Source organism: Plectropomus leopardus, chromosome 9 (genome assembly GCF_008729295.1).
Source record: "Plectropomus leopardus isolate mb chromosome 9, YSFRI_Pleo_2.0, whole genome shotgun sequence".
Classification (NCBI taxonomy): Eukaryota; Metazoa; Chordata; class Actinopteri; order Perciformes; family Serranidae; genus Plectropomus; species Plectropomus leopardus.
Window position 1 is genome coordinate 25730146 of NC_056471.1, and position 286833 is coordinate 26016978.

General features: G+C 38.8%; 18 protein-coding genes, 1 long non-coding RNA gene, 1 other non-coding gene and 4 pseudogenes across 28 annotated transcripts in view; 6 read left to right on the forward strand and 18 right to left on the reverse strand.

Moving 5' to 3' along the window:
* Nucleotides 1–1347: 1347 nt before the first annotated feature.
* On the reverse strand, nucleotides 1348–38421 carry rab28 (RAB28, member RAS oncogene family). The gene is made up of 7 exons (XM_042493243.1): nucleotides 37992–38421; nucleotides 31729–31825; nucleotides 27144–27232; nucleotides 24460–24589; nucleotides 7782–7885; nucleotides 7616–7693; nucleotides 1348–2925 (listed from the first exon to the last, which is right to left on the reverse strand). Exons 1-7 carry the CDS (start codon nucleotides 38064–38066, stop codon nucleotides 2833–2835), a joined length of 666 nt encoding a protein of 221 aa, XP_042349177.1. The 5' UTR covers nucleotides 38067–38421; the 3' UTR covers nucleotides 1348–2832.
* A 6573-nt stretch (nucleotides 38422–44994) lies between these two features.
* On the reverse strand, nucleotides 44995–47445 carry nkx3-2 (NK3 homeobox 2). The gene is made up of 2 exons (XM_042493770.1): nucleotides 46897–47445; nucleotides 44995–46177 (listed from the first exon to the last, which is right to left on the reverse strand). Exons 1-2 carry the CDS (start codon nucleotides 47267–47269, stop codon nucleotides 45753–45755), a joined length of 798 nt encoding a protein of 265 aa, XP_042349704.1. The 5' UTR covers nucleotides 47270–47445; the 3' UTR covers nucleotides 44995–45752.
* A 13215-nt stretch (nucleotides 47446–60660) lies between these two features.
* On the reverse strand, nucleotides 60661–75835 carry bod1l1 (biorientation of chromosomes in cell division 1-like 1). Of its 3 annotated transcripts, none has more exons than XM_042493554.1 (29): nucleotides 75634–75835; nucleotides 74156–74280; nucleotides 73863–74053; nucleotides 73303–73755; nucleotides 72823–72972; nucleotides 72512–72672; nucleotides 72276–72372; nucleotides 71876–72002; nucleotides 71701–71758; nucleotides 69816–71595; nucleotides 69667–69719; nucleotides 69090–69225; nucleotides 68788–68886; nucleotides 67990–68033; nucleotides 67838–67906; nucleotides 67624–67696; nucleotides 67384–67442; nucleotides 66847–66922; nucleotides 66679–66725; nucleotides 66396–66564; nucleotides 66035–66120; nucleotides 65668–65794; nucleotides 65170–65222; nucleotides 64997–65069; nucleotides 64660–64724; nucleotides 64362–64458; nucleotides 63783–63918; nucleotides 62987–63058; nucleotides 60661–61668 (listed from the first exon to the last, which is right to left on the reverse strand). In XM_042493554.1, the coding sequence occupies exons 1-29, from the start codon at nucleotides 75748–75750 to the stop codon at nucleotides 61536–61538; spliced, it is 4926 nt and encodes a 1641-aa protein (XP_042349488.1). In that variant the 5' UTR covers nucleotides 75751–75835; the 3' UTR covers nucleotides 60661–61535. The 3 variants fall into 3 exon arrangements, with proteins under 3 accessions (XP_042349488.1, XP_042349489.1, XP_042349487.1); XM_042493555.1 differs by having other exon boundaries at nucleotides 66068–66120; nucleotides 73303–73767; XM_042493553.1 differs by having other exon boundaries at nucleotides 73303–73767.
* A 1104-nt stretch (nucleotides 75836–76939) lies between these two features.
* Nucleotides 76940–77021, reverse strand: trnal-aag. The gene has a single exon. It is a non-coding gene; the product is annotated as a tRNA-Leu (tRNA).
* Nucleotides 77022–77575: 554 nt separating this feature from the next.
* aurkb (aurora kinase B) lies at nucleotides 77576–82330 on the reverse strand. The gene is made up of 9 exons (XM_042493297.1): nucleotides 82214–82330; nucleotides 80736–80774; nucleotides 80495–80570; nucleotides 80371–80413; nucleotides 80063–80251; nucleotides 79491–79629; nucleotides 78756–78904; nucleotides 78455–78629; nucleotides 77576–78185 (listed from the first exon to the last, which is right to left on the reverse strand). Exons 1-9 carry the CDS (start codon nucleotides 82217–82219, stop codon nucleotides 78012–78014), a joined length of 990 nt encoding a protein of 329 aa, XP_042349231.1. The 5' UTR covers nucleotides 82220–82330; the 3' UTR covers nucleotides 77576–78011.
* A 1321-nt stretch (nucleotides 82331–83651) lies between these two features.
* LOC121948164 (F-box/LRR-repeat protein 12-like) lies at nucleotides 83652–87578 on the forward strand. The gene is made up of 3 exons (XM_042493454.1): nucleotides 83652–83943; nucleotides 84075–84150; nucleotides 85825–87578. The coding sequence occupies exons 1-3, from the start codon at nucleotides 83843–83845 to the stop codon at nucleotides 86854–86856; spliced, it is 1209 nt and encodes a 402-aa protein (XP_042349388.1). The 5' UTR covers nucleotides 83652–83842; the 3' UTR covers nucleotides 86857–87578.
* Nucleotides 87579–89774: 2196 nt separating this feature from the next.
* On the forward strand, nucleotides 89775–105808 carry cops6 (COP9 signalosome subunit 6). The gene is made up of 10 exons (XM_042493396.1): nucleotides 89775–89850; nucleotides 92943–93068; nucleotides 94264–94395; nucleotides 95048–95136; nucleotides 96291–96353; nucleotides 96437–96484; nucleotides 96586–96700; nucleotides 97356–97448; nucleotides 97706–97806; nucleotides 105361–105808. The coding sequence occupies exons 1-10, from the start codon at nucleotides 89808–89810 to the stop codon at nucleotides 105499–105501; spliced, it is 951 nt and encodes a 316-aa protein (XP_042349330.1). The 5' UTR covers nucleotides 89775–89807; the 3' UTR covers nucleotides 105502–105808.
* Nucleotides 105809–107090: 1282 nt separating this feature from the next.
* Nucleotides 107091–109364, reverse strand: LOC121947777 (annotated as a pseudogene).
* A 2716-nt stretch (nucleotides 109365–112080) lies between these two features.
* On the reverse strand, nucleotides 112081–125644 carry mcm7 (minichromosome maintenance complex component 7). Its single transcript, XM_042493957.1, has 15 exons — nucleotides 125432–125644; nucleotides 121982–122061; nucleotides 121287–121451; nucleotides 120707–120831; nucleotides 120416–120596; nucleotides 120185–120322; nucleotides 119918–120067; nucleotides 119654–119768; nucleotides 118091–118222; nucleotides 117721–117804; nucleotides 117045–117256; nucleotides 116686–116951; nucleotides 116429–116597; nucleotides 114146–114255; nucleotides 112081–112707 (listed from the first exon to the last, which is right to left on the reverse strand). Exons 1-15 carry the CDS (start codon nucleotides 125460–125462, stop codon nucleotides 112482–112484), a joined length of 2184 nt encoding a protein of 727 aa, XP_042349891.1. The 5' UTR covers nucleotides 125463–125644; the 3' UTR covers nucleotides 112081–112481.
* Nucleotides 125645–126989: 1345 nt separating this feature from the next.
* On the reverse strand, nucleotides 126990–158300 carry LOC121948257 (cohesin subunit SA-2). The gene is made up of 32 exons (XM_042493602.1): nucleotides 158276–158300; nucleotides 157719–157836; nucleotides 155456–155552; nucleotides 154368–154583; nucleotides 152444–152540; nucleotides 151383–151459; nucleotides 150812–151016; nucleotides 149571–149722; nucleotides 147951–148148; nucleotides 146847–146945; nucleotides 146232–146311; nucleotides 145089–145193; nucleotides 144677–144773; nucleotides 143213–143327; nucleotides 142941–143044; nucleotides 140926–141018; nucleotides 140548–140640; nucleotides 140159–140359; nucleotides 139548–139615; nucleotides 139367–139454; nucleotides 138417–138497; nucleotides 137136–137228; nucleotides 136484–136652; nucleotides 135394–135527; nucleotides 133928–134029; nucleotides 132291–132424; nucleotides 131456–131578; nucleotides 130753–130931; nucleotides 129789–129978; nucleotides 128584–128685; nucleotides 128383–128476; nucleotides 126990–127339 (listed from the first exon to the last, which is right to left on the reverse strand). The coding sequence occupies exons 2-32, from the start codon at nucleotides 157745–157747 to the stop codon at nucleotides 127289–127291; spliced, it is 3666 nt and encodes a 1221-aa protein (XP_042349536.1). The 5' UTR covers nucleotides 157748–157836; nucleotides 158276–158300; the 3' UTR covers nucleotides 126990–127288.
* Nucleotides 158301–161136: 2836 nt separating this feature from the next.
* On the forward strand, nucleotides 161137–177246 carry gpc2 (glypican 2). The gene is made up of 11 exons (XM_042493452.1): nucleotides 161137–161326; nucleotides 163018–163176; nucleotides 165472–165606; nucleotides 168835–169010; nucleotides 169125–169205; nucleotides 170377–170542; nucleotides 171714–171844; nucleotides 172528–172674; nucleotides 174289–174425; nucleotides 175354–175526; nucleotides 176634–177246. Exons 1-11 carry the CDS (start codon nucleotides 161149–161151, stop codon nucleotides 176912–176914), a joined length of 1764 nt encoding a protein of 587 aa, XP_042349386.1. The 5' UTR covers nucleotides 161137–161148; the 3' UTR covers nucleotides 176915–177246.
* Nucleotides 177247–180155: 2909 nt separating this feature from the next.
* On the reverse strand, nucleotides 180156–196544 carry LOC121947778 (annotated as a pseudogene).
* Nucleotides 196545–203875: 7331 nt separating this feature from the next.
* On the forward strand, nucleotides 203876–208060 carry LOC121948184. 2 transcript variants are annotated; one of them, XM_042493488.1, is made up of 6 exons: nucleotides 203876–203928; nucleotides 204003–204347; nucleotides 204435–204770; nucleotides 206581–206697; nucleotides 206963–207012; nucleotides 207617–208060. In XM_042493488.1, the coding sequence occupies exons 1-6, from the start codon at nucleotides 203886–203888 to the stop codon at nucleotides 207740–207742; spliced, it is 1017 nt and encodes a 338-aa protein (XP_042349422.1). In that variant the 5' UTR covers nucleotides 203876–203885; the 3' UTR covers nucleotides 207743–208060. The 2 variants fall into 2 exon arrangements, with proteins under 2 accessions (XP_042349422.1, XP_042349421.1); XM_042493487.1 differs by having other exon boundaries at nucleotides 204003–204770.
* Nucleotides 208061–212631: 4571 nt separating this feature from the next.
* On the reverse strand, nucleotides 212632–215470 carry LOC121948351. 2 transcript variants are annotated; one of them, XM_042493735.1, is made up of 6 exons: nucleotides 215428–215470; nucleotides 214966–215295; nucleotides 214210–214566; nucleotides 213332–213457; nucleotides 213037–213095; nucleotides 212632–212938 (listed from the first exon to the last, which is right to left on the reverse strand). In XM_042493735.1, exons 1-6 carry the CDS (start codon nucleotides 215468–215470, stop codon nucleotides 212816–212818), a joined length of 1038 nt encoding a protein of 345 aa, XP_042349669.1. In that variant the 3' UTR covers nucleotides 212632–212815. The 2 variants fall into 2 exon arrangements, with proteins under 2 accessions (XP_042349669.1, XP_042349670.1); XM_042493736.1 differs by lacking the exon at nucleotides 213332–213457.
* A 2968-nt stretch (nucleotides 215471–218438) lies between these two features.
* LOC121948524 lies at nucleotides 218439–220280 on the reverse strand. Of its 3 annotated transcripts, none has more exons than XR_006106155.1 (5): nucleotides 220207–220280; nucleotides 219792–220098; nucleotides 219373–219703; nucleotides 218950–219230; nucleotides 218439–218844 (listed from the first exon to the last, which is right to left on the reverse strand). It is a non-coding gene; the product is annotated as an uncharacterized LOC121948524 (long non-coding RNA). The 3 variants fall into 3 exon arrangements; XR_006106154.1 differs by having other exon boundaries at nucleotides 218950–219233; XR_006106153.1 differs by having other exon boundaries at nucleotides 218950–219703.
* A 4258-nt stretch (nucleotides 220281–224538) lies between these two features.
* LOC121947646 lies at nucleotides 224539–226400 on the reverse strand. Its single transcript, XM_042492715.1, has 5 exons — nucleotides 225928–226400; nucleotides 225473–225829; nucleotides 225225–225353; nucleotides 225050–225087; nucleotides 224539–224935 (listed from the first exon to the last, which is right to left on the reverse strand). The coding sequence occupies exons 1-5, from the start codon at nucleotides 226394–226396 to the stop codon at nucleotides 224825–224827; spliced, it is 1104 nt and encodes a 367-aa protein (XP_042348649.1). The 5' UTR covers nucleotides 226397–226400; the 3' UTR covers nucleotides 224539–224824.
* A 4302-nt stretch (nucleotides 226401–230702) lies between these two features.
* On the reverse strand, nucleotides 230703–232355 carry LOC121947647 (annotated as a pseudogene).
* A 1595-nt stretch (nucleotides 232356–233950) lies between these two features.
* LOC121947648 lies at nucleotides 233951–235989 on the reverse strand (annotated as a pseudogene).
* A 10002-nt stretch (nucleotides 235990–245991) lies between these two features.
* On the reverse strand, nucleotides 245992–247832 carry LOC121948026. The gene is made up of 6 exons (XM_042493263.1): nucleotides 247782–247832; nucleotides 247337–247660; nucleotides 246894–247250; nucleotides 246658–246789; nucleotides 246429–246487; nucleotides 245992–246318 (listed from the first exon to the last, which is right to left on the reverse strand). The coding sequence occupies exons 1-6, from the start codon at nucleotides 247822–247824 to the stop codon at nucleotides 246187–246189; spliced, it is 1047 nt and encodes a 348-aa protein (XP_042349197.1). The 5' UTR covers nucleotides 247825–247832; the 3' UTR covers nucleotides 245992–246186.
* A 5781-nt stretch (nucleotides 247833–253613) lies between these two features.
* On the forward strand, nucleotides 253614–256440 carry LOC121948028. Of its 2 annotated transcripts, XM_042493266.1 has the most exons (5): nucleotides 253614–253673; nucleotides 253796–254140; nucleotides 254238–254573; nucleotides 255360–255453; nucleotides 256033–256440. In XM_042493266.1, exons 1-4 carry the CDS (start codon nucleotides 253634–253636, stop codon nucleotides 255449–255451), a joined length of 813 nt encoding a protein of 270 aa, XP_042349200.1. In that variant the 5' UTR covers nucleotides 253614–253633; the 3' UTR covers nucleotides 255452–255453; nucleotides 256033–256440. The 2 variants fall into 2 exon arrangements, with proteins under 2 accessions (XP_042349200.1, XP_042349199.1); XM_042493265.1 differs by having other exon boundaries at nucleotides 255360–256440.
* Nucleotides 256441–260703: 4263 nt separating this feature from the next.
* On the reverse strand, nucleotides 260704–262316 carry LOC121948029. The gene is made up of 3 exons (XM_042493268.1): nucleotides 262230–262316; nucleotides 261805–262131; nucleotides 260704–261493 (listed from the first exon to the last, which is right to left on the reverse strand). The coding sequence occupies exons 1-3, from the start codon at nucleotides 262270–262272 to the stop codon at nucleotides 261108–261110; spliced, it is 756 nt and encodes a 251-aa protein (XP_042349202.1). The 5' UTR covers nucleotides 262273–262316; the 3' UTR covers nucleotides 260704–261107.
* A 2732-nt stretch (nucleotides 262317–265048) lies between these two features.
* LOC121948030 (ribonuclease-like 3) lies at nucleotides 265049–274224 on the reverse strand. 2 transcript variants are annotated; one of them, XM_042493270.1, is made up of 4 exons: nucleotides 274163–274224; nucleotides 266193–266322; nucleotides 266023–266091; nucleotides 265049–265542 (listed from the first exon to the last, which is right to left on the reverse strand). In XM_042493270.1, the coding sequence occupies exons 1-4, from the start codon at nucleotides 274207–274209 to the stop codon at nucleotides 265102–265104; spliced, it is 687 nt and encodes a 228-aa protein (XP_042349204.1). In that variant the 5' UTR covers nucleotides 274210–274224; the 3' UTR covers nucleotides 265049–265101. The 2 variants fall into 2 exon arrangements, with proteins under 2 accessions (XP_042349204.1, XP_042349203.1); XM_042493269.1 differs by having other exon boundaries at nucleotides 265049–265545.
* On the forward strand, nucleotides 269937–271116 carry LOC121948027 (trace amine-associated receptor 13c-like). The gene is made up of 2 exons (XM_042493264.1): nucleotides 269937–270106; nucleotides 270306–271116. Exons 1-2 carry the CDS (start codon nucleotides 269937–269939, stop codon nucleotides 271114–271116), a joined length of 981 nt encoding a protein of 326 aa, XP_042349198.1.
* Nucleotides 274225–279069: 4845 nt separating the features above from the next.
* Nucleotides 279070–286833, reverse strand: part of slit3 (slit homolog 3 (Drosophila)) — a 339417-nt gene continuing 331653 nt past the window's right edge. Inside the window, exons 34-38 of the mRNA XM_042492991.1 lie at nucleotides 283371–283525; nucleotides 282664–282824; nucleotides 281963–282120; nucleotides 281118–281323; nucleotides 279070–279578 (exon numbers count right to left, since the gene is read on the reverse strand). Coding sequence (XP_042348925.1) covers nucleotides 279325–279578; nucleotides 281118–281323; nucleotides 281963–282120; nucleotides 282664–282824; nucleotides 283371–283525 — 934 coding nt within the window. The 3' untranslated portion in view covers nucleotides 279070–279324. The remainder of the gene's footprint in view (nucleotides 279579–281117; nucleotides 281324–281962; nucleotides 282121–282663; nucleotides 282825–283370; nucleotides 283526–286833) is intronic.

Here is a 286833-nt window from a genome sequence, read left to right on the forward strand (position 1 = left end):
ATAAGTCCATCTACAGTGAACTGTGGGCATGGAAATGAGGCTTGTGCCTGTGTGCTCACCGCCACGATGAATGAGATTTATAAAAACAGAATCAGGCATACACACGGCTTTATAAATCTGATGAAAAGAATGCGCATGCATATATCTGCCTCTGAGCATACACACTGTTTTAGTTGTTAATCCAAACAGAGTTGTATGTATTTGGCCCTGAAGTTGTATGAGCTGCAAATAATGGAGAGACTGCAAATGATTAATTTTATTAAACAAGTTAATACAATGCCAATGATGCCTAGAAAACTCTTGGGGGTGCGGGAGATGCAGCGAGCTCACCTGCAGGCACACATCATAAGTATGTGTCAGCAGTGTTTGTTTAATTACTCTCTCTCAGCCAGACAAAAGCTCTGTGCTCCAGCGCTTAAGTTTTTGCTTAAATTGAAACCTCGCCTGTTTTGAGATAATGAGATTCCTAGTTTGTGTGGCTGCAGTAGAGACAGTGTGTGCAACAGGTCTGATGGCGCCCAATGTTCCCACAGTATTACAATCTATGTGAGGTGTGTGTGTGTGTGTGTGTGTGTGTGTCATTTAGTGTCCCCTCTCCATGAACGCAGCACTGGCAGAACTCATGAGTTATTTTGTGGGTTTTTTGTCATTGGCAGTATGTGGAATATTAGTCGTGGAGTGAATAATTAATCGGTCGATCCGATCACATCAGAAAGATTGATGAGAGGAGCAGCTGCTGCAGAGGAAGGTGGAAACAAACTTTAAGATCCAGTGCAATGAACGGTTCAGTTTCGCTTTTACTGTGCTTGGCATTCTGCTGCTCCGTCTGTACACGCTGTGTTTTGACAGTGCGGTGCAATCAATAACCAAACGGTATCTTTAATCCAATAGCGTTCCAAATGGATGGTCCAGCTCCAAAAATACAAAATCAATATTTGGAGCCAGATGTTGATATTGTGACCGACTGCCACAAAAAGATGAATGCATTAGAAACCCTGGTGATGACTTAAACTCCACAAAAAGAATTGAAAAGCTTTCTGTGCATACAATCCACTGTAGTAAAAATCCTCTTTATAGTTTGTAGGTGTATAATATATCCTACTAGCCTGCAATCAGATACAAAAACATTTAATAATTGACATTACTTACTACAGCAGGCAAACAATATATGTAAGACCTATGTTAAAAACATGGAGGACTTAAAACCTCTAAAGGGCTTTTTTGAGGAGACAGATTTTCAAAGTTTTATCGATTTTTCAACACCTGCGTACTCCGTAATTCATAGGTATCAATTACTCCGAAAAGAATATCACAAATTAAATATTCACAGATGCACTGCACAAATCATTTCGTATTTTCCATGTACCATTTTTATTTAGAAACACAAAACTCTGCCGCTGTTTAACGTCAACTACACAATCACTTTAAACTGTACATTCTCAATTTTTTTTAAGCGTACATATTCTTTAGATGATCAGGATTTACAGGATGCGTTCTGATCATTCCTAATCAATGAAAGCAGCTTTGAAATGGAGCTTTTATTGTACAAATACATATTTTACACATATGGCGAATATTTCGGTCGGTGGACAACACATTAAAACATGCCAACATGTACAGTCATGTAGAAACTACTTTGACAAAACTGGTTAAACGTACAATATCTCAGTTCTCTAACGATACACATACTGACAAACAGGCTATTAAAATGAAGATCCTATGAAGCATTTCATGCGTCATAGCCATTCTTCAATGCAGACTTCTGTTCTATAACGGACAGCTGAATAAGGCTATGTAGAGACCTCTAATAAAATGTTGTATATTTCAGCTCAGCTCACGCTCAGCTTGACACTCGCGTACTTCCTGAGTCAGAGTCACCTACCTTCATCAACACTTTATTAACACAGCATCTGAATTTTCATGTAACAGGATGAAACCTGGGAATGTCACACAGTGTGGAAATGAAAAACGAAATTATCAAAATGCATTGTAGACTCTATGCAAAACATCTGGAGAACCGAGATTATTATTTGAATATAATCTGAATATAAAATGTATTGATTTCTGATTGTAAAATTTGAATATTTCTATTTAAAATAACAGTACACAGTTCATGTCACAGCACAGCTAGTGCAAGCCCCTAATTGGCAAATTGAAAACAGAGATTCATTTCAGTCCACTACAGCATTTTTCAATGCCTACTTCCCTTCTGTCCAACTGAGGAGCACCACAGACATAAAAGAACATTTGGTTTTAACCTCCCTGTTTAACTTTTATGGCAAATCCACTTTGTAGAGGCGGATTTGACAGGTGTTGATAGTCTTTAGAAATATACTGCAGCGTATCTAATCATTTAAACAAAGGTCTCTAATAGCAATGGCAGAGGAAAATATACTGATATATAAAAATGTTTTCAATTACCAGAGTGATTAAAGTCTTTCTCTTTTAAACAACCAGCTTTATTCTAACACATATCGTAACACATATGTCGTATTTTTATATTTATTTAAGGTGAATCATAGAAATAAAATGATAGCTGCGTGTTAACTTGAAAAAAAAAGGAGATCCCATTTCCTTTTTGGTAAACCACCCAAGAAACCAATCTTGCTAAATATCCGAACTACAGGCCAAGGCCTCGAAACCACACGGTCTGCTCTTCATCTCGCTCGTACAACTGACACACAGGAACACAGAGGACTCACTCTGAGCACATCTCATCCAGTCACCCCACTAACCCGAAAAGAGGAATACTGACTGAAGGCAAATTTACATTTTTAAGTGTGACTTTGTTTGTGTGTGTATGTGTGTGTGTTTGCTGAACATGGGGGGGGGTCACTGCATCACACACATGGAGCTGCGAGGGGGGTTGACTGTCCTGGCCACGGTGTCCTGACTGTAGTTCACGATGTCCGCCTTCACCACACGCTGTAAAAGTGTAATGACAGATAAACACATGCAATTAAAAGGCTACCATAACAGAAGGAAAGGTTAAATCACGATAATTTTAATGTTGTAGAGGTTAAGTCTAGTAGCTTCTACCCAGGATAAAGAAATAAAATTAAATCCACCATGTTAAACACCTTTGGCCTAAGAGTTAAAAAGAGTGAGAAAATATGTATATGACTATAAATAAAATGAGCTATTCATAATAGTGAAAAAAACACTGTAATCTAAAATATATGTACTTTATTAAAGCAATAGTTCAGCAATAGACATCTTGAAAAATAAGATTTGCTTTTTAGCTGAGAGTTAGACGAGATGATCGATACCTCTCCATGTCTGTACGATAAATATGAAGCTACAGTCAGCAGCTGTTCTTAGCGTAGCATAAAGACTGGAATCAGGGAAAAACAGTTAGCATTGCTCTGTCCAGAGGCTAAAAAATCTGCCTACTAGCACCTTTTACACTCACTAATTAAAGTGTTGGACTATTTTTTGGCCAGCCACAATGACTTGTAGTTACCATAAGGTTGCCAGAAAACTAGCAAAGACTCTTCACATGATTGTGCACAGACAAGACAGTGACATCAATCTTCTTATCTAACTCATAAAAAATAAGTATTATTTATTTATTATATTTTTAGCGTCAAACTATTCCTGTAACATTTCTTTGTACACAGCTCAAAATCCATGTTGTGATTTAAAATATATCATAAGTTTTTTCTCACTACATAACTCTCAAGCAACTCGAAGAAACACACATAACTTAGATTCCTTGAACAGTTTCACAAAATACAGTCAACTCTCTTAGTCCGATGGGTTTCTCTACTTTTTCTATAGATCTCTAATCTGAACCACAGATGTCAAATACATCCATAATGAGTGTGCTACTTACTACAACTGAAAAATCAACTATTTTGCTCTACTGACATCTACTGAAATATATCACTGTGTCAACATACTTGCAACTATTGAACAGAACATATTTTGCTTTGCTGGTGGTTCTCTTGTCTAATTGGGCCTTCATCTTGTGGATAGTCGACCAGCTCAGCCTTCACAATCCTCTGAGCAGGTTCAACACGTCAGCAGCAGAGAGATGGAGGAAGCAAAAAAAAAAAGGGCCGACACATGAGACAGGATGATAACAGTGTAGAAAAGAACTGAGCCATGTAGAGTGAGGAAAATGGATAGAGAGGATGAGGAGAAGGTCACAGAGTGAGAGAAATGAACAAGAAATGTAAGAAACAGACAAAAAAAAACTGATGCATGAAATCAATGTGCATAGACAGACAGCAGCCCAAGCCAATTATGTCAACTGTGACAAAATCCATCTGTAAGCCAGAATAACTGACTTAAATGTTATAATTAAATATTAAACTAACCCAAAAATCATATTTTGACTTTAACGAAAAAAGTAAGCTGTAAGTACAAGTTTGTTTAAATTACTATTGTGTAATCTCTTTTTTTTAAATTAAACAATTAGTTGATAGATTGAAGTAAAATCATGACTCTAATTTTACAGAAGTTAATGTAATGGTTTTGTCCAACAGTCCCAAACAGAAAGATAATCAGTGTATTATATAAAAATAAAATCTGCAGAACTTTTGAAAAGCAGAATCCAAAAAGTGTTTTGCTTGATATATGTTGTGACAGATTATGAGATTAGAATTATTATTAATTTTCTGTTAATCTACTAATCCAGGTTTAGCGTTCTGTAGCCGAACCGAGTGACCTGTGATCAGTTTCTGATAAGTTCATTAGAATAATCATCTTCATGTTGCATTGTTTTTTTCCTGATTTTTGATACAGAGATGTGCGTTGTTTGATGCATCGAGGTTATAGGTAGCAGTTGGGAGGTTTTAGTGACTGGATATTTTTTGAATTTCAATCAAACACACCCATACTAATCCAGTAGTGGAATTATTGCTTTGGCATTGCAGTAAATTGCTCACATTTGATAATATGTGGCCTCCCTGTGATATGGCCTGAAGAAAGTGATAGAGTAATTTAAAAATTAAAGTGTAATCCTGGGACATTGTAAAGGCGGAGAGGCAGTCATTCTTCAGTGTTACAGTGACCTAATGTTGTGTTTTGATTATAAACCAAGTTGTATTTGTTCCTCTGGGTCCTGCTGCCACTTTACCTTTTATTTCTGACCGATGTGATGTCTCTAGCTATCTTATGGACATCTTGAAATCTAGAGCTACACATGGCAGTTGTCAAATTTTAGAAGTACTTAAACTGGGCCTTCAAGTTCAAATTAGCCTTCATTTGATCTTCATGTGGCAACAGGCTGCTGGACTCTTTGCTGCATCATCAGCGAAGAACAGACCACGTGGCCACATGGTTGGCTGTCTGATTAACGAGCTGCCGAAGCCTGGTGTCGGAGTCAGTGAGTGATCCGTGGCCTCGCTATCTGATCCAACAGACACAGGACCATGACGGAGAGGGCTGCCAGGCAGATATAATACCGTCAGGGGTTGTGACCCCCGTGTTCAGCTCTCTGGAGCTGACAGCTGATAATGAGGCTTCGCTGGCCCCACGGCTAGACCTGGAGCCATGACCTGCTCAGAGCCTCACCTCTAAATCCACCACACAAACTCAGTGTGTCACTCCTTCACATCTCCAACATCATATTGTCTTCATAAGAATTCATATAAAATGCTTCTTTTTCCTAGACGGTAATTTGATGACAAAGAATACATTTATGTTAACTGAACTGAAACAATTAGTCAATTCATGTATTAAACAATAAACAAAAACTTAGTCTGCAACTATTTTAAACATGCCAAACAAACACGCAAAGTTCTAACTAGAAATGGTATAAACATTTTATAACAAGATTATAGCAACCATTATGATCATGGTTATCAGTATTATCATGGTATTGGTAAAAAGTGCTGAAATTGTTCAAAGTTTTAGTTTTTTAATCAGCTTTATAACAACTTTATCAAATGTATATTAACATTATATAGCTTGTCTCTAAAATGCTTGCATGAATGTCTAAGTCATTATCACTGATGATAATGGACCAGCAGCATCACTGGGTTTCACGGACTCTGTAAACAAGGGAATAGCAAAACAAACCCATGATGCACGCTGCGCCTGTGTCTGGGAAACTGTTGCTAAGTTTGGTTGATGCTGGACAGTTTCTCAGATGTCATCTTTTTTCCAGAAATTTTGTGATCTGCTATGTTTTCTTTATTTATTTTTTTAACTACTTCCGGACATTTTACAGTCACAGCAACTAGTTGATTGATAAAATAATTGTCAGATTAATCGAGAATGGAAATAAGACTTGATTGCAGCTGTAGACCAAACCAGCAGACATTCACTAGTAGGTAAATGTGTTCAAAATCTGATAAATAAAAATAAAATAGAACTAAGAGAAATAAAATTACTTTTTCTCATTTTAAGGCAGATATTTTCAGATATTTCACTATGCTTTCGAGATTTCTTTAAGATCTAAAATTACATGTTCTTCCTAATTTTGCAATTGTAGGTTTTTATTTGCATCAGAAAACACTTCATAGTGTCAAGTTTTGTGTGTTTCTGTCAAAGAGCCTTTTTGGATGCAGCCCTCACCCTGCCTGTTGAGCCTGGATTAAAGCACTTTGCTTTATTGACAGAGCTATCAGAGGGAGGGCAGGAAGAAGAGGGTGGACGGACAGCTCCATTAGTCGACGGTCATTTTCAGTTAGTCAGCAGCAGTGTTGGTGATGGGAGAGGGGCTTGAGAATTTGGCCAGTCCTTCCTTTACATGCTCTCCCATCTCTGAGGGTCCTGACCTCTCTGTAGCCCCCAGGCTCATCAACCACTGCCCAGCCAGTGTGGCTCCAGTCGGTCATATCAGACCCAGGATTAATGCTTCTGGGGGAGGTGACCTTGTAAATCCTACAGCTGCCACCACTGGGCACCTCAGTCTGGCTGGCAAGCTGAGACCCTGTTTTAGCCCCAAAACGGTGGGAGATAAACCAAATAAATCAGACAGCCAATGCTAACCTCCTCACCCCTACGACAGCCTACCTTTAACCCCCGACTTCACGCGTTAATGTGGTCAATGTGGGTCTTTTTACAGATGGCCAGTGTCAGTGGCAGGTAGACCATCACAGCAGGCAGACGTAACAAACTCATGTTTACACAACAAAAGGTTCTTTACAGTGTGTGGTGACCTCCTTTGCCCTCACACACTCACTTTGACCTCCCTAAAGTTCAGGAAGAACATCACACTTTATGTTAGGGGAGAGAAACCTGAAAAAATCAGCTCTTTTGCACTTCTACCAATCAGTTATACATGTAGAGGAATATCTTACCCTCTAAATGATCATATTTATATCACTGTCTCACCCAGCGAGAATTTGTGAGAAAAACTTTGTTTCTTTTGCATGCCTCCACAGTGAACGTAGAATCCAAAGATGGGAAAAATTCTTGATTAACTGGAGTAAAAGTGAACCACTTTTACAATGGAAAATCTGTATCAAAACACCTGTTTACGAACTCTTACGCAAGTCATGCCGTGCATGACAAGTCTCATTTATCCAGTCAAATGCTCAGTAAATATGCATTTTCAATCCCAGTTAAGAAAAAAAAGCCATTTAAAATGTGGCTTGGGAGGCACCTGCATAGAAATTTTGGTGTCATTCGAGAGAAATGCATTGATGGCATAATGGCTCACCTGGGACTGCTCTATTTCTGCTTTGTTTAGCTTTACACCCAGAATCTCAGCAGCCACTCTCTGGAAACAAAGGTACACCTGGAGAAACAGAAAACAGTTAAGTGTTTCCAAAGTCACTCTACACTACAAATGTTGATTGTGACTTGTTGAATCAGCTGTTACTAACCGAGTCTCCCGTCTTGGCCGATACGAACTGGCTGATGAGGCTGTTCTCTTGGCAGAAACGCTGGTGTTTGTCAGCCTTCACTGTCCTCATGTGCTCCAGGTCGACTGTGGACGAAACACAGCGTGACGTGTGAGAAAACTTTCAAAAGATGGATAGATTTATACAGTGGTTACACGGCACTCTCGCTGGGTTAACTGTCACGTATCTGAACATAAACAGAAAAGATAACTGTTTACACTCGAGTTAAGATGGAGGGGCGTCTGCCTAGTGTAAAATAATAGACATGTGAAAACAAAGCATAATTCAATTGTTATGTTGCTTTCAAACCCAGCTGCTGGTTTTATTTTTTAATTTATGGCGGGAGTCTTTTCAGAGGGTTTGAGAGTGGAAATGATTAATTCGGTAGCCCCGAGCATCTATTCCCAGCTGGTACTAAAGCTTGATGTGACACATTCCTCAGTGTAAGCCTAGTACAGTCGAAGCCCGAAGCCATGAACCTCTATTTGACCTGAAACAGACAAACCAGCCCAGCTGTGGAGAAATGCTTAAGAAACAATACGTGGATGACCGAAGTCTTCAGGCTACACTCAGAGTGAGAGTGTAGACGGAGAAAACAGTTTGACTTATGAGTGTGCTGGCCTTTAAGGTGGGCACGCAGGCCCAAGATCTGGGACTGTCACCTTCATGCTGATTTACTGTGAGCGCACAATGACAGCGCCTTCCTTTTTAGCTATTGTGATGTGCATTTGACTCCTGTGCAGTGATACCAGGCGCTTTGCTTCCCTCCTTCCTCACTATGGGGTCATGCCGGGGTCGATGAGGAAGGTCACCCGGGGGTCTTGCTGCTGAAAGCAATAGCTTCGTTCTTTATTTCTGGCTTTGTGCGGAAAGGCGGCCACGCCCGGTATCTGGTGCATGTGTGTCTATGGTAGCTGGAGGAGGTCAGACTACTGTACGGTATTGCATTTCTCTCGTCCCCCCGAGTTTTACTCTTTGTGTGAGGTTTCATTGAAGTTGTCAAGGATTTACCCCGTTCTCATGCCCCTTAGTGTGTGTGTGTGTGTGTGTGTGTGTGTGTGTGTGTGTTAGAAAGGGAGGAGCTATAAAACCAGAAATAGAGAAAGAGAGACAGATACATAGTGAGAAACAAATATAAACAGTGTTGTTGATATCGTAGTAACTCGTATGACCCCAAAAAATTTAAGTCTAAACCACAGCGACGAGAAGAGGAAAAAAAAACACATTTGGAAAGAATCATTTGAGGCTTAAACTAATATTACCATCATCATATCATCATACATGACATATAAACACAAACCTTTCTGGGCGAGGGCAGACACTTTTACAACTACTCAGTATCCAGGGTAGACCATCATGTCTCAGCCTGTACATAAACATGGCTGTCTCATAGGCGTCAGCAGGTTATTAATTCCAGTCATTAACAGCGGAGGTACCCAGCATGCTACTAGAAGTAAACACTGCTAATCCTTTGGATCCTGCACACTTGGGAGACGTTATCAATCATGTGTCACAGTCAGATTAGCCAACGTTAACATGGTGGCTCAGGAGCTGAGTACGACATGTTACTGTACGCTGAAAAGGTGTGGGGAGGTATCTGAATCTCGCCTGTGGGTGTGTGGATCAATAGGAAATGTTAAAACAAGAAAAATAAATAAGCAATAAAATAAGGAGAGGCAGAATTTCTGAGAAAAATTAAGTTTTGCTTGAATTGCAAATTGCAGGTGGAAACCCTTTAAATAAGCTAATAGTATTGATGTCACTCGTTTGTATGTGAGATGTCATACGTCAGTTGCAGTTAAAGCCCTGAAAGAGCATTAGCTGTATGTTGAAGTGTAATTGCTAGAAGTTTTTGAAATTTTATTTCAAGTTCAAGCACTGAAAGCTGATAAAGTTTCAGTTACAGTGTAAGACGTTACGTTTAAATGTCAGTTTAAGTGTAGACTCAGGTAGCAAGACGTATTTCCAAGGTGTTGTGGAGGTCTGGAAGCACACAAGGGAAAAAACGCTCTGGATTGTTGTATTTCTTTAAACCAATCACAGTGGTACGAAGCTCCAAAATGTGACTGTGCTCACACAGAAAAGTGTTGAGGAGGAACTTGTTTTGGTTGAATATTTGCACATAGGGAGGTGAGCACTGTCATTAAAATGGCTCCACAAAAGAAAAGGTCACAACATCAATGGTGTGGTTAAACTTTTAATGATTAAATAGATAAATAATTCGACATCAGTGGACAAGAGGTGAAGCCTCACTCTACTTGAGCTCTAAAGGAGTTCACTCGATCTGTTAAAACCACAGACGATTAGTTAGCTGTATGTGGTTCCTGCAGACCATTATTATGATGATATCGCTAAAGCTGATAGTGGAATGGCTCGGTACATTGGTGAAGTCAATGTCACCGGCGCACGCCTCTGCCAGGGTAAAAAGATGCAGCAAATCAACTCTGTACACTGTCTATGTAAGAAAATGGGTTAAAATTGAGTATAATACAGGTAAACAATAGACAGCAGTAGAAACAGGTCTTTGAAAACTTTTCAGTTGCTTCTTCTCTTTATATATCTCTTACTAATTCAGTCTCTCTTTTAAACTTGGTGCAGATATATTTGGATCAGTGTTTTAATGCTGCTTAAGCTGCTCATTCACCCGGGTATCGTGTTCCCATCAATGCTGATCGGAGCTGGAGCCAATAAAAACCCATGCCTACTGTAGAGTCATTTGGCCTGGGTGTGAATGCCGATCGTACACATTCCCGTTGCATTAAAAAGCCAGATGTTAGCGGATTTTAGCAGGATTTTTGTGCAGTGGGAATAAGGCTTTAGAGCCCTGTGAGACAAAGTTTTGTCTCAAAGTTTTGTCTCACAGGGACAAAATGAAATTGAAATTTTTGTCAAAACTCCTGCTTTTTGACATTTATGTTGTTAACTTGGAGATTTTTGAAAGCAGTAATGTGCAGATAGCAGAATGTGAGCCTAAATATCTGGCCATTGGCAAGCTTATCACCACGGTCTACATCCGGTGAGCCAGATTACCGTAAGTGTAAACAATGATAGCATTTCAGTTTCATTTAATTTACTTAGATGTAAAAATGCCCCAGAGATAGTTTAAGTGTGTGCAGTGTAAATAATTGTCAGTTGTTATGTAAGCAGTGACAGCAGATGAAATATCAGTTGAAGTATTTGAACAATTTAAGAGTAAAACTTAAATGAAGTGTCGGTTGACATGTAGCGGCTGCAGGATCAGTCCCTGAGCAGGTAGACAGAAGCACGTTAAGTTTTGTCATGCAACTATAGATGTTTAAATTTCCATTTTACTACTCTACTCTCCCATCACTGGGACAACTTTAAGATCAGATGATATGAACAAAAGCCCCCCAAAAATCTATTGTATGTTCCTTGTGGTGAGAACACACATTCTAATGTTTAATTACACCATGTGCATAACAAGTTCATGATTTGTGAACAACTACACAGCTCCTTTTAGTCACAAAGTAATACTGTAGCAGGGCCTCCAGTCTCACACAAAAGAATTTCTGCAGCATGTGGCATCTGTCTGTGTAAACTGAATACAAGACTAATCCCACAGTTTTAGTGTTTTGCTCCATTTTTCTCCCTAATGTACCCATTTCTACTTATCAGGTCAAAACAATCTTCCTCCGATGATCTGGTTTCCCTCTGTTTCTGTCAAACTGTACATCAGCTTAACAACCCCGAGGAAGTGACTGCAAACACGAAATAAACTGTTTAGGCCTCCGAGCGCATAGAGATAGTGGAGGGGATCATCACTCGTCAAGAGCGATGGCCCTCCCTCGCTCTGGTCACCATTAGTGTTTATTTAAAAGGTCTGCCTGTCATTGCAGTGAATTACAAGACAACAGTTGGAGATTAATATCTGGCGGATAAATTAGGCTTTTACCGTAAATAACCAGTTTGTTATTGCAGTGACCTATTACATAAATGGGAACACAACCAAATGAGAAGAAAATATGGATGTTCCTCTCCTCAAGTTAGTGTCTGTGGGGACGTCAGCTTAGCTTGTTCATGGAAAGAATCCGCTCACTGGCAGACCTGATTATCCTGAAACCAGACGGGCTTGGAGGGAGTCACTAAGAACTTGAAACTAGCAAGGAGGCTGGATTCTGGTTGGATGGATCTGTCCAGAGCAAGCTTTTAAACCAATACTGTGGCTTTATCACCTTCCCTCAAAAGAAGAACGACTGACATTAACCCTTAGGGACTGTATTTTACGCGTTATTCATTCTTCATTTTTTGATAATTTTGGCTATGTTCATGCATATGGCATACATTTTGGCAAGAATGTGTATTTTTGTTTAATTTGGGGATTTCCAGCGCAGTACATTCTTCCTTTTAAAAATGGAGATGCACTCTTGCTCAGTTTAACAGTCATGGTTGGTGCTACAGCATTACTCGTGCTGGTGTAATCAGCAGCTTATAGAGTGGTGCGGGAACGAATCCTTAAATTCAGAAACGAGTCAGCACCTTTGCAGTCCCTTGTCAAGGTGTATTTTGAATGGGTTTTTGGTTAGATAGCTGAAATAAGATCTGTGGTCAACAGAAGCTTTAAGGACTTTCACATTTTATCCTACAACATAAAATACCTCTGTAAATATCCCAATGTGAATTTTGAAGCCTTTACATGCCATAAAAAGGCAGTTGCTATGGTTAGGTGGCGAAATGAAACTACAGAGCTCGTTGTGGTGGCAACGTTAACTCATGCAACCATAGTGTAGTTCATTTATAAACTTACAATAGCTTTTTACTTCTGGCCGCTGCATCTATGCCACAAAAATCCCAACAGTAGTGTTCATTTGTGAATATAATCTCGTAGAGTAAAAGGTATAGGTATCAAGAACTTTTGTTTTCCACAGAGCTTTCGGCAATAATCCAAAATGCAATGGCTTTTTAACAAGGGAACCAAGGCTACGCTAACTTTTGCACCGGCTATCAAAATAAGGTCTTTCCTGCACCACTCTAATGTAAGCTAATGTTTTCAAGCTTCAGCTACTAAGTGCTTTTTAACTGATATGACTGAGTCATTTTCCGGTAATTGTCACTTTATCTTGCGTTCAGTAATGGTAAGTTATAAAACTGTCACATAACTTTTGCTAAATAACTGCCTCTGTGGCCACAAGTGACAGTTAATGAAAATTGCCATCACTAAAACATAGCGTGACAGTAGAGAAGCATAACAAGTAAATTTATAGAAGTTAAATTTGTAACATTGGTTACCATAACCTAACCCAAGTTTTCATTTCAAGATTTGTGTTATTTCTTCTTTGAGAAGTCTCACTTTAAAAAGGAAAACTCACTCTAGGCCCAAAAGGTTACTGGCAACATACTTTGCATTTCCAGACACACTCTATTGTTATTCTCGCTGACGCAGTAACGGGCCAAATGTGAACAATGTGAGAATTCAAGATGGATTTTTCCTTAAAAGTTCACCATCACATGTTGCCAAGGCAAAACAATAAGCGTATAGCTCTACACTGGCTAACCAGCCTGAAATCCTACACTGCACTGTGTGATCCTCAGTGGGCTTTTTAAAACCATGCTGTGATAACAGAGACACCTACTTACTGTTCTACTCAGTCGGCTGCTGGGGACCAATTGAAACAGTTTACCCAGCGAGCAACAGCCAGAGAATAAGCTTGACATAACACAGTTAATTGCCGGCAGCCTCGTTTTAAACTAAACAGCAGTTTGTGCAGTGCAGTGGGGAGTACGAGGGCTGAGGGTGGAATGTGTGATCTGTGTGTGTGTGTGTAGTAATGGTGGGGCGTGTGTGTGTTGTCAGAGACTTGGGGCTCTGAGGGGTCATATCACATTAAGTGAAAGTTACAGGGTTGAGCCTAATCAACCCCAGGGGAGAACCTATCACTTCCAACATTACCTCACACTATGCCTTTAAGACCCTGTTAAGAGGGTTTGCCTCAGTTTCCCCTCAGTGACGACCATGAAACAATTCAGACCGTATAGAGAGAGCAGGGATTATCAAACCAAGTCCAACTCCTAATGAAATGACTTACAACTGTCTGAGCAAATTGTTCACTTGGCACCACTACGTTTAAAAACATCCCAGAGCCTTTCAGCAGCTCTCACATTCAATGGAGCTTTGTGAGTCTCTATTGCTACACTCAAAGGACATGTCAAAGGACATGAGAGCAGTGTCTAATGCCTTGTCCATACGCACACCAGTTCATCTGAAAACAAAGCTTTTTTATGAGTTTTAGGTCACTGAAAACTGATCTTTTGTAAAACTCCTTCCAGGGTGAAGATTTCAGAAACTCCGTTTTCAGTGTTGATGACGTGTCGACAGGGAGCTTTCTGCACGTAACATCAGAGTATGCACTGTTATCTCCTTTGAGAGGCATCAAAAATGAGGCAACATTTTGTGCAATGGTATATGTGACCAAAATAGTGATAGTTAGCTTGCTAACAGGACTTTTTTACATTTTATTTTATTAGCAGCTGCTCCTCTCATCCATTAATCCGATTTGACATGAGCTGAAGTCTGACCTGTGGCAATCCAATTTATTATTAACTTACAGAAACATCGCTTGCAATAGATCACCTTCCACCTTTTCTTCCCTTTCTCTATCACTCTCTCTGTCACACACACGCTAAGTCCTACTTAAGTCGACTGATTACTTTATATACTTGATTTATAATGCATGTGCTGGTAAAGCACAGGATACAAACAATATGATAACCTGTTCACCAAAATGCTCACCAGCACCACTTGTGGTCAAAATCCCACAGGGAAACTCTAACGTTAAGATCAGCCCATAACAGAGAAACATTCAGTCAAAAATGCTCTGAAACATATTTCTCAGAGTGGTTAATAAGTTGTCTTAAAAACAATGCCATATATTCCACCACCAACCTCAACTACTAAGAAAATGCTACATAAAGTAACAGTAAGTCAGTGAACACTTTGACACTTTCTCATAAATTAATATTAAACTGCAGGAGTCTGAAAAGCAGCAGAATGATTTTCCCTCAAAGTCTGATAGCCAGCTGGGAAGGTTAATTGCATGTGACATTTTATTTACCCTTAAATTTTCTGCTACAAGATACAGCAAAACCTTTACTACCTTAAAAAGTCAGTAAAAAGTATAATGAATCATTCTTGGTGATGTGTGATTGAATCAGACATTGATTTAACTTTCACAACACCAGTGGCTAATAAAAAATGAAATGACTAGTGGAATTTATGTGAAGCATTTAAATGATTGGGTCCAACTGGTTTACATGACTTGGTGAGAGCTCATAAAAACAGAGTGTATTGAATTATGAAGGGCGTGATAAGTCTGGGCCAGTATTATAAATATTCACACCATAATATAAATGTAGACAATAACTATGTTCCCATTCAAAAAGAAAAAGTAGTGGCTCGTTCCCAGTTTCTGTTTTTTTAAATACAGTAGAAGTGTCACAAAAAATGTTGTTATTTTTACTCTTAAATGCAGTCATTCAGAAGTCCAAGGGTACTTCTGCTCATTTCATATGACCTCAGTGTGGGTATTGTTTACAGTAGGCAATGTTTGTTTTTTGAGGACTGGAACATCCAAATTTAAGGCCCTGAAACTGAAAATTATTTTAAAATATAATTTGGCTTTAACAGATTATTACAATTCCATAAATCATAATTCCTACAGCAGTACAGCTGCATAATACTTCATAATTCTGTAGCTAATTCTCTTCTGATATTGACCTTGGAGATTGTGTAAATATCTATGAGAATTAAACTCGTGGTGGAAAAATTGGAGATAATTATCCGTATATTAGAGCTTGAAGGTACGCTAATAATATTATCATGACTTCTCTGAGTGAGGACAGACAGATGAAGTGCTGTTAGTTGCCTGGTGTTGTGGAGGTGAGCGGGGCCCGTGCAGAGTCCTCGGGGGACTCCTGACAGAGACAGAGCGCTCTTTGTGCGGCGGCGCCCCTGCCCCGGTGGCCTGAAACGGGCCAGGACCGTCAGGGGACTCGCTTTCCACTAGGTCAGAAGTGTTCTGTCGACAGCTCATTGATCACAGCTCATCTTGTCATTTGATCGTTCTTCAACAAACGATGTGCAGGCACACACACTCGTACACACACACATGCATTCACACTTTAAAACATAATCAGATACTCCACAGCGGCCAGTAAAACAATGTGCTCTTCCTCTTCAGTCAGGGAATGTTAAAACAGAGAGTGTCCAGCAGTAGCTCTGCAGGCAGAGAGAGAGCTGGCATGCTGGGCTGTTACTGCTACAGTAAAACATGGGGCCGAGGGCCGAGGGCCTCGCAGCCTGGGTTAACGGGCTCCCAGGACTCATGAAAAGTGAACAAAAGGCCCAGCTCTGAGCCGACCGCACAAGACGCTGCCCTGGGTTTCACTGGCCATGTCCTCCGAGCTCTCCTGTCGCTGTTAAACTAAGTGGACTTTTATGGGCGAGCCGTAATACGTGCCTCTGTGAGCCGGCAGCGTAACTATGAGCCATAATAATTATACAGAGCACTGGGGAGCCTTCGTAAATGTACGCATCGCATCACTATAAGTCTATTCATAATTATAAAGTCTTCCTATGAGTAATGATGCGTTGGACTAGCCTACAGATTCAACTTCAGCAGTGAACTGTAACATGGAAAGTGAGTTCTGCTCACGACTGCCTGAGAAAACATTGAAAAACCTGAATCAGGAGAAAGACAGTGATGTAACATTTCACACCACAAAAAAGTAAATTTAGCTAAAAAGGAGGGAAAACGGTGTTGATATTTCCCATATATTTATAATATATGCCTGCAGATCCAGATCAATCAGTTATTTATCCAACCCTGTGTCAGCACGGCCCCTTCCAGGAATTCCTCCATATCAATGTTGTGAAGCAGAGAAATAAAGTAAAGCCTGAGCGTGATGAGGGTTCCAGGCTGCTCTCAGGTCAGGTGGCTAAGCTGTGCTGTGCAACTCAAATGGCCCATGACTTACCACACAAGAAGGTATGCGAAGACTGATCATCTACTGCATGTGCAACAATATTTGCTTTATGGATGGCTAAAATGAATGAGGACTTTCCATGTTTCGACAGGCATGAGAGTCAAGAGAGATGAGTGTCGGGACCAATGCTGGGTCAAACTGTTGTTACAATTAAATCTTAGCATTTAGTTCATTTAGCGAGGAGCACCAGATTTCGTTGCACTGCTCTGAGTGGTAAAGACCACCTATCAGCCGTCTAAGTAGGCTTAAACAAACCTTAGAAAAAGTACGTCTCAGCATCTGCAGCTGTGATTTTACACTGACTTATCAGCCGCAGTGTAATACAGCTGTAATTCCTCATTCATCCCTCCGTGTCCCTGAAACCTGAATCTCTACTTCCCATCTTTTCCAGACTCACAGACAGCAGGCTACAGTCAGTGCGGTTACTGAGACAATTTGATACACATGTCTGTTCTGACCCTTTACCTTTAATAAAATGTGAAGAGAAACAGGAAACACTGGATTTGGTGTAAACTGTAAACATTCCAGATCTTTACCGAACCATACACCATGCCTTACTGGGTCTATATATTGTATATATAATGTTTTACAGTGTCGAACCTGTGGTTGCGCTGCCCACAGTGCAAAACAGACACTGCTGACGTGTTCATCCTTTCTATCTGGGAAGGGGTGAGGGTGCCGGGGTAAGAGCACTGGGCTTTTGTCCCACCACATGTCTATTGTGGCTAAACCTTTCCCTTGGGGGCAATTAGGACCTTTTAGTTTGTTGTAAGAGGACCTAAGTACGAGTGGGTTGAGCCAGGAAAAACATTTTTGAGCTAAACCAAAAACAGAAGCGCATTGAGCTCCTCTGCGCCCCTGGACTTCTGAGCATCTCTCTATTAAGAAATGTGCAGGCCTGCACTGAACAGACAGGAACTGTGGCAGCTTTACAGGGGCAGGGAGGTGACGGGGGTGAGAGGGGGGGCGGCTTAAGCCCCACCCGAGGCCTTGCCAAGATGGCAAACAACTCGAGACCAACAATGTTGGTGGCAAGGACATGCTTCATGAGAAGCGAGAGTTAGGGGAGATCCGTGTTTCGCTTTTCACATGGCTGGATGGAAAACTGGGGAGAGTGAAGTGCAACGGGTAACGGTATGCGGTGAGATCTGCCGTAGCGTGCAGAAAGCAAACACGCATGTTGTTTAACACAACAGAGACACAGAGCCAATGAAAAGACATTACTGTAAAGGCAGCTACAGGAGAAGTGTTAGTCTACACATGTGAGAGATAAGCACTAAGAGTACGTCTAAGTGTGTGATTGAAAGAGTTAATGTTTGCACAGGGCTGAGAATGAATGTGCAAGTGTGTGTGAGAGATGGTGCAAGATAGGGACTTAGAGGAGAAAGAAAGGGGAAAAGAAACAGAGCAGAAGAGAAAGGCAGGTAAGACGTTACTGAGTGTACAAATTCTCCTCATGCGGGGACCTTATCTCCCTGCAGAAGGGAACGTTTCCCATGGCAGGCCTGAGTGGATCGGCAGTGAACAGTGTTAGAACCTCTGAGCAAAAAGCCATGAGTGATGAGGAGGGGTTAAGAGAACTGAACCCATTTAAGTCACCCAAATAAGGGCTGTACAAGCCCATGATGGATGCTCTGGAGTTCCTGAGGGAGAGAGCGCTAGCAATGGGAAGGGTGATGGGTGGGGAGCGAGCAGGGGTCCTGCGATCCCCACTTAATAATAACAAATTGGTTTGATAAACGACACAGGCATAATGTTTCCAAAGAAATATGTGCACTAATTTCGAACAGTAACATAAGCCATTTTTAAAACAGCGATGGTCACATTTAATATGTTTCAACACACAGAAGGATGTAACAGGACTGATAACACTGACTACATTTACATGCACAAATATTCTGTTTTTTTACTCTTATTCCAAAAAGACAGTATTGCTTTTATGATTATTATATTCTTTGGATCACAATAGGATTTATTGCAAGTTTTCCACCAATGATAAAGTTGTTTTACCATGCATAAAAACAGCCTACCTATTTCATTCCTTCAACCACCCTCTTGAAAAGGTAGGTGTTGCACTATTTGTGCATAACCAAAAAGTTGTTGATATACAAGTATTTCATAATGTTTGAAAGTGCACTGTTTTTTTCTTCTTCAAAGCAGAAAAATGAGCTTTTCTTTTGGGCACATATCTCCAACCAGCCTTGCAAACTGTTGGCACGTTGGTTTTTGTACAACGCATCCATGACAACACAGAAAACTGACTTAAAACCACACACTGTATAAATAATGGACATAGCTAGCTACCATGAGCCATTGGCTTGTGGACTTCCACTTTGAAGTCTCAATTTCGGCATGTTGGCCATTGCCGTCTTGGTTTTTTGGAGCCAGAAGTGACCATATTTAGACGAGAGGTTGTGGCTGTGGATGAGTGATGGGTGGATCTGACTCATAGACTGTAGCAACGCCTCACGGACAACTTGTTACTAATCCACCACTGTACAACTGTCATGGATGTTGAAATTAGCGATACAGACCAAAACCATTTTTGTACCATGTTTATTTCTGCTGTAAAGTTGGGCATTTTAGGGTCTTTGGGGGTTTACTCTGTTTTTGAGCCAGCCTGAAATGGTCATTGGATGGTCAATGGTCTTATTGGATCAAAAAGTCCAGGCAGCCAGTTTTTAACTTTCTCTGTGGCTCTTTGTATCTCATAAAAAATCTCAAACTCCATTGTATCAACTCTGATTAAGTTAAAAATTAGTGAAAGTAGAATGAAGTACAGTGTTGCACTCAGCGCTCATAGTAAACAACCAACCCAGTGACGTCACCAACTAACTTACTGAAAGATGGCTGCGCCCTGCTGGCGAAAACATTAAATACAATCTAGTTATTGGGGAAGTCTAGTTGGATATCAAGTTGATTGCAGTGTTATACCTTACCTAAGGTAAAAATCAAACGAACCACAGTCATGTCGTTCTGTGTTTCATGTCCACTTTAATCCGAAAAAGGACTAATTTTGAATATCCAAATAGAATAGGTTGTTTACATGACTTATATCAAATTCGGAATATTGTCATATTTGGAATAATAGTGGAATATTCGTGTGCATGTTCCATATTTTTTATATTAGACAATCTCTGATCTAAAAGGCAAACAGTCTTAGGCCAAATGCAGCTGTTGTTGAGCAAAGAGCGACAGAATTTATCGTTTGGAGCGCTTTCAAAACACACAGCACTTATTAGTCTACTAAAAATGAAACACTCGAATGGTGGAGTAGATGACTGCGCAACAAGCCAACATTTCTCTTGAGAGGTTCCTGTGTACCGTACGGTGTTACACTGGGCTGCGCTGTAATAAACAGTTATAGTATGTTTAGACAGACCAAGAGCTTAGCATTCTTCCATTACCCGTGTTCCCAGAAACTCCACAAGTGTGTCGCTTTACCTAAGTGCGTGTTTCTCCCTGAGTGTCTGCGTGTGCATGCACTTGCATGAATAATTGCATGCGCGTATGCGTGCCCTCAATAAAACATTTCATTGGCTTCCTCTCTGAATTGTTACAAGTGGTGCCATTATTTAACAGAGGGCTCTGGGCAGCATGGAGAGGGCATTGGGGTGCAGCAAACTCCCGCTTAACAAGCACACTTAACCTCAGCCGGCCATGCTAAGTCGAAGAAAGGAAAGGTTGTTCCCCGGCAGTGACATGGCACAGGAGGGCAGTCAGGCCAGGGTAAGGAGAGGAGGGGACAGCATCATTAATGAACCAGTCTGGTCCATAGGCTCAATTACCGTACACTGGGAAAAGAAGACAGTGTTCAAATTAAAGTAAAAGGCAGGCACGGGGTAATTCAGGAAATTTAAGCTCAGTGTATACAGTAGCACATGTACTGTTAATAAGCCAAACTGAGTCACATTGGATTGTAGCCTCTATGTTTAAGAGAACACTTAAAGTAGTATTTCACTGCTGGAAACATGGTCTTTTCATAAAAATTGGCTGTCTATGCAGTAGACACACGCAAATTGGTGCTTCATTACCAGAAAAAAAGGGCTGTAGGATTAACTTTATTCAAGGGGTAGAAAACCTACAACTACCAGAATGCACTGCACTGTACCAGACCAATAAACACTCCTGCTGGCGGTGGTTGACACATGGTTTAGTCATTTGGGATCGTCTTTACTGTGTTCATGACATAAGTCCATATCCATGACCCCCTCATGTGGTATTACTAATCTCGTGAGTGGAAATTTTCTGGTAGCTCCGAGTTCAGGAGTCATGACTTGTTTTCTGACATTTTCAGCAATGGCCTCATCTTCTTCCTCTGACACATAACTCACTTGCTAGTTTGCTAAATTGTTATCCTCAGTGGCATTTAGACGGCGACAGTAGTATCCATGTTGCGTTGCCGTGCTTTCACGACTTAACCACTTGAATGCCAAGCATGTCATGTACACAGCTTCCTATGTCGTAATTACGAGCTCATGAGTTCCCTTTGAATGCAGGTTTAATATGGCGGGCAACAGGAAACAAACAATCTCGTACTACAGTTAAACAGTACACTCAAATATGTTTCTGGAAACATTTAGGCAAGAAATAGACAACACAGTAACAAATATCATACTTCATATTTAATCAGTACTGCTTAGTTTTACTATTTGATCTCAGTTTATTTGTTCTCCGTTTAGACACTACAGCAAGTTGTATGCCACCCACTTCCCGTTGACAAATTTTTGTATTCTAGCCAACAACCACAAAAATGTTAAACGCATTAAAACATATTTCTGAAAACATTAGGCAAGAACTAGGCAAAGCAGTAACAGAATCTTGGTTTATATTTCATCAGCACTGCGTAGTTGTACCGTTTGATATGAGTTTGAGAGACAGAGAGAAAAGCAGCTCTCTCTCTTGATCCGCTTCCATACTCTTTGTGTCTATGGTGGTGGGCATACAAAAATGCGAGAGAGGCACTGACAATATTGAGGGAAGTTCATTTACACATTCTAACCACACTGTTATGAGACAGGGCTGGTTAGAAATTGTCAAAGTATTCCTTAAAATTGTATAATACAGTTACAGTTTTTTTGGTACATGGAAAAAAACTGCTTAAGTATACCTTTTACTGCCCTAACCAGCAACTAAAGTAAGTACAACTACGCACATGACATCTATAGCCAGCATTCACCTTCATTTTATCTAAGTGGAAACACTAAAAAGCTCCCCTGAGACGAGCCCTCACAGAGACATAAATCTGTCGTGTTTTTATAAGCTCCTTGTTATGTCTGTACTTCTATTTCGGTTGTCACAAACACGTTGCCTCACTCAGTCCAACATCATGGGAACCATTTAAAAGAAAATCTGCTCCCAAAAGAATGCTGCGTATTCATATCTTCAGATTATTGTTACTGTGTGCCAAGTACTCCAGTTGGAGAAAAAACAAAAATACCACAATACTTAAAAAGGTTAGAATCTCAGAAAGAGTGGAGAAACCAAAAAGCAAAAAATTTAGGTGAGGACATTTTCAGCTAGATAGCTAGACTAACTCTTAAAGCTCCCTGAAAAAATGGGAGTCCATGGGAGGGTTCAGGGATTCTTAGTCTTGTAGGTAATTGATTGCTCCTAGCGGGGCAATCTGTGTGGGATTTTGTTTTTCTTTTTTTCAGCCTGTAGGAACAGAAAAAACACACATGAGCCATTCTCAGCGATAGAGCCATTAGGGGGAGAATGACTGTGTGAGTGTGGGGGTGAGCAGCTTGACAGCGGGATGAACACTACTTAAATATTACAGTACACACACTCATCCATACACCCAAAACCTAGCCTAAATACAGAGGCGCCCACCGTTAAAGCCGGGGCATTAGGAGATGCAACGGATGCGAAGACAAGAGAATCTGCTCTAGACAGGCGAATTAAACCGTGACCTATGGTCCCCGTTGAGTAACATTAGCGAGAGCTTCCTGTGTGCAGGCACCACTCTGTTGACCGTTCATCATCGCCCGGGAAGGTGGACAGTCACCAATACACACACACACGCTGACGCCTCACTTTACAATAACACGGCGGCAGCCATGACTCCACATCTGTCAAAGGGATGTTTAAAAAGAGTCATCATTATTACTCTTTATTTTGGAGGTGGGTGGATGGGCGCAGGCTGATAGGAAGAGAGCCGTCTGGTTAACATCGAGTTCCTCTCCTTAACCCACGACTCGGGACAGGAGCGCAGGCTCAGGGTGGAGGGGGGGCAGACGGGCACTGACTGGGAGGGAGGGGGGCACAGATAAGCGGTGCCCCAGGTCCGCTGGCCCGCGGATCTTAAATCATCGTCAGTCACTCCCCAGAGTTCACAAACATCAGCATTCCCATCGCTCTCTTATCACTGTGCTTATCACACCGATCAGTTATCTGGTGCTCTAACAAACACGTCTGCTACCATCAAACACTCACTCCTCCACACACAAACACAGACACGCAAAATGAAAAATGCTTCAGGGTGAAATGAATAGAGAAAAACTCAGTCCAGTGAATTAAAGATAACCTAATTTAATTTGCGGATACTTAAGCCGGGCTCAGACTACAGGAGTTTTAAAAGGAGACACTTCACATAATGTTATCTCTGTAATCATGCACACACTACAGGATACGAAAATAATGGCGCATCACACTACAGGATGTTATTAAGATAATCGTGTCTACAGAGCATGAATGCATCACCTTGCATGATCTCATGGGGAAGCAGATGTAAACAAAACACAGGCTGACATGGTGCTTTCTGTCATGTTATCAATGCTTTCAATTACAAAAACAAATGCAGAATGCTAAACGAGTCTGGATGAAAAAATGGTTGTCTGTTCTTTAACAATAACTGGAAGTGAGAGTTAAACTGTCAGTTTAATTTTGTGACAACAGCAGTATGCTAGCAATTATTAGCTACAAGGGTCAGAATGTTTACCGTTGCTTAGAAACACAGTCAGCTGCTTCGTACTGACGTGATAAATACCATAATCATCCAAACTATAAATCCAAAATATCAAACATGTTTCAATTATCCAGGGTTCTCACTATCATAAAAAACCTGCAAAAGTCCTGAAATAACACTATCTCATTTTCCAGGGCTAGAAAAGTCATGGAATTGGGAAAAATCACTGAAAGTTTTGAAAAAGTCATAGAATATAACATAACAGTAAAGTAGTAAAATTTTCTATAGCTGTCGAGGTAATGTAGTACTAATAAGGGTCTTTGACAATTTGTTCACCATCTTGTACGTTTCTTCATTTTCTCCACGTTATGTCTCTCGCTTTATGTATGCCAGTAAACTGAAATTATGTTTGAATATAGTTTGATAAATCCAAAAATCGAGGGGCAAGTGGGACAAGAAAAGAATACTGTTATTATTGGTCCTTGATCATCAGGGCAGCCCTGATGAGTCTGTGAGAATTTCGGGAGGTTTAAAGCTGAGTACATCACCACAATCTGGGTAAAACATCGGTACTGATAAAGGTCCCAGACTGGGTTTCTCCGATTGTCAGGAGAGATGAATTGAGGATAATTTAGCTCATAACTCCAATAGTATGCGCCCAACTTCAGTTTTAGTACAGTAGTACTTACTCCCTGCTGAAAAACAAGTGACCTGTATGTAACTGTGTGTTAATGTTTGTGTAATTCTCACTTTTGTTCCCAATCAGGGAGATGACAGGCTGGATGTCAGACTCCTCGTTGGCCTTCTTCACCATGCTGAACCAATCTTCCAGATTCTCAAAGCTCTGGTAGTTGGTGATGTCGTAAACCAGGAGAACCCCCTGTGTTGGAAAAACATAAAGGAACAGCATGATCCCCAGACTCTGATTTGAGCAACTCACCTCTACACTCCCTGAATGTGAGTACACGGCTTAATTTCACATATTCATTCATGAGTAATATTGACAGTAGGTGGCACTGCTCCTCTTCTTAGAGTAGGGGACAGACTCACACAGAAGGGGACACACTCACTCACACGTAATCAGGGGTCGGGTCAGTATTATTATGATCTATGTGTGTGAATTCACTTGGATCTGGTTTAAAATCAAAATTGTGGTTTGTACAGAAGTCTCCAGTTTTGTAAGCGCAGGCCAGAATTTGGTGCAGACTGGAGCTGAGGTTTGGTTATCTGCTATATGAGCTAATGAATGAAGACTGTCTGCCTGAAGACATTCTCCTCCTCCCTGTGTAATCCTCAACACTGTACGCACTGCAGAAACACGCAACAACACCAGTGCCATGTTTGAGCAAACACTGAGGCCAGGAGGAGCTGTTTACATGGACTCATAAATTAATCAGAGAGTAAACACAGATACAAACTGTTGGCATAAATCAAGACAAATAATCACACAGTTTAACCATCTGCTATCGCTGCTTCAACTTAAGCTATTTCTGAAAGGGCTGGAAATTAAACATGAGCCAAGGCAAATGTCTTTACTTCAACTGCATGATGCAACATGACTGAACGGGTGTCTGTTGCTTTTTGTTCATGCAGACATGTACTGTCACAACACGCAAGCTCGCTGACGACAGCTAAGGCCTTCTGACAATTACTGAGAGTCTCTCCGAAAAGCCATGATTGATTACAGGACGCACAGTGCTGAACAATAGGTGTGAAAGTCCCACACAGCGCAGACGAGAAACTCCCTAAGCAGAGTGTGGTAATGTGGCAGTGATGTACGACATTTTGCTTGTGAAGGAAGCACTGCAGACATGGATAATATACAGCACACACTGTCAGGGCCCAATTGAAAGCAGAGCACAGAATATGAAAAAAAACATGTCACTTTCACTATTATAAAGCCAAGTAGATTCATGGAGTGGAAAAAGAACCTCCTACTAATGTTTGTCTAGCTCCTATAGACAAACATGAACGAAGAGTGCGTGCATATAGATGGTTTATGGTGACAAGTTTCCTGTCTGTGCTCAAATGTTACATCTCACGCTGCAGTACTGGTCTCCTTTTAGACAAACCGTAGTCATTAAGTAGGCCTCTTCAAACGAGAGACATCCTGGAGGTGACAGATAGTACTCGTCTGTAGCAACGCGGCTCCCTGAGGACGTTGATGTTGCTGACACATGTACAAACTTGCGCACACTGACACAAATTAGTGTTTGCAGTGTGCTTGGCTGTCGTTTTAATTAACACATTGTTAAGTTTTCCAAAGCACAAGCATGAAATGACAGTAAATGGGTCAATTTTTGCCTTTTTCCCCCCCAGCACTTACTTTTTTAAATAATTTCTATTTAAACTAAAGCTCAATTAAACTAGGATAAATCTACAACTTGAGAGCATTAAAAGCATACATGTTTAGGGATTTGTTTTTTGATATATTTAGTATTAACCTGCAGTCTGCAATAGTGTTTTCACTAAAAAAAATTGACATCAAGCGAATTTTTCTTAAGAGATAAATATAACACAGCTATAGCATGACGACAGAGTACAGCAGAATGACTGTAGTAAACAATAACAATGATTTAAACTCAATGACATCAATGAAAATTATATTATTGGGGGTGTTGCACATTTTCAAGACCTCTGAGATTGTTACACATTCAAAATGCAATAACGTGCAAGGGAAAAAAAAGACAAAAACCATGCTGCAAAATTCTAAATGCAATCGCAGTGAATGAGCAAGTGAGGAGACGACAGCACTGTGACTGAGTGAGAGGAGGCGGGGCTACGGGGCACTGCAACAGTGTGTGTGTCTGTGTGTGTGTGTCGGTGTGTGTGTGTTAACTCGCCATCGGAGACAGGAGAGCATGTGAAAGTAGTATTAATAGTATCGACATTGCGATAGATTCAATTGGTATTGACAAACTGATATTTTTGACAATACTAGTTTACATGTTGAAGAATGTAATTTTTGAGTAATTTAAGTATTTATCCCCAGCGTGCAGTGTTGTCACATTTGTTCAGTCTGACACAAAACAACTCTGTAAAATGTAGAGATACACTGAGTTTTAAAGCTCAATTGACCTGCTCTGTTCACTGTGAACTGAAATGACAGTTTATCATGATTTGGCTGCAGGGAGTGGGCAGCAGGCTCTGAATGAAACTGCCGAGGCACAGTCGCTACTACAGGACTATTAAAGAATAGGAAACTAATTCTTCCTTTCCTTCTTAATACTTTGTCATTAGCCTCTAAAGCGGTTGGTTTGTAGCTTTATGCGTACATTTCTTATCCTTCCTGAGGTTACTGGAGTCAAAGACAGTATGACTTTTTGCTTCATGTTAGAAGAATAAAGACTAAAGTTCAGAAACAGGAAATGAAGCTGCCGCAAAAAACAGATGTCAGATAAGATGCATTTAGTGTGATGCGCGTGTGACCTTACATGAGCTCCATATACATATTTATCCAGCATTTTCCCTCCTAACGTTTGGCCTCCAATGTCCCACACCTGCAGCGTCACGTTCATGTTACCTGCAGAGGAGAAGAGACAGACGCACCTCCAATATAAAACAGAAGGGACATAAAAATTACAAAAAAATGCATAAATCAGCTCTACAAGGAGGACATAGACCAGGGTTCCCACACATTTCTACCAATAATTTTATAACTTTTCCATAGTATTTTACCCCATTTCCACGACTTTATTGAAGTAGTTTAAACAGGTGGGCGAATATAGAGATACAAGTTGAGAGAGGGTAGTTATACGCTGATCACATAGGTGCAAGGCTGTCAAAAAACACAGAAAAAAACTAACAAGTTTAATGAAGACAACAGTTCAGTGGCAGGTGTGGTTAACCACCTGAACCACTCAGAGTGGTAACACAACTGACAATCAATAATTCATTAAATTACATAGAAGATGTACATACATAGGTCATATTACAAAATATCGAACATATCTCAACTGATAAAAACATTGTATCGAGATTCTTTATACCAGATTACTTTATGTTAAAATTTATCATCAGTCTACATCATCTGCGTTTAAAATTGTATGAATTAAGGTATAGGGAGAACAGAAATAATCTCCAATACATACAAAAAAGACACCTATAAAAAGGTCAAATTCCAGTAAAGGAATAAAATAACAATAATATGTCTTTTTTTTTACAGCTATATATTATTAAACACACACTTCTAAGACATTTGCTGATAAGCAGATTGCTGGCGCTTTCTAAATTTACTCGCTCATTAGAGATTTCCGCCACCAACTAGCTACCAATGACCACGCTGGTACATACGGGGCCCTCACAAAGCCTCAGTTAACCCGATACACAGCCATCTGACATTTTCCTGTTTCTCTCCTGATTTGACAGCACGTTTCTTTCCCCCCGAAAAGGGGACACGGCCTGGGCAATGACATAATGGCGGTCTGGTCTGTCTGTATCATGTGATACTTGTGACATTTCAACATTCATGCAGTTCAGCACTCTATCTTAAATTAGTAATACAAAGAATGAATTTCACTTTAACATGACTTAGGGTTTTTATGAACATATTTTAAACAATAGGCAAAACAATATATAATACAAACTTTTCCAAAACAGTTTATTCCAAACCATTTCCAGGCCTTTTTCTCTGATTCATAACTTTGCCAAGAATTTCATGACTGAGATCCCTGATAGATGTTTCCCACTTTCTTTTCTTAAAGTGTTTTCACCAGTTACACAATTAAATTTCAAAAAGAGCCAAAAAGTGATAATGCTAACTTTGTGGTTTTCCATTCAGGATGTTTTTGTCCTTTTTAATCGTTAAATTGTTTGTTTTGACAAAGCTCATAATCTTGAGGAAATAACGAGTCAGCTGTAACTGGAGCCTGTATTTTGGGTGAGCGATTTCTATAATAAAAGTCCACATTGTTGATATACATAATGGAAACAATAAATCAGCGATTAATCTTTCATGCTAAGCGCTCTCCCCTGGCAGGTCACCCACACCTCACATCCAAGAATATCCAGCCCAGAGATTGAGGGGGATGAATAGGTACGCTTACCCTCTAATTTAAACATTCTCAATACCCTGGCAGAAAAAAAGTGACTTCTTATTAGCCTGGGAAGAGCTGTTTGCATTGTGCCGTATCCTGCCAAGTTAGGAAAGTGAGGAGAATTATGTGCTGTTAAGGAAAATAGCAATAATTAAACACAAAATGAGAGGAAAAGAAGACTCTTGTCCTTCTGCCTGTGGAAAGAGAAAGAAGGAGTGAATGAGAGAGAGAGAGAGAGAGAAAGACGGGCACAAAAACCAAATCCAAATAAATATTTTCTTCCTCTGGAAAATGAAAGGGGTGGTTGAAAAAAAAAGTTAAAAAAAAAAAAAAAAAAAGGAGGAGGGAGGACCAGACAGCGAGGAGTTTATGTTAGTGTGATGAGGGCCCGGCACTGGGCTGCAGCGGCGATGGGGAGCAGAGCGTACACTGTGGACACGGCTGGACGACTCAACCCCTTCATAAGTCCCCTTTTTAAAGCAAGGGAAGGAAACGCTGAGGTTCACAGTCACTACATCTAGACTATACAGTGTCAATGTAAAGCTACATTGAGGAGTGCAATGAATAACGGCTCCTTGGTGTTATAAAGAGCCATCCCCACCCATCCACCATGGCTGCACATTATTTATGTCTCAAAGATTCACGCTGAATCAACAGAGCTCAGAATTTTTCTGCTTCTGCTTTCCAAGAAGTTCAACGCTTGAGCCCGAAAGATGAACCTTAAAAGGGTCAGCAAAAGACGCTTTGATCATGTAATTGTCAAATTTGTGTGATGTAAAGTGGACACAGACAAAGCAGCAGAGGAGTGGACTCGTCACATGACATAGACTCAAGTCACAAATTTCATGACTTGAGTCAAACTTTTTTTAACAAATAAGTACACATTTTAAAAAGCAGTCATGATAATAGTACATTTAATACATTGTTACTCTGTTGTTAACATGGCATTAAATTTGGCGGAAAGCACATTTTGACTTGTTTAGTACCTGAAACTCAAAGCTTTTAAGGTTCCTGCGAGTTAATTGTTAATTGTTTTCCACATTTTCAACTCAAATTTTTTTTTTAAAAAATAGAGTTGATCATCTAACTTTTTAACTTGAACAAAGAAGTCATATTTTATGTTACAATAAACATCCGGGCAAGTAATTGTTTAGTTTTGTTTTTTCCTTTAATTCTGGTTATGTTAATATTGGTGTTAAATTTGATTGTGATTGACATTAAAAGGTGTTTAAAAGTCTGAAATCTATCTTGCCTTATGCTGTGGAAACCCTGGTTTAGGACTTGGCACTTGACTCGTGCAAAGACATGAGACATACTTGTAACTTGCAAAACAATGACTTGATCCTACCTCTGCAAAGAAGCATCTGAAACTCAGAGAATTTATCAAGTGAACCTCACCTTGAGTCAATCCCTTTCACCGCCTGCACCTCACTGGTTTGGCAGAGACATCTGGAAGAGGTATTGTTATAAAAAGCACACACAGAGGAGGCTGTTGTGTGCCAGTCGGCCTCGCCTCACCTCTCCCTGCGTTGGAAAATGTACATTAAGTTTGACAAGCTGGGCCTTCATGGTGAGAGGGGCCAACGCTGGCTATAGGCTACTCTCCCCCCTGCTGCAAAAGACCCTTACAGCCCCACAGAGACCCGGAGAGCCACACAACCTCTCCAATACAAGGCAGGGTGGGGGTCCTAACGAAGTTTGGGACCACCCAGCTCGCAGAGCCACCCTCCTCTTCATCAGCTCATCAACACCCAATTCCCCAGAAAATGGGCCATTTAACAACTCCGGTGTTGGACGCGGTGTTGTTGCTGCCCCGGCGATACAGACATGTATTTCAACAAAGGTTCCAGTTTAACGCCGGAGAGATCAGTGATTATTTCAGGAAACTTACTGGAAAGAGAAGTCAGACGATTAACAGCGTTTGTTCGAGTTCGCATTGAGACGTTTCGAGCCCAGCCTGTGCTTATGGTTGGCTCTTTTCATCCTGACTCCACCACAACATTTTTGGGGGTTTAGTTCGCCTAAGTCTCATAAGCTGAAACTGACACAAAATCAAAATAGGATCCTTCAGCCAACTCACAAATCAGCATAACTTTTACTTTTAGCACTTAATTTGCCCTCGCTTAATGTTGTTTTATTAGTAATGAAAGAATGGAGGCACTTTGCAGATTTCTGGAGCTCAGGCCTTGGCAGACTTTATAGAAATGCCTTTTAAAATGCTGAAAATCCCTATTTCACATGGTAGGAAGTAAAAATGGAGTGCTTTCGTCTAAATATAGCATTAGTCAATAAACATTTATTTTACAGATCTAAGGGGGATACAGAGTGTGGCTTTATTTCTGCGGGTTCAACACAAACAAATAAGAACATGGATGCTTTATGTGGTGCAGGACAAAGATCAGTTGAACTTGGGCTTCAACGATATGGATATAAAATGTTAATGTATTTACTCTGTACGGTGCCTGCAGAATTATGAGCAAGGCTCGCCCGTTTGGACATAAGCTGTCCATTGGCCTTGTGGAGTCAGAAGAAAAAAAAAGTGTGCTGTTTGCTCTGGAGAGAAGAGCTTTCAGAGTGAATAAGCCTGAGAAGTGGCAGACACTCTACAATGAGGAGCTACCAGAAAAGACACATTCAGCTCCTGAGTTAACCTGAAGAACAAACTCTGCCTGGAAATGGTGGGACGAGAAAATATGAACAGCGCCAGAAAATATGAGAAATAAAAATATGACAGGAAGACGGAACAACAGGCCTCTTTGTTTGACTTTCAATTAATATTCTGGATCTTTTTAACACCGATCATGTAAAGTACATCCAAAACCTGAAAGTCGATATCAAAGTAGTACAAACAACCATGAAAAGTTAGTCTAGCCAAATACATATCATCTGTATTTCACTGAATTAATAAGTCTTGTGCAACATGTGCATCCGTGCTGACTTTCAGAACAAGCGAGCACTCCAAAAGATTATGACGGTGTCTCACCTGGAAGGCTTATTCTCTTTAGAAAGAAATCCAGGCCGATGGTTTGTTTGTACTGCTTCCCAAAGGCCTCCTGCGCAAACCTGGTGGCGAGTGATGTCTGAAACAGAGAGACAAGGCGAGAGACACGGTGAGCGAGTGCCAGAGCCCCTCTGCGGCAATCAACATGGCTAAAAATATGTCATTTAAAGCAGCTAAGTGTTTTAAAAAGAAAATGCTGTCAGGATAAAGCAGAAACATTGATTCAGTGCGTAGTATTTGCATTGTAAACAGTATTCACACATATGTGCATAACACAAAAAAATTAGTTAAAATCACAGCTTGACGCGGGGCAAAATGCAAGATGCAGCAAAACTTCATCCAGAGAAAATACACAGCATATTAAAGAACTTCCTGAAAAAGTGATATTTTGGTGGTGAGCAGAAGTAGAAAAACTGATTTCATTAACGCTGACCAAACGCCAGAGTAAGCTTTTTACAATATTTCATTTAATATTTCTAAAAATACAAGCGTATAATTCAACAGTTCCAGGCAATTCTTTTCCACAACAGCCATAACTCTTAAGCGATGCAGTCTTGACGTATGAGCTGCGGGACATTAATTTTATTATTACAAATCCATTTTAAGCACCTTCAAAAACTCTGCGATTGACTGAAAGGTGCGCTGATGTAATTGTCTGCCTTCTCCCTGCCGTCTCACCACTCAGCCGCGGCTGTGACAGTGAAAATCAGCGTGAATTACAAAAACAGGTGTCGGGAGTATGTCATGTCTACAGACTGCAGACCTAATAATTGCCACAAATTATAAAGCCTCCATCAACTGTCACTGTTGTGTTTGAGGAGGGAAAAAAATAGCATGTTAGGGGCTCTCCTGAAATCCATGGGAATTCATAGCGCGGGCTTGACATGCCAAGTTTAATTCATTTTGATGGATGAGGATGGGGAAAAAAATGAAGTGCTGAATGTCTATTAGCTATCTTTAGAGCAGTGTGCTTACATAAACACAACAGCAAAGTGAAGCAATGGGATTCCCTGAGTGTTCATGTGGCAGCAAATGCATTTTAACATGGTGCTTGCCACTCACTGAGGGTTAGAGGATTTAAAACTAGATTCTTTCTTTCAATCCACTAAGCTTTCACTTGAGCTGATGTCCTTATCTACCTCCATTCAGGCTCAGAAAGTTTAGCTCAATAATGTTTTGAATAAGACTGTGTTTCTTTCAAATTACCCCAGGGAAGACACAATCTAATAACAGAAGAAAAACCCACAAAATCTTCAAGTAAACAAGAGTCTATTTGGCTTTTGAGGTATTGATTTGTCATAATGGGTGCTACCTTTAATTTCAAATTTCTATGTTTGTTTTTTTGCTTGGATATTTAAATATAATCTTTTGATTAATGTGTAACTCTGGATTTTCCTAGTGGCTTTTTTTTATTAACATTTCCTTCAAGGTGCAGAATAAAGTTTGATCCACCTAATTCTTTTAAAAGTTCACTCACCTACAGACTTTTTTAATCTCAGCCTGTGGAGCATGTCACAGGCTCGAGAGTGACTGAAAAATTACTGGAGGTGACTGACGCAACAAGGAGAAAATCGGCCATTTAAGTAGCCCAAACAATCACTGACAACACAGGAATAACAAGCTCGGACAGCAAAAATTTATTCCACATGCTCGCGTTGGCCTAGTCGGCCATTTGTCTTGGCATTCCAGTAGCTTGGCTCTCCTCCCTCGACGTAGTCCTTTTTTTCCAACGTACAATTGGAACTAACCAGCGAATGTAAAAGCTGGCGTAATCCTGACACTCCAACAGAGAACAGCACAGGGTCACCAGTGATACCGATGCCGGGAAATGGGGGAAGTTCTACTGAAACAAGAAACTGAGAGAGAGGGAAAAAAATATGGCACGCTGACTGTGTCCATGTGATGCAACTCAGATGAGAGATGCAGCGCATTTTTGCAGCATCGCATCAAAAACCGGCTCTTTTTTCTGCTTAAACAGTTAAGACAGATATAAATGTTTGACTGTAAATAACATTTCTGGGAAGCAGCATCATTAATGTGCAGGATCTGAACCTAAAGCTGCTTCTTAGAGAGCAAATACTCAGAAAAAAAACTGAGAGGCTTCTAACTCAGGTTGAAAAATAGACCTGTGTGTACGTTAGGCTCGGCACCTTACGAGCCTGGCTAAATGTGAGACTCCGTATTTTAAAAACATCTTGCTCAGGTGGACAAGCCGTCCCACATCTCCCTGTATTTCTGAATGGACAACCAACCACAAGCAAAAATACCACCGAAACTGCTGTCCAAGAAAAACTGATCCGATTGCAATTTGCTCAGCAAATTGACATTAATAAGGGGGGAAACGGCATTCAAGATGTCAGTCAGTGGTGCCTACTCAAAATGGGGGGCAGGGCTCCTGTTTTCTGCCCAAAACAGACAAGCAGGTAAGTCATTCAGACAGTGACGAGCTGACACCTGGCAGCAGTGTGAGCAGGGTTATTAATGTAGCGTATCTACTGGGAACTGAGTTGTGTGTGTTCTCCGCACCCCCTCCCCCAAAAGAAAATGTCGACTCTCCAGAATGAGAACATTCATTTTTCTCATCGCGTCTCAACATTACTGCTACATTCATTTTCTTTCTCCCAGAGGAAGGAGAGATTAGTTAGGAGAGGGGATGTGTAGCTGAAAAGCACTTGACGTCGCTGCCGCACATTCACACTCATTCATTCGAGGACTCGAGTTGCAGTGAAGAAGAACCGTAGCTGAATTGTCATGACAACCTCCTTGCTTTGCTGCAAATGATTGTTTGGTGTGACAGGGAAAATATTCCACTGGTGTGGATGTAAGTTGGGCCTTTTTAATCTACTTCTTCATACTATATCAACATACTGAATGACTCAGTTCAGTAGTTTTGAAAGCGACTTACAGCCGTCCTACAGCGTGCGTAGATTTAACAAAGACACAATGCACCAACAAAAAGTACAGTATTCAGGGTTCATAGGCAAAATTTCAAAACTTTCCATTGACTTCTCAAGGACCCAAAATGAAAATTTCATGTGTAACACAACTACAACTGAATATACTTTCCCCAAAATTTTAGTGATATTATTATAGGCGGTCCGTGGACACAAAGAGGTAGAGCTCCCAGAGTGTTGGAGAAACAGCCGACTGTTCAGTTTGCCCATTGGTTCATTTATTTAACAAAAAAAGAAACAGACAAACAAAGCTCCATACCTGTAAACTACCACAATCTACTTTCAGAGCAGTTAAAAATGAAACAAAAGTGTGCATTGGTGGTCCAAGTGACAGTTGAACTCCCTGCGCTGCCCATGTCAACTGCTCCATCTCAAAAATGCAGTACACTTTATTAGTAGAAGGGCATAGGCATGGAAACTTCAGGATTCAATAACCTGCATGTTAAATCACACGGTCGCATTATTTTCATCAGATTCAAACATAATTCCAGCTAACTGGCATAGGTGGAGTGACAGACTGAACGCAGGGAGAATATAAAGTACGTGATTTTAAACAAAGCTTCATGCATCCATGCATATTAGAGCTACGTTAAGTCAACAGCTACAAAAACCTAATCCGCTGTTATGTTACATTATGTGGAAGCTTATCCGCAGATTGGTATACTATAAAGATTTAATAATATACAATAAAAATGTTATGATTTTTCCATAGCTAAAATTGATTTTTCTAATTCCACGACGTTTCCAGGCCTGGAAGATAAAATGTGGAACGCCATAACTTTTCCAGGTTTTCCATGCCCATGGGAGCCCTGTATATTTGTTCACATTTTAGACGTTCATAAAACTAAGTTGTCACACATGACTCTTTGTTATTTTATTCTATTAAATGAGAAAACAGAAACATTTCTCATATGGGCTGTCCAGACATAATTTTCTTAAATGGGGCCTCGCTCTGGAGCCAAATGCATACAGGGGTCCTTGGCCAGGAGAAGAGAGGTACACTGATGGAAAACAACCACCAGCTGCAAGAGCCAGGCTGAGAAACTGTCATACTCTGTGTAATACTGCACAGTGCAGTGTTTTACACACTGTGCGGGAGCTGCAGCTCCAAAGTGTGCGACAAATGTAGAGACTGTGAAAATTCATCATCTTGCTACACTTCCTATTCAGCACCATTAAAATTCTAATTTTATTTTGGCAAAATGTCTTAAAATGGAAAAATGAAGTTGTTGTTATGTGCTTGTCTGTTTCATTTTAAGTCTCATAAATCCTAAAAGCAGGCAACACATCAGTGATGAATATGGTTAGGCTCATTTATATGGGGTTATTTTATTATGTTACCAATTTCTGCACAGTGTAAGCTAATGGCCTCAGTTTCTATAAACACAGCACTACCGGCACGTAGCCTACAACTACATTCAATACCACATGCAGCGTGGATTAAGGGCTGGGCAGCCATAACAGGTTTAGAACGACGGATTTGTGCCAGGTTTTAATCCATAATGCTATCTTTGAGACCGAATTAAAAGCAACACGTCTGTCCACTTTGTAAAACAGGATTTTCAAGATAGACTTAAGAATGACAAACTGCTTTTAAGGTGATGACTTTTTTTCCCCACAGAAGTACTTTAGAAAAAAAAGTGTGTACATTTTCATCGGGAGCAGTTCCTGCTCTGTGTGATTTGTTTTTCTACTCATCCTAACATTTATGTTTACTTTACCACGCAGTCATCACAATGACTAATTCTGAGTTTCTGAAGCTGCCGTTTTTAGTCCACAGGCCATTTTAGAAACACATTTCCATCACGTCCATTAAATAGTATTCAGATTTTTTCAATTCTTTTCATACAATACTCTCCTCTAATAATTCAGTCATCACAAGCCATGACTGACACCTTCGTCCTCAACCTGACATCAGCGGGGATAAGCAACGTCAGAAACACTCATTGTATTATGTATAATTGTACATCTTATCAGTTTTGGGATACTTATTAGCTGCTCATGCTTGTGCTCAGACAGACAAGTCCCATCTGAAATTTCATGAATCTCCCTCCACCATATGGACTTTTGTCATGTCTCCTCCTATTTTGATAACAACCGAAATTAAAAAAATAAAAAATAAATTTAGAAACACATTTCCATCACGTCCATTAAATAGTATTCAGATTTTTTCAATTCTTTTCATACAATACTCTCCTCTAATAATTCAGTCATCACAAAAAGCATGGACAATTGTCTCCCAAAACTGGACATCTGCGCTGAAAATGTGACAAGCTGATTTCACTTTTTTTTATATGTAGACAAATTGCCTTGAAAAACGTAAGTAAATATAACTATAGATCTTAATTTATGTTTATATTGTGGAGTTGTTGCAACTTGAAAATGACAAGCTTCACTAAATTAACCTTTCTGAGTTTTAGCAACTTCAGTAAACCAAGTACACTGCTATATATCTGTATTCTGCTGGTTGCAAACCAGTCAATCATATTTGTATTTTCTTAAACATATTGAGAAAACAGAACTTGCAGATCTCCTAACTTCATTGGTAAAATCCTCCTTGTCACGATCAAGTTAAGTCAGACTAACATGGATAACTGAAGTTGCTAACACTTCGAAAGAAAAAGGTCATTTCACTTGTCACTTTTAAGTTGCAGCATCTTCACAAAATTAGGTAAATACAGTTAAATTGCAAGTAAACATAACACAAATACATAAAGTAAACACAAACTAAAATTGTAGTCATATATATATATTCTTTTTCAATGCAATCAGTTACCAAGAGTAATTTAAGAATTTGTCAGATTTAACAGTGTGGGCATGCTTTAGACTTAGATATTGTTTTGCTCAAATTAGTGACAGACTCATCGAGTTACACAGCATTTAAGTTGAGATATTGCAGATTTTGTTGTATAGTTTACCGCCAGTTGTTTTAATATAGATTTTTGCTTTAAACGTCTATAATAAAAGCTAAAGCAAACTTGTTAGAGAAAGACAGTGTCTACGCTATAATGCCAAACCACACCTTGTAACAGTTACGTTATTTATACCGCATTGTGCTGTCTGTAAGCTTGGATGTTATTAGCTGTTAGCTATCTTAGCTACATCCGCGTCTGTCGCCATGGTGATTGTGAAGCCTGAGCAACGTCAGGATGTGCAACGTAAACAGAAACCGACCAACCCGTCGTGCAACAGACTATAGCCCCCTGTCTGTGTTGAATTCAGACTTAAATGCATATCTCCAGTAACGTTTCGCGTGTTTAAGTTGTGTGTGTGTGTCCGTGATGGTCTCACCTTCCCACACGCACCGTCTCCGATCACTACAATTTTGAGCTGCCTGTCCTGGCTGTCCTCCTCCGAGTCCGACATGACGCTGAAATCAGCTCCGGCTGTGTCAGCGTGGGAAACCGGACCGAAACCACCAGAAAACAGTCACGGGCTGGCTAAATGCAGTTATCGAGCTAATCACAGATGGATTAAACGAGTGTTGAGTGGGCACGCAGACGCCATTTTGACTCAGCTAACACAACAGTGCTGCGCTGCTCGGCGTGATCCACTCTCACTGCTGCCTCCGCGTGCTCTGATTTTAGGTTAAAACAGACACAAACAGCCACCGGAGAAGCAAACAGGACGCCACGATTTGTCGTTTCAGTATGTAAATGTCTTTAGTATCGCTATAAAGCCTTTTGTCTTCACGATCAGAACCGGAAACCCGGTCACCGGCGCTGTGGTCGCGTCCTGTGTGTGACGCGTTCTCGTTGCCGTGGTAACAAAGGTCAAAGTGTGAGCATTAAAACATGAGCAGCGCAACTCAAATATTATGCTTTAAATGTTGATTTAAAGTAACTGTGTACTGAAATACTAAAGTCTGTGTATTAGTTAAGAATTTCTGCTACTTTATGCGTTTTTGTAGCTATTTTGCATTATCAGAGTTACACACAAAACATATGATCAGCCTATGAAATATGATGCACTGCCATACAATAAACTACCAAACAGTATATCAAGCCATTAAAAGCCCCACCTTAACCCACACAGCATCAAAATGTTAGAAATAATAATCCATAATATATATGTAGCAATATATCAGAATGTAATGTAGTTTATTTTTATAGACTAGTGTGGCATCACTACTTACTGAGCCTACTTACTTACTTGAGTATTGGATCCAAATACTTTATGTGTCTTATTTAAGATTCTAAATAACATTTTTTTTTAAAGATAACTGTTAATTAATCTCTCACACACATACACACCTCTTTCACACACACACACACACACACACACACACACACACACACACACACACACAACACACTCACACACACACACAAACACACTTCTCTTCCTTTCTCTCTCTCTCTCTCTCTCTCTCTCTCTCTCTCTCTCTCTCTCTCACACGCACACACACACACACACATGCGCACACACACACACACACACACAGGGTGTCCCTATACTCAAACATATGTGTATTAAATATTAAGTCCATATTAGTAGTTGTACAGATCGTTTTCGCATACAGACTTGCAGACTTGAATATATTTAATAAAATATGATTATAATAAAATAAAAATATATGTATCAACATGTAAGTATCAATATAATGTATTTTTAAAGTCTATTGTAGGATTGCCACTTTTACTTGAGTAGGGGATCGAAATACCTCCACTACATGTCTCTTGTTCAAAAATTAAAATATAATTTTAGATAATTGTTAAATAATCAAATTCAAATTAGATGTATTGGCATGAATGTTTGTTACATTGTTGCGGAGGTTAGCGTAAATAATCTCTCTCTCTCTGCTTCTCTCGCTCTCTCTCTCTCATACACACACACACACACACACACACACATACTTACAAGGGTGCCCCTGTATGCAAACAAATGTATAGAAAATGTTTAGTCCATTATCTGGAATAATCATGTTTGAGAATTAATACAGTTCCTCCACAAATAGTCTTGAAAACATAAATCTGTTTTAAACTATTTTATAAAGCTATGATTCCAATGATATATTAACACTATAAAACCTTGTTATTAAGAATCCATTTTTGGCTGTCTGGAGATTCATTTTGGCTGTTTTAGATATCTGTAATATAAAAGATTTATAGTGAACTCCCAACAGTAAAATGCAAGACGGTTGAAGTTATCCTATGGGCTGTCTTTCATCTCCCCCTCACACACACTCACACACACACACACACACACACTCACACACACACACACACACACACACACACACACACAGGTGCACTGTAGTGGGTCATGTCATACTGAGTCAAAATTCTTCTGATTATGACTGAACGATTTCGGTTCACCTGAATGAAAATGTCTGACGAGGGCCAACAAACACTTAGAGCCACCTTTAAGGATTTTTTTGCTCTTAAATCATTACAGACTCTGAGTGTTAGTCAACCATTCAAAGGTTAATGTTCTTCCTGAGGCATCCTAATCATGGATAGACAGACATATTTCATTTTTCCACTGCTAAATTCACAGCTGAACAGTCTCCCAGTTCACCACAGTGTAGAAGAATATCTTACCAGCTGTGTAATGTGATTGCTCTAAATGACACACTGATGTATTTACCAAATGAAGTATGACTATTATTGGCAACGTTAACTCCAGTCTTAGACGAAATGCCAAAAACAGAACATTTTAATACAATTATTTTATCACATTTCTCTCTAGTGTATTCATAAATTATCTACAATTATTTTTCCTAATTAGTTCAAGACTCAGGGGTGAATATAAACTTAAACAAAATGCAATTGAAGAGTCTTGATTCGTTGAATTAATATCTGAATGAACTGTTGCCAAACAGAAACTTAATTCTTATTATTTTTTATTTTTAATCATGGTGCATGTTTTTCTGTATTTTTCAGCTTTGAATCTCAAAGATTTAACAGTTTGAAACTCAAGCAAAATGAACTGATTTCTTAAAAAAAAAAGAAGAATGCAATGAGCACTGAAATAAAAAATGGCCCATAATTAGCAAGAAATTAGTACAAAGTACAAGAAAATTACCCAAAATTGTGTGTTGAAAAAAAGAAATTCAAAAATAAAAAAGACAAAGAAGGTACAAAAACAAACAAGGCAAACAATTCTCTAACATATTTCAAATATGTGATTGTGATAATTACATATACATTTTTCCATAGCTTTTTTAAATATAATTTTGTAAATCTTATTTCTTGCAAATTATGGAGCATTGCTCGTTGGCTTTTTTTCGTGTTTTTGAAAGAAATCACACCAGTTTGCTTAAAATACTTGTTGAAGGCATCTGAAAGCAGCACAAGAAAAGTAATGTCGCTCCAGGTTTCAAAGGGTTAATATACTTTGTACCATTGACACCAAAATTGTTCAGTGGAGCAACTGTAAGAAATTCATTATTAATTACAAAGATAAACCTTTGTGTCAATGACCTTGACTATACAATCCAATTAAACATGATTTTTTTTCAATAATTTTACCATTAAAAGTTGTTATCTATGACCTGAAATGGACACAAAGGTATTTGAAGAGAAATATTTCACTGTGTACTTTTTTTTCCTCAGCTGCAGCTGAGGTGTGATGTCCATCAAGAGCTGTTTACTGTATGCACACCCGCAAAAATTAGAGTTTTCTTCTGTTTTAACTCATTCCACTAAATGCCCCAAAGTCCACTCATCCATGTGTGTAGTGATAGTGTTTGGCACTTTGTCTCTAATTCGTCTTTATGTTGTGTGTTTTGAAGTTTTTTCTGTAAAATGTGAGCTGAGGTGTTTTACAAGCCAAAGGTTGAATCTTGGTCCTCGTCTTTCACACTTTGCTTTTCAGAGCAGGAGGACGGATGTCGCTGCAACATGAGGGATGGAGAGGAATTTGCACCTGGGCCACTTTGAAGCAGGTGGCAGTCACTGTCAGGTCAGTGGACTCAAACATGCTCATGAGGGTGTGATTGACAGCAGCTCCAAACCGGACAGAAAGCTTTGGGGGAAAATTAAAACTAATTGTTGTTAAAAGAGGTTTCAGGCAGAGACGATCAAGGCAAAGAGAGAGTCAATGACTTCTTTTCATTTCACTGCTTCAGTGTAACCGTAAACCTCATCACCCAAATAGAGAAAGCACTTGATCCCTTTACACTTAATTAGAAAGCTATAGAGTGATTAAACACAAATTAATGAATTCACTAGGAACTGTCGGACCGTTTACCTTAACATAATTAACTGTATTGATCCCCGAAAACGCGTCGATATTAAGAAAATACGAAAATAATATTTTCGGATTATTTTTTATTGTAAAATTATCGATATTTGAGACAATGATATTGAAAAGCATGACTCGAACAGAGTTTATTTAATTGGTCTACACTGGTTCTCCAGTTGAAATAATTATGAGGAACGTCTATGCAAATAAAGACCATATCATATAGGCTTAGTATGCCTGTGTGTGTATAAAGATGTTAGTATATTTTAGTGCGAAATAAACATATTCAAACACATGAAAATCAGTGGGCTCGAATATAAACACATTTGTCTATTTTATAACTTCAAATGTTTTGTTTGGATTTGATGGTTTGTTATTACGATCATGTTGGTAAAAAGTTGCGAAGAAATATATAATCTGTTATTAATATAGGCTACTAAAATAAATAAATAGTATCTTTAAGTAAATGAATCTATTATTGGTTCTTAAAATATTGCATTAATTAATAGCTAATATTTTATTTTTAAGACCTCATAGTGTGATTCAGTCGCTTGTCTTAACTAAATCACTTGTTTTTAGTCATTTGTTGAATTTTCAGCCCACTGTGTTTTTGTTAGTGTGAATCTTTAAATATGGCGGATTACCTTATAAATGAAAATACAAAAAGAATTTTTAGCAAACCCGACTGTCTTTGACAAAATATTTGAGGAAACACATTCAAACAGTTTGTTAAATGTACATTTTTGGCAGTGTAATGTGATGGTAAACCGTTAACTCACAGGGGCATTTACAGGAGACATCCGGTTATTTTACATGTCCATTACCAATCAACCATTAACCTCTGAGGTTGCACCATTCTGCGGTCGCTTCGCCACAAAAAGACTCAAATACAACCCACTATATAACGAGGAGGACCCCGTCAGTGAGCCGCGGCTGTACAGAGCGAAACTCGTAACGTGTCAAAATGTCAATTTTCTCTCATTTTTAGTGCCTGTGGAGACTCTTTGCGTATGAGCGTAATTATTAATTAGTGAAAGTGGAGAGCAAAAGGCTGAATTATTCTCAACTCAGTTTAGGCCAGAAACGAAGAGCTCGTGGCGTGTCATTTCAACAGAGATCAAATTAATTAAGAAATCCTAGGGAGTTGGGGCGAGAACTACATTTCTGTTAGGGAAATTAAAATTCCTGCAACTGCATTTACTTTTATCCCAAAATTGAAATTCCCAAACCACGTTCTCCAAGTACAAGAAAATAATAAATCATTTAAAAAATCTAGAAATTGCTTATTTTTGTTGAAAAATATGAACAAAACTAGTTAACTTGTGTGAACTTGATTTAGTATATGTGAGTATAAGGTGCAAATAAAATACATATTCTGTTCTGGTCTACCTTTAAATTAGATTTTTTTTTTCCATTAGAAAAAAAACTAAGTCAGCATCTGGTTTACAGTCACAGCCTATTTAATACGTACAATATTTCCCACGCACTACAAGTGAATTATGAAAAAAAAGGAAACAACGGGGAGACGCTGCGATGGGCTAAATGCAAACCGATGGGGGTGTTTGCATTTCAACGATCGTGGGTTGAAAGGAACAACAGCCCTCTCTATATCAGATATCTGCACATGCAGGTATGAGAGGAAGTTATGTGGGACGGTCCACTCCTCAGTATCCTTCTCTGTCCTTCAAGACTCCGAGCAGCCAATGAGGAGCATCACTACCGCTGGAAATGGCCTCGGGTGCCTTATGTACCTGCATCGAGGAGATCAGATTTTAGGACATATAGGCGCCGTTCATGAGGACCGTATATAGTGTAAAGAAGATGCTGATCAACCAAATAGAAACCCTACATATACCCGGGTGTTGGTGCGTAAAAGCGCAGTCATTGCGCAGTGCAGTCAGGGCTGAAATACAGATGTTCCCTGCTGTGTCCTCATAAAGACACCTCTGTTCGTTTGGATATTTGGTACTTTCTTGGTTTCAGCTCATAAAAGTGACACTTTTGCTCCCAAAATCGTGATTTCTTGGATATCTGTCATCTTAATTATCTCTCACCTCGCACATAGCCCACCGTTTATATTTTAGTACTTTTACTTACAGTAAGTTTCTGCAGGGGGTGTAATTCTACAAGGCCAAAGACATATGGCTGCAGCACGGCAGCTCCCTACTGACCCCGACTTAACATCCAGGCTGTTAGTGGAGACAGACTAACAGCTACTCCCCTAATACTTCAATTCCAGTATTAGGCCTAAAATTACAAAGACAAGCCTTAAGGTACGATAAAAAAGAAGCTAATTGCGATCTGCCAACTCTTCCCTCTTTGACTTAAATTTAGGCGCAGTGACATGGGCCTCCTTAACCCCGAAATACTCCTCTCCTTGTGTTGACATGTAGCCCTAAAGGTAGCTGTCAGTTTGCCCTGTCCGGGAATCACAGAGCTATTCATCATTGTTTGACAGGTGTGTTTGGGAAGGAAGCCATAGTGGCCCAGATGACATCTGCAGGGTCTCAAGGTTTAGCGCAAACATCATGGGGAAGTTAAAGTCTTTGGAGAAAATATTTCGATATTAATAAACCAGTTTTACACGCAAAATGCGCAAGAAAAGAAAAAAAATGGATGGATGAACGCTTTTTATTTATTGCGTATTTGGCTATGGTGATGCCAAAACAAAACGCTGTCCTAACCCAGCCTGCTAATGAGAAAAATGATAACAAAAGACGAGTTCATTAACAATTTCAGGCTTAAATGTAGGCCAAATTCGATGTACTTAAACGCTGAGATGCCTTTCAGCCTTAAATGTCAGCCCAATTAAATTTAATCAAACGTTAAGATGCCATTTGGTCAGAATAAAAGTGCGCAAACATCGTGGTTAATCCGTTCGCACAAGAAATCGAGGCTTAGTAATAGTAAATATGTAATTTTGTTTTTTTTTACTACGTTTTCAGATTAAAGTTAATTTTAACAAGTGTATTCTTGAATAGTAAATTTGTTGTTAATTCTTGAAACTAATGGTAAAAATCTGACAGAAAAATGTCTCTGTCCCGCTATAAAAACTAGATAATAAAACCTTAAAATAAAGTTCCATCCAAATGACAGTAATGCCTGATATGTTTTAATGGGGTTTTTTCGATCTAAACATCTTTAACACAAATAACACATGTACATTTCAATTAGAAGTTGGGTCTGTTTTGCTTCCTGCCACGAGATCACTTTCAGGCCAGTAACACAAGAAACCGCCTCCTCTCAGTCTGACACTGTACACACTATAATGCATTTTTACATTGAAGTAATGTAATGTATATAGCTCAAAAAAGTGCTGAAATATCTTACCTTTACAAACACAGCAAGAAAAAAAACAAACACAACCTGTAACAGAGACAGTTAATATGTAAAAAGTCAATGGAATATGCCTATTTTCCAATCACTGCAGAGGTAGGAAGGCGCATGTAAAATAGAAACCAACATAAGGTGACATTTTCAGTCTGTTTAGGCCTCCCGGTTCCCAAAGCGGGGTCCGGGGGGCTTCAGAGGTCCTTGAGGGGCTCCCGAGCAAAGAGAGGAATACTTAAATGTTATGTCACTCTTCAGAGGTTACTGACATTTATTAAGGAGGTCCAGTCTCCCCGCTCAACTACAGCTTTGATTTTGTAGCATTAAGCACGAGAAATGTCTTCTTCCTTTGAGACAGACTCTTACTAAATGAAAGAATTAGTTGGTTTTAAAATGTTTGAGGATGTGAAAAACATTTCAGGCGGATTAAAAGTCCCCTCGGGTCTCATCCTCTTGTCAAAAAATATATATAGTTTGATGTCCTTGGAGCAAAAATAACCAAACAAAAGAAGAATAAATACAGTCACCGAGTTCTCACTGGTTCCCCGCACACGCAGACAGTGTCCATGCAGGGAGGCAGTAGGCGTACGGGTAATAGTAGGACGGCTGCAGGGAGAGCAGCGGGGGCCGTAGGATCTCTCCCGGGCTGTACTGTCTCTGGTCGTCCCGCACCAGAACTTTCACCGCCACCTTCTTGGCCGCTGGGGTCGACGCCATGAGATCGGCGGCCATCTGGCGGCGTTTCGTCTTGTACCGGCGGTTCTGAAACCAGATCTTCACCTGAGTCTCTGTGAGCTTCAGGGAGGCCGCCAGGTCCGCGCGCTCCGGCCCGGACAGGTACCGCTGGTGGTTGAAGCGGCGCTCCAGCTCGAAGACCTGCGCATGAGAGAAAGCGGCCCTGGAGCGCTTCTTCCGCTGTTTGGGCTGGTCCAGGCTCTTCTCGTCCAGGGTGCTGGAGTCTGAGAGAGAGAGAGAGAGAGGGGACACGCGGATGCAACATGCACGTGAATTCTTGTGTTTATTTTTTTTAATGCAGGTGGAGGTTCATGTGCACATTTCAAGTGAAATTCGAGCGTGTTTTCGGACGTTTATGATACCATAAACAAGGAAAATCCAAATTGAACACATTTATACTGAAGTTTGTTTTAATTTCCTGTTTTATCATGTTGATATGGACCGTCATTGATTAACCAAAAATCACTGGATGCTGTGGTTTCATATCCAAGTAGAAAATGTTTTCATTGAGACCAAAACGTGCTATTTAGTCTATTTCCTTAAAATGGGCTTTAATTAATCGAGTGCTTCTGGTAGTTTATAACTTTTGTCCATATTTAAATTGTGCCAATGCGAAACAAATTAACGTAAAGCCCCAATGACTCTAATAAAGCCATAACAAATGGTGCTATACCGAAAAATCCAGCAATAATCATGCGTAAAACTAAACTCGTGCGTAAAAGTTGCAGCACGTTGAGATTTTGTCAACAGGCCTGATATCCTACAATAACCCAGTCAGAGCACTACTTATGATTTTGAAAAACTTCACTAATAGTATTAAACTGCAGTACAAAGAGGGCAGTGGACTCTTTTAGTCAGACTTGTTTGTTTTAAAGCCAGATGTTTCATTGAGAATCAGAGATCCACACTTTGTTTACAGTTGCATTTTCTCTGTACTACTCACCCGCGTTATTGGGCTCACTGTCACTCTTTGCGTTTTCCGCAGCTCCAGACTCGTGGTCCGTCTCCTCCTGCAAACTCTCCTCCGGCACATCCGACGCGGGGTCTCCGTCTTTCTCCGACTTGCACGCGGCCGCAGTCTTGCTGTCGTTGTCGTCGCTGAGTCCCGAGTCTGAGTCGTAGCTTTTCTGGTCCGTCGTCGGCTCGCAAGCCTCCCCATCATCTCTCCGAGACCCGCCGTTCATCTCCCCAAATATTTTCCAGCACGCCGTCTTGGAGAAGCACATGTCCAAATCTGGCAAGTGTCTGCTGTCGTCCTTTTTGTTCAGGATGGCTTGGATCGAGAAAGGCATCAGCGAGTTGCCACGAACGGCCATTTTCAAACAAAGTTTGCTCGGTTTCTTCAAATTGAGTACTTTAACCGGCCCCGGAAAGAGGAGTAAATGTCAGTTCATCCACATTTTAGGCTACTCCCTCCGTGGAGCTTTGCTGGCGCTTAATGTTTCCCTCCAGTGTTGGTTCCTGGTCGCATCCCCGCGGGAGAAGCCGTGGAAAGTTTCTGCTACATCCACAGGCACGATGCTGCTCCTCCGCATAGCTCTGCCATCAGCCCGGGCTCGCTCCGCTCTCCGGCCCTTTTCACCCAATTTTTTTTACCATCCACCCTCACCTGTGACTGACAGGCACTCCTCGTCGCCTCCTATTGGCCCGGAGAGGAGGGATGCCGTTGCGCGATTGGCCACTGTAAACTACGTCATGCTGCTTTCAACCGAGTGGGAAAAAGTTTAAGAAATGTTTGGTTGAAGTTTTTCACTGGAGGCTGAACTGACATGCAGGCTGCAACCACACACAATAATTCAACTGGAAGTTCCTCAAAAAACGGGAGTCGGTATCTGTGCATTCTCTGATAAGAACATAGCTTTTTGATTATGATTAATGATTAAGGTTTAATTTGCCTGGAATGCAGACTGATATGTGCTGGTAATGTTTAAGGTTTGTGCAGTCAGAAAAAAAAGAAAGGGCTCATGCGTAAAAAGTCTTCGACCAAAAGAAAACAAATTTTAGCAGCAACACAAGTGGAAAAATAATGTGAAATTCGTGTTTCCAATTTTCCTCGCATCACTCGAATGCAGCACCAGGACAATAAATTCGTAAGATATGTCAACTTTTTTTCCTTTTTTTTTTTTTACTTAACCCTTGAACATCCAAGCAGGTCTGTTGGGATTCCGGTGCGCAACACGCAATGTATGGACGTTTTTATGTTTGGTAACATTTTGAGCGCCGAACAACGGTGTGTCAGGCGGTTATTGATTCACTCTGACTACGATTTATTAAACATTTAGAGTCATCGAAGTGCTCACTTTTTGTCACTTCCCTGGTAGCCTGCATCATGGATCGCCATGACCAGGTAGGCCTCAGCCTGTGCGCAAAAGACATTCTTGCATTTGATAAATATGGGTTAAAAAAACAAGTAACTTAAACTCCCGATTCTGTATACAGTATAAATGGTTTCATTAAATGAGGCAAATATCTGATGATAGGTTAAATCGTATCTAAGTCAACCAGCTTTTGCAAATGTACCATACACACACTGATTTATATTTCTGGAAAAAAAACTAAAATACGGGTAACAACTGAAATGATCTCTTTAGAACATTTGACTCCTTAAAAAGTCGTTTTGTATATAAAAATTAACTTTCGGACTTAACGTTTTTGCAGCATAAAATAAAAGCTCGTTTGGTTTTTTTTTCACCTGATGTTGGCCCTCTGTTTATAAGTCTAAACCACACAGAAATAGCAAACATGAGCATTAGTAAAAGCTCTTTTTTTCACTCATTATTAAACCTTTTTATTAAATATGAAGGGTGCAGGCAGCCCTCTCTCGGGGGTTTGAGCTGACAAACATCTGTCGCTGCAGATCCGGATCGTGACCTCTGCCGTTTTTCACAGACAGATCTCCCAGCTTTTCTGCTGTTAATTCACCACCCAAGAACATTTCAAATACTTCCTCAAGATTTTATTTTGATAAATAAAATACAAAACAGATTTTACACCGCTAAACGCGCAAGAGAACATATTTTATTAAGTTGATATAACGCAACTATTATTTCATTAATAACACCTCTGTCACGTGTAGCTTGCATAAAAGCTATAATCCTACAGACTAACAAACTTTATTCTTTAATTCCACATTATTACGTGTTTATGTGATATTGTTTCACCTGGTTTATTAGCCTTAATTTATTTAAACCGGTCGCAGTAAATAACCCTGAAATCTTCATACGTTTAACGATTTAATTCATGAATGAAGTTTGAAGTAAAATTGATGGGGCTGTTAATATACAATAAATAATCAGTGCTGCTTCGACAGAAGTGTACGTATTGTTAAATACAATGAGACATTGAATGATTAATTAATAGAATTATTTAAATAGGGTAATTACGATAACAATAGGCTTAATAAAATAATAATAATAATAACAACATGTTCGCTACTTGATTTATTAACTAAAATCTTCACAGAAGAAAAAAGTAAAATCGAAAACTAAAAGCTCCGTCAGTGCAAAAGATGGATGAAGACGCAGTCCGCAGATCAGCTGCTGAAAAGGGTAAAACTCAATTAAATTTGCATTAGTATTTTAAGTCTTGTGATATTTTCTGCACATGAGCCGTTTGCGAAAAAATCCAATAGGCGGAGCCCACAACAGCTGATTTTAAGAGACAAACAATTCTCTGATTTTTAACTTCAGTTACTCTGGAAATACGTTTTTAATGTGTGAAACTTTGTCATCATTCTTAGTCACCCGAGGCCTGATTCGTGTGGCATTTGTTGGTAAAAATCTATGAAAACGCGGATTAAATTATCGTGTGTTTTAAATATTGACCCGTAAAATAAATAAGGAATAATTTCTCTGCTCCATGTCACTCAATTTGTAACATTTACACCCTAAAAAGATACCGTGTTTAAATGTTTAGCTCATTAATATCTTTTTTAGATTCTTCTCAACATTATGAGGATAATAAAGAATATAAATACAAACTGGCTACAGTTTTAATGGTGATAATATTAATCTAAGTTCAGTGCTGCTGTCACCTTGAGCAAACCCGTTGCATGCATATATTATACCATCTAGTGGCCGCTGAAAATAACTCTTCATCTTGACTTTTTGACATCTGGGGTCAAAACACTCTGAACCATACTGTGTGTAATTGTGAAAGAAGTATTCAGATTCCTGAGGTACAACTACTAATACCACACTGTAAAAGTACTTGGTCATAACTCCTGCAATAAAAATGTTACTTCAGTAAAAGTATATAAGCAGGGGCATTTCTAGAATTTGAGGACATTAGGGGTTTGGCCAGAATCTTTTTCAGTGAAAAATCTCTATTTTTATGCTTTTTAGTGCACTCTGGCATCTTATTTATCCTAAATCAAATTATTTTATTTTTTTCCAGATTAATTGTGTTATTAAAAATATTATTGATCAGAGTTGCAAAAATAGTTAAAATTGCAATTTTGATCAACAGTATTTTATTTTTGAGAGCTTAAATGCATGAACAGAATAACATACTTTTAGATAAAGGTTTTTTTTCTTAAAAATCCTATTCCTAATCTTGAAATATATATATTTAGTCTATATATTTACATTTACATACAGGTTATGCATAAAACATTCGGGGCTAAAGGCTAGGATTCCCAGGCCCTAAAAGTAAAAGTATTCACTATGGAGGAAAAAAAAATCCTCACATTTAAAGCATTCTTTCTTTCTTTTTTTTTAATGTGAAAAAATAGTGAAACCATCAAAATACCCCATTCAATCAACTGATTTATTAACCAGCCATCTCCATATGTTTTGTGTGCAAAACAGTCTTAATTTATAAAGTAAAGTTGTCAGATAAATGTAGTGAAGTAAAAAGTATTTCCAGAGAGTGTCACTGAAATAAAAGACTCAAGTAAAGTACAAGTACCTCAAATTTGTACTTAAGCACATTACTTGAGTAAACATGCTTAGTTACATTCAGCCACTGGTAGAGCCTACATTATTCATATTATTATGAGATATTATCATTTACAGCTGCAAAGACAGATGCTTCTAAAAAAAAACGTTTTAAATTACTTAAACACAGTGTAACTGGGTTTATCGTCCTGCTTTGTGGAAATGAATCAAATGAAATTTTGTGGCATTGTCTCAGGGCTGGATGTGACCTCGGGGATGAAAGCCTGGATCGCCGCAGGCAATGAAAACACAACTGGGAAAAGGGAAAAGCACAAACCACTGACACTGTCTGGATATTTTCACACAGCCTGCCCTGTAGAAACTGCTCATTCCACCCAAGGCCAATACACAAGTGGTACATCACATAGTTTTCAAATTCTCTTGTATTGCACAAGTCCCCCCCCCCCCACCCCCCCTTCTGTGTCCTTCATGTATTTATTTCAGACTGTTGTCTTTTGTCCTAAAACGCGCCTCACTGACCCATACACAAAGTCTGCTTTACCCTGAGAGAGAAAAAAAGTGGAAAATAAATAAAACTGTCTGCCAATTCTCCAACAAAGTGAGTCAGTGTGCGCCTATCAATGTGATGTCGAGCAGAGCTCCACGGGTTACTCTGTGTTTTGGTAACCACACTGCGACGAAGAGTAATAAGCAGTAAGTAGCTGTAAGTGGCAGGAAATGTAAACAGCAGCTTGGTTTTCATTCAGACAACTGCAGAGGCATTTAAAACAGATATGCCGCTGATGTGATGTGATTCACACTTAGAGTACAGTGACGGTGATCATCTGACCAACTGTAAACATATTTATTTATATCATTATTAATGTGCAAAAACTCCTGGAGGAAAGAAATAAAGCTCTAAATAAAGGAAATAAAAAGAAACTTTTAGCCAACATCTCTCATATTTCCTGAGATTAAATTATCAAATTAAGACGAGTGTAATTGAATGGATAGTACATTAAAATATAACATTTAGCAGCATATTTCAGGTCAGCAGGTTATGTAAGGTAGGTTTCTGTGCTATTTAGAGGTGTTGACAGTAATAAATGCCAATTCATACATGCAAAAGTAGTATTTGAATAGTCATCAAGTAAAAGTAGCCACATAAAAACAAAACTCTATTAGTAAGTAAATGTCCTGCATTTAAAATGTCCCTGAAAGTACAGAAGTATCAGCAATAAAATGTACTTGAAGTGTGTGTGTCCTCTAAAACACACACAGAAGCTGACAAAGATTTTTCTTAATTCACCTCTTTTACTGCCATTTTATATTTTGTGTATGAGTTTGTGTGTAGGAGTACAAATGTCTTGATGAAATAAACAAAACAAACAATAAGGAGCTGAAATCAATTTCACCAGCTTTATTAAACATCTCTCTTTTTACACAGACAATTTAGTGATATTCCTGCAGCTTTAGTCTTGACCCGTCTGGGAATAAAATCACAAGTCGTCTTTGTCTGAGAGCGAGACAAAATCGAGACTTTCACAAATGGTCTTGAGATTAAGACCGATCTCGAGTACGACAACAGTGCTTCACTCTGTAGCATACTTTGGTGCATTTTAATATTATAATTAATGCTAATCATTATTATTGGTAAAAGAGGGAGTAGGAGAAGTGAAAGTGTTACATTTGAGAGTGAAAAATTGTCATATTTTTGCAGAAAAATCCAGATTTGTGAGGTTTCATTTTTTTATCTGTGTGTCAGTAAATGTCAAATAACATTTGGCAAACATTAAATAAAATGCAGAATATATGTTAATATAAAGATACATAAGGTTGAAATTGTATGGAAAAGATAACCCATTAACTGTTCATATAATAGTCCTTAGGCTTTTTTTTTAATTATTATTTTTTTTGATTTGCTGCGTGTGTGTGTGTGTGTGTGTGTGTGTAGTTTTGCACGTTTAATGTTAAATTCCAACAAAAAAAGAGGTGTAGGGCAACAGCTAATGATTATTTTCATTTCGGATTAATGTATTGATTATTTTTGTCATTAACTCTCCTTTAGTCTGGTGTCGAGGTTGGTTTCTTTACATACCTTGTTTTGTCTAAAAGGGGAAAAAAATCTATTTACAGTGATACAAAACAGAGAAAAGCAGCACATCTGCATCTTTGAATTTTTTGGTATTTTTGCTTGATACATTACTTAGATGATTAATTATTTATGAAAATTGTTCAGGACTGATTGATTAATTGTTTCTGCACAGATATTAGGTGAATAAAAATGAAAAATAAACATGAAAAAGACAGGTGTTTTAAATAAACCCTTTCCTGTGTGTTTACAGTCAGCAGGAGGCTGAAGCTGGGCTGCAGCTGTGGGACAGGAGGTCTCCCTCTGCTGGTGACGATGATAACCTGCTGCCCACATGGAAAGATGAGATGATCACTACATAATAGCCATGCCGGGAAAAGGTATATTTTCTCTTCTTTTTCTATCTACAACGACAAGATTTCTTAATACTCCCAGACTCTTTGTCTGCTCTGCTTCAGTTGAACACCGGGGTGAAATTCCCACCACCTTTCCAGTAAAGAAATAAACTTTAATGGCATATTAGACTATTACGTTTGCCTCCACCCACCACCACCACCACCACCTCTTTTTCCTGCCTCTTCTTGTAACTGTAATCTGGTGTTTAAAGCAAAAATCACGCCTGATGCAGCAACGAGCCAGTCGCCATGGTAACATCTCTGTTTCCCTTCCTCTCTCCTGTGTGTGTTTATGACAGGTCTTAGGTTTTTTTTTTCTTGCGTGCTGGTATGAAGGAGGCTCACAGCACGCCATACCCCCCACCCCCCACCCCCCCCCTCTCATATGTGCCAAATTGTGTTCAGATGGAGCAATACATGAGAGGGCACTGCCAAGAGTCATTTGCAGTAAATGCTCCCAAAATGCCCTCTAGATTTCTCACCAAATATCAGATCCACCATGATAGCACCCTTAATCAACCTCAACACTGGAAAGTGGAAGGAAAGGAAGGGGGCGGGGGGGTTACTGCCAGCTTTAAGTATGCTTTTAGTCGCCTAAGTTACAATTGAACCCTCTTTCCCAAAGAAAAATTATCCTTGCATGCGATGGAGCACTAAATGGAAGAGCCCTTGGGACAGAACACTTAATACAGTAAATGGAAGCAAGAGACAAGCGGAGAGAAGTTCCTGCGTCTCCTGGAAGCTATTCAAAACATCTCAGCAATGGCTGCATTACTGCAGACACAAGAGCAGAAGTGGGGGGACAGCCCGCTGTTACAGTCCAATTAATGTGTGTAGATAGCACAGACGTGATTTATAGTTTATTTTTCGGCTCTGCTGCGCAGACAAACGAGCTTCCAGCCGCCTCTGGCACGCAACAGATAATGCACGCAGCTCAAGCACATCATGAAAGGCTTCTGAGGTCCTGAAGGGCCTTTGGCTGCCTGCTCAGGTCTCTGTGACCGGCTCCTTTCTCCTCCGCTCACGCCTAAATGAAGACGTCCTTCAAAAGCAGCGGACCCCTTTCACTGGTTTTGTGTCACATGTGAAACATTACTTCTGAACATATGAGTTGATGTAGTTATGAAAACTTCAAGGATCATTTAGAAATTCTTGAGATATTACGGGGCTTTTCTTTCAGTGAAGTGGGTGTCAGACTGCAGCCGAGGAGCTGTTAGTTTTGAGATATTTGCAGTTAACAGATTTACCTCTCTGACAGGTGTTTACAGTTTAAAGTACACAAGTGGGGCTGTTAAATATTAATGTATGGATTTTTTTTGTACAATTTGATTCATTATTCAGTCTATATAAAATTCTAAAAAATGACAATCATGGTTTAAAACCTGACATCTTTGAGTGTCTTGTTTTGTCCGACAGCACTCTAAAACATGATGATGATCAATTCTGATTACATAAAACAGACACAAAAAAGCAGAAAATTCTCACATATCAAAATCTGGAAACAGCAAATGTTTGGTCCTTTTCCTCGATAAATGATGTAAACGACTGAACATAGTCAGATATGGTGGTGATTTCCTTTGTTAGGTGACGAATTGATTAATGGAAGCCTTAAAGGTCCAGTATGTAGGATTTAATGGCATGATGTGGTAAAGGTTGCAGAACTGAAACTTGTCCCGCGTGCCAAGCGTGTAGGAGAACTGTGTTGGCCAACCCAAAAATGCAATTGCTCAAATGAATGAATGCTCAAAACAAATTTCTCCTCAGGGAGAGTATTAAAGCAAACGTATCTTACTTTCTTACATTTAAGAAGCTGGAACTAGTTAATATTGAAAAATAACAGTTTATTGATCACAAAAAGAAATTCAGATGAACTTTTCTTACTATCAACTACAGCTCTACAAACTTAAGTTTTTCGTTTTTGTCAAACAATAAATATTGAATGTTGTAACATGATTCTTTGGATTTTTAGGGGCTTTAAATAACCCAGTTAAAAAATGTATTATCTACCCAAAAGAGAATAACTTCAACTTTGTAACTGATTACTTTTTGCTGTGTTACAGTTTCGTTTTAAGCAATCTGCTACTAAACTACCACCAGCAATTGTTAATGTCATTTTAGAAAGTAAATGGGAGTTTGCTCACATTTCAGATTTTGCAACATAAAGTAGAATGCTAGATATAAAATAATGTACTTCGCATTGTAAAGCAAGTAGAAAGTTGTAAAGATGAATAGATTCTTCTTTAAATTCAGTATTACACCAGACCAAACATATGTTGTTGTTTTTTAGCTTCACACAATTTGGACACACTGCAACTATTCAATTTGACCTTTAAAATATTGGTCAGTAAACACGTGTTTTAGAAATATTTTGCAGTCTGGAGTGTGTTTGTTGCAGCCTCAGACGTCAGCAGTCGATCCAAATCTCAACTCAACTGCAGAACTATTTCAATACTGCAAAAGAAAAAGAAAACTTTAAGACTCTAAGCCACCACCCCTCCCTGCTGCCTGTCGCTGACTATTTCTACGACTCTCGTATGAAACACTTTTGACGTTAAACACCTGTTAACTTTTATGTCTTGTGAGAGGAGTGGCTGAATGGGGGAGCATTATGTTCAGCGCTGGCCAAATCCCCAGTAGAGGAAAGACCACTCCCAGTGCAGAGAGGCAGCGGCAGCAGTGAGTGAGCCCCCTTATCCCTGCAGCCTGCGAGGATCCCCGCAGCAGTTACCTCGATTCCAGTTGACAGCTGTGTGAAACCACCATCTTTCCTCAGCTCTCTGCTGGATAAACTGCAGCGCGGCCCAACAGCAGGCCTGCTTAAGAGGCGAAGTGAGGAGATGTGAGGCAGCTTATGATGCTGGTGTCTTATATCATAGTCAATGTTTTTTTCCCTTCACATTTAGATGCTGAAGTGTGGCCCCTGCACTGTCTCCTGCCAGAATCCACATGACCTGTACCACCAATTAGGAAGAGTCCCAAACTTTGCTGTAATTCTGAGGTACGCACACTTTCCTTGAATAATTCCACTTTATCAGGATATGTATAGAGATGTTTTTTTAATGAATAATTTCTACTACGTTTTCGCTTCTAGAAAAACAGAATTTTAGGTCACTAAATGTTTTTTTTAATGTCTTCTAAGTTGCACACTTTAAAAAAAAAAAAAAATCATTTATTTCTTAAGTTTTTCACATTTAAACAATATAAAACTACAAGGAGTGTAGGGCAGAGTGCAAAAAAGGACAAAGATGAAGAAAATGAATTAATAAAATAATAATAATAATAATAATAATAATAATAATAATAATAATAAAGACAGTTAAAGGGAAAGAAAAGTACAATTATGGTATATGCCAGTTCATACTATGAGTAGATTGTCTGCAGGAGGATTGAGGCTGAAGTTTCACACTGTTAAAAACTGGTTAATTTGTGTCTGTGTGGACATGTAAAAAACAGTGTTTGGGTAAAGATGACGTCATCTCCTCATGCCCTCAGTTATCAAATTGTTGCTTGGTGTAATGAGCATGAACCACAAACAGCTGGTCTGCTCTGTTTCAGTGGGGGTTTAATCTGTCAGCCAGCAGCTAACACCAATGTGGGCCTTCAGGGCAAAGGTCATGGTAACTTTCTAGTTGACAGATAAATGCCTACACGGACAGTGGTGCTCACATTATAATTTTATTTCAGTTTTTCGGCGGAACATGAGTTAACCAATCAGTGCGTCAGCTCCCATTCCCTTTGTAAACCAGGTGCGCCCGGAATTGGCGGATCGCGATCTAAATGACGCATTTGGCGAATAAGTGATGTGAGATGTTCTGCTGAAGAAACCTAAATGCCTGTGCACGAGGTGAAGGCGCGCGAGCAGATATCCACCAAAAGCAGCAGAGTTAAGCTGGCAGGAGAGGACGTGGCGGTGCAGTTTCCAACATTTTTTGGAACCTCCAGAGCGGCCTTACCATGCAGAAAAATGCACGATGATGTGAGGAGGAGGGGTAAACAAAGCTCTGCGCTCAGCGGACAAATCAAGCAGAAACGGGAGGAGCCAGCTGATCTCTCAGTGCACCTGTTGCTGCTGGCTAACTGGCATCTGCACACGCAGGTAAGCCTCACGCTATCCTACATCCTGAATTGTGCCCTCATTTATGTCCAAGAGACATTCATGACGCATATCAATGTTGTGCAACACACAACATGCCACACAGAAACATCTGAAGGCATGCAGGCACATCCTGCTATCTGATAATTCGCCCTTTAAACAGCAGGAAACAGACTGCGCCTTTGAAGTCAGACCAGCTTTTATTTGGTTAATGGCTAATTCGCTTTCTGTTGCCTCAAAATACCAACCCGCCAACAGTGCGCCTGACCACACCGCACTTTAACGCCCAGGGGCGCACAGATGGGCGCAGGTATTTTTGTTATTTAAAGGACGCGGACGCTAGGCGTGAAAATGACAACTGCGCCGGTTTGACACTTGCAATGACACTTGCGTTGCACCATGCGCTGCCTTGCGCCGAGCCTAAAACAGAGCCCTTAATCTTAATACTCCTGCACCACCTCAGATCAACAGAGCCAAATGCTGCGCCTGCGCCCAGTGTTACATGGTCACTCTCAATGGCAGCGATTTTAAGTCCGACTTTGGGTGAGCTTCTTAGTCCCTATATTGAAGGGGAATCAACACTGATGAGATCTAATCTTGTTTGGAAAAAGGTAATATTAGCCTGTACATTTCACTACCTTTGAGATGAAGGCAGACATCAGTCATGCTGGTGTTGCACTGAAATGGTTTCCCAACAAATAAGGTTTCCTTTTGTTAATGCCAGCATCCCCCTCCCTCGGTGGTTACAGCTAGGGCCTAGGGTTTGAGTCAGGTTTAGGTTGGAGGGAACACATGGGCAGAGAGATCGTCTTCAACACAAAACTGGCGAGCGTTTGGAGTTGTTTTCAAGTACATAGCCCAGAGGAACATAACAAAGAGCTCAAGGTGTAGACCTAGCCTCCAAATTCCCCTGACCCCATTTTAATCAAGCGTCCACGGGACTTAGAGGTCCTGTGTCTGTGCGTGGACAGGTCAGGGCCAAGTCCGATCCACAGTGGGGCCTCCCTGGGTGTCCTGTGGCGTCTGGCACCAGGGCCATGGCGGCGGATCCTTTGAGGTCTGTGGGTTGCGGGTGGGGCCTCCATGGATCGCACTTGCTCCAGCACGTCTTTTATTCATTGATGAATTAAGGTTGTAGCATTTTACTTGTTGAATAGTGTTTTGAATAGTTGGTTGTAATTTGATGGGCTGCGATTTTCATCATAAATGAAACTTTTGAGAACTTTCTCAATTTCTCAACATATCCATGAAATAAACAAAAAAAGGGGAAAAACAAGCCCATCACAAGAGCAAATTAGCAATCCCCAAACAACTCGAAAAGACTTAAAATATCATTAAAATTATTCTCAAAATAGTTGCTGATATCCACAAATGACTAGTTCTGTTTTATGGTCATACATATCTTCTATTCTCAAAGAAAATATTTTATTTAGTAAAAACTATCATGAAAACAACAAGCAATATTTATTTAACCCTTTAAAACCTGAGCAAATGGACTTGTTTTCTTTCAGAAATGGCCAAAATTAGCAAGAAGTTAGTAAAAAGGACAAGAAATTTACTGAAAAATCTTTTTTTTAAAAAAAGGAAAAGATAAAAACAAAAACAAACAAGAAATTAACAAAAATGCTTTAACATGATAATGTCTTTAACATGATTACAATCATTAAAAATATAGTTTTTCTACATATTTCCCTAGTTTTTAAAAAATAATTTTCCCAATCTACTTATTTCTTGCAATTTGTGGGACATCACTTGTAAGTTCTCATTTCTTTTTTCCCTTTTTTACTTTTTAATTTTTTATTTTTTTTTAAGAAATCAAACCAATTTGCTTAAGGTTTAAATACTCGTGAATCGACATCAGAAGGCAGCATAAGAAAATAAATGTCGATCCAGGTTTCAAAGGGTCAGTAGTTGATCTCTGAGTAACAGGACTGATCAATGGAGCGTGCATAAAAAAACTTAAAATGAACTCTGACTCTGCGCTGATGAAAGCAAGATAAGCCCGAAACGAAGGACTACAGTAAAAGTTTGACTTGCTCGTGATTGAAAGCAGACACTCCTTTACTCACAGTATGTGTTCAAATCCTCTCAAGTGAAGCAGATTAAAAACACCTAAAAGCGGGTCAGCATTTGCGCAGCAGCAGTTAAACAGATATATTTGGATTATTAACTTGTGTTGCTGCTTTCTCTGCCTTTCTGAGTTCTTGCTGTGAGGTCCCCGCTGAGCCGAGCGCACTCCTCCATCTCATACATAAAACATGTGGCCTATAAATCACTCTAATGTGCCTCAGACTGCTGATACTCAGCAGCAGAAACCTGCTCTCAAAAATCATTTTGGACTACAATGCAAACGACGTATAATAAAATGACGTCTCAAGTCGCTCCAATGGCATCAGCGAGTGAAAGGAGCGCTGTTTGTCTGCCAGAGCTGGTGGCTAAATGAAAGCTGATCCAAACCTTTAAATGAGAGCTAATATTTTAAAGCTTGGATTGCAGCACCAGGAAATACCTGGGAGAGGTACACCTTTAAGGAATCAAATTTAGCAATCCGCAGGAATGGCTGGAAAACTTTACCCAGAGAAGTCTCTTTCCGTAACCTCTCTCCGTGCTTTTTGGATCCCGTCAGTTCAGGTGCAGCGATTAAAGCCTCCTAACGTGTTAATGATGGTGGAATATTTCATTCTGAGTTTGTCAGTTTTATCCCCCATTAGCAGGCAGGAATGTCCTCTCCTCTTCTCCGCTCACAGGTGATTGGTTAACGTCTTTGACTATTTACACATTTACAGACAGCACATCCATTCAGGAAACACTGGAGATAACGTTTGAGACATAATAAGGGTGAATTAATAAAAATCTGTATATTCTGCTCTGTGCACTATTTTATCTTTCCATAAACAGATATTTTAGATTCTCAAACATGACACCTTTTGAAAGACAGAAGCAACACAGATAAGGTTTTCTAAAGCTGTAGAAAAGCTTTTTTTTTTTAAGTGAAAAAAAAAATCTATGAAATCTATCATTTAAGTGTATTATGGAAATACATAAAATGTGTTAACTATTATGCGAATGTGAATATTTTAACCATCAATTCCACAGATTTACTCCTAGAGTCTAAAAATGAAAAAGTAAGACCTCACTTAAAAATAATAAGAGACCTATTTGCTTTCATTCACTTCTATTTTTGAAAAACCTTTGTTGAAAATTAAAAAAATACAAATTCTGATTACGGACCAAAAGTAGTAACAAAGAGGAAGCAATCATCAGTATTTTTAGTTTTATGAAAAAAAGTCTTTACATTGACAGGTAGACAAGATATCTAACAACACATTATACTGATATACAGTTAACTCTAAAACAATACAAGTAACTAGATTACCTCCATTCAGACAGTAAAAAACAGTTCTTTGTCTGCAGTGGCTGTTGTTACAAATATGTCATGAATAAGCTTCAGTTTCCAGATAAACTGTCCACAAACTGTCTTGTTTTTCCAGTCTAATACTGCTGTTATTCGGAATAAAATATTAAAAAAATAAAATAAAATTTTAAAAAATGAAAAAAAAAAAAAAACTTCATTTACCCCCCCCAAAAAATGTAAAAACAAAAAGGTAAAAAAAAAAAAAAGTGGGAGGAAAAACTATCATTCACAGAATGAATAGTGAGTAATAAAAATCACAGTGATTTCTATGTACAAGAGTTTGGATTTACAAACAGTCTCAGCAGGAACTGAAACACACGCTGGCCTCTAATTTCACTTCTCCCTCTTTATGTCAAAGCACGACCCGGCTGCTCGTTAGGCCTTTGATTGGCCTGAAACACTCTGATTCACGGGGTATTACTGAATAAACGGAGGAATGATGAAGCCTGATCCAAACCATATGGGCGTAGTGCAGTAGAAGGTATTCTGGGGGGATTCCTGCACAGATCCTCAGGTTTATACTCAACCATCAGAGCAGAGAGTATAATACTATCCAGAGCTTTTCAATATCTACAGTCAATGAAGCAGAAACAGCTTTACGTGCTAACTGACTGTACGGGCACTTTGGCCCCCAACAACAAAACTGACTTGAATGCGGAGTGCGGAGAAAACGCTTCTGGGGTGAATCAGTCCACCGCTGTCTGAGGTTTTTAGCGTTTGGCTCTCTTGGAAGGGGGCTCCTCTGATTTCTGTCCTCCCCGCGTTCGCACCGCAGGGGGGCTGGCCTCCCGTTTACGGCCCCCCTTCGCCACTGCTGCTGCAGCCGCCTGGCCCCTCGTCCCGCTGCAGGAGGGAAACAAGGAGCGAGTGTCAGTCCGTTTGTCTAAAGTGTCACATTTAGGTGCTGTAAAAATTTGTCTTTGTTAATTCAAGCGTGAAAGGAGTTGCAATAACAAGAACTGCTTTGCTAAATTTAAGTGAACTTGGCGCGTCGACCGTCTCCGTAAATAGAGAAAAAGAGCATGAGGCGGATTTCTTAAGACTTCTGTAAAGTTAACTGGAATTTAATTTGAGTTAAAAACAAAAGAAACATTTCTGACAAAAATTACCCGGAAAACTACAAATGGGCAGAATTTAAAGAAACCGAAAATCTCAGAAAAAACTTTAAGAAAGGTAGTAAAATACACTTTCTCACTGATGAAAAATATGTGTACATACATAATGGAAATAAATCAACTAGTCTCTCTCTTTTTTAAAAAAAAAAAAAAATATACTGTAGGTATAAATAGAATATGTTTGTTGAAAACTGGATACTCAACCTTCCTTTTTAACCCATTCTGAAAAGTTGTTTTCCAATAGTATATCTTTTATTTAGGATTATTTACGTTTCACATTTAAATTTCTGTATCCCCTTAAAGTAAGTTTAAAAAGGTGTTAAAAAAGGAAATGATGATCCACAGATGTACAGAGTATATATAGATTATAAAAAGCAAACAGGAAAAAAATCTTCAGCACCTTAAAGAAGCCAAGACAAGAAAACATTTGGTGAGGGGAATTAAGCTTGGTGTACTGCTGAGGAGCTGTGTGATATATTTTACTGCTTTATTTTTTTATAGATTTATATTGTAGTAGCAAACCTGTTCTGTATACATGCAGTGCATAAAAACATACTTATTAAATGGTAATTTGGATCATTTATTTATATTGAGATTTTATTCTGATTGTGATTATTATCATTATTATTATTGTTACAGTTGTTGTTGTTACTTATTTAGACAGATTTTAGAGACTTTAAGGACCTCTTGGCAATCAGGATTTGTAATTAAGCTAGTATGCACTGAGTGTGTCATGCCTTCCACCTAAAATACTCTTACATTAAACAAAAAAAACAAAACAAATTTTTATATATATATATATTATCGAGTCAAATGAATGACAAGTTTACATGTTGTTATAGGCAGTGACTTACTGTAGTGTAATTCCAGATATTTAGCACAAACAGCTTAGGTAATTCATAATGATTATTATTTCTATTTTGGGAGAATTCAGGGAAAGCTTTCGTTAAAATGTTCTCTTTCACAGAGCAGCGACCTCGCCGTCACTTTCGTTAACTTTCGTTAACTTTCGTTCATTCTGTTGAACCTCTATGAGACAAACTCACCGTGTACCAGCTGCGGTCTCCTCTTTACCGCTCTGTCGACTCGCCCGGGTGGACGGTTTACTCGGCTTGTTTCTGAGGAGCATTAAAAACAAATATGAAACAACAGTTGCTGTAGTGCCAAATCTTCCACCAGCTTTAGTTGAACAGGTTGTGACAGAGATGATGCCTGCTGGTCGCCTCGGCGTTCAAACATTCATCACCACAGAGGACGACTGACACGGTGTCTCATAACGGCCACTTCACACCATCAAACACGAATTACTGTCTGATTTAATCAGCAGGTTTTAAGATTAAATTGGTCTCAGAAAATTTTTATTACTTGCTTTTTTTACCGTAAATCCTGTTAACAGCCAATGAAGTTCCAGTAAATTTAAATTATGGGTCTGTAATTGTGTGCAGTCGTGATACTTTCGATTTAACGATTAATCAATTAATTAATTAGATGTCAACTGTTCTTAAATGTGAATATTTTCTGGTGTCTTTACTCCTCTACGACAGTAAACGTCTTGAGCCAGATGCAACGAAATTTCGTTCTTCTGTATGCCTGTCTGGTTTGTCTGGCTGACAGTAAACAAATCTTGAACCTTTAATTTTGGGTTGTGGACAAAATAAGACATTTGAGGACATCATCTTGGGCTTTTGGAAACACTGATAAAATTTTTTCACTGTATTCTGACATCCTATTGATCAAATAATAAAAAAAAATATAAAAATAATGCTTAGTCGAGTCCTGTTCCACTGGTACATTTTTCTTAGTATTATTGTTATTATTGAGGTCCATGAGTTGTCAAATTACCTTTCAGCCTCCAGGCGAGATGCTGACCGTGTTGTTGCTCTTGTTGCGGTTCCTTTTTCCTCCTCTTCTTTGTCACCGTCATCGTCCTCCTCTTCATCATTCAGCTCACTTTCATCTGCCTTTTTGTCCTTTTTATCTGTGGGATAGACGATAAAATGTCCCATGTAGCCCTGGGGTTGATATGCAAACTCAAAGACATTCCAGTGGAGCTTTATATTATATAATTATTTGGTGTAAGATTTTTTCCTAAAAAAAAATTTGTGCTTGTGTAACAGCAGCGTAATGTCTAAATATAATTTTTTTTGAATACTAAAAATAAAAAATTAATACAATTGTCAATGAACTTTGCTTTAAAGGTGCTGTATTTAACTCTGGAGAAAGAAAGTTGATTATTGAGTTTTATTCCCAGGTCGTCAAATAACGACACTTTGAGTTGGTGGTTCAGTTTGACTATAAACCCAACCGTATCTGACGACCTGGTGATGAGTTACACGCAGCACCTTTAAACTTTGATGCACATCTCTTTTTAACAAAACATTCTCTCTCATTTCTCTTTTTTAAAGTTTTAAATTTCCTCACCTGAATCGTCTGTGGCGGCGGCTGCCTTCGGCCGTCCCCTCCGACCGGGTCTCTTCGGAGTCGTCTCTTGGTCCTCTTGTTGTTGCTCCTCCTCAACCTGAAGAGATGTCAGTAAATATTGGATTATGATGAGAGTTTGAACAGGACAGCGAGTAAGAACCGAAAATTTAAAAGGTAAGATTTAAGTTAAACTTGTAAGTTGTTACACAAACAATAAAGACAAAACAACAACAGTGATGGATACACTTACAGCATTTATGAAGCCAAACAGATACATATTTTTAAATAACAAACATACATCATCTGGTTTCTTCTCACTGCAGAGCCCCTCTTTGACCTCCTCCTCACCTCCTGTCTGGCTCACTGAAGGGGAACAAACTGGAAAAAGGATAAAATGTACAATATGGAGACTGTGTTTACCAAGGTAACTTATTTTACTCCTAAACCAGCAAATGTTGTGATGTTTTGGCAATACAATTAGAGCCCAGGTCCTAAGTTATGTGATTTAGATACAGCCTGCAAAAACCTGCACAGAAAGAATTATTTCATTTATGTTGAAAACATTATGAGGTACTGAAAGTGTGTGTGTGTGTGCGTGCGTGCGTGCGTGCGTGCGTGCGTGCGTGCCTTCTTACCGCTGTCAGGTTGTGGCTCACTTTGTTCCTGGTGACTGTCATCCTTCTTTACCTCCTCTTCAGCCTGAGTTTCCTTTAGAAATACATATTTGAAAACACGTACAGAGGAGTGAAAACAGAGTCAGATGGAGGATGCAGAGATTGTTTTAATCCACAAAAACAACAAATCTCACCTCCACAGATTCTTCCAACACCTCTGACCTCTTCCTCTTTACTGCTGGTTTACCTGTAATGGAAATATGATCAAAACAGATTAAAAATGTATTCAATCCCATCTTTCACACGAGGACCACCCAGAATATTTTTATGGTATATTTAGTTAAGTATTCTAAGTGTAACTATAGCAAAGCTGCCAGCCGTCCCTCATGTCAACTATCATTGCCAAATTACTCATTCATACTATTTTACAGGCTGTTAAGAGCGACGACAGCAAAATAAAACTTGTTAAAGTCTCAACGTCATGCTATGAAATACACCAATTAACTGTTGAGGTTTGGCTCACTTATTCTCTGAGCTGGTAATGCGTGCTCTGGCAGACGTAGCCACACCTCTCCATAATGTCATTAACCACTTGTAGTGTGCTTTTACACATTTACAAAGACACTGAAAACTTCCCATAGAAACCAAAAAATAGGACAGAGACAAATAACTTGAATTAAAAACAAACCTACATGTGTTAATGTTCTCTTTGGAGTCAGAGCTTCCTGCAGCTTCAGTGTCTTCTTGAACAGGAGACGGCAGATTGACTTGACTTCCTCGCCGTGTGATTTTCTTTGGTCCGCTTTCCTCTTCGGTTCTCTACAGGGAAAGTGTTGTCAGGGAAACACTTTAAAAGATGAGGTACAGTGAAATGCACTTAATTCATATGTCATATGTTGGATTTAAATAGTGCCTTTCACGACACTTTACATGTTAAACAAAACTAAACAACATACAAAAATCTATAGTTAAATGTTGACAGTTAATCCCTCAATGTCACATGTTAAGAAACACGGAGTGTCCTTGTAGTAATAAACCTGGTAATGTGAAGTATCTCACATTTATGTACATGTTGCACATTTGTTCATGTACCTCTTCTTTTCCGGTGCTCTCCTCGTCTTTATTCTCAGCCTCCTTCAGATTATCTGAGATTTTAACACAGAAAAGAGTCAGTTATTTACATTATTCTATACTGTGTTTCACCTATTAGCTTAGAGAAGGACAACGTGTTCATAATTTCCTACAACAGAACTAAAATCTTAATAGTTTTAATATCTCTTGATGTCCCTCCCTAATTTGAATATTTGACTGCTGCAAAGTACAATGTGACTGATAGCAGGACAATTTAACAACTATGATGAAAAGTATTTTTCAGACCTGAACAACATCCCTGTCGGCTGATTTAATGTGAAACTCTTACCAGCAGACGCGTCTTTGGCAGCAGCTCCTGACCGTCGTCCACCGCGGCTCAGAGTCTCCTCTGCTTTCTCTGGCTCTTCAGGTTGGTCCCTCTCTGCCTCCTCGCTGGGTTTGGATGATCGACCCCTGCGTGGTGTTCTGACTCCCACATCTTTCTCCTGATCTGCTTCCTGAAGGTAAGAGCAAATCAGATGTCAAATAAAAACATGTATCTGCAAAGATACTTTTACTCTGCCAGTACACAGTTATTCTATGACTGAGGGGATATGAATGACTGTATTTACCTCAGCAGACAGTAGCTCTTTATTTTCCTTTTCATCCCTCTCGTCACCTGATTAGATGCAGAAACAATGAACACATTATTTAATATAGTTCATCCATAAATAGTTCAGATGTTGTTTACTGACTGGGTTACAAAATCTTGAAATTCTGGCGTGTCAAGAAAAGCTCACCAGATTCTTTCAGTGCTTCAGCTTTCTGAGTAGACAGCTTTCGTTTGCGTCTTCCTCGTCTCTCCGTCTTCTCTTCCTACATAACAGACGTTTTTAGCACAGAGGGTAGTGTCTCGTATCGACACCTGAGGTGTAAATCACAGCTTTGATCACAACACAGTGTTGACTGACTCTTTGGACAACGATGCGATGTTTTCTGACATCACAAAGTCTGCAACGATACAATTTTGATTCGGTTAAATTCCGGCACCTGCGATCGATATGAGACATTATCAGTAGGTTTCTTTATTGTCTTTTTCTCGGCTGCTCACCGCTGACTACCTGCCGCAGTGTTTTCTTGTTGAGGAAGGAGGTGTGATTGGACGGATGTGCCATAGGAATTTTAAAATCCAGGTAAATCTTGAAGATGACGATGTATCAATCAATGAGCTTTAAATCTATACATTGATCAGATTGATGTGTCATTACACCCCTAATCGACAGCTAAATGTATCAAATATATGAGAGCTGAATTTAAAAAAAACAAAGAGGCATTACCCTTTCTGACAGATCTGATCCTTTCTCGTCTTCCTGGCTGTCTGTGCTGGAGACATTACCTGAAAAACAAACACAGTGACTGAGATTAACTGTGAAAGAACCGACGACTGTCAGAGGACAAAGAAAACATAACATTAAATTCTTTAGCTGAGGGCAAACTGTAAATATGTTATTTCACAGCGATGTTAGCAGCAGAAACAACCGAGGAAAATCGTAACGAGGGGAGATTTTTTGACTCACTGATTTGTTTGACCAGTTTGGACTGACTCTCTGGTCCACTTTCTGTGATCTCTGCAGTCTTCTCCGGTTCCATCTGAGCATAATTTAAAAGATACACAGATTAATAAAAGGGCTATAACACATATTAGACAGGAGCTATAGATCTGATCAAAACGTTTAATAACAGGCGTTTTACATCTGAACAAAGTGATCATGACTGACGTTAAACACTTACAGTTTGTGGATCACTTTTCTCTGTTCCAGCATTTTCTTCCTCCACTGTTTTATTCTCAGCTTCCTCTTCCTGTTTAAGATAAATGACTTTGAACTTTAGTCTCATATTCACAACTGAACAACGTAAAATAATGAATATGAATGGTTCTTCACCTTGGGGCTTGTCTTTGTGTCTGCAACATCTGGCTCAGTTTGCTCTACAGTAACAACAAGAAGCAAAGTCATTAATAATAATAATAAAGTATGGAATCATTTTTAATCTTTTTAAAAAGAAAATCAAAGTACCTGCTGTTGTGTTAAAAAGGATTATACATATATAATACAGAATTAGCTGTGCTCGCTTAATACAACTCTGTCTACTCTGCAGAAATATCCGATAGCCTACTTTTTTGGGGAAAAAAATATAAATCTTTTTTTCTATTTATTTTTGAATATTAGGGTTTGGGGTTAAACCCTAGGGTTTATCAGAATCTGTTTATCATTACTGTGGGTTGTTTTTTGTTTCGTTTTTATGATCAATTTATTCGATTCTCCTCGTTGTTTTTGTCCACATTGTATTGTCACTGAATATATCCTGCAGTATTGTCCCACTTCTCAAAAATCCCAATAAACAAAGTTCAAAATAATAATAAACTTTTTTATTTAGCAACTTTCAAAACAGGTATAAAGTGCTTTATAATAAAAACAGACCACATTTATTTTTAAATAAAAGAAAGAGAATTAAACTAACTAAAATCCAGAAAGTAAACACATATTAAAACGTAGAACGTTTAAAATGGCATAAAATATAACAGCAATCTTGAAATAGTGTTTTTTCCCCACACAAGACAGGGTTTGTAACTGTGATCTAATATATATATTTATAATTATAGTTAATTATATTAACAAACAATTGACAGAAAAAGAAATCCCATCTCGTTCTTTTTAACAAGATTGTTTTCAAGCACTCACCTTGTTTACTGGGAATTTCGAAGACTTGTTCAGAAACGGCCGCAGTTGTATTTTCCTCTGTGGCTCCTCCCACCTCCTCTGCTGCACACACAACAGCAGCTGAAATATTATAGACAGCACCAAAAAAAAGCAAAGGAGCCCCACGAGACTGATGCACAGACGATGCCAGGTCAAAAAATGCCTTTCATCAAACCAAAAACTTTGCATCGGAATTAAAGATCACAAAAAATGATAAATGAATAGTTCAAAACAGAAGAAACCAGATGTGGATTTAAGCTAAAGCAGGAGATAAGAAAGTTTACCTTCTTTGCTGGTTGCTGCTGCTGCTTCTGAATGTTCCATGTTTCCATGCGGCTGCGCGTCAGCAGCAGTGTCTGCACCTTTGGCTTCGCTCTCGTTTAAAAGAGCCGGAAGTTCATGTGAGGTAGTTTCACCCTCCTGTGTGAAAGACCAGAGATTGTTTTTCCACAACACAGAAAATGCTATTTTCCAACAGCTATATACAGCGAACAAAACCAAACGCCACACTTTTGTTTTTCCATTTTTCAAAAGTTGAAAAATAAGATCTAAGACTTTTCCTATGCACACAAACACTGACAGGGAGTTTTACAAATTTGTGACTAAAATTTGAGAGAAATGTCTTTTGATTGCATAAAAATCTTTTAGATCTTTAACTTAAACCTAAATGGAGCAAAAACAGAAGTGTTGCATTAAACTTTTTGTTCAGTGTATATAGATTTATACATTTCTGATCCAAAAAGCATACAGAGAGTCATGAAACAGTCCAAACAGATAAATGAAAGAAAAGAGGAGAGATGTCTTTATTTGTAAAAGGGACAAAGGCAGTTTAATTTCACAAATGTAATTTTTTTTTGTTACCTGTGAAGCAGAAGCCTCCACATCCATTTCTTCCTCTGAATTTTTAGACACATCTGGAAGAGAGATAAATATTTCTTTTACGAGAAACATCCTGACATGTTTATTTAGCAAATAAAATACACATTTTGCTTTCAGTGTTTTGTATTTACCTGCAGAGTTTGGTTTGTCGTCAACAATCTCCGGTGACGGCTCAGCAGCCTCAGCAGCTGTTTGCACAGCAACAGCCGGCGTTTCTTGTTCAGCTGCAGCGGTTTCCATCAGCTGTGGGACCGTCTGACTCACCTCTGCTTCTTCTTCTCTGGTGTTGCGGCAGATTAAGGTGGAGGACACAGTGCTGTCGGGATCCATGGAGAGCAGAGTCAGAGCTGCTTCTTTCATCTTCATGTCAGCGTCCTGCAGAGTCATCTCGGGCGTCACGTCCTCCCGACTGCTCTCAGGTGGGAGTCTCGCCTCCGCTGAGGTGCAAACGTCCATGAGGGCCAGCAGGGCGTCGGCCTCGGCCGGCACAGCTGGCATCTCGCTCAGTCGTGACTCTGTCTCGCCCTCGGGCGGCTCGGGGGTGATGTCGCTCAGAGCGTCACAAGTGTCGTCTGAGAACGAGGTGGTGACGGTGGTGGTGACGGGATCGGAGTCTGTGCTGGTGTCTTGGAGAAGAGAGTGTTTCTTTGGCTGCTCCTCAGGGTCGACTGAGGAAACCAAAGACTTCTCCAGTTTGTCTTCTCTGGCTGTTTTCTTCTCCTCTTGGCTGTTATCTTTCTTCTCTGGAACTTTATCCTTCTTCTCCGTCTTTTTCTTTGCAGTCTTACTGTCTGATTTGTCATGGAGAGGTTCCTCTGAGACTTTCCGCTGCTCCTTTGCATTTCCCTCTTTTTTCTTCTCCTTTGTCGTCTCAGGTTTGCTGATGGGTGCACTTCCTGTACTTTTGACTTCTGAACTCTGAACTTTACTATCTGTCTTTGATAATAACTGAGTCTTCGTTTCCTCCTTGGATTTTGATTTTGATTTTTCCACAGTTTTTCCTTTTTCTGTTGGTTTGACCCTTTTTGGATCTTTGTCCATTTCAGAGCTGGCCTTGTTTGATTTCTGGCTGTCCTGATCTGCTTTCGTCTTTTCTTTCTCTCCATCTTTACTGTCCGTTTTAGATTTGGGTTTGTCTGCTGGCCTGTCCTCAGTGTGGCTCTTTGACCTTTTCAGGACTTCTCTGGAGTGTTTATCTTTCTTCTTGCTGCCGTCAGGCTCCATATCTGATCGATCCTCAGAGGAGCCGGCAGAATCAGGGCGGAGCAGCTGCTTGAGATCACCTTTAGCTGCAGTTTTATCTCCTTTGGCCTTTTCCTTTTCTTTGCTCTTATCCTTATCTTTCTCCTTTTCTCTAATTTTGTCCTTCTCTGATTTGACCGGCTCCACAGATGGAGCTTTTGTCTTCTTGACAGAGGCATCTTTAGGACCTTCATCTGCCACACCTTCTGACGACTTCCCCTCTCTTGTTGTTCCGGTCATTTTCTTCTCACTTTTAATCTTAGGCTTTTTTTCGCCTTTCTCTTCAGAGGACATTTTAACAGCAGCACCTTCTTTCTGCTGAGATTCATCTGCCTGATGTTCAGATTTTTTCTCCTGCTTCTGTTTGAGTTTGGCACGTTCATCTGACAAGCTGCGCTCTTTGTCTTTGCGTTCTTTAACGTGAAGTTCTTTACGGGACAGACGATCAAATTTCCCAACTGAGCGTTGTTTTAGAGCCTCCTGGGAACCTTGTTCCAACTCCAGGATGAAGGAGTGTGTCCGGCCTTTGTCGGTCAGCTTTTTGGTTTCACTGGAGTCTTCGGAGATGCTGCCGCTCATCCTTCTGTGCCTCTCATCAGACGATGCTGATTCAGACTGATTTTTTATTAATTTCAGTTGTGGAGGCTTTGAGGTTGTAGATTTCCCTTCCTGATTTTGAATCAAAACAAAAAAATGCTCGTTATAACTCACAAATCTGTTTCAAAGCTGTTACCTAGAATCAAATCCATTTACGTCATGATTGTTTTCACGTACCACTTTCTTGGATCCTTCTGTATCTCCTTTCTTTTTGCTTGACATATCTTCATCTTTCCTGAAGGATGAAATTAATGAATGCATTTATTTTTATGTATTTTTTTATATCTATACATTTGCTTGTTTTGTTTGAGAGCAGCTGCTTGAGTTTGAATCTGAGCTTTTGAAAACCTACCTTGAGTCTAGCTTCCTCTTCCTGTTAAGAGCCATTTTTTTCTCCAGAACTTTCCTTTCTTTGCGAGCTTCTTTGGCTCTGGGGCCCTCCAGCCCAGCAGAGTCTCCACTCCTCTGTTTCTTGCGATCTGTGTTGGAAACAAAACTTGGTCAATGATTTGAGAATTAGGAGTAAACAAAGCTATTTTGAGGACATGTTTAATTTTTATTAGACAATGAGAACATGGAGCGTGACAAAAAATGGACTTTAAATGCTGCAATCTCCAGATTTTGTATGTTTTTTGTAACATGTCCCCACTCTTGTGTTGTACGCAGTGAAGAGGAACATAAAAAATAGCAGAGGAGGCAAGAAAACAAGAAACTCTGAAGCACAATTGAAGCTCACGACCACCAGAAAATACCTTGTTCTTCCGCCTGTGCTGCTTTCTGTTTCCGCTTCTCTTCCATTCGCTCCCTGTTCTGTTGTCTCTTGAGCAGCCTTTCCTCTTTGTCCTTTGCCTTTGAGGACACAGATGAGAGACAGCAATGACACAAGACAATAGTGAAAACAAAGGACCATAAATATCAGTGTAGTTTTAAAGATTGTGATCAACTCATTCACCAAGTAAAGCCTCTGATTTAAATTAATACAACTCACCGCGGATCTCCGACGTTCTTCTACAGTGATTTCATCATCTGAGTCACTATAGTAACGGGAGTAGAGGAAGGGTTTGTGAACGTAGGCCTTACGGCGAGGTTTACGCTCTTCTTCTTCTGCGTCTCCGCCGGTTTGTTTCTTCTCTGCTTTCTCATCTTGATCTGGTGAAAAAAATTAAAATACTATCATCAAACACAGAGTAGAGCTGGAAATTAAGAATCTGTGGCAGCTGAGATCATATCGAACACTTTACGATGCTGTTAACTGTTTAAACTTGTTTGAAATCTCAGTCAGGAACGAAAAGCTGAGACCATCTGATTGAAGCTCCCCCTCCTCGGAAGAATCGGACAGCAGCTCGTCGTCTTCACTTTGTCCCTCGAATGACGACAGGTCGCTGGTGTGGACGGAGCTCACAGTGATGTCACTAAGGCCCTCCAGGTCAGAGTCCTCCAAAAAGTATTCTGCAGGATGAGACATCAGGACATCACATCAGTATTTGAACTCAATTTTTACTTAAACAAACAAGGGAGTATTGTGGTCTTCATATATTTATGTGTATTGAACATGTCTTCTTTTTTTATCTGTTGTAATAACCCAAATAAACCGTTATTCAGGAAAAGATGACGGGAAAGAGTTTGAAAATCCACAAAAATATAAATACTGTAATTTGATATCATCCATTGACAAATCTAGTATTACGCCGTCTCTGCGTGATCTTTATATCCCTTTATAAGAACGTAGTGTGCATGCAGGTTTCACTGCTCTAACGCTGACAGAGTTCAGCAGCTCACCTTCTTTTATCCTCTCTCTGGCCTTCTGCTTGGCCTGACTCGTAGATTTCAGCAGATCGTCATCCTGCTTCTCCTCTGATGGTTTTCCAGGTGTTTTGCTGGCAGCTTGCTCTCTCTCCTCCGTCTGCTCCTGAGCTTCTGACTCCTCTTCCTCCATTTTCACCTCCTCTGTTAACCCTTCTTTTCCCAGATCCATCTGCTCCTGAGTGTCCTCTGTCTTCACCTCTAACGCCTGGTCCTCTGATGCCAGCTCCTCTGCCTCCTCCAGCGTCCTTCCGTCCTGGTGGCCGTCTCCTTCCTCGACGACACTCATATCCTGCTCGCTGTCCTCCACCAGCTGCATGGGCTCATCTTGGCCTTTACGTCCTTTATCTGAGCAGGCCCTGACGCTCGCCTCCTGGTTCAAAGAGGTTATGGTGTCCAGGATGGACATGGCGTCGTTGGCTGCAGGAGCTGAAGATGAAGCTGTAAGAATGAGCCACTCACTTTTTAGTTTAACTTTTAAATGAAAGTCATCGTTCTGTCTGTCATGGTTGATGAAGGGATGAGATGTGGTGTACCTTGCTCAGGAATGCTGCTGTCCGGTCTGGTCTCTGTTAAAGGCAGTGGGGCCGGTGGCTCCTCGGTGCAGCTGCCCGGTGACAGAAATTCACGGACCACCCTCTCCACTTGTGGCCTGAAGATATGGTTGATTTTGGGATCCACCACCTGGGCCACGATCCTGTCGACTCCCTGCTCCAGCATCCCAGATCTAAGAGGAACGGTTAGATTTAACTCCAGGTTCTTTGCACTTCTAACTAGTAGAAAGAAAGAAAAGAAACACAGCAGGAGATATTGCTCCATTCTCACTTACTGCAGCACAAGTTGCCTGATGTTGTTTCTCAGCTGGTTCTTGTTTAAATGAGGGCTCCATGTGTGGTTAGAGAGGTGGTTGGAGACAAAGTTGTCCACTCTTTGTTTCAGGTTCAAGTACGCTGGCTGCAAGAGGGGAAAAAGCGATCACAGGTTAGGATTTTGGATTTTTTTGCATGTTTACATACTTCCCCTTATTCATACTCAGTGAATATAATGTCAGTTAAAGTGGTTCAGAAGTAGCCACAGATTCAATTCAATTAATTTCATTGTAGGATGAAAAGTATTATTATTATTATTATTATTATTATTATTTAGATTAGATTTATCATTGTATGGCAAAGTGCAGAATGTGCAAACTAGAGTCAGCTGTCACATCACAAATCACAAGCACTTTTCCTAATCGATTATTGATTAAAAATATTAATTATTCTTTAAACGATTAATTGTTATTTGAAAAAACAAAAACTTTGTTTATTTAAACAATAGTAAATGCATTTATTTCCTCAATCAAAGCTCATAGCACAATATTGCACATACTTTGACAGCATTGCATAGCCTATCGATTGATTGAAAAAAATTCACGTTTATTGAAATTCTTGACAACGACGGATTAATTGATCATCAATTGTTATAATTTCTGTTGCAAACCGTATGTACAATAAGCACCAAAACTCATATTGCCTTCCTCCACCTTTTGCCTTTTGTTTGTGTCAAATTTTGATTAGTTGTCAGCAGTCTGTATGAAGTAAACCTCCAATAACAGAAATCCAGTTTGTTTATAAGAAAAGAAAACAGGGAGTTTAACTCCATGGACTCTCAGCGGCCTAAAACATAAGCAGCATCACTGTGTAGGTTAAGATGTCCAAGTTTGTCAACCCAAAGACATTGTTAATGGATAGGCCATATAACATGAAGCATTATTAATGTTTCCTTATTTGGTGTTATAACAATGCTTTGTAGCAGTTTCTCTACTTCCCCCTTCATTAAAGAGCACATAAGGGTTTCAGTAAAGTCAGATAAAAAGTATTGTTTGATTTAGCAGTTAAACTATTATGTCCAACATGGGGTATATAAAAGTGATAAATGTGAAATGTAATGGATCAGCATTATCTGTCCACCCATGCCAAGTCTCTACTTTGAATTTGATGCTCTACTAAAATGAGTGAAAACTTATGGCTGACTCACATGAAGGGAAAATGGACAATTAGCGTAAAATCTCAAAAAAAAAAACCTAACCATTATCCTAAAATAGACGTCAGTTAATACCCAGGCCCCTCGATTAACCCCATAATGAGCAAATGACTTGACATTATGGGATGTGTTTACAGCGGGATGCAGCTTTGATAGCCCAACACAAAAATCTGTCTGCAGTGTTCCCTAAAATATACTCACCCATTACGATAAATTTCCAATTTTAACAAACTAAAAGTAGCCAAACACTGAGATTGACGTTATAAATGTGTTTTCAGCCGTTACCTTTGTATCAACGTCTGCCAGGCAGTCCCTCCTGAACTGGTCGAAGAGTCCCTGTGTCTTCAGGTGACTGACGATCATTGAGACCAGCTGCGGGTCTCCGGGTGGTAAACCAGCCATGGACGAGTGTAGATTCGCTTAATTAAAATGAATTAATACTGTAAACACATCAGGTAGCTTCTCGGTGAAACGCGCCAGGTTTGTGTTGTGGTTCATGAAGTTCGAAGCGGGTTTGAACCGGAAGTGAAGTTCAGTTTGTGGAAAAAAACGGTTCCATCAAACCGGAATCGCTTCGAAAGCGAGGGTTGCACTACCAAAATAAAAGTTTAAAAATAAAACGTCATATTTTCGTGATGTTTTAGTTGTAGTTTAACAAAGCATTAATGCCACTTTATTATGCAGCATTACATTTGTAATATATATATACATATATAATGGATGACGGAAAAATCACTTAGTATCAAATATAAGTATAAATCAATAAAAAAATTATCGAAAAAAGTTAATACGTAAACAAATTATTGTTAAATAAATAAAATTAAATAATATTTATTTTTATAAATTAAAATAAAATTTAAAAAATATGCAATGTTGAAAACTGAATTTGTAAAATGTATTTGTAATAATAATAATTAATAATAATAAAATAATAATAATAATTATTATTTATTACAGCGCATTTCACCAGGAAGCTTTTGTCTATGTCTGGCTTGTCTAAGTGACCAATAATGTTTTAGACATACAGACATAGAAAAACAGATGTGGGTGTGTAAAAATGTAGAAATAATTATCCATTCATAAATGAAAATTTTAGTTTATTTTTGAATATTTTTATTCTTGTATTTTTTCATACATTTATGTAATAATACTCAAGTCACTTTTTGTCCTCCATACACGTTAAATGGGACATACTGTAACGTTGTGTTATTTCAACGACCTCAAGCGATTTAAATGCAACAAGAAACATCCACGCTTCATTGACGTTATATCCAACTACTCGTTGTTACTTGTGTTTTCAATGAACAAGCAACAGAAATCTGGCTTTGCTTTCAGACCTTTAATTTCGCCCACTCTTTCAAGTTGACTGTAAGTACATGACAGATCTGTCTGATATCAGCCAAAGTGAAAGCGCTGATACTGTTCCAAAACAAATTAGTTACCTTTACTAACCTTTCCATTGTCCCAGACGCTGACAGCAACTTTAACGACCGTGCCAAATTTCTAATAGTAGTCACGTCTATCGTACAACCTCGGCACAATTAACAACACAAGCTATCAGCATACATAGTAAACGCGAATTCAAAAGTACTGGCAGCGGTGGGATTCGAACCCACGCCCCCGAAGAGACTGGAGCCTTAATCCAGCGCCTTAGACCGCTCGGCCACGCTACCGTGTGTTACCGTGGGGGTCACGTGATTTTATGAAACTGACAGATATTTTGAAAAACGATTTTTCTTTTTGTATTGAAATTTTGATAATGTTCGGCCATAAAGTAATTATAATGAATAATATTTTCACTAACTAGGTCATGCTTAAGAATATACACCTAGTTCCAATTTGTTATCACTTGTGTCAAAACTAAACACCTTTTGTTACACACGCCATATTCAAAATACAGGCTGCAAATAAATCCTACTTTCATGAAAAGTCAGCTTTGATGTAACTTTATATTTAGTCTACCATCATTGATGTGAGGGTGGGTACAATATTAAAAACACCTCGAAACTTAGCTGAAACAAAACTTTTAGAGGACAGCTTCAATAAGAACTGGACAATAAGTAACCTTAAGTAAGGGTAAGACTTATTGTAGGTACCAATTTGTTAGATTGCAGTAGTTTCAGCTAGAAGTACTTCATAAAACTGAGTGTATCTGATAGCTTTTGCAAATATTCAGTACTGCTACTGGGTTTTCAAGGTGGCAAGAACATTTACATCACATCAATAGTTCGTTAAAAGTCCACAAAGTCCTTTATAATATTTATTAGAAATGTAAAGTATAGCTTGTGGGAAAATAAAACATGCTTTCCACCCCAAACACATCATCTTAAACTATTTGAGAATATAGTCACCTTTAATCATTCTATAACAGTAGTACTTTGGTGTCAACACCTTCAGATACAGAAATGCAAAACAGAGCAGTGTCCATTTTAAAAAAAGTTTCAGAGACAGAATGACAATAAAAACAAAACACCCCTAGGGAACATACTAGACATAGATAATGACAGCACACTGTACAATATAAAAAGGAGGTATAGATTTAAACCCATCATAAAATGTGCCAGAATAATGGCAGTTTGAAGCCTGTGGCAGTGAAACCGAAGCGCGCTCGTGGCCCGAGTCTCTTGTGAGGGAGATAAAACAAAGTGGGCGGCCAGGTGGGCTCAGGGTTTCTTGCCGGAGCAGATGGGGGGCAGGACTCGGCGGGAGTTAGTGCGCACCCATGGATGGTCGATGACGCTCTGTAGTGAGAGACGATCAATAGGGTTGTGGCGGAGCAGCTTGGCAATCAGGTCTCGTGCACCGTCTGAGATGTTTTTAGGAAACTTCAAATCCACCTGCAAACAGTAAGATGGTGTTTATTGATTGATTGATGAAATCCGAACAATGAATGGTGCAGTCGAAAATATTTAAATTATTAGGATTTCAAATGAGAGACAGACTGACAGTTAGCTATGAGGTTTGCAGATTAAAATATTTATTTGTAACTCAAAATGTAAAAAGATAATGACTTGTGTCAGATGGTTTTCTCAAACGTTCATTTGGAAAAGCTTTCACATCATATACACATTTGTCAGACTGAGTATATGAGACACCAAATACTAACCTTCATAATTCTTTTGTATGTTTCCGAATGGCTTGCAGTCTCAAAAGGTGGGTTACCCACCAAGCATTCATAGCAGAGGACCCCGATGCACCACAGGTCCACTTTCTCACTGTGGGTGTGGCCCTCAATCATCTCTGGAGGGAGGTAGTCCAGCGTCCCGCACATGGTACGACGTCTGGATGGGTTTAAAAACAAAGAGGTAAGCTTGGGAAAGCAGATCTATGTGATGTGATGCTGTGAGCAGATTCTGACAGAACACAGCGGTGCGTTGTGAAACCTCAATGACACTGTGGGTCCTCACCTCAGAGAGGGTGCATGGACGGACCAACCGAAATCGGCAATTTTCAGTTCTCCACGATAGCCGAGAAGCAGATTCTCCGGCTTGATGTCTCGATGAATCACTTTCTTCTCGTGGCAATACATCAGTGCATCAGATATCTCCTCCATATACTGGAAATGTAAAGAGGTCTCACATATTATGCCTGCCTCATCAAATCACTTTACAAGCAGTTTAACTGTCGCAGACAAATTGTCAGTGTCGATATAAAATAATGAGAGTGTGGTAGAGTTGTAGAGCGCGCCTGCCATCTCAGTTGTTTGGTGTAAGGTGGTCAGAAAACTCAGTCTGAGCTGTTTTAACGTCTTCTCTCATATTGACAAGATAGTAAGTTAAGATATGTTCAGTATCAGAAGTTTTTAATTTTGGCTCATGCAAAAACTGAAGTTCAATGATGTAAACATTTTCAGCTGTTGTAGTTTCCGTGTTTAATTTGGCATGTATCTGATCCACCAAAGTTTTTTACTAGGAGCAGGATAGGAAATAATCTAAAATCAAATCTAGTTGCAGTCTTACAAATCATGACCCTGCAAGATCTTATAGTGTGTGACTAAAAGCTCACACGGTCTTAAGATGTGAGACGGAGTCAGACTTTGGTGCTTTAAGAGTCCTCTAGCATGTGGGAGGCATTGCCCTGCAACAATTCACAAACTGGGTTCACTGACTAAAACAACACTAGCACAAATCAAAAACTCTTACTGTGGCAGTACGCTGGTCATCAAATCTTCCACATCTCTGCAGCTCCTTGTACATTTCACCACGTGGGGCGTACTCAAGCACCAAGAACACCCTCTTTCGGTCGTGGAAATAGTTGTAGAAGCGCAAGATGTTGGGGTGCCTGAGGAGTAGAAAACAGATTATGTTTTGAGGCAGCCTTTAGCTATGTTTCCAAAACAAACTGGAAGAAATTTTATAGTCGCTATAATTTTATAGTGTGTTAATAGCACAAGATCAACATTTCTATTTGAGCAAGTTGAGTAAACAGAATGAATGTTTTTCTGGTATCCACCTGTTTTGAAACCAAATGCAAAAACACAGAAAATGTTTGTGGAAAATGCACCACCTGGTTGGTCTACAGAGACGTGTGTTTCTGTTTTCATTCAGCTCAAAGAACATTTAACCTTCAAATAATTCTGAAATTCTGAAAAAATATATTACTGAGAAGTTGTACCGAGGGAAAATTTACAGAGCAATGAGCCTATCAAGTAGTTGTTACTTCCCAGTTAAGGAGGGCCAATATATTGTTGAGATTATGAAAATGTTTAACTTACTTGAGATGTGCCTGAATCTCGATCTCCCTCCTCAGTTGATGCTCCACACCCTCCTTCTCCATCTGTGACTTGAACAGCACCTTCAGCGCCACGATGGCCTGCAGCTTCTTCACCCTCGCAAGGTACACATTACCAAATTTACCCTTCCCTAGCGGTCGACCAATGTCAAAGTCATCGATGGAGATCTTCCTGATGAAAAGAACAAATACAAATATTCTCATGTTAATCACTTAAATATATGGAAGCATAATCAAAACCAGAAGTGGCAATAAATATACAATTCAAAAAATACTCAGGAATATACTCACTTTGAGGCTGCACTGGATGAGCTAACACACTCTCTCCCAGGACCTGAAAATTACAATACAATCAAAACAAGCTGATTTTCGGAGGTGTCTGACTGTTGACTGTATGTGAGGAGGGTAATGTTACCTGTGATGGTGTTTTGTTCTGCTCGTGGCTTCACCTGAACACGCTGTGGGCCAGCCACCATGGTGGGGGTTGTGAACTGATATTCAAACACAGAGAATTAGGTTGGTTTTTGTTCAAGCTAATACTAATTTCCAATATTTTTATACACATATCTGCCAAAAAATGCATTCTGATAGTTCAATCTGTCATAGTTCGGACAACTGATGCTTGAACACATCTTTTTACAAATATTACATCTTACCGGTCGCTGGAAGCCTCTTGGCTCATAATTTTCCTTATTCTGTAAAGGAAAAAGGACAGTTTACATTAACTTACAATACATTTGAGATTATGTGTTTTTGCTAGTCAGTCAGACTTACGCTTAGCTTTGAGTTTTGTTTGCTATTTTAGACAACGGATGCTGAAGTACGTTTTCACCCATGAATTCCTTTTTAGGTGGAGTTGCTTTGCTCAGTTTCTTTATCACCTTTATTGGACCAGAATGATGACTCAAAATGAAGTAAGTGGCGGCTGTGCACTTGATCCAAATATTTTTGAAACTGCAGTATGGTCAAATGCAACATCCAAATGGTAGGAGCTGCAATTGTTTGAGAAGATCACAGCATAACATGACAAATGAAGACCTGTGTCGCTACTGAGAGGCCCCATCTCACAAATCATAATCCAGACACACGGGAACATGCTTGTGTGGTGCCCAAACCACCAAAATCACATCATCATTTATTTATATTTCATTTTTCCAGTGAAAATGAAATGTAAAAATAAATGTTCCCCCTAAAATCACATCTGATGGGGCAATGTCAATATCTGTCAAAACAATTGCTGTATGATTTTTTTTTTTTTTTTTGCACACTGAGCCCGAAACCGGTTCCCCGCGTGCTGTGACTTTCACCTGAATGTGCAAGAAGCTGCTTGTATTAACAGCTGACATCTTCCAGAGAAGCCATTTTGGTTTGCTTTGTGGTGTTTCTTTATTTTTTCTGATATTTTAACCTTTTGGGAAAAAAAATCATATGCATCTTACGGTATTATACAGTCGACGGCAATACCACAAAATAATTTACAGCTTCCCAAAAGACCACAGAATCAAATTCAATACCTCTAAGAGCCCATTTTCAGGAACCTTTTTGTGATAAACTCTACTTTGTATGATCCTAATGTAACACGAGGCAATATTTAACCCTTCAAATGTGTCGTTGTAGAGAACTGGTTCACTACCTTGTAATAAGATAACAAAGGACTATTTTTAAATACCATACCTTAACAAAAAAAATATATATTCTCAGTTACAGACTTAAATCAACCGCAAATTTTCTGCGGGTTAAGTAAATAACGTTAAGTTCTCTTATGACGTTAAAGTTACTAAAACGATTAAAGGTTGAATAACTGAGGCCACTGTGCGCTGCCGTTGGTACAGTTGCCTCTTGTTGGATTTAACGCATCAATTACCGACCACTCCACGTGTTACTTAAGTTTAAATAACACCCGCTTATGTATATAATTAGCCGCATATTGATGTTTTAAAGTTTAACTCTGGACAACGTCCTAAAACATGCTAAATTAGCTAAGCAAGGTAGCAAAGCCAATGCTAACATTACCGAGTTAGCTCGAGTCCGTGCCCCGCTTAAGCGGTATAATTTGCGCTAACATGAACCGTTACTTGCACTCAACTGTTGCTCGATCTTGTTTCTCTATCAAACAATACAAAACAAAAGTTACCTGCATCGTAGTAAAGAATTGTAGTATGAACGTTTTAGCAGAGAAAGCTCGGTGTTGCTATTTTGAACTTTCTCGGCCGCCAACGTTTTCAAAAAGCTGCCGTTCTCGAACCTGATTGGTCGGTGTGCCGCTCAGAGAGCGCTCCCATTGGCCAGAACTGTCAGACGAAAACGCCTCTGATTGGTCTTCTTCTTCTTTTAGATTTCCGGCTGGCTAGATGCCTTGCAGCATGTTGCTGCCGCCCACAGGTCAGTCTTGGTATCACTCTGTTTCACAGTAATCCTGAGGAAGATGCAAAGTTCACGACTGCTTCCAAAATCTGCAGCTGGTCGTCGTTGGGATTTAGTTTAGTTTATTCACACATCATCAGCATAAGATACAGCATATATACAGTAGACACGTTCACAATGACTGGATGCGTGAAAGGGTCGCCCCAAGGAAGCTATTTAAAGCTTTAGAGTCCTACAAATGAAGTGGTAACAGACAAGATATTGGCCAGATATCCTTTGAGTATAACAACATACAAACAGGCATATAACAGACACACAACAGCTAATCCCAGCACCCTGGTTATGTTAGATTAGTAGGTACAATCAAGATATAATTAAAATGTATGCAACATTGATGGAGAGAGATCAATGATCAGTAAATTAATCATACAATCATAGAAGTTGCATTTTTAGCTTTTTCTTGAAGATGGAGATGGGATGTTGATGACCTTATAAAAAGTCCCAAATAATATTTATTAGAAACACAAATACATGAGACCCATTAGTTGAATTTTGATCTTAAATTGCTCTTTCTTGTGTGTGTGTGGATTTTTTTTGTTTGTTTAAATCTTTTTTGTTTCATTTTAATGCATGGACTATTTTTTGCTTTTAATTCTTAAGGTAACATTTTCTGATTATATTTACCTACTTTTACCTAAGTTACATCCTTTACTTGCAACTGAGTGCGATGTTATTATTTTTTTCAAAAATAGTTTGTTTCAAATTTTGATTTCATTTTTTCTTTAATTTTTTTCCTGCATGGGATATTTTTGCTGTTATATAATAAAGTGATTATTTCTGATTGTATTTACCGACCTTTACATAGGTTACATCCTTTATTGTATCAGTCTTAATCTGTTGAATTTGGCGAATGGCGATTTGTTTTATCTCCATGGTAACAGTTATACGAGAAAGAGGGTCAAAGTTCAGGCTGCAGTTTTATGAAGAAGCAGTATGTCCTGATTGTGTGCATACTGCATGTAACAGTACATACTTTACGAGGACAGCTATAGTACATATTATATTAAAAGTAAAAATAAAGAGTGATTATCAGTGACCTGCTGTTCACCTGACGGCCGTGAGGTGGCATTATGGTTTCATCACGGTGATTTATATTAGGCTCCACCACTTCCTTATTGTCATAAAATTGGCAGGTGTTTAGAGAAAGGAAGACTGCTTTTTAGCCAAGAGACCCGCAGTGTCCAGCACACAGGTGATGTGTGATTTAACCCTCGCAGTGCGGGTCGGTGGGTCCTGCAGTCAGCGGGCAGCTGTTTCCTGGGGATCTCTGATGTAGACGCAACCTGTGTGCGTCTGGATATCAGTCCGTGTCCAAGCTTTAAGTACTTTTGTTTGGAGAATGGATGAATTTAAAGGCTGTAATCTGGACTACATACCCGAAAACATTTTAATAGACGTGTTGTCGTATTTGAGCGTGCGAGAGCTCGTGAGAGCCGGAAGGTGAGATAAATGTAACTTTGTCGACAGTATTTTGCTCGTCTTGTGAAACAAAAGTCAGTGCCAGCTGCGCCTTTGTTGTGACTGCTGTGAGCTGATGAAGTTGTTTTTGTGTGTTGTGTGGTGTCTTTCAGAGTGTGTAAGAGGTGGAGACGCCTCGTGAGGGACCAGAGACTGTGGAGACTCGTGGATCTGTCTGCATGGAAAGGGGTGAGGATGTTAGAGGAGACGAGGCTTCACCCTTTCTCCTGTAATGTGTCTCTAAAAACAGTGTTTATTTTATTTAGGATCATGGCCACACCACATGACTTCAATAAATAAATCTACACAGTCTGATGAAACTGCTAATGCGTGAAAATCACGTGTACTAGTAGCAATAACTGAGTCAACACTCACCTCTGTCTTTGAGAACAAAAACAAGTTAAAACTTGATGTGATGAAGTTAAGCTTTGACAGTCACATCAGGTCAATGACAAACCGTGCACGCTACCAACCTGCACACAGAAGAATTAGAGGATTAAGGTGTCCATGCCTTTATTTCTCAGGTCTTAAAAAAATTGCATATTCAGAATGCTGCTGCTAAAATAATCAATCTTTCTCCTTTTTCAGACTTTTGAGATAAAGTAAACAAACGTATGTGTGCTAAAAATTAAGTTAAACGTCCCTTCACTCTTAAAAGATTTTGCGGGCCCATTTAAGTGGAAATTATCATGTACAATACAAGAGTCTTTACAGTAAATAAGAGCACTGAACACATTGCTGTGACACTCAGGGCTCGGCGCTGGCCTGCAGTGTGTCATAGAATAAAAATAGAAAAGTTTTCTGTTGTAACTAATTCTTTATGAATTAAATGTTGCTTGTTACATGTAATGTTAATAGAATAATTACACCATTTGGTTCTGTGTAAGTGTTGCTTTCACCATACAGCTCTGTCTGTCACAACCATAACAGGAAGAGGAGAGCGCTTTTGTTTTCCCGAGTTGCTAAAAGTATCCGTGTAGGTCTCCAGTGTCCAGTAGTAGAATTGGGGGACGGTGGAGCAACCAAAGTAAATGCAGTAAACAAAATATGGTGTGCCTTGTGTTGTAGTTAGTTGCTAAGCTCTGTGTAAAACAGAACGATCTGGTTTTCTTTGTGACAGCGGCACCAACAATAACACCACTTAAAAACGCTGAATTGGGGAAAGTTGAAAAGTTGTCTGTTTCCCCTTGAAGTACAAATACATAAAATACATCTCTGACTGTCTTTTATCAAATGAACCCACTTGGCCTCTCAGGTCATCTGGCACCAGTGTGTGTGTGTGTTTCCAGACCATTTTAGCCCCGACAAAATACAGAGAAGAAGCATTCAGTTATTTTGCTTCTCAGAACTGGAACAAATTTCCAGGAGAAACTAGACTTACCCTGAATTTGACTATTAAGAAATCCTTTAGTTCAAGGGCCACATATTAGATAAAATACCACATTTTCAATTTTATTTCACAAAATGTAAACAAACATTGGCTTAGAAAACAAAGAAATAAAACATAATTCAAGAGTTGAAGGGACTTCAAAATAAAAGCTCTGTGTTGAAAATTCACTTTGCTTCAAAATACTGTTTCATTTTCTTACAAACTAGACACATTCACAAGTCACCTGTGGTCCACTCAGAGTAGAACAGCGACCGGACCGCGACCCACCAGTTGGGGACCGTTGCTCTATACTGTGCCTGTACTGTGTTGGTGTATTTCCTGTGAAGCACTTTGAGTGGCCTTTATTTCTAAAATGTGCTCCACAGGTAACCCTGTCTGGCCGTTGGCTCTTGTTGAAGTAAATGCTCTTCCACGTGTTGTGCCTGTACATTTATTGACTGCTCCGTCTCTCTTCTGCCTCCCACCCCTCTCAGGTGACGTCCCGAATCCTGTGGCTCCTGCTGCGTCAGTACCTGGGCTGTGGACTGAGGTGCCTTCGGTTGCGTGGTTTGCTGCTTTCTGCTCGAGGTGGCTCCTTCCTCTCTGAGTCTTGGCTCAAAGCTTTGTCCACGAAGTGCCCTCGCCTGAGTAAACTCTACCTCCTGCACACAGACCTCAGGTGTCTGCCCAGCTGCCAGCTCCTGCCTCCGTCTCTGCAGGTGCTGGAGCTGTGCGGCTGTGAGCTGCCTCTCGACTTTTTCAACCAGACTGTGATTTCACCTGCTCGCCCCCAAGAAGCCACATCCAGCGCTCAGCAGCAAGGAAAGGATCGGAAAGGAAAAGTGCAGGGCTCTCCGTCAGGGATCGGTATCGAGAGGTTAGTCCTAAACAATGTGCCCTCTTTCACAGACCAGCATCTGCAGAGTTTGACATCGTGGGAGAGGCTCAGCCGGTTGGAGCTGCGCGACACCTTTCGAGTGTCGGCTAACGGGCTCAGGAGCTGCGCTGCCAAGGACGGCGGCTGTGGGGTGGAGGGGCTTTCGAGACTCAAGTTCCTGGAAATAGGCATCACTGGGCGACAAGGCTACCAGTTACAGATGGCGTCCCTGGGTTTGGGGGCGGGATGGATCGGGCTGGAGGAGCTGAGTCTGGGGGGTAAGGAGGTGGGGCCCGGTTTGCTGTGTGCCAGCCGACTGAAGGACCTGAAGAGTCTGTGCCTGTGGGCCTGCACGCTCAACGAGACGCAGGTGGTGCGGAGCTGCAGGATGTTCCGCGGGCTCCGCAGGCTGGAGTTTCTGGACGTGATCTTCCTGCCTCGGCAGTGTCCACCAGTCGTGGAGGGCGAGGCCGGCGGTGGTGAGGAGCAGGACGACGAGGAAGCTGCAGGAGAAGATAACAGTAACGATGAGAACAAAACACTAGACATGAACGATCCCATTCCCAGTCTGCGTCGCTCGCTCGCCGTCCTGCTGCCGTCCTGCACCGTAGTTTTTACTAACTGCTCCGTTCAGATCAATGCAGACTAATCAGGTCTGTAATACAAGAGGCCGCGATCAATACTGTTCGCTGTCGCACAGATATATGTCCTTTTATGTAGCGTTATAGACATAACATTTAGCATTATGTCTTTAGGCACATAGGCGTACAAAATATTACAATCATGTTTTAGATCCTCATTAGGAACGTCCCAGTCAAGTACTTTTGGCTCGATCCCGGTCTGAGTCAGCTGATATTGAGTATCTGCTGATATTTAGTCCTGATCCGATACTTGTATTTACCTGCTGATGATGCAGCGGCACAGTACACACTTCACATACTTTAGAGTGATACAAAGTGCAGCGTTTTGTGTTTTTAACAAAGTAAACAAACCAAAAAATGTCTTCAGAAATTGCTCTTAAATCCACGTAGTGTAGCATTGTAATAAAAGTACAGAAAACCATAAATGAGTAACATAATCACAGTTTCACTTCAAAGTCGGGTTTCAGCTGAACTTGAACTTGAACTAAACCTCTGAAACTTGAGAAAATTGGTTTGATTTTTTTGTCAACTGTTTTTTTTTTGTTTGTTTGTTTGTTTGTTTTGGGAAAAAAATGACGACCAACTTGGCAAGACGTATCTAGCAAATTAGCAAAATTATTACTAAAAAGTGACAAAGAAATGACCTGAAAGTTAGCTGTGGGGGATCATAAGATATTAAAACTAAATAAATAAATAGGAAAAAAATCTGCACTTCAAGGTTATTTTTTTCTTTTTTTTTTTAATTTTCAGGTAACTTTTTTGAAACTTTTTACACATTTCTTGCCCTTTCTTTGGCCATTTCTTAAGTTTCTTGTTGCTTTCGTCCCATGTTTTTTTTAAAGCATTGCTCTGATTTCAAAGGGTGTACGGCTCGATCTAAAGTTAAAACAACAATTCTTATGTTCATGTGATTTTACACTAAAGAAAACATATGTAATAATATATTCAGTGTCTGCCAATAAATCCCCCTTAATCCTACACACTGAAGTTTGCATTTTGGTTTTGACGAGATATTTCCAGAGCATTTGTTTTTTCAAACTTGAATAGATCTTGTATCTTGTAATATAGCACAATTTGAATGGAATTTAACAGAAATGTCCGTTGTCTAATCCAACAAACTAAAAATAAGGTCCTTCATCACATCTTGCTCTTCGATTCGTAACATCTCTTTAGAGACTCACGTTAAAGTTAGAGCTATGACATTACAGAGAGTTTGGGAAATTCTCTGATGGTAGACAAATATTTATCATCTCATGATATACGTCATTATATCGTCAAACGCTGCTGCTTTACTGAGTGTCCTCAAGGTAAATCAGAGTCTCACTTCCAAATTTAATGCTCACAATCAGACAAAAAACTTGTTTTTAATTAGCTCCATTAAACCTCTGTCATAAGGAAAATGCACAAAATATTTACCATCACTTATAGACTGTAAAGACATGAGCAGGCGTCGGTTACAACGGAAGAAAACTGAAACAATGATCCACCTGTTTCCTGTTTCAACGTATGCATTCAGAGGATATTTTGAAGTAGGAGTTTGGTTTTGGTGTTAAAGAGCAACAGCACAACACATTTAAATAAATCTTTATCAAGTCCCAGTTCACTCGCACTCTCCTGTTTTTTGTTTTTTTAATATGATTTTTAGGAATTATGAAGTAATAAGTGGTAATTGTCTGTTTATTGTATAAATAAGGAAAACAATGAAGATCTTTGTGTCTTTGACATGAATTGTGTTGCATTTGAACCAGCCATTACGATTTTAACCTTTAGAAATATAAATGAGAACTTGTTTTGAATAAACTTATTTTGAACAAATAAATCTTTAAGTATTGTTGGTCTTTGTTTTTCATCATTCTCTAAAAACACATTATTAAAGATCTTTATATTTTGAGTGATAGACTTCTCGTGAAACATTGGTTGATCAACACGCTCACACAAAGCAACTTAATAACATCTTAATATCGTGCTGCTTCCACATGGGGGAAATTTCCTAAAATCGTAAAAACGTCCCAAAATCTTAGAAATGTTCCAAAATCCCAGAGACGTGCGAAAATCCTAGAATTGTGCTGTATTCCTACAAATGTCCTAAGTTCATAGAAACATCCTAGAAATGGACATTTCTAGGATTTTCAGATGTGTCTTTTCTTTCTAAAGTCCTAGAAATGTCCTTCTATCATAGAAATGTGCTTAAATCCAAGCAACATGATAAAGTCCTATAAATGTCCTACATTTATAGAAATGTCCTAAAATCCTAGAAAAACATCCTAAACTCATAGAAATATACTTAAGTCAGAAATATACTAAAGTCCTAGAAATGTCCCAAAATCCTGGAAACGACCTGAAATCATAGAAACGTCCTAAAATCATAGAAATGTCCTAAACTCCTATAAATGTCCTTCATTCATAGAAATGTCCTGAAATCCAAGAAAATGTCCTAAAATCATAGAAATATACTAAAGTCCAAGAAATGTCCTAAAATCCTAGAAACGTCTTAAAATCATAGAAATATACTTAAGTCACAGAAATATACTAAAGTTCTAGAAATGTCCTAAAATCCTAGAAATGTCCTAAAGTCCTACATTCGTAGTGTTCATTCATGAACAGATCATGTCCTGAAATCCAAGAAATGTCCTGAAATCATAGAAATATACTAAAGTCCAAGAAATGTCCTAAAATCCTGAAAATGTCATACAATCATAGAAATGTCTCAAAATCCTAGAAACGTCCTAAAACAGTAGAAACATGTCTGGCGCTGCTCAGACCACAGACTGTAAATAAAGATCACATCCATACAGATGTATTATTTTACAGTCTGACTGACCTGCTGTCTTCCTGCTGTAGGAGGTAACAAACAGCAGATGGCGCCACTGCGACATCAAAGATGCGACCTGCAGTCAAAACACAGAAGAAGAAGACGAACCTGAGCCGTCCACTGCGCCTGCGCCGTTTACCGGACAAGATGGCGACCAGCAATGGTGGGGGAATGGAGGTGGACGGAGCAGGCGAGTATTTCTCACTTACCTCACACTTTCCGCCCGATATCAACATGAGCGTGAACGCAGGTCGACTCACATGAAGCACTTTTGTGTTGCGAGTGAGCGTAATTGACGGATTAGTGGTGTTTTAGATCGGCAGTTAGCGAGCGTGCTAACATAAGCGCGTCACCGATCACGACTCTGCGAGAAAAAACTGTCAACAAATTCATCACTGCGCGTCTGAGTCAGTTTAATTATACATATTACAGATATAACTGCTCAGAGACAGACATGAAAACCTAAATGTGTCAGCGCGGGCATGTACAAGTGACCAACAGACTCAGTCTGCAGCGTTAGTCAGGGCTGGTCCGATATATCGGCCGATCTCTACGGTCCAGTATTTAATATTTCAATAAATATGTTTAGGATTTTACTGACAGTTGTCTTAGGTATACGTTTCCAGCAGTTTGTCACTGAATAACTGTCACATATGCTTTATTTTATACATTAAATACATTGTATATTCTGTTATTGTTATTCTAGATTGTCTCGTTTATTGTTGTCGCTTTGCGCACGTTTGTACCATCACAAGTAAATAAAAATATAAGTACAAGAGGAGTGAACAATAAGCACAGTATGTAAATATTTACTCATTGAAAATTATGTATAGTATGCCGAATATGTAATTGTGTACAAATATAAATGTAAGAAATACAATAACAGACAATTAGCACTAATATGTGAATATTTAAGTTTTAATATAGATAATGTGCTGTGTGTGTAGCGAGTGTAAAATATAAAAACTGTGCCTTATGCTACAATGAAATGTATAAAATCAGAATGCAAGTTAAAAATAAATGTGTTCAAAGCGACACCAATAAACAAGAATCAAGAATAATAACAGAATATACAATGTATTCAATGTGCTAAATATAGCACACAGTGCTGTGAAAAAGTATTTGCCCGCTCACAAATTTCTTACTTTTTTTGCACCTTTGTCACTCTAAGCCATTTCAGATCAAGCAAACTTAAATAAGTTAACTCACAAGTAAACACAAAATGCAGTTTTAAGTGCCGATTTTATTTATTAAGGGAAAAAAAGCCATCTGAACCTACATGGCCCATGTGAAAAAGTAATTGCCGCCTACACCTAAAAGCTGGTTGAACCACCTTTAGCAGCAACAACTGCAGTCAAGCGTTTGCGATAACTTGCAGAGTCTTTCACATCGCTGTGGAGGAATTTTGGGCCACTCTTCTTTGCATAGTTGTTTTAAATCGGCCACATTGGAGGGTTTCCGAGCATGAACCGCCTTTCTAAAGGTCATACCACAGCATCTCATTTGGGTTCAGGTCTGGACTTTGACTAGGCCACTCCAAAACCCTCATTTTGGTTTTTTTTAAGCCATTCAGAAGTGGATCGTTGTCCTGCTGCAGAACCCACGTGCGCTTCGTCTTGAGGTCACGAACTGATGGCCGGACGTTCTCCTTCAGGATCTGTTGGTAGAGAGCAGAGTTCACGGTTCCTTCAATCACAGCAAGTCGTCCAGGTCCTGAAGCAGCAAAGCAGCCCCAAACCATCACACAACCACCCCCACGTTTCACTGTTGGCATGATGTTCTTTTTATCAAATGCTGTGTTCATTTTACACCAGATGTTACGGGATGCACTCCTTCCAAAAAGTTCAACTTTGGTTTCATCAGTCCACAGAATATTTTCCCAAAAGCTTTGGGGATCATTAAGATGTTTTTTGGCAAGAGTGAGACGAGCCTTTAGGTTTTTTTTTTTTTTGCCAGCAGTGGCTTTCGTCTTGGACCTCTGATATGCAGGCCATTTTTGCAGAGTCTCTTTCTATGGTTGAGTCATGAACACTGACCTTTACTGAGGCGAGTGAGGCCTGCAGTTGTTTAGATGTTGTTCTGGGTTCCTTTGTGACCTCTTAAATCAGTCGTCGCTGTGCTCTTTGGGTAATTTTTGTAGGCCGGCCACTCCTGGGAAGGTTCACCACAGTACCATGCTTTCTCCATTTGTGGATAATGGCTCTCACCGTGGTTCGCTGGAGTCCGAAAAGATTTAGAAATGGCTTTGTAACCTTTTCCAGACTGAGACGTGTCAATTACTTGATTTGAAAGGTCTGGCAGCAATCAGGCCTGGGTGTGGCTATGAAATTGAACTCAGCTTTCCACAATAATATGATTAATCACAATTACCTCATTATTTAACAAGGGGGGCAACTACTTTTTCACAGAGGATCATGTAGGTTCGGATAGTATTTTTCTCGTAACAAATAAAATCATCACAGAAAAACTGCATTTTATGTTTATTTGGGTTATCTTTGTTTAATATTTGAATTTGTTTGATGATCTGAAACAGTTGAGTGTGACACACATGCAAAAAAGTAAGAAATCAGGAAGGGGACAAATACTTTTTTGCAGCGCTGTATGTGACAGTTATTCAGTGACACACTGCTGGAAAATGTATACCTAAAACAGTAAAAGCATAAACATATTTATTAAAATATTAAATACTGGATGGTAGAGATCGGCCGATATATCGGACCAGCCCTTAAAGGAATAAAAAATAAAATTAAAAAAATATAATTTTCATATCACAGTGTACTTTGGGACCAGTGTACCACTGCAAACGTAATGTCAGTATTTGTATTTTAAAAATGTTGCATTAATAAACAAAACATTTTTATGCAAAATAAAATATTGGCTTGCTGGTTTATTGATCTGCCTCTATTATCATTATTAGGTCTGTATTAGTTTGGCTCCAAACACACATCACTGAATCTCTGCTTGTTTTCTCCTGGTTTTTCATTGTGTAAATATTTTGTGGATGCACTAATAGTCAACTGTACAGTATTATTGCAATATTAATGTTGAGGTTGGTCAAAAATATCAATATTTAGTTTTCTCTCCTGGCCCTAAATCTGATTGTGTTTCCTGATTAGATGATCAGTCCTCTATAAACTGTCAGGAAATTGTGAAAAATGTGCTGTAGATGTCTGTAGTTCCCAGAGCCTGAGGTGACACCCTCAAATAGCTTGTTTTTTCGTTGGATTTATTATTTTTTTTTTGGTGTTAAAGACCCTGTTCTTTGTGTCTGTGTGTCTGTAGCCAGCCCCAGTGTTATGGCCTCAGGGGTTACCGGAAGCGTCTCCGTGGCCTTACACCCTCTGGTCATCCTCAACATATCCGACCACTGGATTCGCATCCGCTCGCAGGAGGGACGACCGATGCAGGGTACGTATTTACGGCTCGTCTCATGTTCTCATGAGTTATTCTATAACTGAGCGAAATGAAACTGGTTATTATTTCAGTATGTTGACATGATGTCTGAAAAAAGAATTACTGTGTTAGTCGGACTAAAACTGGACTTTTAAAATACATCTAAATATTTTAGTCCGACTGAAATTGTACTGAATTGAATTCCTTGAAATTGGACTAATACAGCGAGACAATTTGATTCAGAGTCAAGATATTCTGTCACGCACACACGTCAGTCGAACGTTAACAGGATTAGATGTTCTGCATCTGCTCCTATCTGCTGCGTCTGTCTGCTTCGGTGTACTTTGGTGTAAACACTGAGGAGGCACGTGTTATTAATTTCACTTAGGTGAGAGACGTACAACTTGAAAAGGTAGTGTTTTATATTTATTTTAATTAAAAACGTCACGCTTCAGCCACACCCCTCCTCTGATGAATAAAGTACAGTCTCCACAACATCAGCACAGATTCTCAGTGCGTACTGCAGTACTGCTGTTCTGCTGTACTGCTGTACTGCTGTACTGCAGTACTGCTGTACTACCATGGATGGTGCTGCAACAAGACATATTTTAGCCACCTAGAAAAATCCATATCAGTTTAATTGTACACTGTGTTTGAATATTTCGTCCTCTTTACCTACACAACAGCTGATGGAGGCAGCGGTAGACCAGCACCTCCGCCATTCGGTGGAGTAAAATGTTTTTCTCAGTGGAGTCCGGTGTTTTTCGATACAATGGCTTCAAATCCTTGTAAGCAAGGGCTGTATAACAGCAAAGTAAAGTGGTGAAAATATTCTAAATATAGCGTAGGCTACACTTAAACTGATAATGATTTTTTTTGGTGGCTTTTTAGGAGTTTGTTCAGCGCCGTTTGATTTATATGATGTGACGGAGCTGTTTTCTGCTCTGAAGTTGTTGTAAATAAACAGTGGTGATTGTGATGAGGTCTATATCACAGGATGTATTAATAATATAGATTTATAGCAGCTAGCTGAACGAGGGCATATCTCCATCGACTGCGGCAGAGTCGGTAAATAAGCCGATACTCCCCCTTAGTGCTCTTATACTGGGACAAAGACAGTTGTCCACTTAAATGTCCTAATCCAGCTACGATTGTAGCTCGACTAAACTGTGCATGTAAACGTACTGTTGTGTTTTTTTCTCCTGCTCAGTGATTGGCGCCCTGATCGGGAAGCAGGAGGGGAGAAACATCGAGGTGATGAACTCCTTTGAGTTGCTGTCTCACACCATAGACGACCGAGTGCACATTGACAAGGAGTACTACTACACCAAGGAGGAGCAATGTACGTGTTTTTTATGTGTACAGGACACGAATACAGCTCCGTTCACGTCTTTGCTTTGAGGACAGAGTTTTATGAAATGCAGCGATTCTCTGGCAGGATCATGTTGGTGTATAATGACGAGAAAGTTACTCGCCTTCTGCGTCCTGCTTGTTTTTTAGGAGGTGACTTACTTAATAATAACAATCAATAATACTGCCAAAACCAGCATCTGTGAGATCAGTTTCTGAAATATATTTTCACTGATTTGATTTATTTTTGTTTGATTTGATTTATTGAGAAATTATTATACAAACAAGCAGACAGGCAAAAAAAGTAATATTTACTGACGTTCTCCATAAATCATTGAATTTTAAGCAGCTTCCTTATTGATTTTAACTTATTCTCTAATTAACTATACATGCAGTATGTGCATACACGCACATATCTAAAATCAAATATCTACATTTTTTCATTATTGTTTGCAGATAAAAAGAGGAGGATAAACTAGGAAAAAATTAATATTGAGTGTTCAAATAAATAAACAAACACCTGGTGATTATGAAAATCGTGTTTTTATACGTTATTTTAGTGGTTATAATACGTCTTTAATGTAGTAAGAGGAATAAGAGATGTTTGTATCTGAATCCTATAATATTTTGTTTTTGCCTCTCAGTCAAACAGGTCTTCAAAGAGATGGAGTTCTTGGGCTGGTACACCACAGGAGGCCCTCCGGACGCATCGGACATCCACATTCACAAGCAGGTAGGCAAAAGCTAAAATTGCAATATATTCAGTAAGTCTGAACCAAAGCAGAACATGAACACCTGAACTTGTCTCAGATCAAGCTGCAGCTGCACACAGTTAATGTGAAACTCAAAGCAAGGCTGTCCGGCTGCAGCAGAGACTTCTGTGGGTCAGATACCTGAGCTGCAGCTTTTCATTTGAAAGCAAATAACATAACAACGGCATTAATGTTAAAGAGATTGTGATGTTACATTTATTCAGCTGTCACTTTTATCCAAAGCGACTTACAATAAATGCATTTAACCATGTGGGAAAAACCAGGAAGAGTGCAAGAAAGTGCAGCCCCGACGACACTGTGTGAACGAACAGTGCAAGTATTAAAAAATGTTTTTGGACATAAATTCAGTTAAATGCACAACAAAGTCGAGGTATTCAGTGTTCACTTTGATCAAGATTATTGTTTTTCTGCAAATATTAACTAATTTTGAATTTGATGTATTCTCTTTTTATGTATGTTTTACAAAGTGTTTTGGGACCATGTTTGTTTATCAGTTTTATCAGACACACCAATATTCAAGTACTCGATTTAAAGACAGTGAGAGAGAGTTTAAAAAAAAAATATCTTATTTCATAGACAAACGTGCAGTCAGAACAAAGTGTTCAGTCTGCAGTTGAGGAAGTGCAGAGTTTCTGCTTTAGGGCACATCTCAGATTCAAAGTGCTTTACAGAGCAATAAATATAAAAAAAAATTAAGGCTACAGATTTACAATAAGAGTAAAGAGATAATTTATAAAAGGTTTTATCAAAAAAAAAATGCAAAGATAATTTCTAATTATTTAAAATCAAGTTTAATTTAAGTTTGTTGTTACCGGGTGGAGACGGGACAGCACACAGTAAGACTTTTGGAGCCTTAGTTGGGTCGCTTTGTAGTGAGGGACAATAAGCTGATATGCAGTAGCAGAACGGAGTGGACGGTTTTTGGGTAGTTTGACTGTGTTCTGGATGTAGGATGGACCTGAGATGACTCACAGTGTGACAGGCCAGTACCTGCGTCAATGATCTGCGTCTCTTTTATTTAGTTGTTGGTAATAAAAGTGACATCATCTTTAAGTCTGAAAGTTACTTCAGATTGTGTTTGACACGTTTTTAGAGATTTCCTTTTCTCTGCCAGGTGTGTGAGATTATTGAGAGCCCTCTCTTCCTCAAGCTCAACCCCATGACCAAGCACACCGATGTGAGTTCATCCGTTCTTTCACTGCAGTGATGAGAAAACACTACAGTCAAACACCTTTAAACAATGTGTTCTTTCTCCTTCAGCTTCCTGTCAGTGTTTATGAATCTGTGATTGACATCATCAATGGCGAGGTAATTCTTATATTTCACATCACCTACATGTCATTTCCTGCAGCAGTGACCCAGTTTGCCACAGAGAATTGTTTATCTTTTTTTTTGTTTTTTAAATCTAGGCTACCATGTTGTTTGCGGAGCTGACGTACACTCTGGCCACAGAGGAGGCAGAGAGAATCGGTGTTGACCACGTAGCTCGAATGACGGCCACCGGCACAGGAGAAAACTCGACAGGTAAGAGAGGCTGATGTTAATGTTCTCACCTGTTGGAGGTTAAACACAGTAAAGGAGTTCACATCTGTTCTAATGTGCTGTTAGCTGTAAACCAGCCATGTGTTGTTTTCAAGGTTGCCTTTTTAAACACAGTTTATTTAACAGAAACCCACAAATCTGTCATCATAGCTCCTATTTCAGGTCAGGATAAATCCACATAAAATGGCTATATCAGGCAGCACTAACAAAGATAGTTGTGGAGTTTCTAACATTTGGGATTAGTTAAATTTCAGAAGAGGAACAGGAGTAATTCAACTTAAACCAGTATATTTCACACGTCACACAGCTTTGCCTAAAAATGTAGTCAAAACATCTACAAGGTCTCGCTCTGGCAGTATCTTAACACACAGACTTACTGGAGACAGTGAAAGACTCTAAAGTCCTGATGACATTATTGAATCATATCACAACATACAATTACTCAATTACTAAATGGTTTCAGTTTATTCTGAAAAAAAAAGTTTGGGAGCCAACTTTAAATCAGCGTGTGGGTTTCTGTTGCCAGATTTGAATGAACAGTTGATGGCTGTTTTGTGACCTGACTTGTATTAGACATTGTCTAAATGGATTCTGAATAGGGTTTTTACTTTAATATTCTCTTTGTCTTCTCTATTAGTTGCTGAACACCTTATAGCCCAGCACAGTGCGATAAAGATGCTCCACAGCCGGGTGAAGATCATTCTAGAGTACGTCAAAGCCGTGGAATCAGGTGAGAGGACAGCGGGGCCTTTATAATGATGCAGTGAGACCAAAGAATGTGAAAATAAGTCTGGAAACAGCTGTTTTTAAATGAGATGTTTCCTCATACTCGCTTTAACACCATCAGGGGAGGCCCCCTGGTACATACCTCTGTAATTATGAGCCCGTTTTATGCGGTCTTGACAGCATCGTCTTATCTTATTCTTTTGGTGTACTGTGTTATAACTTGTTTTTTGTCTGTTTCCTGTCTATTTTCATGTACCGCAGGAGAGGTGCCATTCAACCATGAGATCCTTCGAGAAGCGAACGCCCTGTGCCACAGACTGCCGGTCCTCAGCACCATAAAATTCAAAACTGACTTCTATGATGTAAGCAAGCTTTCACATACAAAATGTTTTTTTTTAATCAATGTATGGGGATGTTTTCATCACAATGGTAAAGGTAATGGAGTGGTCAAACGCAAAAAGACGTCATAGTAAAGTATGTCACGCAAAAACGTCATAGTATGGTATGATACTCAAAAATTCATACAAACATGGTATGGTATGTCACTCAAAAATGAATCAAATCAATAGTATATGTCTCAACAATATGAAAAAAAGACATAGTATAGTATGTCGCTGAAAAATTCCTAAAAATGTCATACCCCATGTCATAGAAAGTTGCAAAAAAGGCCAAAACCACCATTATTTGGCATGTCGAAAACATGCCCCAAAAAAACAACTGAAAACCAAATTAAACCACATAAAACAGTTGGCCAAGACACACCATAGCATAGAAACTTGCAAAAAAGGCGGAAAAAAAAACATAATTTAGCCATCTATCCATCCATGCATTTTCTTCCGCTTATCCAAGGTCGGGTCACGGGGGCAGCAGCCTAAGCAAGGAAGCCCAGACCTCCCTCTCCCCGGCCACTTCGTCCAGCTCTTCTCGGGGGATCCCGAGGCGTTCCCAGGCCAGCTGTGAGACATAGTCTCTCCAGCGTGTCCTGGGTCTTCCCCGGGGCCTCCTACCGGTGGGACGTGCCCTGAACACCTCACCAGGGAGGCGTCCTGGAGGCATCCTAATTAGATGCCCGAGCCACCTCTTCTGGCTCTTCTCAACGCGGAGGAGCAGCGGCTCTACTCCGAGCTCCTCCTGGATGACTGAGCTTCTCACCCTATCTCTAAGGGAGAGCCCAGCCACCCTACAGAGGAAGCTCATTTCGGCCGCTTGTACCCGCGATCTTGTTCTTTCGGGTCACTACCCAAAGCTTGTGACCATAGGTGAGGGTAGGAACGAAGATCGACCGGTAAATTGAGAGCTTTGCCTTTTGGCTCAGCTCCCTTTTCACCACAACAGATCAGTGCAGAGTCCGCATTACTGCAGACGCTGCAACGATCCGCCTGTCAATCTCCCGCTCCATCCTTCCCTCACTCTTGAATAAGACCCCGAGGTACTAAAACTCCTCCACTTGGGGCAGGATCTCATCCCCGATCTGGAGGCGGCACTCCACCCTTTTCCGGCCGAGAACCATGGCCTCTGATTTGGAGGTGCTGATTCTCATCCCGGCCGCTTCACACTCGGCTGCGAACTGATCCAGTGAGAGCTGGAGGTCACGGCCTGATGAAGCCAACAGGACCACATCATCTGCAAAGAGCAGAGACCCAATCCTGAGGTCACCAAACCGGACCCCCTCAACACCCTGGCTGCGCCTAGAAATTCTGTCCATAAAAGTTATGAACAGAATCGGTGACAAAGGGCAGCCCTGGCAGAGTCCAAGTCAGCAGCGCCTCGTCCCCACCATACACAGTGTTGACAGAGCACTGCTTCCCCCTCCTGAGACGCCAGATGGTGGTCCAGAACCTCTTCGAAGCCGTCGGGAAGTCGTTCTCCATGGCCTCTCCGAACTCCTCCCATGCCCGGGATTTCGCCTCGGTGACCGCCGCAGCTGCATTCCGCTTGGCCTGTCGGTACCTGTCTGCATTCCTCCCGATCATGCCCCTCCAGGTCTCACTTTCGTTGCCAACGTGAGCGTTGAAGTCCCCCAGCAGAACGAGGGCGTCCCCAGAAGGAGCACTCTCCAGCACCCCCTCTAAGGACTCCAAAAAGGGTGGATACTCTGCTATTGGACCATAGGCACAAACAAATGTCAGGATCCGGAGCCTACGCTGTGTGTTAAGGTGAGGCTGACTATATCTAGTTGGAACTTCTCAACCTCGCGCACCAGCTCAGGCTCCTTCCCCACCAGTGAGGTGACGTTCCACGTCCCCAGAGCTAACTTCTGCAGCCGAGGATCGGACCGCCAAGGTCCCCGCCTTCGGCTGCTGCCCAACTCACACGGCACCCAACCCCATGGCCCCTCCTATGGGTGGTGAGCCCATGGGCAGGAGGTCCCACGTCGCCTCTTCGGGCTGTGCCCAGCCGAGCCCCATTGGTAAAGGCCCGGCCGCCAGGCGCTCGCCATCGAGCCCCACCCCCAGGCCTGGCTCCGGGGGGTGGGGGCCTCGGTGACCCACATCCGGGCGTCTTGTTCATCATAAGGGTCCGTTGAGCCACACTTTGTCTGGTCCCTCCCCTAGGACCTGTTTGCCATGGGTGACCCTACCAGACAACTGAGCTCCTAGGATCACTGGGACACGCAAACCCCTCCATCACGATAAGGCGGTAGCTCAGGGGGGATAATTTAGCATTTGGAAAAATTGACCAAAAATGCACGGGAAATTGTGGCAAAAATGTCAAAAAGTGACATGTCCCAAAAACAGCTGAAAACCAAATTAAATGAAGTAAAATAGCCTTTAAAGACGCACCATAGCATAGAAAATTACAAAAAAAAGCCCGAAATACCATATTTTGGCATTTTGAAAAAATGACCGAAAAGGCAAGGCTATAGTATGGCAAAAATGTCAAAAAATGACATGTCCCAAAAACAGCTGAAAACTGCATTAAACCACAGAAATAGCCTGTAGATAAACGCCATGGCATAGAAAGTTGCAAAAACTGCTACAAATCGCATTTTTTTGGCATGTCGAAAAGTTGACCAAAAAGGCAAGGCTATAGTATGGCAAAAATGTCAAAAAATGACATGTCCCAAAAACAGCTGAAAACCACATTAAATGAAGTAAAATAGCCTTTAAACACACGCCATAGCATAGAAAATTACAAAAAGTGCCCAGAATACCATATTTTGGCATTTTGAAAAAATGACCCGAAAAGGCAAGGCTATAGTATGGCAAAATGTCAAAAAGTGACATGTCCCGAAAACAGCTGAAAACTGCATTAAACCACAGAAAATAGCCTGTAGATAAACGCCAGAGAGAGACAGGATTTTGAACCCAGTCGGCCACAGCACGCATTGCTATAGAGAAGCTTAATCCAGAAGGCAAGGCTATAGTATGGCAAAAATGTCAAAAAATGACATGTCCCAAAAACAGCTGAAAACTGCATTAAACCACAGAAATAGCCTGTAGATAGACGCCATGGCATAGAAAGTTGCAAAAACTGCTACAAATCGCATTTTTTTGGCATGTCGAAAAGTTGACCAAAAAGGCAAGGGCTATAGTATGGCAAAATGTCAAAAAGTGACATGTCCCAAAAACAGCTGAAAACCACATTAAATGAAGTAAAATAGCCTTTAAAGACGCACCATAGCATAGAAAATTACAAAAAAAAGCCTGAAATACCATATTTTGGCATTTTGAAAAAATGACCGAAAAGGCAAGGCTATAGTATGGCAAAATGTCAAAAAGTGACATGTCCCAAAAACAGCTGAAAACCACATTAAATGAAGTAAAATAGCCTTTAAAGACGCACCATAGCATAGAAAATTACAAAAACTTCCTAGATATTGGAGAGTTCAAAGTAGATCTTTGATCCTCTGTTAAACCAGGAAGACTGAGACGAGAGAAAAATTCGTCCATCAAATCCGAACGGTTATTATACATCTGTGAGTCATATAGATTCTCATAAAAAGCTTCTAAATATGTTGTTAATTGTTTTTGTGTCAAAAAATTGTCTACCATTTGTATCTTTAATTGAAGAGATGTTTTGTGAATCAGACTTCTTTTTTGTTAAATATGCCAAATATTTTCCCGGCTTATCGCCATGTTCATATAATTTTTGTTGAGCAAATCTAATTTTACGCTCTGCCTCATTTGTTAACAAACAATCTAATGCTGACCTGAGAGCAGAAATTTCCTCAAGTTTACCATTTGAAGGCTTAGTGAAGTAGTCTTGTTCAGCTTTTTTTTCAATTTGGATTCTAATATCAATCTCTGTTCAGCTTGTTGTCGTCTTTTACTTTTTGTGTATGAGGTAACTATACCTCTGGAGTATTTAGTCTGCATGATGTCTCCCACAGTAATGATGGATCATCTGTGGAAGCTGCATTGATTGATAGGAACAGTTTGAATTCCTCTACAAAGTATGCTGAAAATGTTTTTATCATATAGTATAGAGGATCAAAGTGCCACCTTCTAGGCTGGTTGGATATACTCCCAGTGCTACATTGAATAAAGACCGCAGCGTGATCCGATATGACTATACTACCTATAGAACTAGATATGACTGATGGTAATATAGCTTTTGGAACAAAGAAATAGTCAATTCGCATATGGCACAAATGTATTTTGGAGAAAAAAAGTGAACTCTTTGTCCATCAGATGTTGCGCTCTCCACACATCTACATATGCCAGCTCTTCGCAAAGTGATGTAATGATCTTAGCTGAGGTAACAGATGTTTACCTGCAGGAGATTTATCTATGACTGGGTTTAAATGACAGTTAAAATCGCCCCCGACAATTGAATTTCGAATATTAAAATTAAATGAATTTAGTAAAAGCAGCAAGTAAGCAATCTCCCGCCTGGCTGCATAAACCCGGGGGCAGAAGAGTTTGCAAAAACTGCCAAAAATGCATTTTTTCCTCTCCATATAAAACACCTCTCACAATCACATAGGCCCCCCCGTGTCCTGAATGCAGTCTACAAATTTAAAGGGAAAATTCTTCCTGATTAAGAAAACAGCACGCCCCTGCTCCGAGATGAGAAAGAAGAGGAAAAGACATAGCCGAAGAACACCCTGCTGCAATTTAGTATGTTCTTTGATTTTAAGTGTTGACATGGTATTATGCTTACTTGTATGAAATGCAAGGTTCTCTGAGCATATTCCAAATCTGTATTAAAAAATGATATTCACATACAGGAAAAGCTGAAAAACACACTACAAACAACTGAGAAAGCAAAGATAAAGCAAACACTGCCTAACATTGGCAAAGGAAACAAAAACACTATCCTTCTCCTAACCTGTAGGAGTACAAGTGTAAGGCTTTCCGGACAGCAAAAGTAGACTCTTAAAAAAAAAAAAAAACAACCAAAACCCAAAAGGGAGTGGCAAGAAATATGACTCACCGGTGATTGACAAATGTCTCTGTATTAAAGTTATTTAAATTACGTTAAGATGATAAGTTGAACGTAATTACCTGTGCAGCAGACAACTGCTCACGGCACAAAGATGATGAAAAATCCACGCGCACATAGGGCACGTTTTAGTCCGGCGAACCCGAGGTGTCACCAGCAGTTAAATTCAGTGTTTCCAAGTATTTATCCACATCGCCCGGATCCGAGTACACCGTGGTAGTCCCGCAGTGGCTGACTTTGAGCCTGGCAGGGTACAGCATCCTGTACATGGTGCCCGCAGACTTCAAACGCTTCTTCGCCTCATCAAAACTTTTACGCTTACGAATAACTGCTGCTGAGTAATCTTGAAATATCATCACGGTTGCATCGTCGTGTTTCAGCGGCTGGTTTTTCTCGCTTTTGTCCCACGACGCGTTCATAATCCTTTGCTTGTCTTGATAGTTGTGGAGCCTCGCCACAACGGGACGCGGTCTCTGGTCGCGGGTTGAGGGCTGTCCGATGCGGTGTGCTCTTTCCACTTTGATGCGGCCAGTCTTGGTTTCAACGTTCAAAAGTTTGTGGAGCCAACTCGAAAAAATAACGTCGGGTCGTTGCCCTCCACCCTCTCTGGAAAATTGAAAATCCGGATATTCTTGCGTCTCCCTCTATTTTCTAAGTCGTCAGTGCATTCTACAAACTCCGCCACCTTTTTCTCCAGCGACTTGAGCTTGATGCCGATGGGCTCTGAGGCTTCCTCTTATGGCCGACATCCGCGTCTCGGTCTCGGTGATGGGTGTCTCATGGTTCTGCAGCTGTTCTTGTTGTGACTGCAGGAACTGGGAAATTGGCTCCAGCTTGTCCTCAAAAACTTAAGTAAAGTTTGTAGTAACAGCACGAACCACCTCCTGTAGTGCTGGATTCATTGCACCACCGTCATAGCTATGGCTTAAAAATGCTAATAGCTTCAGTAGCTTTGCCATTAGAGTCATCCACGGCGTCAGATGCAGGGCTTTTATTGCATTTAATGTCTGTTATCAGACGGCCTCAAAAAGTACGTGTTGATACTCATGGTGAAGTTAAGCGATGAAAAATGGCAATATTACTACGTCTCAGTGGGTTTTTTCAGTGCAAAAATCACGAACTCTGCGCTGACACTCCCCAGCCCAACCTTACTTTACGCCGCCATCTTGAAAAAGCCCCAGCTGTAGTATGGCAAAAATGTCAAAAAATGACATGTCCCAAAAACAGCTGAAAACCACATTAAATGAAGTAAAATAGCCTCTAAAGACTTGCCATGGCATAGAAAATTACAAAATGTGCCCAAAATACCATTTTTTGGCATTTTGAAAAGTTGACCAAAAAGGCAAGGCTATAGTATGGCAAAAATGTCAAAAAATGACATGTCCCAAAAACAGCTGAAAACTGCATTAAACCACAGAAAATAGGCTGTAGATAAACGCCATGGCATAGAACGTTGCAAAAACTGCTACAAAACACATTTTTTTGGCATGTTGAAAAGTTGACCAAAAAAGCAAGGCTATAGTATGGCAAAAATGTAAAAAAAATGACATGTCCAAAAACAGCTGAAAACCACATTAAATGAAGTAAAATAGTCTTTAAAGATTCGCCATGACATAGAAAATTACAAAAAGTGCCCAAAATACCATTTTTTGGCATTTTGAAAAAGATGACCAAAAAGGCAAGGCTATAGTATGGCAAAATGTCAAAAAATGACATGTCCCAAAAACAGCTGAAAACTGCATTAAACCACAGAAAATAGCTGTAGATAAACACCATGGCATAGAAAGTTGCAAAAACTGCCAAAAAACGCATTTTTTTGGCATGTCGAAAAGTTGACCAAAAAGGCAAGGCTATAGTATGGCAAAAATGTCAAAAAATGACATGTCCCAAAAACAGCTGAAAACTCCATTAAACCTCAGAAAATAGCTTGTAGATAAACACCATGGCATAGAAAGTTGCAAAAACTGCCAAAAACGCATTTTTTTTTGGCATGTCGAAAAGTTGACCAAAAAAGCAAGGCTATAGTATGGCAAAAATGTCAAAAAATGACATGTCCCAAAAACAGCTGAAAACCACATTAAATGAAGTAAAATAGCCTTTAAAGACTCGCCATGGCATAGAAAATTACAAAAAGTGCCAAAAACGCATTTATTTGGTATGTCGAAAAGTTGACCAAAAAGGCAAGGCTATAGTATGGCAAAAATGTCAAAAAATGACATATCCCAAAAACAGCTGAAAATCACATTAAATGAAGTAAAATAGACTTTAAAGACGCACCATAGCATAGAAAATTACAAAAAGTGCCCAAAATACCATTTTTTGGCATTTCGAAAAGTTGACCAAAAAGGCAAGGCTATTGTTCGGGCGAAAATGTCAAAATATGACAGTGGAACATTCAAACTATCACATTGTCAAATATTTTCATAAAGTCATGAAATTATCTGACAGTGTTTAGCAGATCGTTTTGCCGTGTTTTGGGTTGCCAATTGAGTGCTGACTGTAACTTTGCTTTTTTTCTCCCCCTCCAGCAATGTAACGATGTGGGCCTGATGGCGTATTTAGGCACCATCACCAAGACCTGCAACAGCATGAACCAGTTCATCAACAAGTTCAACGTCCTGTATGACAGACAGGGCATCGGCCGGAGGATGAGAGGACTTTTCTTTTGAGCTAGGAGTTAACTGAAGCAGAGACAAACGAGCACTGCAGTTTCTTTTTCTCTGTTTTGTTCATTTTGTTTTGCTTGTATTTTTGGTTGGCTAATGCAAATTCTACAGTAGCTCTTCAAATAACTTTATGGTTTTTGACAAGTGTATTAAAACGCACTTAAATACACCAATTGGTAAGAAAAACATACTAAATATGTCAACTCTTTGTTGGGTATGCACATAAATGAATCCACTGTACATTAACGTTATGTTATTTTGCCCCGTTTGTTCTGTTTCTGTATGTAATAAATGATCTGATTCTTTTTCATTGGAGTTTGACTCCTTTCTTAGATTTAATGATTTAATAGGGTAGACATCGTAACTGTACACGAAACACGGGTCATAAAAATGTCAGACCTGCGCTTTGAAATGAGCCAATGAAAGTCAGCGATGTGTTGTGGCGGGTTTATTGTCAGTTAGCTCGTCTTTTGATGTTGTGTTCCTGCTGTTCGATTGCCTCTGGGGGTTCAAACACACAGGCATACGTGGCAAGAGACGAGGGGCGGGGGGTGTTTTAGCTCCAGAGTCGGAGGTCTAACAGGAGTCAGCGAGTTTTTAACGTACAGCGGAACCAGACATAATGACCCCCAGTCTGGGAGTTAGCACTCCACTTTACTAGTCTGCATCTACCTGCCATCTGGCACTAAGACGAACAAGCAGTTTCTTTAAGGTCGGCGCGGATCCTAAAAAAAAGTCTTAAAAAGCGTTGAGCATGGGGCGTCCGGGGGCTCAGTGGAAAAAGCAGGCGCCTTATATACGAAGGCAGCGTCCATGCTGCAGCGGCCGCGGATTCAATTCTGGCTCGCAGACCTTTGCTGCATGTCATCCCCTCTCTCTCCCCCTCACGTTATCAAGTTTCTGTACTATCTAAAAAAATGCCAAAAAATAATTTAAAAAAAAAAAAAAACACTGAGTATTAATAGGGCCTTAATTTACACTGAATTGTATAATAATATAATATATATAATAATTGGATTTAAAAAAAAAAAAAAGTCTGCCTCTAACATTTTTGTCCCTATTCTTTAAGTCATGTTTTATGTTTAAACAAAAACTTGGGCCAAATTGTTCATAACTTTCACCATAAATTTCTTAAATATTGTGTTTTGGAAAATCGGTCTTGAATTTTAGTCAGAGTGGGTTTAAAAAAAAAAAAAAACTTAAAAAGTCTTAAACTGCACTTGCTTTTAGCTGTAGGAATCCTGTTATTTACTTTGTCTTCTTGCACCTTTAAAATAAATTCAGATTGAAAATATTACTCATTAGCCAATCAGAATCTGTTTTGTAAAACTTTATTATCGGATTAGTGAAAATTCATTTGCACTACATGCTTGTTTTACTCACTGACAGCGATACATTAACAGTTGCTAATTGAAAAAAAAGTTTATAATACAAATGTTGAAATTTTCCAATGCTTTCCCGCAGGTTGCTCCTGTGAAAATACATTCAAGATTTTAAAATTTCCTCAAAAAATATGAAAATGTTCAACTTAGATGTTTTCAGTCAAAGTCTTTAATTTCTAAAGAAAAAATACCTCCAAAATCCTGGACGCTTTACTGGCTGTGGCCCGACTCTGCAGGCTCATCGGCGGCCGCAGCAGGCTGTGGGTACTGGAAGCGGACGGGGTCGTACAGGTCATCCCGGGGGTCGTAGGGCATCGGGTAATAATACGGATATGGGTAGCTGACTTTCTTCTCAATGGGAGCAGGGGGAGCTGGCTCCTCCACTGGCTCCTCTTTCTTCTCCTCCTCCACAGGAGGGAGTGGTGGTGGCGGCGGGGGGATGACGACCTTCCCCTTCATGGGCCGGGGTGGGTGGTCAATCAGGCAGTCAGGGTCCCAGTAGGGGTCGCAGTCGTACTCCATGCCCTTGAAGGTGCGCACGGGGACCGGGATGGACTTCTTGACGAGGACAGGAGGAGGTGGAGGCGGGGCGGACTTCTTTGGCGGAGGAGGAGGAGATTGGGGTACTGCGACCCCCGCTACCACCCCCACTGCACCCCCCAGAAGGCTCCAGCTCCGGTCCCAGGACCCCCACCTCCTCCTCCTCCCCCCAAGACGATGTGGGGCTTACAGAGGGGTCTTTCTTGTTGCACAGGTAGAGAACGTCGGCCTGGGAGATGGACGGCACGGGGGGGAGAGGGAGGAGGGGTCGCCGGGGGCTCCGTGGGCTTCGGGACACCTTTCATGGCGGGTGGAGGCGGAGCGACTTTGCACTTCTTGTCTGTGGCCGGATCGCACATGATCATCGGCATCCCCAGTTTGTTCTGGTAGTAAGAAGCGTTGGGGCCGTAGGTGTGCTCCAGGTACCTCATCTGCTGGTAGAGCATCCGCAGCTTATCGATCTCATAGAGCTGAGAGACAGAGGGGAAAAAACAGAGAGGGTCCAAAATAAATTTATTATCAAATTGTCATTATTAAAGTTTGTCCTTAAATCCTGCTACATCTTAAAAAAAGGAGTGAAAAAATAAACTGATGCAGAAAATAGAGCTGAAAGATTAATGACTCAGATGTCAACTATTACGTTAATCCAAGGTTTTGACAATTTCACGGGCAAAACGTTTTAATGACTTTTCAATGACTTTTTTTTTTCCCCAACTTGTCAGGCATTTTTCAAACTATTCAAACATATTTCATCTAGCTGGTGTACATAGAGGAAGATAAGAAAAAAATGAATAAGCCTAAGTGATAGTAAACGTCACACATCAATGCAAACTACCACAGTAACGTCCAAAGCTACAGAAAATACTTTTCTTGTTATAACACATTGTGTGGAAGGTTATTCATGCAAGATTGCTGTAACAATTTCATTACAAAACAAAATTCCACAGAAAATCATAGTGTAGCATGTTGTTAAAAAAATATATACAACTGTATAGTATGTCATAAAAAAACATAGTCAATGTATATTATGTTGTATAAAATTCAATTAAAGTCATAGGATAGTAATGTAATAAAACTAATAGTATGGTATGCCAAAAAAATATTTTAAATATTTTAAAAAATTGTCACAAAACAAAACAGGATAGTATGTTTTAAATAAATTCATTAAAAGTAATTATATAGCATGCCACTAACAACTTTTATTAAGAAGTCAGTACAAAAATGTCATAAAAAATTTAATCAGTCTATTCTCTGTGCAAGTCAAGGCTTTTAAAAGTATCTCCTCAGACACGGGGAAAGCTCAAAAGTCAAATTTATTTTGAATGTAATATTTTTAAAAAGTCTTTCAGTAATTGAGGTTTTTGTTGGAAATCGTTGGATTATCAGTGTTGATTTTGTTTTTGGCTACTTTTCTGCTTTGTAAAATCATTCTTTGGGTTATTCCATCTCTTCCTCACTGGAATCTTCCAGAGAAAGAAAGCGTGCATCATTTCTTTCACCGTCACGTCTTTACAGGTGTGATGTGTCCCTGTTGTATTTACCCCCTCAGTGTGTCCGATGCTGCTGTAGTAGCGGTAGTAAGCCTGGAAGTCGGGGTTCCCTCTGTGCCACCTGGGGTCCACGTTACGCTTCGGTCTGGAGTGAGTCAGAAAGGCGTTCGCTCTCTGTGAGTCGATACCAACATGACTTACAGGAACCATCTCTGTCAACGAAAGAGAGGAGGATTAGTCCTTTAAACGACGCCTTTAGACTTTATTCTGAAGTTACTATGATGTGCACATACCTTCCTGCTTAATGGCGTTTAACAAAGATTTGGCCTCCAGAAGGCCTGGAAGAGGAGAAAATCATGCTTATCGTCATGTTTTTGACATTTTTCTTCATAAGCAAGATAAAGACTCAGGACTGACCTGGGAGCAGCATCAGACAGCAGAGTGCCGCCGCCATCCATAAAGACGAAATCATCTCCACCCTGCAGCTTAGACCAGGCGTTCATGAGAAAAACAGAGTTGTACAGTTTTCAAAGTTTTCATCATATCATTGCTATTTGATAAGTTAAGCAAGAAATATAGTTTGTAATCTTTTTAAAAACAAATTTTATAATATTTATACACCAATACTCAAAAACACATTTTAAAGGGTGTGTAGGTAAAATCTACTTTTTTCTCACTACAGAATTTAAATGTTTCATAAATTAAGAAAAAAATTTTTGTTTCACAGTAGCACGACAAAAACAGTCAAATTTGGTTCAAAGTAGACAGAGATCGGTATAAAATACAACACAAAGCAGCTGCAGGAGATGAAATGCAGTTTTGAGTTCAATAAATAAGCACTTTTCAGCGCCTGAAGACAAAAATCACTTCAGCGTGTTTCACTCACCTGGTTCAGGAAGCTGTCTTCACTGCAGCGACGGGGCCGAGGGGGTTAAATACAGATCTGTGTGTCAGACCCCCTGAAACATCCCCTCCTGTCCAATGAGACTCCACCATCTCTGACACGAATCCCTCGTCCCTCCTCTCCTTTAATACCGTTTAATATGGGGCCTTTGGCGCCAATTAGGAATAAAGAGCCCCCGCAGGTTCGGCAGCAGAACCATAAAGAGAACAGACTTCAAATGGAAACTCCCCATTAAGTCTGAGAGGAAAGCGTCGCCTGCTGGGACGACTGCAACTGTGGGGAAAATGCTGCCGACTAACACAATATCTGAGCCAAAAAAGACGGTAAAAATCACAGATAATGACCCGCACGGCTTAAATGAACTTTTATGATTTTTTTTCTGAAATGCTGTCAACTCCAAAAGGCGTTTTTCTTTTTTTTAAGCCAGAGAACACCTGCTTTTTTTTGTCTTTGCATGTTCAGGATTAGATTTTAAACTCTTATGAGTAAATCAAGGGTGAATTATGGGATGCTTTCATACCACATATATGTCCTAAATTTAATGCATGTGTATGATGTTCACACTTGATATACTTTGGCCTGAGTATTATACAGCAAATGCATTTTTGTTTGATTAACGTGTCAGTTGATCTTCAGAAAATAAACATCTTCTATTCAGTTTGTCATTTGTCGAGCACAAACGGTTTCAGCTTGAGGCAAGTTAGACCGAAGACTTTAAAAGACCCTTTAATGCCAGGTAGAAAAAAGTTAAAGGCCAATTATATGTTAACCAAAATTGCAAAAAAAAAAACAAACAAAATTGAACTCCAACTTTATGTCAGATGATCCAAATTTAGTGACAATTTAAAAATCCAAATTGAAGAGAACATAATAAAAAGAAGAAAAGAAAATATACATTAAAAAAACTGTAAAAACAAAACAACTAGCCAAAATTTAAGAGAAAAATCAAAATTGAAAAATCAAAATAATCAAAATTAAAGACAATTATTTAATTAATTAAAACTATCAGAGCTCAAGTAAAGAGAATCAAAAAAAGAGGAAAAAAATCAAAATCAAAATTGAAGAAAAAAAATGTAAAATTTAAGAAAAAACTTCTTTTTCTTTAAATGGAAGAAAAATTACTTATGGGTCGAGACAATTTAGTCAAAATATTTATTTAACAAAAAATAATTTTGGTCAAGGGTAAAACATAAATGCGTTTGCAGGCAATTTTCTGTGCAATTTTTTGTTTATTGCTGCCTTGATTCCATCATTTCAGGTCAGAGAAAAAGTTAAAAAATGTGTTTTTCTGCTTTTTCTGCAAGACCAACTTAGAAAATTATTTGTAAAAAGATGTTGCCTCTTATTTTGACATTTTACAACGCAACATCAGAAATACAAACTCAGCAGTGCGTAGCATTAAGGCTTTAAGGTTGATTTAAGACATTTATTAACAATTTAAGCCTTAAGAATGCCTTTTAAAGACTGATAAGATGCACAGAAATGCTGTTAAAAGACAAATATTTCCTATTTCCAGCATCTTAACTGTCATGATTTCACCTTTTCTTTGTCACGTGTGATAATAAACTGAGAGTTTTAAAACTTTTGTTTGGATGAACAGGCTACCTGAAGCAGAAAACTGACATTTTTTAACAAATTCTTACTTTCGACAGGTTGATTTAGGATGATTTAATACCAATTTAGGCCTTATTTTTAGATTAGTTTATTCAATGCTTTTTAAAAATCTAAGGATTTGCAGAAACACTGGCAAAAAACAAAAAAAAATCATATTTCCAGCCTCTTAACTGTTAAGATTTCCAGCTTTTCTTTGTCTCATGTGACAGGAAACCGAACGCCTTTGGGTTTTAAAGCGTCTGTCGGCCAAAACAACCTAACTGAAGCTGAAAACTTGTAGTTTTGAAACTTCTAATGCACATTTAATAACAATTTTTTACTTTTGTAAAGACTAAATGATTAATACAAGGACACATAACCCTCGAATTAAACATGACATTATCTTTGCATTCCTAAACTAAACGGTTTTTGAGGCTGTAGCCCTCGGCTCTAGGAAACTGTTGAAGTTTCAAAATTTTATAGACTAAACAATAATTAAAATAATTGTTAGTTGTAACCCTCTATGTACACAGGTTTTACGAGCATGTTTTACTGAAAGCAGCAATTATGTCAAAAAAGCTGCTCCGGTAAACCAGGTGTTCAGGCGTGATTGAGGCACTTTAACCTTCATTTCATTCTCACACTGACGCCAAATCATCCACATAAAGCAGAGTTATTATTGAACCATCAATTTATTATAACTATATGTCACAATACAAGGCTCAACGTTAATTTACTTGGCCTAATTTAGCATCACAGCGTAAAAAATATACAGAAATACTTTGTGTCAAAGAAACTAGAAGCTTAAAGCTTTAAACTGCTTCACAATCCTAAATTCTGACGTACATATTTACAGGAGTTTAACTGGTGAACAGGAAGCTTGATATAAAAAAAGCTATAGGTCTCCAGCAGCGGGGAGTCTTGCAGTGTAGTCATGCTTAAAAAGTGTCCAGATTCAGCTCGACTTTTGCTACAAAATACCAGAGCAGGAAAACAGCAGAGCCCGTGTGCAAGTCCGTATGAAACCCCTCAGGTGGCTGAAACACAACATGCACCAAAGTGTCCCCGCTTTCTTCAGACAAAGGTGATTCGGGTGCGAGCCTGGTTCACCTGCCACACGTTCAGCTCCTCGTACTCCTCCAACGCCTCCTGGAACTGGGCGGGGGTGAAGCCACGGGAGACGCAGCGCTGCTCTGCTTCGGCCATGCGAACCACCCCACCAGCTCCACCGCGGCCGGCCACGCCCTCCGCGGAGAGCTCACGCACCAGAGAGAAGATGACGTCGGCCGGGCGCTGAGTCCTGCACAGAGAGAATTAAGAGTTCAGCTGAGACTTGAAGACCTCGGAAAAAGCTTTATTGCCTTTTGTAACATTGATTTTGGGTTGAAGGTCAATTAAATGTCTTAAAACAGAGGCAGGAAAATGTGAGTATCATTGTTAAAAGAGACACTTTAAGATACTCTTTACCTCCCTGAAACCGAAAACTGACATTTTTATATTTTTGTTTTTGTAGAGATTTAATTACAATTCTATTATTATTACTTACTATTTTAATTACTATCACTATGTACTACTACAGCTACATTCTTTGGGAGAATATTTTTGGAAAATATAACATCAGACTCCCTTTAACAAATATCACTTGAGCAATTTCTTACATGTTTGAAAAAAAAAAAACACTAGAAAAACGAGTTGAAAGTCAACATATGTCGACAGTGTTGTTAATTCGGCATCGATATATTTCATACAGAGAAAGTGAATTTGTGCACGAATTTTAGATTTTGGATTTTGTTGTCTCAACTTGCTACGCTGTTAGTTAGCTGCGCCGTCAGAGCAGGAGGAGACTGGCTATGAAAGGGAATCATTTCAAAAATAAAGCTTTTTGGTGAGTTAGATACACATCAAACTAAAGAAAGAGTCTTGTTCTCTCCACAGCTCCACCAGTTTCCTTATTTTTCCACACAACAGGAGGACGGAGACCGTTTCATGATTTGGCCCCTCCATGTTTACTGTCTACCCAATTTACTGCTTCCTGTTTGGTGCTGGAGAAAGTGCGCCAATTAGTTTGTTGACATTTACGTCATCGAACTTCAGTATTTGCATACAGCAAGAGTACAACATTAAACATGTTTGATTTTGTCTAAATGTCGTGAGGAGTAGACGGACTTCAGACAGCTGGGACTGAGTCTTATGACCAAGTTACAACCAAAAAGGTCAAGATCACGAGAGCGCGGACAAAAAGAGGCTAAACTCTCATGATTTTAGTCAAATATCTGACGGTTAGAAGATAACGATCTGCCTTCACCTTAAATCTCGATAAGAAATGATGTGATTTAAATCTTATTATTCAACTTTCAGCAACAAAACCTGCATATAAAAAGCAAACGATTCCTTGAATGAGGAAAAAATGATGTAAAGTCCTAACAGAAGAAGAAGCGTCTTTTCTCCCTCTCACACGGCTGTAAAAAGCCTTCGGGGCGTTTTGAAGCACAGACAGCAGTGTGTGTTGGGGGCGTGAACACGCCACAGGTCTGCCTCAGTGAACATGCTTCCGTGTGAAGAAAGCTCCATAAAAACCCAGAGACGTTTAACAGCTTCCTCCAGGACACGCAGCTACTGTTACGGGCAAACGAGGAACTCATAAAAGGGGCTTCTGGGTCGGACGACATCCGGTCACTAATGTTACGTAAAGGCCGCGGTTAAACGAACGCCACCATTAAGAAAGTGTTAACGCTGACCTTGTGGCGTTGGACTTGTCGGCTTGTAGCGAATCCTTCGACATCTCCATCAGTCTCATTGCCTCGTTGACGTCTTCCTTCTCCACGGTCTCCATCATGCGGAGGCGAGCCTGCAGAGAGGCGACAGAAGAAAAGAGTGGATTGTGATTGAGATGGAAGATGAAGTAAATGTGTATCAAAGTGGGAATTTAGTTTGACAGCAGATTTGTCTTCGTTGCGAAGGCTGCGCTGTGCCGGCACTGTCAGACCGAGACAAGTGCAATGCCCTCTGGGATGGCCGGCAATTGCCCAAGTCTCCGCCTCTCAACACCAGCTAGTCTCTCTACAGGTTGAAATGAAAACAAACAACATGACAAAAAGAGAACGCTTTTCGAATCCTTTTTTTTAAACGCAGAACACACTGATGTCGGCTCTGGCCATGGTCAGTTTTGCATGGGTTTGCACAGCTGCTCCTAACGCACACAGGCTGACTGCCCACCCTGCAAAGCTGAGCAGGAGCAGACGAACTCTTCTCTGCAGCTCACTCATGATGAGCGTCCATCTGTAGCAGCTCAACAAGCAGTTCAGACCACATGGTGCAATTAATTCGTTCTTAATTATTTACAACTCAAGCGCTTTCTTTCACACGGGACGGTTGCAGCTCGCCCCCTTGTGGACGTCTGTGTGCAGCACATCGCCAACCTGTGTGCCTGAAGTGCTGGTTTTGCAGTAGGTGGATGACTGCTACCTGCACAAACAGCACTTTTGACACCCAGAGGCTGAAACCAGATCACCGTAAAACACTTGAGTCAGGAAATAAACTTGTCTTTAGATGCCTTATGAATGTATACAAGGTGTATGTGAACCTGTGTGTGGATAATTTATGTTTGTGTGTGTGTATGTGTGTAGATGTATCTCACAACCACTGACACGCACACACACATCTGTATACAGTTTCTGCTAAGAATATATTTTTTTTTGCCTCTTGTCCTGAACCTGTCACACTGAACACTTGTTTTATCCTCTTTTTAATTTCATTTGTTTTTGTTTAATTCTGTTTTCTCTTCTACTCTGTCTGCGCCTTTATTTTATGTCTCGGTGTCACTTTTCATCATGTCTTTTGTCTGTTTATAAGTCCCTGCACTTGCCTTCACTTGTTTTTTTTCATCACCGCAAACAAAAAAGGAAGTTAAAATAAATAAACAGATGTCTTTTCAGAAAGCAGATAACAAAACACACCGTTATGAGGGCATGTATACATTTATGTGGTGTGCTGAGTCATGATGAGGAGTGATGATTATATCTCAGGTGTTTTGCAGACGGGAGATCGTTTGTCCAGCGTGGGAAAGAAGTGCTCACACTGCAGTAGGCAAGGTTATCATCACTACCTGCACTGTAAGCACTTTATCACACACTGGACTGTTGATGAAGACGCACGCAGACGGTAATCACTTTAAACAACTCCATTAATACCTTCATCAAAACATTAACCCAGTGTTTCTGTTCAGCGTTCCCACTCTCAGAGTATTTAAAAAGACGGGAACTTTTCTGACATCATCTCATACGTGCTTACACATTATGACCGACTGATCATGAGATACAGTAAACACCTGCAGATGCACAGCCCTTCACTGCGTTTACTTTATCTTACTATCATGGTGTATGGTTTTACACTATTATTATTGGTTATTATGAACCTTAAAGGAATGAAAACAGATTTTTTGTTATTTTTTGGATGACATGCTTTACAATTACTAAAAGCCTTTTTTTGTGTAAAATGACTATTTTGAAAATATTAAAGTTGGATAACTGCCTGTTTAATACCAAAATAAACCTTCCAACCAGTTTAACATTACTGGGAGTATCAGCCACTTCTGTTGTTTTGTCATCTAACCTGCATGTGCTATTTAATACAATCTGGGGGTGTTTTCATTTTTCACAACATAACCGAGAGCAGCCTCTTCATAACACCCCTGTCCTTAAAAAACATTTGAACATTGGTATGAGATCCTGAATAAAACTTTGCTCTTTACTCTGGTACTCTGATAATTAATCTTCAGCTAAAGGAAAAAAGGAAAATGTTTAAATAATTTTACAAAACATTTTAGTATTTCTTTCTATTCCATAACTGGAAAACTGGTCTATGGTTGTTCCAGTTCTCCTGGATGCACGGGAACTCTGATATTTGGCTCCTTTTAAATGTAATGGTACCAGAAAGGACTCGACAATGTTTAAAATCATAAAATATTAACATTTTGAGTTGCATTTTCAGTCAGCTCAGTAGAGCACAGTTGTAGCTCTCACCAGGGCCGTGGACAGACGGAGGATGGAGAGGAGGGTACGGGCAGAGGTGAAGGTGGTGTCTTTGCTGACTCGGGCCTCTTTCCTCATCTCCACGTAAGCGGCGGTGATGTAATCTGCCAGCGACTCGGGCACCACAGGCTGCCGCTTCTTACACACGGCGATGTAACGCCTGAATGGATTCGGATTTTTGTTAGCTCAGCGTTATGAAGTACATTTGTAGCTTTGACGTTTTGTGATGTAATGCAGATCAGCGTTACCTCATCAGCTTCATGTCGATGGGGGTGAAGTGAGTCGGCGGCTGGCGGCAGTGCTGGTGGACGTAGGTGATGTGCTGGGCCAGACGCAGATCGGCGTCGGCGTCGGGCTTGTCCTGGATCAGCCAGAGGAGGTCGAAACGGGAGAGCAGAGCGGCTGGCAGCTGGATGTTCTGCTCGATGCTCTTTCGGGGATTGTAGCGGCCGTAGGCGGGGTTGGCGGCTGCTAGAATAGAGCAGCGGGCATTGAGGGAGGTCATGATGCCGGCCTGGAGAGAGGAAGAACACATTAGTTGAGTTTAGACATCATTAGGTTTTAATGCCGACACTAATTAAGCCACAAGTGTGTGTTTTTTTTTTACCTTAGCGATGGAGATGGTCTGCTGCTCCATCACCTCGTGGATGGCTGTGCGATCAGCGTCTGCCATCTTGTCAAACTCGTCAATGCAGCAGATGCCCAGGTCAGCCAGCACCAAGGCTCCACCTTCCAGGGTCATTTCTCCGGTCAGAGGGTCGCGCATCACCGCCGCAGTCAGACCGACGCCAGACGAGCCGCGACCTGTTGTGTACTGGCCTGGAGAGCGGAGAGGGGGCGAGGGGAAGTGAGCAGACCACGACGAAATGACAGCCGCCTTCATTTTGTTTTTAAACTGCATACAGTCCCGAAGACACTCAGATGACTGTTAATCTTTTGTTTGCACGCACTCAGAATTTTTGATCTTTTTGTCATGTTTTAAATTTCTATACGCCCATTTGGGTTTCTAACCTCTCCATTTTCTTTTTGACCCGTTTTCTGTTTTTAATGGTGTGAAAAAGTAAAGTAAAAAAATAAAAGTACTCACTGGAATGATACAAAGTAGGTAAAACTACAGCGTCTAACATCTGGCATAAAAACAGCCGTAACTCTGCTCTTGATACACGATCGCATCCAAAGTTAATATTTCACTGCGTGAACCTTAATGGAGAGAAAACGCCTCGCCGGATAAAATATTAAACCAGATCCAGGACTTTTACTCAAACAAACAGGACTGTACTCACTTCGGGGAGCCAGACGGTCGATGTAGGAGAGCAGCTGGGACTTGGCGACTCCTGGGTCTCCCATCAGGCAGATGTTTATGTTTCCTTAACACAAAATTCATAAGAAAATGAAACACGCTCCAAATATATTGATAGGAGACAGGACTTGATTATATGCACAAAACTTCAGCTGTTTTAAATGTGCTCTACAAATAATCTGATATGAATATTCTTGACAACAAAGTATATTCCAAAGGATGCAACTAATCTTTATGTACTGTTGGTTTATGATTTACTGATGGGACAAAACTTTATTGATCTCTGAAATAAACGGCCTGAATCCTCCCTCTATAGTTGAGTAAGAGATTAAGCGTCTGGACTCGGAGCTCACCTCTGATCTTCATGCCTTTAGGAGCTTGTTCCACTCCTCCAACCAGCAGCAGCAGCAGAGCCTTCTTCACGTCTTCGTGTCCGTAGATCTCTGGTGCAATCGAGCCGGCTAGTTTCTCATAAAATCCTTCCTCTGCAACAGATAATACAATCACTGTAGTTAGTAAACACATCAGCGCCGTCAACACGGGCTACATCCACACACATACATTTATGTTTTACGGCGTTTAAATATTGCTACGTTTACGCCGAGTGTTTCTCAATACGACATTTGAACAAGTCAGATGGACATCAGCTGGTGGAGGAGCAGGCACAAGAGAGACCTGCTGAGGCCACCAGACAACCTGTTCACACCTCCGCTCAGTGCAAACCTCTGCAAACACTCGAACATATCAAATAACACAGCGCATATCAGCCCAGATAACAGTGACAGTGGTACCAACTTAAACCATGGAGAGAAAAAAGAAACAAATAAAATATATAGTTATATAACATACAGTTGATATATAATATAAATATTTAACCAATCTATTAAACTTTTTTGGAGAAGGTAAAGTCCATATTCCTTAGAGGACAATAATAATGGAGATGAGGTCAAAGCATATTAAAAAGCAGCATACTCTAAATACCATAAGGACAATGATCAACAGAGCTTAATAGCTATAGAGAATAAAACTGTCCACACTTATACAAATAAATACACACACACATGCGTACACCTAAAGAAAAGAGACTGTGTCTAAAGCGTTATTTAAACACCAAAGCCTGGAGCTCTTTTTGGTTAAGTGTTCAGACTTTCGTATATGCCTCTGATGCTGGACATTTAGTGATTTGGGACTTCTAGTGTGGGTACTCTTTTCCCGCGGCTTCCTCCTGCATCGAATAATGCTCAGCCACCCTGATGTGGAAAACTATCATCTCTGCTCGCAGGACTTTTTGTGTCTTGTTGTGCCCAAAGTCAAAACTAAATTTGGAACAAATGCTTATTGGTTCTCTGCACCTGCAGCAAGAACAATCTGCAGAATTTTTTATGCATCATGCTGACCTTGAATGAGTTTACATCATGGAAACGTACTGAGTGCAGGCTGTCTACGTGCAACTGTTTTATCTTATTATTATTTATTCAGATCTTTGTGCTTTTATGTGAATTTTAGTTGCTGTATATCTGCTATTCTTGGCTATTCTTTTAGTAAGAGATCTTTGATCTCAATGGGACAATCCATTTTAAATAAAGGCTAAATAAATAATATATCACCATATTTGCTTTGTAACAACTCCCAATCTGCTTTCTGTTGCCTTGACCACCTTAAACTGATGTGTTACTTAAATTAACACTTCTACCTCTTCATCAGTCAACGCAAAGAAATTAACAGACATGAAAAAGTATTTTCTTTTACAACGCAACCAACTGCAGAGTTTTCTGTTTACAGCAACATTTTCAATGTCCTGTCATGAGTTAGGGCGTGTTAGCGGAGAATTATTTCTGAAACTCCGCTAAAATGGTTGTGTATGAAGATGTTTAAGTTTTAAAATAAAAATGCGTTAGTGTTCCTCGGGATCCAACCTGTGATGCTGCGCAGCTCGTCCTCGGACAGATCCTCATTGCCGAGCTCATCGTCCTCCGTCTTGTTCATGAGTGTGATGCTATGAGCCTCCATGTACGTTTCTGACAGAAGACCCTGAAATAACCATGAAAAAAAAAAAAAAAAGTCAGGAAAGAAAGAACTTTAGAATCACAGAGCTGATGTAAACCAGACAAATTATAAATTCAGCTTAAAAGCCACACACACACACACACACACACACACACACACACACACACACACACCTGAGTAGCCTGTTTGAATCCTGTGCGCAGCAGAGGGAGGAAGACTCCGGTGATGGCAACGTGGTCTCCTGGCTGAGCAATACGCGTGTTTTCTCCACGGGCGTAAATCGACATGCTCCTTGGAATATTTCCGACTGGCACCTGGTCGCTCTGTGAGACGACACGAATAAAACTCATGAAAATGGAAACTTGCTTAATTTACGACAACAATACAATTCACGGAGCCAATCTAAGGCGGCAGTAAGAGAGCATTTCATTGTTCCTCACATGTTCCTGAATACGCAGCTCCTGGAACTTGACAAATTTGGAGCCTCTGGTCTGCAGGTAGAGTCGGCCTCCGGATTTGTTGGTGACGCACTCTTGACTGGGACACATGATGAGGGGCATGAAGGTGGGGGACTGGATCTGAGGGACAAAAAGTCTTCATGAGGAACATCTGATAAATGCGTGTATTGTCACAGGATGTAATTAATTACAGGAATAAAACAAATATCTCACTGGTTGATAGGTCTCGGCACCACACTGGTCACACGTGTACGTAGCCACAGCCATCATCGGTTTGACCTCGGTGGCTCGAGTCACTATACCTCGAACTGCCACCAGATGCCCGATGCTGTCCGCCCGCACGTCACGCACCACTTTGGGTTTAGCGGTGGTGGGAGACTTAAAGTACAGCTCGCTGTGGAAGGAAGATGACGGTGATGAAAAAGGTATTCAAACATAAATACATGTGCAAGATCTGCTGCAGCAGAACAACTGTGATTAAACTCTGAATCTGACCCAACTTACAATCTCCTCATGAGCTCAGGTGGGTATTGGTTACGAGGGTCTCGGGTGTCTGCGGGGTCGCGACCCCTCTGCTCCATCATTAGCCTGTGCTCAATGTACACGTCCAAAGAATCCTTGGCCACAATCTGAATTTAACAAAAGCAGTTTTGTATTTTAATAAACAAACATTTGAACATGAACCTGACTGTCAGATACTGTGATTTCAATTTACTGCAGCTGATCAAAATGTCTCAACTTTATTTATGAATCCTACAGCAGGGATTCTCATCTTGCAACTTTTGCTAAATGACTGAGGGCCAGGGGCCAGTCAACCAAAAAAAACAATCATATTAAATAAGTAGCTCAGACTCCTGATAGGAGGATCCTCCCTACATACTTTTTTTTGATACACAATCTGTATTTTGAGGTTTCTGAATGCACTCTGGCAACTAATTTATATTCAAATTACAAAAAACCCCAGTGTGAATCAATTCATTTTCATTATGAATTACAAAAATGGTCGTCGGGTCATATCTGGCCAACGATAGGGACCATAAGGCGACTCGCTGCCCTACAGGATCAACTGTGCATGCACACTCACGTCTCTTTCTTTGTACTCTGGCAGCAGCTCATGGACAGCGTCGGCGAACAGGTCCGTGTAGCGCTTGGCATTCTCGCAGACACTTTCAACCAGCTCGGGGTATTCCTCGGCCACGTCATCCAGCTCCACAAAGAAAGACACCTGCTCTCTGTGAGCCAGCGCCACCTGAACACACAACAGAGTATTTAGACAAGCCATTTAATTAACAGGACATCTACTACATTTACAGCACACTGATATTCTGAACATGTCAATATCCTGCATGTTTTGTTTGGATATTCCAAATTAAGCCTTTTTTTTTTTTTTTTTTACAAATTAACCATTTCTGATAAAGACGTGGGATTTTCTGACATTATTCTGGTTTTAAAAGCATTCATTGGACATGTATACTGCACGCCGAAAATGTTTCACAATTAGTTCTTTTAATCTGCAACACCTGGCTTTCTGTCTTTTTAAGATCACTTCTATGTTCTGTCATTAGTTGATTAGTTGTACACAAACCAAACAGTCAACAGTCTGCAAGGCTTTGGTAGAGATGCATGTCCAAAAGAAAAAAGCCACATTTCTGGTCAAGAGGAGAAACACCTACTTTTATAATTGACTTGGATCAGCACTAACAACACTCATAGCCAAGGCTAAAAAAAACACCCACTTCTGAAAGCTAAACCCATTTATTATTTGTTTAGTATACTTACAAGTTGAGCTCCATATTTAAACACCTTCTTCCCATTGTCATCCTCCGTGTAAAACTCCTGCAGGAACCTTTTGCATTTGTCTGCAAAAACAAAACAAAAACACCTCCAGCTTTACTCACAGCACAACAACACAGGCCACATCCAGCAAACACTGGGTGGAGATTGTTTGTTCCCTGCATGGTCTCACAAAGAAATGACAGTTTAGTGATGTTATCTTTGCATTTGTTTTTGATATTAAAGCGGCTTTCTGAGTTTAAAAGCCTGATGAACACCACCACCACTGGGCCTACAAACTGGGAGCTAATTTGTTGTCCTGCGACGACCCCCTTTGTTGAGTAACATGGCATCCTGTAATCTCGATGAGTCACTACACTGGAGCACAAACTGCCACTGCTGCACTACAGGAAACAAATGCCACTCGAGTGTGTCTACTATCACAGTTTTAGAGTAAAAATAACCGACATTACGCAGCAGATAGCTCCGGGGTGAGAATGTAAATACAACAACAGGCGCGCTCAGTTCAGTGTCCATTTTTTTTGGGAGAGAAAATATCCCTCACTTCACGAAAGAGCCACAACTACTAACTATATTTAATTCCACCTCACAAAAAACCAAACTAGTCTTAGCGCGGTAATTAAAATACTCCACTTACTTTGTCGCTGTGGCAGAAAATGCGCAGCTCGCGTTTATTATTTCTCTGTTCGAGGATGTTTTTGTAAACAAAGCAGCACATGGCTTTTGTGCCTCGTCACTGGAGTATCCCTCCGCGACCCCCCTCCGCTCTGCAAAATAGTCCTGGCTGTTGTTTTCAAACCGTGACCAGCCATCTTCTAACGTCACCGCAGGTCAGCTGCGTTGTGTTGAGCAGAAGCATCATCCTCGATATTAGCTATTGTTTTTAATATAATCATTAGGCTGTAAGAAGTCGCCGATTTAATGTTTAAACGATGGCGGTTTCCGACCGTTGGTACACGAACTTGTACCCGTCTGTGTGATGCAGCTGTCGCATTCACAGATTGGACGATGGCCTTTTGTTAAGTTTCAGGTTTGAAGTTAAACGAGAAATAATTCACAAAAACACTGTTATTGAGCCATATAAAATAGCGTTAATACATTTACTAAAACGGAGAGGTGATTCGTCACGTAATTGTAATGTTTCTGCTAGGGACTGTTCTGTATTTATCAAAAACGCAGCGTTATTCTTTGGTTAAAGGCTCTAGCTTGTTTGCATTAACTGTTGGAATATAAGCAAATGTTACCAAACAAATAACACTCTTAACTAATCAAGGGCCAGTTAAATTATAAGAGTTGTTTCAGGCATTTTTAAGCGCCCTAAAACAATGATACTCCTCCACTAATCCTTAAGTAACTACAGCTAGCTTCCACAATGCTAGCAGTAAGGGACTGTTCTGTATTTATCAAGGAAGAGGGCGGCTGGTGGGACTTTTTTAAAAATTTATTTCTGACCCTCCTCGAGGCTACATTTTTCTCAGTGAGTCTCCCAAAGTAACTTAGGGAAAATACATGCTATAAAATAATTGTTTTAAAAATTTACCGTTTGATATTTGAAAGTTAAATGTGAAATATTGGAGTTTTTTTTTTTTTTTAAAAAAAAAATTTATTTGTTTTTTCACTCTTATCGTGCATGCTGGTTAATTCGTCAAAAAGGCAACATTTTAAAAGGAAACATATAATAAAGGGAATTTCCACCTTTAAAGGTTTTTTTTATGTGGATAAGAATTGTACACACAAAAGAATTTCTGCTGTTACATTTTCAGATTTTTAAATGAAACGTGCCTCCCAAACCCACATCTTTTTAAATTGGCAGTTAAATAAATGCAAAATACAGCCATTTAAAGAGCCCTGCTCTTTGTTTAAAGGAGTGGGTGTAGTGCAAACAGTGAAGATGCATGTCAAATTACTTTTTCTTCACTGGAGAGGGACTTATATTTCTTTTCGGCTGAGACAAAAGGCAAACAAATTAAAATGGTTTTATATTGTATTTACACACACATGGGTTTGAAGGAACATTTTCTTTGAACGGGGCCATGATTACACCATGTATCATTAAAGCTGTAAATACTGAAATTAATGTTAGATTTCTAATTTCCGGCAGTCCTTGGACACATCATGTGCAACAAAGCTGTAAAAGGACCATAGCAAAATCTGAGCTCAAAGAAGTGATATTTATCAAAATCACCTATGAAACATTTAAATTCTAGCAAATAATACTAATAAACCACTTGCACTGTTAAGCATGTACAACGAGAGTTAGAAACGGAGGATTTTATCAAATCCAAGATTTCATCCTCAGCTTTCAACTTTAAAACATCAAAGGGTACAATTTAAAATCTAATGATTTATGGTCATGCATTTCTCAGTCACTTAGAGAGGCTTAAGGTAAGATATTTGTAGTTTTATGGGGAATAAAAAAAACAAAAACAGTCACACCTCAGCCACCCCCTCCTCTGACAAGTAGAGAACAGTCCCTAAGTGTTGGCCTGCTAACGTAACGTCTGTTGGGGAAGTTAGCAGCAGTTTGTGGAAGACTGTATTTGTTAAAAGTCACTTAAAACCCTGAAACAAGTCTTTGAGAATATCGATTAGTTAAAACAGTGCAGAAAGCCAACGTGCACCTTAAAGACGTTATTTATTTCTTAGCGTTTGCTTGTGTTGTGCCGTTTTATCGCCGAGAAAGGAGCGATAATAAAGTTTATAATCTAGATAATTCCCCTTCATAACGTAGCGTTTGTTACCTAACGTCAAATCCGCCATGTTGATCTAACTTATTTAAAATCCGTTTCTATCCACGTAACGCTAACTTGATTGTTCTGTCGATTTAACGCGTATTTTATGACTTGATATGGTAAAGTTACGCATTTAAAAAACCGCAACAAGCAAAGAGGAGCACACGATGTCAACACAACAACAAACTTGTAACTAATAATTTCCGCTCCGTCTGCATTAACTGAGTGTTGGTTATTGTTGAACATGTGCTTACACACTGTGGCGCCTGCTCCTTTGTTTAAACGGCTCCATCCGGGTCACCGAGCAGTCACAAGCTCACAAACTTTAACCAGTTACTAACAAGCTAACGTTAGGTAACGCTCAGAAAGACTGTGCAACTTCAAATTGTACATCGGAATCACATGAAACAGCATTATTCGACTATTCGATAAAAATACACATTAATATGCATAAGTGGATGGGCTGTAGTCGTGAGCATACGAGAGTGTAAAGGGAAAAACGAGGCAACAAGTAGATGAGTGATTATTTTGCAGCGTTACAACACAAGAATTACTCTAAGGTGTCTTAATTCAAATGCAAACTACGATAAAAGTTCGCTAGCCAACATTTTCTAACAGCATTTCATAAAACAGACTTAGCTAGTTGAGTCACTTGGGCCAACCTGTTGCTCCCATGCTGTTATTGTGAAAGTTAAACCATTACCTTTCTCTGCCGCGTAATCCTTACGAGACATAACTGCAGACCCTCGCGCGAGATAACTTGCTTTCGAAATCCAAAAACGCACAAAAGAACCAAAAAGACGGTTCAAATTCACGGTTTATTCGGTTTACTATCACCGGAGACCAGCGTTCATTCACTTGCAGCTTACAGCTCTCCCCCTGGTCGCGGTACAAGAAGTGGCGCGAGTCTGACGTCCGCGACAGCCAATCACGTTGCCTCGTTCCACTGGGAGAGGCGGGCTTTCGTGGTGGCGCGAAAATTGCGGGCGATGGCGCGTCACGTGACCTGACAAACTTCCGCTCTGTTAGTCAGTATTGGCGCGAAAAGCGATGATTGGATTTCATACAGCATAGTGACCCCACAGTGAACTCAGGCACTGTGGACTGTAGTGCGAATGACATAAACAAGTTATTATCAAATAATCTCGTTAAAACTAAGGTATTTCACAGTATACACGATAGACTAATTATAGTTAACACTTTATGAAAATATAGGCTACAGTTTTCTGACTCTTAGATATAATGGCCATGTAGGCGGATTTAACACAAATAATCCTTTACAAATAAGTTAAAAAAAACACTTTATGGAAAGAAAATAAAGGATTGCTATGCTCTTCTGCACAGCAATACACTTAACTGTGCCTCATATTTTAAGACATTGTTACTAGACTGTGGCAAAATACAGTATTTTGTAGTAGCAGTGAAATTAATTATTGAAAATGTAATGACCTTTTTAATTTTTTTGACTGTTATAAATCTAATGTGCAGTATTTGGATTCTTGTATAGCAAGCATTATTGATCTCAAAATGACTTAAGATGAGTTTTAATAAAGTAATACGTTTTAAAATGTTAATTTCCAATGAATGTGAGCAGTAGACTGTGAATGTGTGCTGTTTTGTCAGCTACCTTTTGTTTAAATCTAAATTTATAACAAAGTAATAATACACATTTTACACTTTATTTACAGATATTCCACATCATATTTATTCAGAATATATTAACACTTTTATCTTTAAAAAACAGCTCACCAGAAATACAAACTTAGCTGGGCTGCTGGAGCTATGGAGCAAAAAACTAAAGCAGAAAAAAGGCATCTGCACACTCAACTTGTGCAATCGACCAAAAGCTTGCATTAAAAAGATTTTTTCACAGAATGAGTGTGTGGATCTTCTCCTTTTACCCATTTTTTTCAATTTCCCAGCAATTTATTATCATCTGGAACATTCATTTAATCATAAGAAGGAAAGAAAGGACATCAGGAGCATGAACTGTATTGGTTACTAGCTTTTTCTGCCCTAAATTTACTAATAATTTACAGGATGTGCATTTTCTAAATTGCCCTGAGAGTGTGTGCATTACTCCCACTCCCACTCATTGACATCCTTTCTTGTGATGTTATTAACGACACTTTCAGTAGTATTTGCTCAATTAAACATCTTTTAATTAACAAATAATTAACAAGTGTTACACAAAAAAGTGTAATTTACAACAGTGAAGATTCAAAATGTGGAACACAGCAGAGACTTTCAGCGCGCTGCCAGCCTTCAGGGATCTAACTGAACTTCTTTTCTATTCAACATTTTGTGTTTGAAACATAAACAGTCGTAAAAGTGAATTGCAAAAACTATTGTCCCCATGCTTGTATTCATAATAATAATTTTTGCCTTTGTCTTCCCCTCCAACAAAATTAATATAGATCTGATCGGTGAACTCAGCGAGGGATCATTTAGAGGAACATTAATACACTCAGATGTACTGAAACCACTGGAAACGCAGCAGTGTTGAAGACATTTTTGAAACGTAAATGTTGTTCTGCAGGCGATGCAGGTCACTGTGCCCTCAGTCAAAGAGCTCATCAAGGATGCTGGCGGAGGTGTGACGTGTGGAGGGCTGCAGAACAAAAACAGGATGAAGAAAGTTTGCCAGGAATGCAGCCAGTAATCTATATTTACTCTTTTTGATTAAAAATATTGAAGTCAAGCAAAGAAAACATAAAAATTGCATACTTATAAATTATACTTAAGTGGTTCTACAATTGCTCAGAATGTACAAATCTGTTACACAGCTCCACAAACACTGTATTTGTATATGAAAAAATTATAAATATTATTTGCATTCACAGGTATTAATTCAGTTGTAACTCAGTTACAATCAATAGACATTTCTCACCTAAAATAATACTGGAACTCCTCCTGGAGCTGCAAAACATACACGAGCCTTACGCCAACACAGCTTATCAGAATAAATAATGGGTCTAAACCAGCATTCATAAACATATTTTACCACAAGGTATCAACTCTGCAGCTGACAATTTATAATTATTTGCTAATTAATCTTTAAAGTGTTGGTGGTGAGAGTCAACAAATCTATCGGTGCACTATTTAATTCTCCATTTTCCTCCGAGATGCTTATTCTTTTGAATTTTAAATTCATTCCTAGCCTTGTGAGTGAAACTCAAGACCAGCAACTGCTATTGAGGTTTGGCAAAATTGAGAGGAAAAGGAGCTAGGCAGGTGAGCATATGACACATTTTTCAAAACGTAAAAAAAAAGTATTAGATGCTTTCGCAATGTGTTTTTTTTACAATTTGAAAAGACTTTCTTTAGGACTATACTTATGATAAATACAAATGTCAAAAATTGACAATTATGTATTTCCATGTGATTTTGAGTCAAAGCCACAGGGAGCCAATAGAGACAAAAGAGCTGCGTGTCTCCAGGGCTCCAGGCTGCTCCTGTTCTAGTACAAAATAGTAGCACAAAAGTGTATTATAAGCTGCTACTTAAATGGATTACATGAAATTGGGAGAATGCCATAAATACCCAACTGATATGAAGCTGGCTTATCAGTCGTAAGTGCAGCATACCTGATGTAAATGAGTATTTTGTTGTGAAATGGTATCACCAACATGTGTCAAGATTTTTTTTTTTTACCAGTGTATATGCAGATTCATGTTCAGAGTCGCTTTCATAATCCTCAATCTCAGGCTCCTCTCTTCCTGCGTCTCCGTCTTCGATCAGAGAAAGTCTGCAGAGAAAACAGTTTATTCTAATGTAATTATGCAAACCTGATAATCAAGAAATTAGACAAACTATTTCCTAACAATTCAGTTTCTCCTCTTGGATCAGTCTTACAAGGTGAGGTGGGAGTCCAGGTCCTGCTGATCCACAGTGGGGCTGGACTCACTGGAGGGGAGCTGATTTCGAGCGGTGGGCTTCACTTTTCTCACCGGAGAGCTGGTGAACAGAAGCAGGTAACATTTAGCAGCCACGAAGTCTTTGTCTCATAATATTACTGGTAAAATAGCAAAAGTACCTGTGAACCTTCCTTCTCTCCATCTATCCGGGTTCCTACAGCTGAACTTCTTAAAGCCTTTTCTACTCAAATACGGATTGAAAACGGCTATTTTCCTCTAAGTTTGGCCTCTCATCCGCATCCAAACAGTTATACTCCACTAAAACAGATATTTGGAAAATGCTTTTGAAAGTGCTGATTGTTTTGTATTTATGTGGACATGTAATCACAATCAGGAAACCAGATTAAGAAGAGTGAGACTGAAGACTTTTTAAATGCCACTCAATAAAATTTAAGACCTACTGTACAAAACAAAATTGGAAAATAAACAAATAAAAAAACATAAACGGACATCAGTATGCTACTTAGAATTAGGGATAAATTTGCCTGAATATTTGCTGTAATATAAAACATGACATTTTGGTGTTAAGCAAGAGGAATTCAGTAAATCATAACATTACTACTTTAAAGTGGCATGTTATTTTGAGGTTTTACAATACAAAATCAGAAAAACAGGATTAATAAAATCCTACTCTCCATGTCCTTGCATATTTAAGACATTTGAAAGATTAATTTAAGACATTTTAAAACCAATTAAGGCCTTATTTGTAGATTTATTAATTCAATTCCTTTAAAAACTATTTAAGGATATATATATATATATATATATATATATATATATAATATCTATCTATATATATAATATAAATGTCTATCTACCTACTCTATCTGTTGTATTGTTATCTATCTCTATTTAAACATGCGAATAAAACTTTGTTTCAACAACAGAAAAAAATCAAATCAATCAAATGAAGTCACAAGGTTTCTGCAGCTGAAACGTGTTCAGAGGAATAAACTTTTTCCTCTGCTGACCACAGCGGCTGGTTATTTCCAAACAAACCAGCCGTTGACTTCAGGCTGGTAGACAAACAGAAAGTAATCAGACTTTGGCAATTTCCAGCATTTGACAGGTGATTGGCAGCAAAATCTGAAGCTCTGAAATAGAGATGGTAGATACTGCAGACGTGCTGATGATAAAATTTACCCTGAGGAAAACTCATCTTCTGACTCCAGCTCAGTTAAGCCGCTGCCGATATCAGCCTCTGCGGCTGTGGGTTTCCTGGGGGCGAGCTGCTTGGCGGGCTGCCTCTGGACAGTGGAGGTGAGGACTGGCGTGTTGCTGTGGATGCTGCTGCTGTCCAGCCACGACCCTCTGACCGTGCTGGCCACCGAACCTGGAAGAGACACAAGTCAACTACAGAAGTACATTTTATGTGTTTTACAAACTACAGAGAAGATTTAGTCACAAAGTCAGCTGGTCCTGCAGATTAAAGTGGATTCAAAAAAGCCACTTGGTTTGTTAACAAACAGAAAACTGGTAATGATTTTGGACCGGTTCCCTAACTATGGTAACTCCTTCTCTAGCATTACATGCTATGGAGTAATCTCTATGTATATAATGCTATCAAAATACCACATAAATAATAATATACTGTGAGATCCCTGATAAACCTTTGCAACCTGAACAAAGGGCCCGATACCCTTCAAAGGCACGAGAGGAAGAAGGCAAGGAGCAACTTAACAAAACATTAGCGAGAAGTTTACAAAAAATAACAAGAAAATTACCTGAAATTAAGCAACAAAAGTAAAAAACAAAAAAAAAAAAGACCTTAAAAAAGTGCTAAAAAACTAGAAAAAATATAATAATACAACTAAAACACAAGAAATTTGTGCTCCAGAAAAGGATAACCACTGAATGAGGATCCTAGGGTCACATTAGGGTCGTATTTTGTACAATAAATCTACAGAATGATTAGATTTATATACAAATTTCTGATTATTTTCCCCTAATTTTTTTGATCCTGTCATATAATGCTCCTGGGGTTCATTTTCATGTTCACTGGAGAGTGATGCACAAACAGTAACTGACAATTCCTGCATAACGTGCCCTTCACTATGTTGTGTAACCATGCACACACTTTTTGGAGTAGCATGCGTGTCCATCTTACTCTGAGCAGTGGTCCTCCTGCGTTTAGCCGCAGGTGTATTATATGAGGCCGCAGCTTCACCTCCCTCCTCCTGTGCTCTGGCTTTAGAGGAGGAGCGGACCACCAAGGAGCGCTGATACATTCTGACTGACGGACAGGAGAGGGCAGCACCGGGACACTCTGATTTCAGAAATGCAGCCCTGGGAGGGGACAACGGAGTGACAGAGAGAAGAGGACAAAGACCGAAAAAACCTTTGTTAAGCTTTGGTGGTTCGGCTTTTTCAGGTTTCTGGAATTGATGATGAAACATTTTCAAACTGTTACAATAAAGCAAAGTAACATTTAAAGAATGAGAGCATTATTTTCTGTTTGGAGATATTATTATATACACAAATATTGATTTAGCCAGTTGAAGCCCACAGTTTTTAGTCCGAGTGAGAAGATACTCGTACCATTAGCTTGTTGCCACTGGACAAGAAAATCTAACTTTCCTCTTTGAAGTGAAAAAATGTTTTGCTTTGCAATGATCCTGGAATGATGCAAGCAAATGTACTGAGATGTAACAAGGAGCAATGAAATCCTCTGAAACCCCAGCTCTGGATTCAGTTCAGGGAGACGGTATGACCACTGGTATTTGTGCCGTTAGCATTAAGGTTACTGAGAGGGACAGAAAGTGTGTGGCCACATTTGAGTGATGTTTGCGTGGATGAGTTTTAGTTCTCACAGCTGGGCGCGGTCCTGTTGCAGCAGCTTGAAACTGAACTCGCTGAGGATCTCCAGGAAGGCCACATTTGTGTGCTGCTCTTCTCCCTCCTGTGGGTCCTTAAATGCAAAGCGCACACCGTCCCTAAAAGCATAAAAAACAAACAAAAAAAAAAAACCCCATAATACAGCACAAATGCTTCTTAAAAAATAAATACAGGGCTCCCACACATTTTTATGGACAAAATTCTAAAACGTTTCCATGACTTTTCAAGGAGCCATAATTATTTTTCTTCTTGCTAAATTTGCCTTTGCCGTTTTGTAAACATATCACATTAAAGCTCTATTCAAACACAATTTCACACTGACGCATATTAGAGCTGCATCATGTCGACTGCTACAGAAAATAAATATGCAGTTATTTTAACAACAGTTATCCACAGAAGATTACTGTGACAATTTAATTACAGAAATGACTTTTCCAAAACTTAATTATTTTTACTAATTCCATGAGTTTTCCAGGCCTGGAAAATGTGATTGTGAAATTCTGTGACTTTTCCAGGTTTTCCATGACCATGGGAATCCTGAATATATAACACAGAATGAAAAACTACAGTATAAAAATTCAATTCAAAGTTTAATCTGCAAGTCTTCTACAAGTGTGATGATGGATCACACAGTCTCAGCTGATGATCATGCAGCAGAAAAAGTATTTGGTTTTATTTCACAGTCACTGAGCTTTAGTTTCCTCTAAGTGGCGAAAACTTCCCTCACAGCTATAAGAAAGTCAAACAGTAAAATCAAAGGCCTGACAGGGCTGATCTGTGTTTGTTTGTCAGATCGTGTGTGTTATTTACATGTGCAGGGCCACAAGAGGTTTGCGGACTCGGTGCAGATCGATGCCAAAGCTCATGGCAAGCCTCTTAGCCAAGTCTCTGATCTCCCTCAGATCCTGCCTGCTGTGGTCCTCCATAAGCATCTCTGAGAACAGCTGAACACACACAAACGTGACGTTACATAAACATGTTGCACACAAGGCATTCAAACAGTTTTATAGGTGATATGAGACTCCACTTCACTGGTTAATACAAATATTTTGTAGCAATTCAAGTGCTGAATTTAATTGGCTCAGACTAACAATTTAATATATTTGTGGGACTTTTATCTAATGTTCTGAAATTGGCCATCTGTCAAATGTTAATCATAAAGGAGTTCCCATTCCCATTTTTAAACATTTGCGGATGCACATGAGCGTGAACCTCAGGGGCTGATAGATGACACAACGTTATAAATACAGCAAAGCAACTTTAAAATATTAAAATGGCCTGTTTGTAAGTTTATCAAACACTCATTCAATGTGTCTACAGATAATGCTTTTAAAAATCTTTTTAAGATACATTTTAAAAATTTAAGGCTTATTTCAAAAAATAAATAAATAATGAAAATGTATTTGTCTAATTCAAGCATTGCAGGTACGTATAAAGTTAAGTATGTAGTCCCGTGCAGAGGAAGGTTTTATGTAGGAAATTTTTTTATTAGAGTGAGTTTAGTTAATCTACATTTTGCTGACAGGTTAAATGTAAGTATAAAGTAAGCAGACAGTTCTAGATATAAATATTTGCAATATCAGAATCCAGAAATGTGGACTTTGAGACAGAAGACAAATTTTGGAAAAATAGAGGACGGATAAATGAAATTACACTGTTCAATTAAAACCTCAGAAATATAAATTTAAGACTATTTAATGACTTTTAAAGCAAAATATGTATGAAATTAAATTTAAGACTTTTTAAAGAACCTGCAGACACCCTGTTCATCCTCGCCTATCCAAAATATTTTTTCAGATGCAGCTAAGTGTAAACAAACATGAGTGTCACTGCACACGGCGGCTGAGAAACAGTTATTTACTATTTATTTAAGAGTTATCAGAGTAGTAAAAATTGACTTGTATTGCTAAATTTGAAGGCCTTTCGAGGCTACAAAGAATAGGCCTAAAAGATAAAATGATCTTGTCTTGTTCCACTCTGTACAACACTAAAATAATAGAGCTGTGTGAGAAAATAAGAGAATCGAGGCAGATATTAGAATAACGCAAAAGTTAATTTCCCCTCATAAATAATTACTTTTATATGCAGTAAATGATAAAATAATTCAATTACTTTTGAGAGAAGTAACTTGTAAATAATGCATTTTCAGTAGCTCGCACAACACTAATCACATCTAGGTTTGCTAAGTAGGTTTTTTAAGTAAAAAAAAAAAATCCTCATATGTAAGCAGCACACAGTATTTGAAGAAACAGATAAAATGATGAAAGCTGGTAAAAAAAACACCCTAAAATTATGTATTTACCTTTCAAAAGATGCAACGACTGACTTTCAAACAACAAATTCATTATTAAAGGTACTTTGTGCATTCGTTAATAGTTCACACAACACAGAGAGAAGACCCAGAAATAAATGATTTACGGGCTGGTTATGGTTCTGTCAGTGCACACCTGCTGCAGACTCAGGCAGACGGTCTTGGCGCTCAGCACGGGACTGATGAGCTTGCTTTTGCTTATTGTTTCTTTAATGATGTCGCCAAAATATTTAAAGTACTGGAGGGAGAAAAGGAAGACGAAAAAGAGAGAATCAGTTCAATTATAATGATCATTAGTCTATTTAATTAGCATCGTCTTGATGTTTAACAATGTAAGAATAATCCACTTCCTTTTACCCACGATTCCCTCTGACTCATCGTCGCTGCTTCTAAAACTGATTTTCTCACCATCCTCCACTTTCTTACACATCCTCTCCACTATTAATGTTACAAACTCATTTCCTCTATTCCTAAACTAATTATTCTCTCCTAAGAATGATGGTCTAACTATTAATTTACCATTAACTATTAACACATTTTGCTTTTATGTGCCACTAACAGTCACGCAACCACTCAATGAATGAGTGCTTATCATGGATATATAAGATACTAGACTAATAAAACATAACTAAACCTTAAAGGAACAGTTCACCCCAAAATCAAAGTACCTCTACTACTCTTACCTGTAGTGCTATTTCTCAAACTAAATTGTTTTGGTGTGCTGAGTTGCTCTCAAATTTAATGGAACTAAATGGCAGCAATGTCTCTTTCACAGCGGTCCTGCAGCTTAAAGCAAGTTAGATGTAAACATTTTCAACACTTTTTGATGTCACTTGGATGAAAGACAATTTTTTTTAATAACGAAAGACAAATTTATTTTGCCAAAATGTTTATTATAACATAAAACCTGATTTTTTTTTGGTCCAGTGAAAAAGCTTGATTATCTGCATCAAATGTTGAAATAAAACCCCTTTTTGAGTGAAACACGTGAAGACAATGTATATATTATAAAAGTACTGATTAAATTTACCAAAAGAAGCAGGAAAAATCTGGCACTTGTATCTGATTTTGAGATTCAACTGCTTGAATGCCAAGTTTAAGAGTAGGTATTTATTAAATTATAAAAACAAAAAGAAAAAGAAGTCTTACCAATTCTTTGAGATTTTACAACACAATGTCAGAGAAAACAATTAATAAAACCCTGCTTCTGTTGTCTGAGCATTTTTAAGACATTTGAAAGATTAATTTAATTCATTTTAATACCAATTAAGGCCTTATTTTAGATTAATGCAGTCAATGCCTTTTAAGACTTTTTTTTATGGAACTGCAGGAACCCCGTTTCCAGAAAACATGACCCAGTTACTCAAGATAATCCACAGACTTTGTTCTGAGCAGTTTCATGTAGGAACTACTTTCTTCCTACTGAACTACACCCGCGACCGCATCGCTGCACACTCTGTGCACCACAAGCCGACTTAACATTTAGTTCCATTGTATTGGAGGGAAGGCAGACTGATAAAAAGCAGGACAGGTAAGAAGAAATACACATATTTTTAATTTTGGGGTGAACTGTCCCTTTAAAACTCTCATCTCCATCTGTACCTTGCTGTAGTGCTTGAAGACGTCGGTGAGAGCGATGAGGTCCAGCACCCCGTAGATGACCAGCTTACAGTAACCAGCCAGCTGGTTGCGCTTCCTCTGGAGAAGAGTCATCCTCATCTCCTCCTCACCCTCAACTAGAGAGGAGAGTCAGAGTGAAGGAGCAGAGCATGAGTAACTGTAACACACTAATAGTTAACGTGAAAGATAAAGACAGGAGAGAAAAGGAGAAACTTTGAGGTAAGACACAAGCAAAACACAACATGTGATGATAGACTTGTGTTAGGCTTGGGAGTTGGCAGCACACTGTGAAATACAGAAAAAAAAGATTTATTATAGCAGCAGATTCTCAAAACAAGACATCAGAAACAATGTCTGCAGGCAAAGATGATGAGAGGGTCCTCTGGGAGAGATTTGGCAGTGTTAAAACTGAGCAGTTTGTTTCCAAAACACTACAAGAGAAAAAAAAATCAATTTCTGAGCATCACTATGTAACAGCGCCGTCTGGAGAGTACCAAAGTTTATGTAAACATTAATTTTAGTTATTAAAATGTCTAAAAACGACCAGACAAATGCTACTTTTGTACTCACATTGCCCCGAATGCTTCAGTGTTCAAACCCAGAGAAATCTGTTCATAATTTTAATCCTTTTAAACATCACCTGTCAGTGGCGTCTTTTGCTCTTTGCATTTTCTGCCAGAAGCTGTAATACACTGACTTTTTATCCAGTTTTAAGCCCCATTTTAACAATATTTTTTAGATCTTTTTAGGTCATTTCTGAACGATTTCGGTCATCTGATGTCTGGATTTTAAGTTATCAGACAAACAAGCTGAGCCGACATGAGCGCCAGTTTGGCTCCAGCCGCTGCTGTCCCTAACAGTGTTGGAAAAACACTGATTTTTAAAGTGAAACTGCTTTATTTAATGTTTTTTTCCAGCTTTAATCACCGGATCTGGAGAGTAAGAGACCTCTGCTGATAATTCAACTCCCGGTAAAAACCTCTTGAAAAATGAACACAGACGGATTCCTAATCTGGACAAACTGACTGCAATGATGCCATTCCTCTGCCTGTGTGTTTTTCTTTTTAAATACCATCAAGCTCAGTATCTTCAGTGTCAGAGAAGATGTAGTCCAGGACGTAAGCAGCCATCTCAGATCGTAGGGAATCAGACGGCAGGTGGACCAGTGTTTGGAGGGCGGGTTCAGAGAGGGCTGAATTTTTATTGTACAAGATCAGCAGGTCACACAACAGCACAAATGCCTGAGGACGGAAGCGCAAAAGCTTTATTAGAACATATTGCAATGGAGAAGGGGTGGGATTAAATACGTTTGTACTTTTTCTCACTCCTTTTTCAAATATATAATCGCTGTCATCAAGTGTTGTTTTGCTTTATGTTTTCCATTGTCAGTAAATATGACTTTTTCTGTCTGTCTGCTTGTTGGTATGATCATTTCTCTTTTTTTTTTTTTTTACATGTTCAAAATAAAGTTTCAAGTGAAATCAAGCATTAACTAAAACTCATATACGTCAGCACAATAAAGCTGACAAAAAGGTCAACAGCTCGCCAACAATTCTGCAGTTTGCCCGAGAAGTTTTTTTTTTTGCGTCACTGTCTAAAGAGGAAGCAACTAGTCTCAAGGTCGATAACTTACCTGCTCTTTAATAAATGTTGTCAAAAATATAAGTAAATGTTATTCTATCAGGTTAAATATGGGATAATGTTCAGTGTAATAACGTTTTTACCTGATCTCTGATCTCAGGCTGGTTCACAGACAGACAGGACTGACAGACTCTGCAGAACGAACGCATCTCCTTCTTCAGACGGATCAACTGCCCCTGGAGCAGATGTTGATGACGGAGGACAGATCTCAGACATGATCCAAAAAGTTTTGATATTTCGGTATACAGAATAAAAAATAAAGGGCGAGGCAGAACAGTTTTATCATCTGGACATGAAAGTGCAATGCAGCTTATCAACACCAGTACGTTCTTGTGTTTTGCTTCCCGGCTGCTGGTTGAAGTGAAGCTGGTTTGCACTGAAGTGAGCATCAACATCCTGACAACAGTCTAGAAGCTGAAGCAGGAACGGTTAACAACATATTTACAAATAGGCTTTTAGGTATCTAAATATTTTAGAGGGGTAGATCCACAGTCAGTGTGCACTTAACTCTGTGTGGTTTACTACAATAATGTAGCAAATCTTACAGGATCAGTAAGATTCATCGTTGTTTTCCAATAACAATAATACAGATAAGGAAGAAGATAAAGGAAGATGAGGAACTTTAAAAATTGCACACCAAATCATAATCGCAATATCAGTCTAAAAAAAATCCAAATTAGACTATTCCCCCATATCGTTTAGCCCTGGTAGTGACATAGACAAAATAAATCATAAGTAATATTCACTCAATTCTTTGCAGCTACTGATCAAACCTACATGCAGAAAGAAACCATGCTGCTATAAACACATAAAAACAGACGAGATGAAAATAAATGAGAGACGGGAGTCGCCTTTTTTTCTTCCTGAAATTGTAGTTTACGTAAACACACTAATGGATGGATGAGTAATGATGACGTGCTTAATGTGTGTGAAAGACAGTGAGGGATAAAGTGAAAATGAGAACAAGAGAGTGAAGACAGGAGGAGACACACTAATACAAGAAAAGAAACAGTGATTAAAACGTGTGAACCGTGTGGAAATAAATGTCTGAGCGTCATCGAGGGTTTGGATGCACACAAACAGATTGTTGTGTTAATTGCCTGCTGTCTGCGCAGCTGGTGAGTTGTTGAACAACACAGAAGAAAAGAGCGACACAAATACACAGGAAGGCCACCAACACGGCCGCCACGGGTTGTGATGTGATAGCCATCGTCGCGTTACGGCGAGCAGGAAGGCCGGCACTTCCAGGAGCCAAGTTAGTGTGTGACATCTCTTAGTGAGCGAAAGACTCAGAGAAGGTCAAACTATTTCTAAACATCTCATAAAGATCAAGTGCAGTGTTGCAGAGAAAATGTGATGAGCACCTCAGCTGGTGTGAAGCTGACTGCGTTCACTTTAGCAGACATCAGGTACAACGCAGCACACCTCAGAGCCGACACCATGAGCTGAAATTATACAAAAGGAAATTAGCTTTTGTAGAGATTTAGGGACAATAGTAAATATTTACCATTTGCTGTTTCCAACCAGATCTATGTCTACATAAAACTAAATCAAAGAATCAAAATGTGAAACTAGCTGCACTAAAATCACCAAAAACATAATTAATCCCGATCTAAAAAAATAAAATAAAATCTGCACTTCAGTTCTAAAATGTGGGACAAAGTCAGAGATGGTTTAAATGCACATGACAAAGTTCTGACATTTTAGGGCAAATTAGATTTAAGATTTTTAAGGACTTTTTTAAATGCAACTTAGATTCAAACTGAAGACTAATTTTAAAATACCCAAAGGAAAAGGGCAAGGAAAAAATAAACATGAGCCGACAGCATTTATTTTAGGCAAACGTTAAGCGTTGTTGATTCTGCTATCTTGATCTGCGTGACATTGATGCAGGAGGCATTTGGTAAATAAGAATAAAAAAAAAGAAAAAAAGATTTTACCAATTGTTTTAAGATTTTACAATACAACCTAAGATGGAAAAAGATTAATGAAATCCTTTCAGTGTCTGAATCATGACTTCACGACTTTGGAAAGATAGATAACATTGATTTTAGGGCATTTTAAAAATAATTATGACCTTATTTTTGGATTAATGAATTCAATACCTATTAAGACATGTTAGGTTTTTTGGGAACCCTGATATGAGGTCAGTGAAAAGACACAGCCAAAAAATGCCTTGTTTGAAAGGCAATTTGTACAATTTACATGATATGGCACGCCCCATGATGTATATTACAGTGTTTTTTTTAATTGTGACATTCTATGATATTCACTTTCCCCAAAATATCAAAATGTGTGGCTCTGTGACACACACCTCCTTGTTGAGCTCTCTGGCCTCGATCCTGCTCTTCAGAAGCTCCACACAGGGGTCGAACAGCTTCCAGCCTGTCGGTTCCTTGGCGCTGGACGACAAAAACACACCAACACAGACATACACTTCTGTGTGTGAATAGTCTGAACCACTGCTGCAGTGTGTACAAGAAACACACACTGACCTGCTCAGGGCTGCAATCCGTTTCAAAGCAGTGGCTGCACTGTATACGTCATCTTCATCTGCAGTACCCTGAACACACAAACACACGCAGACTCCTGAGAAAACAGATGCTGACTGATCTGTTTGCTTGTTTTAATACAAAAAACCCCATTAAAACTAAAAAACAACAAATTAATTTAAAATACATGCTCATATTAACACCTTGACAGTTTAAGTTTGCAAGATTTTGTCCGATTTTTTGGCTTCTTTTGGTGTTCTGGAGCACAACCCTTTTATTTTTTTTTACAGTTTAAAATGATTACGTTTAATTACTTAATTTATGCTTATAAAACAACTGAAATCAACAAAATGGTGCATGGAGAATATAAATTGCATAACAAAAGAATATATTATTAAACCTGAACAACATCCCAGACTGAGAAGCTTATATCGCTAATGCAGGACAGATTTACTAAACGAGAGAGGGAATTTGATGGGTGTCTGCGCTCTCCGAGTGCCCATCTAGTTTACCCTCCCCTCACTGACATAGATGGTTGGACTAAACAGTATGAGCCTGTATTTTATGACATACGGCCATATTTGCCTGTAAGCTTCACTGACACGATCTCCTACCTGCAGCAGGTCACTTAAGTAGGTGCTGAAGCACTCGGTCAGTCCGTCCAGCAGCTGGCTGAATACCAGGTGTGCACGGGAGGAGAAGGTGTAGCTGTCGGAGCAAAGCGTGCTGGCCAGGTTGGTGCAAGCGTCCAGCACAGTGTCCTCTGTGTGCTTCTCCACAATACCACATATCTGAGACAGCAGCAGGTCCAGATCCTGACAGTGAGAGGGGAGGGGGACAGAGGACAGAGAGGTTAAGTAGGAGTACTTCAGAATAAAAGCATGCTGGAGTGGGTATAGGACAAAAATATTGGAGAGAGGTAATCATTCAGAACATGAAGTAATTTCTTAAGAGATTTTAATAATCTATTTATGTTGGTCGTCCATATTTCTACCACTCCTACCTTCTCCAGTCGCGGAGCGCTGTTATACATCTCCAGGTCAAAGTAGAGGGGAGCTTTGAGAAGGAGGCTCACCTTCCCTGCATCTGCTGAGTACTGCGGGTCAGTGAGGAGACCAGGAAACACAAGCTCAGCAATCAATAAAGTGAAATAAAAATAAAAATGAATGCATATGTATACTTGGCAAAGGATTTTACCTTCACTGTCATTACAATATGAGGTAGAAATATAAAATGAATGTAATACTATATGAGTTTTTGGTGTAGAATTTAAGTTGGCAACGCTTTTGATGCTTCACCAACACTTAAACTAATTGTTTGTGTGCATTGTTTTCACTTTAACAATATGTAATATCTGTGTTATAAAATAAAATAATTGAACCTTGGCCAGCAGCTGAGGCAGGAGGGGGATGAAGTGCGTGGTGATTCGTCTCCTGTCTTGTTCCTGGACCTTCTTATCCTTCATAGTCAGGATCTAATCCCACATGTGCATTCAGTGAACAGTCGCAGGTCAGCAGTTCAACCATGTGGGAGGAAAAACACATACAGATATCATGAGAAATGTGTGTGTGTGTGTGTGTGTGTGTGTGTGTGTGTGTGTGTGTCCCATGTGACCACAGATAAGTAAACTAGCAACACTGTTCAAGAAAATATAAAAGTTTTTCCACAATATTGTGAACATTTCAAGCTACAATAAGCAACGTTTCTTTCTTTAAAAGAAAAATGGAGGTCAAGCTCATGTTCAGCTTTTGTCAACATTAGTGTTGGGAACCTTTACACTTGAACTGATACCAGTACCCGGACTTCATCACCCAACTGTACCCGTTTGGCTACTTAACTCTCTCTGTAATAGGCTAACAAAAATGCAATTTTTGATCAAGCTGCAGGGGAGACATAATCTTATTCTCTCTTATTCTTATTCTTACTGGCTACCTGGCTTCAGGGCCCTTCTGTCTCTTGTCTGAACTCAGCTTTCTTAACCGGATGCACTCTCAGATACCGAAATTTGGCACTGATTGATTTAACATGGCTCAGTACTCGGCAGTACTTGCAATTTGGTAATTAATTTGGTACCCAAACCCAGGCACTATAGACTACAAAAGAAGTGAATGTAGCTTTTGGGTCTGAAAAGTGAAGCCAAAGCAGAGGTGTCATAAACCTGCATTCTTTCTGACAGCCAGCAGGGGGCGACAGCTTGCATATAAACCTTTGAGAAAATGACCTCACTTCTCACTTGATTTATTACCTCAGTAAATCTTTTCCTTATAAGTTTACTGTCTCAACCACTAGTTTCAAGTTTTTTTCAACACAGCATGATGTTCATTTTGTAAATTATGGTCCCATTTCCAGAAAAATGGACAATAAAGCACAGTATGCTTTAGGGCGTGGCTACTTTGCAACTGACAAGCCACTACCTTGACGACCTGTCAAGCAGGATAGAAGTGCAGTAACGCGTGCCCCCCCCCAACTTCATGCTTCGAACACACTGCATGATGGGAACCTCACTGAATGGCAGCGTGTTTTAGCCTGTGGTGTTCACACTACCAACGTTGTTGCTGTGATGCTTCTGCTGCTATGAGTACTGTATTTCAACATTTATGAGCACATATTCAACTCATTTAGGAAGACGCGCCAGCTCCTGCATTGTCTACAACACAGTTATGCAAATGCTTCACAATAAAAAGCCTTGTGTCACAAACTGATGTGATACTATCGACAGACTTTTATTTTGAAATGGAAGCAGGAAAGTTTGAGTAAAACAGACATGTTTGTATTTCGTCGTATCTGTGAGAGATAGACATTAGAACTGTAATAAAAGGTGGCATAGAGTCAACAAACTTATGAAAACGCCATTTTCACGGTCTATTTCTGCTGACAACTGCACGTGGAGCAACTGAGACGTGCCTGAGCATCGCTGCCCACACAAGCAGTGTGGCTGCTCTGACTTGTTAAAATGGACGCCAAAAAGAAAAAAAAAAAACAGGTTCGGGGATGCTCACGGACTGCTCACGCAAATATGTCCAAATATGGTCACTTCGGGCTCCTAAAAAAGGTAATCCACAAACCAATTGATGACATCACAAGGCTGCATCTGCTTGTTTTATAGTCTATTCTTATCGGTCATTGTGATTAGCCGTCTATCATTAAATTGGACTGAGGTAACCAAAAACGTGTTTGCACTGCAATGGAAAATGAAAAACTTATATTCACACTCATGATTCAGACTGTTACATCCAATTTATCTGTTAAGTGTCACTCATGGTTGCCTGAACTTTTTGTATGACGGGTATGTTTTAAGTAAAAACAAAGGATGACATTTCTCGCCCCCACGCTCCACTGTTCCATATAAAACATGAAGAACAGAGAATTATCATGTTTGTCAGTATTTGTCATCACCTTCTTGTTTTGAGTTCTCCCAACAGGTGGGGTCGCCTGCGCTGCCTGTCTAATGGCGCACATCATCAGCTCTATGAGAACCCCCTCCTCCTCATACATCAGACCTGACAACACAGAGGGGAACTGAGTGGGTGACGGCTGAGACAGCGAGGGAGCAGCACAAGTTAAAAAAGGAGAAGAAACAACTAACTGATAAAACTTGAGTTATATTAATTATTACGGTGTAATGGTGTTAAGCAGCCAAGCTGCAGCCGCAGCCGAGATTGACGTACCTTGTTCCTCACCAGCCTGCCGCAGCAGCAGCGCCGTCATGGTCTCCCAGTCTCTGAGCTCAGATCCTGCCACACCCCACAGACTGTCCACCAGGTACGCCCCATGGTCAGGGAACTGTCACGTGAGAGAATTAATTATGATGATAATAAACTTAATTTATGCAGCACTTTTCATACAAGGCATACAGCTCAAAGTGCTTCACAATAAAAAAAAGCAACACAAAAAACAAGATTAGACAATGAATAAACAAGATACAAAAGTCAAAGTAAAAAGCAGAGACCAGTAAAAATAAGAGAACTAATATGAAATAATGAATACAAGAATTACATCAATTAAAAGCCAGACTAAATAAACAGGTTTTGAGTTGAAAAAAGCCTGCTTCTCTTACAGCTTTTGGGAGGGTCATCATTCAACCCAGCAGCAGAAGATTTGAGAGCTCGTGGAGGATTGTAGAACGACAGAGAGTCTGCAATGTGGGCCAATCCAAAATCATCAAGAGCTTTAAAAACAAGTAAAATAATCTTAAAATCTATGGGGCGTCTATGGTGGCTCAGTGGAAGGCAGTGTCCTTCCCACAGCGGCCTTGGGTTCAATTCCAGCTTGTGGCCCTTTGCTGCAGGTCATCCCCTCTCTCTCCCTCTTTCACACTATCAGTCTTCTATCCTATCTAATAAAAGGCAAAAATGCCAAAACAAGAATCTTTAAAAAAATAATAAAAATATACTGTTTTGGGGGACCAGTTAAAAGACCCCTGCAGTAATATAATCTTTTTGAAAATAAAAGCATTGCTAAGTGTTTCAGCATCTCGATAGGATACGAACAAAAAAAACCAAACAGCTGCTTTGGTCACCTTTTTTATGTGTGGAGTAAAATTTACAGCAATTTTACTATTAAACTTCACAGCTATTTAGCACCAGCGTGGATCTTAACTGTAGTGGCCATCATTTATTTTACTCATGATGCAATGTATTGTTTACAGTTGAAACTCTGTACTAATGTTAGTTTTAAATTATGTTCTCCGTCATTCAGAGAGTTCCAGTACGCAGAATCTGACATCTGAAGAGCTAGTGGTGATGAAAGCCAACTGTTTTGCGCCTCACGTCGCCTGTGTCTTGGCCAGAAAGTTGCACATGAACACAACAAAAATACTACAACAAATGGCCGATTAGCACGCACATGGAGCTCAAAATAAATTTGATTTGAACGAGTGTATATAAAGATATTGTTACATTGTCAAGGTCTGTCTTCCTTCAGTGATGAAAACATAATGGAATAATCAAATTCTCTATGAGCAAAATGAATGAGAAATGGAAAATATTTAAGCTGTTTATCAAACAGCCCGTGTTTCTTCAAATCCCACTTCCGCGGGGAGAAAACAGGGATATTTTCAAGAATATTTCACTTTCTACACAAAGGCAGAAACCTACTAGAATAAAGGGGACAGGGACGGAAAGAGACACTACCTCACTCTGGATGAAGAAGGAGATGAGGATTTCTAAGAAGGCTGCATTTCCATTCTTATCATTCTTCTGTTTGACTTTGGCACTCAGAGTTTTCATCCTGAAACACACAAAAAAATCAAATGAACTAAGATTAAAGAAACAGCATGCAAGTTGCTCACTCAGTACGTTTACATGCACAGTTAAGTCAAGCTACGGTTATAGCTCAATTAGGCAGTTTAACTGGACTACTGTCCCAGTATACAAGCAATGCAATGCAATCTTTTTGGTGGACTTTCTCTCATAAAGAAATTTAATCAACAAACAGAAATTGAAACATTTGTCGAATACAGAACAAGCCACACATACAGAGGTGCAGCTTCATGACACGACTCGACTTCCTGACAGCGAACAGGAAGGAACAATGAAAACATACTTGTGATAAAGGAAGACGCCGGCTGCTGATGCAAGGCTTCTGTTTGAAGCGTAAACCACGGGATAGATGTGGCCGCACTCCTCCTCGCTCAGACCTTCCTCTGTCCTGATGATGTGCACACACAAACAGTTACAGCTCAGTCCACTTAGTTAACTTTAAATACACTAGATAAAAAAACAGCCCTTTTATAAACACTGGTTGTTTTTTTAGAATTTTAATCACCACATTGTCTCTCTTGTTAACTATATTACTTATATATTGATATCTTGAGTCAGAGATGTTGGCAAATCACGCTGAGTTTCATCAGCATTCATGAGTTAGAGTGTTTTCACAGTTAGGAGCCAACATTATATTTTTTTGTTGAGAAACTGGACTTTGAATTATTCATGACAGCAAGCAAATGCCACTTTGTCGCCAGAACAACCAAACTCCCTTTTTGGTGGGAAAAAAAATGCTGAAAAAGTGCTGGTGCCAAACTGTAAAAACTAGTGGCACTCTGCCTAAAAGCTGCTGCTTTGTATTTTGAACATCAAGAAACAAAACCAAATCAGTTCATAACTTTATTTTCTTCCCGAGAGAGTGAAGGACAAAAAAACAAGAGGACAAAACTGGTAAACTGTGGAAACCAGCCAGTCAATACGTATGCGTCTCTGGCTAACACTTAATCACCAGTTAGTTTATGATGCTAAAGTCAACAGCTATAATGGTAAAAGTCTAAGTAGTATATAGTATATTAGGATGATTTTTTTATCATCTGGGTCCTTGCTTCTTATCCTAGCGGTCCAAACCACCACTAGGGGTCACCAAAGTTTCACAGCGGTTGATTTTTGCGGTGATATTTTTTTTTTAAAAAATGAATAAATACATAAAAGACACCTTTAGCCCAGCATTTCATTTTGGAAAAGAAAACTAAATTAAATTGTTTTGTTTTTTTCACTGAGGACCAAATTCACAGAACAAAGGCTGAATTAGTAATAACTGGGTAGCATTATCACTGATGCTCTCTAATGCATTTCAGTAGAATGTTTCTGTTTCTCAGATTTTAAGTTTGTATTGAATATGCTATATCTGACAGGTTTTGATCTACTGAAATTAAATTCCTGTACTGTACGTTGCAGACAGTGACACAGAGAAACCCCTCACTGTTGGATCAGCAGCAACAGATTGACCACTGCCACTGCCACATCTGGGTTCTTGTCCAGCACCATGTTGAGCATCCTCTCCTAAAACACACACACACACACATATTCAAATATAACTTGGCACGCACCTTCGCATGCACACACATACACACAAAAGGCATAAAAACGCCACACAGATATGCATAAATGAACCCACACACACACACACATGCCTACTGATTAGGCGCTAAGCCATGGCATGAAAACCATTTATCTGCAGCAGCACATGTGGCTTAGAAGGATTTTATGTGTTTGAGAAGAGCTTATTAACCATCAGTAATTGGCAGCAATTAATGCACCCAGACACACGCCCAGACAAAGGATGAGACCATCTCAACAAACAGGAATGGTGAAGAAAAAAAACTAAAAAGGAGAAAGCAATGGGAGGAGACACAAAATACCGGGAAGAGAAACACAGACAGGCAACAAAAAAGAAACACAATAAGCTGGAACAATAGATTAAAGAGATGCTGGGCACAGAGACAGACAGACAGACAGACAGACAGACAGGAGGGAGAGAGGAGGGAGAAAAGAGACATTAAATGAGGTGTGAGCCCAATCCAGAGGGATGCCTCACTTTAAATCTGCTGGTGAAAAGCTCCAGGCGGCCAATGAATTCCTTCTCTTCATACAGACCCTGCAGGGCACACACACACTGCAGACGCACTGGACTTTTCTGAAGGAGAGAAAAAGAGCGAACAGTAACACACACTCTATAACCTGCACATACACACCGATGCACAGAGTGGACATCTCTCTTTGTGTGGGTGAGCTATCCCTCTCGTGTCTGAGTGCAGATATTCTACAGCAGCATCTGGTACGAGAGGCTGTCAAAGACTATAAGGCATAAATATAACACAAAAGCTTATTAAACTGGAAAGCCCAATACATGGAAGCCCTTGTCATTGCTGTCCCTTGCTGTTGGCCTGCAGAGGACTACAGAAAGACAGCTGCCACCTCTGTGACACATGGTGCTGCCAGCGGTGACTGGAGTCACAAAATAAAGGATCATAGCAACACTTCACTCTGTCTGTTATGCTTATGTCAGACCAAATTCTCATTGGTCAGACAATAAGTGATGTTACTTAAATAAAGCCAAGCGTCCACCAAAGCATTTCTTTCCCGAGCCGAAAAATGACAGCGTTGTTGCACAGTGTTTGTATTTGTCCTCTGTGATGGTTGGACTTTGCTGTGCTTGTCCAGCGCAGCATTTTACACAAGTTAACCATTTTTTAATTTTAATTTTTAGTCGTAAAACAGATAAATAATCACAAAAGACCTTCTGTGTTAAATTTATCAGAATCAGAAATATTATTACAGATTTATTTTACTAGGTCTCCAAAAAAAAGATTTTAACACAAAAAGTCTTCAGTCCTGTTCAGTGCTTAATGGTGAGACAGGCTAACGCGCACAGCTCAGGGGAAAAAAGCGTTACAGTGCGCTGTTTATTTTCAGATATTACACCGGAGAGTGCATTTATTTTTCACTCGAGGCATTCCACTTGCCCGAACGCAGAATTTAATGATAATTTCGAGTCCTGTGACAAGAAACAAAATGGACACATACATTTTTCACCCCCCATCAACCATCTGAGTGGTTGAAGAGTTGGTTGAATTTCAGTCGACCAAATTTTTCTTCGGGGCATTACAGCCCTGCTACAGTGCTGTGTATATGTGTTCACCTTGTCATGCAGGGTCCACCCCAGGTATTTAAGACATCCATCATTCAGGTAGTCTTCAGGGTCCATTTTCAGCCACTTGCCCATCTCCTCAATGCACACCGCCCGGATGTCAGCTATCCTGTCACGATAACGGTGCACAAACACACCACGGAACGTGGCGCTCATCATGGAGGATATCTCCTCCCTGTTCTCCTGCAGCTACAAACACAAACAAAAACACAGGCGTATAAACATGCACAACCAAGACTGAGCAAATCAGTGGCCCAGTCACATGTACTCTTGTCCTATAATAGAGTCTGTGGTTCAGCTGTGGCATTTATTGCTTGGAGGATCAGCAGGTAACCAATCCTTAGATTTAAAATATTCCTCATATCCAACTTTTTTCAGGTTTAATAGCAACTAAGGATTAAATATCACTACTTCAAGATCAGCCTTAATCATTCTAGTGATGCATAATCTATCAGTAAAGGTAGGAGAAAATATCATCATGAACATTAAACATTATACAAAAGTGTCCTTTGCTTTACTCCTGTTACTTTACCATACTCAGTAACACCTGGAGTGTGAGCTATCTGTTGTTCCTGATATAAAGCCTCCTGCAGACTGAGATTTTTGCAGTCTTACAAGTTTAGTGCAAACTACACTGATATGATCTTGATAAATTTGGGTGAGCCATTAAGTCTGATGCATGTAGACTGCAATGACATCACCTACTGAATTGCTGGCTGCAACATAGTGTTAGTCCATCAACGGCAATACGCAAGAACAAAATGTCCTCGGCATGTATCATCCATCTACGCTGCTGCAGTGGTAAGAGCAAAATGTAAACAAATAAACTGAGCGCTCTCTACAGTGGCAAGTGTGTCGGAAAAAGCCTGAAGAGGAGGAGGAGGAGAATGTGGATTCGGTCGTAGGTGGGGAGGGAGGCCAGCTTGGCACGCCAATTTTGCAACGAGAGGTCAAAGTATTTATTAACATCTATTAGCATTCAGAATTCACTAGCAGCGTTGCGCTGATCAATGTGTCATTTCAGTTGTAGACGTAGATCGTAACAGCAGTCACGCAGCGTGATCGTCATTCCAAATTTCTGCCACTGTCAGAACCACGACCAAAGATATCGCCACGTTTATGTCATGATGGTTGTCTGGTAGCCCATAATCACACAGTGTATACTGGGCTTAAGGCACCTGTCTTTCTATCTCAGAATTTCTGTATTGTATTATGCAGACGGACAAGGTGTGAAATTGTAGCAAGCACATTGTGCATCCTGGCTGAACCTTCTATTTTCTTCTATAAATCTATATGCAAAATAATTGACAATTTCAAACCGAACAACCAATGGCAGGAAAATGCTGGTTTATTACAGTCCAGGACCAACAGTAGCTACATGCAAAATGTCTTAGTTTTTCACATTTCAGTTTGATCCTCCTGAGCACCAAGAAGACACTGGCCCATGCTTCTATCCACTGTACCTTTTGCCATGAAAATAATGTGTTTTTTACTGCCAAAAAGGATGAACTGCTTCAATGTTCTGACCTGCATGGTCAGTGTGTCTGCACTCCTGCCCCTCTCTCTCTGTGTGTGTGTGTGTGTGTGTGTGTGTGTGTGTGTGTGTGTCACCTCACTGATGGTGGCCTGCAGCTCCTCCAGTCTGTCAGAGGCTCTGTCATGCGCCCTCTTGCTGTTCTCCGTGTCATATCGCCGCTGGGTGGTCTGCAGCTGAACAGACACTATCACAGCTACTTCCACCAGCTCAGTCATCAACTTCATGGCTAACAGAGAGAAACACAGAGCTTTTCAAGCCTGGTAAATATTAACAGAACTACATGTAACCTGAAGTTGATCTGAGGGGGGAAGACAGGCATTGTTCTCCACTCTCTTGGGAGAGAAAGGATACTAAATTAACCCTTAACAAGAAATCTCCTGCTCTTTGGATAAAGCTATCACCAGTCAGTCAGTTTGCCACTTTCACTTAATAAGTTATTGATTTTTTTAATCAGATTTTACAATTTTAATGAAAAAGAACAATTGGTGCAGTGACACAGTCCACGTTCACATTTATTTACAGTATGTGTCATATGCTTTTACAGTTTTGTTTATTGAAATTTTCAGGGCATACATCAATTATGAGTCCAGTGTCTAAGTTTAAAAGTAAATAGATACATGAGTAAATACTAATGCATGGAGAAAGAGAGAAACATTAATGGTAATAAGTAGAAAATAAAAATACTTATAATACCTAATAGAAATATGCATACAATTCTAAAATGACAATAGTATATATGAAATAATTAAATAAAAATAACATATAAAAATAATGAAACAAAAATAAATGTAAAATAAAAATACCATAAAAGAAAAAAACAAAACATTAAAATGTTAAAATAAAAAGAAAAGCTGAAAATGAAAAAAAAATTGAGATGGCAATCTATTGTATTTAAATTTTGTGATTTGGTTGAATGGGAGGGGAGCAGTCACTTGGATGAGCTTTCAAAAGCTGAGGTTTCAAAAGAAAACAATAAAAAACAATAAAAGCCAGTCATAGTGTATTCTGAAAAACAAAAGAACTTCTCCAGCAACTAAAACAGATGTCAGATGAATGGAGCAATTTGTTCTGCCTCCCAAAAAAGAAAGAGAAAAACCTCTGCTATCACAAGAACAGAGCGCCAGCTTTCACACCAATAAAAAACTAGCTCAACGACTAAAATACAAAAGTGATTACTACTGCTCAAAAAGTGTAGCCCATAGAAATAAAATAAAAATGCCACTCTATTTCAGTGATGTTGCCTCACTATTGTCATCAAAGCTCCTTTGTATATGCTTCTCTATTTAATGCACCTGTATTGTGCAGCTGTGCTTACCAAGCAGGGTGCTGGTGTGTCTGAAGGCTCTGACCTGAGAGTCAGACAGACCGGTGAGCAGAGCCAGCAGCGAGGGGAAGAGGTACTCATCATAAATGAGGCTATTCCGACAGGAGCGCACCAGAACCCGCACAAACTCGAACAGGCCGGCTTTGAAACGCCTCAGCTGGGGGCCTGGAGCGCACAGAGGGTAGATCGCTGAATCCTGAGGGACGACAGGAAACAAAAGACATTGAGGGAAAATCTTACACTGTGCTTAGTGTGGTTATTTGAGCCAAAAGTAGCTGCTATGCAAAAGACAATTACATCAGTGGCGAACCAACGTGATTAACTAATTAATGTGTCCATTTATCAGCATTAGATTTTAATTAGTGTGTTCCATCACGCTGTTCTCCATCCCTCAGATCATAATCTCCTGGGATATGGAGATTGTTTGACTTTCTCAGAAAACACCAGCAGGATTATTGGAAGTGAGAACGGATGACAAAGAGAGATATATTCAAATGTGCAGATCTGTAAGAATAATCTTTAGTTTTAGGATTAATTTGCGGAAATCTAAATTACGTCTCACCTCATTGAACTCTTTGGTGAGTTTGCTAATGATGTCAGCATTCTGCATGCTGTCCAACATCTCTCTGCTGACCACACCTGGACAAAAAAATTAAACACAGTGTCCTACATTAGGAACCAAAGTGCAGAAATCTTAGGCCACAATAGATATGTTGTTTTACAAATACACACACACACACACACACACACACACACATATATACTCTTTATCAACATATAGAGAACACAGACAGCGTGCAGCCTGCATTAAAACACCGAAAAAGTCATAACAAAATGGCACATTGCACTTGTAGTACCAAAGATGATGATGACGGCACTTATCACACTTATTAATCTGCTCCTGTGAAGCTTTATGTGTTTTTATTATGTTTTTAACAATTGCTGCAACACAAATTGCCATATGAGACAAAAAAAATAAATTAAATTAAAATTGAACTGAATTCAACTGAAGTCAATATTGAGTGTGAAGCATGGAACGGTAAAACCATGACAAAAGGTAGCTCAAACAATCAATATTGAATTTGGATAGCAGATGAGTATTGTAAATCTCATATTGTCTGCCCAAGAGAGCTCAAGACATGCAAGATGAAAAGTGAGGTTACGCTAAACACTTGCAACATTAGCCTGTACTCTTATTCTGAAATATTTGCATTTTTAATACTCAATACATGTTTCCTGTATGTTCTACATGTATTTTAGCAAAGAGACTACTGAGAAATTAATACATATGATCATTATAACCTTGCTTTAAAAAAGTAAGGTGGCGTCAGACTTTTGCACAGTAATGTCGATAAATGTAATAATAAACTAATGATGTTTTTTCTACCTGACCCGAAAAGAGAATAACATGGCATGATTTCTTTTCATTTTCACTTTCTCAAAATATTGATATATAGTGTTCTCAATAGACAGAGGATTAGCACAGCCCCTTGATGTTGCATCGTTACCGCACTGAGAGATCAATAGTTGACTGCTGATCATTGGATAAGCTGAAATGGGATAGATAATCTCTTGAACTTTGACTCCCTCCCCCATCTCGTGGGCTCCCTCTTGACCTCTGACCTTTGCATCCGCAGGACTGAACAATGAAGTTGATGAGCACCAGCAGCCCCGCCTCCCGGCTTCGCTTGTAGCTGTCCAGCCACTCGTCCACCACTGTCTGCAGATTGACAGGCAGATAGCAGCCAATGAGAACGCCGAGGCTCAGATCAAAGGGTGGATGGATATTATCACAACATACCATTTCAGTAACATCATGGATTTCAGCTTGCACCTTTTTTTTCCACCATCGGCCTTTTATGTTTTCCTCAGTAACATATGTGTGTCTGTATGCACCAATGCTCTCCCCTTTATAATTTCTGCTCATTTTGAATTCCCGTTCTATTCCCCAGCTCCTTTGCATAATCATTTTTGGCAACCATGGCACCATTTCACAAACATGGATCCTACTTACGAACATCTGTTGTGTTGATAATCACAGTGTAACATATGTAAAGTGTAGGATTGGGCGATATGACTGCATATACCAATGACAACAGAAATGTGTCCACCAGTACAGATTTGGCAATGTTGTTTCTACTCCAGGAGCTATTAAGAGCAGGCTATATAGCAACTTTACAGTTCAATTAATGTAAACATATATTTTAAATATAGTAAATATAGAAAGTATAACTTACATAAAACAAAAAGAAAACTAACAGTCATACAGAGGAGAAGTCTGGATGGAATATTGTGAATTTTAGTGAAAGATATCAAGCTCAAATGTATGGAAAGTGTTTGGCTGGAAGATTGGCTGTAGATATTTTTATTACACCTGCTCAGAGCTCTCAGGATTCGGGCAATTCAAGCTGCTCGACGATTTGTGGCTCCCAGGAAGCCAACTGCTACCACTTGTTTTGGGCAAAAAGTAAAAGCTTTTTGGTGTGAGCTTTACACAAAATTAGTGACTGCCTTTTACTTTCAACATCTACAATTAATACAACAAAAATACTTATCTGGAGTACTGAGTGAATCTGCTAGAAAAGTAATTACAAGGAAATGGCGTCAGCCAGACGCCCCATTACAGAGAATTACTGGTATGATATAATTTATGTTAAAAAGCAGCACTGCACACAACTCCAAAAATCTTTAGTGATGTAAAAAAAGGTGCATGGTTGTTGCAAAGACCACAAAACATGTAAGACACCACCTTCATAAAAAATATCACTTATTTAAAATGGGCATCAGCTTTAATCGCTGCAACACCCCGATGATGGCTCTTTAGCTGAAATGCGTTAATTTTGGCCCAAACCAAAAAAGTGAATTTTTTATGAGTTTTATTTTCATTCATTTATCTCAAATGTAAAACACACACACAATGTTTTATGTTTATTTTTCATTTCTTCATTGTAAAAAAACTTTTTAAAAAATGTTTTTAAAAAAAGGCACAATGCCAAGAGAGATTTTGGCTCTAATGTAGCAGCAGAAGGAGGGAGTAAAATTTAGTCATGATCTGACAAACCTTTGTGTAACAGACTAAAATTTTGTGAACTGCAGTTTGCCAGATTTGCTGAATGTGCTGCATGAAAGTGGGCCTTCACCCAGAATCACCATCTGCATTGTGCTGCTGCTCCACACTGTAGGGACAGACTCTTTTTAGTACCGCTCACCACACTTTTTTGTCGATCTATTGTTATGTAGCCCTTCTTTTCTGGTCTTTAACCAGAAGAGACTGGGCCCGGCACCACAATGGTTGGGATGGACGCACACTGTCAATCATTGACTACACACCCCGAGAAAAACACTTCTTCCTCCTCGCGTATGAAAGCCAATTCTGCAGGGTCAAATCAGTCAGCCACTGACAGCAGATGATAATCTCCCTCATTGTTGCTCTTAGAAGCTTGTTTCTCTTCTCATTACACATGCCTCCTTCAGCACCTCCCTCCCTTCATGTGTTTATCTCTACACCCCCTTCCCCCCTTTGCTCCTTAGCTGAAGGTTTACTCACCACCATGGCACTCTTTCCAGAGCGGACAGCATCGTAGATATCCTCCGCACTGATGCCCCGTGTCACCTCGTTCACCCTGGTCACAGGTCTAAGAGAGATCTGCCTGGATGTCCCGTGGGAGTGCTGCTGCTGCTGCGGGGAGGGACCGGGAGGAATGGGGCTGCTACCGGGGCTGGACCCCCTCAATGCAGCTTTACGCCTGGGTCTCTTAGGTGGCTTCAGATGAAAGAGAGATGGGAGTGCAGCTCAGCAGAGGACTTAAAGTGAATTGATGTTGTCAACTGAATTAGTGCTGGCCATAGCAAGATAAGGTGTAGGCTTACAGGTCCAGTTATTATGACTCCAGTTAAGCCTTTTTGATCTTTACTAAGAACAAAGAGCTGATCAGTACGGATGCTCTACAACAGGGATAGTCTACTTACTTTGGTTGGGGGCCACTTTTGCAAAGGACAAAAACAACAGACAATCGCAGAGGCCCCATACATGTTTCTAGAATTTTAGGACGTTTCTAGGCTTTTAGGAAATGTTGGGGATTTTAGAAGTTTTTTTTGATTTTAGGATATTTATAGGAGTTAAGAAATTTTTTCGGATTATAGGACATTTCTAGGACTTTGGGACATTTCTAGGATTTTTGGATGTAGCTAGGATTTTTGGACATCAGGGGCTTGGCAAGCACCTCTGTTGGGGCTATTTTATGAATTACGAAAACTTTATGTGAAACTTTGGCTTCAGTTTCACCGTAAAATACATAAAAGAGCCCTAAAAAAAGCCCTAAAAACATAAAATAAAAAATTACAGTACATTTCATTTAAAAGGTAGAAAAAAGTCTCAGGAGCACCACCTAGTACCCCAGGTACAAGCCCCCGCTGTTTTGCGCTCTCTGGCACCTTATGTATACTGAATGTACAAAAACAATTTCAAGAGTGAATTTTTTTTTTTAAATTTGGAATTAGACAATAGTCGGGGGGCCACCTGGCACCCTATCGGGGGACAGATTTGGTGGCTGGGCCTTAAGTTGAGTATCTATGATGTAAAGTCAAACTTTCTTAATGAGGGTGGAGCGTTTTAGAGAGAATAAGATCCTCTACCTGAGGTCTAGTTGCTGCCTGTTTTTTCCGCTTTGTGGCTTTCATCGTGGCCTCATAGTCACTGCCAGAATCCGAGAAGTCATCCAACTCCTCGAGACTGAAAGACAAAAAAAAAAAACAAAAAACAGAATCAGGATAAATCTCAACATTAACAAATAATGATTACAAAGGCTAACAACACTGCAGAGCCCAGCGGATGTCTGGATTACATTTTTGATGATTTGAGCACACAGGTTATTAATCCGTACCTCTCAAGATATTTGAGCAGTCTGTTTCTGTGGCAAACAGTCAGGCCAGTTTGGAAGGAGTTCGCAGTGTCCCTTAAATTATTATCATTATTGTATTTCTCACATTTGTTGTTGCCGATGCACCCTCTCTTTTTTTAAAAGTCTGTTTTGAAAGTATATCCGATGTTGTTTCAGAGCTCTGCCTTGACTCTGCCGATACATTGTGTCTGTTAATTTGTGTGAATGTTAAATTAGTAAAATATGCAGGGTTTTGCCTGATAAATGTAAATATACCAAATATGTCCAACAACTCTACAAGATTCATTTAAACTTTGTAATAAGAGATAATAATATGAATAACTTGTGCAGAAGACTGCAAATATCACTTTTAAAACCTGAGCTTATGGGTTTCTTTTAAAAATTACAAAAAACGAGTAAAACGGGAATTGAAAATTGCCTTAAAATTAGCTTAAAATACCGAGAGCCAGAGAACGAGAGGGAGATAGAATCAATTGAAAATTCTCAAAAAACAAGAGAAAACATCAAGAAAGCAATATCATAAATTATAATTATATATTTAAAATTGGGTAACAATGCATAAATGTGTATTATCATTATTATTATTATCATATTTTAGCACATTTTCAGGTCATTTCATTTTTGTTCTTTTTCTTCTTTTTTGTATTTTTTGTGACTTTTTCTGAATTTCTTGCTAATTTTTGGGTCATTTCTTGTTAAGTTGCCTATTGCCTTCTACACATTTTTGAAAGAAATCAAGCCAATTTACTTAGATTTCAGATGGTTTAAGTTAGCTAAATCACCTTTAGATGACCATCTGAGGCAAAACTAATACTAATATAAATCAGTTAATAAAAATAATAATAATAGGAGTCGAGGGTAGTGGCAGTACTCTGAATAACGCTGTTGTTCATTTCAGTGAAAGTTGGAAAATGCACGCAGTTTGAGTGACATATTTCACACGGTAGCACTTCCACAATGTGGCCACTAGGTGGCGCTGGAGGCAACACAAGATCTACATCATCTTGGTCCACATCATTTGTAGACCAAACCATGTAAATTTCATGTAAATCAACTGATAGTTGTGTTACAAGGCGTACTTCCTGTTGCCAGTAGGTGGCACAGCGAGTATCATACTTTATTGATATGTTGACGTGTTCAGGGCTGCAGCTTGATCACACCTGTAAAATTTGGTGCCAATCAGTTGATGCAAAGTGAAGTTACAACAACTTCCTGTTAGGCTGCGAATACCTTGGAAGTCAGTATAATAAAATCTCTACGAGAAGTTCATCAAAGTATAAAATATGTCATTTCCTGTCACCAGTAGGGGGCCCTATATGTAAGGGTAAGGACTGAGATGTAAATGTGTTGAGAGCGGGACTGTCATACAACATGTGAAATTTGGGACAGATTGGATGTTTCTCTGAATTATAAACCACTTACAGTTTACTTCCTGGTTCATGGCAACAATGGAAATGTTAAGCCCCGCCACGCCCACATGGTGTGAAAAAAACTCAGGCTTTTGTGTTAAAGGCCTTGTGAGAGGATTAAGAAAGTCATTTGGATTAAATCTGTAGCAGTTTGAAAAGTTTTGTCCCCTGTAAATGGACAGAAATTCACCAAAGTTGCTCATTCAATTCAAAATGACGAACTTTCTGTTGGATTTTGGGTATGGGTCCAAGAGACTTTTTAGCACCTCTTGGCATCTTACATGTGTCTACCGATTTTTATTCATATTGGTGAAATTTGGGTCAGGGGCTGTGCCACTTTTATGGGGGGCGCTACAGAGCATTTCCTGAGACCCGCGCAGGAGGCCATTAAAATATGAATTTTTTTCGCCAGACCTGATAAATATGCAAAGTTGCACGAGTTTTTTGATTATGATAAGCCCCTAAAATGTAATTATTTTGTGTAAATAATACTACTACTACCTGCAGTTTCAAGAGGGTCTTCGCAGCCGCGCTGCTGTCGGTGCTCGGGCCCTAATAATAAGCTAACGATGGGTTGGCTAACTTTACCTGTTCAAAGGGAAGTCTCCACTTGACATTTTTTAGTTACACCGGCACCACGGACTGTAGGCTGGTTATGAAGGCAGGTTAGCTGGTCTTTATAACACTTTTTTTTCAGCGGTTGGACCTACATTCATTAAAGGAGAGGAGACAACATGAGCTGACTTTACGAGACTGAAGTTAGCTAACATTAGCCCCCTAGCATTAGCTAACGTAAGCTAGCTAGCTAGCTATTTGCACTGCTGCGTTTACATCTTCGCCCGATAAATTAATATCTTATATCAAGTTATGGGACTTGGGACCACAATTCTAACTATTTTTAAAACATTCCGGTCAACTATCAAATATAACACAGCTATTATAAAACAACTGGGACGATCTTTTCTGATAATTATGTCCGATAATGGGTCTCAAGGGTTGCTAAAGTAACATTACAGGAACCATTAGCAGTCATTTGATTATCAAAACTTTAGCTTTAAAGATAACAGCCGGCTACCAAATACAGCGAAAATAAATCAATAACCACTAGCAGCAAAATTTTACCCCTAACAGTGTATTAAACCGACCTCTTTATATGGATTATGATTATTTTTTATCCGTCTTCATGATCCCGAGAGATTCAAGGGCACGCAGAAGTACGCAGAGTGATGCTGGATGCTGATTGGCCAGCGCCTCCTCAGCTCAGAATATGATTGGTCGGTGCAGAAGGTCAGTCGATGATCATTGGTTGTTTAAAACAAGTGGTTCTGCAAAGTAAGATGAATTAAATTTTACAACACTTTTGTGTGCTGCATTCATAAGCCTTTCAGAATCTCAGAAACATGAGCAAAGTGGATTTATTTCAAAATCACAGGCGAAAAAGTCAATGGGCAACTTTGTAAGAAATGCTCTGCATCTTAGATCGTAGATTTAGGATTTTTAAAAGGCAAGGGAAAAGTGTCTAGGAAGCTATTACTACAATTATTGTAATTACATATTTTAAATTATGCTACAGAATTATTAGAATTTATCTAAGCACCCTTCTCAGGTAATTTCCTTGTATGTTTTTTTTTTTGTCTAGTTTTTTTCCTTTCTTTTTGCTCATTTTCAGATATTTTTCTTAATTACTAATTTATTGGGAAATTTCTTATTCAATTGATCATCACTTTTTTCAAAATTCAAGAAATTTCTTGCCATATGCAAAGTCAAAACAGCAGTTTACACAATACAATGAATACATAACACAATACAATGAAATTCTTAATTGCCAGCCCCCTTTATGCAAAAACAATGATAAAATCAGAATAAAAGTTAGATCAAAAATTACAGAAACACAGACAAAGAAGTAAGTTAAAAACCTGAGTTAAAAAGTAGAGTGCAGAATACCTCCTGTAAATATATACACTGTTGGGTATGTACGTATGTGTTGTGAGTATGGGCATGATGCCATATTTATATAACATTGACAGATATTTCCCCGTGTTTTTAAACAGAACAAGTCAATGTGTTCAGGTTTTAAAGGGTTAAAGGACAAAACTTGCTCGAATTAGGAGTTTGAATACTGTGTACACCTGTAGAATATTTGCACCATTGCAGTTCATTTGCTTTACCCTGTTTCTGCCTTATATTTATCTGCTGTCATATACTGTTTCTATGTATAATCATTCAGTCTGTCTGCTCAGTGTCTGTCTGTCCAGTTTTTAGGACCCTGAGGTGGATGGCTCAGCTGCTCCCCGCCCCGCCACCGCAGGCTCCTCACCCCTCTCTCTCCTGCTGGTCCTCCTCTGCATGGTCCATTGTTCTGTGTCTGATAGGCTGTGACCGCAGTCAAACCTGCGAGGGTGAACCACATAACTTCTGGTCAAAACCTTTAAAATAAAATGCCTATATATTTATTTTTGGTAAAATACAGAAGCTTAACACATTTGGTCCTCAGTGGGACACAGCAGTCTTGAACGTAAATTATATTTCAGACGACCTCCCCTTTGTATGATCATGATGCAGAGTGCAAGATAAGATTTAAGAAGAAATAGAGACTTCAGTCAAATCTTGAGCTCAAGTGTGTCAGCAATCAGCACCTGTGTCAAACTGTCTAACGGCAGCAGAAAAACTTAAAATGCAGCCTATTTACATTATTACTAAAACTAATTCTAATGTGGCTCCAATTAGTCTTTTTTTTCTTAAAAGGGACCTATTTCTGTCACTTTAAAAAAGTCTGGCATTTAAACATTGACAAAATATGATTTAAAAAGAAAACTAAATAAAAAACACATTTCAGGGTATTTGAAAATAAGTGCTCTAAGATTTATAAACCTGTCATGTGAGGAAAAAATTGACTACCCCACTAATTTACTGGTAATTTTCTCGCTTTTTACTGATTTCTCCTCTAATTTTGGGGTCAATTTTCATATTCCGTTGCTAATAGCCTTCTTCCCATGTTTTTGAAAGAAGTTATCGCTCAGGTTTCAAATGGTTAACTTGTTGACCTGCTTTATGTTACGTTCTGTCAATTTTCATTCGAAGTACTCTGTGCATATAAATCCCTTATTGTAAGGCACTTTGTACTGAATTTCTTATTTGGAAAGCCCTGTAAATAATACAATTATTATTATTATTATTATCATTAATAATGAATTCAGTTTTACTAAAATGGAAAACTATATGACCATAATTTTTTGAACATTTAGGCTATTGTTGTATATCTTTTTAAATGCTTGCTCCTCTATAAAAAATGAAATTAACACTAAATAAAACAATTTAAGGAACTTAAGAAGTTGAAGATTGCCACTACATTTAATTAAATATTTTTAGGAACTGCTCATTTAGTTAGATTATTACAATTGTATTGTCTTGTTTTATCAGTATTCACTCAATTTCACCAAATTTAGCCTATATCTGCTATTTCATTTTACACTTTAAAACCTACTTCATACATGCATTTTTACTCTGGTTTGTGTCTTTTAAATCTTGTCATCATTCCATTTTAGGATTTATTTAAAGCTTTTTCATTTGCCTTTTTGAGGAAAAAAAAAACAACCTGCCTTTACTTTTATTTTGAAATCAGTGTCTTTTTCCGGTGTCCTCCTGCTCAGTCCTGTTCACTTGTCTCAGCTGAGGCTGTTAGATGAGGCTGAGGGACGGGAGTGCCCCATTCACACTCCCTCTACATTTACGTACAACAGCGGATCTCCCAGGAAGGACACATTAACTGGACACGGTGGATGGAGACATATGTGTGATATAAAAACCAGCCCGGATGCATCTGTCCACTGCACTTATCTGGAAAACTATGACTCTTTTAAAAGACTGACGATTTGGGATACTGTTTCTACTTTTGCGTGCATCTAAATTTATTCATTCATTTATTTATAAAAAGGGGCAGCACCCGTCTGGTTTTATATAAACCCGCCCTCTCCCTGCTGTAGCCTATTTTTTCTTTCTTCTGAGTGCTGCGGTGAGGATGGATACCCGGCTATCTCCCCCCAGGTACCCGCTGCTGGTGCTGCTCTGCGCGGTGTGCGCGCTGTCGGGGACCCGGAGCCCCGCGGCTGCTGCGGGGAGGAGCTGCGCCGACACCCGGCAGGTGTACGCGGAGAAGGGGTACAGCACTGGCACCGCTCCGCTTACTCAAATATCCGGTAAGACTCTGTATTTCACCTGTGGTGGGAATTAAAAAAAAAAACACCCACATGTAAACAATTAAAAAAAAAAAAACCCATGCATAACAGTGCCATCTTTATATGTTGGGGAATATGTGCCTTTATTTAGGCTTATAATAAAATTTGAGAAGAAATGTGCGTCAACATGCTTTAGTTACTCTCAGTAGGGACATAAAAAACACATTAAGGTCACTATAAACTGGCTGCTCACCACCACAAATTATTTATTATGGCAGCATGAGTCATACTACAGCAGAAAAATCCAATTTAACAACAAACACACTGCAAATAATGCTAGAAAAGTCTGATCTAAAAGTATAAGGTGGCACAAAACTCACTCATAGACCACATGAGACACAATGTAGGAATATCATAGTGAGTTTTTCCTCCAGAGAAACAATACAGGGGTGGTTTAAAACAAATTACACCCGCCCCCTCCTCCCCTCTGTGCTGTTTAAATAGGATGATTAAGGGGATGAGCAAATTGCCAACACCAATGCAACAAAGAACCTCGCCCCTAATTAGTCTTTGCCTACTGGCTCACTGTTAAATCCCTGCATATACCCACAGGCTCTGTTCACTGGTGATAATCTTATCTGCTGAATGAAAGCAAACTGTTGTATTTTGGATGATTTTAAGTTTTGGTGAGAGGGTGGGACGATGGAGGAGAGAGAGGGACATTTGTGTGGGTGTCTGACAAAGTGATGGTGGACTGGAGTGTCTGAAGATACTTCTTGGTGGTTCAGTTTTGCATTTAAATCAGTGAGTGTGTGTTTCTCTCACACCGACATGAAGCTTTCACTAAAACAAAGTACAATTTGTGAGAGAAATGTGTGTGAAATTGCAGATCTCAAGTGTGTGAGGGTTTATTTTGTGGTAATTTAGCTCTGTGTGTGAGTCAACTGCAATATTGATTGATTTTCTCTCTCTCTGTGTGTGTGTGTGTGTGTGTGTGTGTGTGTGTTGGGGTATTGCTGCCTGAGTCTTGGCTCACCGTCCCGTGGGCCAGGGGAGCAGATGGCCGGGAGAGCGAAGGATGAAGAGAGGCAGTTTAGAAATGGAAATAGAGGGATGAGAGAGGGCTAATAGTGAGACACACAGAGAGAACAAAAGAGGCAGAGGGGAACATGGGCGAGGGTGGTGTAGTTGGGAGAGTTTTCACTGTATTAACAGCAGCAATATTCATGTTATATATAAAACTGCAGAAACAAAAGAATTCAAACCTTTTCCCCCCATTCAGTGTTTTTTTTCCCTTTCTCCCCTGGTTGTCGTTTGCATATCATTACCTCTGACATATCAAAGACCCAACCTGAGCTGACAAAGAAAGACAGATTGAAGCTGAATAATTCATGCAGGGAAATTACAATTTTCTATCACACCCTTATCTTTAATAAGATTTCCCCACAGAAACTGAACAGACCAATGAGTGGAGGAATTAAGTTTTAGAAACATCTGCTCTGACCTGATAAAAGACTCACTGCAGTTACTGGGAATAGGCACTTTTTGTTGAGGTATTGATAATAACTTCATTTTAACAGCACCCTTTAGGGCTTCTATTAAAACCTACATGATGTTTATGATTAAACCATGATAATCTAATTTCTGCACACATGATTCTAAACATCTCACTTTTCTTTTGCTTCTGGCCTGGTTTTACCTCCGTCTTCTAGGTGAGCACCTGCGACTCTGTCCTCAGGACTACACCTGCTGCTCCAGTCAGATGGAGGAGACACTGGCGCTGCAGAGCGAGAGGGACTTCCTCAAGGCCGTCGAGGAGAACAGCCAGTTCCTTTTGACTACTTTCACCCAGAGGCACCGCAGGTTTGATGGTGAGAAGCTGACTGAAAGACAAGTTATTGTGTTAAACTCAAAAATTACTTAAGATTGGATAAAAAAACATTCTTATTGAAGCCACACTTGGGACACTTTAATGAATAAAAAGGGACACAAACTGAACTGTGCTTGACCTCGTCTCACCCTTGTTATCTGCCGAGTTAGTGGCGATGAGTGACAGCTGATTAAAAACTAATACAGGATCTCCGACGGCACAGTTCCTCTCAGATGGGCCGATATGTGAGCCACAAAATTGACTCTGAAAGCTAAAAGCACTGTGGTGCATGCATATTGCAAAGATCCTCACATGGTTCTTATATATGATTAATCAACACACAAGAGCTGCAAAAATTTAAGAAGTATCCGAGCACTGTAAGTAAGGCAACAAGGCCGTTCATAGTGCTTTACATAAAACATCAAAAACAGACAAAATGCAAAAGAAACACAGTCTAACTTATTTAAATGTCTCCCCGTCTGTTCCTGTATTATGACGTTAAGTAATGTCTCAGTGACCTTTACCTTTAACTTTCAACCACCAAAAGCTAAACAGTTCATTTTTGAGTGGATGTTTTTTTTGCCAAATGTGAAGAAACTCTCTCAAGGCTTTCTTAAGATGTATTACATGTCCACAAGAAAGAGATGGATGCAAGATCAAGGTAACCTTGACCTTAGACCTATGGCCACGAAAATCAGTTCAACCTTTTGTGCCAGATTTGAAGAAATTCCCACAGGTGTTCTTGAGATACAGTCTTTATGAGAATGCAGTGGGTGAGGTCACAGTGGCATTGACCTTTAACCTGTGACCACCAAATTCAAAGTAGTTCATCCTTGACTTAAAGGACGGATGTACAGACAAATGAACGAATATACGGACAACCAGAAACCATAATGCCTCTGATCATGGCTATCATTGGCATGGAGGCATGAAAACAAGCTGAAATAAAACTAGACAGCTATAAAATCGAGAATAAAAGTTACATTTTAGCGAAAGAAATGAGTAATTATTTGATTTATAAAAGGCAGCTACAAGAAAGGTGTTCAGCCTCCCTTTAAAAGAGCAGAGTTACAGCAAACTTGCCATTTTCTGGTAGTTTGCTCCAAATACGGGGTGCATAAAAACTCAACGCTGCCTCTCTATGTTTAGTTTTGACTCTGGGGACACAAAGCAGAGCAGTTCTGGATCTGAAATGTATTTTGGCTCTTAAACATTCTGTGTTTTTTAAACCAAAAGTTGTATTTTGGACTCAGATCTCTGACAGACATTGAGTATTGTACTTTCATAAAGTTACTGGACTTACAAAAGATATATTATAGAAATAATGGTCATAACTGAAGCAGCAGAGGTCAAGATGTCCTGATTTTTAGTCAATAGTACACGTTATGCTCCAGAAAAACTGGATCCTATGTTTCCCATAACATAACCTGATTTGATTTCTTTCAAAAACGTGGGAGGAGGGTATCAAGAAACATAGTAAGACATGGCCCAAAAATTAGAAAAAAAAGTAAAACATTTACGTGAAAATTTAATAATAATAATAATAATAATGATGATAAAAAAATGTCTGAAAAAGTGCTGACAAAAATATAATAAAATAATATATATAATACATGCTCTGGACATTTTTCCCCTACTTTCTTGGATATTTTTATAATTCCAACCTTTAAAAAACAAAAAAAAAACCTTTTTTTAATTTTCAGCACATTTTCTTGTCACTTTTTATTAATATTTTGCCATTTGTAGGACATTTTTGCCAAGTTGATCATTGCCTTTTACCCCCCATGTTTCAGAAAATAATCAAACCAATCTGCTTAGGTTTCAAAGGGTTAAATAAATGGTCAGTGTGGGGAAACCTACCCAGACAGCGTTAGTGACTGTATTTCAGAGATTTCAGCCCACGTTGTCTCAGATTCCTTATACATGGCTGTAGGTTTGTAGCAGCCGAAGCATTAGAGCTGAATTTACACTTTCTCCTCCTACCTGCTGTGGACTGCTATCACCTTTTTTTTCTCTCCCTCCTCATCCTTTTATATAATGTACACGATGAATCATTTGAGGATGCTGAAGGAGTGGGAGCTTGCCTATGAGTCCTAAAGTCCTAAATAGAGTACACGTTGTTACACTCATTTACCAGTGTGCAGGATCTGATGTAACTGTCCCTGTGAGCTGTTCTTCTTGGAGCGGTGGGGGTGACTGAGCGCCTACGTATGGAAAAACCTGGCCAAGATATTAGAAGAAAAGAAGGTGGGTGACAGATTCATATCTAATCTGTGCTGTTCCCGTCTGTCTGCAGAGTTCTTCAGAGAGCTGATAGACTTATCGGAGAAGTCTATGAACCAAATGTTCACCAAGACCTACGGCCGGCTCTTCACGCAGAACGCACTCGTCTTCCAGGAGCTGTTTGTGGAGCTGCGCAGATATTATTCTGGTTAGTTTAATCACTTTATCCACCATAAAAAAAAATCTTACGTTTCAGATGGTCTAATGGTCTTTGCAAAGTGATACCAGTTGGCTTGAATTTGACATAAAAACAATTAAATCAGGGGTGTCTCAGCGGTTTCGTGGGTCTGTTTCAAACGTTTAAATGCGACTGTCCCCATACTTCCATGCCTCCTTGGCACCAGAGGAAAGAGTCGAAAAGGAAAGACAACAACAAGCAAAGCAGCGGTGGAGGAGGTCATAATAATGTCCCTTTTAACAGAGGCAGCGCACTGATGTATTAGGAATCTGGATACAGCCATGGAAGCAGGGCCTTGTTCTGCTCATTGGTGCATGAAGCAAAAAAAGCTCTTTTTCCGGGTGTAGAATACACAGATCTTTTGGCCCATAAGGCCAAGCTCCCAGGAAATGCACCAGGCTCTAATGCAAATTTTACATATTGGCCAAAAGTGGAATTACACCATCTGGGTTGGTCATGTAATGCTCACTGGCCCAGAAAGACTTTTCCCCATTGACTTACTACTGGAGGTCTGTGTCACTGCCGGCAGAAGTTATCTGCTCAGGCACGCTCAGGCATCTATCTATCTTACAAATCTTATTTACTTATTTTACATGGAGATGGGTTAGCAATGTACAGCTTATATTTATATATCTATTTATTTTTCTTTTTAATGCAATGGCTTGGTATTGGAAGATATGCAAGTTCAGGTATCGGAATCAGTACCGGGAGAAAAAAAAGTAAATCCATCCATCTTTTATTGCATTCAATTAAAATAAGATGCTGTGTTTGTGAGTTCAGAGAAAACTATATTTGGTTAGCCTGGTTAAAGTTGGTAAGCATGGTGAAGTAGTCGGGTAAAGAGCTATGATGGTGCCTTGGTGCAGTGTCGGTTTGTTGTTTTATCAGTCCGCATCCCTGTTGTGGTATATCCACAGCCGCTCTGGGCAGCAGAAAAGAGGCAGCATTGTCATTTGAGGAGAACTGAAATGCCAAGAAGATTGGGAAAAAAAAGATAGAGGACTGGAATCCCACGGACGACTGTTTCTATTTCTGTTCCAGATTGTTCCGTTTTGGCATGACAGCCGTTCGCTGGCGAGTCTGTCTGCAGGCTGTTGCTGCTTAGTCAACCTGTCTTTGTCTGCCAAACAGCATGTATGGCTAATTTGAGGCTGAATTGTAGACTACAGATTGGAGAGTCGCATATTCGGGGTTTGTCTGCCAGTTGACTAATGCACAGAGGCGGACAAGCACCAAAACACATTAAAAGGGAAAAATTAAAAGAGGAAACACAACATTTTATGCTAGCGTTGTGTTTAACAGACAAAACTGACATCAAAGGAGCAACACTGATTTGTGTTTGTTGCCTATTGGCTTTATGTGGTGGGTTTAATAAAATCTGTCAAGATGTTTTTAGTTTATTTGATTACAACATCCTGTAGCAGCTTGTATTTTGAATAGTGTTGCTTCTATGCACAATACGCAATTCATTTTTATTGACAGAGCAAGAGTTCACCCATTAATGAAAATTTACCCTCAGTTGGTGCCGCATTAAGCCATGATAAATGTGGTTTGTCCCCATAATTAACTTCATCTCAGCTTTGTCCCATACCATTAAATTTGGTGGAATTGTCCAGAACTCACCAGTTTATATTTTATTAAAGCTTAAATTAATTAATTAATTAATTAATTAGCGTAATTAGGGAATGGATGCTTTAAGTGGCAGGTTGGTGACATCTATTTACAAGTCGCTATCACGGGGTGGTTAGTATACGTAACCATGGCATAGACCTAGATTCAAAAAGTAAAGGCGAAACAGTTACTGTTGATATTTGAATGTGTTTTCAGTTCATTTAAGTGAACTGTAAAGTTTAGGTCGCCTAAAACAGTCTTGTTCAGCATTTGGTTGTCCATCTGGACTTGGATATTCAGATTTTCTTTCACTAGCTAAAATTGGCATTAGAATAAGCGTTGTCACAGTTTAACATAGCTGTCAATGCAATGTGCTAACAAAGTTAGCAGCTAACGTTAGGGCTAGCTCCACCCTCTTGTCCAAATATAAAATAGTCACTTCTGGCTCCAAAATCCAATATGGCGACAGCTGAAATGCCAAACTCAAGGCCTCAAAATGAGTAGGCCTCAAAACCAATAGGTGGCATCACTAAAGTTGTTCTGTTACTGATACCACTATGGGAAATGCCTTCGATGTCACCTACAATGTTGAATTGGGTCGACTATGCAGGTCGATGTACCGCCTACATATCATGCACTTTATTAATAAACATTAAAGTGGGTTCACACCCGGATAAAATAGCAGTTTCCTTGAAATCAAAGAATAAAAATTTGCAAAGAAGAATTGATTTCCAGTTAACAGCGTAGCAATTCTTCTGGAGCTTCATGTAGCTATTTGTTTAGGTTAAACTTGAGCCCAGCCATACAACAACGACAACTGTCTCACATTGATACAAGGTTAGTAGTATACACTACAGCTGTTAATTCTTATTATTTACTTTTTTAAGGCAATGGCATTGGATTATTACTTGGTATTGGCTAATACGCAAATTTGGGTACTGGAATCGATATCAGGAAAAAAAATAGTCTTGGAACCTCTTTAAACGTCATGGTGGCCATAATTTGTCCATAATTTTATACAGTCTATGGAGCAAACTCTGTGTTTGGTGGGTTTACTTTAACATAAGCATAATTGCAGCTCACTGTTTAAAGATATGGCGCTAATACGCTGCTCTTTCTTTCAAAACGTCCTGCAGTAACAATAACTTTGTCAGATATTGGAAATTGTTATATCGTGATATGAAATAAACAGTGTTTTTTCCTGATTTTGAAGGTAGCATTACAGTAAAGTGATGTACTTTTCTCAACTTATCAGGCAGTTCTACTTGTTTTCAATTGCCTTTACCCACTTAGTCATTATATCTACATTACTAATTATTATTAATCAGAAACAGAATTGTGTGTATATTTTCTCAAAGTATCAATGGTCATTCCTACAGTATTGTCACATCAAAGAGGGAATAAGGTGAAAAAAATTCTAATGTTCACTTCTGTCTCCCATTTCTAGCATTAATAAAATGCTACTGAGGAGATTATAAAATATCGAGATATATATCGTGTATCGAGATGCAGCCTAAAAATATTGCAATATAATTTTCAGCTCATATCGCTCAGCCCTAATTCTGACAGCTGCTCTTGTGTCCACAGGGGGCAGCATCAGTCTGTCGGAGGTTCTCTCAGACTTCTGGTCCAGACTGGTGGAGCGAGTCTTCTCTCTGGTGAACCCCCAGTATCAGTTTAGTGAGGACTACCTGGAGTGTGTCAGCAAACATGCTGAGCAGCTGCAGCCGTTTGGGGATGTGCCCCGCAGACTGCGCGTACAAGTATGTGATTTATGATAAATACTTAAACATGGCTTCAGTACAGAATAACTGTATTTACAGTTTCACAGAGTGATTGATTTACTTTATTGTGTTTTCTTTACTTTTTAAATTCAGGTGTCGAGGGGTTTCATTGCAGCCAGAGCTTTATCTCAGGGCTTGGCTACTGGTCGGGATATTGTTAACAAAGCAACAAAGGTGAGTTGTTCATCGTTCTGCTGTCAAAACTGCACTGGCACAATTCTTATGTAACCGTTTCTAGCCTAATTTTCCTTTACAATGATATACATCTCTATTTTTAAAGTGGAAATACGCAAGTTTTTTACTTTAACTTATCACAATGATGTAAATGTTCATTGCATAATGTCTTGGCTATAGAATAATGACACCATTGGCGTTAAGACTGGTTTCATACAAGCCTCATTTTCTATGCAATTCTGTCTGCCACCTCTCCTGGGAAAATGAGAGCTTGATTTGCATCAAAGGTGTCAACAATTCTGCAACCAAAACAAGAAGGGGATAGCACTTTTGTTTTTCTGTGGTTGCTATTTGTAGCTATCCCACTTACCAAAGAGTATCAGTGTAAATTCTTTGCAGTTATTAATGTATTTATGGAAACTGTGATTGTGCGGAATATGATCCGTTTGTCTCCTCAAAACAATGTTGAAAAGAGCTTCACAAATATCAAACATAAGTTTGTAGATTCACCTTGTTCCCATGGTCAAAATGTGTCCGTATTAATTGAAGATTGTACATCTTAAATGACAAATCACAATTTGAAAGCCAAAAGCTGAGGTCTATGATCTGCAGTGGGTGGGCACTTTCTTCGGAATAAGATGGACTCTATTAGATCAGATCATTTGCTCAGGGCTGCAATTAACGATAAGTTTCATTATGAATTGTGTCAACTGTTTTCCCAATCTAAGTGTGTTGTAAAGATGCCAGAAGGTTTGAAAAATGCCCATTATAATTTCCCAAAGGCCAAGGTGACACACTTAAATTGCCTGTTGTATCTGAGGCACAATCCAAAACCCAAAGGATATTCAGTTTCCTATTATTATTTGACAAAGAAAAGAATTAAGTCCTCACATCTGAGAAGCTTGAACCAGAACATATTTGGCATTTATGCATTAAAATGTCTATTATTTGATTATCAAAACAGCTGCAGATTAATTTTCTGTTAATTAAGCTATACTTTTGTTGCTCTTATCCTTTTTAGTATCAACAAATTACAGAATCTTTAGCTAAAATAAGAAGGCTCTCCAACAGTCGCCACCACCGTGAAGTTCACTCATGTGCCTTTAAAGTAAATAATGTTCATATATTCTTCTTTTCATAACTCTTTGACCCACTGCTTTGTGTTTTTCAGCTGACTGCAGATTCAGAGTGCGTGCGTGGCCTGATGCGTCAGTGGTACTGCCCTCTGTGTCGAGGTATGCCCTCCCTGCGGCCCTGCCACTCCCTGTGCCTTAACGTGATGAAAGGCTGCTTAGCCAATCAGGGCGACCTGGACACCGAATGGAACAATTTCATTGGTGGGTGAAGAACACATTTTAAAATACCTTTTGTTGTTGTGTGAGTGGGTTTAGGGTCAGGTGCACAACACACACAGCATTTGTTAATAATGAAAATATTAACATTTGTATGTTGAGATATTCTGTGCTTACTCAGTGTAAAGAGAAGTAGGTTGGTGATATATGGAATAAACCAAACCTGAGAACATTTGGGATAATGAAATATAAATATGGTACCGAGAATTATGTTTTATATAATTTAGATTAAAAACAAAGATCCCAACGTGCTTAGCTGAGATCTGGTATTTTACCACTGATGATTGAAACTGGACAGTAAACAATTTAGAAAAAGAAATGCACACAGATTAAGGTGGATATTTAGGTATGAGACATTTGGATTAACTCATTATCTGGAGAAAATGTATATTTTTTATCCTTTGAGCACCACAGGCTGAGTGCCATGTAATTCCATTAAATTCAGGGGAGAACGCAGACATCTCTACAGCCGATTTCTCCAACATTCGGCAACTCGCAGCAAAACAATCTAGGCTAATAAAAGCACTACAGTTAAGAGAAAAAATGTGTATTTTTGATTTTGGGTTGAACTGTCCCTTCAAAAAAATAAAAGACACGTCATGGCCTAAATGACATTTAAAAGTCCTTTCAAAAAGACTGCTTTTATTGTCCGCTGTCACTCATTTAATTTCACTTCCTTTTCCCTCTAATGAATTCCTCCTCCATTAATCATTCATGCTTCTCTGCTCCTTCACAATTGATCTGTCCTCCTATGTTTCCTTTCCCCTTTCATCAAACACATACGTTGTTTCCTTTTTTTTCTCTTTTCATGTGCAGTGCGTCCTCTCACCTTTCATCACTGATGCATGTGCACGGCACCTATTTTACCCCCATTTACACTTTTTCTCCAACCAACAGTTCTCTTTATATGATTTTGGCCTCCTAATCTTGCTGTAACCTCATCCACAGATGTACATCAAATCTGCTCAGTTGTTTAGTCGTGGGGGAGACACAGGAAACCATTGCCTTGATGTTTATCAGGATCTAGAATAGGCCACCAACAAAGTTTTTTCTTTGCGTGCGACGCCAGACAATGAAAACTTTGGTGAAGGTAGTCATAGCAAACTTAATCACCCTGTCATCTCTACTTCTGTGTCTCCCCCTGTCCACCTATCAGATGCTCTGTACCTGGTCTCAGAGAAGCTGGAGGGGCCGTTCAACATGGAACTTGCAGCTGACTCCATCTCCGTGAAAGTGTCGGAGGCCATCATGCACATGCAGGAAAACAGCGTCAGCATCTCCACTAAGGCAAGAAAGAGCGCTCAAGCAGATGATCCTGCATTAAAATGATAAAATGAATATGGATATATCCTTTATTCCATTCCCGGGATTTTGCAGCTGTTCTTCTAGTACAGTGATAGTCAACTTACAGCCATGGGCCAAATCTGGGCCCTCATGGGGTGTCGGGTGGTCCTCTTACCGTTTCCTAAATTCAGAAAAAAAATAAAGTGATTCACATAGGGAATTGTTTTTGTACATGTAAGGTGCCAGAGTGCACAAAACAACATCAAAATAGAGATTATTTATCAAATAGGGTGCCAGTTGAGGATCCCCGACACCTCCCGACAGAAGTCCTAGCCAAGCCCCTAATATCCTTAAATCCTAAAAACGTTCCAAAATCTAATAAAAATCCTAAAATCTGAGAAACATCCTCAAATCCAGAAATGTCCTGAACTCCTAGGAGCATCCTCAAACCTGAGAAATGTCATAAAATATTAGAAACGCCCTAAAATCAGAGAATGGTCCTAAAATCAAAGAAGCATCCTAAAAATCTTTGAAATGTCCTAAAATCCTAGAAACATCTTAAAATCCTAGAAATGTCCTGAATCCTAGACACATACATGGAGTGTGCTGTGACTGGCCCCTGGCCTCCTGTAATTTTGTGGCCCCCAAGAGTGCTCATTAAATTGCTTTGTTGTTATTTACCTCAGGTGTTTCAAGGCTGTGGAAGCCCCAGGCCAGCTCCAGGACGGTCCAAACGCTCACCCAAAGAGTCAGGAGGCAACAGGAGGCCGTTCCGCACGTACAGTCCTGAGGAGAAACCCACCACTGCTGCAGGCACCAACCTGGACCGACTGGTGAGAAAAAAATATACCTTGTGTAAACCGGTTGAGGCAGCTACATACAGTACATATTTTAAATATACTAAATATAGCAGCAAACCATTATTTGCTATGTAAAGATATAGTGGCGTAATGGCATCCTGGGCAGAGAGTAAAGACCTCTGTGTATGTTGTAATCTGAGCTGCTCTGTAGTTTGTTGTGATAAGTTGGTCCAACTGCTGGCTAGCTCATCTCTGCTGCTTTAAACTGCGCTCATATGGCGGTTACCGCTGATATCGAGATAGCGCAGTGGTACAAGCATAACGCTCATCGATGGTTAACACCGTGAGCTCTGTCAGCACGGTTGCTGTTGTTTAGCACCTTTAGCTGCTAGCCTTTCCATCTCTTTTGTCTGCACTCATATGTACACAAAGCTTTGTGGAAACAAGGCGTAAACTCACTCTCTTTTACCCTTTTTACACACTCATGGGCTGGTTTGGCTTAGTTTGCTTTGGCACGACATCACAGCATGGCAGGGATTTTCGTCTCCATGACAACACTGCCAGATTTTTAAATCCTTGCTTAAAACATATTTTTATAGGGAAGTTTTTCATTTTAATGACTGAATAGTACATGTGTGGCATGGAAATTGTGTTTTGTTTCCTTTTGCTTCTCTTCGTGTCGTCTTCATGAATCTACACCTAAATAAGCGGGGAAGGGTGGCAGCTGTTATCTGTGACCAAAACAACGGCGAACTACATATGACTTATGTGGCTGGATTTGAAGAAGGAAGTTTTTACATCTAATTCACAGTAATTATGTTAACAAATGAAACATGTCTTGATTAAAATACAGACTTTGCTTTGTCTGAGTCAAAATGCGTTCAACTCCAAGAGGAGACTGAGTGAAAAGAACAAGACCTATCTCAAGTACTACAACACTACTCACAACACTAATTGTTATGTGCCAGAAAATCAACACAATGAGCTAAAAAATGCTAAAATGTAGTTTAAATCTGAGGGGTACTGCAGTCAGGAGATAATTATCTGCGGATTCATCATATCTGAGCATTTGTTTTCACAATACATTATATACTTTGACCCACTGTTTATATAACAATAGCGATTAGTGCAGCTGCAAGTACTTAAAAATGTTGTTTTGTGCAGGTCATATTATTGGGTTGAGTGTGATCTCAATATATGATGCTGAAACCGTAATAAAGAATGTCAGGAATGTTTGCTCTGTGCATGAGTCAGGATTCAGATATAGCAATTTGAGCAGAAAGCCAAGGCAGGACAAACCACAGTAATATAAGTCTAAGCTTGGTACAAGAAAGTAATAATACAGAGTGCAGCGGTCAGAGCCCAGACAGTCCTCCTGTGACCACAGAGCTGTATTGAAAGATAGAAAAATAAATGAAACCAAGAGCTGAGGAGGGAGGGAGAGGATGGGAGGCATTCATATCTATTTATGAAACATAAAAGACCTATGGTTTGAGAACTGACCCAGAGGCAGTGTCATGTCAGCTTCTGACTTTGGCCAACGTCAGCACTGCAGCTTCAATATGCTTTCTCCAACCAGCCATACCAAACAAGGATACTTTAAAACCAGGTCTGAGTCATATCCAATTTCTTTCCGCCTCCGTGCAGGTTACCGAGCTGAAGGAGCGACTGCGGCCCATGCGTGGCTTCTGGGTGTCCCTCCCACACACCATCTGCAACGATGAGAAGATGGCTGCCGACGTCACTAATGAGGACCGCTGCTGGAACGGGCAGACCCGGGGGAGGTGAGCGAGATCAGAGTGGAGGGGCGGAGGGAGGGGCTCGGTAGAGGTGGAGGAGGAGGAGTGAGTGATGGCGCAGAGGTGGAAGGATGCAACAGATGGAAGTAAGTTAATTTAATTTTGCCACCAACAGCCACCCACATGCTCTCTGCGTGGGTCTGGTTGCTTTTATTAACACAGAGACAGGCAAGTATTTGGGCTAATGTAGAGACACTGCAGGCCTGCGTGTGTGTGGTGAGAGCAAAAACTAGTCTGCATAATGAATCATTTGTGTTTGTGATGTTTTAGCTGCATCAGGAAACAGTTTTATGTAAAATAACAGCCACCTCAGCAGCTTTAACCACAAGGTGGGACTGCAGCCAAACATGTGCTGGTAGAAAATGTTATATTACTATGATTACTCCAATGCTGTATTGATACATAGACAGCAAGTATTGATTTAAAGACACATACATTATTAATATTGCAAATACAAATTAAACTCCTGGTAGCTTATAAAAATGAAATAAGTTGCTTTTTCAGTCCACTAACATTTTGCTGCAATAAATATGATGGAGGTGAGATGAACAGACTGAAAACTTTATCTTATTAAATGAAACAGATAATTTACAGTTGAAAAAGGATATATATATATCTCACACAATATCTCAATATATTTTATCACAATACTCATCATATCACAAATTGCAATAATATTGTAACGTACAGTATTCTGAGGCTTGTGGTGATTCCCACCCCTAATAATTACACTGGCCAAATGGAAAACATATTACACACATTAAAACTATAATATGCTTAAAACATAATTGCATTTAAATGATGTCCTCTTTATTATTTTTATTATTTCAAAAAGTGTATGTATATTTATAAATATATATACACGCACACACACGTATACAGTTTTTTAATAATGTGAACATGTGTGTCTCAGGTACCTGCCAGATGTGACGGGTGACGGGCTGGTCAGCCAGATCAACAACCCCGAGGTGGAAGTGGACATCGCCAGGCCGGATGTGAGGACCAGACAGCTGATCATGGAGCTGAGGGTGGTGACCAACAAACTGAGACAAGCTCAGAGTGGACAGGACATGGACTTCATGGACAGTCAGTCTATCTATTTGTGTACATCCTAAAAAAGAGCATTAAGCATTCATTAGCTATCTGCAATAACACAATGCGCTGAAATACATTTAGTACCCTACTTAGAAGAATACTTCAACGATTTATCAATGAATTACTCACCCTGTGTTGCACTGAACCTTTGTAGAAAACTTTTTCTTGCATCCTTCCAGTGCACAAAGAATCTTGACGGATCAATCGTTTATCCAGTTTTATGCTCAGTATTTCCAAAACAACAACCATTTCCACTATAACATTTACGATTTACAACAAATGAAAGAAAAACTTATAAACGTATGCAGCACCGTCACTGCATGTCTTCTAAAAGTGCTTGTTTTTGCCACTGACAGAGCCTGTTATTAAGAGTAAGATCCTTTTTGTTTTAACCAGAGCCAGATCCCAAATTACCATCACCAAACCCACCAGACTCCATTAAATTATACAGTAATTATAATGTGCATCAGTTGGTGATTGTTAGAGGGAAGGATTGCTGAAAATGATTTTGGGGCTGTTCCTGGTTAAACAAAATGAATCTTATTATTATTAAAAACATGGGGAAAAAAGCAATTAGCAACTTGGCACGAAACGTCCCACAACAAAAAAGACATTAAATGATTAAAAAAATTATTATTAAAAAAAAGATAGGAAAAAAAGACCAGAGACATATTTTTATAATTAGCATAATTATATATTCAAAAATATTTTACAGAAATATTCTAATTTTTAAGCTGTTTTTTTTTCCAGGTAATTCCCTTGTATGTTTGTTGACATTTTTTGTTTGCTTTATTACTTCTGGGTAATTTTATTGTACTTTTTGCTAATTTATTTCAACTTTTTTGGGTAATATCTTTTAAAGTTGCTCCTTGCCATCTGCCGATGTTTTGAAAGAAATCAAGCCAATTTACCCCAGTTTCAAAGGGTTAAGAAACATTTTCAAGAGGATTTTCACATTGTCATATTATTGCCTGTAGGTAAAGGATCTAAATGATTCCACCTTAAGTGTGATTTGTTAGACTTATAACATCATCATTAAATCTTATGTTTTGTTTCTGTTCACACGCATCAATTTTAAAATCTTTTTCCTTGTTCCAGGTGAGGAGGGCAGTGGCTCAGGAGGCGGAGATCAGGGTGAAAGGTACAATGATGACTGGCCCGGCTACGGGCCATACTCTCCGCCCTACAACAAACCACCTCGCAGTAACCCGGCAACCAACCCGGCAAAGCCGCCTCGAGTCCGAGAGAGAAATGGGTCTAAGTGGAACAGAAACAACGGTCATGGACGGGTCAGATCTGCAAGCAGCCAGCTCTCTTTCTCTCTGCTTCCTTTGTTGTCTTTGCCGTTCGTGGTCACTGTGGCCCCCATGTGGAGATAGCTGCTTACTACAGTCTGGAGGTTTTCTGTCATGCCGGAGTCTCAAGCACATTATGAAGAAAGAAAAGTCATTCCATTTGGTTACACCAGCAGAAAAAAAACAAGACAAAAACAGGCTAATTTAGCAATAATCAAAAACCTGTTTAAAGCACAAATAGATAGGTAAAGTGAATATTTTTCCTACAGCCCCAGCCACAAAAAAAGGCACTGTTGTACCAGGCATTGATGATTACAAACAATACTTAATGAGTACTGCCATTTTTTAGTGCCATTCGTTTGATGTATTGGAGTCTGGGTGCTGAATGGTTAATAGAGAAACAAAAAGTACAACAGCAGCAGGTGAATTGGAAGCATGTTTGGGCGATGAAGCTCGTGGTCTCGTGGTTTGCTGGTCTGTGAGAAGGAAATCAGTCGTGCTGGTTAAAAACAGTGTGGTTTCAGTTAGCAGCTGATTCAATCTGTTTGTTTGTTTGTTTGCTGCCTTTCTTGTTAAATTAAGTTAATTAATTTAATTGGTCTTGATTTCAGTTGGGTTGTGGTTAATTTCTCATCTTGTGGCAGTAGTAAGATTTAATTTACTCACTTAATTAAATCTCTGTATTTTGGCTTGGAGATTAAAAAAGTCGATAGTGTGACTCCTGATACCAAACAAGGGACTTACTTTGAATGTACCTGATTAATTTGCGGTTACTTGTGACGACAAGGATTTAATTAATGTAATATATTGATGTTTTTAATTTATTTGTAATATAATATTTCATCGTTTTTATTGTTATGATTTTTAAGGTTGTATGTTTTTATCTTTTAAATTAAGTGTTTGTCTTTAACTTTCTCTGGTGTAAATAAAGAAAATCAAGTTGTATTTGAACCAACAAAAAAACACTTAAAGGTCCGGTGTGTAAGATGTAGTGGCATGATCTAGTGGTGAGATGCAGAACTGAAATTTCTCCCATGTGCAAAGCGTGTGGGAGACCTGCGGTGGCTGTTGCCCTCCATGGAAGCGGATCCGTTCAGTATGTAGATATAAATGGCTCATTTTAAGTTAACGGAAACACAACAATGCTTATTTTCAGGTTATTATACACTAAAGAATACAGTCATGAATATTATATGTCATTTCTACCACTAGATTTCCTTTAAGACCTACACACTAGACCTTTAATTATGGTACAATTTTGGGCCACAAGACTGGCTTTCTAAGCCCTAACCAGAGATCGTTAAGGAGAAGTGTGTGTGTGAATGTGTGTGTTTGTACGATGCTTTCATATCGTCTGTTGTATGATCTGGTTTCAAGGTTCTGAGGTTGTGTCGAAAAGTTGTTGGGACGTTTTTTAATACAGTGTTTTTTTACTTATTTTTCCTAAAAGCAACAAAAGATGACGTAAACAGTGAGCTCATGTTGTGATGTAAAATCGGAACAAATGTTGATGGAATGAACTGAGAGACGATGGCTAATTTTCAAATGCTGAATGTGTTTTGATGACGATCTGCAAAGAATATTCAAGAAGGAAAAACAAAAATTGTGAGGAGTGATCATCCGTGAAAGGAGGGTGAACTTAATGGATTTGTTTGACATTTTGGGAAATGCACTTACTTGCCGAGAGTTAGATCAGAGGATCGATCCCACTTTCATGTATGTATGCTGTGAAGCAGCTGGTTAGCTTAGCAAATCTGTTATTTACGTATAAGTGTTTTTTAAAAAGGCCATAAATCGTGACAAATTGTGGTTTTGCACAGGATTACCTGCTGGACTTTTTCTAGGCTACAAGCAGTTGCCAAGTAACAAGCAGAATTTTCTGGTCTTGAGCTACAAATAGTGCAAAACATTACCTCTATAAAACTGCAGATTTTCATTTTTGTACTCCAATTTTGGTACAAATTAAACAGACAGGATATAACTTTAACTGGTGAGCTTTACAGTTAGCATTAAATATTGTCTGTACTTGCTTAACGGCTCAATAGCTGGCGTACTATCGTACAATATGGGGGATAATTGATTCGTTTCACTGAGGCGTCCACAGTTGCCGGCAATGGGTCAAAATACATTGCGCATGACAATTAAATATGGGGGAGAATTTCAATACAGCTATTATTTAAAGGGTCCTTCATAATCAAATGCTTTCAAAATACAAACGTTTGGCCACCATCCATTCGAGCATACCCAAAATGCACTGTTGGGCCGAGTGCACCCAAGGAGGCTAAAAAGAGCGTACTCAAAGAGCACCTGAGCTGACACACTACTTTAATTTCTAGCACTCTCCAGCATCGCAGCTCCAGTTACATTACACATATGTAATACCCCATAACTCCCACAGGGTCATAGCACGTGTCCCAGCCTCCATTTAACAGCCACGGACAGAATTAGGCGAGATGTACCCGTTTCCAGTTTAATGCTAAACTGAGCAGCTGATAACTCCAGTTCCAACTCTTGGCAGGAATGCAAAAAAGGCGTGTTTCTCAAAATGTTTAACTATTTCTGTACAGATGATGAAAGTCGATTGACAGGATCCTAAAAGAGAGCAGAGACGGAGATGTTGGAAAAAAAAAAAGAATGTATAGATACTGTGAAAAGACACTTTTCTGCTGAATGAGAAAATGTGAAAATCACCTACACTTCTAGTCAAATGGGCTATTGCACCTGTACGATACAAAAATAGAAAAAGGAGGGTTTCATCCTAAAATTCTGCCACAATGATTTACTTACCACTTTTAATCACAGGTAACCTAATTGTTGGAGTTTTTATGTCAAATGCAATTTTGGACTGAAACCCCTCAGAAACAGTAGGGACTTCACCACAAACACAGTATTATCTCGCACAACTACAAATGAAAACACAGTATTTCACAGTATTTCAAAAGCAACAGTGTTGTAATCATATGTGCAGTCAGATTTAAACATGTTGGCTGCAAGATTTCCATTCAATTTCAGGTATATGATTCCTTAGTACGACCCTGTCATCCGTCCCCACCACTCGCACATTCCTTCATGGTGAAAGTATAGCACAACTTTTTTCATGTTGTTGTAACAGTTTTTGGTATCAAATGAGTGATATTTTCTGCTTCATTAAAAAAAACTCATGAAAATTATGGTTTTCCCTTTCATTTTATAAAAATGGCAAAAAAAAGATGCAACTAAAATTTTGAGTGTGTCTGCATTAATTAAGAAATCCTGTATCATCATGTAATTCTGCAGTAGTAATGGATAGTTTTTGGACCAGAATCAGACCGTTTACATTTCGTGTTCATGGCATGCGTCTCATACCCCTGAGGCCCCCGTGGTTTCCTTTTAGCCTTTAAGGTGAGCGTTGTCCTTTTTTAAGATCTCCATCCTTTGAGGGCTTCATTTTCTGAGAGAGGCTCTTGATGCATCCACGCTGACAAGGACAGAAAAAATAAGAGAATCAATACAACATTCACACACACACACTTAATGAGGCACAACATTTAAAAAAAGATAGTAAAACACGGTTTCCGGGCATTTTTCCAATGAATTTTAAAAATGTTTCCATAAAATTTTACCCATTTCCATGACTCCAATGAAGTAGTTAAATAATGAGGCCTATACAACAATCATAGGGTGCAATAATGAGGCTCTCACACAGTGTGTGCTATGCCTCAAAGGTATTGTAGCAATACGACGCAAAACAATGGCTATTCACAAACCATTCTGTTAATTCCAAACTATTTCCAGACATAGAAAAAGGTTTTGTCTAATTTTATAACTCTTCCAGGAGTTTCATGACATGGGAACCATGGTAAAAGTAAATAGTAAATAGTAAAGTAAAGTCATAATGCATCTGTGACAAATGGATCAATACTACGTTTATCTGCATTTTGTTTAACTGCTTTCACATTGTTTGATGTGCAGATTTGTAATTTAGAATATCCTATGCCTTTGAGATGCACTTTTATTATCACACAAAGGTGGAAAATACTGCAGTTGCCCCAAACTCTGAAGAAACAGATGAATATTTGACTTAAAAGTGTCAAGTTCATGAAATGAATGTACTCTTGTCCTGATTTTTTCAATGTTTTGTGATATCACAACTGCAGACTGTAAATCTTTTGGATGCAGAAACCAGACAAATTGTAATCAAAGAAACAGCATATTTACATCGACAACTGGATCAACTTCCAGAAATACGACATTTACTGTTTGGCAGCCCTGAAGAAAACATTGGCATTATACGTTTCTGCAAACCATGAATACATTATATTTGTATATTTCATATGCATGATATGCAGCAGCATGCAGGCCTACGTTTGAGACTGACAAACAACACAACAAGATGTGACTTAGTGAGTAATGCTACATTTCCAGCAGGCTTTTAGGCAACAAACGTGACTGGTTTGTTGGATCCATTGCTCACAAAAAGCGATTTTTTTGGCTGTTTCCTACCTGGATTGTTCACTGGGTAGTTTAAGCCCCAATGTGACCTTTTCCTTACCAAAACTATGTGGTTTTCATGTTAAGTTTCAACATATCTGCTACAAAATGTACAAATGTTGACGTATCCGTGGTTTGTAGAAACGTACAATGCTAATGTTTTCTTTTTTTTTTTTAGTGCCGATTGGGTTGCACTTTGATAAATACAATATAATTAGTCCACAGCTACAGTACTTCACCAAAGTTCTCAAAAAAAAGCACTGTTATAAATTATGTTATGTGCTACCTTCCACAAAAAGAAGACAAGAACTGCCAAAAACAGGAGCAACGCAATGACCGTCAGGAAGATTATCCACCAGGCAACTTTAGCAAAGTATGTGGCTTTTCTTTCGAGGAACACCGTCACTTTTACCTGTGGAGCCAGACATCATAAGAGTGGGTTATTGCGGTACATTAACAGGTGAGTAACTAACTCAGATTTCAGTGTGTGGACTGCAGGATAATAAGAAAACCCGTTTGTAACGTTTGTTACGTCAGTGTGACGATAGACACTGCAATACTAGGTTGAGAATTCTCACCATTATCTAAGCCCAAATGGTGGGTATCTTCTCTAACACAACATATGTAAGTCATGTCACAAAATCAAAAACACTTATGGTTGTACCTTTGTCCCAGGCTTATCCGGTTGAAGTCTAATATTCTCTGGAGAGCTTAAAGTGAGAAAAGCATCCACGACAATGTCCAGGTAGTTCAAAGAGCTGTAATCCTTAGGGGGAGAGGCAAATTACATGAGTGAATGGTGGTGCACTTCAGAACTTCATGTTCTCATATATCAATTAGTTGTTTGGTCTATAAAGTATCAGAAAGTGGTGAAAAATATCATCAAGGGTTACCAAAAGCCCAAGATGACATCCTAAAATGTCTTGTTTCGTTCACAGCCCAAAGATTTTTAGTTTACTGTCATAGAGGCGTAAAGCAACCAGAAAACATTCACATTTAACAAGCTAAAATCTGTGAATTTGGACTTTTCCCCCTTAAAGTAAAATTAAAGTAATTAATTATTTCTTGCAGCTACACTTGCAATAGTTTTGAGTTGGCGAGGCTGACAACAAAGACCCCAAAAAGCTTAAAGTCAGCTGGAATAATTCTTGGAAACAATATCTTAAAACATCAAAACTGAAGCATTGTCCTCACCATTATCCAACAGAGCTCATGCATTTCAAACATATGAGCATTTGGGATTTTACAAAAACATAGGAGTATATTTCAGAGAGGATGCAGAAGACATGCATTTGCCCCCCCCAAAATAACAACAACCATAAAGGAGTAGGGGACTAGCAGACTCTTATACCATAACTTTACACAAAAGGCAAAAAAAAAAAATCACCCAAAAGGAGGAAACTGATTGTTTGACACAAAAGTTTCAAATATAGTGGTTCCCAACTGGTCTAGCCACATGGTTTAGATTTCTCCTTAGTCATCGGTTCAAGGTCCACATTTAAACATAATTACCACTTATTTAAATTTTTTCACAAAATGCAAATGAGACATGGGCTTAGAACACAAGGAAATAAAACTTGTCCACTCGTTATGGACCTACGACCCAAGTTTGGACAACGACCCACCGGTGGGGAACCACTATTCTAACAGACTCCCAACCCCACATTTCATGTGTTTTCCCCATTTTGAAACTAAACTTCTTCCCTTGAACAGAAATAACACACCTCTGTAAGGGTGGTGTTCCTCAGGCGTGCGTGCAGAACTATGAGTTCAGTAATGTTCAAACCCAGCAGAGGGCAGCGTACCTCCACACACTTCAGTCCATCAGCGCAGGTCTGAAAGGAAGGACACACACCTGAGACTGACACGGGACATATGACTGAACTAAGCTCACTAAAGACTAAACTAAAACAAAAACAAGGTGTGAAAAAACAGTTAATTAAAGTAAATAAAAACTAGACTTTAGGGGAAATTTTTAAAAAAATCATATTGTATACTAACTAAATTAGCTTTTTTAAATATACAGAAAATGTTTAGTCTTTGTCAATTTGGTCAAGTTTGTCAACACAGCAAGCATGAGCAGGTACTGTGTTTAAGAGAGTGGGGTGTCTACATGACTGTGAGTCAATTTCATCACACAGTGTTGTGTTTGTATTGTAATACATAATCTGAATTTTTAAAATCTTGCTGCTGTCAAATATTCTTCTTATTATATTTAAAGATTTTATTTTTGGGGTTTTGCTTTTGTTATATAGGACAGATTAAGCATGAAAGGAAGAGAGAAAGAGGGACATGATGCAATAATTGATGGAGAAGGGGTGGGATTTAATAAGTTTTTAATTCCCACCCCTTCTCCATCAATTATTGAAAAATGAAATGCTTCGCTTCCATTTTATACAAAAAAGAAATTTCTATGCAATATTCTATGTGCAACATAATAATAATAATTTCATACCAAGGTTTTGTATTTCCTTCTTTTTAGAAGAAAGTCCAACCCAGCAGTAGAAAGCGCTTCATGTTCAGCTTCACGTCGTCGCCTTGAGGGGTTGTGCCAACCCTCGATAGCAAACATCATCAGGTCAGAGGTGTTTATTGTTAGAGGCATGGATTACATTTTGAATAATAAAATAAAAAAGGTAGAGGTGTTTATTACCTTGACATGTTTCAGTGGATCGACCTCGTTCACAGGCGAGCAGGGGACCGACTGCACACCCTCACTGCCGATATGAGTCAAATACAGAAGCCCTTTTCCTACAGAGTTCTCCTTCGGCCAGAAGATGTTCAGCGATGCATTGGCCAAAGATTTCAGCGGTCGGCCCAAATTTGTTATCTGAAAAAAAAAAGAAAAAAAAAAGACATTGGAACAGTTTTCTTTGCCCAGTTTAGGTGGGAAATAAGCTATTGAGGAATTTACAGTAAGATGACAATAAAGTAGAGCTCACCCTAAATTCATACTGAACTGGAATTCCAATTTCATCGAATGAGTTTATGGTGCTCTCAACTCTCAAGTTTTCCCCGAGTGACACTTGAGAGGGCCTGGCGAGACTGAAAAACAAAAATAGACTTGTCAACATTTGTTGATCATTTCAAAATATTTAAAAAAAATGTCAAGCCACAGTTTAATAGCTGTCTTTTCTTTCTTTCTTTCTGCTTCTATTTTTTTTTTTACTAAATGTTTATTCATACTTGTGAACATTTGAATTATAGACAGCTACTTTGTCAGGAAACAGTTCAGCAAAAAATGATAAAAACAAATAATGGCGTCATGTACACATTTAAAGAGGAATCTCCAAAGAATTACATCAATTAAATAGAAATAAAATAAAGATGACTTTGAAAAAACAGATGTTATGTTTGGGCTAATTTACAGTTAAATCAGTACAGTGCTGTATCAAATCTAAAATAAATAATTGCAGGAGCCCATTAGTTTAAAAACGATTCTGTCTTTAAAAAGAGTTTTGCTGTTACTGTTTTTCCACTTTTATTAACCAGTCTTGCTGTTGATGTAAGGTTGGTGGTAGTAGTGTGAGCCAAGATAAAATCATATTTTTTTTCATGTAAACCTTTTCGTTTCCATAGCTCCATCAGGGATTGCTCCTATAATTTAATACAGCAGGTCTTGTGATAAAACAGTGTTCAAAATGATAATTCTGCAAAAAAATATCAATTTCAATGAAAAAAACAAACAAACACAGAAAAACAGGCATAATCCACTTAAAACAGCAAATACAAAAAGTATTAAATAATTTATATTTGTGCTAAAATGACAAAACTATATATATGTTTAAAAAAATCAATCTAATAAAATATCACAATTTAAAAAAACATAAAAACAATCCATGCTTACCCATATACCTGCAAATCCAGCCAAAAAAACACTTTGGCTAACGCCTCAACTGGTTATATATTCTGCACACTCGTCCTGCATCACAGGAATAACACCAACATTTATTCATAATCACATACAGATACAGCATGCTAATAAAAAACTGATTAACCGACTTACGTTTTCAGTTGCACGGACACATTGATGTTTTCGGTGCTCAGCATGATCTTGGATGTTGAGAGTATGACATAAAAAGTAACCTGAAGGGAATAATGCAGCTTTAACACAAAACATGCACACAGTAATACACAATAGGGATGCTGCAACATACAGGCAATGACAATAACAGTGATCTAAAAAAGAATCATAGATGTCATGTTGATACTACACCTTATATAGTATCATGTAAATAATCCAGAACCTCTTTAATAACTTAAGGTTCTTTCCGTTCTTGCTTTGCCTCCCTCCTCCAACGCTACCTGGTGGCCTTTTCACTATCTATTCATTGCAAATGCTCTTTGTACACAGTTATGATTGATGATTTTCACAGTAATTAATTTGCCAAAAAAGGAGAAGAAATCCAAAATATATAAAGAAAAAAAATTTAAGTTGATTGGTAGCATTTTCTTTCTTTCAAAATAGATACTGCAATAACATTATGAGTTGAACTCTTTTTGCCATGACAACAGTGTAGTGAAACGCACACGTGGAGGAATCTGGGCGGTGTAACTCACCTCAGCATCTCTTCGGAGAGGATTTCCCAGTTCACAGTTTATTAATGTTCCATTTTTGTTGGCTGTACAACTCACTTGTGTTTCCTGCAGACAAATGCATGCAAAGAGCAAGGAAATATGTCTATTAGTATTAGGGTAATCCCAGTACTGGAATGTAACTAAAGTACAGTTTACTAAGTAAAGTTTACTTAACTGCTGTACAATTTTGTTACACTTGAACTTTAACCAAATATTTTCATTTTCTGCTACTTTAGATTCTAGTCCATGACAATTCAGAGGCAAATATTGTACTTAATACTCCCTTACATTAATTAGTAGTTTAATACGGAGCCCTACGGAGCTCCTCTGGTGACATTTGATAAAATTAATAATCAATTATTAAAAAGACAAAAAAATCTGATTAACAAAGAGAGCTGTGACACTGTTGACACAAAAAAAAATTACCAACTTTTTGTGTGTCAACAGTGTCACAGCTCACTTAGTGGATTTAGATTCATAATGCAAGATATAATCAATAGATATGTTATGATGAATTATTATCAGTTAAGATGAGACCCCAGGTGATCCCCAGGGGTAAATTCATCAGCGGAACAGCAGTATATAAAGAAATTAAAAATAAGCTCCACCTTTACCAGCTGCAACATTCAAGTGACGAGCATATTAATGCATCAATAATTATAATCCAATTACGTCAACTATTCTGAAAGGGGACCCTGCAGAGTACTTTTACTTTTTGTACTTTGAGTATATCTTAATGATATAACGATATAACAATTGTGTACTTTTCAATGCAGAACTTTTACTTGTAAAGGGAGTATTTGTAAATATTAGATATCTAGATATTTTTTACTTTAACTCAAGTAAAAGGGCTTCTTCCATGACTGGATAATAATTAAAAAACAAACAAAACATCCTACAATTTTCATACATATTTCACAGTAAAGCCAATAATGTTAAAACGTAAAGGTCTTTCCTATCACAGATCATTTTCCTTATTGGCTGATATTCCATATTTATACTTCACACACTTACAATTTACAGCACACATTAAAACTTACCACAATTGTACCTTTAGGTCAGTATAAAACTCTGATTGCAAACTACTCTCCTCTTTAATGTAACTGTTTCTAACTGTTCTGTTGTTTGGTTTCTCATTAATTCATCTCTCTGTTTAATTTTATTTAAACTGTAATCTCAATGATTCCCTTAGGTTTAAATTAAGTTTGAATGAATATGGCACAGACCATCAGAATGTGTTGGTATGTTGATGTTTTTTTTATCTGTTTGTATTGTCTATTGTTATATAATGTTTTTTTAATCATGTGTGGTAAGTATTTTTTAGTGTGAGGTATTTGTTGTGATTGTACCTGCCCAGGGACTGCAGATGTAAACTAGCTAACAGTTAAATCTGGCATCTTTTCTCTTTTTGAGATGAATGTTTTTTTTATGTATGGCCCTTGATTATATAAAGACATGAAAAACAAAATAAAATAAAATACAAAATAAAGATACAAATAAAATAAAAACATTTAAAAAAATATTTTTTTATTACAATTCTTTCACCACAGGGTATTTGTATACTTACTGAAGCTTCACTGTAGACAATGGAGACGAAATCAAGCGTCTCTGGGAGGCTGATGATGGATTGACTCTGGTGTGCATCATCCCCATCCCTGTTAGTCACAGTAATCTCCAGAGCTACGTCTTCAACAGACGGAGTGATGACCGCAACACCATCGTCTCTATGGACGGGACACGACATGGCATGAGTCTGCAGTTTGTTTGGAGGGAGTTAGTTCTGATTACATATAGTGCTTAGTTTTTGAGTTTAATTTGTTTTCTTACTTGGCCAGTGGTTTGAAAACATCTTGATTATTTTGTCTTTCTCTGGAGCAGAACTTGTACTGTAGCTGTAGGTTACTTTGGCAAATGTTGTCCCTGCCACAACCCTTGTTAATTAAGATAATCTGTGAGAAAAACAAACAAAGCAGAAATGAACATTTTTGTACTTTTAAAATCTAAGACTGGTTATTAATACAATTCTCTCACACAAAATTTACAAATTTCTAAAGACAAACAGGTAAACAGACATATACATGCGCATCTCAAATAAAAAAATATTGTGAAAAAGTTCATTTTTTTCATACTTTAATTCAAAAAGGTAAACTTTCATATGTTGTTTATTCATTACACGTACATTTAAATATTTCAAGCCTTTTTTGTTTTCATTTTGATGATTTTTGCTTATTACTCATCAATATCAGAAATCTAGTGTCTCAAATTATTAGAATATTTCCTAAGATAATTCAATAAGTTATTTACAATACAGAAATGTCCAGCTTCTGAAAAATATGTTAATTTATACACTCAATACTTGGTGGGGCTCCTTTGCTATAAATTACTGCATCAATGTGGCGTGGCATGGAGGTGATCAACCTGTGGCACTGCTGAGGTGTTAATGGCGCCCAGGTTGCATTGATAGCAGCCTTAAGCTCATCTATATTTTCAGGTGGTTTTTTTTCTACATTCTTTTACATTTTTCTAGCTGTAAACTATAATCATCAAAATCAAAATAGAAAAATGCTTAAAAAGTTTTAGTTCATGTAATGAGTGTAGAATATATTAAATTTTTTCTTTCTTAAATAACTGACTCAACACAATATTCACAACACAATATTCTAATTTTTTGAGATGCACCAGCAGACATACACTCGTACCTCTGAGACAGTGCTCTTTTGCTGATAGAGGTTGAGGACAGGTGTAAGGTCGGGCAGACCTGCACTCGTCCTGGTTGTCTGACTGGAGTTTGACAGAGAGACGGTGACGGAGACGGGGATACTGTGCAGCTTGTCCTTGATGCCACGCTGCAACACAAGAGTTATAGTTTGGTTTAGCGCATACATAATCTGGTATTTGATTGGTCTGTTTGAAAGGGACTTTGCAGCTGAAGAAAAGCACCAGAAGTCGTATTCGGGTGTCAGTACAGATTTCCGTCTTCTGTCCAGGCAGCTTCAAGTTTCCTTGAGGTGAACCCAGAAAATTTACTCTGGGAGGAAGTCTCGCTTTTCTCCTCTCAGCATCGGCCTCAAAAGCGTAGTCGAGGGCTGAGAAAGAAACATAATATTATAACAACTGATATTTATACTGATACATGTACCCACTGCTGCTATTACTGCAGCAAACACTGCAACTGCTACGACTTTATTTATGGCAGCTGCTATCAAAATGATTGCTGCTACTTCAACATATGTCAGTAATAGCAGGCTACTAATAACTCTTATGTAAGACAAAAAAATAATGCACTGCAGGTAACAAAGGAGGTCTGCTCACTGCAGGCTCCAAATAAATAGTTTTTTTTTTCTATTAAAGGCAACGCTTTGATGTACAAGATTTTCCTCGTGTCTTTTTCATGTTTGCCAGGTTTCGCTTTCACACTTGATGTTAGGAAGATTTTGTACAAAATTAAGTAATAAGGACTTTATTAATGGCGTTTTAATAAGATAAATTAACTATTTATTACAATTTGCAGACCTCCTTTGTTTTCCATAAAAACATTAAATGCCATATGCAACACCATATAAGAGGTGAACAACCTTATATTCAGCGTGAAGAATATTGAACTGACAATAAGGAAACTTACACAGTTTGGGGTTAAACGATGCTGGATGTGCCGTGTAGGTAAAACATGCCCGAACTGCAAAATAACTTAACGCATGTTTGTGCAAAGACACATTGGATCAATAGTCACTATGTTAACAGTTATATCACTTTGACATATACTGTATGTTTTCTAGCATCTTACCACGTAAGTTTTGTACATTGTTCTTTTGTGATGTCTATTTCATTTGGTGTTACCCGCAGAGAGCTGCTGACGCTGACCACTGGCCTCGCTCTGAAACAGAGACAACAAAAATGACAGGTTCAATCAGTTCGCTGGTTTGACATTTGTTATGAGCAGACAATGGTTGTTAGAAATATTAAGAACAATCAGAAGTGTGTTGTTTTGGCTCTTTTACAGCACAGTGAAACTAAAGTTTAACACCATGCAGTGTGTGAATATTAGATTAGATAGAATATTCCCTAATATGGTGCGTCTAATAACAGGTGCCTTCAAAGAAAGTGGCCTAATCTACATGAATCATTTTAAACACACAAAAACAAGTAAATATTGGGAGAAGGTTGAAGCAAAAGATGTCCTAAACAAATCTGAACATGCAAGAAACAAGAAAAGACAAAAAGGATGAAAAACTGAATATAGAAAATTGTATTTTAAACTGTAAGTCTGTTCTGGATGTGTTAAAAATCAAGAGTTTTCATCTTAAATCAATATATAAAGCTCCGAAAAATTTGTTTTCTATATTGGGTTGTATGCTTTACATTATTTGTTATTTATCACCAACATACATACTGGCTTTATGAAAAACATTTTTGATTGTAATAGGTTACTGCCGTACTGAAAAAAAAACATTTTGTTCTTTAAACTTACCTGTAAACAAAGACAGAATCAGACAAAGATCCCACAGCCAGATCAGGGTACTGATTGTCATCCACATCCAAGTTTCCAGACAGAGAATATCCAAACAGAGTAGCTTTCTCAGGTGAAAGAACCTGAAAAACTCAAAATATTGGAACGTAATTTCAAAGTCTGTTTTTACTGCCTAAATATTTCCAACAGAGCTCTGAACAGGTGCTCTTTTCATAAAATCTCACCTGTGCAGGCTCTTTGTTGATTCCCTCTGATGAGCCGTAGTAAAGGTAGACTCGACCAGAATCTTCATATGGCGCCCCCACAGCAATATCTGTCAAAGATTAACATGATGGTAAGTACGAAGACAAAGATAGTACAGGTATCTTGAAATTAAGTCCAAACTTAAGTCAAAAATGCTTTTCTTGGGTGAAAACGTTTTTCCATATCTTAAAGTATATTTATCATTTGTGGGTTCTGCCCTTATTTTACTCAAGATAATTTTAGGCTTTAGAGAGACAGTTAATCCCAAAATCAAAAATACATATTTTCCCTCTTTCCTGTAGCGCTCTTTAGTCATCTAGGTTGTTTTGGTGTGAGTTGAAGAAACAGTTGAAGTAACCGTGCCTCTGCAAGTAACTCACCTGGCATCCCTGAGCTAGCTAACGTCATAACTCAACCAAGGGAGATGCCACTATTGTCGCCACTATTTTACTCGTCGAGTTGTTTCAAACAGAAGCCTCTTGTCTATGAGTTGATGCACGCTTCCTTCTGCACGGGGATATGGTTGGCAGGTGCAGTTCGATGAAAAGAAAATAGTTCCCTCATAAAACTGCTCACAACAAGGTCTGTGAATTATCTTGAGTAACGAGGTCATCATTTTTTAAAAAGAGACAATTCTGTTGAGTTTTTCAAATGTACTTTTTTGGCACTTTGAGCACCACAAGCCGGGTGCCATCTAATTTTATTGTGTTTGAGAAAAGGCAGACATCTCAATGGGGGATATCTTTAACACTCGACATCTCACACCAAAACAATCTAGACTGATGAATTTTGCTACAGATAATAGGGAAATGTGTTTTTTGATTTTGGGGTAAAATTTCTCTCTGATGTGAAACTTTTGAAAGATGGAATACGATATAAGTTATCTTACAAATAAAAAGTCCAGTTCAAACATTCATTTGCTCATCACAGTACACTCAAGTCTTTTTTTTTATTTCTACTGGTATGACCAGCAATTTGTGGTTGATAATGTCAGCAAACTTAAGATGAATAATTCTGTGTTTTAATATTCATCAGATTTCCTGTAATCACAAGTTTGGCCAAAGAGGCAGCTGTTTAACCAAAGATATTTAACGTTTACCAATATCTGCTATACAAAGTAAGAACTGAGTTTTCAAATTAGAATAGGCGTAATTTCTTACTTTGTCAGTTTAGTCAGTTCAGGATGTATTTTATATGAAAATGACAGTACCCCCATAACCATCTTGATTGATATCGCCAACGTTTTCCACTGCAAGGCCAAACATGGAGTCTGTCTGTCCAAGCAGTTGGATGGGATCAATCTTCTCCCAGTTTTTTCCTTTGTCATTGATATAAATGTAGACTGCTCCTCCAATCAAACCATCTTTAACAAAGAACTGCGGTGCTCCTACAGCGAGGTCCTCCCACCTGCACAAACCACAAGAACAAAAGACAGGAACTCTTTCAGCAGTCTCATCATAAAGATAATAGACAGGAAGACATGTTTGTTTTAGATAGATATGAACTGCGTACAAAGGATTCTTTGGCATAGATGTGGTTTATTACAATGTACTCAAGAGGAATGAATAACATTACTAGAAATATGTTTAATCTATAATTTTATAACCTGACTAGTATAATGGCATAAACTATAAAACCACTATTAGATATTTAGAGTGGGAAAAAGAATTACAATTTGCTCGAGCATGTTGATAAAATAAAGCTCATAGTGTCCAAAATTGAAAGTGTGTATTCTCTGGAAGACATAAATGCGGTCAACAAATTTCATGGAAATATGCTCATAATATTTTGATTTTTCTCGTAACTGGATTTTTCTCGTCCTGGATACAGATGCAGCCATCTTGTGCTGGTGATGTAATTTGGAGCCCGAGTCTGTGAGTTCCGGCCATCCGAATAATGAGAGAGCAGTGCCATTGATCTCGTGAACACCGATTGGCACCCACAGTTGCCAATCATGACTTAACACCCCGTTCTCATACCTACAGATACCTAATTGAAGCCACACTTAAATAAACATGGTTTCAACAAACAGAAAGGTGATAAAAACTACTTACAATGAAAGAAACCATCTTTGGGGAAAAATGTTTTTGATGTTTTTGGCATGTACCTTTGCCCATGGCCCATCAGCTAACATGCAGGAGTTTATGACCTATGCTGCAGCCGGCCACCAGGGGGCAATAAGAGATGTTTTGGCTTCACGGGGACCATTGGGGACCATTATTATTATAGTCTATAACTGTGCTAGATTGACGGTTATGGTGTCACCAAAACCTGTTAAATCTGTAGTAAGTTTTGACTTTTAACCAGAATGTTGTAAAGGGCAAATGCTGGTGCATACACAGTATTGATGAGAGTAAATAAATCATGATTTAACATTCTCTGGTAACCAAGAATATATATAAAAAAGTCAGTCCAGACAGATGTTAGGATGAGATTTTACTTCAAAACAAAGTTTACGATTGATGGACTGATCAATATAGATCTTTTCACTGAAATTGCATCGCTTGGCAACAGCTTGGGTCCATGTTTACTTCCTGACAGCTGATGTGGTTTAAACAGTCCAACTGTCCTGGGGTGGCCAGTGGTTCAGTGGATAGAACAGGCGCCCTGTGTATGAAGGGAGTGTCCTTGCTGCAGCAGCCGCGGGTTCGACTACGGCTTTTGGCCCTTTGCTGCATGTCGTCCTCTCTCTTTCCCCCTTTCACACTAACACTCTGTCCTATCCAATGAAGGCTAAAATGCCAAAAAAGAATAATCTTTAACAGTCTAACTGTCCAAAGAGTGGTACACATTCAGGCCCCGAAAAAATCAAATATTCAAGCACTTGAGTATAATTCTAAAGTAAAGTTACCCATCACCATTGAGATCCACCACTGCCAAATCGTAGCCAAATGAGGACGCCAGGCCCGGACCAGAGAGGACCAACTCCACCGACAAACTTCTCTTTAACACAGGGTCTGCCTTCAGAAATGCCACCTGCCCGCTGTAATTTCCTCTGGGCGCTCCTGAGACGATGGTCAGCTCACCCCGTCTGATGAGGGCCATACCAGAGTCAATGGAGAATCCTGGAGGACAGAGTATAAAAATGTTTATAGGGGAGTAATAGAAATAAAAACAGACTTTTAGGATTTCTCAAAATACTCAAAAAGAGCATTATTGCTAATGAAAATCACATCTTTATTAAAGTTTTTGATTAACCATTAGATACATGGAAAATAAAGACCTAACATGACATTATCAAATTGACAGAAACTGACCCAGGTAGCTGTCACTCTGTAAAGGAATGAGTTTCGTGTTAAATTGGTTGAAATCCCCAGTCTCACGAGAGTCTGCACTGAAGATTTTCTGATTGTCCAAAGCCTCCATTTGTACGATTCCTTGAAACAGTGAGAAAATACAGAAAAACAAAACTTAAAGGTCCAGTGTATGGGATTTAGTGGCATCTAGCGATGAGTTTGCAGTACTGGAACTTTTTTCCAAGTACCAAGCATGTACGAGAACTATGGATGCAAACAAGAAAATGCAAATGGCACTATCTAGAGCCAGTGTTTGAGTCGTCCTTTCTGGGCTACTGGAAATAACATGGTGAACTCTGTGGAAGGGGACACACTCCATATTTATATATAAATAGCTCATCCTAACTTACAAAAAGACAATTCTTATTTTCAGGTGATTATACAATAACAAACTTGTGTTGCATCAAATGGAAAACCTTTGTTCAGGGAAATATGCAAGATTTTAATGTATGTTTTAGCATGTATGTTGTAAAGCTTGTGTGCTGAAACAACCAAAAATTATGATAATAATTTTTGTTTTTTTAACAAAAAAAGTGCACCCAGTGTACCCAGCTCTTCTAGGAAATTTTTTTTCGCCATTTAAAGAATGAAAGTATGTATTTGTCTCCCATCTTTTAAGATTTTTATATATATATAGGGGGAACACTTTGACTTTGACTGGAAGCTATTAAAATTAAAGTACTATACTAAGTATTAAGTACTGTTGGTTGTTTTTTATGCATGGGGACCAGCTGTATCCTTTTGGAGTTATTGTTAAAAAGCATTTGTGCATCAATTGTATGAAACTAAAAATTATTTTAAGCCTTATATATGTTGATGTTTCTTACATGCAATAAAAGATGTAGAAAAAGAGGTCTTAAGATGATTTACAATCTCTTTGTAATGACTAAGCATATACTGTGCGTGTTTATTAATGTTGGCTGACGACACAAACACTTGGAGGTGCGGCCCCAAGTTTTATTTACCTTTCCAATAGTATGCTCCAGGTGCTCCAAATAACAGAGACGTGTTGTCCTTTGCAAAAGACGCTCCATGACCCTGTTGGCAGTATGCAAACCACTCATGGTCCAGTCGACGCTTGGTAAGATGCCTAGTGCCACAAACCACCCTTCTCCACGTCCTCTCTTCCTCTCCGACCTGCAGGTTATCTCCTAAGAGGTAACACTGACCCGTCACCAACTGAGGAGTGTATGGGCCCGGGCTCGGGTTCCACTGCTGGTATCGATGAGCACAAGACTACAAGAGAAAGATGAGGAAATTATAGTGTACTCTTAAAATAAATAAATAAATAAATGTGAAGAGTTTTGTTTACCATAACATTTTTACCAGGACCTTGGCTCGTCACTCTGACTCCCATCCACTGGTTGTTTATGCCGTTACTATCCAGGAACTCTATAAGGATAAACAAGTTGGGTTCACTGAGCACCTGCAATGTCTGTATAATTACATTCTTTACTTAGATCTTTAACTCAAGAAAAAGTACCAATATTATCATGTAAAAATACTCCATTTCAAGTAAAGGTCTGCATTCTCTAACTTCAATTCATGAAGAATATTCGCCTTTTTGGATGCTCTGTTCACCACTGAGCGAAGAAAACAAAGTATCATTCACAAATTCAAGGTAAAATGAGGTGAATAATTACAAATGGATTTTTCTGCAGGTGAAGTTTTGCTTTAAGTAAAGTCTTTATAAAATGTAGAAGTACTTCTGCATTTAAAGAGCCGCTGTGACTCATTTATCATTATATATTGTATTGGGGTTATTAGTACTGATGCATGATATAAATATTTCAGCAGCATTTTTACTTATGTAGCTGCTCAAAGTGTAGACTATTTTAGCTACTTTATACATACTTCAGTTCACTGGTTACCGACAAAGTGCTGGCATGATAAATCTGAGGGGTTGGGAGACCATTAATGAGATCATGAACAATAAAAAAAAAGGGCACTGCTAGAGAAAGAAACAGTAATTCAAATACAAGGATGTGAGAGTGGAAATTGCTGTTTGAGAAATCTGTTTACAAGTAACAGACACAAGAGACCTGCACTAATCTTAATCTGAAGTAAGCAGCTGTGAAATAAATGTAGTACTGACCACAATATATCCCTCTGAAATGTAATGTAGTGGAATTAGAAAGTAGCATGAATATACTCCAGTGAAGGACGACGATGTATTAATACATTACTTCACATTAAAACACACAAAAATGAGTCATAGACTTTCAGATAAAATAGGCAAACATACCGTCATCATTGAACTCAATGGGCTGGCAGCGCTCCAATGTTTTAGTGAGATCACACTGGTAAACAAGGCCTGTAACATTCACTTGGTTCTGGTGTTTTGCTCGCGGAGCTCCAACCAGCAATCTGGAGAAAAATACCTCAGCAGGTAAGACACAGAATTTAATTTACTCAAACTTAATCCAATAATACTAATTTTCACTCACAGGTTCTTTTTGGTCGGGTTCAGCTGCTGGTGGAAGGCGACTGAAAATCCAAACAGGCTTCCTTGATCTCCGTTTCCCTGCAGCACATGAGCGGTGTCCAGATTAAAAGCTACAACATTAAAAGTCTGCAGGTGCCAGAAACACAACAGGTTTATCACGTGCCAATGTTTTGCCATGATTTGAATTAAAATGTGCAATGTGTCCTTGTTCATGCGGTGGCTGCGCTCTCTAAGAGCAGAGTGGCTGTAAACGCTTACAGAAAAGGGATTGGCCTTAGCAGGTGCTAACTGGCACGCTGTAGACAGACAAACAGGGTGTGGTGGCAAGAAATTTATCTTCATTGTAACAACTCTGCACTGTGCACATGTATGAATTGATAACTTTAGTTAATATTAACCAACTTCTGCTTTGATGAAAGCCAAACGTGAGACCCACCTTCTGAGCAAAAGTCTTCTCTGCTGGCAGAGTGCTGATCAGAGCTGAGTATTTATAAAAGTAAAAAATGAGGTTGTTGTATGGCTTTTACTGGTTTTATGAAAATCATGTTCACAAATAGAGTACAAATAGATACAAGAGTCAGCATGCACCTGGCTGAATGCACTGAGAACTTTCACTTGTTATTGTACTCAAGATTCTCTCTAAAATAAATAGAAATGAAGGTCAAAGTAAAACTGAAATTTTTCACACAGCACATCCTGAAATGTGACTTTTTTTTTCTTTTTCCAGAAGATCAGTGCAGCCATGAGAAATTGAAGGTGTATGTGTCAACAGGTGGCACCAGAGTGCTTATTATTTAATATCTGAAAGTGACCAACCAAATACAGAAATTATCAGTAATATTATTCATCTGTTTTTGTTGTAGTAGAAATAGTGGTATTTTTAATATCTGTAGCAGCAGTTGTTGCGGTTTTACAGTTGTGATACTGTGCAATTTAAACATTAAAAAGTTACTTCAAACAACAATTACTTTAGAATCAATTACACAGCGACCAGCACATGATATTTATAACAAAACTAAAAGATTCAAGCTTATTTTTAGTTTGTAAAGAAACAGGTTCAGGGGAATCAGTGGGCTTAGAGTCATGACACATGCTGAGGCGGTGATGGTGTGAGTTTGGCTACACTTTCTGCTGCATCGCATCCACTCTGTTCGACTTCCTGTTGCTCTGTGATGGATGTTTAAAAGAAAGAAAAGGACAGGACGAATGGTTACAACGGAATTTAATACCTGGTGTGAACTGATCCAGAGTTTTTGTGACTTATCTACGTAAAACAGGTTAATGTAATGTACATGAGATGTTTTTGGTTGATGCTTTCACACAGTGACAAACAAATGATCAATGGATCATGCAGCAGCGTGGTCGTGTGGTCAGAATGAAGTGTGAATCCTCACGGGCATTTTTTTTCTTGTCTAGCTTGGCAGCAGCAACCCTTCAAAGCTTTTCACATGTAACAAAGCAAGTGGAATTAAAACTATTATTTTTTGACATGAACAGCTTACAGGAAAAGACCTGCACACATACGTGCATGCATGCACATGCACGCGCGCACACGCGCACACGCACACACACACACACACACCTGGGCAGTGATACCACAGAGTGTTTCCACTGCAGTGTTAAGGGGATGTGGTTTTCTTCTTTAGTTGTTGAGCAAAGGGAGAGTGCTGCTCAGTCACTGGTCCAACCTACGATGTTGACAGCTGCTGAACTTCTGTTCTCATACATCTTCTACTCACACCTGTTGGCTCTATCTTTACTCCAGCCTCCTTTTTTATCTGCAAAAATGACACCTCCAGGTCAAACTAATTTTGCTTGACATTTTGGGAACTAGCTTATTTGCACTTAAAAAATATCCACTGATGTAAAGATGTCTCTTTTACAAGGTAAAATCTATGGGAAAATGTCTTTTGGGCCCAGTGGGATCAGGTTACAGACCTGAAAGTTGTCATGAGGGTCTGGCAAAGACACCAAGATGCTGAAGATGGTAGGACATTGCAAGTCAAAGCAGACTGGGCTTTTTTCTTTTTTATGGGGGAAAAGTAAGCAAAGTATGAAGAAAACGAAGTTTGTTTTTTTTTAAATTAATGCATGTAAACATGTTCTAGTAGACACCTCAAATACAAGAATAAACTTGAAGATGAGCACAATAAATTCTCTATCATGTACAAAAAAATACATCAATTCTTGCACACACTCATGGAAAAGTAGGTACTTTCCGGCTTTTATGAGGGCTGGGACTCAATATTTGATGTTTATGAAACTTACTTTCTTGTCACAATCTAAAGTTACTCAGTTCGACCAAATGTCTGGTTTGATCGGTTTGAAGATTAGTTTTTCATGCCCAACACCCACCACTTGAAACCGTCCAGTATTCAGTTTGGGTGGTGGTGTTGCTGGTTTTGTCCCCTCTTTTATCTGCTTAACCAAACAAGACATACATCTGGTGGTGTGAAAACATGATGCTGAGTTAGACAGCAAATATCATGGTTTGATCCCCCACTAACATCAAGTTCAGTTGTTGCTACTTAATTATGTGAAATTCTGGTGAAACGCTGATGTCTTTAAATCCCCACAGAATTTGGATTTTACCTCCAATTTTGGACTTTGATCGGACAAACCGTAAATGTTACAAAACATATCATAAAACATTTTGTGATGCTGAACCTGTTTAAGTGATCTTATAAAATAGGTTGTAAAATGTTATACAATGAAAACAACTGTGGTTGCATGGGATTGATTGGTTATTTTTTAGACATTTGATTCAACTAAATTAGTGCACATCCAGGAAGGCAGAAGCCCAAACTATCACGCTATCTGTTTTTGCTAAATTTAGCCTGCGGAGGCTTTTTGTCCCCCTAGCTACATATCCTGTTGATGCCCAAAGTCGTAAGTATATTCGGAGTAAACGTGCTCGGTGGTCTGTCAAAGCAGAGAAATGGCCAGCCACAGCCTTCATCTCACAGCTCAGCTGCTGCATGTGGTTTCGCTTGTTTTTTCACAAGCACTGACGTGCAAATACCACAGAACAGACCTGTTGATTCAAACACACTTTTTTTTTTACATGAAATATCTATAGTTAGAATTTCAGAAGCTATTTACAAGACTCTTTTGACTGAACCAAAAATTAAAATTAAAAATTAAAAAAATTAAAAGCTGCAGTATTTTTGGACCTATAGGAAGTTGCTAATCTCTCATGTGAAATAAGAATAAATCACATGTGCTTGTTGACCCGATGACTTCATATAGCTACTTCACACATGAGGTACAGCAGGATGAAATAAACCAGGTTTGACATTTTATGTTAATTTAAATGTCTTCCAAGGATACTGTGCTGTTTGCTCTTTCATTGTACACTTGTATCTAAAGTACCTCTCAAACACAAATAGAGTGGTGAAGGAATGACGTATTTATGGCCAACTAGGAAGTTGGCATTGCACTGGTTCCCTCTACAAAAACCTTATGGGAAATTTTGAATGGGATTTTCGGTTATCGCCAAAAATATGCTCTGTGACAAACACAAGTTTATGAGACGTTTTGTTCAGCATGATAATCTTCACAGATGAACAATACTTTTGTGTGTTTTGAAGAGTAAATTAAATCACCAGAAGCAAAAAGCTGTTGTTAGGCTATGCATGAACTACATAGCGGTCGCACGTATTAAACGTCACCACTATAAACACTGTAAAAACACGTTAAAACATGATCGAAAAATATCATAAACAGATAAATGTACAAGTTCCAGTGCGACTCTGTGAAGCTGTAACTTTAAGGCAGGCCCAGTACTACGTATTCCTCAAGTTCTGCGTCACACAACCATTAAAATGATATTTCAGACTTTGTGACATAGGACTGTATGGACTACTGATCCACAGAAAGTATATTATATACAGTAAATGTCAGTCCGCACACCCCCAGTTTGGAGAAGCAGGCTGGTGCCCAAAACTAAGCAATTGACAGCTATGATGGAGTCAGCAATAAAACGTATTTTAGTCACCAAAAAATATCAATAATCATTTAAGTGTATGCCATATTAAGATTATTTTCACTGCTTTACCTTAATATCAGACAGCGATTTCTGGCGAGATGTGACTTTTTTTAGGCGGCTAAAGTATGTGTTATTGACCCCCAGTCTAGCCTGCTTCTCCACCGGGGCGTGTCAGCTGACATACATCTATTGTATTTAATACAGTGACATTTGATAAGTACCTAATACTAATCCACACTATCCTTGTAAAGTTTTTAATATATCTACCCAAATGCCTTTTATTGTCGATACATTATGAATTACGTGTAATTTGAAATTACAGATCACGGTGAACACTTTGATCTTTCACTCTTACATGTTTTTTCCACTATAGATCAAAGCTAGTTGATTACTCTGCCTAGGTTTATTATTACAGGGTTATTGAGCTACATGTAAGATTAAATATGAAAAACCAGCAATGTTCTTCACATCAAAGATTTAAATTGGTTAATTCAGCCTAGTTCTATTTATGTAAAGTTTAGGTGGAGTCTCATGTCTCTCTTAGTTCCTGAGATGACAAAATTACATATCAGCTCTGAAATGGTAAAGCCCGCCAACGGACATGCATACAGTGAGCTTTAATCATCAAAGCACAATGCTGGCTACCACATGTGCTTTGAGATGTGAGGAGGAACTGATCTGTGTTCACTGCACACTTTCTTTTTCAAAAGGAAGCCTCAACAGAAGCATGGGTAACATGCTATATGGAGACCACATCTATTAGGCATTGTCAGTGCATTCATTGCGAATTACAATGCATTCATACAGCTTTATGACTACACTCATAAACAAACATAATTCTTACTGATGCACTATATCAACAGTCATAAAACATTATAGATGTGAATTATCATTTATTTTAAGGGTCAAGTGTGGTATGGATGCTCTTAACTAATTATAAACTAGAGGTTGACTGATGGGGCTTATAATGCATTATAAATACCTACTGTCACCTATACACACACATCAACAATCAACTGTAGTAAAGACTCATTGTGTGTTGTAACAGTCCATGCAGCATCATAATTTCCATTTTTTTTTTTTTAACCTCCAGAGCGGCCCTACAATGCAGAAAAGTGTACAATGATGTGAGGAGGAGGGGTAAACAAAGCTCGCCGCTCAGCGAAAAATTGAAGCAGAAACAGGAGGACTCAGCTGATCTCTCAGTGCATGTGCTGCTGCTGGCATATTTGGGTTAAATGGCATCGGCACAGACAGTTCAGCCTCACGCCATCCTACATCCTGTAATGTGCCCTCATTTATGTCCAAGAGACATTTATGACGCATATCAATGTTGTGGAGCACACATACCACAAACAATGCTCCGACTTTGAGGGCTGTATTGTGATGTTCCACCTGACTTATCCAAACATCTGAACGCATGCATGCACATCCTGCTATCTGAATAATTTGCCATTTAAATAGCAGGAAACAGACTGCGTTTTTGACGTCAGACCAGCTTTTATTTGGTCAATGGCGCAATCGATCTCTGTCTCAAAATAGCAATCTGCCAACAGTGCACCTGATCTCACCTCACTTTAAAACCGACACGCCCAGGGGTGCACAGATGGGCGCAAATTTATTTGTCATTTAAAGGATTGGGCGCCGGGCATGAAAATAACAACTGCGCCAGTCTGACACTAGCATTGACACTTGCGCTGTGTCGTGTGCCACCTTGCGCCCAGCATAAGATAGAGCCCTATGAGTCCTTACTACAGTTGACTGTTGATGTGTATATAGGTGAGTACAGGCATTTATACTGCATTATAAGCCCCATCAGTCAACCTCAAGTTTATAACTGGTCAAGAGCATCGGTAAGATACTTGCCACTAATAATTCATTACAAGTCACATCTGTTATGTTTTATGACTGTTGATATGGTGCATCAGTAAGCATTGTGTGTTTTTATGAGTCAAGTCATAAAACATTATAAATGCATTATAATTCACTATGAATGCCCTCATAATGCATTAAAGATGTGGTCTTCATATAGTGTTACGGAAGCATCATATTAGCTCTGTTTACTGTCAGCTGGTGGAAGGAGATAGAGTCCTACATCTCTGATTCGATAACATCTAATGCAGCACAACCAGCTTACAGTTTTCAATTAACTGTTCGTTAGTTGACATTTATCACCAAATCGTCAACATATTGTATTGTATTTCAGTTTGGACAAGAGTGGCAGACAGACTGACATGCACATACTAAAATCCTTGTAACTATTCATATGACACAACTAAAAAATACTGACCCATTCTGTTGCCCTATTATGGTGTTTGATACTGCTACATGTCTGCAGCAGCTACCCTCTGTCAGGGCAATCTGTGCACTGGTGGCCTCCTTTATTTCCCACCTCTACCACAATTTCTCAACTCTCAGAGCTGCTGAAGAACTTGTGGCTTCTTCTCGAGATGATATTATTGTAAGTTTTAAACTGCAAATCTCAAGTGTGACAAAATATAGTACATGTTAACTGTTGGTCATAGACCTTCTGGGAATCTTATGAATTGAACGTTAAGAGTTCATTTTGGCCTCAGAGATCAATATTTTAGATGAACGCATTGTTCAAAGAAAGCTGGCTGAGGTTAGTCACTTGAGTTGCTTTAAACCAATGCCAAATGTTGTTTTCCTGTTACCTTCCTGTCCTCTTAACGGGAAGACTCACACCTTCTTACTCGTAGCGGTGTCATCACACCAGACTTCTCTGAACAGAGGTGAAGAAAGCATGAGGATCACTTACAAAAGGTAAAAGCAGCTACACAACACAATAAAAACACTCAATTACAAGTAAAAGTGAAGCATTAGGTATAGGACTTAAGCAAAAGTACACAAGTTTGAGCAACAGAAAGTACTTACAGTATCATAAGTAAAAGGCTCCTATCAGTGTTGTGCTACATTGGATCAGTATCACAGATGCATAAACATGTATATATTACTTTATTATTGAAGTTGATAAAGCAGGAATCATTTTCACGGTTTCCTATAAGATAAGATAAGAAAAGATAAGATAAGCCTCTGTTTGTCCAACATTGGGGAAATTTGCAACAAAGCAAGAAGCATCAGTTAAATAAAATAAAAGCACTATAAGTATGTACTGGTCAAAAAACACACAGATCAGTTTTACTGACTATTACTGATTACTACTGATTAAGTTGAGTTACGTTTAAAAAAAATATTAAAGTCACAACTGTGCCTATGGCATCACAAATAGGGCATCACAGAGAAAGTAAAAAGAGTTTTAAAAAAGTTTTATCTGTATTTACACATGATTGTATAACAACATATAATAAAGTGTTTCAGTCCTGATTATTTTGCTTTAGAATCGTTAGCTGATCTATCCGGGGAAAAAAAACAAAAAGCTGCAGCTCAGATTTACCGTAATAGGTCATTGGCTTGCAAAATTTAACAGGAAGTGTATTTCTTATGTTTCAGCCAATCAGTGTGATTTTCACTTGATCACCTTGTGACAAAATCTTCCATCTGAGTGAGAAGACATCAGTTGTGTAAGAGAGGAGCTCTGTACCACAATGACTGGAAGACAGGCTGCTTTGATTCTCCTCAGTACACTGTGTGAGTGCAACTTTACTTTTATAATTTTAAATGAATACTGCTGTAATATATCATTTTATTTCTCTTTTCTTCAGCTCTGATTCAAACCGCAGAGGTTGCTGAGCACATCTCTGTGACTGTGGCTGAACCTGGTGGCAGTTTGACTCTGACATGTCTGTTTCATGGAAATGAAGCCGGGTTATTTTACTGGTACAAGCTGAAGTTTGGATATATGGTCGAAACAGTTGCAGCAGGAACGTTTAAGACAATACAACTTCAAGGACAATTTAACAACTCACGATTCATAGTGACTAAATTGGATGCTCAGTATGTTCTTAATATCACAAATGTGAGCAAAGATGACGAGGCAACATACTTCTGTCAAGCAGGATCCGCATACATCATGAAATTTGTTAATAGCACACTTCTAATTGTGAACGGTAAAGTATGTTCATTCAGTGTCTTTGTTTACTGCTTTGTTAAAAACAAACAACCATTTGTAAACTGCCTCTTTGTGAATCACACAGATCGTAAACAGCAGAAATCTTTCTATGTGGAACAAAGTCCAGAGACTGAGTCGGTCCAGCTGGGCGACTCTGTGAATCTCCAGTGTTCACTTCTCTCCAAGAACAAAGAAAATGAAGATCAGTGTCCAGGTGAACACAGTGTGTACTGGTTCAGATCTGGATCAGCAAAAACTCATCCAAGCATCATTTACACTCACAGCAAGGAACGAGAGGAAAGAAGCTGTTTCTACAGTCTGTCCAAAACGATACAGAGCTCCTCTGATACTGGGACTTACTACTGTGCTGTGGTCACCTGTGGAGAGATCCTGTTTGGTGAAGGAACTAAAGTGGAAACAAGTATGTTTTAAAGTCTTTTTAAAATTATAATACATCTATACTGATTACTATTCTGTTGCTTTCTTTTTTCTTCTGCCTCATAAATTACATTTATTTTATTATAGGACATTGCCTTTTTTCTTGAGACAGACTTTCCTCTTCAGGCCTCTAAAATGATTTAGATTCGATCAGATTTATGTGCTCAGATTAAGAAATACTGTGTGAAGCCTTTGATGAGGGTTGGTTAGTTGACGCGTTTCACAAACCATGAAGGTTTGAAACCACTGAATTAGCTATTTACAGGCTACTTGCGGTGGACCTAAAATTGCAACACCTATGTAGTACAGTCCTTTCATGAGAGGGGTTTTGCTTCCTCAGCTACTCGTCCTATTCCTCTGTGTGTGTGTGTGTGTGTGTGTGTGTGTGTGAGCGCGCATCTCCATTTTCTCCCATCGCGGCCTCTCTGCTGTTCATGCCGTCTTGGGCATTTCACATTGTGACTTGAGGGGCTGATGACAGCAGCACTTACAGTGCAACCTAAAAAAATACTACAGCATTATATCAGTAAGTTTTTGACATATTCTTGGTGACTGTTAGCTTGACCTGCCAGACGAAATTACAAATGCGAGTTATGCTGCATTCACATGGAATCAGTCAGATGGCAAAGGGACAACACTTTCTGAGCAGTACTGGAAGAAACGGACACTCTGACAGAAAGGCAGGATGTCATAAGGATGCATGCATGATATGTTGGGATATCGGTGATGTCGTATTGCTCACAAAGAATGGATAAAATAAATTAAATAAAACTATATGGGGTTTATTATTTTTTGTAATTTTTCTAGTAATGTCCAGTAATTGTCAAGATCGCTCATGTTGTCTCCTTTTGTTAAGGACCCAGGCAACATCTGGTTGTAAATTCTGTCAAGGGTTTTCAACGGGGGTCTACTACCCGCTGGGGGTCCTCAGAGTAACTGTAGAGAGGCCGCCAAATTATTATTTGGGACTTTAATTTAAGTTTTTTTTTGAGGTTGTTTTTTTTTTCAAAATTAAAGTGGCCAAGGAGTACATTTTTCTTGAAATTGGTGACATTTCAATAGCCTTACCTTTTTTGTGGGAGTGGGACATTTTAATATGTCAGTGTGGGTAAAGTGAGACATAATCGTGTTCTTGTTTGAGATTAATGATTCAGATTATTTATTGATGTTTATTTCACTCCTTTTTCTTCTACATACAATTTTATTGTGCGACGTTTAATCTTTGGTGCCTGAACTCTGTGGAAGACAAACTGATCTGTATTGCTTAAAATCAAATAAATCATTTACAGAAAACCATACAATCGAAATAAAAACAGAAATAAAAAAAGACTGCGAGTTCACAGCCATGCTGAGGGCTCTGTGAAGCTTTACTTAAGCACAGTGATGCTTTGAACTAACTATTCAGATCAAAATGCTTACATGCTTACGAAGACAACATGATAACATGCTGATGTGTAGTTTAACATATTATGTCAACCATATGCTAACCTTTAATATCAGTAATGTTATTAGTTTGTAAATATTCAGTCATAAATCACACTTTTCATTTGATGCTACATAAAACTCTGTTTTATCAAAGTGTATCTAAAAGGCTAAAATTCACCAATTAGACTATAAGTCACTGGTGTTGTGGAAAAATTGTTTGATTTTGCTTTCAGTTTTTCCTGTTAGAGTAAAATAAAAATGTCTAATAAGAGTCCTAATACCTAAAATATAAAATAGGTAGGCAAGTTATGATCACTGTCTGTATAATAGTCACTTAAGAAAAATCACCTTTTTTACTCTCCTCTCAGGACAGGACCTGTACCAGTACCTCATTGTCCTTGGGCTGCTGCTGGGCTGCTGTGTAATTGCTAATGTGGCTCTAATTATCTCCAGAACTCAAACGTCAGTTTGTAAACTTTGCAAAGGTAGGTTCATCCTGTTGGAGTATTCAAACTAAGCAGTTAACTGTACTTACTATACTTTATTCTGCTTTTCTGTGTCCGCTTGTGTTTTTGTCAGCTTTGCTACACTTAGTAAAGCAATAAAGCCAGTAAAAGATTAAAATGTGCTGTGAAAGATTAAAATGTGCTGTTGTGACCAACTTGTCACTGGATAGTCGGTGCTACTGGGATTACAGACATTAAAGAAAAATGACAACAATAACTTTACTGCTTGTGTTTTCATTAACAGGAGGAGCTTCCAGGCATGACGGATCAGTTGACGATCAACCAAGTAATGTGGTAAATACAACCGAAATATTGTCTAATGCACAACTAGAACTGAATCATAATATTTGATTATTTTGTAAGTTCAAATATATGGCCTCTGAGCTAGGAGGGGTATACATTTTTTGTCCAGAAATCAATCAAATGTATTTCCTGAGGTGACACTCCTATCAACAGAGCATCAAAAACTGCTTTTTGATCTTATCTATGGTTGCAGCTATGGTTACATTTAGGCACCTCTATCACTGTGTTAGGGCTTAAATAAACATAATGATCTGAGGTTATAGTATTTCCTAATCCAACCATGTCTCATAGAAATTATACATTTATATAGTACCTCATTTTATTCTCATTTACATTATAATAATAAGCATTCTTGACGCCTAGATTATGGCCAGGGACAATTCATTTTTTTTAATGAATAATATGAGACAAAGGATTTAGTCCCCTCTATGGTTACGTTTAAACAAAACTACTCAAGTTATTTCAAAGGTAACTTAACTAGAGTAACATGGTCGCATAGCTTTTAATATTTAATATATATATTTAAATATATCAATCCAATATTGGTTGAGATATTACAGCTCCTAAATCCAATAATCGTACCTATCATTTACAGGATGGTGAAGCAGAGGCACTAAACTATGTAGCCCTGGATTTCCCCTCAAGAAATGCCAAAAGATGGACGAATAACAGGGAGTTACCACAGGACTGTCTGTACTCTGACACCAGAGACTATCAGTGAAGAGCTGCCGCCACAAAGAAAGAACTCTTAATATGTTTATCTACATAACTTTCAGGTATTTAATTCCTGTTTAGGTGAACAAGATGAGAGATATTTTCTGTAATGTTATTGTTAATAGCACAATCAGAGACAGCTCTTGTGTTTTCTGATGTTAATCTTTTTTTCAACCAAGAATATATTTATTGTTATTTTCATTATTTTATTTGTTTTATTATTATTGCTTGTGATATATAGCTTGAATAATCACTAGAAATCTGAGTGAAATTAAATGGAAACAAAACGTTTGTCATTAAAGAAAACATACATCTTCGTTCCTTATATTGTGATGTTGGACACTTTTGTGAATATTTACTAAATTTATTTAATTTAAGAAAGGTGACTGGTGTGCAATTAATTTTCTTTTCACTTTCCCTCTGTGTGGTTTAAAGTTGCTGGACCAGCAAACAGCTTTTGACAGGCAGAATATTTGATTTGAAATCTTTCACAAACTATTTATAGACTACATAATAAATAGATTTAGTGGTTTTTTTTTTTTTTTACTTGGGTTAATATCCATTTAGCTGTGAAAGATAATGAGGGCGTGTACAACCCAAATGCAAAAAAAATGAATATATAGTTCTGCTCAGTAAGACTGGGGTCAAAATTAAACAAAAAACAAAAAGTCTGGCCCAAATCCTGAGACATCAAACATCAGATAAACCTGATCAACAGATTAAAAAAGAATATCTCTAGACACTCTAAAAACCAACAAAAAGCTTTTACTGTCGCAGTATGTCTAATAAGCATGAACTTTGACACCCAAGAGGATGGTTTCTTACAGGAAATTGACTCTTTAAAGGTAAGCACAGCTTCAGCGCACTGACCAGAAAAAGGCAATATGTAAAGCCAAGCAAGGCTTTGAGAATAATACAGGTGAAAGGTAATGTTGATGAGAGCAGTGACACTCAGCCATACAGAAAATGTGTGGGCTATAACCAAAACTATGAATTAAAATAGGCTGTATGCTTTACACATAGCTTGTACAAGTGGATACAGCCACTGTGACATCACCCATTGGTTTGTTGACTACCATTTTTTCATTGTTTTTATAGTTTAAATGTGTATAATCTGGGCATAAAGTAAGGCACAAGCGGTGACGGGTTTGTATTTAGTCCCTATATTAATCATAGGTGTGTTTTAGGGACAACATGAACTCAACCAATCAGAGTGTCACATCCTAATTCCTTTAAAAGCCGGGTGCTAATTTAAGGAGTGAGTGGTTTTCTGCTGAGTGATGCGATAAGAGCAGGAAGTTCACTGCAGAAATGTCAAGCAGCAAAACAAAAGATAGTCATAAACTTAATAGAAGAAACCATACTAAACTTTTAGGATGTGAAATAATCAGTGAAGTTATTCTACTCCTCGTGTGTAAGTGCATTCAGCGTCTCTCTTAATGGGAAGTTAGACGGAAGCTTTGTACCTCTGCTATGTTCACATTTTAGAGATTATTTTCCTCATATTGATGTATTATTTCATAGACCAGCAGCAACTCATCTATGCGTACCTGTGTGTAAAAGGCAAGCAGGCTGACAATAACACCAAAGCATTAATGCCAAAAAGTGCAATTCATCAAATAGCTACTTGAGGCTGGTTCCATAGACCACCATGTTAAAATGCCAAACTTTACAGCAGAAATAAACATTTTTACAGCTAGGAACAAAAATGGTTTGGTCTCTGTAGCCAATTTAAAAATCCATGACAATTGCACAGGGGTGAATTATTTTATAACTCATCTGTTTACATCACATTAAGGCTTAAATTTACTCATATATACGGTCAGGCTGCTTGAGTGGCAGGCTGTCTGCACGGCATTGCTAAACTTTGTGAGTCAGATCCTCCCTGCCCACGCTCCTTCACAAATGGAGTGAATAGATGTAAATGCAAAAATCTAGGCGTCAAAACAGCAGTCCACAAACCAATTGGTGATGTCATGTTAGCTTCGTCCATTATTTATAAAGTCTATGGCAACAACCTGAGCTTAAGTATGTTGTGAACCATCTTACTATCTGAATAACACATCCTTTTAATAACTGAAAAATACAGTGCCACTGACTTTAACCCAGGTTTTTGTTGGTCAATGCGCAATCACTTTGCGGCCTTAAAATAATAATCCGCCAAGAATGCGCCTGACCACACCACATTTGAAGACCTACATGCCCATGGATGGACAGGTGGGCGTGATTTATGTCCCATACAGATGAAGAGATCTGTACCTGACCATCAGGGTCCAAGTCGCGTTTCGGACTCCTGGTAGTGAGACTGCCATGTCTAAATGGGACCATAGTTTACTAAATTAACATCATGCTGTACTGAAGATTTGAAACCAGCGATTAAGACCATAAACTCATTAGGAAAATGTTTACTGAGATGATAAATCAAGCAGCAAGTAGGTTTATTTTTTCAGTCTTTTATCTATATTGGCTACAAAAAAAAAGAAAAAAGAAATGCGAGAAAGGAGATGAATGTGTCTCAGTAGAGTTTAGCTGAAATGAATTCGATGACAGGATTCCAGATTTTCACAAATTTATCAGAAGAACCATTTCAAATAAATCTCAGTTTCCAGAGTCTGAGATTGTGCAGTACTGCAACACCAAAATGTCTATTTTCCAAAACAAAAAATGTTAATATGGGCTTTTTGAACTGCAAGTGTGTGATATTAAACTGTGGCAAACAGAGAGCTAAACACAAAAATCAGCAATGAATCCAAACTGATTATATCACTGACTCGCTGTCACTACACAACAGTCACTTCACAAAAACATTTTCAACCGCTCTGCAATAAATCGATGCTAACCAGCAGCCTTAGCATTGTCAACAAGCTAACGTTAGCGCAACAGTAACGTCACAGAAACACAACATACAGCCTACAGTGTTACAGTGCGGGTAACCAGCTCACCGATGTGATTTTACCAACAACACTGAAAACCTGCAAACCAGAAATCTGTCTGACTCACCGTCGCTTTGGAGTCCGGACAGCTCTCGTTAGCTGTCGCCACCTCGGAAACAGCTCCGGTGTTCACGCTCGTTTCATCTCGAGCTTGGTTGAATTTTCCTTTTAACTCCTTTTCCATCTTCGTCTGCGTCTGTGACTCTGTCTTCGCCGCGAACGCCGATGTCTGCAGGAAAATACAGTTTTCATCGTTGATGTTTTTTTTTTCGGCCATTGTGTTGGTAAGTATCCTCGCGAGGCCGTGAGCTTGACTGAGCGCGCGAGGGGGAGGAGGCTGCGCAGCGTGTGCACGAGCAGTGAGTACGTAGAGACTGCCCCTGGCTCTGATTGGTTGAGCTCTGGAGGGGCGGATTCCTCCAGATTTTAACACAGATCACCTGTTTCGTGTACTTTTCCCAGATTATTGTGACAGTTATGAGAAATATGACAAAGTTATTTTTATACAAGTTGAAGCCGCTCTGCTCACTCTGTTTGCTCCTACTTTGGGACACGCCACGTCATTTACATACAACTTGAAAATCCAAACACCAAATGGAAAATGAAAAAATATAAAATTTGAAATGCAAAATAGCAAAGCTAAAATTTTAAATGCTAAATGATAAAGTGCAAATGCAATGAATAAATAAATAAAAATATATTTGCTGTTTAAGCTTTTAAGAATTTCCATTTAAGCTTTTCCATTTCTCATTTTAAGTTTTAACATATAAACTACCACACAGTATAGCAGAAGAAAAACATTAAAATAAAATGAAGAAATACACATATGCGTAGATGAACACATATACAGATGCTCACACACATACAGACACAGTAAGGGAGCATGCAGTTGCACAAAATAAAGGACCACATAGGGTTAATCTAATTGTGATTGGCTACAAAAAAAAAAAAAAAATGGAAAAAAGAAATGCGAGAAAGGAGATGAATGTGACTCAGCAGAGTTTAGCTGAAATTAATTCAATGACAGGATTCCAGATTTTTACAAATTTATCAGAAGAACCATTTCAAATAAATCTCAGTTTCCAGAGTCTGAGATTGTGCTTCACCTCTCTCAGCCAGCTCGGCTGGTGAGGGTTCGTCCACTGGAGAAGGATCAGTCTCAGTGCTAATAAACCTCCATAGCCATTTTCAGTTTCATCTTTATAATTTAACATTTCAGTCTGTGCATTTCCATTTAATTCTTAATTTTAAATTTCACTTTTTTTATTGTCACTGTACATTTTAAAAATCATTTTACATTTTAAATGAGCTTTTTCACTTTCCCCTTAAAGTTTAAATATGACATGATTTTTCCTAGCAGTATGTTCAATTAAAAAAATCTTTTAAATTTTATCTCTTTTAATTTTTTATTTGGATTTTTAACTATGACCAAAAATATCCTCCATAGAGAAGAGGCTCTAATATAATTAACCTATTATGTAAATCATGAAAAAAAAAAATGAAGCGGTCTTTAGCTCTTAAAGAAGCTTTTGGAGCTGAAGACACTTCTACCATGAAGCATTACAAGGATAGATTTAGTAATGCAAAAATATATATTCATAATAAAAAGACTAACTTCAGCCGCACATCTTCAGTTTCATGTTAACAAAATTAATATTTTGAGCTAATATAACAACGAAAAAAAAATCCCTGAAAAACTCCACCACAAATGTTTGTTTTATTATTATAACCAGTCAGGTTTTAATTATTTTCTTCTTGAAAAAAACTTGGCGGTTTTGAGAAAAATTTCCACTCCTTAATCTTACCTAAAAGGCTGGAATAAAAAAAACAATCTTTTATATAACTACACCACTTGCAACATAAGTAACTTTTCTAAGGGTAGCCCAATTCACAGATATTTTTACACTGTGAGACTTAGTTATTTAATGTGTTTATTTGACTGAAAAAAAGAAAAAGGATTTTTACAATTAAAATATTTTTTTAAAATGCAAGGTAAAAAATGGTAAAATATGAAAAATTAAGAGCACATGTCTACAGTTCACTGTCAACAAAGTCAGAAGGGAACCTATCACATTTAATTATTGATTTACACTGTAAGAGGTCAGTACTATAAACTGACCTGAAGGTTTTCATAATGACATTCACATTTAGCATTTAACTTGAGAATAGACACTTTCTTCAGTCTTCAGCTCTTTCTTCTTTCTTCCTCTCGTAGCTTTGTTTCCAGAGAAATGCAACGCAGTGTAGTTCAGATCAGCTCCACCTTCAGTCTGGAAAGAGCTCGTAATGTGAGAAAGTCATGTCTTTAAATGCTGCTGGGAACTATGGTGATGAAATAATAGCAATGTCATTTGGTATCATTACTTACAGCATGGACTAGTTGGCTCAAGTTATCATTTCTTGTTTGTGAAGCACCGCTGTCTATTCCTTGAAATTAAAACAGTCATTATTTATTTATTCCGACTTTTCAACAAAAGTCATACATTATTTCCTTTAAATATTGATAATGTGTAACATAAAGGTAAAGCTTAATGAGACACAATCGGACCAATTAACAATATGGGGAAATTGTGCCACAGATGTTAGATGCTATAAATTTCTATAGATGTCTATTATTTTATCCAATAAGGTTAATCATATCTCGCATGATGCCAGCCACTTACCTTTAAATTGTGAACACACTGATCTTGAATTTTGGCAACAGATTAAAACAATATTTCCAATTATAGAGACGCCCAAGCAGAGAGCTGTTATCACCAGTGCAATATATTCAAAACTTGGCCTTTGCACTAGAAAACAATGGAAAAAAAACATTATCAGCCCTGTCTCCTAGAAATTACATTTATATACAACTATTTTTAAACATTAAAAATGTTTTGAGGGAAATGTAATGACGAGTGAAGTTTCCTATCAACATGAGGTAACATTAACATAGCTTGCCGGTACTAAAAATGTTGATACTGAACGTATTGGCAAAATGTTCTCTGAAAGTGTATTTCAGTTGTTTTCTTCCAAAATCACCCATCCTCTGATACAGTGTCCACTCATAGTGATTACAGCATTATTATTCTTTGCCTATTTTAAGAAACAATTTACTGAAATCACAGTCTTTCCCTAACCTTAATGGAAGTGCTTTTGTTACCTAAAACTAAAACAAGACTTCAACATTTTGTTTTTTAAATGAAAGTATAACCAAAATCATAGTCTTTACCTAACCTTAACTATTTTTATGTAACCAAAATCATTATTTTTCCCTAACCTTGACCAACAGATTTTTGTTGTCTGACCCTAAAACATCAGTGTTCATCCCTTCTTTGAAGCAAACTCAAATTTCTGGTACGCCTGCCATCCTTTGCCCTCCAAAGGCTTTGCCATATAATATATAATGAATGTAATACAGGTAGCTATTTACGTTGCCACAACATATTTACGAAAACAGTTTAGTAACTTTCAAATGCAATTTCTATGAGTCAGGGTTGCAACAATGACGTTATCAACATTTTTTGAATATTATTTCCAGCACTGAATCACAAAATCATACCGATTTCCAGTTTTGTTATATCTCCAAAGAATATCTCTCCACATGTGGCCACAGCGCAGTAGTACATCCCGACTTCATGGGAGCTGAAGCTCCTCAAGTAGCGATAAACACAACTCCTCTGAGTGTCAGATCTCCTCTCGCAATCAACACGTCTTTTTCCATCACTGAAGATGACGTCTGGGTGAGATCTATGTGGTCCGGCTCTGAACCAGAACACACTGTGATCTCCTGAACACATTTTATTCTCAGAGTCAGAGAGGATTGAACACTGGAGAGTCATCAGGTCTTCTGGATAATCCGGACCAGATATTGTTAGCGATTGATCAACGATATAATCTGATGTCCTCTGAGTGTTTCCTGCATGACATAAAACTGTTAAAAGGACGTATAAGAACATTTTCGAAGCATAGAAGAATCTAAGTATATCCCAAATGTGAGTTTAATCGTCCAACATGCCGAAATTTAGCAAAAGTTTAACTATTTTATCCAGAACAGTTTGTCAGGGAAAATTAGATTGTCAAAACAATAATTGGACCAACAAAACAAAAAGATTAAGACAAAGCAGCTGTTAATTTGTCAATCAGTGGCTAAATCACTGCAAACATTTGGAGACAGTTAAAATAATCTTAAATTAGATTTAAACTGGAAGTTTGCGATACTTAACGGATTATTTTTCTAGAACATCACCACAGTGCAGCTTTAGATCAGTGTCTGTTTCATTTGCAAAACTTTGTAAAAGTAGATCACATTATTTACCTTTAACTAACAAGTACACCCCACTCCATTGAGGATCCATCATCCAGTCCACGATAGCACAGTGATACATTCCCTCATCCTGTTCGACCGTCATATGAATGGTCAGATTGCAGGAGGTTTCTTCATTGTTCACCACCAATGTTGTGTTAGGAAACTCTGGTGCATACACAGGTTGGTTACGTAGCCACAGTGTCACAATTAATTTCAGAGTCTCTCCGGCTCTCTGTCTGTACCAGCAGATCTTTCGGCGACTGGGCTCAGTGTCAGGCAGAGCACACGTTAAGTTCACAGGTTCACCAAGTTCAACTGTAGTAACTGGAACCAGAGTATCTGAAGTAAATAAAACAGAATACATGTAACAGTAAATAACAAGTAGATTATGATTTTTTAAACAAATGATGCAAACACTCCATATATTTGTGGTTGGCATGCTCTGAATACATAGAATAAAATATCACTTACGTCCTTGATGAAGAACAAGCAGTGTAACCCATAACAGGATCATCTTGAAGTTGTGTCTTGTAAGGAAACTTTCAGGTATTTCACTGAGTAAAGGAGGTGATGTCACATGACCACTGTTCTCTCTGTCACACTGTAAACTGCATCTGATTGGCTATCACAGCATAAAGATGCAAAAGGGAACTTCCTAAATCTCACTCTGCTGTTTTTGAAGCTTCATTCCTCTCAATTCACATAATTACAGTACCTTAGCACAGTAGAGGATTAATGTAACAGATTGCCTCTGTAGATTTTAGTGTGAGGAAATATAAAACTGTGAAGACAACATTGGTCTACAAATTCAATGACTATCAAATTTCAACCACAACAAATCAGAAAATTATGATATTCCATAACAAATGTTAGTACAGTTTAAATGTAGCAACAAGGAAAGTGGATTCACAAAAGCGTACACTAGCTGTCTAATCAGTTACATTTAACCTGTTTACACCTGATATCAACATGCATTTTGGTTGATTGCATAGACTTAATATAAAGATGGCTGATGCATCCACACTAACCCAGGTTATGCTTAAATGAAGGGAAAACATCTGTGGGAGCTGCTGCCGTCTTGTGCTGGTGATGTCATTTGGAGCCGGAGTCTGTGCAGCAGCAGTTTCAGCGGTGGTGGAGTTCCCATCAAACACCCATCCTACAAATCGCCAGCAGTGCCATTGAACATGAGAGCAAAGATCGGCATACACAGCTGTCAATCAGAGCGCAAAATTCCCTTTTTGTAAAATTGAATAACTCATTAAAACCAAACTTATAGGAAAAACAATCACTTGAACAAAAATCAGGGCGATGAGAAGTACCTTGTCTGACTGAAACCATCTGTGGTTAAAATTAATCTGGCAAGAACTTTGAGTTTTTAGTTTAGCCAATGGGTCTTTATGACCTATAGTGCAGCCAGCCACCAGGGGGCAATAATATGTGTCTCTCTTGTAAATACAGGTGTGAATGCATCCAATGCGTCCTCAGTGTGTCTTAAGACCTGCTCATTCAGATAAAGAGCTGTATTTAAAGATAGATAATGCATCTTTACTTTCCTCTTGCTTATATCTTGAGCTGAAGACATAACTAGGAGCCAGAGTCTCATGATATCACGATATCTCCAGAACTCCTGCCCATAAACCCATCCAAACTACTGCAAGCACTGATCACTAGCACACCAATTCTCACTCATATAAATCATGACATCAAACCTACTTCTATATAGTATCAATTAAAAAAATGTAACCAAACTTATCAGGCAAACATTTGAACAAACATCAATGTGTTATGATCTACCTTAAATGACGGAAACCATCTTTGGATCTGTGATCTTTTAGTTTGGCCCATGGTCCAGTTACTAACGTGGAGGGGGTGGGGTTTATGACCAGCAAAATTTATGTTGCTGTTGTTGTGTAGGTTAGACGCAGTTCTGAAGGACAGTCTCTGGTGCAGCTCTCCTCCCAGGCCAGTGAAAATTCAGTTCAATATCTGCCCGGTTAGCACAAGCTACCCCAACAGGTGCTGTTAAACGGTCCCAACAAACTCACACCAAAACGAATCAACTGTGTCAATAAAACCGTTAACTGTAAAGTTAGCCCTGTGATGCAAACAGTTAGCCGTGTGTGTGTGTATGGGTGCGCTCTTATCAGCTGTCTCTGGCGTGGAGCTCACACTCCTGCAGCAGTAATCTTATAGCGGCAAGGAGGCAAAAGGTACCGCAGGTGGGGGGAGCTTGTCTCATGATGAATAGAGAGAGATGAGCAAATCAATACATTGCATGCAGATATACTATGAAATAGGACTCAACCTATTTTATATATTATCATCTGTAACTGTGAATATTGCACAACAAATCTCGGTTAAAAACACTTTTGGTCTTTGCAAACAGAAGTGATTCACCTTTTTTTGCATATGGAGCAGATAAGCTAGATCCAATCACAGTATGTTCACTGGAGACACTTTTTTAGTACTAGGTGTAAACGGACATACATAATATATATATATATATATATATATATATATGTAGAGAGAGAGAGAGAGAGAGAGAGGGAGCTGTTCACTTGTGATCGGATCACCCAAAACAAATGATAGGCCTACCAGGTCTGAACAGAAATAACTATCACCAGTGAAAGATCAACATTAGGTTTTCATATAAAGCACAACACAGAAATGAAGAAATGAATACATTTACGCATGCAGAGTAAAAGAAGGAAGGATTAAAATAGATGACAGATAATCAGCAGATACTTTGAATGCTGTATCAGCAATACATTAGCATGAAACAGCTAGTTCGTACAGTGGCTGAGTTTGCAGTCAACTGATCTCATAAAAACTTTACAAAAAACAACTTTAAAAGAGAACCTACTTTTTTTTTAACTCAATCATCCGTACCTTATATTATGAACAAGTCTCACAAGTATAAACTAAAACAAGTAGTAAAAAGATCCATCTTGAAATGGATTCAGATGCCAAGAGAGGGGAATTTACATCACCTGATAAAGTTTCCTCAGCTTGATATTACTGAAATTCAGCCATTCAGCGTCTTAACTCTCTCACAAGCAATAGTAACCGCAGATTCCTAAAGGATATCTTAAGTTTCTCTTCTGTTTCTATGTATTTGTCATACCCAATAGGGAAATTACCAAAATTTGCAGTTTAAATTTTTGGATTATACAGGAGTTCGCGGATCATTATTTTTTGTTAGTAACACGAAGTTATTCAGTGCATTGGCATTGGATTCTGTTGCAGTCATTCAATGCACAGGACATTCAATCATATAGTCACAATAGTGCGTAGAAGGTTAAAAGGTGTACCTTTTATCCATTATGAGTTTGGTAACTGTTGTTATAATGTATATTCATGGACAAGGAAGCAACACACAACTTCCAGTTAGTAGCTTTACATAGCATTGACAGGGAACAATATGTGCGTAGATGTGGGTCATGAAGAAAGGTGACAGTGTTGTAAATTCATGATGTACAAAGGGACTTTAATGACAAATAACAATTAAATGTTGATAGATTTACAATACTGCAGCACAGTTCTTTTACCAAATGCTAGTGCATTATATTTATTTCTCTACAAAACACATAAATATAATATCAAATGTTTTTTTAATAATTTACAATAAAAAATCATTTATCAAAATTAGAGGGAAATTATGTGGCAGTCCATTTCCCACAATGTGCAGACAAAAATAACATCATGTTATAAAAAGCAAATCCAGTGACTTTTTGGTGAGTTTTTAGACTGTTAATCCAACTCCAGAGTCCTGACATCAGTGTAGATACTCTCTTCCTCCTCTGTTCTTGCATCCCTTGTCCCTCCTTTGCTTGCTTTCCTGCTGGTGAAGGTAAGAGCATAATAAACCACCGAGTCCTCATCTGTCTGAGAAAATACATGGAGACATGTTACGAGACAGCAGATGTCAGAATTTAGAGACAAAACCGTAATAACATTAAAGCAATGACATCTTTTATTTTGATACCTCACCTGCTGACTTTGCTGGTCACCACTGACTGTTGCAGCATTTGTTTGCAGAGCAACAATAAAATTTATAAAATAAAAACATTAATGTGAATCCAATAATATTAAATGCTGTTTGATAGAGCGATATATGAGTGACTTTGCTTACCGTTGCAACAACCACAAGATTCTTTCTTGAGTTTCTTGATTAAATAAATGAGAAAGGCTATAGCAATCAGAGTTTATAGCCAAAGCAGAACATAACAGAAAGTGGATTGTATTGTTCCTCTGAGAATCCCAAATGTTGACTGCTGACACAATATGAAAAGTTTACAATTAGTTAGAGTGTAATTAAGAGTAATTTATGTTTTGGTACATTTACTTGACCTTAATCAAACACACAAATGTGCTAATTCCCTAATTACATTAATATAAATATGATGCAGTTACCTTCAGTGTCGAGTTCTGATTTGTTTCCAGAAGATATCTCCTCACATGTGGCCACAGCACAGTAACGAGTCCCAGTATCAGAGGCGCTCACGTTCTTGAAGAAGCTGTAGAAACATGCTTCAGGGTTCTTTTTATGTTCCTCAACACTATTTTCTTGAGTGCAATCAAAAATTGGGACACTGATGTGATCCGGCTCTGAAACAGTGCACACTGTGTTCTCCTGGACGTGTTTTGTTCTCAGAGTCGGAGAGGACTGAACACTGGAGCGTCACTGAGTCTTCTGGACAGGCTGGATCAGACGGAGGGACGGCAGTGACTTCTGGCTCTGGTTCTGGAAGAATGATGAACAAACATTTATTTATTAAACACAAGACAAATGTCACTTTTAAAAAAAGCTGTGATGAAATTAATGTATTTACCTTCAACTCTGAGGTCTGTTCCTTTCAAAAACGTGAAGTTTTGTTTGTGTATTTTCATGCAGAGGTAAACAGCTGTATCACTGAGCTTTACATCTTTAATATGCAGAGCAAATATGCCGGGCTCTTCTGTGGTTGTAATCCGAGAATCACTATCAATGCTATATATTTTTTCCCAAAATTTTTGGAAAGCCTCCAGAAACAAGCCTGATCCAAAAAATTCTTCCCGAAAGCTTCCGGGAACAAGTTAGTCTCACATCAGCTCCAACACCAACAGTCTTTGTCTCAAAGATTTGATCCTCTGCGCATCCTGAGAAGACATTATTTTTCATGCACAGAAATAAAATCATGTATGCTCTCTCCTAATTTACAGTGAGAAAATGACAATATCATCATCTGAATATGTAAATATACTTACGCCCCACTCTGAGCATCAGCAGTAAATAAAACAGGACAATCATTTTCTGGTTATTATTCCACATGAGACTGCTGATATTTAGACAACATTATGAGGTTATTCACCGTAATGTAATCATATCAAGTGGGAGGGGGCAGTTTCAGAGCGATATGATTGGCTTCTCGATATGTTGGCGTTTACCACTACAGTGGAAATAAAATCTACCATCTTTCCAACCTAAACACATGAAACAACAACATCAGCACGCTTTTGTTTCACGGTGGGTTTCTATAACTGACACAGAGTAAACACAACAGAGGATTTGATCTGAAGGTTACCTCATTTTTCAGAAACATAAAGCAAAGAGACAGTTTTAGTATTTGGGTGTCCTTTTACTGTTGTACCAACATATTTATCTGGGTTGTAGCCTTTTCTCCAAAACCCTGAAGTGCACAGTAGGCATCATATTTTTATGATTAATCTGGGTATTAAGTTTGATTAATTCTGCAAACCCAAGTTTATGTTTCATCGCAATATTTTTAAATAGTCAAAACCATCGTTTTTTACTTAACTTTGAAAGCTGGTTGGAATATGATTATGGTTAAGCAACTAAAAAATCTTTGTTTAATCATTAAGTTCCTGTACAATTAACCTAAAACACTTATCCAAGGCTTTTTTAGAGTAAATTAAAAGCTGTTCTTGGTCAGTACATGTAGTAAAAATGGAACAAATATAAATCAACAATGCATTTCAATGGCGACCCGCCTACTCTGCCTGCCAGTCACCTGTAGACACCTGCAGACAGAGAGGAGCAGGACTGTTAGACCACACTAACACTGCACCTGCTGAGTTTTACTCAGGGGGGGTGAAAGGCAGAAGCAGAGCACCACTGTATCACAGAAACTCATTCAAACCTAAGAAAATCTGAATTTTTGACACTTTGCTTGTTTTGATCTGACGGAGGAAATCCATGTGAACCTGGGAGAAAAACACAAAGAAAACTAGAACAGATTTAAACTGGGAGACCTTGTGAAATGGCATGATTATTTATGCCTCAACACTGGCATCAGCCGTGGCCAGAAGGTTTATGTTTTCGCAGCCCGTTCCAATTCCGAAGAAGTCAAAAAAAGCTTTTTTTTGCACTGTTTTGGTATAACCTCTCAACGCCATAAGCAATCTTTCATGTCCACATGATACGCCGCTGGAAGCTGTCAGCTGACAGCTGACAAGGCAGCTGGAAAAAACATTTGCGGTGTTATTATACGCTGCCGGACGGCTACTGCAAAAGTATGATACACAGACGGCTGCGTCAGTTGAGATTGCAGTAAGACATAACCTGTCACATTCTTATCATACACCACTGATTAAAAATGCTGCTGGTAACAACACAGTATAAGAAGTATGATGGTCTCTACAGGGCGGACAGTAGGGGCAGTGAATGGATCCAACAAGCCACAGACTTTCATGCAGGAGTCTGGTGTTTCTTTCCTGTCTGAATTTGATGTTTTCTCTTTTTACACCATACCGTGTTCTCCCTTCCTTGGTTGCCATGTGGATGTGTTGTATAAACATAATCACATGCAGCATCATATGCTTTTGCTCACATTGCTGTAGTTACATCCTAGGACGTCAGTAGCAGATGCAAAAGGATACCTAGGGCGTAATATGTAGATGCAGAAGTGCAAAGCGGCCATATGTGATGACTTAGAGTGAGAACATTTTGGTTTTTGGTTTGTCTTTTCAGTCGTCTCATTCTTGTAAACACGATATCTTGAGAACGCTTTGTGGGAATTTCCTCAAATTTGGCACAAACGTCCAATTCAACTCAAGAACTTATTAGATTTTGGTGGTCAAAGGTTAAGGTCGACATGGCCTGACAAAAAATATTTTGGGACATAACTCAAGAATTCCTACACCAATTATGACAAAACTTCACACAAATGTGTATTTGCAAAAACACTTTTCTGATTTCTACTGAACACCATAACTCAAACAGAAGATGGAGATGTGTGTGAATCATCTGCATTTTAGAGTTTGTAGCTTCTTGGCAGCAACATCAATTTTTTTTCTAGTGTCATGGCTGCATGAGTCTAGACAGATATGGATGTGAACTGTATTTTGCCTGACTGGCAGATGAATGCAAAAGCGAAATGGTACTCTAGATTTATAAAAAAGAAAACTTTTCAAAGTCGACAACCTCACAATGACAGTGACAGGAACATCTGACAATAAAATGCAGTCCTGTTCATCACCACAAACTCTGTCATCAAAATCACCAGGTGGTTTCTAGCTTTGGCTATTTTTAAGAGTCACAGGCGATGAAAACAGTCAGATCTATCTATAGAGCCAAAACTGCAGCACACTGTGGTTTGTGGCCTTTATCAGGGTCAACATATTGTTGACCACAAGCCAAAACATGTTGGTTTGACCGTGATGTTGTTAATACTAAATTTTGTTGCTGTTCCTCCCCTACACACACAAAATACACAGTTAAATTTACAGAGGGGTGAACACAGGGAGGGGTAACATCTGTAAAATGTTATCTAAAACAAAAGCCCTGCAGGAAATACTTTTATCTACTTTGTGTCCTGCTTTGTACCTTCTGTTCTTTCTTTGTGTGCACTGCTTGCATCTCAAACACACACACACACACACACACACACACACACACACACACACACGCACACACACACAGACATGCATTCACAGTCACCTCTGACGAACGAATGATGCATGGAAACTTCAGCACTGTTGCGGTCAGGCTTCAAACTAAGGTCTGTACAAAGAGGCTTTCTCACTCTGTTTAAGTCTCAACAAGCCAGGCTTAACTGCTGTTTTTAGAGGCAAGTGGAATCGCACAACAGTACTTCACTTTCATGACTATTATTATCATCACAACAACTAACAGGAGTAGTTAAAGGGTAAAGCCACACTATTATGACTGTTCTTACCCACATCTTTCTGCAGTTTGGTGCTTTTTATTGATATCTGCCGTCAGAGGGGGAAATGCAAGTCATTCACTAGTTCCACTGGCAGTGTCCCAAATTAAGGTCAATGATTCCACTAGTTTAATTTAAAATCAAATTAAACAGTAAAAAAAAGTATATTTGAAATATTTTAAGATGCATATGATTCTATATGTAGTTGTATCGTTCAAAACAAAATCACGTGTTGAGAAATTTAGCCTGCTACAGATTCTTGTAGCTTTTCTCTCACTGCACATCCTGTTGAAGCCTGTAGTCAGGTCTGCTCTGAGTAAACAGCCTTGATGGTTGGTCAAAGGGCGCAGACATGGCCCACCGCAGCTCATTCACTGCCAGTCTAGCTGCTGCATGTGGCTTTGCTTTACATGAACTGGGGACGATGCAGCACACATCTGGCATCTTAAGGCCACACGTCCACCAAAGCACTATTTCCGCAACATTGTTTTTTGCTACAGAATATCTGCAGAAGTAAAAAAGTTGGAACAACATCGAGAATTTGCTCTGGATGAAGGGAAGGCTGATGTACATAAGAGGAGAGGACAGACCTGCCGGACTGTGTAGGTTCATGAAAGGAAACATATATCAATACATATATGCAAAGTATAATAATATATGTCTCCTGCATCTCATTTCTCCTTGTTGTTGTTGTGTGAAACTTGAACATGTAGGATGTGACAGTTGGTCTGCTGTTTTGTTGCACCACCCTTCCTCCACTGTGACTGAATGGCTGGGTAAATATTTCAACTCTCAGCGCTCAGAAAAAACATCAAACACACAGCGTTCAGTACAGAATAGATGCTCAGCAGCACCTCATCACACTGCTGGTGTTTGTAGCGTAGAAAACATTACACTGCCACTGCAAAGACCTTAAACATTTGTTGAGAAATTTTAGATATTTTAGGCCAGGCGCTTTAAGATCAAACCCATTTCATATTATTATGCCAACTCTTTACATTCGAGTCAGACTTTGCCTCCCGGAAGCGAGTTATAAGAGGTAGAAATGAAGATGTCCTGAGATATAAAACAACACTTCAAGATCAATTTCTTTCCAGGAGCAAATGTAACATATTTACACTCTGAGGCCACATTGAAAATGGTAAAAATCAATGGATTTTTTGTTTTGTTTGCCAATACATCAGCATGAGCACAAAAAACTCAGCAACATAAAGTATTGATGCCTATTAAGCCTCCTCGGCTGTTGCTTTAAAATTTTATTTGACTGTGCTGCAACATAAAAAAACACAATAGCAAAATAAAAACAATAAATTTCAATGAGTCAAAGCAATTTTTAAAAATCAACAAAATTATGACTAAACATGTTAAAAAAATGCCATGAGAAAACTTAAAAAAAAAGAAAAATGATGTCTTAAATTTACATTGATAGATTTATGTGAAGTTAACAGCATTAAACATGTCAGCAAAGATAGTAAATCTTCCTCAAGCTCTCTACTCTTTCAAGCTAAGTCTTTCAACAGTCCGAATGATGGCACTATAAACTAAAATGCACAAAACTACATGCTGAAGGATATCACCAAAAGCCATAAAAAAAAAACCTTTTCAAAATTAAACTGATGTGACACAGTGTATTTATAAAAATCATTTGAGCTTTAATTAGTAAATCCAGCAGATGTTAATCTCTTACAAAAGCCCTGATATCAGTGTAGGTCGTCTCTCCCCTCCGCTGCGTTTACATTTCTTCTCTCTGCTCTGCCAGCTTTCCTGTTGGTAAAAGTTGGTGCAGAATACACCAAGGAGTCTTCATCTCTCTGAGGAATTAAGAAAGATATAATGAGACAGCAGGTTTATATCTCTCTATGTGTGAAGAGAAAAATATGCCAATAGAGAGACAGATAGATACACCTTTTCTTTGTATACCTTACCTGCTGACTCGCAGCATTTCTTTGCAGAGTGACGGCATCTGTATCACAAAATAAATTCAAGATTTAAGATGAAAGATGCTTTAAGAGGTCAATTTACACACAGTATGTAAATCCTGTGAAGTCAGATTTTGCAAATTACTGGTTTAAAGATTGATGTATGAGAAACTTTTATTACCGTTAGAATGATTACAAGTTTTCTTGATGGTATAAAGGAGGAAAGCAATAACAATCAGACTTATAGCCAAAGCAGCAAATAGCAGAAACAGGGCAGCATGGGCCATCTGCAAATCCCACAAGTCGGGCGCTGAAACAATTCAAGGACCAAATAATAAAGGTTATTTGTTTTTGATAAAATGTGTAATACATAAGGAGCAAATCTTGCATGATACTTGATCACAATGACCAGAAGTTTTCATCTCTTACCTTGAATGTCCACTTTTGTTCCATTTCCAAATAATATCTCCCCACATGTGGCCACAGCACAGTAATAAGTCCCAGCGTCAGAGGAGCTGACGTCCTTTGAGAAGCTGTAGACACATTTCTGTGCAGATGGATCTTCAGGACTCTTCTCACATTCATCACGACTGTTTCTTTGAGCATAAATTAAACTGGGGTGAGATTCATCAGATCTGGCTCTGAACCAGATCACGCTGTGTTCCTCTGGACATGTTTTATTCTCAGAGTCAGAGAGGACTGAACACTGCAGAGTCACTGAGTCTCCTGGACGGACTGGATCAGATGAAATGTTTTGAATGACGGCAGTGATATCAGGTTCTGGTCCTGGGAAACATACAGACAAAAAAGCATGCTTAACTCACTTAAATGAGCATAAATGTAGTTAAAATGCTAAAATAACTGCTGTTATAAATGATGTTTACCTTTGATGTTCAGAAAAGTGCCTTTCAAAAATGTCATGTCAAGTTGGCTTACTTCTATACAGTAATAAAATCCAGTGTCACTGAGCTGTGTTTCCTGAATATCCAGAATAAATGTTCCAGGCTCTTGTTTAGCTGTAAAGTGAGGAGTCTTGTTAACACCAGTATAATTAAAGTAAAATGTTCCTCCCAAGAATTCAGGTAAGTTTCCAGAAACAATCCTGAACCAAAATAAGGTGTCTTTGCTCCCAGATTTCTGGCGATCACATGTTAGAGTCACATGTTGTCTAACATCAACAGTCTTGTCTCCAAGATCTGATCCTGTGAACATCCTGAAAAAATAAAAGGCACAGAGGTTAATGCTAAACAACAGAGAATCATGTATTAAATTACTGTAAGAGGATGAATAAAAAATATACTTACGTCCCACTCTGAGCATCAGCAGTATATAAACTACGATCAGCATTTTCATGTGAATCCACTTGTAACTGCAGTTAAATTACATCGTATTAGGAGACGACTCGCCTTAATGTAATCACATAAAGTGGGAGGGAACAATTTCAGAGTGATCTGATTGGCCCCTCTTTGTGTTGGTCTTTTACTTTGCCACAACAGTGGAAATAAAATCAACCAACGTTTCAACATGAAATAACATCATCAGCACCAGTCTGTTTCATGTTTGATGGTGGGTTTCTATAGCTGACACTGAAAGTAAACACGAGTTAAAGCTGGAGGGTGCAGTTTTCAGAAAAAAAAAAAAGGCAGAATTTGAAAATTCACCTTTTTCCTGCTGCTCTCCCCTCTCTGTCCTGAGCCCCTCCTCCCCAGACAGAGTGCCAACATGTTGGACACACTAGATATCCGTCCAGCATCAGGTTTGGACACCCAGGACAGTGTGTCCATTCACGCTTGTTACATACATCGTCTCTTTTCAAAATAAACTTGCATTTTCACAGGAAATGTAGTCTCTGTTTGATAAATGCATAAAGTCTTTTTAAAGTGCCGTGTGGGAAACAACAACTAAGTCTGCGCTGCAGAAACAACCTACAGATTTAAATGTCATTCAGTGTTTCACACAGCATTTTCTTTTGCAGATTTAGTTATTTTAATGCTCACCTCCATGCGTGCAGATGATGTAAAATAAATTTACAACACTGGCAAAAAAGCTTCATTTTAGGTTTATTTCCTTTGGTTTAGGAAACAAAAGAGTAAGAAGGCACAAGTCCATACAGATTGTTGTAATTTTAATGTTTCTATCCCAATGACTTAAAGGCCTATTATGTTTTTCAAACCATCCTGGTGCCTGGACCTGTATTCCCTTCCATGAACATCTGGGCTTTGAAGGTGCAGCCAGACCTTTCTCCAACGCCGGTACAGACCGAGACACATCTGACTATGAGAGACTAGAGTTGTTGCAGCCGTTGGTGAGGTGGTCTCTAGTGAGGAGTAACAGACAGAAAACAGATCTGATTCAAACGCTTTGTTTGTATTTAGTGCTGTCGGAGGTTAAAAACCAAGCTTGACTCAGAGATTTACAATGAACTTTTTCAAAATAGTTAAATATCAATTTTGAAATGGACACTGATAACACAAGACTTCAGATACAAATACATCACGTGCAACTTATCTGTAAATAAAGATACATAAATATCTTTAAGCCTACAAGTACATCCTACAACAGTGTCTGAAGCCCTTATTAAAACAGGAGTTTATGGATCAGTTTGACTGATGTACTGATGAGAAGATGCATGCAGCCATTTTCAACGGTCACAAAGAGAGAGGAGCCATCTTAAATATGCTGCGAGCCAATTCAGATGCTCCACACCATCAACGATGACCCGCCCACTGCCTGTCAGTCACTTCAGCAGGAAGAGCACAGCGTACAGAGGAGGAGTGTTAAACCTCCCACCGTGAAGCAGCAGAGCGAGTCACTCACAGTATCACGTGAAAACTTTCAGCTGGTCATGATTTAGAGTTTCTGACCTGCATATTCTCATCTGAGGGAGCGAACCTGAGAGAAAACTACTAATAGATTAACTTGATCAACGAGGACATTAAAATAAAACAATCCTGTGCCACCAAACTGTATGACTGACGGCCTCTCTCTCTAACAACATGAATATCAACATGAACGCCTGACAATATCATGCAGACCAACACCACACACTCTGAAATGTGTAAGGAGAATAAAAGTGGATAAAACAGACATCCTTCTATCTATAGACTTAAAACTGGCAACATTTATAAAACCAGCGCACTGTGGTCTGTGGCTTTCACCAGGACCAGCTTAGTGTTGACAACGAGCCAAAACACCCTTTGTGCACACACAGATAAACACGCAGACACAGTTTTAACAGACAAATGATGCATGGAAACTTGAGGTGTCAGTACAAAGGGGCTGTTCTAGCTTTCTCACTCTCTGTTTTGGCCTCAGGAAGTCGAGCTTCACTGCTGTTTTTAAAGAAAGGCACGTGGAATAAAGGTCTATAACTTTATAACTGTTTATAACTGTTTATTTTGTGTTTATTTTTAATACCTCAACAACCCACATGAGGAGGTGATGGGTGAAAGAGGGTTGGGCACACACACCTAACTAGTCATGTTTTGTGAGTGCTTCTTTTCGATTTGGTGCTTTTCATTGGTGGTTGCTGTCAGAGGAGGGACGTGCTCATCATTCACAGGTCCCACCCTGGTCTTTTCACCAAGAGCTGGAGTTTGAAGTGTGATCTTTAGTTTGGTCTGCGTAACTATCTGAAAATGAGTGACAGCCTGGCTGAACTCACTTGGTGCTTTCTGTTCATAGAAATGCTGATAAAAGTAGAAAAGTGCAGTCAGTCGAGCTAAGATCTCCACCCAGTGATCAAACAGCTGATCAGGCTGATGGCAGCCACTTTGACGGTTCTTGTAATTACAGCAGATGTGGCACGGCATGTTTCAGAAGTGTCCAAGAAATAGGCCTACATGCCTCGGCTAATTTTAGTGGAGTTGCAGCATGTTACACAGAACAGACTATGTTTCCTGCTGAAAACCACTGTATGTGAAATAGATATACATTATAATGATGAGGAACACTTTAATAGCTAAAACACAACCAATAATCTTTGATCCAACTCGACTTCAATGGTATTAAAAGTGTCTACAGCACAAGAAAGTAGAACATGGCATATTTGAAACAGACAAAAGGAGAAACCTCATACATGCCAACTTTGGTCAGATACTGAATCCATGACACTGATCACAGTCGTTCACCTTTAAACTGTGCTGATTATAAAGATCTCCCTGCTGCCTATTAAAAATGCCTGTAAAGCATCCATGTTTTCTCTGTTTACTCAGGTCTGCTCTGAGTAAACAGCCTTGATGGTTGGTCAAAGGGCGCAGACATGGCCCACCGCAGCTCATTCACTGCCAGTGTAGCTGCTGCATGTGGCTTTGCTTTACATGAACTGGGGACGATGCGGCACAATGTGTCTGGCATCTTAAGGCCACACGTCCACCAAAGCACTATTTCCGCAACATTGTTTTTTTGCTACAGAATATCTGCATAAGTAAAAAAGTCGGCACAACATCGAGAATTTGCTCTGTGATGAAGGGAAGGCTGATGTACATAAGAGGAGAGGACAGACCTGCTGGACTGTGTAGGTTCATGAAAGGAAACATATATCAATACATATATGCACAGTATGATAATATATTTCTCCTGCATCTCATTTCTCCTTGTTGTTGTGTGAAACTTGAACATGTAGGATGTGACAGTTGGTCTGCTGTTTTGTTGCACCACCCTTCCTCCACTGTGACTGGATGGCTGGGTAAATATTTCAACTCTCAGCGCCCAGAAAAACCATCAAACACACAGCGTTCAGTACAGAATAGACGCTCAGCACCTCGTCACACTGCTGGTGTTTGTAGCGTAGAAAACATTACACTGCCACTGCAAAGACCTCAAACATTTGTTGAGAAACGTAGATATTTCAGGCAAGGTGCTTTAAGATCAATCCCATATCATATTATTATGCCAACTCTTTACATTCGAGTCGGACTTTGCCTCCCGGAAGCGAGTTATAAGAGGTAGAAACTGAAGATGTCCTGAGATATGAAACAACACTTCAAGATCAATTTCTTTCCAGGAGCAAATGTAACATATTTACACTCTGAGGCCACAAAAAATGTAAAAAATCAATGGAGTTTTTGTTTTGTTTGCCAAGACATCAGCATGAGCATGAAAAATTCAGCAACATCAAGTATTCATGCCTATTAAGCCTCCTCGGCTGTTGCTTTAAAATTTTTATTTGACTGTGCTGCAAACATAAAATAACACAATAGCAAAAAAAAAAATTTTTTCAATGAGTCAAAGCAATTTTTAAAAATGAACAAATTATGACTAAACGTTAAAAAAATACCATGAGAAAACTTAAAAAAAAGAAAGAAAATGATGCGTCTTAAATTTACATTGATAGATTTATGTGAAGTTAACAGCATTAAACATGTCAGCAAAGATAGTAAATCTTCCTCAAGCTCTCTACTCTTTCAAGCTAAGTCTTTCAACAGTCCGAGGATAGCACTATAAACTAAAATGCAAAAAACTAGATGCTGAAGGATATCACCAAAAGCCATTAAAAAACCTTTTCAAAATTCCTTACAATTCATACTTTTATAAAATAACAGAATAAAAAAGTCAGACATCATTGTATGTCAAAACGACAAATTAAATATTTTCAAGGTTATCCCAATAAAAAAATGTTATCAATATCTGAACTTTAAACTGATGTGACACAAACGTATTTACAAAAATTATCGAGCTTTAATTAGTAAATCCAGCAGATGTTAATCTCTTAAAAGCCCTGATATCAGTGTAGGTCGTCTCTCCCTCCGCTGCGTTTACATTTCTTCTCTCTGCTCTGCCAGCTTTCCTGTTGGTAAAAGTTGGTGCAGAATACACCAAGGAGTCTTCATCTCTCTGAGGAATTAAGAAAGATATAATAAGACATAAGACAGCAGGTTTAAATCTCTTTATGTGTTAAGAGAAAAATATGCCAATAGAGAGAGACAGATAGATACATCTTTTCTTTGTATACCTTACCTGCTGACTTGCAGCATTTCTTTGCAGAGTGACGGCATCTGTATCACAAAATAAATTCAAGATTTAAGATGAAAGATGCAGGAGGTCAATTTACACACGTATGTAAATCCTGTGAAGTCAGATTTTGCAAATTACTGGTTTAAAGATTGATGTATGAGAAACTTTTATTACCGTTACAATGATTACAAGTTTTCTTTTTGATGGTATAAAGGAGGAAAGCAATAACAATCAGACTTATAGCCAAAGCTGCAAATAGCAGAAACAGGATTGGGCTGGGCAAATTCTGCAAATCCCACAAGTTGGGCGCTGAAACAATACAAGGGCCAAAGAATGAAGGTTATTTGTTTTTTCTATGATAAAATGTAATACATAAGGAGCAAATCTTGCATAATTCATCACAATGATTTTGACCAGAAGTTTTCATCTCTTACCTTGAATGTCCACTTTTGATCCATTTCCAAATAATATCTCCCCACATGTGGCCACAGCACAGTAATAAGTCCCAGCGTCAGAGGAGCTGACGTCCTTTGAGAAGCTGTAGACACATTTCTGTGCAGATGGATCTTCAGGACTCTTCTCACATTCATCACGACTGTTTCTTTGAGCATAAATTAAACTGGGATGAGATTCATCAGATCCGGCTCTGAACCAGATCACACTGTGTTCCTCTGGACATGTTTTCTTCTCAGAGTCAGAGAGGACTGAACACTGCAGAGTCACTGAGTCTCCTGGACGGACTGGATCAGATGAAATGTTTTGAATGACGGCAGTGATATCAGGTTCTGGTCCTGGAAACATACGGACAAAAAAGCATGCTTAACTCACTTAGATGAGCATAAATGTAGTTAAAATGTTAAAATCTTGTTTACCTTTGATGGTCAGAAAAAAGTGCCTTTCAAAAATGTCATGTTAAGTACGTCTACTTCTATACAGTAATAAAATCCAGTGTCACTGAGCTGTGTTTCCTGAATATCCAGAATAAATGTTCCAGGCTCTTGTTTAGCTGTAAAGTGAGGAGTCTTGTTAACAACATCATAATCAAAGTTATATGTTCCTCCCAAGAATTCAGGTAAGTTTCCAGAAACAAGCCTGAACCAAAATAAGTTTTTTTTGTTAATAGATTTCTGGCGATCACATGTTAGAGTCACATGTTGTCCAACATCAACAGTCTTTGTCTCCAAGATCTGATCCTGTGAACATCCTGAAAAAATAAAAGGCACAGAGGTTAATGCTAAACACAGAGAATCATGTATTAAATTACTGTAAGAGGATGAATAAAAAATATACTTACGTCCCACTCTGAGCATCAGCAGTATATAAACTACGATCAGCATTTTCATGTGAATCCACTTGTAACTGCAGTTAAATTACATCGTATTAGGAGACGACTCGCCTTAATGTAATCACATAAAGTGGGAGGGAACAATTTCAGAGTGATCTGATTGGCCCCTCTTTGTGTTGGTCTTTTACTTTGCCACAACAGTGGAAATAAAATCAACCAACGTTTCAACATGAAACATCATCAGCACCAGTCTGTTTCATGTTTGATGGTGGGTTTCTGTAGCTGACACTGAAAGTAAACACGAGTTAAAGCTGGAGGGTGCAGTTTTCAGAAAAAAAAAGGCAGAATTTGAAAATTCACCTTTTTCCTGCTGCTCTCCCCTCTCTGTCCTGAGCCCCTCCTCCCAGATGAGTGCAGACATATGCATGCACTTCATATCATAACACCAACATGTTGGTCACACTAGATATCCCTCAAGCATCAGGTTTGGATGCTGAGGACACTGTGTCCATTCATGCTTGTAAAGATCTCCCTGCTGCCTATTAAAAATGCCTGCAAAGCATCCATGTTTTCTCTGTTTACTCAGGTCTGCTCTGAGTAAACAGCCTTGATGGTTGGTCAAAGGGCGCAGACATGGCCCACCGCAGCTCATTCACTGCCAGTCTAGCTGCTGCATGTGGCTTTGCTTTACATGAACCGGGGACGATGCGGCACACATCTGGCATCTTAAGGCCACATGTCCACCAAAGCATTATTTCCGCAACATTGTTTTTTTGCTACAGAATATCTGTGGAAGTAAAAAAGTCGGCACAACATCGAGAATTTGCTCTGGATGAAGGGAAGGCTGATGTACATAAGAGGAGAGGACAGACCTGCCAGACTGTGTAGGTTCATGAAAGGAAACATATATCAATACATATATGCACAGTATAATAATATATGTCTCCTGCATCTCATTTCTCCTTCTTGTTGTTGTGTGAAACTTGAACATGTAGGATGTGACAGTTGGTCTTCTGTTTTGTTGCACCACCCTTCCTCCACTGTGACTGGATGGCTGGGTAAATATTTCAACTCTCAGCACCCAGAAAAACCATCAAACACACAGCGTTCAGTACAGAATAGACGCTCAGCACCTCCTCACACTGCTGTGGTGTTTGTAGTGTAAAAATCATGGCACTCCCATTAAGAAGATATTAAACATTTTCTGAGAAATTTTTAGATATTTTAGGCCAGGCGCTTTAAGATCAATCCCATATCATATTATTATGCCAACTCTTTACATTCGATTCGGACTTTGCCTCCCGGAAGCGAGTTATAAGAGGTAGAAATTGAAAATGTCCTGAGATATGAAACAACACTTCAAGATCAATTTCTTTCCAGGAGCAAATGTAACATATTTACACTCTGAGGCCACATTGAAAATGGTAAAAATCAATGGATTTTTTGTTTTGTTTGCCAAGACATCAGCATGAGCACGAAAAACTCAGCAACATAAAGTATTGATGCCTATTAAGCCTCCTCGGCTGTTGCTTTAAAATTTTATTTGACTGTGCTGCAAACATATAAAAACACAATAGCAAAATAAAAACAATACATTTCAATGAGTGAACGCAATTACTAAAAATGAACAAATTATGACTACACATGTTAAAAAATGCCATGACAAAACTTAAAAAAAAAAAGAAAGAAAATGATGCATCTTAAATTTGCATTGATAGATTTATGTGAAGTTAAAAGCATTAAACATGTCAGCAAAGATAGTAAATCTTCCTCAAGCTCTCTACTCTTTCAAGGTAAGTCTTTCAACAGTCCAAGTGATAGCACTATAAACTAAAATGCACAAAACTAGATGCTGAAGAATATCACCAAAAGCCATTAAAAAACCTTTTCAAAATTCCTTACAATTCATACTTTTATAAAATAACAGAGTAAAAAAGTCAGACATCATTGTATGTCAAAACGACAAATTAAATATTTTCAAGGTTATCCCAATAAAAAATTGTTACCAATATCCGAACTTTCAACTGATGTGACACAGCGTATTTACAAAAATTATTTGAGCTTTAATTAGGAAATCCAGCAGATGTTAATCTCTTACAAAAGCCCTGACATCAGTGTAGGTCGCTCTCTCTCCCTCCGCTGCGTTTACATTTCTTCTCTCTGCTCTGCCAGCTTTCCTGTTGGTAAAAGTTGGTGCAGAATACACCAAGGAGTTTTCATCTCTCTGAGGAATTAAGAAAGATATAATGAGACAGCAGGTTTAAATCTCTCTATGTGTTAAGAGAAAAATATGCCAATAGAGAGACAGATAGATACATCTTTTCTTTGTATACCTTACCTGCTGACTCGCAGCATTTCTTTGCAGAGTGACGGCATCTGTATCACAAAATAAATTCAAGATTTAAGATGAAAGATGCTTTAAGAGGTCAATTTACACACGTATGTAAATCCTGTGAAGTCAGATTTTGCAAAATACTGATTTAAAGATTAATGTATGAGAAACTTTTATTACCGTTACAATGATTACAAGTTTTCTTCTTGATGGTATAAAGGAGGAAAGCAATAACAATCAGACTTATAGCCAAAGCAGCAAATAGCAGAAACAGGGCAGCATGGGCCATCTGCAAATCCCACAAGTCGGGCGCTGAAACAATTCAAGGACCAAATAATAAAGGTTATTTGTTTTTGATAAAATGTGATACATAAGGAGCAAATCTTGCATGATACTTGATCACAATGATTTTGACCAGAAGTTTTCATCTCTTACCTTGAATGTCCACTTTTGTTCCATTTCCAAATAATATCTCCCCACATGTGGCCACAGCACAGTAATAAGTCCCAGCGTCAGAGGAGCTGACGTCCTTTGAGAAGCTGTAGACACATTTCTGTGCAGATGGATCTTCAGGACTCTTCTCACATTCATCACGACTGTTTCTTTGAGCATAAATTAAACTGGGATGAGATTCATCAGATCCGGCTCTGAACCAGATCACACTGTGTTCCTCTGGACATGTTTTCTTCTCAGAGTCAGAGAGGACTGAACACTGCAGAGTCACTGAGTCTCCTGGACGGACTGGATCAGATGAAATGTTTTGAATGACGGCAGTGATATCAGGTTCTGGTCCTGGGAAACATACGGACAAAAAAGCATGCTTAACTCACTTAGATGAGCATAAATGTAGTTAAAATGCTAAAATAACTGCTGTTATAAATGATGTTTACCTTTGATGTTCAGAAAAGTGCCTTTCAAAAATGTCATGTTAAGTTGGCTTACTTCTATACAGTAATAAAATCCAGTGTCATTGTGCTGTGTTTCTGAATATCCAGAATAAATGTTCCAGGCTCTTGTTTAGCTGTAAAGTGAGGAGTCTTGTTAACACCAGTATAATTAAAGTAAAATGTTCCTCCCAAGAATTCAGGTAAGTTTCCAGAAACAATCCTGAACCAAAATAAGGTGTCTATGCTCCCAGATTTCTGGCGATCACATGTTAGAGTCACATGTTGTCCAACATCAACAGTCTTTGTCTCCAAGATCTGATCCTGTGAACATCCTGAAAAAATAAAAGGCACAGAGGTTAATGCTAAAACAACAGAGAATCATGTATTAAATTACTGTAAGAGGATGAATAAAAAATATACTTACGTCCCACTCTGAGCATCAGCAGTATATAAACTACGATCAGCATTTTCATGTGAATCCACTTGTAACTGCAGTTAAATTACATCGTATTAGGAGACGACTCGCCTTAATGTAATCACATAAAGTGGGAGGGAACAATTTCAGAGTGATCTGATTGGCCCCTCTTTGTGTTGGTCTTTTACTTTGCCACAACAGTGGAAATAAAATCAACCAACGTTTCAACATGAAACAACATCATCAGCACCAGTCTGTTTCATGTTTGATGGTGGGTTTCTATAGCTGACACTGAAAGTAAACACGAGTTAAAGTTGGAGGGTGCAGTTTTCAGAAAAAAAAAGGGCAGAATTTGAAAATTCACCTTTTTCCTGCTGCTCTCCCCTCTCTGTCCTGAGCCCCTCCTCCCAGACGAGTGCCAACGTGATGGACACACACTAGGATATCCGTCCAGCATCAGGTTTGGACGCTGAGGACAGTGTGTCCATTCATGCATGTTACATACATCGTCTCTTTTCAAAATAAACTTGCATGTTCACAGGAAATGTAGTCTCTGTTTGATAAATGCATACAGTCTTTTTCAAAATAAACTTACAACATTGGCAAAAAGCTTCATTTTGGGTTTATTTCCTTTGGTTTAGGAAACACAAGAATATGCTTAGATTTGGAAAAAAAAAAACATAGTCTGGCCTGAAATATGTACGTCTGTCACGAGCATAATGTAACATCAAGTGACATACTGTATGTCTTTAGCATCATGTGCTACACAAACTATGCTGCTGGTACGAGCCCCTTCTCTCCCTGCACGTTACCATTTTCAAAATTGACATCGCTCCATGAAACCTCACACAGCCAGACCTATTACCACATTTTGGCTAAGTCCCATGTGGAAAACAACAACTAACTCTGCGATACAGAAACAACCCACAGGTTTAAATGTCTTTTCGTGTTTTTTTTTACACAGCATTTTCTTTTGCAGTGATTTAGACGTTTTAAAGCTCACCTCGATGTGTGCAGTTGTTCTGCCAAAACAGGTTCCCTCCCAACACTATTTTGCAATAGCACCATCACTGCGTCCTGAGCTTAGCTTCGCCAAGATGATTGTGATGAATTTAATATAAACAACCCAGAATTTAAGAGGGTGCAATACAATACACATTGGTGTACTTTAAATGTGTCTAGCCCAGTGAATTAAAGGCCTTTTATGTTTTTCAAACCATCATATTTCATTATAGAAATAATGAAGCAATCATACAGTTACCTTGAATGTCCAGTTTTGTTCCCCTTCAAAACAGTATCTTTTCACATGTGGCCACAGCACAGTAATAAATCCCATCATCAGAGGAGCTGTAGACACATTTCTGTGAAGACTGAGCTTCAGGACTCTTCTGACACTCAACATTATGTCCAAGAGTGCAAACTGAACTGGGCTGAGATTTATCTAAACTGAATCTGATCCAGAACACACTTTGTTCTACAGGACATGTTTTGATCTCAGAGTCAGAGAGGACTGACCACTGCAGAGTCACCGAATCAAGCAAGATAAACATGCTTGACTCACTTTAATTAATATGAAAATAGTAATAAAAAGTTCAAATAATTGCTTTTTATAAATGTTTACCTTTAATTCGCAAAAATGCTCCTTTCAAAAACATCATGTCAAGCTGGCTTACTTTAATACAGCAGTAAACTCCAGTATCACTGAGCTTCGTTATCTGGATATAGAGTATAAATGCTGTAGGCTCTTGTTTTGCTGTAATGTGAGGAGTCTTGTTAACGCCACCATAATCTAAAGGAAGAGTTCCTCCCAAGACTTCAGGCAGATTTCCATAAACAACCCTGATCCAAAACAAAGTTTCTGTGTACACAGGTTTAGGGCGATCACATGTTAGAGTCACATTTTGTCCAACATCGACAGACTTTGTCTCAAAGGTCTGATTGTGTGAACATCCTGAAGAATGAAATAAAAGGAACAAAGACTCGTGATTAACAACACAGAATCATAGATTAAATTACTGTAAAAGGATGACAATCTCAGTATAAATATACTTACGTCCCATTCTGAGCATCAGCAGTATATAAAACTCAAAAAGCATTTTCATGTTAATCCATATGTAACTACAGTTAATTAGACTGCACTGAAATATGTCTCGCCTTAACGTAACAATATAAAATGAGAGGGAAGAATTTCATCTTATTGGCCTCTCATTATGTTGATTTTTCATCCTACTTACACCTGCAGCTCGCTCCTTGCGTTCCTTAGCCCCTCCCACCAGACGAGTGCTGATGTATGCATGTTTCACTCAGTAACCCATTGTTATATTGATCTATTTATTCTTATTTCATTGTAGAGCTCTCTCTCTGTTTAATCAGACCACAACTGAGACAAGAAATAGCTGGCTGCCACAACCTGCAGTCCCTTCACCTCGCTCCCCTGCCACTGTTAACTGCCTCTCCAGGGAGACAGCGTACAACAGCGTACAGAGGTGAAGGTTAAACCATGCGGCTTCTACAGCATAGACAGTAACATCTGACAATATAATGCAGTTCACTTTAACACCACAAACTCTGGCATCAAAATATTTATCACAGCAGAGTAGAGTTGAGATTTCCTGCCAACATGAAAGGTGTAGGGGTGTAAAAGGAATAAAAACAGATTAAAAGACAACTGATCTATATTTAGGGCCAAAACAAAACATTTATATGGCCAGCGTGCTGCGGTTTGTGGTTTTCATCAGGGTCAGCACGCTGTTGCTAAAGAGCAACAACAGCTTTTGTACACACACCAATAAACACACATCCACAGTTATGACAAACAAATGATGCATGGAAACTTGATTGTTGATGTCAAGTTTTCAGTAAAATTTCAAGATGTCAGCAAAAAGGGCTTCTTTCTCACTCTTGTTTTTAGCCTCAGGAAGCTGAGCTTCACTGCTGGTTTATAACGGTCAAGTGGAATGATTATTATTTTCATAATATTCAAAGAGAGAGGATCCATCTTAAATATGCTGCTAGATGCATCCAATTCAGATGCTCCACATCATCGATGACGACCCGCCCACTCTGTCTGTCAGTCACTTCAGCAGGAAGAGCCCGGCACACAGAGGAGTGTTAAACTGTCCGTCCTCTACACACACTACACTTCTTTAAAGAGAGCTGGTGAAAGACAGCAGCAGAGTGACTCTCTCACAGAATCGCAGGAACACTTTCACCTAGAGGTGATTTAGAGTTTCTGCATATTATCACCTGAGAGAAAGAAAGCCATCTGAACCTGAGAGAAAATCACTATAAAACATAAGCCAGTGATCAAGATAAAACAACCCTATGCCACCAGATTGTATGGCTGAAAACTGAGCACACAGTGCAGTCTAACACCTCAAAATCCGCCATCAAAAAAATCCCTAAAAACTAGAGTGAGGCCTTGATACCAACTTGAAAGATGCAAAGAGAAAGAAAATACAGACTGACATCTATCTATAGGGCCAAAGTCACTCTAACATTTGTTAGACCAGCACATTGTGGTTTGTGGCTTTCATCAGGTCCAGCATGTTGTTGACAACAAGCCAAAACACAATTTGTACTTTCACACATAAGCACACCCACCCAGATAAACAAGCAGTTACGCACACTGACAAACAAATGATGCATGGAAACTTTAGTATTGTTGTGGTCTGGCTTCAAACTAAGGTGTCAGTACAAACGGACTTCTCTGTTTTTCTCATACTCTTTTTTAACCCTCAGGGAGTTGTGCTTCACTGCTGTTTTAAAAATGGCAAGGTGAATAATGCTTTATAATTTATTGTCTTTTTAAAAAAACAAAAACAGGAGTAGCTAGAGGGCTTTCATCTCTCTCTCCTGCACTTTGGTGTTTTTGATCTGTAGTTACAGAGGGAGGAGGTGCTAAACATTCACAGGTTCCACTTCAGTCTTTTGTCGAGCAGGAGTTTAAACTGTGATCTTAAGTTTGCCTGAATATCGAGTATTACATGCTACAGTCTTTTCAAATGGCCATCACTTGGCACAGTGATGGACTTGAAGCTTGTCCAACTGATGGTGAATAAATCGACACATTTACATTAAAATTAAATCAAAATACCAAACAATTTGCATCTGCTATATGGTTTTAGATGCCTTTAGTTGCATTTCTAAGAATGAAAGCAAGACAGATGCAAGTTGTATTTAAAATTAACACAATAACAAGCAAGTTAATCAATAATTTCAGTCAGTGAAACTTAATTTTAGCCTTGTTTGTCTCTCCTCTCTCTGCACATCCTGTTGAGGCCCAAAGTCAGGTCTGTTCTGAGTAAGCAGTGTTGATGGTTGGTCAAAGGGCGGAGAAACGGCCCACCGCAGCCTGTGCCTGTTAGTGTAGCTGTTGCATGTGGCTTTGCTTGACATGCAGAAGATTTTTACAAAGTGCCGTGAGAGCAGAGAGATGGAGACTTTTATTGATTTTAGTAATTGCTCCCTGACATTTTAAGTATATCAGAATATCATCACATAATTTTGTCTAATATGGAAAAAGGAATTGTGTCCGGACAATAAAATACTCAGTATACAGTATATTTTGTTCGGCAGGCTTTGAGTAGTTTACATGGAGCAGTGGACAGACACACAGCAGTTCACTATTGAGTACCAATGACTGTCTGCTAGTTTCTCTCTCTCTCTCTCTCTCTCTCACACACACACACTCACTCACACACACACTCACTCACTCACTCACTCACTCTGTTTCTCTCTCACACTCTCACACACCCAAACACACACACCAAAAAACCATCGCTAACCCTAACCCAACAACAAATACAATACAACACAACACACTTACACACACACACACTCACTCACTTCTAACACACACTCACTTCTCTTTCTATCACTCACACTGTCTCTCTCTCAAACACTCACACACCCACACACACACACACACACACAGTATCTCAATGTGCACAAAGCAAAAATATCAAATGTAAAAGTTTTGACCTTTTGGTGGAGGACAGCATGGAGACCCATTTGCAGAAAAAGCAAGCTCATGTCAATCAGAAGAGCGAACTCTTGAAAGATAATTAGATGGATGACATGTGACAACGTGCGGCGGACCCTTTTTTACTTGTTCAACCCATATTTAAAAAGAAAAAGGAAGTTAACGCTGCAAGACTGCCAAAAACCTAAATGTAGATGTTAGGAGATTTCTAAATTACATGAGCTCTCACAGATAGGACTGGTGCCATGTGAAAAGAGCTTCAGACTATCCTATTTTGGGCTAACTTGTCAGAGTAAAAAAAGAGCCTTTAACACCTTCACACATTTACCTTTGAGTTTTCACATCTGTTGGTTTTCTATGTGGTTTTGGCCACAATTCCTGTCACCTTTCTCTTGTAACTGTGAATGAAACGTGTGGGCAACCACCTATGCTGCAGCTAAGTTTATTTCAACTGTCATCTCTGACTCTTATATCAAAACAAAGTAAATATCACACACAAAGCTTCAGGATGAGTTTAGCCTATTTTAGCACGAACTCAAGAAGCAAAACAGCAGGCCTACACTGAAAAAGGAAAATACAGCTTTCAGCAGCTCCAAAAGTGTCTCATTTGTCACATCTCATTAGTGAGTACAAAATTAGCCAATACTAAAAAAAAAAAAAATTAACTGAGATTTTTTCAGTGATCCAAAAGTGTGCAAAGTCACTGTGATAAAGGACTTCAGTCATTAACGTTAGTCATTAAATTAGCTCCAATGTAAAAGCCAACTGCTCATTAATCAGCAGTTTCTTTTCTCTACTTAAGGCACGCTGCAGAATTTTTTATAAAATGTACTTTACAACAACGCACTGTGCATTTCCTTGAATGGTTAGAAACATTGTTTTAGAAAAACCTTACTGTTTACTGCAGTGTTTGCTAGCAGTTGTCTTCTTGCATTGCTTTTATCAATACGTTACCTTCACAGACTGTTGACCAGTAAAATAATGTGAAACCGCCAGAAACGTTGCGTTTGTCAACTGCATGCAGATGTTTGTGCGTCCGTGTGCATGTGCTTGTAAAACACGACATACAAAAAAAACGATCGAAATTAAAACATTGCTTATATGCAGTGTGTCAAGAAAACAATTTTTGCTGTTGAAAGATTTCCAGCACTTGTTCTTAACTAACCTCAAAAAAGCTTATACAAAAAGTAACAATTGCATAAATTCAGTCACGAAGTGTGAATAAAGACACTGCTTTGAAGATACCAAACATGGACATTTCTTATAGAATGAAAATGGATCACATATTTGCTAAGTGTAGGGGGAAGGTCATTTTCCACAGATCAGCCAATCACTGCAATTTCTACTTTGTAAACCTTGATCACTGCGTGACTGATCCTTCATTTGGGTGGGCAGACATCGCGAGAGCAAGACAAAGGTGCTGTACCACAATGATCGGAGGACTGGCTGCTTTGATTCTTCTTAGTGCAATGTGTAAGTGCATTTCTTAGCTAGAGAGAGAAAAATTATGTCAGTGGCAAATTCTTTACCTTTAACTTTGTCGTCTTGTGTTGTATCTCTGTTACTGTCTCTTTTCCTCAGCTGTGATTCAAACTGCAGAGGTTCCTCATCAGATTTCTTTGACTGAAGTTGAACTTGGTGGGAATGTTACTTTGCAGTGTCCAGTTTCTGAGATGAAGGACAGATTATTTTATTTGTACAAACAGTCTCTTGGATACATGGTCCAAACTGTTGCGACTGTAGTTGGTGGAAAATTAACAGTAAATGAACAATTTAACAGCCCACGGTTCACAACAAAAAAAACTACTGATCAGTGTTTTCTTACCATCACAAATATCAGCAAAGAGGATGAAGCAACATACTTCTGTCACAATGGAGCGAAGTACTCACAAAGTTTCACCAATGGCATCTTCTTGGCTGTGAATGGTAAAATATTTTTTACTTTCAGTGTTTGAGCAACGTTTTCATGTCATACACATAATTTAGATCATATCTTTGATATCTTTTTTACTGAATCACACAGATCATAAAAAGCACATATCTTTCTTCGTGGAACAAAGTCCAGAGACTGAGTCGGTCCAGCTGGGCGACTCAGTGAATCTCCAGTGTTCACTTCAACTTTTCAGTAGCTATAACATATGGTAATACATAGGGATAGAAAGTAGAGAAATTAAACAAAAAAGTTATGTTAACCTCACTTTAAAGCAATCTATAAATTGGTTTATTACAGCCCAATGTTACAGAAACATCTGTCATTAACTCACAAAATGATCTATGTTTTTGCAGGATGATGAAGGAAAGGCAGCAAACTATGCAGCACTGCAATTCTCAGCAAGAAGAGTGAAAAGGGGAAAGATGAAGAGTGAACTTTCGTCACAGTGTGTCTACTCTGTTGTTAAAGCAGATTATCACAACCAGCACCATCCCTCCTGATAGACCAATCCAGTGAACGCTTGAGGCACATTTATTGTAGGGAGACGGCGGTAATGGCGATATGTTTACATCAGATACTTCACAACATTTGTGCACAGACAAAGCAAGCCTGTGAAAAGGTCTATACAGAGATTTTTTTCCCAACTGCCATCCAATAACCATAGGACACAGTTGTGTCATTTGTAAAATGCACTCAGCTAATTTTTGTGGGACATCATCTGATTTTAAGTTGCTTTGTTAATGAGTTGCTACAGTGTATGTATGTTCCTGTATTTCAGTAAGGGGACATCAGCGTCTAAATCTCTTTTTTTTTTTTGACATCAAAATATGGCATAAGATAATATTAATATTATACAGTACTGATATATCTATTACGTGTCAACACTGATCCTGTGGAAAATTGCACATTTACAATTTCTCCCACTTACATTAAAAATAATTTGAGTAATGTCTATGTTAACTCAAACTGAGTTTTTTTTTAAAATCATATTTCAGGAAATTAATAATAACCCAGATGAAAAAGAGCTTTAGCTGGAAAAAGTTGACGACTTTGTCAATGTTCTTTTTTAAGAATCTTTTTGCAGAGGTATTTTTTTGCCTACTGCCTTTAGCCATGGTAAAGACATGATAGGAAATGACAGGGGCCGAAACAGGACATAACATGCAACAAAGCTGGACACAAACTTTGAATGTTGCCGTTTGTGGTTGGCATCCCAAACCCGACCCTAAACCATCAGAGCACCCTGCCATGGTGTAAAGTAACTTTTAATTGTGCAAATTTACATAAGAGACACGAAAAGTATCACTGTGACACAAGCACTATCTGTAAAGAATGATTAAAAGAAAGGTTGAAACTAAAAACAAGTGTGTCTGTATTTTTCAAAATAAATCCAACATACATTTATTTTATTTAGTTTCTTTTGAAAATCAGGAAGATGGTTTGAGCTGTTGCTGTTCAACAATTACATCCTGTCCAGGTAGAGACTGCATTTTTTTCATGTGCCTGCATAGGTTTCCTCTCAGGCATTCAGTTTCGGCTAATTGGAGAACTTTTTCTAGGTGTGAACATGAGTTTGGGTAGTTTTCCATTTGTGTTCACCCTGGACAGATCCTCCAGGCCTCTCACGCATTGTGAGCTGGGATAGGCAGCCCTCCGCAAACCTGCAGAGGATAAAGGTCTAGACTTCAGGCATTTTATGTTTGCAGACAGCTGAGGTCAGCTTTCCGCTAGTAAAACTGAAACTAATAAGACTGCGCTGGATTTGGAGTGAATGTCTGTCAAATATTTATATAATATAAAAACTAACTCAACTGTGCAGTATCTGTGGCTGATCTGACTGCAGTCTTTTGTACTGGGCTCAAGTGTTGGACATAATATGTTTTTTAGTTGAGGGAGGTGCAGTCAGCGTGCTTGCTATGTGTACATTTTGTGTGTTCACAAAAATAGGTTACATGCAGTCCTTTGCATAAGGGTCTGCGTAGACCCTTATGGACACGCAGAAGCAGAGACTATGTATTGGCCTTAAGTCTGTATAATGGATATAGAATTTCAATCATGCGCTCAGTTCATTTCAACATGTCTACTCAAGTCTAGTTTTAATTGTATGGACAAAAAAAAATATTTAAAGTAATATATAATATTTGCATCATTACCTAAAAGCCACATATAACAAAACCTTTTGCTCCAAACAGACTACCATTATATCATAGAGTACCAACTCATGACCAACACACCTTTAGCCATGCTAATTCATCCCAAAAGATGAGGTCACAGAGACCGTGACCTTTGATCATCAAATTTTATTCAGATCACTGTTGAATCCATTGAATGTTGAACGTTTGTGCAAAATTTAAAGAAATTACCTCAGCATGTTCTTGAGGTATAGCTTTCACGAAACTAAGACAAATGCAAGGTCACACTGAACTTAACGCAACCTTTGACCACCTAAGTCTCAGTCGAAATCTCAAAATCTCAGTAGGAGGTTTCAGTTTGCTGGTGTTGTGTCAAAGTCTGTTCCCCGGATGATATTGGCTTTTATATTAGTGTTACCTAATCTAACAGCCCTGCACACATTTGAATCTCAGGTTTTAGGGAGATGCACAGAAATCTGGCCTATAGGAGTGTGTTGCATAGATAGAAGTCAGTAATAGTCAGGAAATTTTATGGGACATAAACAGAAGAAAATCACATTTTTGAGTGGAGGGAGACTTGTGATGTAATGGAGAAAACATGATAAAGTGCCCTCCAGGGTGTTTTGCAACACTCTACAGCTAGTGCACTTGTTTTTTATTCTGACACATAGTGTACTTTATGTAAATGAAAAAAAAGAAAAATTCATTAAAGATGTAGAAATTTGTTTAACAAATGAAACAACACACGTACACATTTTGAACAGCAGTGATGTAAAGCTAAGGGACCTGGGAGAAAGTTCACCACCTTACATGGCAAAACTGTGAAAAGAGACAGAGAACTCACTCGTCTCTTGGCCGATCCAAAAAGCCAGCTTAGGTAGACGCATCATAAGCCTTGTTTAAAAACTGAATAATAAACTTCACGAAACCTGAAAATAAATTTAATAGATATGGAATACACAATGCTATAGGCTATCACCAAATCACCAAAAGCTTAGCTATTTAATGCAAGGATTTTTGCATCATAAAAATTCAAAACATTTTTATTCAATCTTTGCATGAAACATCTTTTAGTTTATCCAAAATACTTTTGTTACATTATGTGGAATATTATGTCTTGAAATGCAATTGCTAGTGCTGCAAAAGCAATATATTCCCCAAACAGTGTGTCATATACAAATTATATGAGCTTCGATTAGCACATTTATTCTTCATTTAGATCATTCATACACTGCAAAAGACCTGACATCAGTGTAAGTTGTCTCTTCCATTCTTTGACTTCTTCTCTCTGTTTTACCGACTTTCCTCCTTGTAAAGTTTGGTGTACAATAAACCAAAGAGTCCTCATTTCTCTGTGGAAATAAAGTGAAAAATTAAAACTGAGGCCAAATTTTAATCCATGCAAATAAACACAGATGAATACAACTGATGTGTTTTTCAGCTACATCTTTAAATACCTCACCTGCTGACTTTGCTGATTTCCATAATTGGTTACAGCATTTGACTGAAGAGTGGCAGCAGCTGTATTTTAAAACATGAGATAGTAAAAAAAAATATGTATATGTAAATAACTTGAACTTAAATTAATGATAAAGTAGGCTAACTTAAACACAGCACAAATGTGAATTGAGTTATATAAGCTTTTGGAAAACAAGAGTTCAATAGATGAATGTATAAGTAGCATCTCTTACCGTTGCAACAATTGCAGGATTTTTTCGTGATGGCATAAAGAAGGACGGCTATAACAATTAGACTTATAACCACAGCAACACACACCAGAAAAAAAACTGTGTTGTTGTCCTGTGAATCACAGGTGCTGACATCTGAAACATTAATGAATCAATGATGTTAAGAAATAGTAATAGATACTTAACATTAAAGGATAAGATAATAATTTAACAATTACTTAGAAATATGGTGCAGTTACCATGAATATCCAGTTTTGATCCGTTTCCAAATAATATCTCCCCACATGTGGCCACAGCACAGTAATAAGTCCCAGAGTCAGAGGAGCTGACGTTCTTTGAGAAGCTGTAGACACATTTCTGTGCAGATGGATCTTCAGGACTCTTCTCACATTCATCACTATTGTTTCTTTGAGCATAAATTAAACTGGGATGAGATTCATCAGATCTGGCTCTGAACCAGATCACGCTGTGTTCCTCTGGACATGTTTTCTTCTCAGAGTCAGAGAGGACTGAACACTGCAGAGTCACTGAGTCTCCTGGACGGACTGGATCAGATGAAATGTTTTGAATGACAGCAGTGATTTCAGGTTCTGGTCCTGGGAGTGAAAAGAAATAATATGTAAAATTGCTGTTGTAAATGATGCACAATTCTTTAAATCTGTTGCTGTTTTGCTTTACTTACCTTTGATTCTCAGAAATACTCCATTCAAAAATGTCATTTTGCTTTGTGTTACTTTTATACAGTAGTAGACGGCAGTATCGCTTGATTGTGCTTCAGTTATATGCAGAACAAATGCTCCAGGCTCTTGTTTGACCTTCATGTGACGATTCTTCTTAACAATGTCAATGTCACTGGCTATCATTCCTCCAATAACTTCAGGAAAAGTTCCAGAAACCAGCCTGATCCAAAATAAGCTTGCTAGAACTTTCTCGCGGGTGCATGTTAGAGTCACATTTTGTCCAACACCAACAGTCTTTGTCTCAAAGATGTGATCGTCTGTGCATCCTAAAATTAAAAACACAGATCAATAACAGATACATTCATATTCCTTATCTGTATCACTATTTGAAGATGCCAAAATGTGTTTTAAATACATATGTCGAATAAATTAAAATGTAATACTTACGTCCAATTTTGAGTACGAGGAGTATATAAAATATGATCAGCATTTTCTCTCCTCGACAGGCTGCAGTTCAATTAAATCGTATCAGAAGATGATTTGCTTTAATGTAGCCACATCAGTGGGAGGGAACAATTTCAGAGCTATTTGATTGGCCTCTCGTTATGTTGGCTCTTTACTGTACCACCACAGTGGAAATATTTCAACCAAAACTTTCCGACATAACATATAACAACTTTAGCACCACGCTTTTACCTTCTCATATTTGGCTCTCTGGGGGAGAAGCTCACAGTGGGACGTTTACAGTAAACGTGTTGTTTACAACGTTTCTCCTATGAAGAAAATCAACTGTAGCAAAGGTGAATTTCTCATGGGCCTGACCTCATTTTAAGTTGAAGTGAAATTATTTCCCACACTCAACATGACTGCAATTCATGACTAAAATAAACGTAATTCCTGGGAGTGATTCAAAACTGTCATTATTGGTAATGGACCAATATCTGTTCACAATAACTTCTGGGTAGCGACCCTTCAAGCTGTTGCCTCAAATGGTTAGTTTTTAGTCACCTTAAAAAGGTCTGCCTGGGGGGAAAATAAATTAAGAAAAAAAAAAAAAATCAATAAATCAGCTTTAGTGTAAGCGATATTAAGACATTTTCACCACACTTCCTTGCCATCAGATAGCCTTCTCCGAGGACAAAGTGAAGCCATTATTTCAAAGCCACCAGACTCTATTTACAAAAACACTAATTTTACTCACAGAACATGAGAGTTGCTGGTCAACTGCTGCCTCCATCAGTTAGAGTGGAAGGTAAAACAGGGAAAATATTTCAAACACAGCGTATACTTAAACTGATACTAACTGTATAAGGTGGCTAAAGCATGTTTTGCTTTCCCCCCCTCGCATTAGATTTCATGTCAGTAGATTTGGTAAATTAAAAAAACTAGCAAAGCAATACAGTACAGATAATGAGCAAAGCAGCAACTTGAGATAGGTCAGAGTACCAAGTGTCATTACATATGTACATACATACACCACAAAACAATCCAAACCAATTACAAGAGAATCCATTTACCACGTTTATGTTGTCAAGTTTGAAACAGTCTATTAACCTTTTTTACAGTTAAGAGATATAACATTCATAAATCAAAGATTGGGTGACTGTCTTTTAGTCTTAAATCTTAAACTTGATTCCTAGTCCTGTGTTAAGGGGTTAACATGCAGCTCCTCAAAAATGTAATTTTACATCAGAGCTATGATGGCAACAGAGATACATCATGTACCACAATTCGGTTCAGGTTCGTTTGAACTGCAGAGTTTCCAGTGCTGGTCCAATTAACCGCTTCGACAAAACTGAGGAAGTTAAAGAAACTTTTTACAAATTTTTATCCACACACATTTATCCAAGCCGTTACACCACAAACCTGGTGCTCAGTTTGGTTGAGAGCAGGTGAAATACAACTTACTCCAGGGATCCAGGTGTGTGCGCAGCCAAATGTCACCGCACACATTTGCTAAGGGGAATCTGATTTAAGTACAACACGACCTGATCATGTAATACAGGTGATACAGTGGTGCTATGAGTGGGTAAAATCCAACTGCAATCCAAAACCTAGCCAAAAATCCAGCCGCATGAAGTAACATCTAAAAGACACTGCAAACCACGTCCAGAGCATTGATATAGCATCAAATAACTGTGTGCTATGTAAACACAGAGTGGAGTAATGACGTCCTGAGCAGAGAATAAAGTCACGCTCAGCTGATAATGACGTCCTACCCATGGTGAGGCTGACGCTCACCCATTGATTCAGCCCAAGGCCAGACTCTGAATCACAGATTTACTCTGAATGTTGCTCCTTTAACAGGCTCTTGTCTGGTTTTTGTGGTCTTTCACATTTGCTCTCTGTGCAATGAGACTTTTCAGCACTGCTACAAACCACCTGCTCCCATTTTATCACTGCCATCTGTTGGTGAAAACCAGATGACTTAAACGGCAGATTAAATTCACAACAAACCTTTTATTTTACTGGCTCTTTTTGAGACTTGGTACAATTCTGCCAATTTAAAATCCATCTATGTATATAGAGAGTTTGGATGGTGCTAATGAATTTGTGTGAATTGATTAAAATAAGAGATTGTCTCACTGAATCAAAGAGGAATTCAGAGGTGCATTTTTTAAAAATAACCCAGGACAAATTAAAACGCTCCACATCAACAGTGATGACCGCGCCCACACTGTCGGTCTGTCATCTGTAGTGAAACTCATCAGCAGGAAGAGCACAGCAGACACCACACCACACACTAAGTTTACAGTAAGTTTCAGATTGAGGTGACATTTATGCTTTTTGGACAGAAAAGATTGTCATAATTCCACAAATAAATAACTTTAGACCCTCGTATTGTGAGGCAACATCACCCAACAACGTCATTAGAAACAGCTTTAAAAATTATTATTTCTAGTTTGTTTGTTTAAATTTGCAATTTATAAAAAAACCAAGGGGCATGGCATGGTGCAATAGGATGTCCATCACTTGTGAGTTGGATAAAATAACAGGAACACCTCAAAATTTAAGGCAACCCAGTACCACAACACCTTAAACTCATCAAAAGGTCAAAAAATGCAGAGGTGTTCCTTAACACTGTCTTGTGCCCATCCTCGTATGCAAAATACTAAACACGGGGGTGATCACACGGGGCAAGAAACAACTGTAACATTCAAGTTTTTTAAAGAAAATGAATACATTTGTGTGCTGCTCAGTATTTCCTGGTGAATGTATGTTCACAGACACACGTTAACAATCACCTCTGACAAACAAATGACATGCGGAAAGTTAAGCACGGCTGTGGTTGGGCTGCTAAAATAAGGTGTGATTTCAAAGCCCCCATTCTCACTGTTGCTCTCTTTGGACGAGAGATTATGAAGTCAGCAAAAAACAAGCAACAAGACTGCAGGAGGGTTATATAAACCCACAGCTGGTCAGTGATACTGTATTTAAGTGATACATTGCCAGTGAGCGAGTGTTTTCAGTGTTTTTTTTGTTTGGTGGTTGTTATTATGAGACAAGGGAGTACTACACATTCACTGGTCCAACACAGATCTTTGGAAAGATTCTGCATACCCACATTTTAATGCTATAAAACCAATATCTCTTACTCTACATCATTTATTCATGCCACAAAGATCCCCAAATATATAATGAGTCATCGTAGAATGACTGTCATGATCTCTTTGGGCTTTAAATTTTCATCTGATTAAAACATGTAGTCAAAAAAAGAAAAAACACAAGAAGAGGTGACTAAATTGCTATATATATTCTCAGAGGCACATGATGTCCCTGCAGGGCAGAGACAAACATTACAACATATTATCACTGTATGTGGTGAACGGTGCACAGTGCATACAGCAGACCTATATTCTGTTAGGATAAAACAAGTATGTTTAAGGGATATAAAAATCCACTTGAAAACCTGCACCTCTGTGCATTGGTGGAATTAGTAATAAGTGTACTGGTTAAACTAAAAATAGGTTTCTGGTGCCTCTTGTAGCTCGTCGCTTATTTTCACTCTAACCTCAGTACATATCCTGTTGAAGCCCACAGGCAGGTCTCTTCTGAGTAAACAGCTTCAGGGGTTGGTCAAAGACAGGGAAATGGGCTGCCATAGCTGTTGTCTGTAGTTAAAACAAGGCTTAAGTTTGGTTGGTGCAACTGATGTAAAGTTTGTTCTAAGGACTGATCTTAACAAAGACCAACTTGCAACTAGGACCAGGTTTAGTTTAGACCAGTTGGTGCAACCCACTCCTGCTTGCTACTTATAAAGCCCTGAACTCACCCGAGTGCTCTGTTACTGTGCTGTGCTGAGTAACAAACCCCAAAACATTTCAAACAAAGAAAGTAAGAGGGGAATTTGAAAATACAGACAGAGGGCAGAGTCTCTGTACCAGGTGTGTAGGAGACCTACAGTAGTCAATGCAGAAATGCAAACTGTCCTATCTAGAGTCAGTGTTTGGTTTGTCCCTTCTGAGCTGCTGTCCAACGTGTTCTTACCTCACAGGACATCCTGTTAAAGCCCGCAGTCAGGTCTCTTCTGAGAAAACATCTTGGTGGTTGGTCAAAGGCAGGGAAATGGGCAGCCACAGCTTTTGTCTGTCGGCATAGTTTCTGCATGTGGCTTTGAGTGTTGTCTTCAATAAGTGCAAGTTGCCTTTTTATGAGTGCTTAAAGGCAAGAAGAGAAACAAAGTAAATTCTAGTTAATCTCATCTGAAACAATACTTTTCAAACCATCAAGAAAGTAAGACTGGGTGCTTGAAAGGGCGCTGTGGAGGATTTAGCATAATTTAGCAATAAGGTTACAGATAGGAACCTACTGAATACTTCTCTGCTCACCCCTTACCACTTACAGCTATCTATGGTGGCCTTCAGGTAACATAAAAACTTGAAAGGCCCTCTGTAGAGCCAGTGTTTTGTTTGTCCATTCTGGGCTACTGTAGAAACAGGTGAAACATGGCCAACACTATGGCAGACAAGCGCTTGCGATATAGACATCAATGTTTCATTTTAGGCTTGGGCGGTATTTTTCATACCTTCCTGGAATTTCACGGGGTTATAAAGTATGACGGTATTTGCGTGCAGCCCTTACCTGCACCTGCCTAAATACCCTGGTACACCGTAATATCGCCCAATTCTGAGGTAATGAAAACACAGTGATTCTTAGTTTCAGGTGATAATACACTAACGGAAACATAGAAATAGAGATCATCTTTTGATGGGATCATTCCAGCTGCAAAACAACAATGTTATTTTGATGTCAGCTACACGGCTGTTAAGTTTTGTGACTGCATTTTGCACATTCATTAACTATCATATTGACAAATATCTCGAATGACAACCTGACACCGAAACATCTGGCAAAATAAACAAAACTGTTGCTGTGGTAATTCCTGCTCCAGTAGGTACCACCAGGACCACATTTCAGACATACAAACTCATGAGGAGAAAATAATATCAGCCTCTCTTTCAGGAGCGTCTTAATTGCATATTAGCAGGCCCACATTAAATATGCTCCTGAAGACATCCGACTACACCTCTGCATTTGTATATATATTTTTTTTGCAGCAAAAACATTCAGCTAAAGTCTGCAGAACCCTGAAAACTGTCAAAAACAAACAAACTAACAAACAAAAAACACCTGCAGATTCCATAACAGGCTGTTAACAAACTTGAGTGACCCATGTGACTCATTGTTGATGTTACTTGTGCAGCAAAAGACAGACAATCTGAGGTTAAGTAATCAAACTTGAATGGTCATTGTCGTAGTGACAAAAGTGCTTTGGAAACATCGGTAACACTTCATGGGGGCACAAAGATGGCTGATTCATAAGAGACAAATGGTTAATCCAGGAACACTGCTGACCATTCTGGTGTGCTTAGCATGATTGCATTGTGCTTTTCTTGCTTTTGGGATTTTTAACTTAATGACCCTGATGCACAATTAATTTCATTAGTTTGAGAAATTATGTAAATCATATTGCCCATAATGGTCTACTCGTATGTATTATAGTCATTCTAAATCTTAAATTTAAACAGTTCATCATTATGATTATGGTTTATGATCATTAGTCGTTTTGGTGCCCTCCTCAGCACGTGATGCCCCACACACAGAAGCTTTAATGACACATGTACATCCAAGAGTTTCTGAAAACGGATCATAAATCTTCTAAATTTAGGAGGAAGTGCATTCACTGTGTTTCAGCCAATGAGCACAATTTCCACTGTGTAGACTGTGATGATCTTGTGACTTAACCCTCCTTTGGGTAGGAGGACATCAGTTGTGCAATAGAGGGGTGTTGCACTACAATGATCGGAGGACTGGCAGCTTTGATTCTTAGTACAATGTGTAAGTGCAACTTAAAGAAGTTGATTGTTTATTTTTAACTGTTAAAGTTTTCTTAAAGAAAAGTCAAAGTAAAGATATTTCTTTGTGTTTTGTGGTCTAAATTTGATTTCTCTTTTCCTCAGCTGTGATTCAAACTGCAGAGGTTCCTCATTACATCTCTTTGATTGAGGTTGAACTTGGTGGGAATGTTACTTTGCAGTGTCCGGTTTCTGAGAGGGAGGACAGATTATTTCACTGGTACAAACAGTCTCTTGGACGGATGGTCCAAACAGTTGCCACAGGAATTTTTACTCAACAAAAACTTAGCGCAGAATTTACCAACCCACGTTTTAATGTCACAGAGGGAAAGGCTCAGTATTTTCTTATCATCACAAATATCAGCAAAGAGGACGAAGCAACGTACTTCTGTCAAAAGGGAACGGCATATTCACAGAGTTTCGTCAGTGGCGTCTTCTTGGCTGTTAACGGTAAACCATCTTTTACTCTTAATATTTGTGCCAAATTTTTATGTTATACAAGTCATTTACATAATTTCTTTTGATGTCTTTTTTTCACTGAATGCAGATCATACACAGCTGAAATCTCACTACTTGAAACAAAGTCCAGAGACTGAGTCGGTCCAGCTGGGCGATTCAGTGAATCTCCAGTGTTCACTTCTCTCCAAGAACGAAGAAAACACAGATGAGTGTCCAGGTGAACACAGAGTATACTGGTTCAGATCTGGATCAGGAGGAACGCATCCAAGCATCATTTACACTCACAGCGAGGAACGAGAGGAAAGAAGTTGTTTCTACAGTCTGACCAAAACAATACAGAGCTCCTCTGATACTGGGACTTACTACTGTGCTGTGGTCACATGTGGAGAGATCCTGTTTGGTGAAGGAACCAAAGTGGAAACAAGTACGTGTTTATGGCTGTATTAAATTAATTGTGATTTACATATTGTATTTTTATAACTGGTTTTAAATCATCTACGAGTCATTTAAAGATCCTATTAGACTGTTACAGACCGGTTACAGTTCTTGAGTTATAACAACTTGGTACTCACCGTAGTCACTTCTGAGATATCAAACATGAGCAGTGAGACGATCCAGCAGGCTGTGCACAAACCACAAGGTTGGTCAGACTTATCTGGAAGATAAAAAAGATGTTCATGATAAATAGATTTATCAAACATCAACTGATTGCTTAATGAAGAATTACAAGAAGCATCACAGGTGCACTCACATTCTGTGACATTTAACCTTGTCTGACAGCTCATTTTTTATAGGCCATTAAATCTATCTTTAGTGATGTTTCCATGTTCAGATATCACAATGAACAAAAACTATAAATATAATATGAAAATATTTCTTTAGAAATTCTATTTGTCAATCTAAATGAAAGGTGCACACCATTTAGACTTCAAAATGCAGGTGCTGATTTCATTACTTACCAAATTAAAGAAAAACTTATTTTAACTTCCTGGCTCTAATTTCTTAATTCTCATGATTTTTGTAAGCCATACTATTTCATAACACTCTGACACTGAGTATTTGGAATGCTTTAAATGAAATTGCCATAATTTTAAAAAATGTCCAAATAAATAATACATAGAATTTGATAAACTAAAGAAAATCTCTTGCAGAATTAAAGTTATGATGACTAGAGAGTTAAATAAACTAAATACATTTTCCTTAATTTCAGGACAACATTGGGACCCAGTTGTCAGCATCCTCAGCATACTGTTGGCTCTGTGTGTGATTGTGATTGCCATCCTCATTTTCTCAAGAAACTGAGGGTAAGTTTTAGCGACACTGCAAAGACGGAGTACATAATGTGTGATTTTTTTGTTTTTATTTATTAAAACATCCAAGACAAGGATCCAGGACAGCACAGAAAGCCTCACTGTTACCAAAACATCGGCTCATCAGCTTCATTCTATGCTTGGTTATGACATCGAAAGCACCCTTTGGCATTTCTATGTGATGCACAGCTGTCCTCTGAGGAAAACATGATGTAACACATCAACAAATACATAATATTTTGGATGTAAATATGTCATGAAAGTTCCATCCATTGTCCAGTACGGGACCTAAGGTATGTAATGTTAAAACAACACAGACTTTTAGGACATAAACAGCTGTCGGGTGAAAGTCTGTGTTTGTTTGACCCATCCATCTGCTTTGAACATAAAATATTGCAAAGGATGAGTTTGCACCGTAATTATCTGAAACCCGTGTGCATCTTATAGACACGCCAAAGCGTGCTTTCAGGGCTGCGGAGCAAAAAAAAAAACAACAACAGACAGTCGTCAGTATTTGACAACCTAGGAATGAGAATGGGTCGCTAAAATGTCAATTAAAAAAATGTTCTTTAGGACAGTGACAGAGCCATGGAACTGGATTTCTCTACAATGGAAAGCAAAAAGATGGAAAAAAGAGACAATACCAGCAATGGTAACCACAGACTTCTGTTGGGGTGCAATCCCCTGACTGTCAAGAAAAGGAGTTCAGTTCCTTCTAATGTAAAAACACTCAACATCTCAACATGTTTTGCATGGACAAAGTGTGGTTATGATGTCAAACTTAAAAGAGCATAGTTTTGCATTGTTTAACTCCATTTACAATTGGCATTATGGATGTGCATGTACATATTTAACCCCACATTTTTCCCCAGATTGGAAAATTGCAATTGTTTATGGGCAGTAATGAATAAAATGTATAAAACGGTACAAATGTATTATATGTGTAAATGTTTAATGTACAAGGGTTTAATAAAAAGAGAATAATGCCATAATTCTTCTGTCACTTATAAAATAAAGGGTGTAGATAAATGAGGAACTTTTGATTTGAATATCACATTCAAGACTTTTTATAATTTGTGGTCTGATGGATGAGCGCTGATCAGAGTTGAGCAATTGGATTAGCAGAGCAGCTGCTGCAGAGGGAAGTTAAAGCAAACTTTCCTCTGCTGCTGTAACATAGGTTAGACCCAGCACTGGACCACAGTGTGCACAGTTTCCATGGGAATGCAGCCCCTTTCAACTAAAGCAGGATGGATAAATGATGTACATAACTAAAACTATATGAATTAAACTGCTCAGTTACGCTACACTTGGCGCTCTGCTGCTCCGTCTGTGTCCAGAGTACGCTCTGCCGCTCCGTCTGTGTCCAGAGTACGCTCTGCCGCAGCACTGGAATGTTTGGGAAACCCTAAGTGAACTTGAGGTGTGTTAATGTGTATTTCTGAAACTTTGCAGAGAGTCAGGTTAGCAGTTTCCCACAGTTTCCACTCTTTTGCTAAGCTAGGATTTTTGAGTACTTGCTCCAGCTCCATATTTAGGACACAGATATAATGACTTTCTCATGTAGCTCTTGGAAGACAACAAGCAAAATGTCTAACAGATAAAGCTACTTAAATACAGATCATAACTGAACCTTGTACCATGTAAGTGCAGACTTTGTTTTCTATGACATAAAGAGAGGAGTGTGTTGGTTAACAACTTGACTAATTGCAATCTTTATTATCAATTTTAAGACACTGTAGGCTCCCAAAGATCAGGGCTAAATAGAAAATAAAAATGGGTGGTATATAAAATGATATGATTATGCAAGAACATACTACGCAGTAAACTACAACAATCAGGTCCACTGGTTAAACTAGAATAAGCCTCTTGTAGCTCTTCCTTCTTGCACCCCTACCCTCACTGCACATCCTGTTGAAGCCTGTAGTCAGGTCTCTTCTGAACAAACAGCCTTGGTGGTCGGACAAAGGCAGAGCAAAAAGCCCGCCACAGCTTTTGTCTACCAGCGTAGCTTCTGCATGTGGCTTTGTGTGTCGCTTTCAAGACACACATGCAGATTGCCTTTACTGGGTGATTTGAAACAAGAAAGAGAAAGCAGTCATCCCCTGTCATACTCATATGGCTCAACATTTGTTTTCCCCTTTTAATACTGTAAGAGGCTGGCCTTTATGTTTCTCTACTACATCACTGCACTGTTAAATTTCTAGAGGATAAATTCTCATTGTTAGTACATAGCATGATGTAAAAACCAACAATTCCTTCAGAGAGCTAAACTAATCTATAATCTGTAGTGCTCCAGGCAGCTTTTTCACAGACAAAATGTGCTGGGTGTAATGCAACCAAAGCTCTCTTCATGCTTTTAGTCAGAACCCAAGAAGAAAGTATTATGACTAATATCAGCTCATGAGCTTGTATGCTTTTAGTCAGAAACAGAGAAGAACGTATTATGACTAATACCAGCTCATGAGCTGGATTGTTATTGTGTTGTTGGGCCACAGTAACACTGCGGTGTAACGGAGTGCTGTTTTGAATGTATTCATATGTTTGTTAATGTTGTTTTGTTACCAAAATTGGCAGTTTATATTGTCTTTTTGAGCGTGCCTTGTGAATCGAAAATTATTTAAACATGATTTTACTACTGCTGTACATGCCCAGGGGTCTGTGGTAACAGGAGCCTGGGCTTCATCTGAAAAATGTTACTCAAATTATTACATACTGACCATAAGAGATTCAAAATAACCACAAACAGATGCAAAGGAACTGCAATGAAACACTGAATAACTAAAAACGAGACAAAATAAACACAAAGAGATACAAAATGACCTAAAAAACGGACACTGAATTACCTCAGAGACAACAATGAGACACAAAGCCACAAAAAGATGCGTTATGTCTACAAAGCAATAATCCACCCCTGGTGTAAGGTCATAGGAATGAGTTTTTGACAGTGTAACTCTGCATCCTTTAGGGGTTTAGTTTTTTTGTTCATTTTGGCTTGACATCTGTCTTGCGAATTCATGTAGATACATGACAACACCAAAATTACAGCAATGCAGATTACTGTCAAAAACAAGGGCAATAAGTTCTTTTAGTGCCCCCTACAGGTCATTCTGTTCTTCACACCCACCATGTTTCATGTTATATTAGTGTGAACAGAATTGATGATGATTTTCTCCCCCCTAAATATCACTGCTGTTGTAGGTGTCAGTATTAGTGGTTGGAAAACACAATGAATCATCATAGTTTCGTGTAGCTCTCACATATTGCGTTGTGTAGTGGAGGCACACTGAAAAACCTCTTTGTCACACTGACATCAGCAATGTGGCACAGAAAAGAACCACTGTGTTTTCTGCACAGATGTTCACTAAAGTTCTTACCCATGTTTAGAAACACTTAGACAACAGTTCAAATGGTCAAACAACATCAGCAATAGGAAAAAAGGGACACTTATCTGCTTTTACCACCATTTTCATACCTAGATACGGGCCTAACATAGAGGTTTCCTGTATTGTGGTCTCTAATTCTAGGTTAAGAGAGCTGCTCGATGATGCAAAAGACCTATTACTTACTTATTTGTTCTTTCATTATGACTACAGCCGCATTTCCTGTCATGCATATAATTAAGCAGCACCCAAACCGCGTTTTATGGGTAATGATGAAAACAACTGAGGGACCTAAATCACATGGCCACAGCACACATCAAGTTTCCCCAAAATCATTTTGAATCACTTAGTGGAGCTCTGGTTTTAAAAACGTTATTGTTGAAGGACATTTTCAGAGGAAAGGACAAAAATAACTTGGTGGACAGAGACAGAAAGTGTGACAGTAACTTACCATAACGTACCAGTCTGACAAAAAAATGGATGAAAGGAAGGGCTTTACTCATTCTGTGTTCATCATGGTTTCACAAAGTCAGACATATTTATCGTTCAGTTTTTGAATGTAAGTATAGGAACACATCATTCAATGAAAGGTCCAGCATGTAGGATTCAAAGATATCTACCGTGGAGGTTGCAGATTCAACCAAATGTAACTTTTCTCTTGTGCCAAGTGTTTAGGAGAACGTTGGCTGATGGAAAAACACAAATGGCCCTATATGGAGCCAGTGTTTGGTTTGTCTGCTCTCTGCTTCTGAAGAAACATGACAGACTCTGGGGAAGGTTAAGGTGTTATTTTTGTGCTCATCATCTACCTTTCCTCACAAAACAAATATCATAAAATAAATAAAGGACTTCATCTAACCAAGTGATTGTAGTGGACTTACTTTAACTTTAATGACAAAGGTGATTGTTTTTGTAAGAGGACTTCTTGAGCACGATGTCCTGCTATTAGGGGACAAGATGAAAATATGAGTCATTTTTTTAGGCAGTATCAACTGACCTATTTTGTTTTGTAGGTATATGAACTCACCTGACCACAGAGTTGCATTAAACCACACCAGTCAGACTGGGTGTAAAAGCCCCTGTGGCTATTTTAGAAATTGTCGTGGCTTTTGCATTAGAGGTAGAAGTACTCAAATACCACAAGATTACAGTGTTTAAATACTTTGTATCAAGTAAAAGCCCTGCTTTCAGTGAAAGGTACAAAAGTATTAGCATTAAAATATATTAGAAGTACTCATTTCAGAATAATGCACTTGACAAAAATGTGAAGTATTAATTGCAGTCAACCAGTATATTCCAAAACATTTAATCACACATTTAACATTGACCTTCCAAAAAAAGCTCATCAGTGGGCCTGTCATATATTCTGTATACTGTACTCTAAGTTAACTTATCTGTAAGATAAAACAAAAATAAAATAAAAGTCAATAGACATAAAGATCTGGTTAGTATATACAATAACTGACATTATTATGTCACTAAAGGGAAAACATTTGCCACATAACATGCCGCTAACATCTCCCACACAGAGCAGCATTCAAGCATTAAACAATCTGCAGTTATGACCTTTTGTGTAGATGTTGCCGTTCCTATCCCAAAACCCTGACATCAGCGTAGATTCTTTCTCCCTGGACCGCGTTTGCTTCTTCACTTAAACGCCTGCCGGGTTTCACTCTGGTGAAGTTTACCACAGAATAAACCAACGAGCTTTCATCTGTCTGTAGAAATTAAATGATTATTAGATGGGAACTGTGACCAGAAATGTACCAACCAAACATCGTATCTTTAAAATGACTTACCTGCTGATTTTGATGATCACCAGTGGTTGTTGCTGCATTTGTTTGTAGGACAACAGCTGGATGAGACAAGACAAACCATGAATAACAATCAGCATGTAATGATGATTTCATTTCATTTTGGAAATGAATTACAGATTAACCTGAGAGACATGGCAGTAATGTTAATTAAATAAAAGTCGCTGAGTAAAAGTGTGATAAATGGAAGTAAGTTTTATTACCGTTACAACAATTGCACTTCTTTTTCTTGATGGTGTAAATCAGTAAGGCTATAACAATCAAACTTATAGCCAAAGCAGCAAACGACAGACACAGAATCGTATTGACCCTCTGACAATCGGCAGACAACATGTTGGAGGCTGGAATAATAAAGGCGAGAACAGGTGGCAAAAGTTAATGAGGAGTAAAAGAATAGCATTAATCTTACATTTTGGCTAGCTAAAAAATTATAAATGTAAAATCTTTACTTCTAATAGGGTAAATGTGCAAAATGTGGGTTACCTTCATCTTTCAGTTTTGTTCCATTTCCAAAAAATATCTCCCCACATGTGACCACAGCACAGTAATAAGTCCCAGCAGCAGAAGTGTTGAGGTTTTTAGAGAAACTGTTGATACATTTCTGTGGAGACAGAGACTTGGGACTCTTCTTACAGTTGAAACTGTTTCCATTAGAGGAAATAAAACTCGGTTGAGATTCATCAGATCCGACTCTGAACCAGAACACACTGTGTCCTCGTGGACATGTTTTCTTCTCAGAGTCAGAGACGACTGAACACTGCAGAGTCACTGAGTCTCCTGGACGGACTGGATCAGTTGAAATGTTTTGAGTGACGGCTGTGATATCTAGTTCTGGACCTGTGATTTCAGAAAAAACAGTATTTTTAAAATTTATTTCCATGATATGAAAAAAATTTAGTACTCGCAAATGTTTAGTACTTTAGTACTAAACAAAAAGTTGACACTAACTTTCCATGTAAAAAATATTTTGTTTGCTAGACAAATTTCTGTATGTTTTGACATAACATCTGTATAAATTACCAAAATATATCATCGATATTAGATAGATATTTATTAGCACTGAATGCAAGACAGAAAAGCAAATTAATCCAAACTTAAGTTGGAAATTGAATGTTTGGTTTAAACAAAGTGAATATTTCTCTACTTACCTTTGACTATCAGGAGGGTTTTAATCAGAAATGTTGTTTTTAGTTCAACTACTTGCTGGCAGTAGTAAAATGCAGCATCACTCAGCTGTGTTTTAGTAATATGTAAAACAAAAGTTCCAGGCTCTTGTTTTGTTGTAAAATGTGGAGTTTTATTAACGACGGCGTTGTCAAAGGTATAAGTTGCTCCTAAGACTTCAGGAAAGTTTCCAGCAACAACTCTATTCCAAAATAAGTATCCTGCTGAATTAGCCCGGCGGCTACATGTTAGAGTCACATCTTCTCCAACAAAAACAGTCTTAGTCAGAAAGCTTTGCTCGTCCGTGCATCCTAAAAGAACAAATACGTTACATTACAGCTACCATAAGAAGGTGACAAAAATTGAAACATAACAGAAGTGAAACTGAATTTTTTTTATGAATACTTACGCCCGATTGTGAACACGAGAGCTACGCAAGTTATGATCAGCATTTTCTGGTTAATCCACTTGAGACAGCACTTAATTCAGATCCTGCTGCAGGATGATTAATTGTATTGCAACTCTGTCAAATGAGAGGAAACAGTGAAATGGGAGGGAACAGTTCCATAACAATCTGATTGGTCCATCATCATGTTGGTTTCCACCAAAGCAAAGATGTTTTCAACCAAAGTCTGCAATAATGACGGCACCAGCAGTGTGGTTTTGACATTGTGTTTATCAGTGCTATAATTAACACACACAGAAGTGTAGTTGGAAAGGAACAACAGCACAGCAACAACAGCTTTCCTTTTCGAATACGCAAGCCAAATCATCATGTGTTCGGCCATTTCTTTTGCTTTATGTTTTCGATTTTCTGTAAATATTCTCTTTTCTCTTTATACTCTTTTTGTCTGCTTGTTTGTATAATCATTTCTCCATTTTCTTTTTTACACATTCAAGATAAATATATCAAATCAAAAACGGCAACATTTTAATCCTCTGGCTAGAATATAAATCTAACCTGAATAGTAATTCATTTCAAACACATTACATTTGACTCATTTCCAGACCACTGTCTGCTATTATTCTCCTCTGTGGTGTAAATATCCAATCCTTTTTAGAAGCAGATAAATATCACCTAAATAAATATATTAATTAACAAAAATAACAAATTTTATTGGCCTATGTGGTGTCATTTATTTTTAGTTTTAATCACAGGATATTTGCACTGTTGTTCCTAAACACTGTCGAAGTAGAGACTGTCATATTATTAATGAGATTTCACACAATGGTGATGCACCTCGGGCTTTTTACAAAACAAGCCTGATTTGTCAGTTAATGAGTTTCACTTTTACAAAACTGAAAATGTATCTTCCTTCAGAGCAGAGGGCAGAGAAGACATTCTGAAACACAGAGAATGAGCTTTTTATTCATCATGAGTCAGGTTACGTCACGCCGAGTTGTCATCTTATTGACTGTGTGGACTGAAGGTCAAACAAGGTGAAAGTTCAGGCTTAGTAGAAAACATCCAAAATAGGCTGAAGATGTGTGACAAGATCTGACTGTAATTAAAAAATTGTCCATTTGTATAAATTTGTGTTTTTTAATTAACACATCACTCTCTTATTCCCTTTAGTTTAACTAAAAGTAAAAAAAGTGAACATTCAGGGTGAACAAACAATGTGCACTGTTCACTTCATTTGCTTTAATTAGTAATTAAGTAAGTAGGTAATTTTTCCATAATTGCAGATGTAGCAGTACATTTGTATGTACTACCTCTCATCTCTATACTGACTTTGGTAGTTAAATTTGTGGCCTTCCAGCGTGGATATCTGCATATCCTTTCAATTCAGTGTAAGACACTAACAGCCTTCTTTCTCTCTCCTCACTCTGCTGCCATCGTCTGGTAGGAATACAAATCAAAATGTTTGTTGGCTGGTTCAGTGTTTGATCTTGGAGAAGCCTTGAACCCAATGGGCTATAAACATTCATGTCGTTTCAATATAAATAGACTTAATGCTCAAACAATGAGGGTTTTGTTTGAGGGTATCTTTTACTGAATGCTTCAATCGAGCATACAGACAAACCGAGTCCATCCCTGAAATGTTTAGTTTGTCATATTTACTAGGTTGCCATTCTCAGGCAATAACATTTTCTAAAAAGTCACACACTGCAGCTTTTTAGCTATTTACACCAAGTCCTACCATGCATTATTATGGATTTGTGTGCTGTGATTGGCAAATACTTGCCATGTCAATATGTTAAAGTCAAAGACATCAAGGGTTAGGTAGAGAGGTAATGATTAGGCCTAGTACTAGTCAGTCTAATATTCTCTGAAAGTCAGGTGACACAGTGTGAGCAACACACACACACACACACACACACACAAAGGAAAATGTGGTGGATTAGTAGATCAAGCACCACAGGAGACAATGTTATATTTTGATGGTACTAGGATGCACAGGAATATACACCCCAGGTGCAGCAGCAGTAGTTTGGATTAAACATTATTATCTTTCCATATCCCTGTTGACTCTGGCAGTGTCTTTCTGGACTTTGCTGTCTTTTTAACAAACACCAACTCTTCCATCAACTCATATTGCTGCCATCTTTTGGCAGGAAGCACATGCTAAAGGCAGAGGGTTCATTCAGACTGTTTAAATATTTGTTTTATATAGTTCAGTTTTGATTTTGGGGAGGCCTTGAACCCAGTGGACTGTAAACATTCCTCTGAAGAGTTAGAAAACTACATGGTTTGGCAGCGTTTTGTTATCATGCAGCACAAACCTGGAATAACCTCCCAGATGATACAAGACAAACCCAACTCTGAACACTTTTAAGTCCAAGCTAAAAACGTCTTTTGTTTTACACTGCTTACTGCACCCAGTAATGACCACAAACTATTTTTAAATTGGATTTTCAATAATTCTAAATAATCATTTTAACTTTGCACCTGTTTTACTATTTTCAATGATTTTTCAAAATTGTAAATCATATGGTAATTACATTGACCTTTTATATCTTTTTTCTTTACTGTTATTTTAGGTCTCTCTCCTTTAATATGTTTTATATTTTAATGATTTGTAAAGCACTGTTGTATGAAATCTGCTATACAAATAAAGCTGCCTTGCCTAATGCAAATATGATCAGACATCAAATAATGACAACCCCCCTTTCTACCACTTTATAGAAAAACATCAGTGACCGACGTAAACATTAATAAACTTCCAAAGTTATTCAGAGCTTCACTGTCATTTAATGCACACAACTGTATTAAATAGACAACTATAAGATGTCTTTTTTTATTTAACAAGAGACAGAAGTACACAGCTGCCGTTTAATCAGTTGTCAAAGACTACTATGTCTCTGTCATAGTGCACAGGAAAGCCTTGTTCACATCTAATTGCAATTCTCCTGGTGCGAGCTTGACCTCGGTACTGACAGTGAGGATGCCTGGCCCCGTTGTTTCTCAGTGTACAGACAACGATGTCGAAGGGTTGGAGACTTCTGGTCATGTCACCATACGGCTCTCCTGCCTGACCACAAATGGCTCTGACGATGTTAGTAGTGGCTCGGATGAAGGTATTGGTCTCCTTGCACTCGTTGCTGTCAGTTTTGGTGATGCCGTTTCTTTGTATCACACCGTCACATCTGTTTGCACTCATTTGCCCATTAATATGCTGCTTTATGAACTTCCTGTAACGTTCAGAGACAAATGCATCCTGACAGAGCACAGTGGCAGAAAGCAGCAGCAAGCAGGCAAATGGGATCCTCATGATTCCCTGCTGAAGAAAAAAAATAGGAAAATGTTCTGTTCGAGAATTTATGCCAGCAAAGAAGTCTGCAACATTTAAGCTAAAATTACTTTTTTTTCCATATGAAAAAGCATACGTTAGATGAAACTGTGGGTGTATTAACTGAATGTTGACATTATGATGAGCTTGTCACTTTTAAAACCTTTGTGTGAGTAAAATATGATGAAGCTATATTATAATTCATCAGTGTAATCAAGATGATTAAAATAATAAAATGTATGAACTCCTTAAGGTCCATAAAAACATACATATTTATGCTCACAAGTTAATAATTGCCTACATAATCGTAACAAAAGCTTTTAAAGAGCTTTAGAGAAATCCATAGAAATATTATGAAATATAAAACCACTGCTAAAAATAATGGATCATGAATTAAGTTTTCATATGTTGCAAAACTCTAGATAAATTTGTGAAGCCAAAATGCAAAATATAAAAGGCAAAACAAACCTTTAAGTGTAATGTAGAACAGTTAACAGGTCTTTTTTCTTCCTTTTCCTGTTTGTCTAGTCCTTTCAGCTGAAACAGAATAAGAAATTAATTATGTGTTTTGTTTTCCAGCAAGTTTCTCTTAAATACAATGTAAACAAGGTGAATAATGTAATAGAAAGCATATTTACCTGTATGGCGAACACAGTGACAATGAGGTCTCTGCACACTGCTGAATCAGTTATTGAATTTGCTTTGAACTTGAACTTGAACTTTGCTTTGACTTCTTTGCACAAAAACACGGCGGGATGGGAAATCGCACTGCAATCATGTTAAGTTGGTCAAAGGGGAGAAAAAAAAATGGCATTTACCGTTTAAGAAAAACTGCAGTCAAGTATTAGTACATGCAAACGTGGCCATCTGGAGGAGATCTGAACCCTACTGAGTCAACTTTTTTAGTATAAAATATAGTTCATATGCTGTGGCATTAAACTGGATCTAAAGTACTTAATCCAAATCATGGACAGGGTTGAACACGGGTGCCTATGCACTTTTAGCCATATTGTTTAGATCAGTATCTATTTTAATTTAGAAAAATACGAATTTACTGAACATTAACCCAGGATCTTTCCTGTGAACTGTGAAAAGTACCAATAAGTTCCACAAAACATATCACACACACTCATGGACGCACACACATCATGTCATTAAGATCGCTCACATTTAATTTGTCTCTAGACACTGAAAAGCTCACAGAGTGCAGGTCATTAGGTGTCCTTAATGGCTCAGTATGTCTCTGACTAAGGAGTCTTTTCACACCTCACTCAAACTCTGATGCACCACAGCAATCAGAGGTGTTAAGAAAATAAATGCTCCAAAATAAAAACATGATGCAATCATTGCTAGGGAAACCAATGATATAATATAATATGATAGAACAGAATACAATACAATAAAATACAAAATATGATAGTATATAGTAGAATCATCAAGTGTAAACATAGATATTTTTTGTATGTTTTTTGTAAGTTTCTGTAAGTTAGCACACAAATTTCAATCTGTCAATCTGTGCTCATCAATCTGTTTTGCTGAGAAAAAAATAAAAATAGACATGAAGTGGGCCTGAAGGTGTGTGCTTCTTCCTGAGGTCTTGAAGAGAGTCCCTCTGTGTCAGAATCTAGTCTAAAAGTCACTATTATTCTGTGTTTGGTCGTGTTTGTCTGTGTGCAGCTAATCTAAAACACTTCTGGAGGAATCGGCCTAATATATTTGTGAACATGCATGACTGCATGCTCAAGGGCTTCTCGTGGTTGTGGTGATTCACAATTGTTGATAAGCATATTTAACTAACTGCTTTAAACCATCAATGACTGCCGACTCCTCACTCCTCATACCTCGCCAGCAGTGGCTGCAATTTTTTACAAATCAAATCTGCTAAAAACAGAAAGTCTTACATCGTCTGCTGCCGGCCACATTTTGGGCTTTGTTGTGGCTCAAAATTGACATCCTTAAAAAAAGTTTGGTCTCATTTCAACTCAGAGCATCTGGAGATCAGCTGCATAACAAACATGTTATGATCCTCTGAATTTAGGCACAATACGAGATGAGTAACCAACCATCTCTACCAATTTATGATATCTCAACCATTTATGATATCTTTTCTGGTATCTTGACTGAAAGGAAGCCAGGAGGGACAATTCCACTGGTCACTGCCAGCTCGGTTCCAGCTGCCATGGCTTCTTCACTGTTTTGTTCCCTTTGCTGCATGGTGCTAACCAACAGCAGAAAACAAGTTAAACCAACTGTGTTATGAAGAAAATAACTCTATGCACCTCAAAATCTAGCACCGGCTCATGACCGGATGAGCGCTCAACAACCAGAACTAAAATCAGCAGCCTCACCAAGTTCAACCCAACAAGAAACCAAATAGTCTGTTTCTGCAGAACATTAACGGATTATCAATAACCCAGAAATCAATACACAGATCCAGTTAACAACTCCAAAATCACAAAAAAAGAAGCTCTGGAGTGTGCCGGTGCAGCACATAGAGGAAGAGACTAATTGCCATTACATGCAGCAGGCCAGATCAGGCCCCCGAAATCCTTCAAACTGGCCCTTATAATATTAATTAAATTAGAAAATTTACAGGGGAAAAATATGCACAACAGTTTTAAGGATATCTAGTCTTTTTCCTTTCTATATTAAAACAATCCACAAAACATTGAGATGGAAATAATTTTATTATGATTTACTAATCCCACGTGTGTGTGTTTGACCCACAGGAACTAAAGGGCAGCACAGAGGATCTCAATCAGCACAGTTTCAGGGTGAGCACCCAAGATTAGTGTCTAATTCAGTTCCTGGGATACGATGTTGAGTAAAGGCCAGAAAAGTCTTTTCCCAGAACTCGAAGAAGAATGATGACAGGTGACCTTTGACCTCCTATATACATAATATCAAAACTTCATCATGATATAGAAAGAGACATTTGTGGAAAATTTGAGAGTATGAATTCTTGAGTTATGCCCAAAAACATGTTTTATGAGGTAACCGTCACCTTTGACCTTCAACCACCAGATACTACTCAGTTCATTCTTGAGTCCAAGAGGACGCTTGTGCCAAATTTGAGGAAACTGTCTCAAGGTCATCTTCAGATATTACGATCATGAAAATGAGAGGATGCAACATTTTGTGAACGCAACATCTCAACAAAACCTAATCTGTTCATCCTTGAGTCTAGAGCTGGGCGATATGGCTTAAAAATAATATCACAATATTCTTATTCCATATCTTGATACACGATATACATCTAAATATTTTGAAATCTCCTCTAAAGTACTACTTATGTTAAAAAAAGTAAAGTATATGGTTAAATAAAGTATATAGTATATAGTTTATACAGAGTATAAAGTAAAGGTATATAAAACATTGTTATAAATGAAATAAACGATAAAGCATCATGTGAAACAACAGATGTTTTTTTATCGCCAGATGATATATTTCATCATATCACACAGCCCTACTTCAGTCCAAGTGGATGTTTGTGCTAAATTCAAAGAAATCCTGTCAAAGTAATCTTCAGATTTCATTCACAAGGATGTGCTGAACAGACGAACAGATAAACAGACATATTGAAGGATTATAGAGGGACAACCTGAAAACATAATGCCTCTGGCCGCAGCTATGGTCGGCAGGGAGGCATAAAAATACTGTCTGTGGCCGGGTTTCTTGCTTAACGTTCCCATAGACAAGGACTAGATTGATGTATCTGGTTGGTTCATGCTCAGGTTGAAATTTCCAGCCTGTGCAGTGTTCTACCACAAGCTCCCAACACAACCAAACCATGGCTACATTTAGATGAAAACAACTCTACTAAAAACCGAAAAGTCTTTCCTTTGCATTTTTAAACAAAAATTGGCATTATTATAACATTGTGAGAACAATCCTTATGTACACTGATCCACAAAACAACCAAAAATGCTGCAGTATGCATGCCAGGGGTGTAGTTAGCAGTGAAACTTTGTAATGATACTCTATAGAAGAACACCACATGCCTAAAAGTGCAGCCATGATGCCACCATTTTTACAGGATCCACACATCACCAGCGTACACAGCGACAGAGGGGGGTTGAGCTCTCAAAAGATGATACTCTGGAACCTCGCTTCAAAAGTTTCAGGCTCCCTGTCGTGTGAAACCGCAACAAAAGTAGGACTTTTCATGCAAGAACTGTTGCCGTGTAAACATCCCCAAAGTTTGAAATCACGAGACTGAGTAAGGAGTGACGAGGGAATAGGAAGGTCAATGTCCATACGTCCTGAGAAGCAGCAGAGGCGGGTGGTGGGGGAGTGAGAGGAGATAAATCAGCTGTATGAAACAAAGTTTGGTCAGATTGCTGCCAGAGCTCAGCAGCATCTCATCTCCTTCCTCTCTGACGATGGAGACGCTGGAAGGAGATGAACTCTGCTTTCCACAACTCCTCAACAGCTCCTGCAGGAAGCCAAGGCGTCCTCACACTGGCGTTACGCTCTTCTATTTTCTGTCCCTCATCTCTGTGTTCACTACAGCTCTCAACCTGCTGGTCATCATCTCCATCTCCCACTTCAGGCAGAGATACGCACCTTTAGCACTGCTAATAGCCGGTTACAGTTATTTTTACAGGAAGAAGAAGTAGCTGTGAGACAGCTGATAGATGTTTATTATTTAGACTTTTGTGTGTGGACAGCAGCAGCAGACTACTCTGCACTTACTATTCAATCACTGTCTTAATGTTATTATTCATAGTAATGGTTTTCTCTCACTGCAGGCAGCTCCACACCACCACCAACCTCCTCCTCCTTTCCCTGGCTGTCTCAGACTTTCTCGTGGGCCTCATAGTGATGCCGGCTGAAATCATCTTAGCTGAGACCTGCTGGTTTTTGGGTGATCTCATTTGTGCTGTCTATTATCTTTTACCCTTCATCATTGTCTCTGCCTCAGTAGAAAGCATGGTGCTCATATCAGTCGACCGCTACGTGGCTATTTGTTACCCTCTGCATTACCCCAACAAAGTCACTTTTAAGAGAGTCCGATTAGCCATAAGTCTGTGCTGGATCTGCTCTCTTCTTGTTAGCATTGTTATTTTATATGATCACCTGAAAAAGCCAGGCACGTACAACTCTTGCTATGGAGAATGTGTGGTTGACATTGCAGGTGATGTGGATCTTGTTTTGAATTTTATTATACCCATTTCCATCATCATAATTCTGTACATGAGGGTGTTTGTGGTGGCTGTCTCTCAAGCTCGGGCCCTGCGCTCCCACATCACAGCTGTCACACTGCAGCGTTCACGGACTGTAACAGATAAGAGGTCTGAGCTGAAAGCAGCCAGGACTCTTGGTATTGTCGTGGCCGTGTTTCTGATGTGTTACTGTCCATATTACTGTCTCGCTCTCACAGGTGGCACAATAATGATCGGCTCCTCAGCAGAAGCCTTTATGAGTTTTCTGATGTATTTTAACTCCTGTCTCAACCCTGTGATTTATGCCTTTTTCTACCCTTGGTTTAGAAAGGCTGTTAGACTCATTGTTACGCTTCAAGTAATGCAGCCCGGATCCTGTGAGGCAAACATACTGTAAAGATTTTTTTTCTGTGCAGCGGGAAATCACTGAGGTGAAATGAAGAGGATTAAGTCTGAGCATACAGAACTGTTGTTGTGACAAAGAATCTTTTTAACCCTTTAAAACCTAGATGGACATCAGTTTTCCTGTGCTGCGTTTAGACGCCTTGCATAATCATTTAACCCTTTGAAACCAAACATATTGGTTTGATTTCTTTCAAAAACATGTTGGGGTGTTGCAATGATCAACTTGGCAAGAAATGTCTTGTTAATTGCAAGAAATTAAAAGGTGCGAAGAACAGAAGAGTTCGCACACTAGTGCATGCTCCCATAAAAATGTATTTGATTACGTCCACACGTGTGATGTTTTGGGCATTATCCCCTCTTCAGGAAGGTGCTGCTTGTATTTTCAACATGAGCAAACAGATTGATTAAGACTGTGAGAAGTAAAGGAAAGCCCAGAGAAAAACTTTTATGTGTAACATATACTTTTCCTGAGGTCGAGAATGTTGTATGTGTAATAAAGTTAAATGCTTACACATTTTTGGAACTCTAAACGCTAATATTCAGAGTGAACCACGTGAGATTTATCACTGGTTATTTTCACAGTCTGCACAAGAAAAATGAGTTTACCGTACCATGTCCGCATATCGTACCTGAATTAACTTTTTAGATCAACTGATAAAAAAATATACATAAACGAAAGCATTCTTCTCTTATCTAAGCCTTAAATCAAAGCCTTCCAGTGTAGAGAAGAGACTTTTGGTTTTATTGTAAATGAATCTTCACGGATTAAATGTCACACCAATCAAGCTCACTCTGCTGAGATGTCATTAAGTTTGTCTAAATGATCGTATATAATTTTGCATTTTAATTACTTTAATAATAAAGAACTCTATGCATCCACACATTACAGATTCATTCCTTTATGGATTACATGTGCAGTAAGACAGTGGAGACTCATGTATGTCCTCCAGCATGTGCACTTGATTACCACTGGCCAAGTTATGCTGAAATATACATTTTACAGTAGTTGCTTGTGAATAATACATGAATCTTATTATTAAATACAGTCTGTGAACTTTGGATCTGCAATACCCACTTCTGTCTGCACACTGCTGCCATCTTGTGGTGGGAAGCAGATGGTTTGATGATAACAGCCATGTGGTTTTGACTCTTGTACTTTCTTGGTCCACTGATGCTGACATGTTCATCACAGGGTTATTCTAGTGTTTTACTGGGTTATCTGATAAAAATAACACCTACAGCAGCTACCCTGACAGATGCAGGGGGTGGCTGGTCATTTCTGAACCTCTGACAACCACTGCAACTAAATATTCAAAGTACCTTATACGTAACCTGACCCCAAAAGAGCTGCAACAGACCTCAACAGAAACATTGACTTTAACCATCCATTTGTATGAACAGTTTACATGTTTCCTCATCTGTACTGTATAATTACAGCACAATCATATTTCTTATATGGATCCTAAAGCCTTGATGTAAAGTATCTTAAATTCCTTACTTGGCCAGGGTTAAACACCTGCCACCAAATATCAATTTTATATTTTTTGTAGCTGGACTGATCATTAGGAGCACTATTAATCTGATTTGAGATTAAACGAAAATAGAATTTTTTCATATAAACAAGCAGACAAATAAAAAAAAGTAATATTTACAGACAATGACAAAGGGGAAACTTGAGTTCTGCTTGGATTAAAATTATGTCTTCATTCACCACTACAGAGGCTGCTGCTCTCACCAATTTCTTTGCTTTCTCTCCATCTGCTCTTTGTGTCAGCAGAAACCTTGGTACTACATCGCATCACATCACAGCACATCACTGCTGCAAAAGCTAACGAAGAAGCATGTCTAGTTATCAGGGTAAGCCAGATTAATTAAGAGTATGAAATTAGTGTTTAACAGATGGCACACTCTTTTAGCCCATTTCAACCACAAGGGTTACACTGGCAAAATACAACAAATCATATAAGATTCAATTAGTTCAATTGTCTACAACAGTATTATGTTCACAAAAAAACAACAACAATGCATATATCACCATAGATATATGACTTAAACACATCTCTTAAGTATTTTCATAGCATACAAAAATATGTTAGTCAGGGTTTCCCACATATTCATTTATTTGTGGCACCTGCCACAATTAAAAAATCTGCTGCAATGTATTGATTTTATATCTTTGGAGCTGGACTGTTCATTAAGAGCGCTGTTGGAATATACACACAGTTCAGTTATTCATTCAGTACACTCTCAAAGCACACTGTGCACTCTCGGCACAGAGGGAGCAAAAGAACAGCATGAGCAGAGGAAGTGAAACTTGAGACGATTAACGCTGGGTCTAATAACTCTCACTTCTCCAGTTCATCTATCTGATCAGCTCTGACCAGATCAAGAGATCAATTATCCACTTTGCAACTCAAAACTCCTCACACTGCTGGTGTTGAAAAAGAAGAACTAATGGGGAGTTTGGCCTGCACTGCGTTCATGGACCAGCAAATCCATCAGGATTTAGAGAGGGGATATACAAACAAAGCTTGTATTCTGACACAGGTCCAAATTAATACTAAAATAATTGACCACCAAAAAATTCAGAATTTTGAAATAATAATTTCAGAGGATAATTTATCTCAAATGAATGCTTTCAGCAAAACCATCCATCACAGACCAAAAACTTAAAACCACCAATGCATGTATCAAAAACATGACTTTCACAATCTTATGCCCACCAAGAAAGTACAATAAAATGGTCATTTATTAAATGCCATTACCTACAACACAGCTTCAAATCAAGACATTTTCTTCCATTTTTCTTCTCCTTACTCACAAACCACACACAGACAACAGGTGACCGGACAACCAGGAAATTAAACACAGGAGAAATTGCAAATTATTCAAACAATTCAAGCACACAGCTTTAAAACAAGACACAATATGAGCTCATGTAGCAGCAACAGCATAGCAACAAGGAGTTAAATCTACACAAATTTGACCAACAAGAGAAAAAGGGCTGCAAAGAAGAGACAAGAGTGTATGAGACTCACATTATATGACACCGAAGACCGGAGTGCTTTCTTTCTTGAAGTTTCATAGATGTGTAGATCCAAATGAAAACATGTCCCGCTGTTGTTTGTTTGTCGAAGTCCGCCGCTGCTAGCTAACCTAAGCTAACGTAAGCTAATGTAAGCTAACCTAAGCTAACTTAAGCTAACGTAAACTAACCTAAGCTAACGTGCGCTAACGTAAGCTAACCTAAGCTAACTTGTAAATAATGTAAATTAAACTTTCTATCGCTTATTGTGAGGTCGGAGTACGGCTGGCACTACACACCTGTCCATCCACAGCTTCGCAGTAGCGCGCGACCGCCTCAAATTGTTTGACGGTTAAATCATCTTCACCTGGCTGACGTCAGTCAGGGTGCAATACCATGTTTGACCACACAGACAGACAGTTACGGGCCGTTAGAACCAGGGGGGCGCTATTTCACCCATTTCCGGAAACAAAAAATGGGACAGACATGATTTAAACCACATAAAATGTCAATTATATTACAAAGAAAATATTAGACTGTTATTTTCAGTAACAATTATTTTGGATTATAGGATATTCCAAGCTTGTTGCCACCAGGCCACTGACCCAAAAAGGACAGTAACCTTATTCAATATTCTTGATAGATCAGCTTTTAATTTTGGAAAAGCTTTGTACTCACCACCTGTAGCCTAAATATACCTGCATTCTTATAATATTCTACTACCACTGGATTAAAAGGATAAATAAAAATTGGTAAAACTTTGTTAAGATAATTGTAGGCCTAATACATACATGCAATGCACAAAATGTGTTTTGGCCTTTAAATCTTTGGCTCACTTACACTGATAATAATTCCACAATTCAGTATCTCAGTATTTAGAAAGACAGAGCAAGGTAGATTTGGTCATTGTAAACCTAAAAAAAACCCCAAAAACTAGTACAACCAATAGATTGTCATTGGAAGCAGGTTATAGACAAAATACAGCTTTCCTTTGTCAATGAAAATAATAACTGAAATAACTTATCAAATAACTAATCAAAGGTATCAAAGAAATGTAAAGTTTAAAAAAAGTACTTTCAGTCAATATTCAAAATTCACTGCAAATTGATTTGATGGTAAATCACTCGGTCATCACAGTGCCAAACTCATGGATAAAAAAAGTGAAAAAGAGAAACAATATCACATATTTTGTCCAAATATTTGGGAAAGACTGGCATTGCAATCTGCTTTAAAAGAAGTATAGCCTACCTGATCTTGATATGTTCCTCGATCAGAACTGTTGGGACAAATAATGTGGAAGATTTTGTTGCACAAAGAAAGATTTTCAGTAAAACATTAATTTCAGACTCAGACATGGAAGATTAGTGTAGTTTCAATGGTTTAATTTGAACATTCAACATAAGTATCAATTATCATCACTCACATATTCATGTTTTTTAAACCTAACACCTGGAAAATGGAAATGACTGACTTTATGGTTATTTTTCATTTATTGTCAATAAGTCATAACTAAGGTGTTTGATTCTGTTCACAATTGAGAAAAGAGGGGATGAATGTGGCAAAGATAAGTGGGCAAAAGATAGAAACTCAAATTGTGAATACAGGAAGAGGAGAGAAGAAGGAGAAAATACAGGAGACATCTTAAAACATGGGGGAGGTGAAAAGAAAAGAAGTGGAAAATGAGGAGGAGAAGGTGGAAATCTGTGACATTGACGGACAAACTTAATACTGATATGTCTCAAACCCAGAATATTAGAGCTGTGAATTAATAACTGTAAAAGTGTGACGATACTTTGCACCTGTTGTAAACAAAGCAACAATGTATAAAGTAAACAATACAGTAGTAGTTACATTATAGTCTTTTGCTATACTTTTAATCATGTTAGTCATCTATAGGCGGTAAAAAACCGTACTGATGTTGACTGATGTTTTTTTCAGCTGTGTAGTGGTACCGCGGTCCAAAACAGTGACAAAGTTACAGAAGCCACTCAGACGCAGCAGAGTCGTTAACGTGGAGGTTTGCTGTGATCAGACTGGAGCACGCTGTCTATTGGTCGATAACTGTAAGCCACTTTTTTAACCTCCACCCCAAACTATCAACGAGAAAATTTAAACAAATTATCAAAAAGCTTCACCTTGAAAACTAAACATGAACATTTTCAAAGTAAATGCTTCATGGAAATATGTTTTCCTGTATTAAAGCACATTATGAAACAATAACACATTAACACTGTAAGAGGAAAAAATGCAAAATGGGTTCTTGCCGATGATGCAATTTCACATTAAACATGAGGTAAATATAAACATTAATTCATGACAAAAGCATTGTCTCATGATTTAGGCTTTTCTTGTTTATGATCCAATTAAATTGCTTAAATTTCTTTGGAATTTCTACACACTTCATCAACACATTCTCATCCCAAATCATCTAATCATGCTTGGTCAGTGCCCTTCACGTCTACATATGACACTCTGGGCATCCTACTGCATCTGTTGTTGATGTTTTGGGACTGTGTGTCAGTTTACGCCTGTTAAATGCATTGTGTCTTTTCAAAATACACCTCAGCTTTTAAATGTAATGTACAGTTTGTTAGATGCATTCAGTCTTTTTCCAAACTAACCAACAGCATATTTATATTTTTATTTCTTTGTTCAACACAAGCATGTGGTTAGGTTTGGAAAAAAACATCAGGGCTTGGCTCAACATTTACATAGGAAGCAAACACTGAACTCCCAGGTGAAAGTCCGGGGTAGTTTGGACTTATCCTCTGCCCCTTTGACCCACCCCATAGGGACTCTCCAGCTCCTTTTATGTTACAGGCAGCATTTTTTAACTGACGGCGTCTGGTGGCGTGTCATACCACCACACTGTCTCGCTGACTGGCGGGGTATCATACTACCACAAAAGGTGTCATCTGGACTCTTTATAAACTGACGCCACCCATTGGTGTATCATATCACCAAAAAAGGTTTTGGTGTCTATATCTGACACCAGAGTCACTGACCAAGCTACGCTATTTGATGATTTGGGAAATCTGTCTGGTTTCATCGGGCCTGCACACACAACTTATTAAATTTACATAAGCATCATTTTCTTTGGGAACTAAGGAAGGCCACCACAGAGTTTTGATTGCGTTGTCATGGAAACGGGCGTCAACTTCCACATGTGATACAAGAACACCACTATCCATCCAAAATGATTAAAATGAAACATTGACAATATTGCAGCAACATTTTTGAATTTAAAAAAAGTACACAAAGGCACTTGAAAATTGTACAAGATGAATAATTTCAGTCAGTTGCTGACACACTTTTAGGTTAAGGCAAAGACATTTTCCTTTGGCATAATGGCTTCATTCAACAGCTTCCCTGCCTACTCCGAAAATCAACTCATGCAGCTATTTATAGCTCAACTTACACCAGTAGATATAGTTTTTCTTGTGGTGATGTAGAAACGTACCCCTGGTGTCAGTACACCATGACATCACAGTTTTAGGTGGATACAGTTTAAATTCCTCTAACCACAGCAGTGATGCTGTTGTTCAGCAGCAGTGAAGTGGCTTTAAGTTACACTTTAAAATATTTCTTGTTATGTGGATGGTCGGTTTGATTAAAAATGTCTTTCTGTTTCCACCTGTGCTATGACTTCTCATGACTCATCAGGGATTTACTTTGTTTCTGTTTTAAAACTAATTTTAAATCTCAGCAGTTAATGGGTTAAGGCTCAACATGACGCTGAACTTACAGCATGATTTCACTATCGTTAATTGAAATGCTAATTCCTTCTTTACGATGTTAAATTCTTAAAGAGACAGTTCAAAATTAAAATGTCTTTTTTCCTCTTGCCTTTAGTGCTATTTATCAGTCTAGATTGTTTTGGTGTGTTTTTGGTGTAACAGCTCAGCTGAGAGGGACGCCATAAATGTTTACGTCTTGCACGGTCACGACCACAAGCCTCCTGTCCACCAGAGGATGAACGCTTTTTCTGCATGGTGATACAGTTGGTGGGTGTAGTATGGTAGAAAGAAAATAGCTCCTACATGAAACTGCTCACAATAAGGTGTGTGGATTATCTTGAGTAACTGATTCATGATTTCTGGAGAGAGACATTGTTTTTGAGCTTTTTAAATGATTTATTTGGCATCTTGAGACCCCAAACCGAGCGTCATCTAGTTCCACTATATTAAGGAGAAGGCAGCCATCTCTACAGCCGATATCTCCAAAACTCTGCAACTCACACCAAAACAATCTAAACTGATAAACAGCGCTACAGGTGAGAGGAAAAATACGTAATTCTGATTCTGTGGTGAACTCTCCCTTTTAAAAAAAACAAATTTCTTTTAGGTTTTCATGTTAAACCTCATGTGGCTCCAAGTCTGGTGTGCAACAGCAAACTGACGAATAACACAACATTAGAACAAACTGTTAAATCGTCTCTGTGGAAAGAGTCTTTTATGGTTTCTCAAAGAACTCACATGTGAGGATGACGTCCATTATATAGTGAAGCAGGTTAGCTAGGCACGCACAGTTCCCTTTTTCCTCTCCAAGAGGGAGGGCGACAAAGACGGCCGCCTTTTCCTCGTCGCGGAGTCAAGGGGGCTCTTCTCCCTCAGCCCTCCTCCCTCAGTGTCCACAGCCTCCCACACATCAGCACTCACATTAACATCATGCAAATACACTTTGAAAATATAGAATTCATTGGGTTAGGGTATATATTTATATAGATTTACACATACATATAAATTCATATACTTTTAAGGAATGTTAATCTATTTTGCTGTGTATTTTTTCTCCTTACAAGGTACAAAATAACTTTCCATACTATGTAACACATTATATAATCAACATATTAAAAAAAGCACAACTTATCAGTCCTTTTATCATCTTTTAGAAAAAAAAATCCATAATAAAAATAAGTTCTATGTTTTTTCTCACTTATATCTTACAATATATTTTCTCTCTGTCAAAAAAAAAAACACGCACACATGTCCCATTTTTGTTTGTGGTTTCTCTTGGCAGCAAATTGGCGGCGGTCAAACTGAATGTGTCGGAAAAAAATCACATGGTGCTCATCAACGTGGAAAAATCTCAGAGCGACAGCCTCGTTGACGTGTAGAATTCACAAAATGGCAGCGGTGGGTGTTTGCAAAACAAACTTAACAGACTGCGGTGCTGTTACAACGGGCACTTGGAGCAGCCACACTCCAGAGCAGTTTCCATCTCCTCGGAGTACGAGCTGCCGTCGGTGCAGCGGAAAGTTGCCTTCCTCCTTCTGGTCTTGGTGACGCCACAGCAAACACCTGGAGGTGCTGCCGCCTGGCAGGTTCGGGGACAGTCCATGCGGGAAATCTTGCTGGTGGACGTGCAGGTTCTCATCGGTTGGTGGCGCTTCAGCTGCTCCCTCACCATTTCTCCTTGACATGTCAGCTCTGGATATTAACAGAGAAAGAACAAAAAACACACATTAAAGGCCATAAACTAACAGGGGAAGATGGGAAAAGATGCCTCCAACCCCTTAACCCTTTCAAACCTGAGCAAAGTGGTTTGATTTTTTTTCAAAAACATGGGCAGGTGATGAGCAACATAACAATTCCTGGCTCCCAAACTAGCAAGAAATTAGTTAATAATAAAATAAAATAAATAAGAAAAAGAAAATTGCCTTAAAATAAGCATAAATAAATAAGTCAAAGTAAAAAATCAAACAAACAAGACGATCTGAAATAATACATATAAATACATATAAATAATATATATGTATAATTTTTTTTGTAATGTAATTTTAAATGTATATCTACAATGATTCTAAATATATATTTTTTAAGATGTGTTACTAGTTTTTGTTAACTTTCTAACAAATCTCCACTCTTTTTATATATTGTTTTGACTTTTTATGCCTTTATTCCATAGGACAGGTTAAGCGCTAAAGGAGGAGAGAGAAAGGGGATGACATGCAGCAAAGGGCCGAGGCCGGAATCGAACCCATGGCCGCTGCGGAGAGGAAACAGCCTCTGTACATGGAGCACCTGCATCGTCCACTGATCCACCAGGTGCCCCTCTCCACTCTTTTTAAAACTAATTTTCTTTTCAGCTTTTGGTAATATCCTGCAGTTTGTGCCAAGTTAGTAACTGCCTTTTCCCTCATGTTTTTTTAAACAAATCGAAGTAATGTGCTCATTCAAAGACTTAGATGGTTTGTCGAAGTGTGTGAGTGCAGTGCAAGAAAACTGATGTCAAATCAGGTTTTAAAGGGTTAATTCCTCTCCTGATACTATGCTATAGTGAATTGTGATATTTCATCTGAAATGCTGCATTTTTTCACTCCACTAGTGCAATTTTAGGGTAAACTTATCTCATTTTCTGTCACTGGAAAAAACTGTTTCTATGTTTTTATATTAATTGTACATAAAAAGTTGGTGGTATGCATATTTGATAATGGGGAATTTGTGTTGTGAGTCTTTTCAGTTTAGAAGATTTTTCTCATTTGAAGTAAAAAAGTAAAAATTTGACTCTTGGGGCAAGATGTCCATCCAGCCTCAAAATATTATGAAGATATTTGACTTTATATACTAGTATAGTATTATAGTTTCAATGGACCATTATTTTTAACATGCTTGCTGGAGGAAAACATCCTGAAATAAAAACATTTATCCTGGAGGAAAGGTTAAAATGTTCCTAGATAATGCATTAATGTTTCAGGGTTGTGTTTTTAGTTTGCTTTATTTAATTAAGTAGCTCGCTCTGAGCTCGGGACATCTCGCCCTGATGGTGGGGCAAGCTGTCCCTAGAGATTTAATTTATTTTAATTAAATTTGTTGGTTTATGCGTCATCATTCTGCATAAATCAAATCCAAATATTTTTTAAATTTTGCAGTAAATTCACTTTGTTATTACAAGGGGCATCTTCGCCCGTCTTCCTTCTATTTGTCAATCTTGTCATTATTTCCGTCTCCTCTTTCTCTCCATCGTACCTGTGTCACAGGTGGGCCCGGTGTACCCCGGCTGACAGTGGCAGACGGGCTCTCCTCCCTCTGACACGCGACACTCCCCGTGTCCGCAGCGGTGCCCCCTGCAGGCTGGAGGCTCCTGCCGTCGATCACAGTACTGACCCTGGTAGCCATCGCTGCACTGACAACTGTAGGACTGACCTTTCGGCACACACAGACCATGAACACATCTGGAGTGAGAGGAAGGAGAGCGAGAGGACAGGTTAGAGATGGGTACATCGGGGCAGATGACGTCTTTTCAGTCAGAAAGAGTCATTTTATCTCACCAAACACAGGAGCTGCTGGGCTACTACCGCCTTAATCTGTAGTTTGTAACACAAACTTACTATTTGAAGTATCAGTTGACCAGCAGCTCCTGTTCAGTGAGGTAAAATTAGTGATTTTGTCAATGTAGTCTGGTTTGAAGAGATCATAGATAAGTATCACCGTTTAGTCCCCTGTTCAAAAGGGCTGTCTGTTTGAGAAGTACTGAGCAAACGACTGGATATATGAGACTTGGATTATACTGAATGAATTTCAGATGTTTTTTATATATACTTTTAATGTTGTTAAATATGTTCCCATATGACATGGATTCATCAAGAATTATTAATTATTATTAATTTGGATTCTTTGTTCACTGGAGTCGTGACAAAAAACAAAAAGAAAAGTTTCTTCACAAATTCTATGTAATCAAAAAAACATCCCATGTAACCTGGGGTGAGTAACTGATATACACATGGTCCTTTTGGGTGAAGTATTCCTTTAATATGACTTTCTGAATCTTTACATCCATGCATTTCTGCCCGGTCTCTGCTGTCTCTACCTACCTGCTGTTCTGACAGGCGTTGGTTCCTGTCGTCTGGTCACACAGAGCGCCGCTGCGTCCTGGAGGACAATCACATGTCACCCCGGTCTCTCCTCCCTCCCTGCACGCACCCTGGGCACACACACTGCAGGAATGACACCCTGCGAGAATGCCCTCACCCTGGTGAGAAAGGGAGGAAATACTGTCAGCAGAGTCAGAGGGCCTTTTAAAGATAACAGGAGAGAGCAGGGGGGGTGTAACCTGACAAATGCTACAGCCTTCATTGACAGTGGACGTCCACCCTAAAAATAGTTTCAAAAAGGAGAAATGACATCTGGTCTTCTCTACAGCTGCCACCAGCGTGGGTTTGTTGAAATATGGCCTAAAAACTTTACTGTGGCAGTCAAAATGTTTTTTGCTGTAACTTTTATTATAAAAGTTTAGTGCCTCTTTGGATTGACCTTGAACATGAGAATTATTGTCATGAGATTTTGCAGCAGACTTCTTTATTTAACATTTCTGCTGCATGTCTGCTTTCTCTTTCAAACATGACTTTGCTAATAATACCGAAAAGACACAGTTACGCAAGTAATAACAATATTAGAGGTAATACATCTCTCAGCTTTGAAGGCTGCTGCATAGCTCCTTTAAAGCCAGGCTCAAATATTAGAGTACATACATGATGCAGCTTTTGTCAAGAACTAATCTTCCCCATGTGATTACCTTGGCTTCAACCCCTTGTGCTCGCGCTCCTCCTGCAGTTCTGTAACTTAGGTCTTGAGGCTCCCCGTTGATTCGGACATTGTGGATGCAGCCGTTAAAAGCCTGAGGGGAACGTTCAGGGCCGGGTCGTAGACCTGAGGCCACCACCTGGTGTGGTACGCCTGGGAAACGGAGCAGAGCAAGGCAGAAAGTTATGAAAAAAGCAGAATGTAAATAAAGAAAATTAATTTGAGAAAAGGGGAAAAAACAAGTGAAACATAGAACAATGTAAGCAAATGAATAATTTGCTTGATCAATATGCTCACACTAATCTCTAATTTCATTCTTGGTTGATTCTCACAGTAAAATACAATGTTCCAGCAAGTATACAGCGCCACAGCGCTCACTACTGCAACAATATGTTCTTTTCTAGCACTTGAGAAAAAAAGTTGAGAAAAAAAGTCTCAGGGGCGTGTCTTCAAAAACAAGTTGAACAAAAACAGTTCTGCATCTCTTCACCACACCCCTTGCTGGGATTGTGTGTGTGTGTGTGTGTGTGTGTGTGTGTGTGTGTGTGTGTGTGTTTGCATGTTGTCAGTGTATTTGTATGTGCACATGCATGGCAAACATGTGATCATAACCACAAAAAGTAAAAAAAGTACATTCAGAACAAGCATGTCTGATTGTGTGTAGATGTACAGTATGTGTATAAAAGCGTGTGTGTGTACCTCCTATGTAAAGCTGGGTGTTGTGGTCGACGGAGGGCTGGCGTGCTAGCTTGCCCAGACTCTTGGGGGCACCGTTATCCACCACCAGGCTCAGCGAGCGGTTCTGAATCAACAGCTCGACCGTGTGGAAAAGGCCGTCATTCACTGACTCCACGCTGCAACAAACACACAGGGAAAAAAAGGAATGAGAGATTTTCAGTATGGTTCCTATTATGATAAATTACTGTTGAATTCTACACCAGACAAAAGAATTAGGGGGGAAAACATGATAGAGCAAATTGGAAATGCCAGACACTAAACAGACTCCAAACATTTTCAAGTCAAACATTTTTTTTCTATCTTTTGTTGTGTTTGCAAATCGACCAAACTAAATGAAAAAGAAATTAGGGAAATCTGTGTTGAAATGTTTTTCCCAGACATAAAACAGGCTGATTACATCCTCAATGCAGTGTTTTTGGAAGAGATTATAATGGGCCCTTGATGTAGGCCATGGTTTCTTAACATGAGGTTTGAGGCCCAGATATGGTCCCCAAACAGCACACAGGATTGCTTATTCAGATGGGCCCGGAGCCTCAGGGCAGGATATAAATTGTATAATTTAAGTCTGCCCCGAGGCTCAACCAATTAAAGACAGGGGCTCTCTCAGCCCTTAAGACGGACATCGTCTGCATGATTCTGTTTGAACAGATCTAAAATAAGAACAATAATAGCTAAAGCAGACAGCTCAGGCTTTTGTCATCCCAGTCATCACATCACACCTTAAGTTATCTTACTTTATGTGCTGTACAAACATGATATTTCACCCTAATTATGCCTCCATTTCCGACCACATGAGAGCGCTGTTTGCATAATCTTGTATATAAATTATATATATATATATATTATATATATATATATATATATATATATATATATATATATAATATATCTAAAGTAAATGCCACAATAGCTATAACATTCATTCTTCTTGCGCCAGAGAGCTAAGCCTTCTGCCACCTGTTTCATCACGCTCATGACGGCATTGTGATATGTTACCTGTGGTACAAAGACATGCGGTGGTGGACTTTTCTTTTTTTGTGTGCTTATTTTCAGGTAATTTCCTTGTAACTTTTTTGCTTTTTTTAAGTTGCTCATTGTCCTTTTCCCATACTTTTAAAAGAAACCAATTTGCTCTGGTTTCAAAGGGTTAATACAGCACTGACATGTAAATGTTTCCACTGAGGAGGAGCCTGCAGTGAACCAGCACTTTGACCTTTTGCACCGTGTGTGACCCTGGGAATAAAGTGTGTGTGTTTGCGTGTGAACGTTTGCGTCTGAGAGTGTTTTCTTGCTGGAGGGGAGACAGACAGCTATAGAGACAGTGGTTTGGCACAGCTGAAAGAGGGAAAACGAGCGAGAGTGAGAGAAACACAGGGGAAGAGAGGTAGATGGAGGGGTGGTAAAGCCGACTGTGCCTCCGTTCACCAAAGTTATTCCCTCCCTGAACCCGGAGAATGCAAGCAGAACGTATAAAAAAGACAAAACACAAAAGAACAAGTGAAGCCACTCTTTCCACTGGTGGTCTGCTTCAAACTCCCACAGCTAAACATCAAGACAAAACATCTCTTTGTCTGCAGTCACTCATTGGCTAAGTAGCGAAGGAGCCTCGAGTACGCTCTGACTGACAGCTGTTTATAGAGCGTTCAGATTACAGTGATGTTGCATTAACAGCCAATGGGGCAGGGTTGTGAGTTCTGGAGACGCGCCAGTGTGACTTCCATAGAAAACGCTGACCATACAAACGGAGAAAAACAGCAGATGCAGGAGCATTAGAAGAAGAGGAAAAAGACAATTGTGGTTAAAGAGATGGCGACAAAAATTTTGATGACAGAACAAGAAGAGGACGGAGAAAGAGCAGAAGCAATAAAAAATAAACTGAAGAAAAGAGAACAGGAAGAAGTAAAGAAAACAGTCAATAAGAACAACTGTGCATGATGGTTTTTGACTGCTCCTTCATGTTTCATGTATAGCAGTAAGGGGGGTTTACAGCATGCACAATTCATAATCAAGACATTATGATTAATTATTGATTTACTTTGCTAAATGGATGGTAAACTGGGCGTGAGTCTATAGAGTGTTACAGGAGTCTTACAGCCTGGAAACCAGTGTACATTTCAGCACCTCTGGTTCCCTCGTCTCAAAGTCAATGGATTTTTGAGCGAGTCTTTGGTCAGAAGCCTGAAATAAGGTCTGTGGTTAACACAAGCTGAAGACACTTTCACGTTTTGTTCTATGACATAAAATATGTCAGTAAATACCCCACTCATGAATTTTAATGCTTTGATGTGTCTTAAAAACGAAAGTAGCTAAGGCGTGGCTAAATGAGACTACAGAATGTCATCACGCCAAACACGGTTTTGCAGTATCATTGTGATGGTGATGTTACGTCATACGACCGTGGTGTAGCATCTTTATAGCCTAATGTTAGTTTTTTTACTTCTGGAAAATGCATTTACACTTAAAATCATAAATGTGGTGTTTTTTTGTGAAGAATATCTTGCTGAACAAAATATGCAAGTATTACAAACATCTTATTTTCTGCAATAATTAAAAATCCAATGGAAAAATCACATAGGCTTTTTGATGAGGGAACCAGGGCGATGCTAACTTCTGCACTGACTGACAAACTAATGTCATCCCTGCAGCACTCTATACAGCGCCTTTCTACACTGTTAAAAAATATTTATTTTTACATAAAAAAGCTTATGTCCATGCTGCCTCCAATTCTTAAGTTGACTAAATCTGAGGAGACAAGTTAAAAAAATTACAAAATTACTTCCAACTTTTCTTCTCAAATTGAATCTACTTTTTGATAATTTTAGGCAGCCCATAAAATAAGTTTTTAAAGTTAAAACAAATTTTAACAGTGCAGTCTTTCAACACTCAAAGTGCTTTACAGTACATGGTATGTAAAACCATTCACACACACATTAATACACGACACTATTTTGTATTTTCTCATTTGAACTTTGTCCTGCATTGTCTTACTTGTATACAAAAAAGAAAAAAGACAAAAAATGGATAAAAGTTCAAAATCAAATTACTTCATGAACAGGAATCTCAAATCTGTGAGTAACAAAGCCATTTATGCCATCAATAATACATAAACACATTTTAAAAAAAGTTCAGTTCAGCATTTAGCTGGCGGCTTCTAAAATAAGAGCTCTTACTTCACTGTCGACCCAACACAGACACATACATGGTTTCCATTAGGAGCCATGTAATTTAATAAAGGTCTCAAACAGGCCTGCTGCAACCAGGCAAAATGATGCTCTGCTAGCCTGAGAGATTAGCCCTCTATCTCAAAACCCCGCTCTCTATCCCACCTTCACTTTGTATTCCCTCTCTCACTTTGCCTTTTCTCTTCTCTCCATACATTTTCTATCCTTCTCAACCTCCTCTTCCTCATCTTTCTCCTCTCTTC

What these genes read in the sequence shown, in the direction of transcription:
- rab28 (XM_042493243.1), bottom strand. Translation starts at nt 38,066, where the DNA reads ATGTCGGACTCGGAGGAGGACAGCCAGGACAGGCAGCTCAAAATTGTA. An exon ending in GAGACGGTGCGTGTGGGAAG is followed by an intron (nt 31,826 to 37,991) that starts GTGAGACCATCA and finishes TCTCTGTTTCAG; the next exon opens with ACATCACTCGCCACCAGGTT. An exon ending in CAGAAATAGAGCAGTCCCAG is followed by an intron (nt 2,926 to 7,615) that starts GTGAGCCATTAT and finishes ACACTTTTACAG; the next exon opens with CGTGTGGTGAAGGCGGACAT.
- nkx3-2 (XM_042493770.1), bottom strand. Translation starts at nt 47,269, where the DNA reads ATGGCCGTTCGTGGCAACTCGCTGATGCCTTTCTCGATCCAAGCCATC. An exon ending in CAGTGAGCCCAATAACGCGG is followed by an intron (nt 46,178 to 46,896) that starts GTGAGTAGTACA and finishes TCTCTCTCTCAG; the next exon opens with ACTCCAGCACCCTGGACGAG.
- bod1l1 (XM_042493553.1), bottom strand. Translation starts at nt 75,750, where the DNA reads ATGGCTGGTTTACCACCCGGAGACCCGCAGCTGGTCTCAATGATCGTC. An exon ending in GGGGGAGCTTCAATCAGATG is followed by an intron (nt 72,673 to 72,822) that starts GTCTCAGCTTTT and finishes TTTTTTCACCAG; the next exon opens with ATCAAGATGAGAAAGCAGAG. An exon ending in GTGAGAAGAAACCAGATGAT is followed by an intron (nt 64,459 to 64,659) that starts GTATGTTTGTTA and finishes ACATCTCTTCAG; the next exon opens with GTTGAGGAGGAGCAACAACA.
- aurkb (XM_042493297.1), bottom strand. An exon ending in CAAGAGGCTTCCAGCGACCG is followed by an intron (nt 80,571 to 80,735) that starts GTAAGATGTAAT and finishes TTTGAATATCAG; the next exon opens with TTCACAACCCCCACCATGGT. An exon ending in AGAACAAAACACCATCACAG is followed by an intron (nt 80,414 to 80,494) that starts GTAACATTACCC and finishes TGTAATTTTCAG; the next exon opens with GTCCTGGGAGAGAGTGTGTT.
- LOC121948164 (XM_042493454.1), top strand. Translation starts at nt 83,843, where the DNA reads ATGGATGAATTTAAAGGCTGTAATCTGGACTACATACCCGAAAACATT. An exon ending in GAGCTCGTGAGAGCCGGAAG is followed by an intron (nt 83,944 to 84,074) that starts GTGAGATAAATG and finishes GGTGTCTTTCAG; the next exon opens with AGTGTGTAAGAGGTGGAGAC. An exon ending in ATCTGTCTGCATGGAAAGGG is followed by an intron (nt 84,151 to 85,824) that starts GTGAGGATGTTA and finishes CACCCCTCTCAG; the next exon opens with GTGACGTCCCGAATCCTGTG.
- cops6 (XM_042493396.1), top strand. Translation starts at nt 89,808, where the DNA reads ATGGCGACCAGCAATGGTGGGGGAATGGAGGTGGACGGAGCAG. An exon ending in TTGACATCATCAATGGCGAG is followed by an intron (nt 96,485 to 96,585) that starts GTAATTCTTATA and finishes TTTTAAATCTAG; the next exon opens with GCTACCATGTTGTTTGCGGA. An exon ending in CACAGGAGAAAACTCGACAG is followed by an intron (nt 96,701 to 97,355) that starts GTAAGAGAGGCT and finishes CTTCTCTATTAG; the next exon opens with TTGCTGAACACCTTATAGCC.
- mcm7 (XM_042493957.1), bottom strand. Translation starts at nt 125,462, where the DNA reads ATGTCTCGTAAGGATTACGCGGCAGAGAAAG. An exon ending in GTGCCGAGACCTATCAACCA is followed by an intron (nt 120,323 to 120,415) that starts GTGAGATATTTG and finishes TTTGTCCCTCAG; the next exon opens with ATCCAGTCCCCCACCTTCAT. An exon ending in ATCGACATGAAGCTGATGAG is followed by an intron (nt 116,598 to 116,685) that starts GTAACGCTGATC and finishes GAATCCATTCAG; the next exon opens with GCGTTACATCGCCGTGTGTA.
- LOC121948257 (XM_042493602.1), bottom strand. Translation starts at nt 157,747, where the DNA reads ATGTCAAGTGGAGACTTCCCTTTGAACAG. An exon ending in AGGCAGCAACTAGACCTCAG is followed by an intron (nt 154,584 to 155,455) that starts GTAGAGGATCTT and finishes TTTCATCTGAAG; the next exon opens with CCACCTAAGAGACCCAGGCG. An exon ending in CTGTTGCTGCTGATCCAACA is followed by an intron (nt 145,194 to 146,231) that starts GTGAGGGGTTTC and finishes GCACATCATCAG; the next exon opens with GACAGAGGAAGGTCTGAGCG.
- gpc2 (XM_042493452.1), top strand. Translation starts at nt 161,149, where the DNA reads ATGGATACCCGGCTATCTCCCCCCAGGTACCCGCTGCTGGTGCTGCTC. An exon ending in TCCGCTTACTCAAATATCCG is followed by an intron (nt 161,327 to 163,017) that starts GTAAGACTCTGT and finishes TCCGTCTTCTAG; the next exon opens with GTGAGCACCTGCGACTCTGT. An exon ending in CGAATGGAACAATTTCATTG is followed by an intron (nt 170,543 to 171,713) that starts GTGGGTGAAGAA and finishes TCCACCTATCAG; the next exon opens with ATGCTCTGTACCTGGTCTCA.
- LOC121948184 (XM_042493487.1), top strand. Translation starts at nt 203,886, where the DNA reads ATGACTGGAAGACAGGCTGCTTTGATTCTCCTCAGTACACTGT. An exon ending in GATTCTCCTCAGTACACTGT is followed by an intron (nt 203,929 to 204,002) that starts GTGAGTGCAACT and finishes TCTTTTCTTCAG; the next exon opens with CTCTGATTCAAACCGCAGAG. An exon ending in AGTTTGTAAACTTTGCAAAG is followed by an intron (nt 206,698 to 206,962) that starts GTAGGTTCATCC and finishes TTTCATTAACAG; the next exon opens with GAGGAGCTTCCAGGCATGAC.
- LOC121948351 (XM_042493735.1), bottom strand. Translation starts at nt 215,470, where the DNA reads ATGATCCTGTTATGGGTTACACTGCTTGTTCTTCATCAAGGAC. An exon ending in GCTTGTTCTTCATCAAGGAC is followed by an intron (nt 215,296 to 215,427) that starts GTAAGTGATATT and finishes TATTTACTTCAG; the next exon opens with ATACTCTGGTTCCAGTTACT. An exon ending in TGAGCCAACTAGTCCATGCT is followed by an intron (nt 212,939 to 213,036) that starts GTAAGTAATGAT and finishes AGCTCTTTCCAG; the next exon opens with ACTGAAGGTGGAGCTGATCT.
- LOC121947646 (XM_042492715.1), bottom strand. Translation starts at nt 226,396, where the DNA reads ATGAAAATGCTGATCGTAGTTTATATACTGCTGATGCTCAGAGTGGGA. An exon ending in CACTTTTCTGAACATCAAAG is followed by an intron (nt 225,830 to 225,927) that starts GTAAACATCATT and finishes TATGTTTCCCAG; the next exon opens with GACCAGAACCTGATATCACT. An exon ending in AACTTGTAATCATTCTAACG is followed by an intron (nt 225,088 to 225,224) that starts GTAATAAAAGTT and finishes TTTGTGATACAG; the next exon opens with ATGCCGTCACTCTGCAAAGA.
- LOC121948026 (XM_042493263.1), bottom strand. Translation starts at nt 247,824, where the DNA reads ATGCTGATCATATTTTATATACTCCTCGTACTCAAAATTGGAC. An exon ending in AGTATTTCTGAGAATCAAAG is followed by an intron (nt 247,251 to 247,336) that starts GTAAGTAAAGCA and finishes TTTCACTCCCAG; the next exon opens with GACCAGAACCTGAAATCACT. An exon ending in GAAATCAGCAAAGTCAGCAG is followed by an intron (nt 246,319 to 246,428) that starts GTGAGGTATTTA and finishes TTATTTCCACAG; the next exon opens with AGAAATGAGGACTCTTTGGT.
- LOC121948028 (XM_042493265.1), top strand. Translation starts at nt 253,634, where the DNA reads ATGATCGGAGGACTGGCAGCTTTGATTCTTAGTACAATGT. An exon ending in TTTGATTCTTAGTACAATGT is followed by an intron (nt 253,674 to 253,795) that starts GTAAGTGCAACT and finishes TCTTTTCCTCAG; the next exon opens with CTGTGATTCAAACTGCAGAG. An exon ending in CGTCTTCTTGGCTGTTAACG is followed by an intron (nt 254,141 to 254,237) that starts GTAAACCATCTT and finishes CACTGAATGCAG; the next exon opens with ATCATACACAGCTGAAATCT.
- LOC121948029 (XM_042493268.1), bottom strand. Translation starts at nt 262,272, where the DNA reads ATGCTGATCATAACTTGCGTAGCTCTCGTGTTCACAATCGGGC. An exon ending in TCTCGTGTTCACAATCGGGC is followed by an intron (nt 262,132 to 262,229) that starts GTAAGTATTCAT and finishes TTGTTCTTTTAG; the next exon opens with GATGCACGGACGAGCAAAGC. An exon ending in AACCCTCCTGATAGTCAAAG is followed by an intron (nt 261,494 to 261,804) that starts GTAAGTAGAGAA and finishes CTGAAATCACAG; the next exon opens with GTCCAGAACTAGATATCACA.
- LOC121948027 (XM_042493264.1), top strand. Translation starts at nt 269,937, where the DNA reads ATGGAGACGCTGGAAGGAGATGAACTCTGCTTTCCACAACTCCTCAAC. An exon ending in ATCTCCATCTCCCACTTCAG is followed by an intron (nt 270,107 to 270,305) that starts GCAGAGATACGC and finishes CTCTCACTGCAG; the next exon opens with GCAGCTCCACACCACCACCA.
- LOC121948030 (XM_042493269.1), bottom strand. Translation starts at nt 274,209, where the DNA reads ATGAAACTTCAAGAAAGAAAGCACTCCGGTCTTCGGTGTCATATAAT. An exon ending in TCACTGTGTTCGCCATACAG is followed by an intron (nt 266,092 to 266,192) that starts GTAAATATGCTT and finishes ATTCTGTTTCAG; the next exon opens with CTGAAAGGACTAGACAAACA. An exon ending in GTTCTACATTACACTTAAAG is followed by an intron (nt 265,546 to 266,022) that starts GTTTGTTTTGCC and finishes TTTTTTCTTCAG; the next exon opens with CAGGGAATCATGAGGATCCC.